This window comes from Capricornis sumatraensis, chromosome 3, assembly GCF_032405125.1.
Source record: "Capricornis sumatraensis isolate serow.1 chromosome 3, serow.2, whole genome shotgun sequence".
NCBI lineage: Eukaryota > Metazoa > Chordata > Mammalia > Artiodactyla > Bovidae > Capricornis > Capricornis sumatraensis.
The window spans coordinates 134,223,738-134,467,530 of record NC_091071.1 but is presented as its reverse complement, the minus strand read 5'-3'; the positions used below and the strand labels follow the sequence as shown (position 1 = coordinate 134,467,530).

General features: G+C 41.1%; 5 protein-coding genes across 6 annotated transcripts; 3 read left to right on the top strand and 2 right to left on the bottom strand.

The window, feature by feature from the left end:
• Positions 1-13,535: 13,535 nt before the first annotated feature.
• TRAK2 (trafficking kinesin protein 2) lies at positions 13,536-62,133 on the top strand. Its single transcript, XM_068967534.1, has 15 exons — positions 13,536-13,626; positions 21,301-21,495; positions 31,808-31,884; positions 33,377-33,493; positions 41,646-41,855; positions 42,499-42,577; positions 43,501-43,631; positions 44,053-44,127; positions 45,389-45,526; positions 47,329-47,408; positions 47,713-47,907; positions 49,255-49,553; positions 51,104-51,370; positions 56,582-56,687; positions 58,315-62,133. The coding sequence occupies exons 1-15, from the start codon at positions 13,536-13,538 to the stop codon at positions 58,991-58,993; spliced, it is 2,739 nt and encodes a 912-aa protein (XP_068823635.1). The 3' UTR covers positions 58,994-62,133.
• An 18,821-nt stretch (positions 62,134-80,954) lies between these two features.
• FLACC1 (flagellum associated containing coiled-coil domains 1) lies at positions 80,955-104,725 on the top strand. Its single transcript, XM_068968472.1, has 13 exons — positions 80,955-81,067; positions 81,558-81,632; positions 84,092-84,140; positions 85,856-85,989; positions 87,475-87,568; positions 89,600-89,661; positions 91,268-91,365; positions 92,770-92,822; positions 93,895-93,994; positions 97,653-97,756; positions 100,959-101,021; positions 104,399-104,488; positions 104,606-104,725. Exons 1-13 carry the CDS (start codon positions 80,955-80,957, stop codon positions 104,723-104,725), a joined length of 1,155 nt encoding a protein of 384 aa, XP_068824573.1.
• A 5,167-nt stretch (positions 104,726-109,892) lies between these two features.
• LOC138075295 (acyl-CoA-binding domain-containing protein 6-like) lies at positions 109,893-118,124 on the top strand. The gene is made up of 2 exons (XM_068966969.1): positions 109,893-110,149; positions 117,533-118,124. The coding sequence occupies exons 1-2, from the start codon at positions 109,893-109,895 to the stop codon at positions 118,122-118,124; spliced, it is 849 nt and encodes a 282-aa protein (XP_068823070.1).
• A 2,609-nt stretch (positions 118,125-120,733) lies between these two features.
• Positions 120,734-145,144, bottom strand: CASP8 (caspase 8). 2 transcript variants are annotated; one of them, XM_068967091.1, is made up of 11 exons: positions 144,988-145,144; positions 143,100-143,143; positions 142,444-142,506; positions 132,879-133,216; positions 130,405-130,510; positions 128,360-128,498; positions 128,204-128,254; positions 127,542-127,627; positions 125,857-125,998; positions 123,222-123,723; positions 120,734-121,691 (listed from the first exon to the last, which is right to left on the bottom strand). In XM_068967091.1, exons 4-11 carry the CDS (start codon positions 133,181-133,183, stop codon positions 121,556-121,558), a joined length of 1,467 nt encoding a protein of 488 aa, XP_068823192.1. In that variant the 5' UTR covers positions 133,184-133,216; positions 142,444-142,506; positions 143,100-143,143; positions 144,988-145,144; the 3' UTR covers positions 120,734-121,555. The 2 variants fall into 2 exon arrangements, with proteins under 2 accessions (XP_068823192.1, XP_068823193.1); XM_068967092.1 differs by lacking the exon at positions 128,204-128,254.
• Positions 145,145-213,088: 67,944 nt separating this feature from the next.
• Positions 213,089-221,234, bottom strand: CASP10 (caspase 10). Its single transcript, XM_068968471.1, has 5 exons — positions 221,170-221,234; positions 218,300-218,653; positions 216,656-216,749; positions 214,377-214,510; positions 213,089-213,170 (listed from the first exon to the last, which is right to left on the bottom strand). Exons 1-5 carry the CDS (start codon positions 221,232-221,234, stop codon positions 213,089-213,091), a joined length of 729 nt encoding a protein of 242 aa, XP_068824572.1.
• Between the last annotated feature and the right edge of the window lie 22,559 nt (positions 221,235-243,793).

The window sequence follows — 243,793 nt, the reverse complement described above, 5'->3', positions numbered from 1 at the left end:
TCAGACTCAAATTGAAGAAAGTAGGGAAAACCGCTAGACCATTCAGGTATGACCTAAATCAAATCCCTTATGATTATACAATGGAAATGAGAAATAGATTTAAGGACCTAGATCTGATAGATAGAGTGCCTGATGAACTATGGAATGAGGTTCGTGACATTGTACAGGAGACAGGGATCAAGACCATCCCCATGGAAAAGAATGCAAAAAAGCGAAATGGCTGTCTGGGGAGGCCTTACAAATAGCTGAGAAAAGAAGAGAGGCAAAAAGCAAAGGAGAAAAGGAAAGATATAAGCATCTGAATGCAGAGTTCCAAAGAATAGCAAGGAGAGAGAAGAAAGCCTTCTTCAGTGATCAATGCAAAGAAATAGAGGAAAAGAACAGAATGGGAAAGACTAGAGATCTCTTTAAGAAAATTAGAGATACCAAGGGAACATTTCATGCAAAGATGGGCTTGATAAAAGACAGAAATGGTAGGGACCTAACAGAAGCAGAAGATATTAAGAAGAGGTGGCAAGAATACATGGAAGAACTGTACAAAAAAGATCTTCATGACCCAGATAATCATGATGATGTGATCACTGTCTAGAGCCAGACATCCTGGAATGTGAAGTCAAGTGGGCCTTAGAAAGCATCACTACGAACAAAGCTAATGGAGGTGATGGAATTCCAGTGGAGCTGTTTCAAATCCTGAAAGGTGATGCTGTGAAAGTGCTGCACTCAATATGCCAGCAAATTTAGAAAACTCGGCAGTGGCCACAGGACTGGAAAAGGTCAGTTTTCATCCCAATCCCAAAGAAAGGCAATGCCAAAGAATGCTCAAACTACCGCACAGTTGCACTCATCTCACATGCTAGTAAAGTAATGCTCAAAATTCTCCAAGCCAGGCTTCAGCAATACGTGAACCGTGAACTTCCTGATGTTCAAGCTGGGTTTAGAAAAGGCAGAGGAACCAGAGATCAAATTGCCAACATCTGCTGGATCATGGAAAAAGCAAGAGAGTTCCAGAAAAACATCTATTTCTGCTTTATTGACTATGCCAAAGCCTTTGACTGTGTGGATCACAATAAACTGCGGAAAATTCTGAAAGAGATGGGAATACCAGACCACCTAACCTGCCTCTTGAGAAATGTGTATGCAGGTCAGGAAGCAACAGTTAGAACTGTACATGGAACAACAGACTGGTTCCAAATAGGAAAAGGAGTACGTCAAGGCTGTATATTGTCACCATGCTTATTTAACTTCTATGCAGAGTACATCATGAGAAACGCTGGACTGGAAGAAACACAAGCTGGAATCAAGATTGCCGGGAGAAATATCAATAACCTCAGATATGCAGAGGACTACAGCCCATGGAGGCATAGAATTGGAGAGGACTAAGCGACTAAGACTTTCACTTAGTCAAAAGGACATAATTTTCTATGTTAAAAAGAAAAGATTTAAAATATGGTAGCTCTGATGACTTTATTAATATCCTAGAATATAAATTCCTGATGGCAACTGCTCTTGTGAATGAATATTTTAATATATCTATACCCAAATGTCATCTGAGTGTCCAGACAGACCCTTTAAGAACTAAACAATTGGCTCAAGAGCCTTCAGTTTTATGTTATGAAGAAGCCTAAACTTTCCCTAAGATTTCTGTAGATTCTCATGTTCTGTGACCTCTGAGTTACTGCCATCTGGATGGGACTTCTTTCCCTTCCCTTCTCTCTCTCCTCCAGAGGAGGGAAAAGTATATAGTTGCTTCCCTGGGGTCATGCAGAGCCGCTTTGCCTTTCTTTGATGCTACAAGGCCTTACCTTCCACCGTAACTGCATTTTCCATGTGTTTTCCTGAAGAAAAAGCATTTCTTTCCTAAGAGGAGCTCTGCTGTTGTATGTTAAAATGATGAAATGTGTGCCTTATTAGGTTTAATTTGATAATAATAATCCTTCCAGTAGCTTATTTTCTCCATTTATAAAACTTTACAAAATTTCAGTAATTCATATCAAACTTAGTCTCCACTGTTTACAGAAGTTATAAGAAAACCTATCTTGAAAAGACTTTTGCAGTGTCACAATTGATTATAGTATGTAACCTTGTGTAGTTCTTTTGCCAGGTAGTTCAAAGATGGTGCGCTCTTAAAAAAGATAGAGTTTCAGATAGAGGTTATGTATCAAGTTACTCTTTCTCTTAGAGAACAAAATCACTAAATTTTGTGAATGTGAGCAGTCTACCCTTTTGAGGTAAGCATTTAGTAATTTTGAGCTATTCATCAGATGGTAAATAGGTTTGTTTAAGAAATATAAACTTATTATATGCCACTTTTAAACTCTTGTCATCTTTGAACTTTAAGCATTTTTCCCTTAAACTTTTTTTTTACCAGATAACCAAACACCTGAAGATGTCAACATCAAGGCTTAATCTTACTTTGTATTTTTTAACTACTTTTTTAGTTGAAATCTAATTATACTGCTTTAGAGCAGCTAGGTAGTAATAGAAAAGTAACATGGCCTTTTAAGAAATTGTCAGGAATTGTGCCCCACATAGTTTACATTGCAGAGATTGCTAGTTCTGCATATACTCTCTCCAGCAAGTGTTTTCATGTCCAGGTACATGTTCAGACATTAAGGACTGGAGAGATGGAATAGTAATGATACGATAAGTAGTCTGCCTAAACAACAGTAGGATTTCATAGATATAAAAAATTTTTTCCCTTGTATCTCTATACCTTGCTCCAAATTCTCCCACTCTCTTCTCATCAAGGCAAGCATTTTAACGTTTATAGTACAGAAAACATTAATTTATGTGAATTGCATCGTGGTATCTCTCATTTTGCTTCCTGCTTTATTCACTCAGCACTGCATTTTTAATGCTGTGTTACTCCATGGTATGTATCCACATTTTACCTGTTAGTCTCCAGGGAGCAGGCCCTCACCTTATTATCACAAATAGCAATGCAGGAAACAATCTCACACCTGTCTCTTTATGTGCTGATATGAGAATCTGTTCGAGATAGATATACCCAGGAGCAGAACTGCTGGACTGAAGGGTACATATGTACTTAATTTACAGCATAGTTTCTAGGGGTCTTCTAAATGGCTGTACTAGTTTGCGTTCTCACCAAGGGCTTTTTATTTGGGTAAATTTTTATAGGATTAGAAGAGTTCCTCTAAGGCCAGTAATTAGTGACAAGAAAGGATTACCTTGGGTAAGAATAATTGTTAATAACTCCTGAGTTATTGCTAGGTGGCACTCCCAGATAGATATAGGGAGATATAGAGCCATACTTTCTTTAAAAGCATGTTCTTCTTGAGAGCCAGGGCTGCTGACCATGTGGAGGGGATCTGAGTCCTGTTTCTTTTAAGTCTGTGTGCCATGACCAGGTACCATGAAATGGTGTGATTTGTATTTTATAATTCTACCTCCTTATCTATTTAGCTTTTACATTTTGTTAAACACATAGCTAATGCTTATTGTATACCAAATACTACTATATATGCTTTATAAATATTAACTCATTTAATCCACATAAAATAGGTCCTATTATTGCTCCCATTTTATAAATGAGAAAACTGAGGCACAGAAAGACTGTTTTAATATTAGCAATTGGGGAATGTGGATAATTAATGAAAAGCCTGTGAAAATAAATGGGGTATATAATTTATTTTATTTCATACTCCATTATAAATAGAAAGGTGTTATTTAAATTTTCTGACTTTAACTTTTGAACACCAATGTGTGTAACTCATTGAAATGCCAAATGGAAAAAGAAAGCACATTTACTAATGTGTTTAATATGGAAAATAAAATCCAGTGGTAATGATAACCGTTTAGATGCCATAGTTTTTCAAACTAGGGGGGTGGGGAAGGGGTTCAAGACAGAGGGGACATACGTATCTTTATGGCTGATTCACACTGTTGTATTGCAGAAACCAACACAACATTGTAAAGCAGTTATCCTCCAATTAAAAATAAATGTTTTTTAAAAACTTGAAAAAAAAAGATGCCAGCACACCTGGGTGTATGAATTTTCCAGATAGATAAAACTTACTTATTTAAACAGCATAAAATATCATTTCTTAATATTTTCTTTTAAATCTTGGTTTCCTAACTTATTGAAGAGTAGACATGAGAGCATGATTTAACATTTTCCTCATGATTGGGGTCATATTTTAATAATTGTCATTGTTCTTTGATGAGGATGTAGGTGTCAAACATGAAACAGAAGGCTTCTAATAATGACTAGACCTGGCTTTCTTGAAAAAGTCCCTAATGTTTTTTTCTTTTGGATTATTTGTCTGATTTTGTAAAAGGTACGTATGGAATATGCAACTACAGTTGTATAATATGACTGCTGTAAAATTAATCATTGACTCACAGATGGTTCCTTGCCTGGAAAATCTTCTTCAGTATTGCTGTGGTGGTTTTCAGTCAGTTCAGTTGCTCAGTCATGTCTGACTCTTTGCAACCCCATGGACTGCAGCACGCCAGGCCTCCCTGTCCATCACCAACTCCCAGAGCTTGCTCCAACTCATGTCCATCGAGTTGGTGATCCCATCCAACCATGGTGGTTTTAGCTCTTAGTGATTTGATGACCCTGATGAATCAGATACATATTAGCAGTCACCCATTCTCTTGCTATTTACTGTTTGGAGAGGAAGGATAGAGAAACAGTATCCCTTTCTGCTGCCATAGTTCAGACTGGATTATTGAAACGTAAATTCATTATCTTTGCAGATAAAACAGCAGACTAATTTTTTCTTCAAACTTTCTTCAGTATTTGGCTTGAAACCAAATGTCAAGCATAAGCGACATCTAAAATTACGTCTCTCCAATCGCTTCGTGGCCTTTTGGCTAAGATCAAGTGGAAAATTACATCTCTAAATGTATAGGACAGAAAGTCCTGTCCTTGCATGGTAGAGTTTCTTTCTTATATATCTTTTGAAACACAAGCTTGTCTGCTTAAAACCTGTAACTGCTGAAAGTTTCTGGATAGGAGCAATGGATGCTACAGATCAAGTTCAGCTCCGCCGATCACCAGTAGATGAAATCATTTCCAACTCAGCCATTGTTATTTATGGCATGTTTATTTTATATGTGTATACTTTTGAGGTATCTTGTAAATTTTATAAAGCCCCATTTTGTCTCTGAAAGCAGTACTGGTGATAGATGGATCAACATGAAAATACAAATTGTGTAAAAAACTGAAAGTGAAAAAATTACGCATGTTAAATTTATGACTGGATGGTAAAAATGATTATTAAGGACAGTCCCAGGATGTGCCTGTGTCTTTGACAGGCAGCCAAAGGTGAAGAAATATGAATGTCTAAAATGGGATGCCTGTTTAGTCAAAGTTTAATTCAGGTTAAAGTTGGAGTTCAAGAACCTGAAGGCTGGGTATGAAGAGTGAAAGTGGCCCTGTGGAAACTTATCAAACACCACAGATGGCACTGTGGGTTCATGGCCATTTCTAATCTGCAGGTGGAACTCTAGTGTGGATTCCTTAGCTGCCAGAGGTTCCCTCCCTTCTGTTGGTGGAGATTGTGGAAGGGAGGGGTTGCCTGCCTCAGTAAATGTTCACTGTAAACAAAACAGGACACTTTTTTTTTTAATGCCAAAAATATACCAGCTCAGAGGAAATGTGGACCCCAAAAACCTAAATCTCACTCATAGTTTTGGACTTTTAGACTAATGGATTTCACAGCCTTTTGGAATTCATCCTGTTTGTAAGTAGAGCTGCCTCTCTATATCTTATACTCTGGAAACCCTACTGGTCATCAAATTGAATGACACACAAAAAAGGGGTCAAAATTTTGCCAGGACCACGTAGCTCCTGGGGTGAACTTGACAGCTGCTGGTAGCGTAGGTGTGCTGGAGGTAGTGTACTGCAGCTCGCCCGTGCAGCTGGCCCTGGCATCGTGTGGTCTCTGCCTTTGTGAGATCTGTTGCTCACTATCCAGGGTGGATTTCAGAGGTACACCCCTCCACCGCCACCCCTTTTTCAGCTTTTAGCACTGAAACCTTCCCATAGACTTTTTTGTAGTTTAGTATCTGACTTTAAAATTATTGTGGGGTTTTTCAGTAAGTTTTATCTTTTGATGTAGCCAGAAAATTAGTGAGTCTCTTGAAAGTCTGTTGTTTAATGTAGGAATATGGTACATTTATTTTATGTTTGAAATTGTACACTTTATCTTTGGTCTGGATTAAGGTTCTCACTGCCTACCAGAGCTGCTGCTGGAATTAGTGATTGTCACTGTTCCCATTTCTGCAGGCAGATCAGCAGCCAACATGTATTTTAAATTAATCCCCAAAGTATAATTTGTACAATAAAAATTTTAAGTGTATTTTTTCAATTTAAATATTTGCCACATCATTATAGTTACTGTAATTGTAGGCTCTGCAGTCTTGTCCAAGTGAAGTGGCCCTGAAATGCTTTAGCCTACCCTGTAAGGCTGTTTTGGCCAGAGTATCCTGTTTTAAGGAAGTAGCAAGATTTTTTTTTTTTTTTTAAGGCACAGGACCTATATTTAGGCCCTCACTGTTGACCATTTAGTTTCCATGGCTAGGCTAAACTAAGTCATCCGCCTGTTGTATTCTGCCAGCCGTATTTATATCAATGACATGTTTTGTTTGTTCTTTTTATGTCTCATTGTTAATAAAATAAGTCACTGGGCCGGTTTAGTTTATTTTCTCCTAAGTGTGCAAGAATTACAAAAGCTGGCTTCTTGTTAAATAATGCATGCTTGGTTAATTGTTTTATGAAGAAAAGTGGTGAAGTTGTTCCTAAAAAGAATGAATATAGATCCAGCATAGCAAGTAGAAAATACTCAAGGAAGTTTGTGTGTATGAACTAGGAAAGGCACTGGATATGTACTGTTTGTGCTTGCCAGAGTTTAGTTTCAACTGCATTTAGGACTGTGACACTGCAGGCTTTCTATTTATGCATCACAGAGGTAGAGAGAAAATGATAAAGGGCACTAAACTAGCATCACTCATCAGATGACAGGAAGTAAATGTGACTTCTTAGTTGCAAGAAGATATCATAAAGCGATCAACAGTAGGCTTTACAGTGTGTACAGCTTTCTGTAAGCTTGAATAATTATAATGATAATGATAAAATAGTACTATTTGATAGTGACAGAAATAATAATAACTAATATTTGCATAGCGTTTACTTTATTCTGAGGTATTGTTCTAAGAGCTTTACATGTAGTAACTCATGGAATTTCCCAGTGACCATCTGAGGCAGGTTCTTCTATTATCCTCTTGTAACTCACTTAATCTCCATAAAGAAGACATGTTATTAAGGCCACTTTACAAGTGAAGAAATAAGGTTAAGTAACTTGTCCAAGGTCATGCAACTAGTAGTAGAACTGGGGTTCAGAATCCATGTTCTTAACCTCTGTACTAGGCTCAATAATGGCCCTCCAGGATACCTAGACCTTAGTCTCCTGGAACCTGTGAATATTACCTGATATAGCCAAAGGGATTTTGCAGAAAGGACCACATTGAGGATTTTGAGAGGGGGAGATTATTTTGGCTAATCCAGTTGGGCCTTAAATAAAAGTATGGGTGTCAATAAGAGGGAAATAGCAGAAGATTTGGCAGAAGATGTGATGTGACGGGGAAGCAGAGAGAGAGAGAGATCCGGAGATGCTGGCTTTGAAGATGGAAGAAGGGCCCCTGAGCCAAGGACTGCAGCTCTAGAAGCTGGACAAGACAGGGAGAGGGATTTCCCCCTAGAGCCGAAAGAGGAAGCGTACCTCTGCCAATACCTTGGTTTTTGGTTTTGATCCACTGAAAGTTTTTCATCCCTTGAGGGGCAGAACTGTAAGATAATAAATTGATGTTGTTTTAAGCCACTGAAATTTGTGGTGATTCATTGGAACAGCAATAGGAAGCTAATGCTGCTGCTATGCTGGTTAAGCTTTTTATGGTCAGCAGCCCTTCCCCAGAATCCATGAAGGAATCAGCTTCCGGAATAATCTCCTTCAGTGGTCTTGCTTTATGGCACTTGTTGCTTTATTGCTTAATCTTTATCTCTTTCTAAATGAAGATTTTTCAGAGGTAATCTTTAGACTACATCTAATACATACTTAAACAAAGTAGCCATTCTGAGCTCAGAGTTGACTGTTGGGTCAGAAACCTTAGAAATATTAAGAAGAAATCATTTTTCTTCAGGCCCAAGTTAAACGGGGTAGCTGGAGGGGATGAGTGTCACATTTCAGTGTCCACTGTATGTCTTTACTGAATTAGGAATTTCTGTTATTCATTTTGGTGCTCATCATACTTGACCCTCCCTATAAAGAATAATTGATTATTACTTCCGCCTCAACAATTATGAACTGGGAAGTAATGTGCTCAGAGTCAGAAGACCAGTAAATGAGATAAAATTCAGGCTTGTCTAATGCCAAGGTGCGTACATTGTCCTATATTGCTATATATATATATGTCCTATATATCAGAATTGCTGCTGCTGCTACTGCTAAGTCACTTCAGTTGTGTCCGACTCTGTGCGATCCCACAGACGGCCGCCCACCAGGCTCCACCGTCCCTGGGATTCTCCGGGCAAGAACACTGGCGTGGGTTGCCATTTCCTTCTCCAGTGCATGAAAGTGAAAAGTGAAAGTGAAGTTGCTCAGTAAGTGTCTGACTCTTCGTGACCCCATGGACTGCAGCCTACCAGGCTCCTCTGTCCATGGGATTTTCTAGGCAAAGTACTGGTGAGGGTTGCCATTGCCTTCTCCGGTCAGAATTGCTACTCTAAACTAATCCTAGGGAGGAGTTCAGATCTAGACCAGGGCACATCCAACGGGTTTCCTTAGTTCTAAAGAGTCATAAGGAAGAACATACTGCTTCCAGATCACCCCTGACCTGGTGCACAGTGTGTAGGTTGGTCAGGTTCCTGAACTGCCCTGGAGACATAGATTCTTCCTGCATGACTCTCGAGATGGACTTAGTTCTGTGTTCACCTGGGTTTTCTCTATTCTTGTATATAACAGTTAAGACCAAATCATTAACAAAACCTCTAAAACTAATTTAAAAGCAATTCTCTACACTAAAGATGGATGTTAGCATACATAGTGAACACCCACATACAGTTTTTTGTGTTCCTGTGTGCTATAGTAAATATAAAAAGCAAAAAATGGGAATCATAATGAAAAGATGAGATTAAACCAGCCAGTGTATAACAGAGTAGCAAGCAGAAGATCCCGAAGTTATCAGCAGATTTCCACAGTGGTCTTTGATTACAGTAAGATTAAAGACCACAATTTTAAGAACCCATTTGGACCATATGAGAGGCATTTGCTTTTATTCCTTTTCATCCTCCTCCTCCTCCTCCTCCTGCCTCTCTTTCTCTTTCTTCCTTCTTTCACCTTCCCTTCCCTCTCCACTTCTTCACAAGCAATTTGTAACTTGCTGCTGCTGCTACTAAGTCGCTTCAGTTGTGTCCGACTCTGTGCGATCCCATAGGCGGCAGCCCACCAGGCTCCCCTGTCCCTGGGATTCTCCAGGCAAGAACACTGGAGTGGGTTGCCATTTCCTTCTCCAATGCATGAAAGTGAAAAGTGAAAGTGAAGTCGCTCAGTCATGTCCAACTCATCTCAACCCATGGACTGCAGCCTACCAGGCTCCTCCATCCATGGGATTTTCCAGGCAAGAGTACTGGAGTGGGGTGCCATCACCTTCTCCGAATTTGTAATTTATGACTTTTAAAAAATATTTTCTTAGAACTTGAAAATAACTTTTAAATATACTAGTAGGTATAGAAAATAGAAGTCTGTTCTTTACTGAAATTCTTTAGAGATAGTGATCTAATTACAAGTATACCTAAATGTAGGTGGTTCCCTATTTTAGAAGTTTGAACTAGGAAATTATTGATTTATACAGATGGTTATTTGATGTCTGAATTATTTTACTACTAGATTAGGAGTCCGAAATCTTTTTCTATAAAAGGTCAGATAGTAAATATTTTAGGCTTTGGCTGACTATAAGGTTTTTGTCACAGTTACTAAGCTCTGCCATCGTAGCATGAAAGCAACCAGTTGATGACACATAAACAAGGGAGCGTGGCTCTGCTCCAGTAAAACTTCACTCATAGAAACTGAAATTTGAATTTCACATATTTGTTACACATCCATGAAACATTTTCTTTCCCCCAACCGTTTGAAAATGTGAAACCTGTTCTTGGCTCATAGGTTACAGAGAACAGGTGGCAGGTCAAATTCAGTTAGTACATTTGCTGACCCTGAACTGGATGACCTATTAGACAGTAGCATGTTTATTCTTATATTTTCATTACCATTCTATTTTTTGAAATATAGCACTGTATTCATAATCTATAAATTCAGATTTGTGGAGTATTATAATTTGAAAGAACTTGATAAAAATTAAATGTGCCGAAAGGACTTACATAACATGTGATTCTCAGTTGCCAGCTCAACAGTTGTCGCTTCTTTGTGGACAGAACTCTTAGCTGAGATTGTGTTCGGGTTCCTGGTGGTTGCTTTCTTCCTCCCTTCAACTTCAGGGGGTGGGTGTAGGCAAATCTTAATTGGTTTGATCCCATTTTAGTTCCATTGCCCTTGCAGTGGTTAATTTGGAAATGACAGATTGGACAGTAAGATAGCACATGGGGAAGAAATTAATTGCATGCAATAGACTGAGCTTGGATAGGAAAATGAGTTTTTGACAACTGGAATTAAAATTAAAGTACCTAATAAATACTTTCAGCTTTACATCATGTTGCACTGGCTTGTACAGATTACTATATTGACAAACATATTTCAAGAATATAATTGTTTATATAAGATGGAATTTTAAAAATTTATTAAAGTTTTCTGAATTCAAATATAGGAAATTTTTTCATATACCAACATAAAATTATAAACTTTTCTGGTAAAGACTGTTGTTTATTATTTTTTTTCCTCATACATTTTTTTCCATTTATGAAGTATAAAAACAGCAACCCTATGCCAATAACCACAGAAGTTTTTTTAAATTTTACTTGTCCATGATAATCGGAAAGCCTGGATATTACAAACCTTGGTGTATGCTCACTATACTCCATTCTTCTTCGTGATTACTTACAGCCTGGCTTTGGGCCTAACCTTTTTGTTGGACTGCTTTCTAGATCGTTACTGTTGATTTTATGGTCTCTGTACCCCCTTTTAAAAACCAAATATCTTTTTTGACATTTCTATATGTTTAATTCTTTTGCCCATTGTATCTCTGAAATTTTCTTTCCTAGTATTTGGTGGGATTGTGTCTCCATAGCACCTCAGTGACCATTTTCCATCTCCTGCTGCTGCTGCTAAGTCACTTCAGTTGTGTCCGACTCTGTGTGACCCCATAGACGGCAGCCCACCAGGCTCCCCCGTCCCTGGGATTCTCCAGGCAAGAACACTGGAGTGGGTTGCCATTTCCTTCTCCAATGCATGAAAGTGAAAAGTCAAAGTGAAGTCACTCAGTCATGTCCGACCCTCAGCGATCCCATGGACTGCAGCCTACCAGGCTCCTCCGTCCATGGGATTTTCCAGGCAGGAGTACTGGAGTGGGGTGCCATTGCCTTCTTCCTTTCAGTCTCCTCTACTGCTTTTATTTTGGTCTTCTCTATTTCTTGGCGGTGATGCTTGTTAAAACACACACACACACACACACAGTGTTTATGATGCCTGTAAATAGTAGGCATGAGAACGATTTAGCCATAAATAGAAGCTGCACGTTGCTAAGTAGACACTATTTAGTAGAGACTGTCTTTTGATATAAAGCTAGGCTTAAAATTAATATTAAACAGTTTTTTAATTGACAACAATTGGGTTTTTTTAAGTACACACGTATTTAATGCATTATATTGTTTTGTGTTCCTCTATAAACTGGTTCTTTATGAATGTTTTGATTCCAGTTGTGTGCATTTTTGTTTTTTAAGAAAATACTATATGAGCATCCCTATGCCTACATCTTGGCATGCTCTGTGAGTATATCCATTGTATAAATTCTTACTGGTAAAATTGTTAAATTATGGTGTATATGCATTGAAAAGTGTAGTGGGCATTGCTGAATAGCCTTTCTGAAAGCTTGTATCAGTTTGCAATTTTATCAACAGTATGAGTACCACTTTCTCCATATCCCTTCCAACAACAAACATGTTTGTTGATCTAATGGATGAAAAATATTTTCTTTACATTTTAATTTATTTTAATTATAAGTAAGGTTGAGCATCTTTTATATCAGTAATTTTCAACTGAGAGCAATTTACCCCTGTGCCCAGGGGACATTTGATACTGTCTGGAATTGGGGGGGCTGTTAAAATTGGAAACAGGTCTGGGGAGAGGATTCCTCTCACATGCTGCTAAACATCCTACAATGCACACAACGAAGTATTATCCAGCCCTGAATAGCAGTAGCACCAAGGTTGAGAAAATCTGCTTAATATTATTGCATTTCCTCTTCTTTTTTGATTTATTATCTGTAATTCTCGAGTTATTGTTTGCTTTAGAGTTTATAATATACATTTTTTGAGTTCAACTTTGAGTAGTATTTTACTGTTTCCTATATGGTATAAACACCTTGCTATAGTAGATTTCCATTTTTCTCTTCCTGGCCTTTGTGCTATTGTTTTAATACATTTTACTTCTATATATATGTTATAGACCCCACCGTATATTATTATTATTTTACTTTAACAGTAGATTACATTTTTTAAACAGCTTTAATGAATTATATTTACATTTTATGTGTATGTGTGCTCAGTCACATCTGACTCTTGTGACCCCATGGACTGTAGCCCACTAGGCTCTTCTGTCCACGGGATTCTCCAGGCAAGATACTGGAGTGGGTTGCCATTTCCTCCTCCAGGGGATCTTCCCAACCCGGGGACTGAACCCGTGTCTCTGGTGTCTCCTGCATTGGCAGGCAGATTCTTTACCACTGGCACTACCTGGGAAGCCCTATAATTTACATTAGATTGCACATATTTCAAATATACAATTTGGTAAGTTTTGACATGTATATACCTGTGAAACCATCACCATCAAAATAATGAACATATTTATCATCCTCTAAACTTTTCTCCTGTCCCTTGGTAATCCCTCCCCAGCCCCAGGCAACGAGTGATCTACTTTCTGTCACTGTACGTGTTTATATTTTTTTGATTTTATATAAATGGAATCATAAATTTTGTACCTTTTTTGTCTGGCGTCTTTCATCCAGCATAATTATTTTGAGATTTATCCACGTGGTGTGTGTATCATTAGGAAAACATTCTTAATGATATATATTCCAGGTAATTGAATTGCTGTTATTAACAAGCATGCTGAATTCTTAAGTCACTTGATGTGTTCTTTGTTTTAGGTCATGACCATCCAAGGTGTGATAATCACATGAGATCACTCTGCTCCAGATGTCATTTGACTCATCAAACAAAAATCTATTTAAAAGCAAATATCCCTTTGACCAGAACCTTTCTTTATTCAATGGCTTGATGGATTTCCTTTACTCTGATTCAAACCAAAGCTATCCTTCTCAACCAAAACAAAAAAGGATCTTGCATGAGTCAATCCCAGGATGCCACTTTTACAGCACTGATGGGTGAAGAAAACCTCATGAATATTAATCACAGAGACTCAGAGAGCATCACCGGTGAGTCCAGTTTAATAAATGAAGTGCCCTTGCCTATATGACAAAATGCATTTAAGACCCACCATGATGAAACTCAGCCTCTCTCTCCAGCCTCGTCTTCTCAGAGACCACTGAATTAATCTCTCCATCCTCAGGTCTCCTATCACAGTGGTCCCCAAACATTTTGGTCTACAACTGGTTTCATGGAAGACAGTTTTTCCATGGATTGGGGCAGGGGTAGGGGGTGGTTTTGGGATGATTCAAGCATGTTAAATTTATTGTGCACTTTATTTCTATTAATATTACATCAGCTCCTCCTCAGATCTTCAGGCGTTAGATTCCAGAGGTTAGGGACCCCTCTTACTGCATTATCAAAATCTGCCTTGGGTGTTGTTCCTTGTCTATGTCTGATTCCCTATATCTGTGAGCCCTGATCAGTAGAAACTGCGTCATACTCATCTCCCTTATCTTATTTTCCTATTCCCATCTTCCTATCTCCAACAGACAGAGTTGCTATCTATACCCTGCAGTCACTTAACGACAGTATCTGCACATAAGGCTCTCAGGACATATAAGTTTGCAAAACAGGTACAACCCTGTAAGTCCTCATCTGCAAGACTAAATTTTAAAAACTCTGTATACCCACATTTTTTTCTACACTTTGGTTCTAAAACTCATTGGTCCACAAAACCTGACTTATCCAGTTATTTCTAGATTTATCCCACTTTGTTTGAATGTTTGTTTGCTGAAAAATGTATTAATGTGTTTAAATATGGAATACTGCTACAAAACCAGTTGGAGGTGTTATATAACACACAGTAAATGCACAGGACTACTTTTCTAAAACTCCATAAAATTCTGAAATGCATCTAAATCTGTAGGGTTTTTTCCCTGTTTTTTATTCACCAGTACTGAGATATGTGTATTAAGATGCACCCATATTAAGTGTAGAGTTTGGTTTTGACAAATACGTACACTCATGTAACCACCAGTACAATCAAGTTGTGAGATATTTTTATAATCCCCCCAAAGTTCTCTCATACCCAGATCTCGCCACCCCTCAACTGCTAACTCCAGTCAATGTGCTCTTTGTTACTATGGTAACGGAAAAAATTTGCTTGTTCTGGAAGGTCATATAAATTAATCTGTCTTTTGTGTCTGGATTTTTTATGCAGCAAAGTGCTTTTGAGATTTATCAACATTGTGGTATCTGTCAGCAGTTCGTTTTTATTGCCGAGTTACAACTACTAAACTCTGCTGTTATAGCAGTAAAGATGTCATAGATGATACATAAAAGAACATATATAATTGTTTCAATAAAACTTAATTTATCAAGCCAAGCAGAGGCAATAGGCTAGAGTTGGCTTCTGGGCCATAGTTCCCTGACCTCTTCACAACATAACACTTGGTAACAGCAGTGTTTTTTATTTTAACCATTCTAGTAGGTGTGTATCTGGTATCTCTGTGTGGTTTCAGTTTCTTTTTCCTTGAAGACTAATGATTTTCAGTCTCTTCTTGTGCTTATCGGCTATTTCTAGGTACTTGGAATTTTCTATTTAAATCATTTGCTCATTTTTATATTTGCCCTACTATTGAACTATAAATGTTCTTTAAATATTCTATGTAAATTCTTTGTTAGGTAAAGGGGTACAAATATTTTCTTCCAGACTGTGGTTTGCCTTTTCATCTACTTAATGGTGGCCTTTGAAGAGCAAAAGTTTAAAATTTTGGTGGAGCCCAGTTTATCAAGTTTTGCTTTTATAGTTCATGTTTTTTGTGTTATTTCTAAGAAATCTTTGCATAGTTCAGAATCACAAAGATATCTCTTCAGTTTACCTTTAAGTTTTACAGTTTTTGCTTTTACGTTAAGGTCAACTGCCCATTTTATAATTAATTTTGAATGTATAATCAAGTTAGGGTCCAGATTTTTTTCCCCAGTTAAATGTTTAATTGTTCCTGCACCATTTGTTGAAAACATTATCTTTTATGCTGTTAAATTACTTTGGCAATTTCATTGAAAAATCATTTGATTTTTATATGTGTGGTCTGTTTCTGAACTCTCCATTCTGTTTCTTTAATCCCCAAGTCTATCTTTACATAAATACTACTATGTTTTGATTACTGTAACTCTATAGTAAATCATTTTATTACTATTTTTGTTTCTTTTCTTTCTTTTTACTTAAACTTTTATATAAATGATCCAATGCTAATTGTTACTTTTTGGAATTTAAGGAGTTATTAACAAATGAAAAGACAACACAGTGTTTGTACAATCTGGATTTTAAAGGCATTAATTTGGATTGGTCCTGTACAGAAATCTATAGTAAATCTTGAAATCAGGTAGTATACATTCTCCAACTTTGCTCTTCTTTTTAAAAACTAGTTTGGGCCATTCTTGACCTCTCACATTTCTATATAAATTTTAAAACCCTTTCTATATAAATTTTTAACCCTTTTGTCAGTTTCAGCCAAAAAAGAATGATGGAATTTTGAATGGAATGATACACACTTGATAGAGAATTGACATCTTAAGACTGTTAAGTCATTTAATCCATGAACATGATGTATCCCTCCATTTATTTAGGTCTTCTTTAATTTCTCTAAATAGTACTTGCAATTTTTGTTACACAGGTCTTCCACATACTTTGTTAAATTTAATCCTACTTTTTTTTCCCCTGCTACTATAAATGACATTGTTTATTCAATTTTATTTGCCAGGTGTTATTACTAGTATATAGAAATGAAATTTATATATTGACTTTGTATTCTGCAACTTTGCTTAACGTAGTTTTATTAACTCTGTCTACATAAGTCAGTGGTGCTCTGGGTTTTCTCCCTAGTCTTTTTTCATTTGAGATAGTTACCATTGCTGTGCCTTCAAGTCTTACTTTTCTTTTCTTCTGGAGAGTGTCTAATATGTTAATGTTATCCAGTGAATTTTTAATTTCTATATTGTACTCTAGTTCTGGGGGGCTTCTCTGGTGGCTCAGACAGTAAAGTATATGCCTACTATGCAGGAGACCTGGGTTCAATCTCTGGGTTGGGAAGATCTCTTGGAGAAAGAAATGGCAACCCACTCCAGTGTTCTTGCCTGAAAAATCCCATGGATGGAGGAACCTGGTAGGCTATAGTCCATGGGGTCGCAAAAAGTCAGACATGACTGAGTGACTTCACTTTCTTTCACTCTAGTTCTATTTGAATTTTAGAAGTATACTTCTCGTTTCTCTTTTCATCAAATTTAAGTTTTCCTCTTAAATCTTTAAGCATATTTATAATGGCTTTTTAAAAATTTCTCTTTACTAATTTTATCATTTTTGTCATTACTGGGCTTGTTTCTATTGATTTATTTTCCAACTGGTAATGGATTACAAATTGCTTATTCTTTGCACTTCTAGTAACTAGTTATAAAATATTTTTGTTGTTACATTGATGTTTGAATTTTGTTGTCTTATTTGGAAAACTGTTATTTTGGCAGGTCCTTAAATTACTTGCTGATAACATCAGTTCTTTTGAGTCTAGTTTTTAATCTTTGCTATCTGAGTTTGTAGATCACAAGATCATATTCCATTATGCTTTATTCTAGCATTAATTTAATTCCACTACTAGCAGGTACAACCCTTCTAGGATCTTTTGATTTTCTCAACTTGTCATTTTCTTGGGCTCCAGAATCACTGTGAACAGTGACTGCAGCCATGAAATTAAAAGATGCTTGCTTCTTGGAAGAAAAGCTATAGCAAACATAGGCAGCATATTAAAAAAGCAGAGACATTACTTTGCTGACAAAGGTCCATCTAGTCAAAGCTATGGTTTTTCCAGTAGTCGTGTATAGATGTGAGAGTTGGACCATAAAGAAGACTGAGCACCGAAGAATTAATGCTTTTGGACTGTGGTGTTGGAGAAGACTCTGGAGAGTTCCTTGACTACGAGGAGATCAAACCAGTCCATCCTAAAGGAAATCATTCCTGAATATTCATTGGAAGACTGATGGTGAAGCACCAATACTTTGGCCACCTGATGTGAAGAGCTGACTCATTGGAAAAGATCCTGATGCTTGGGAAGACTGAAGGTGAGAGGAGAAGGGGACGACAGAGGATGAGATGGTTGGATGGCCTCATCTACTCAAAGGACACGAATTTGAGCAAACCCCAGGAGATGATGAAAGATAGGGAAGCCTGGCATGCTGCAGTCCATGGGGTTGCAAAGAGCTGGACATGACTGAGTGATTGAACAACACCGTTCATTAGGTTTTTACACTCTGTCTAGATGAAACTCAAACCTTTCTTACCTTTGCATAGGAGAGTAACATAAGAAAGCTATGAAGATGTGGAGGAAAATATGAATGTAATGAGAACAGATCACTTCGAGGCCAAGAAACAAGAGGAGACCTTGAATCTAAATGAGGCAGCATGGCTAGAAAGAAGTGAACACAAGAAAAGAACATTTGAAGGATAAAAATGTTAGGATTGGACAATTAGGAAATCACTAAATAGTACCTTGTCAGAAATACAGAAGCAAATAGGAGGTACTAGTCTGGAGGATATTATTCAAATCTACTAAACCTTGAGTGTATACTCATTTTGCAAGTAGGCAACTGGTAATCTTGAATTTTCACAGAATTTCATTAATGCTTATTAAAATAAAATGTATAGGGAATAGTAGTTATTTTAATGAATATTAATTTTCTTCATCATTTGCATTATACCTTTGAGTGTCTAAGAGTTTGTTTTTAGCTCTGCATGTATTTATAGTCAACTTCTCTTCCTGCATATATGATAATAATAATAATATGTATGTCAAATATTCATGGCAGGAAAAAAATTTGAATAGTTGCATAGAATTCATAGTAATATTATTTGGATGTATTTTTGGAGTTCTTATTTAAGCGATCTGCTAAGGGTTGAGAGCAGCTTCTTCGTTTAAGGTTTTAAATGCACCTCATATCTGTGATTATGTACCTCATGTTTTGGTTATGAAGCCACTGCTTGTCTTTCTATATGGATAGAATTTTCTAATATGGTCAGCCTCCTCATATTTGATTAATGTCAGGCTCCTCATTTTTTAATTAAAGTCAAGTAGTTGAAATTTACTTTTTTAAGGTATATTTTAAGGTACATTTTTAAGGTACATATTAAGAAGAGGTGGCAAGAATACACGGAAGAACTGTACAAAAAAGATCTTCATGACCCAGATAATCATGATGATGTGATCACTAATCTAGAGCCAGACATCTTGGAATGTGAAGTCAAGTGGGCCTTAGAAAGCATCACTACGAACAAAGCTAATGGAAGTGATGGAATTCCAGTGAAGCTATTTCAAATCCTGAAAGATGATGCTGTGAAAGTGCTGCACTCAATATGCCAGCAAATTTGGAAAACTCAGCAGTGGCCACAGGACTGGAAAAGGTCAGTTTTCATTCCAATCCCAAAGAAAGGCAATGCCAAAGAATGCTCAAACTACCGCACAATTGCACTCATCTCACATGCTAGTAAAGTAATGCTCAAAATTCTCCAAACCAGGCTTCAGCAATACGTGAACTGTGAACTCCCTGATGTTCAAGCTGGTTTTAGAAAAGGCAGAGGAACCAGAGATCAAATTGCCAACATCTGCTGGATCATGGAAAAAGCAAGAGAGTTCCAGAAAAACATCTATTTCTGCTTTATTGACTATGCCAAAGCCTTTGACTGTGTGGATCACAAGAAACTGTGGAAAATTCTTCAAGAGATGGGAATACCAGACCACCTGACCTGCCTCTTGAGAAATGTGTATGCAGGTCAGGAAGCAACAGTTAGAACTGGACATGGAACAACAGACTGGTTCCAAATAGGAAAAGGAGTACGTCAAGGCTGTATATTTTCACCCTGCTTATTTAACTTCTATGCAGAGTACATCATGAGAAACACTGGACTGGAAGAAACATAAGCTGGAATCAAGATTGCCGGGAGAAATATCAATAACCTCAGATATGCAGATGACACCACCCTTATGGCAGAAAGTGAAGAGGAACTAAAAAGCCTCTCGATGAAAGTGAAAGAGGAGAGTGAAAAAGTTGGCTTAAAGCTCAACATTCAGAAAACAAAAATCATGGCATCCAGTCCCATCACTTCATGGGAAATAGATGGGGAAACAGTAGAAACAGTGTTAACTTTATTTTGGGGGGCTCCAAAATCACTGCAGATGGTGACTGCAGCCATGAAATTAAAAGACGCTTACTCCTTGGAAGAAAAGTTATGACCAATCTAGATAGTATATTCAAAAGCAGAGACATTACTTTTCCAACTAAGGTCCGTCTAGTCAAGGCTATGGTTTTTCCTGTGGTCATGTATGGATGTGAGAGTTGGACTGTGAAGAAGGCTGAGCGCCGAAGAATTGATGCTTTTGAACTGTGGTGTTGGAGAAGACTTTTGAGAGTCCCTTGGACTGCAAGGAGATCCAGCCAGTCCATTCTGAAGGAGATCAACCCTGGGATTTCTTTGGAAGGAATGATGCTAAAGCTGAAGCTCGAGTACTTTGGCCACCTGATGCAAAGAGCTGACTCAATGGAAAAGACTCTGGTGCTGGGAGGGATTGGGGGCAGGAGGAGAAGGGGACGACCGAGGATGAGATGGCTGGATGGCATCACGGACTCGATGGACGTGAGTCTGAGTGAACTCCGGGAGATGGTGATGGACAGGGAGACCTGGTGTGCTGCGATTCATGGGGTCACAAAGAGTCGGACACGACTGAGTGACTGAATTGAACTGAAGGTACATTTTCTTAAAATAAACTTTGTTCTTTGCCAGAGTTAGAACATGTTTCTCTGTGCCACCCACAAAGGAAATACCCGATGTCTTTTAAAAATGAGAGGGTTGAGATGACATCCTGTATTTTCTGTATTTTAAGCCCTAGTATTTTAAGCATATTAAAAAGGGAAACTTTTTTTTTGTAAACTGCTAAATTTGGAAGGTGTTAACTGATGAGCAGCATTTGGAATAAGAAGCCAGGAGCAAACACATAAAGATAGAGAAGCCCAAGTGTGTTCAGAGAAGTGTATGCCCGGAGAGTTAGAGATGTGCAGGTGAGAGTAGTGATGTAAAAGATATTCAAGACTTTAAATGTATCACATCTTTAAAGTAAAAGTGATTAAGTACTTATTCTAGTACCAGTGTAGGACACTGTGCTGAAATGTTAACATTACTGTTTAGCATTTAACCGGTAAATATTAATTTTTTTATATCTAGCTTCTGGGAGAATATAGTAAAATGTAACTTTTCCATATTTTGAAGAATCCTCCCACAGAGGTCAAATTCTACTATTGAAGAACAAATCGTTTTATTCCTTTTGAACTCACTATTTTCTGCTGATTGTCTTGTTGCCTTTTTTCCCTCAAACATTATGAGTTATTTGAGATCACGTGTCTTTTAAGCAGCACTAAATAGGTTGATAAGGAGGAAATAAATTTAAACCTAAAGCCATAGTTATATTCCCTAAGCAATATAGAGTATAATTAAAAGTCATGGTATTATTTTTGCTGTGGAAGTTCTTATAGAGAAAGACCAACTGGAATTCCAGGATACAGCAATAAAAATCATTGGCGACATGATCTTGACTAATGTTTCTTGATTGTCTTACTTTCACAGAACTAATTTCACTGATTTTTCTCTGTAGCCTAGTAAATTGGAATATGTTGGATTCATTTACATGGAATCTTCTCCTCAGATGTCTGCTCCAATGAAGATGTCCCTGAAGTTGAGCTTGTAAGCCTGCTAGAAGAACAACTACCCCAGTATAAACTCAGAGTGGACTCTCTCTTTCTTTATGAAAATCAAGATTGGATTCAGTCCCCTCACCAGCAGCAACATGCATCTGACACCCTCTCTCCAGTACTTGCTGAAGAGACTTTCCGTTATATGAGTGAGTATTTGAATTTATCCATTGAACTAAAGATCATGACTGTCTTGTTGACTTTTACAATATTTGACATCCCTAAATGTTGTTTAGTTTGTACCTATTTTAATTCAAACTGCTTTAACAACATGAAGAGATGACTTTAATTGTGTTGTGTCTGAACACAGAAAGTTTATCGTTTTTAAGAATCTGAGTGTCCAGGGTTGCAAGCATACCCAGAGGTTTCCATTTCTCTCCTCTTTTCCTTCATACTTTCCTCAGACTGAGTAGAAAAGGAAACTTTTTTTAAAAAGGAGTGAACATGTTTCAAATTTTAATATCCCTTTATATTTGTTATCTTAATAGTTTAATATTTAGTCTGTTAAACTGACATAGTCACAGGAACTTGTCAAGTCATTAAGAAGCATAGTTCCTGGATACATAAGTAGTTTTAATGATGCCGAGGAGAAATACATGCACACTATATAATCATCTTCATTATTTACGTAAGGATTCAGAGAGAATATTTCAGTGAGAAACTAAGTCAGATATGTCCTAAATATAGATCTGTTTTATCCCACACTCTTAAAAAATGACAAAATTAAATAGGACACTCTTTAAACTTTAAAATATAGAGATTTTGTTGTTGTTGTTGTTGTTGTTGACCTTATTCCAAAAATCTGCATTCAGGCTGAGCTTACCTTTTTTTTAATGCATTCACTATAAAGATGTTGTATGCATAATAGCTATTAGAATACAGAGTAAGTCTCTGAGTTCAATATTGATATATTTATAAAGCTATTTTCATTTGAACTATATATGAGATTGCATCAGCTCCTAGATATTTGCCCAGTGAGTCCTTCCATGTTTTTAAAGATTCTAGCTGGAGAATGATTGTTGTGAAATCCTCATTTTCATAGTAATCATTAACTTTTAATGGTACTTTCCTACAACCATGTTACTTACTGCTCAGAAAAAGAATTTTAAACTTTGTTTACACTTGAATTAAGAACTCAAATAAAACTGTTTCTGTACAGTTTATTCTTTTAAGTAGCTGAATATTGGGGCTCTTAAGGTTTTCTTAACTTTCTAGTTTGAGAAATTACTTACTTGAGATTTCTGGAGAATGCTTTTTGAAAGGAACATTTTTAGATTCCATTTTCCTTTGTGCCATGAGTTTTTAGATTTGTGAGAAAATTTCAAACTGAAATTTCGTCGGGATAAATTTAGTTTGTCATTATTTTCATAAAGTGGTACAGAAAGTGCCCTTAGTTTACATGTTCTTTGTTGTATACACATCACTGGAGGGGAGCCTAGCTAGAAAGATGTTTTAGGTTATGATTTAATGGAGTTGGTGTTAGGATGAATTTTACATAAAAAGACTAGAAAATAAAAGGTAAACAGATTCTAAAATATTTGGTTTATAGGTAAACAAGAGTGTAATTAAAACTAGAGGTTAATAGGATGTTACAAGATCCATACTTTCAGGATCTGGAAAACTGTCCTATTCCTTTCATCTAACGGTACTATTTTCACTTCAACAGTTTGAAAATTAAACTACATATGATTTACTAAGATCATGAAGCAAATAATTAGAATTATCATTGGTTCACTAATACTTTTTCTGTGTACGTGCATGTTTAGTTGCTAAGTCATATCCGACTCTCTGCAATCCCATGGACCGTAGCCCTCCAGGCTTCTGTGTCCTGGGATTTTCCAGAGTAGTTGCCATTTTCTCCTTCAGGGCATCTTCCCAACCCAGGAATTGAACGTGTGTTTCCTGCATCTCCTGCATTGTCAGGCAGATTCTTTTAAATCACTGAACCACCTGGGAAGCCCACTTTTTCTCTATATTGTATTTTAATTTCACTGTTATTTTAAAGTTATCAATTCTTTGGGTTAACAGTTCACACAAATATAAATAGACTTCATTATGAATTTGTATCTTATGAATGTAGAAGATAAGTGATTTACTTTATTTAGCAAATTGACCAAGGTCTTAAAAAAACATGATACAAACCATTCTGTCATCCTTTTCACTGTTTTCTGTCCCCCCTGATATGTCAAGATTTTTTGGTTTTGAATATTTACTATGGACACTGGCAAGTGATCCTAGGATTCAGCTCCCTGGTTCTGTTTCAGCCCCTTCATGTTCCTAGTTCCCTCACATGACAATAGACATGTGCTCATTAAAATGAATTATGACAACTAGTAAAAAGAGGTGCCAAGCAGAGGCACTTTCTTAGTTCACACAAAGAAGCTGAAGGTACCACAAGAAGAAAATAATGAAATTTGGAAGGAAACGGGCAAAAGTTTTGTGATAGGAGCCTGTCTCACATGAATAAAAGGATACTGGTTGTTCTCTGAAGCCCCTTCCAAACCAGAAAGAGATTGCTTTCGTGTGTTTTAAAAGTAAACAGTGGATGGGTCTAGAAAAATAATTCCCTCCTAGTCCCTCCCATGGGCTTCCCTGGTGGCTGAGTGGTAAAGAATCCACATGCAATGCAGGAGACACAGGAGATTCAGGCTGGATCCCTTGGTTGGGAAGATCCCCTGGAGGAGGACATGGCAACTCACTCCAGTATTCGTGCCTGAAGAACCCATGGACAGAGAAGCCCGGTGGGCTACAGTCCATGGGGTAACAAACAGTCAGACATGACTGAAGCGACTGAGCACACGTGCAGTCCCTGCCATTCACACACAGTTTAAGATACTCAAAGAAGGTTTTGCTTGCAGGGTTTTCTAATTTTATTAAGAGAGAAATCAGATCACACCATGACAGAAAGTACCATTTGTTCATGTGAAGGCTCAAAGTAGAAACCTAATCTGCTTTTCAGGGTATTTTTTATTTGGGAATAAAAGATCACCTTAGATTAAAGGTTAATCTAATAAAAGGTTAATCTCCAGAGTAGGTTAAAGGTTTAAAGGTTAATTAATTAATTAAAGGTTAATCTAATAAAAGATCACTTCCTAATGCATAAGGAAAGTGGGGGTGGTTATATAAGTTTATTTAAGGCATCAGAGGAGAAGGGGACGACAGAGGATGAGATGGCTGGATGGCATCACCAACTCAATGGACGTGAGTTTGAGTGAACTCCGGGAGTTGGTGATCGACAGGGAGGCCTGGCGTGCTGCAATTCATGGGATCCCAAAGAGTCAGACACGACTGAGCGACTGAACTGAACTGAACTAAGGCATCAGCGTCACTTGGTACTTGTTAAAAACACAGATCCTGTGTCCCCATCCCAGATCTACTGATTCAGAAACTCTGGGGGCAGGGCCTAGTCTGTTTAAATTAAATAAGTCCTCCTGCTGGTGCTGATGCACACAGATTTGAGAACCAGTGATCTGAATCATTGTCACCAAAACGGGCCACTTCACAGTGACGTTAATTGGAGAAGTTGAGAAACAAGGGAGGGTGCAGAATTTTGCAAAGAAGTACAGTTTTAGAGATTATTACTTCTGGCTGGTAGTTATACTTTTCCTCTGCCCTTGAAACTCATTAACCTTTACCTGCAGGAAGGAAATACAACAGGTAATTCTCAGGAAGCAGTAACCATAAGTCTAGTCGTAGAGGTGAGCGGATTTATAATTCCTTTTGACCAGTTCCATGGAAGAATTAAGTCATTTGCCCTAAGACATCTATTGTAGAATGAGTTACCTTATCACTTACACATCATGTCCTATCTAGGTATTATTAGTGAGAAAATTGTCTCTCAAATCATTATCTATGGGGCTTAATTCTCTCTTGGAACCCCATTGAGAAAGGCTGTCCTAGATGTTACGTATGATCAGCCTCCTTTTTGTTCCATCTCAGTTCTTTTGAAGGCAGTTTTTTGTATTGCAGAAATGTTCTCTGTATTATAGTAGCAAAAAACACTTCTCTGGAGTTAAAACCTCAAAACCTGTCTGTAGTTACCAGGAGCTATTCCAGCTTTTACTCTGTCATGCAGGAAATGTTTGTGTTTCATTTTTGCTTTTGTTTTTTCATGTGGAAGAACTGGAGAGTGATGAAAGATCAGAAATCTTTTAAAAATTAAATAATTGTGGCAAAAACTCTAACCTTGAAAAAGGATATTTGAGAGAACTATTCAGGCACCATCTCATGTAAATAACAGGGATGTCAAAATGGGTCAACATTGGCATTTTCCATCCTGAAAATGACTGGGGGGAGTTGGTGTAAAGCTATGTATTATAAAGTAAGAATTAGTGAAGAAAAAACATCTCCCCCATGTTTTTTCAGGAACATTAGATTCTCTGAATATTAAACAAAAACATTGAACATTAATTAACAACCTTCATAAACCAAAGCTGTTCTGTAAAAATGTTTATCATCTCTCTGATGAATAATTCTTTCTTAGACTGGAAACAAGCACAGAACATTGGTAATTTCTACCATTTTGCATTTTAATTTTAACCTCTGAGAACTGAAGGGAAAGTAGAATTTGATAGGATTAATTATAATAAAGTTAGTCTGTTTGGCCCTGCATTCATGGTCACAGAATTAAAGTGAAGAATTAGTCTATTGCTTTGAAAGCATTTAATCATCATGCCTAAATGCCAAGAGAACACTTAAGAACCTTGCCCTGAGTGCTTTTGGAATCATTCCAAGCAGCCTATCTTTATCAGGAGTATTGTGTTACCGAAAAGAAGACAGAACTGATTAGGCTACAGAGAAGAATCCTTTGTGTTCCTTTATCAATTGAGCAACTCTGTGCAGTTGAGGTAGCCCAGCCATTGGCCTTGGTGGTCTACAGACTAAACAAACTGGAGAATTCTGGTTGCTTTATCTAACTTTTTTGTCATAATAAATACTTAAGCATTTGAAAATTCATTTTTCCCTTTTGGAGCCTTTTAAGAAGAGCTGCTGATTTCAGTGTTGACCATCTGGTGATGCCCATGTGTAGAGTCTTCCTTGTGTTGTTGGAAGAGGGTGTTTGCTATGACCAGTGCGTTCTCTTGGCAGAATTCTATTAGCCTTTGCCCTGCTCCATTCTGTACTCCAAAGCCAAATTTGCCTGTTACTCCAGGTGTTTCTTGACTTCCTACTTTTGCATTCTTAGTCCCCTATAATGAAAAGGACATCTTTTGGGGGTGTTAGTTCTAGAAGGTCTTGGAGGTCTTCATAGAACCGTTCAGCTTCTTCAGCGTTACTGGTCAGGGCATAGACTTGGATTACTGTGATACTGAATGGTTTGCCTTGGAAACGAACAGAGATCATTCTGTCATTTTTGAGATTGCATCCAAGTACTGCATTTCAGACTCTTTTGTTGACTATGATGGCTACTCCATTTCTTCCAAGGGATTCCTGCCCACAGCAGTAGATATAATGGTCATCTGAGTTTAATTTACCCATTCCAGTCCACTTTAGTTTGCTGATTCCTAGAATGTCGATGTTCATTCTTGCCATCTCCTGTTTGACCACTTCCAGTTTGCCTTGATTCATGGACCTAACATTCCAGGTTCCTATGCAATATTGCCCTTTACAGCATCGGACTTTGCTTCTATCACCAGTCCCATCCACAAGTGGGTGTTGTTTTTGCTTTGGCTCTATCCCTTCATTCTTTCTGGAGTTATTTCTCCACTGATCTCCAGTAGCATATTGGACACCTACCTACCTGGGGAGTTCATCTTTCAGTGTCCTATCTTTTTGCCTTTTCATACTGTCCATGGGGTTCTCAAGGCAAGAATACTGAAGTGGTTTGCCATTCCCTTCTCCAGTGGCCCACATTCTGTCAGAAACAGTGGCTGAGTTTATTTTGGGGGGCTCTAAAATCACTGCAGATGGTGAATGCAGCCATGAAATTAAAAGACACTTACTCCATGGAAGGAAAGTTATGACCAACCAGGACAGCATATTAAAAAGCAGAGACATTACTTTGTCCATAAAGGTCTGCCTAGTCAAGGCTATGGTTTTTCCAGTAGTCATGTATGGATGTGAGAGTTGGACTATAAAGAAACCTGAGCACCAAAGAATTGATGCTTTGAACTGTGGTGTTAGAGAAAACTCTTTAGAGTCCCTTGAACTGCAAGGAGATCCAACCAGTCCATCCTAAAGGAGATGAGTCCTGGGTGTCCATTAACTGATGTTGAAGCTGAAACTCCAATACTTTGGCCACCTGATGCAAAGAGCTGACTCATTTGAAAGGATCTGGATGCTGGGAAAGATTGAGGGCAGGAGGAGGAGAGGATGACAGATGAGATGGCTGGATGGCATCACCGACTCAAAGAACATGGGTTTGGGTAGACTCCAACAGTTGGTGATGGACAGGGAGGCCTGGTGTGCTGTGGTTCATGGGGTCACAAAGAGTCAGATACAACTGAGTAACTGAACTGAAGAAGAGCTGCTACTTTTTATTGCAAAGATAACATTTGTTCTTCATTGAAAATTAGCAAAAAGCTGACAAGAGAACAACAAATCAACTATAATCCATACTCAGAGATAATCACTATTAACATTTTAATGTATATTATTTCAGCCTCTCTTGTATATAGATATGTATAGATATGAGTACTCTAGTGTTCTTGCCTGGAGAATCCCAGGGATGGGGGAGCCTGGTGAGCTGTCGTCTGTGGGGTCGCACAGAGTCAGACACGACTGAAGCGACTTAGCAGCAGCAGCAGCATAGATTTGAGTGCATGCTAAATCACTTCAGTCATGTCCGACTCTTTGTAACCCACCAGGCTCCTCTGTCCGTGGGATTCTCCAGGCAAGAATACTGGTGGGTTGCCATGCCTTCCTCCAAGGAATCTTCCCAATCCAGGGATGAAACCCACCTCTCTTAGGTCTCCTGCATTGGCAGGCAAATTCTTTCCCACTAGCACCACCTGGGAAGCCCATGTATAGATATACCCACACCTTAAAAACAAAATCAGGACCTATGTTGTTTTATAACTTGTGTTCACAGATAAGTACTCTAATATTTCATCAGATAAGAGCCTTTTGATCTTGGTGGTACTATGGTAAAAAAAAGCAACATGGTGTAAAGAGCCCATCATTGAGAATGAGCAGACCCAAGTTTTTTCTTAGGACCTTGTGAGGTGCAAGCTGCTATCACCTCCTTATTATATCTTGGCTTTGCCACTAATAGTTTGCTTTCTCTCAGTCAGGTTTCCTCATATAAGAAAATGAGAACATTAAACGAGATATCTTCTTAAGGTTCAGCTTGTAATTATCAGACGATGACAGGTGGTTAGCATTTATAGGAAATATATTTTAGTTTCTCCTCACTAAAACATATGTTATTCCAGACATTTCTGTAATTACTGGGTCCTTCATTTTCAATTCCCCTTTTATCATGTGTGACTTGTATCTCACAGTGTTATTACATTCTTAATTTACAGGTTTTACTTCAAATTAAATTTTCCACTTCATCAACTCTTGTCAGTCATATAATATAAGCCATGTCCTGCAGTTTTTAAATTAGTAGTATAAAAACTGTCTTTAACTGAGTTTCCAGGATTCCTGGTTCTTGCTTTGAGTGTTAATCCTGGCTCATTGGTTTTCATCCCTAGCTTCACATCAGAACATCTGGCCTGTTTTCCTTACTACTTGTGCCCTGGGGTCCCTCGAAATGAACTCAGTTAGAATCTGCAGTTGAGACTCACTGCACTGTTACATTTGTCTTTGCAAACATTGGCTAGTTTTTTGTAGTTTAGAGTGTAGTTATATTGACTTGATTTTTCCCCTCCTCTATTATTGAGACCGGAAGTAGAAGAGACCACACACTGTATGTATCTGCCTTAATTTTTAATCTTTGTTCCTGAGCTATGCTACCAAGTTAAACTGTGAAGATTCCTTAGGCCCAAAAGCCTATTTCTTTTATCCCTGTGTGGTTAAAGTACAGAGCCATTTTATCTACTTGTAAATAAAAATTATTTTGTAATAAAAATGTTTCTTTCTAGTTTTTTTGTTTTTGTTGCTGCTGTTGTTAGTTTTCTTTTCAGTTTAAAACTTTTCCAGCAATCTCTTAATACTGACAACCCAGCACTTTGTTTTACTTTTAACTAGAAGTAAGACTATCATTAATAATTTGCTCTGGGTAATGGCTATCTTCCTTTTGAGCAGTGAAGCTGGGAAGAAAAATTAAAGGCTCAGATTAAAGTAAAACTTGTCTACTGGTGTCTTTTGAGCAATCTTAAGTGTTAAGATGGGTCCAAGGAACTAAAGATAACTCATAGTTTCTGCTGCCTAGTCAGTGTATTGTTTACAGAGAATTTTAAATCGGGGCTGTTTCACACATACCAGTTGTGTTTAAAAAGTATAGTTATGAATAGTTATATGATACCTAGCAGTTTATTAAATAATACTTAGTAAATTATCATATTTGAGCCTCCTAATGGCCTTGTGAGATGCTGTCATCTCCATATTATAAATATGAATCTGAATCTCAGAAGGGGTTCAAGATCACTCAAATACATGAATTCCGCTTCTCTGCTTCAAATCTCTGCTTTTTCACATTTCATGGCAAACAAATTATAAAATCAGTCTAAATCAAACCCAAGTCTGTTTCGTTAATGGTCTCCAAAGTCAAAAGTTCCTGTTAGGTAAAAGACCAGGACACCAAAAGAGTGCCTAACAGGCTTTTTAATGGCGAAGCGCTCCCGGGCGGTCGAGGAAGTCCGCGCCCAGACCGTGTTGGGGGTGGTTTTTATACCTTCGTTGCGAGGGATGGTCAGGCTAGATGGACGGGGGTTTGGATAGGTCGCCAGGCCAAGGCTTAATGGGCTGGCAGGTCCTTCTACGTGGCTGGGGTGGGGTGGCTTTAGCTGGCGAAGTGTGCTGTCATTTGTCCCCGGGATCTGGGAGGCTCCTTCCATTAGAGACCTCCCCCGCCGGCGGAGGAGAGAAAGGGGCAGCCCATCATGGCCCCCCAGGTACGACCTTACCGTTCCCTCTCTTATTATGCTTCATTGGCTTTAAAAAGGTATTGCTTATTGTGTTTTTGGAATCATTAGGGTCCTTTCTGTACTTTTCTTTGGAGCTAAATTAGTCAAGTGCAGTTCCTGAATTTATGGAGTGAAATAATGGATTTGAGTAATACAAGGAATATAATAGTATACAGTTCATTTTATAGCAAGGGCCTACCTATGATGAAGTTTATTATAAAGAAAAATAATTTTAAAGCTAAAAAGGGTTATGATTCACAATAAAACTACAAAAAGTCCTGCAAGTCCTATTCCTTATTTATTGATATTAACTCACATGATGGCTGATCACAGATGTTCAAAATAATCACAACAGAATTCTAATTAATTTCCTTTTACATTCAGTTCAGTTCAGTCACTCAGTCGTGTCCAACTTTGCAACCTCATGGACAGCAGCATGCCAGGTTTCCCTGTCCATCACCAACTATTGGAGCTTACTCAAATTCATCCATCAAGTCAGTGATGCCATCCAACCATCACATCCTCTGTCCCCTTCTCCACCTGCCTTGAATCTTTCCCAGCATCAGGGTCTTTCCCAAGAAGTCAGTTCTTCACATCAGGTGGCCAGAGTATTGAAGTTTCAACTTCAACATCAGTCCTTCCAATGAATATTAAGGACTGATTTCCTTTAGGATTGACTGGTTTGATTTCCTTGCAGTCCAGGGGACTCTCTCACGAGTCTTCTCCAACACCACAGTTCAAAAGCATCAGTTCTTTGGCACTCAGCTTTCTTTATGGTCCAACTTGCACATTCATACGTGAGTACTGGAAAAACCATAACTTTTAACTAGATGGACCTTTGTCAGCAAAGTAATGTCTCTGCTTTTAAATATTCTGTCTAGGTTGGTCACAGCTTTTCTTCCAAGGAGCAAGTGTCTTTTAATTTCATGGCTGCCATCACCATCTGCAGTGATCTTGGAGCCCAAGAAAATAGTCTGTCACTGTTTCCATTGTTTCCCCATCTATTTGCTGAAGAGATGGGGCCAGATGCCATGATCTTAGTTTTTTGAATAACTCCTCACAAACTCATCCCTCAATAACTTTAGATTAGGGTATAAAATGATTGGTAGTTCAGTTAATTCTCTGGCCTACATCTTCTAAAATGAGTGAGACAAAATTCCAGTCTTACCACAGAAAGAGAAGATAGTCAGGAGGTGACTACCCTGTGACCAGTTGATACTTTCTTAATTCATTATATGATATACATTTTGTTTGTAGTAATTGGTCTGTCCTGACTGTCTAACGTGTGAACTATTTCTTCTCTTTTTGTTTTTTCACCTGTATTTTTATTCTCAATAACTTTTTGTAAAAGCCTGAGTTGTTTGTTGTGTTGTTACCTTTCAATTCTTATGAATATTTAAAACTTTGTGTTATTTCTGTATCCTATAAACAGTTGTTTTAACTATCTTAGTTCTAGGCACAGACAGAGTGGAGCAGATGACCAAAACTTACAATGACATCGACATGGTTACACATCTCCTGGCAGAGGTAGGAATGTGTCCTCTTTCTCCAGTACAAAAAGTAAACCTTGAAGATCATTTAGGAGCTATTAAATTTGCACATCAATGACAAATGATGATGTCTTTGCCCTAGGTTGTTCTGTATAAGGTTGTTACAGCTAGAACAACTCAAACCAACTGGCATTCCAAAGTAGAATGGCTCCTGAAGTTTATTTTTATAAAGTTGCACAGCACTTAATTGTTTATTGTTGTGTTATAATGATGCTGGCTGGCTTCACTGTCTTAGAAAAGCAATCTTTAAAAAAATATGTTTTCTTAAATAAATCCTTGCTGTCACTTACCCTGAAACAGGGCTCCCATTCAAGAAGCAGCTCGTTTGCAAATAAATACCAACAGTTTGGAGCACCTTCCCTTTTCTACTTTCTTTCAGGCTATTATCTGAGCCCTCTTTGTCCATGACATTTTTAGTATATATAGTGTATCTCTTCTGAGTGGTGGTCTTAGAGAGCTCTCCCTATGCTTAAAGTTCAGTTGATCTTATGGAAATTATCTTTCTCTTTGAAGTACCCTTCTCCTCACATGTCCCCCTCACCCTTGGCAGCTCCCCAGAATAATTTTGTATATGTCACTTAGCCTATATTGAAAATGAAATTAGTGGGCCTTGAAATTTAGAGATAACCCATCTACCAGTTTTCATGTTACTATGGAACAAAAAGAAGCTTAATTTTATTTGCAGTGATTAATGTGAGCATAACCATATACCATAAGGCACTTAGATATTTTAATATATTGATAGTTTTCCGTCCTACAGAATACAAGCCTCACCTCTACCATATAGAGGGAATCCCTATGCCCTTGCTAAGTTATTACCATCTACCCAGACAGAGTAACTCTTGGCTTGGGCCTCCCTTCATCATTACCACTGATTTCTTTAGACTCCCTTCTTCTCTATACTCTAAGAAGAACCCTATAGCCTTGAAATGTCCAATCTGTTATATCCCCTATTTTATTTCATATCGTGATCTTATACCAGTTGACAATAGGCTTCTTGATTATGGTTTCTTCTGAGCCTCTGGCTCTGAATGCATACAAGCTTTTCCTTGATTTTCAGCATGCCTACTGTATCATTACCCTGCTCAAAGACAAATGTATTCAACAAATATTTATTGGGCTTTTACTGTGGGTCAGGCCCTGTCCTCATTTTTAAAGACTATATTAGTTTTCTAAGTTTCCAAAGTCATAAGTTTAAAGATAGAGTTGCTGTATCCTGATTAATAGGATGATCAATAAATCTCACTTAATATTAAGAAATACTCTCTTGCATTTATAACTATGGTGGTCATCCATTTGACCACATATTTTAAACACCATTTGTGTGTCAGGCCCTGTATTCGTTTGTATGTCTGGGCATTAAAATGGACCTTGATGCTTTCTAGGACATTGCTTTTAATGACTGCAGGATTTCTAAACTACTACTTAATTTTGTCTGTACTCAAGAGATGTATTTGGTGTTTTAACAGAGGGATCGTGATCTGGAGCTAGCTGCTCGAATTGGACAAGCTCTCTTAAAGAGGAACCATGCCTTGTCTGAGCAGAATGAAACCCTGGAGGAGCAACTGGGACAAGCCTTTGATCAAGTATGTCTTGGATCAAGTATTTACAGCATGAAACAGTTAGATTTGGGAAATGGAGAATTTATTTTCCCGGTGTCCCTGAAATGATGACAATAGGTAGACAGAGAATACCAGCACATATTAACTGTTGGTATCCATTGAACTAACCAGTAGAGAAATTAAATGTTAGTGTACAGAGGAGTATTCATGTGACTCTACCTTAGTCAATATAAAGTCTATATTGAGTACCTACAGTACTTGTGGCATCCTATTTAGATTCTAATGGCTTCCCTGATAGCTCAGTTGGCAAAGAATCTGCCTGCAATACAGGACACCCTGGTTCAATTCCTGGGTCAGGAAGACCAACTGGACAAGGGATAAGCTACCTATTCCAGTATTTCGGGGCTTCCCTTGTGGCTCAACTGGTAAAGATCCACCTGCAATGCAAGAGACCTGGGGTCGACCCCTGGGTTGAGAAGATCCCCTGTAGAAGGGAAAGGCTACCAACTCCAATATTCTGCCCTGGAGAATTCCATGGACTGTATAGACCATTGGGTTGCAAATTCTAACACTTTATCCTTACTCCTTCATGTAGACTTTTTGTGTTATCTTATCCTAATGTTTTAAAATACACCCCAAAGTAATAGAACCCAAAGAAAGTATCTTTCTTCAAAAACCCAAACAAGAAAAGGAAAAATACTTTAATTTGTCATCTAGTTTCATTTACATTTTATATAAACACATCGTGTTTAGTAACAGTCAAGCCTTTGAGTTTAAACTACTAATTCCCTAGAATTAAAGTTGGTAAGTCATATAGAGTTACACAGCATAAAAATGCAAACCTTTAGAGGTGGTTGGAAGATGGTGGAGGAATAGGACGGGGAGACCACTTTCTCCCCCACAAATTCATCAAAAGAACATTTGAACGCTGAATAAATTCCACAAAACAACTTCTGAATGCTGGCAGAGGACATCAGGCACCCAAAAAAGCAGCCCATTTTCTTCAAAAGGAGGTAGGAAAAAATATGAAAGATAAAAAGAGAGACAAAAGAGGTAGGTTCAGAGATCCGTCCCGGGAAGGGAGTCTTAAAAAAGAGAGAAGTTTCCAAACACCAGGAAACACACTCACTGGCGAGTCTGTGGCGAGCCTTGGAACCTCAGAGGGCAACATAACCTGGAGGAAAAATAAATAATTAAACCCACAGATTCCGTGCCCAATGGTAACTCTCAGCAGAGAAGCAGCGCAGACCCCCGCATCTGCCACTAGCAAGCGGGGTCTGGGGAGGGGGGTGTGGGCTGCATTGCTTAGAGTAAGGACCAGGCCTGAATGCCCCAAGGGCAAACTGAGGGAACTAACATGAGATTGTAAACCAGACTGTGGGATAGCTAACCCGCGAAAAGCCCTAACCTAAGACACCGCCAGACCCACTCACAGAACAAAGGACTGACTAGAGCTACGCGAAAAGCCCTAACCTAAGACACTGCCAGGCCCACTCACAGAACAAAGGACTGAGCAGAGCTAGCCGGCTGTGGATCGGCCCATACCCTGCCGGAGACAGGCAGGTGAGGGCAGCCAGAGCCGGAAGGGGGCAATAGCGGACACAGAGAGGCATCCTATACCAAACTGCAAGCAGGCTTCTTTGCTAACCAAGACTTCCTGGGATTCTGGACGGTCGACATCTGCCTGAGAAGGTGCGTCAGTTGTATACGCAGAAAACCGAGTGGCAGGGACGGGGGAGGCAATAAGTTATAGCAACCATGCTCGCCAAACACCTGGTCACCTGAGCTGCTCAGACCTGGGAAGGGCACAAAATGCAGGCCCAACCGAGTCTGCACCTTTGAGGAGTACCTGAGTACCTGAACCTGAGCGGCTTAGACCTGGGAAGTGCATACAACCCAGGACCGGCCTCAGACAGTTCCTGGCAGAGCAACCTAGAGCCTAAGCAATGTAGACAGGGAAAGCACACACGCTGTGAGCAGGGGCAAACCCAATGTGGCCGAGACACTGCGAGCACACGCCAGTGTTATTTGTTTGCAGTGTTCCTCCCTCCCTACAGCACAACTGAACAAGGGAGCCTAAAAAGTGTCCACCACCGCCCCCTTGTGTCAGGGCGGAAGTTAGACACTGAAGAGACCAGCGAACAGAAGAAGCTAAAACAGAGGGAACCGCCTTGGAAGTGACAGATGGAGAAGTCTTGAGCCTGCTGTAAGAATAAAACTGAAAAACAGAAGCAGGAGGCTTAAGTCCAAATCCTGAGAATACCAGAGAACTCCTGCCTCCAGGGAACATTGATCGATAGGAGCTCATCAAATGCCTCCATACCTACACTGAAACCAAGCACCACCCAAAGGCCAACAAGTTCCAGAGCAAGACATACCACACAAATTCTCCAGCAACACAGGAACATAGCCCTGAGCTTCAATGTACAGGCTGCCCAAAGTCACTCCAAACCCATTGACATCTCCTAACTCATTACTGGACACTTCATTGCACTCCAGAGAGAAGAAATCCAGCTCCACCCACCAGAACACCCACACTAGCTTCCCTAACCAGGAAACCTTGACAAGCCACCCGTTGAACCCTACCCACAGCGAGAAAACTCCACAATAAACAGAACTCCATAACTGCCAGAATTCAGAAAGGCCACCCCAAACACAGCAATATAAACAAGATGAAGAAGCAGAGAAATACCCAGCAGGTAAAGGAATGGGATAAATGCCCACCAAACCGAACAAAAGAGGAAGAGATAGGGGGTCTACCTGATAGAGAATTCCGAATAATGATAATGAAAATGATCCAAAATCTTGAAAACAAAATGGAGTTACAGATAAATAGCCTGGAGACAAGGACTGAGAATATGCAAGAAAGATTTAACAAGGACCTAGAGGAAATAAAAAAGTCAATATGTAATGAATAATGCAATCAAAAACACTCTGGAGGGAACCAACAGTAGAATAATGGAGGCAGAACATAGTGTAAGTGAGATAGAAGATAGAATGGTAGAAATAAATGAAACAGAGAGGAAAAAAGAAAAACGAAATGAGGACAATCTCACAAACCTCTGGGACAATGTTAAATGCCCCAACATTCGAATCACAGGAGTCCCAGAAGAAGAATATGAAAAGAAAGACCATGAGAAAATACTTGAGGAGATAATAGTTGAAAACTTCCCTAAAATGGGGGAGGAAATGATCACCGAAGTCCAAGAAACCCAGAGAGTCCCAAACAGGATAAACCCAAGGCGAAACACCCCAAGACATATTATTAATCAAATGAACAAAGATCAAACCCAAAGAAGAAATATTAAAAGCAGCAAGGGAAAAACAACAAATAACACACAAGGGGATCCCCATCAGGATAACAGCTGATCTTTCAATAGAAACTCTTCAGGCCAGGAGGGAATGGCAGGACATACTTACAGTGATGAAAGAAAATAACCTACAGCCCAGATTACTGTACCCAGGCAAGGATCTCATTCAGATATGAAGGAGAAATCAAAAGCTTTACAGACAAGCAAAAGCTGAGAGAATTCAGCACCACCAAACCAGCTCTCCAACAAATGCTAAAGGATCTTCTCTAGACAGGAAACACAGAAAGGGTGTATAAACTGAAACCAAAAACAATAAAGTAAATCAGTGGGATCATACTTATCAATAATTACCTTAAATGTAAATAGGTTGAATGCCCCAACCAAAAGAAAAAGACTGGCTGAATGGATACAAAAACAAGACCCCTACATATGTTGTCTAGAAGAGACCCACCTCAAAACAAGGGACACATACAGACTGAAGTGAAAGGCTGGAAAAAGATATTCCAGGCAAATAGAGACCAAAAGAAAGCAGGTTTGCAATACTCATATCAGATTAAATAGACTTTAAAACAAAGTCTGTGAAAAGATACAAAGAAGGACACTACATAATGATCAAAGGATCAATCCAAGAAGAAGATATGATAATTATAAATATATACGCTCCCAACATAGGAACAGTGCAATATGTAAGATAAATGCTAACAAGTATGAAGGGGGAAATAAACAATAACACAATAATAGTGGGAGACTTTAATACCCCACTCACACCTATGGATAGATCAACTAAACAGAAAATTAACAAGGAAACACAAACTTTAAAGGACAATAGACTAGTTAGACCTAATTGATATCTATAGGACATTTCACCCCAAACAATGAATTTCACCTTTTTCTCAAGCGCACATGGAACCTTCTCCAGGATAGATCACATCCTGGGCTATAAATCTAGCATTGGTAAATTGAAAAAAAATTGAAATGATTCAAGATCTTTTCTGACCACAATGCAGTAAGATTAGATCTCAATTACAGGAGGAAAACTATTAAAAATTTCAACGTACGGAGGCTGAACAACACGCTGCTGAATAACCAACAAATCACAAAAAAAATCAAGAAAGAAATCAAAATATGCATAGAAACTAATGAAAATGAAAACACAACAATCCCAAACCTGTGGGACACTGTAAAAGCAGTGCTAAGGGGAAGGTTCATAGCAATACAGGCATACCTCAAGAAACAAGAAAAAAGTCAAAAAAATAACCTAACTCTACACCTAAAGCAACTAGAAAAGGAAGAAACAAAGAACCCCAGGGTTAGTAGAAAGAAAGAAATCTTTAAAATTAAGGCAGAAATAATGCAAAAGAAAGAAAAGAGACCATAGCAAAAAATCAACAAAGCCAAAAGCTGGTTCTTTGAGAGGATAAATAAAATTGACAAACCATTAGCCAGACACATCAAGAAACAAAGGGAGAAAAATCAAATCAATAAAATTAGAAATGAAAGTGGAGAGATCACAACAGACAACACAGAAATACAAAGGATCATGAGAGACTACTATCAGCAATTATATGCCAATAAAATGGACAACTTGGAATAAATGGACAAAATCTTAGAAAAGTACAACTTTCCAAAACTGAACCAGGAAGAAATACAAAATCTTCACAGACCCATCACAAGCATGGAAATAAAACTGTAATCAGAAATCTTCCAGCAAACAAAAGCCCAGGTCCAGATGGCTTCACAGCTGAATTCTACCAAAAATTTAGAGGAGAGCTAACACCTATCCTACTCAAACTCTTCCAGAAAATTGCAGAGGAAGGTAAACTTCCAAATGCATTCTATGAGGCCACCATCACCCTAATACCAAAACTTGACAAAGATGCCACAAAAAAAGAAAACTACAGGCCAATATCACTGATGAGCATAGATGCAAAAATCCTTAACAAAATTCTAGCAATCAGAATCCAACAGCACATTGAAAAGATCATACCTCATGACCAAGTGGGCTTTATCCCAGGGATGCAAGGATTCTTCAATAACCACAAATCAATCAATGAATTACACCACATTAACAAACTGAAAAATAAAAGCCATATGATTATCTCAATAGATGCAGAGAAAGCCTTTGACAAAATTCAACACCCATTTGTGATAAAAACCCTCCAGAAAGCAGGAATAGAAGGAACATACCTCAACATAATAAAAGCTACATATGAAAAACCCACAGCAAACATTATCCTCAATGGTGAAAAACTGAAAACATTTCCCCTAAAGTCAGGAACAAGACAAGAGTGCCCACTTTCACCACTACTGTTCAACATAGTTTTGGAAGTTTTGGCCACAGCAATCAGAGCAGAAAAAGAAATAAAAGGAATCCAAATTGGAAAAGAAGAAGTAAAACTCTCACTGTTTGCAGATGACAAGATCCTCTATATAGAAAACCCTAAAGACTCCACCAGAAAATTACTAGAGCTAATTAATGAATATAGTAAAGTAGCAGGATATAAAATCAACACACAGAAATACCTTGCATTCCTATACACTAATAATGACAAAATAGAGAATTAAGGAAACAATTCCATTCACCATTGCGATGAAAAGGATAAAATACTTTGGAATATATCTACCTAAAGAAACAAAAGACCTATATATAGAAAACTGTAAAACACTGGTGAAAGAAATCAAAGAGGACACTAATAGATGGAGAAATATACTGTGTTGATGGATCGAAAGAATCAATATAGTGAAAATGAGTATACTACCCAAAGCAATCTATAGATTCAATGCAATCCCTATCAAGCTACCAATGGTATTTTTTACAGAGCTAGAACAAATAATTTCACAATTTGTATGGAAATACAAAAAACCTCAAATAGCCAAAGCAATCTTGAGAAAGAAGAATGGAACTGGAGGAAACAACCTGCCTGACTTCAGCCTCTACTACAAAGCCACAGTCATCAAGACAGTATGGTACTGGTACAAAGACAGAAATATAGATCCATGGAACAAAATAGAAAGCCCAGAGATAAATCCACGCACCTATGGACACCTTATCTTTGGCAAAGGAGGCAAGAATATACAATGGAGAAAAGACAATCTCTTTAACAAGTGGTGCTGGGAAAACTGGTCAACCACTTGTAAAAGAATGAATCTAGAACACTTTCTAACACCATACACAAAAAATAAACTCAAAATGGGTTAAAGATCTAAACATAAGACCAGAAACTATAAAGCTCCTAGAGGAGAACATAGGCAAAACACTCTCTGACATAAATCACAGCAGGATCCTCTATGACCCACCTCCCAGAATATTGGAAATAAAAGCAAAAATAAACAAATGGGACCTAATTAAAATTAAAAGCTTCTGCACAACAAAGGAAACTATAAGCAAAGTGAAAAGACAGCCTTCAGAATAGGAGAAAATAATAGCAAATGAAGCAACTGACAAAGAATTAATCTCAAAAATATACAAGCAACTCCTGTAGCTGAATTCCAGAAAAATAAACGACCCAATCAAAAACTGGGGCAAAGAACTAAACAGATATTTTCTCCAAAGAAGACATACAGATGGCTAACAAACACATGAAAAGATCCTCAATCAACATCATTCATTATTAGAGAAATGCAAATCGAAACCACAATGAGGTACCATTTCATGCCAGTCAGAATGGCTGCTGTCCAAAAGTCTACAAGCAATAAATGCTGGAGAGGGTGTGGAGAAAAGGGAACCCTCTTCCACTGTTGGTGAGAATGCAAACTAGTACAGCCACTGTGGAGAACAGGAGATTCCTTAAAAACCTGGAAATAGAACTGCCATATGACCCAGCAATCCCACTGCTGGGCATACACACCGAGGAAACCAGAATTGAAAGAGACACGTGTACCCCAATGTTCATCGCAACACTGTTTATAATACCCAGGACATGGAAGCAACCTAGATGTCCATCAGCAGATGAATGGATAAGAGAGCTGTGGTACATATACACAATGGAGTATTATTCAGCCATTAAAAAGAATACATTTGAATCAGTTCTAATGAGGTGGATGAAACTGGAGCCTATTATACAGAGTGAAGTAAGCCAGAAAGAAAAACACCAATACAGTATAGTAACGCATATATATGGAATTTAGAAAGATGGTAACGATAACCCTGTATGCGAGACAGCAAAAGAGACACAGTCTTTTGGACTCTGTGGGAGAGGGCGAGGGTGGGATGATTTGTGAGAATGGCCTTGAAACATGTATATTATCATATGTGAAAGAAATCGCCAGTCCAGGTTCTATGCATGATACAGGATGCTCAGGGCTGGTGCACTGGGATGACCCAGAGGAATGGGATGGGAAGGAAGGTGGGAGGGGGGCTCAGGATGGGGAACACATGTAACCCCGTGGCAGATTCATGTCAATGTATGGCAAAACCAATACAATATTTTAAAGTAATAATTAAATAAATAAATGGAAATTATGGGAAAAATAATGCAAACCTTTAGAATGAGAATTTGAAGTAAGGCTCTATTCTGATATTTTGAGGTTTCTTTTGTTTTGTTTTGAACCCTGAATATGTCACCTTATGTGAAATTTCCTCCTATATTCCTATTATATTGAATATGGAAATTGGCCTTTCTTTTCACCTACTATAGAATAAACTATGTTCATTGAGTTAGTGCTCTGAAATTATAGCTCAGGAAATATATGAGGTTTTTGACTCTCTTTTTAGCTCTTATTACTTTAATCAATAGAACCTAGAAGCTGATTTTATGATTTTGTTTTATGGTGAGAAATAGTTGCCCCATGAATTAGAAGGTATATTACTTGTAAATAATGTAAAATAAAGACTGTCTTGTAAATCAAGCCCTTTTGATGTGCAGGTTAATCAACTGCAGCATGAGCTGTCCAAGAAAGATGAGTTGCTTCGAATTGTCTCCATTGCTTCTGAAGAGAGTGAAACTGATTCCAGCTGCTCTACACCTCTTCGCTTCAATGAGTCCTTTAGCTTATCTCAAGGTTTGCTGCAATTGGACATGCTGCAGGAAAAGCTCAAGGAACTGGAAGAAGAGAATATGCTTCTTCGATCCAAGGCACGGTCAAATTATTTCTCACTCTCCTTTACCTTAAAGGCTATAAAGTTTAGGTAGTATTGGGGTGAAATATGGCATAACTAAGGACTTGCTATTGACATTCCAGTGGGGGTGGGGTGGGTGGCAGCTAAGACATAGGTGATTGATTACCTTCCACTGTTACTTAGAGCCCACTGAAAAATGAATAGCAAGCTGACAGGTGAAAGAGGGGAAACCACAGCATACAATATATATGTTGTAGAGTTTACACAAATAGCTAAATCATTACACCCAAGGTAAGAACTGTATTGGAAAATGTTTCATGAGCTTATATAATGGGGGAGGGTCAGAGAATGGATCAAAGCAGTGCTACTTAAACAAGCGACATTTTAGTTGAGGCTGAGGATTAGCCTATCAGAGATATATGATGGAGAGCAGGGGCTGGAGGTGGAGATGTGCAAAGGCCCTGTAAAGAGTAAGGGGGAAATGTTTGTCATGTCCTATTCCATAGTCTTTATTTTGTGATAGATAAAGCTTTATGAGTTTTTGTTTTCCTTTGCAAGTGATGAACTTTTATCTTAAATTAGTAGTAAGAGTTTTCTTTAGTTAATACTAGAAAATCATTAGAAGATATTATCACATACTGATTTTTTTTCCCTTGAAGGCTTGTCACATAAAGACAGAAACTATTACCTATGAAGAGAAAGAACAACAGCTTGTCAGTGATTGTGTTAAAGAACTTCGTAAGTATTAATGTGTTCTGTTTTATAGCCTCTGGGTTATTCTTTGGTAGGGTATCACTAACTCAGAAATTAGATCAATGATTTCAATAAAAGCATGTCAAGAAACAAATAGTTACTGAAAATCTTGAAATATAACATTGAGCCCACAACTCTAAATAAAGTTCCATTTGTATTTTTAAGAAATATCTTTGTCATCATTAAATAAAGACCTATATTTCTGCCTGTTACAGCATATTAAAATGAAAGGAACCAAAACTCTTATGTTGTTGGTGCAGAAATAGTCCTGTAGAGAATATGATTGCCAAAGTCAGGAAACCAATTAGTAGCACAACTAGAGCTTAAATGATGGTGTAAAATATAACATTCAGTGAGTACTTGCTAAATGTGAACTGTGTTTCTATAAAGGAATATATTTTGCTTTCATGTATTATTACCTAAAAAAAGTAAATCAGTTGGAAAAAGATCAGCTTTACTAGAGAAAAAGTTTGAATCTCTCTATAAATGTATATAGCCTTTGTTATATATGTTAAGTTTGATTTTCATTTCTTTGGGGATCTTATTTATATCCCTGACGATTATTCAAAAACATAGTGTCTCAGCACTTGCAAACATACATAATTCACTTATCTTTTTTCAGCTTTATCCTTCATAAAGAAAAAGACAGAGGCAAAATCTTTAGCTTGTTTGCCTTTGCAAGTTATCTCTTTTTGGCTTCAGTGCCTCTTATTAAATTCCCAGCATTTGTCTATTTCAGAAGAACCTTCAGTTTTCTCTGTTGGGTTATTCAGGTTTATTACTTTAAGTTTATGTTAAAGAAAAATCAATTCATGATAGCCCAATGCTTGTTACAAAACAGGATTTGGCCCACAGGCCATAGTTTAATGTCCTATGTTTATATTAATTTTTAAATTTTTGTTGTCCAGGTGAAACCAATGCTCAGATGTCCAGAATGACTGAAGAATTGTCTGGGAAGAGTGATGAACTGATTCGATACCAAGAAGAGATTTCCTCTCTCTTGTCTCAGATTGTAGATCTTCAGCACAAACTTAAAGAAGTAGGTTCATTCATTCAACAGATGTTTGTTAAGCACTGACCTAGTACTTATGCACTGTTAAGTGCTAACCAAAATAAACATAGTCCCTGCCCTTTTACAGTGCTGTAGTCTTTCTGACTGCTGTTTTAGTCTTCCGTCATGAAATAACTACTTTCAAATCATTATTTCTTTCCATTAAATGGAATTCTCTTTTCCTCAGAAGGTTGTGATATGAACTACTGACTCATGCTCTTTGTCCTTTAAATACCTTGATAGATTTTGTATTCTGCCCATTTTATTGCTATTGTTTGGCTTTTGAAAGGTTAGCTTTTGCTATTCCTCTAGACTGTCCCCTGGAAAACATTCTCCAGATGTCTTAAAAAGAGAGTAACCTCTATTTTATGTGGGAAGGCTTCATATGTCTCTTTTAATATGTTGTTAGCATGTGATTGAGAAGGAAGAACTGAGACTTCACCTCCAAGCTTCCAAAGATGCCCAAAGACAATTGACGATGGAGGTAATGAGATCTTCCTTTATCTTGTGTAATATGGGAGAGAGAAATGAATAGTTTCTTTCTTCTTTGTGAATAAGAATGATTAAAGATGATTACCAGGTTTGAAATAACCACAGAAGATTAAAATGCTATTATGAGATCTACAAAATAAAGCTTTTTTAAAATCCTGTCTCTAAAACTAATAATAACGTGACAACATCTTTCTTAGCAGGGAAACCTTGAGATTATAAGATTTTTTAGGAATGTATGACCCCTTTACAGGTCTCTGTTAACTAACCCAACAGTTTTTAAAATAAGGCAATCTCCATTTTTAATGAGCACCTCTAACCCTAGTGATGCTGATCATCTAGTCCACATAATACATACACTTGAAGAAATTTTTGAAGTTAAAATGTACTCTGAAAATTATGTACTGTTTTAACATGCTTATGTATTCTAACTATAAAAGAAAGTTTCTGAAACAAGGGAGAAGAAACTACCTGTTTTATATCGATTAAGTACCCTGACATCTTTTTTTTTTTTTTTTTAAGATTTTATTTATTTATTTATTTTGGCTGTGGTGAGTCTTCATTGCTGTTTATGGGCTTTTCTCTAGTTGCAGTGAGCAGGACGTACTTTCTAATTGCTGTTGCGTGCTTCTCATTGTGGTTGGCTTCTCTTGTTATGGAGCATGGGCTTCAGTAGTTGCAACTCATGGGCTCTAGAGCTTGGGCTCAGTAGTTGTGGCACATGGGCTTAGTTGCTCCATGGCATGTGGGATCTTTTTGGACCAGGGATTGAACCCACTGTCCCAGCATTGGCAGGTGAATTCTTAACTGCTGGGCTACCAGGGAAACCTGCACCCTGACCTCTTATAGACTTGATAGACTTGATCTTGTCATTTGCAAAATTCAGAGAGATGTTTAAAAATACACATATCTAATGTTGTGCTAAACTAACTTGACCATAGCTATTATACTTCCTCTACAAGTTTTTTTTTTTTTTAAATAAGCATTAAATACTGAATTGACAGCTATGGTTGTCTCAGTTACTTTTCACATTTTTAGGAAATCATGTTTGAATATAATTCTGGCCAAGACACCTCTAAATCTGGCAGCTGGAAATATATATACTTTCCTTGCTTAGGCTGTTTCAGAGTCTTTGTAGAAAATTTAAATTCATAAAGTTGGTCCTCTGGGTAAAATTTAAACTTATCTCAATTTTTTTTTTCCTATTGTCACTTTGGAATATAATAAGGTACACTAATCGCCCTCCAATCTTTCAGCTGCATGAGTTACAAGACAGGAATATGGAGTGTCTGGGAATGCTACATGAATCTCAAGAAGAAATAAAGGAACTTCGCAGTAGATCTAGCCCTGCAGCTCATCTCTACTTCTCTCAGCCATATGGAGTTTTCTCTGGGGTAAGGGACTGAGATGTATTTAAGGAAACTTGCGTAAGATTTGATGGTCCTTGAGAGTAACAGGGTTGTAGGTAACCCCATTACCCCTTAATACTTCAGTGTGTATGTATTAAAAAAAAGGACCCTCTCAAGGACATTCTCCTACCTAACCACATACAACCATCAACTTCAGGATATTACCATTGATACAATACTATCACTGTCTCATCCACAGAGCCCATTTAAATTTTGTCAATTGTCCCAACAATGTCCTTTGAAGGATACATTGCATTGGGTTGTTACAGTCTGGGACAGTTCTTCTGTCTTTGTTTTGTCATCTATGACCTTTGTAGAATGTCTTCAGTTTTGATTTGTCTGTTGTTTCCCCACAATTAGATTTAGGTAATGCATTTTCAGCAGAAAGAATGCCATGTTCTCCTCAGTGCATTGTATTGGGAGGCACACGTTGTCTTTTTTTCCCATTACTGATGATGTTAATTAACTTTGATCCCTTGGTTAAGGTAATATCTGCCAGTTTTTTTCACTGTAAAGTTAGTCATTGTTAATTAATTACTAGTTAATTGAATTAACATTACTAATTAACTTTGAAGTGGTGAAAATTGTCAGATGCTACCTTAACCAAGTGATCAAAATAACTATTTGGGGGTGATACTTTGATACTGTTTAAATATTATGTTCCCCATCAAGCTTTACCCACTAGTTTTAGCACCCATTAATGGGGATGTATCTGACTCAGTTATTACTATGATGGTTGCCAAATGGTGACTTTTTCGTTCCATCATTTTTTTTTCAGCTTTTTAAAATTGGCATTCTTTTGTCAGTTAGAACTTTTCTGTCTCATTTATTTATTCATTTGTTCATTTAGGTTATGCAGTATAGACCCATGAATTCCTATTTTCATCAATGGATTATAAGCCATTATTACTCTTTTTTATTTTGATACTTAAATTGTCCCAGATGTGGTCAGTAGGATCTCCTTCAGGCTCTTCTTGCCCTTTCCCTGGCCCAGCCCTGAGATCAGCCATTCTCCAAGGAGCTCTGGTTATTTTTAGTGAGGAATGATACTTAGAATCCAAAATCTGGGTGCTAGGTATGCCTTGCCACTATAGTTATTATTGCTTTCAGTCCCTCTCAACAGATAGAGCTAGGAAATATGTGTATGTTCATATGCACCCATATAAACACATGTATATCTAGCTTTCTATTTATATCTTATGTTTATATGCATATTTAACATCATGAGTTCACACCAGTATCTCCAATTCTAGTCATTGTCAGCCCCATTGAGTCTACCATCCATGCTAATTGAATCTTCACCTTTGACCAGGGGAAGGAGAGGATTGCTGATTTTTATCTTAAACAATTTTTATATTGTAAAAGCTTTACATGTTCATTATAGAAAAGTTAGAAACTACAGAGAACCAAAAAGAAATTGTTAAATACTATCAAATCCTGACCTCCACAGAATCACTATTAACATCTTGGTTTATAGCCTTTCAAACCTTTTATTTTTGTGTATCTGTATATGTAATAATTTTATGTATCATAATTGGCTTTTCCCATTGCTTCCTGTAAAAATATATGAAGAAAAAGTAGTCATTTCTTATATAAAAGCTACATTTCCAGAATGTCTCTTTTCTTCCCCTGCATTTTAGCCTATAACTGTTTTCTTGTGTTTTCTTTTACTATAACACTGAAAGTATTGAATTCTGGGAATTCTATTAAATAATTGAAAGGTCGTTTATTTCTCTTAACAGACTTCTTAGTTAATCACTGTTTGTACCCTCAAACTCTTTTCTTAGGAATCTCTGGCAGCTGAGATTGAGGGGACCATGCGTAAGAAGTTGAGTTTGGATGAGGAATCTTCTCTCTTTAAACAAAAGTAAGTACAGATCGCATGTGTTGTTACTGGACCATTGGGATGGAAATTCAAAAGAAGCTACAATCCAAAGTGACCAGTATTATGAGATTCAGTAGTATATCTTCTTACTATTCAGTTCTTTCCTGATAGTGCTCCCATCTGTGAGAGCATTCTCTTGTTCTGAAATTTATTTTCTAATAATTTCTCTCAAACTTCAGAGGCTCTTCAGGGTGGCTTTATTTTTATTGAGCTGCATTTACACGCCTCTTTTCTAGAGTGCTCCAGTGGTAGGCGGTGGCAATAATAAACACTTCTTTTTTGACAGAGCCCAACAGAAACGGGTATTTGACACTGTCAAGGTTGCCAATGACACCCGGGGTCGCTCTGTCCCGTTCCCAATTCTGCCCATCCCAGGCTCCAACCGCTCAAGTGTCATCATGACAGCAAAACCATTTGAATCTGGCTTAGAACCAACAGAGGGCAAAACAACCCAGAAGAGTAACTTGGAGGAAGATCCAGGGTAAGAAACATGGATTCACACACAGATTCCAGCATTGTTCTGTGCTGTCTGAAGACAACACTGAAAGGAACCATCAGTTCTCATTCAGTAATGATGCCTTGTATCATTATTTGTTAGACAGATCACTGGAGTGAAAAGGTTTAATTAATTATATTTAAAATGAAGTTTGCATTGAACTGTAAAATTCTTTACTTCTTCTCTGGTTTGGCAGAATTTGAGTCTATATCTTTGTGTTCAGAATCAAATTTGTTTGAATCTGTTTGGTCATTGGCAGTTATGCATAGCATTAGATGATAGTTTCTCATAACCCGTGCTCATAATTTCAACTTCTTTGGTGCCTTTATGATAAACAATAATCTTGAATACCTATTAATGAAAACTAGATTGCTCTTAATTTCCTATTTGTTTAAATTGAGATTTCTGTTTCTGTTTTTTTATTAACTCAGTTCATTGAATTTTGTTTAACTAGAAATTAAACAGAATTACTGGAAAGTCAACTGAAAGTTTTTGAAAATTAGATGTTTGGCACCTGAGAGAAGTCTTTCCTAATGCAGAAATCCATTACCCTGGGTTTTTGATTGTATTGTCTGGTCTTAGGGGTAGATTCTATACCCATGGTAGCCTTATGTGTTGATACTACCTCATTGTACACAGTTACCTTAGGAAAAGATCTAACAAGAACATCTATGTGAATTCACATGGAATGCCTAAAACTTGGCTTACTACTCTTTCCTTTGGTATCAGTTGTAAGATATCTCTGAATAGCTTAGTCTTGAGAAGTGAAAAACTGTGTTGCAGAGCTATGAACATGCCGTATTTATGAATCTTGTTTTCTTTTAAATGTCTGCAGTATTCATAGAGGATTCTATGGCCTAAAGTAAATTTTTTCACATTTTAATATTTTTGAAATTGTTTATCTTTTGCAGCTAATGATATGTTGTAGTATAATGAGTAGCATTTTTAACTTCTTAGTATTACATAAAATAATGATGCCTCTTTCCCTCAATGGTATTATAGATTCAGTGAAATAAGATAATATTTAGTTTTTTGACTACCTAAACTGAATTTATAAATGGTCATTATCTATAGCTTCATAAATTAAGTGAAACAGAAATTTTAATAAACACAACATAATATAGCCTATCTGAAGTCATCTGAAATGATCTATAAAAATGTTACAATGTAGTATTAGAGATTTGGGTTTGTTACTACTTCTGTATTCCAGCTATCTAAGAAAAATATGTTTTTAAGATCAGTCTCTTGAACATTCACGATTGTGGAAAGGAGAGCTCTTTGCTGTGCTTCTGACCCTCACAGATGTAGTCAGTGAATGTGATTTTCCCATAGGAACATCCAGAAGGCAGATCAACCAGGACCCTCTACAGAGAGCGATTTGGCAACAGCACTTCATCGCCTGAGTCTGCGGCGACAGAACTACTTAAGTGAGAAGCAGTTCTTTGCAGAAGAATGGCAGCGGAAGATCCAAGTTCTGGCTGACCAGAAAGAAGAGGGTAGTGGCTGTGGCACGCCCACAGAGAGCCTGGCCTCCCTCTACACTGACCAATCAGAGATCACAGACCTAAGCAGTGCCAGTTGCCTTCGAGGTTTCATGCCTGAAAAATTACAAATTGTCAAGCCCCTTGAAGGTAATAAGTGAGGGCCATTTCTAAGCAATGTTGCTTATCATTTTGCCTTCCCCTGGAAATGACATGTCTCTTGTAATTATAAAAACTCTATGCTCTATGTGCAGGAGCTATCTTTATTATCCCTAAATCTTCACTGTTTTGTGACCATGCACTGCAGAACTTTGTGGAAAATTAATGAAGAGATTTGCATTCTCCATGCCATCAGCTGTCAGTTCTCTTCTACAGATGTTGTTTTTATACAAATGTGGGGGAGGAGAAGTAATCTTTTCTTGTCCTTTGCTGAGGAATATCCTTGATAGCGGGGCTTTCCAGGTAACGCTAGTGGAAAAGAACCCACCTGCCAGTGCAGGAGATGTAAGAGATGTGGGTTCAGTCTCTGGGTTGGGAAGGTCCCCTGAAGGAGGGCACAGCAACCCACTCCAGTATTCTTGCCTGGAGAATCCCATGGACAGAGGAGCCTAGCAGGCTACAGTTTATAGGGTTGCACAGAGTTACGCATGACTGAAGTGACTTAGCATGCATGCACACATCCTTGATAGCAGTTTTCATGATAAGATAAATGAGATATGACAGATGAATAAAAATAATCTAGATGGAATATTTCATCTCTACCTTTTGTTTCAAGAAAGAGTTCTTTACTCAGAGTGTCTTTTACTTAGAGGTATGTGTGCCTGTATTTTTCTTTTGTTCAGTTAGAAAATGTTGTTAATTTCAGGTCAGTTTCTATTCTCTCTTAAAATGGGACTTGAATTTAAAATAGATTTCTTTGTTTTATGGAATATTGACAATCTTCAAATGATCCTCTGCTGTTACCATAAAAGAGTCTGCATTAGACAGAATTTTGAGTTGATAGCCTAGAAGGACCTCTCAAACTCAAAGGTGTTATGTTAGTTTTATTAATGGTCAGTGCAGATATTTGCAGCTATTTTTAGGATTAAATGACTCAGTGACAAGTAGCAACTGCATCTGGTGCAGGCACTTGGGATGATCATTAGCCCTCATTTGCAGACAGAAACAGTGGGGATATGTCCTCCTTTTATCATTTCTTAGCTTTCCTACTCTCCCTGAGATCCTGGTGAAAGGACATTAACACAGTAGAGAAGTATACAAAAAATCACTGTAATTCAAGATGCCTTCCAACCTAGGAGCCTAGCTTTTGATTTCAAAGTTCATAAGCATAGTTCCAAAACAAAGGAATATTGATTTTTGTCACCTGGAAAAACACAACCCCACGTTGTACATATCTTTCTTCTCATCACTGCCTCAGCATCCTAGTTCCTATTAAGCATGTTGACTTGGTTTTTTCACCCCTGCTTTAGATGTCCTTTTTGAAGTTAACTTTTGAAATAAAAAGATGACTATTCATACCTTTAGCATCTTGTTAGTTTTCCACAGAGAACTTCAATGTACAAATTTTACCAAAATATTAAGACCGAAAAAGCAGTTTTATTATTATCATTACTTTTTTACACATGTAATTTTAGCTCTTTTCAAGATTTAATATTTGTGGGAAATTTAAAACATGTTCCTTTTTTTGTTTGCGTACTCAGGATCACAAACTCTGCATCAATGGCAGCAACTTGCTCAACCAAATTTAGGAACCATTCTTGACCCACGACCAGGTGTCATCACTAAAGGCTTTACCCAGTTGCCCAAGGATGCCATCTATCACCTCTCAGATTTAGAAGAAGATGAAGAGGAGGGTATCACTTTTCAGGTTCAGCAACCTCTTCAAGTGGAACAGAAAACATCAATATCCCAGCCAGTAACAGGAATCTTCCTGCCACCCATGACTTCAGCTGGTGGTCCAGTTACAGGTGAGGAGAGTATAGCTTGTAACCAGTAGTACTTTGCTGTCTGCATCACTGTATGGTCAACTGACTGTCTCTACTTAAGTCTTACTGGAGTGTACTCATCTTGAAAATAGGGTAGTAGAAATGTATAGCGTAAGTGCCTCTTCTGATTCTCTCCATGTCTTAGCCAACCTGCATAAATACATCAGGAAGAGAGGAGAGAGCAATTCAGTCAATTGTTCACAAACCTTTAGGACTCAGCGTCTCTTTAAACTTTTTTTTTTTTTTCAATTGAAGGATAATTGCTTTATAGTATTGTGTTGGTTTCTACCAAAAATCAACATGTATCAGACATAGGTTAACCCATGTCTCCTCTCACTTGAACATCCCTTCTACCTCCCTCCCCATCCCATCTTTGCATTCTTAAAAACCATGAAGAATTCCAGAGAGCATGTCTGTATGGGTTGTTCAGTTAAGTTCAGTTCAGTTGCTCAGTCGTGTCCGACTCTTTGCGACCCCATGAATTGCAGCATGCCAGGCCTCCCTGTCCATCACCAACTCCCGGAGTTCACTCAGACTCAGGTCCATCGAGTCCGTGATGCCATCCAGCCATCTCATCGTCTGTTGTCCCCTTCTCCTCCTGCCCCCAGTCCCTCCCAGCATCAGAGTCTTTTCCAGTGAGTCAACTCTTCGCATGAGGTGGCCAAAGTACTGGAGTTTCAGCTTTAGCATCATTCCTTCCAAAGAAATGCCAGGGCTGATCTCCTTCAGAATGGACTGGTTGGATCTCCTTGCAGTCCAAGGGACTCTCACGAGTCTTCTCCAACACCACAGTTCAAAACCATCAATTCTTCGGTGCTCAACCTTCTTCACAGTCCAACTCTCACATCCATACATGACCACTGGAAAAACCACAGCCTTAACTAGATGGACCTTAGTCAGCAAAGTAATGTCTCTGCTTTTGAATATACTATCTAGGTTGGTCATAACTTTTCTTCCAAGGAGTAAGCGTCTTTTAATTTCACGGCTGCAGTCACCATCTGCAGTGATTTTGGAGCCCCGCAAAATAAAGTCTGACATTGTTTCCACTGTTTCCCCATCTATTTCCCATGAAGTGATGGGACCGGATGCCATGATCTTCGTTTTCTGAATGTTGAGCTTTAAGCCAACTTTTTCACTCTCCTCTTTCACTTTCATCAAGAGGCTTTTTAGTTCCTCTTCACTTTCTGCCATAAGGATGGTGTCATCTGCATATCTGAGGGTATTGATATTTCTCCCGGCAATCTTGATTCCAGCTTGCGTTTCTTCCAGTCCAGCATTTCTCATGATGTACTCTGCATAGAAGTTAAATAAGCAGGGTGACAATATACAGCCTTGACGCACTCCTTTTCCTATTTGGAACCAGTCTGTTGTTCCATGTCCAGTTCTAACTGTTGCTTCCTGACCTGCATACAGATTTCTCAAGAGGCAGGTCAGGTGGTCTGGTATTCCCATCTCTTTCAGAATTTTCCACAGTTTATTGTGATCCACACAGTCAAAGGCTTTGGCATAGTCAATAAAGCAGAAATGGATGTTTTTCTGGAACTCTCTTGCTTTTTCCATGATCCAATGGATGTTGGCAATTTGATCTCTGGTTACCATATTAGAAATAAAAACTGAGAAATTATTAAAATATTTACTAACTCATTATTTTAAAATAGTTACATATTAACACAAATAATATATTTTATGAAAAACAGCTGTATTTTTTCAAGTAGTGAGAAAAATGGTTTAATTTTATAATTTTGCAAGTCCCTAATTTACACATTAATAGAAGATAGCAGGATTCTTGTGTCAGCATCTACATTCAGTCTATTACAATATGTTGTTTTGATTGAGAATATGAAGAAAATACAGGCTTCCCAGTTGGCTCAGGGGGTAAAGAATCCACCTGCAGTGCAGGAGACACAGGAAATATGGGCTTGATCCATGAGTTGGGAAGATCGTCTAAAGGAGGGCATGGCAACCTACTCCCGTATTCTTGCCTGAAGAATCCCATGGACAGATGAGCCTGATGGGCTGCAGTCCATAAGACTGCAGAGAGTTGGATGTGACTGAAGTGACTGAGCATGCACACTTGAAGAAAATACAGCCTTGCCATCATCAAAAAATCTGCAAATAATAAATGCTGGAGAGGATGTAGAGAAAAAGGAACCCTACACTGTTGGGAATGTAAATTGGTACAGCCACTATGGACAGCAGTATGAAAGTTCCTTAAAAAACTAAAAGTAAAGTTACCATATGATCCTGCAATCCCATTCCTGGGTATATATTTATATAAATGTTAATTTGAAAAGCTACATGCACCCCAGTATCCATTGTATCACTGTTTACAATAACCAAGACATGGAAGCAACCTAAATATCTATCAACAGATGAATGGATAAAGAAGATGTGATACATATATATTACATAATACAACAGAATTATTCAGCCATAAAAAGAATGAAATAATGGTGATGGTGTTTGCAGCAATATGGATGGACCTAGATATTATCATACTAAAGGGAAGTATGCGAGACAGAGAAAGACAAATATTATATGACATTGCTTATATGTGGAATTTTAAAAAAATTAATATAAATGAACTTATATACAAAACAGAAATAGATCCACAGATGTAGGAAACAAATTTATGTCTACCAAAAAAGAAAGGAGGGAGGGAGGGATAAATTTGAAGTTTGGAATTAACAGATACACACACTACTATTATATAAAATCAATAACCAACAAGGACCTAAGGACCAAATTTACAATACAGGGCACTCAATATTTTGTAATAATTTATAAGGGAAAAGAATATAAAATAATGTATGTTTATATATATAACTGAGTCATTTTGCTATATACCTGAAACACAACACTGTAAATCAACTATACCTCAATAAAATAAAAAGAACTTAAAGTTTAAAAAAAGAAAGAAAGTACAGCCTCACACAGATATCTGGTTGGAAAAGGAAAGTGTGTTTTAATAGCCTCTTCAGATATTTGTGAATATTACACCAAAACTTGATAAGTGGTAGTTTCTTTAAGGTTTATAACAATGTAAATCTAAAACTTTTCATACTTTGTTACATTAAAATCCATTAGTCTGTTCTATACTCTGAATACATCTTTTACCCATGCATGATTTTATATCATACACTGGTCATTTGGAAAATATTGATTCACTAAGTTATACAGATCTTCCAAATGTTGACACATTTCATTATATAATACAATAAAATCATGTAATATTACCCACCTATCTAATTGGGTAAGTGTTTTAGTACTAGGAAGCTTTCAAGCTCTCAGTGGTGGGTTCAAGTCTACCAAAACAGTCATTTTCTCTTCAAAGCTCAAATTTTGTCACCAGCAGCAAATCCTTTCAGCTATTTTCTTGAAGAGACAGGCAAACTACATTTTTTTTTTTTGAAGAAAATGTTGTCATACTGTATAACACAGGGAATTCTGCTCAGTGTTATATGGTCTGAATGAGAGGGGAATTTGGGGGAGAATGGATACACGTATATGTTTGGCTGAGTCCCTTTGCTGTCCACCTGAAACTCCCACATTATTAGTCAGCTATTCCTCAATATAAAATAAAAAGTTAAAAAAAATGTTGCCACATATTCAAATCTGAATAACTGTAGTTTTTGTATTAATTGTTCTTTTAAGTAAAAATGGTGTTCTGTCAAAAAATATAAAACTTAATTGCACTTGTGCTTTTCCTTCATGTAAGCATTGTATCTCTGTATGCTGCAAAGAAGTACTTAATACTTACTTCCCATTTCATCACATAGAATATTAAAAAAATTCAAGGGCCAAGATTTAATAATTTATACTGCTTCATCAAGGGCATTTTAATGTGAATTTGGCCTTTTTTTTTTGCTACCATAATTGGACAGCAGTGAGAAATGCTAGTACCACTTGTGCTCGGGAGCCAATAGCTTTACCCAGTGTCACCTTTGTATCAGCAGTGCAAATGCCAGCCCAATAGGAAAGACAGACAGCATCTTAATGTTGCTGTGAAAGTAGTTCTGACCTGTAGATCCCATCAGTTCAGTTCAGTTCAGTCGCTCAGTCGTGTCCGACTCTTTGAGACCCCATGAATTGCAGCATGCCAGACCTCCCTGTCCATCACCAATTCCCGGAGTTTACCCAAACTCATGTCCGTCGAGTCGGTGATACCATCCAGCCATCTCATCCTCTGTCATCCCCTTCTCCTCCTGCCCCCAATCCCTCCCAGTATCGGGGTCTTTTCCAGTGAGTCAACTCTTCGCATGAGGTGGCCAAAGTATTGGAGTTTCAGCCTCAGCATCATTTCTTCCAATGAACACCCAGGACTGATCTCCTTTAGGATGGACTGGTGGGATCTCCTTGCAGTCCAGGGGACTCTCAAGAGTCGTCTCCAACACCACAGTTCAAAACCATCAATTCTTCGGCGCTCAGCTTTCTTCACAGTCCAACTCTCACATCCATACATGACCACAGGAAAAACCATAGCCTTGACTAGATGGACCTTTGTTGGCAAAGTAATGTCTCTGCTTTTTAATATGCTGTCTAGGTTGGTCATAACTTTCCTTCCAAGGAGTAAGTGTCTTTTAATTTCACAGCTGCAATCACCATCTGCAGTGATTTTGGAGCCCAAAAAAATAAAGTCTGACACTGTTTCCACTGTTTCCCTGTCTATTTCTCATGAAGTGATGGGACTGGATGCCATGATCTTCGTTTTCTGAATGTTGAGCTTTAAGCCAACTTTTTCACTCTCCTCTTTCACTCTCATCAAGAGGCTTTTTCGTTCCTCTTCAGTTTTTGCTATAAGGGTGGTGTCACTGCATATCTGAAGTTATTGATATTTCTCCCAGCAATACATGGTGCAAATCACACATTGAGAACCACTGGAGTAGTTTGGCTAGAAAGTTGGATGACTAGTTCTTAGTTTGGTTTGATTTTAATATTTTTTTTTCAGAATGTGTTTTTCTCCTGTTTCTAAGCTGTTTTAAATCCATTTGAATTACAATTTCAAATTATTGAAGGATTCAGCTATGTACTGATCAGTGGATACTATTGCAGTGTGTATATTTCATTTCTAGATTGTGGAATTTTTGTATAAAAGATACTTGATAAAATGTCATATTATTAATAATGAACTTTCTACATTATTAACCTAGTCTTTCAATTTTGTGTTTGATTCTCTAAAATTCTCCACTTTAGTTGCAACCTCAAACCCAGGCAAGTGTCTGTCCTGCACAAACTCGACATTTACCTTCACCACCTGTAGGATATTACATCCCTCTGATATCACTCAGGTTACCCCCAGGTAAGAGGGGCTGAGCAGTTGGAATCTTTACTTCTTTCTTCAAATATGTTTTACTACATTTCTTTTTTTAATTACTGTCTTTTTAATTCCTAGAATTTTAATGTTCTGTGATAATTTGCTTTTAGAATATTTTCACATTGTATTTTCTCATTTGATGATTATAACTCTTTCAAGGAGACAGACAGGGAGTAGGTAGTGTCTAAATGAAGAAAGTGAGGCATAGAACGTTTGGGTGACTGGTCCAAGGATAGAGAGGTAGTAAGTGACCCAACTGAGCCTATACAGAGAATTAGCCAGACTGAACAACTGGAGGAACTGGTTCTCTGTACAAGACTGCCCTCGGTTCTGATACCACCTGCAGGTTCAGGAGATTCCCAAAGCCATGCTCTGGTTTGATTGATATTCTAGGAGGACTCACAGAACTCTCTGAAAGCTATCATGCACATGGTTACTATTTATTACAGGGAAAGGTTACAGGATAAAATTAGCTGAAGGAAGAGACTCTGACAAGTCAGAGTCTGGGAAGACTCTACACATGAAGCTTCCTTAGGATTCATTACTTTCCTGGAATTGATGTTTGACAGTGCAGTACACAGAGTACTGCCAACTAGGGAAGCTCACTTAAGCTTCAGGGTCCAGATTTTTTACTGAGGTTTCACTGTGTAAGGCATGATTGACTATCCATATGGTTATAACTCACTATAAATATAATAACTCATCTCCAGGTCCACTGCCCCGAAGCTTCAACCCTGAATCACAGGGTTTTTCTGGCATGGCCAGTCCCTACCCTACAACTATAGGCTATGGCCAAGTCCACCCCAAGATCTAGCTAGTGTGGCCAGCCTCCTTCCTGAACAAACATACTTCTAGCAAACATGGCATAGATTACCTCCCAGAATCTGAGGGCAAAGGCAGAAACCTCTGGGCAGTCCAAATCATGTACTACACAGGCTAGAACAATAAGCAATATTGCTGCAGTTTCTATCCTACGAATTCCCAAAAGAATCTACGGTAGTTTCCAGAGATACCTAGAACATTGCAGGGATAATGTTAACTAGAAGTAGAGAAGAATAATTATTAAAATAATTTTAAAATTTTTAATTATTTAGAATAATTCAAATATTATGAAGAATGAAGTTTCTCCTTCAAAGAGCATCTTAGATTTAATTTTGAAAAATTGTATTTTCTAAAGGATTGAAGAATTGTTAAACTGTGTGCTATCATCTTTTGGTATATTTTGCTTTACAAAATGGATATATTAATAAAAATTTCTAGAATTTATTTTCTTCAGTATTTAAATTTCTTTGATTTTTTAATCATAAATTTTAGTTATATTTCCACAGGTAACATATTTTAGAGTTAGAATTTAAGAATAAATTTATCTAAGGGTATAGTAAACTTTTTCATATTCTGTGAAAATAAATATGTTTCAGTGAGTTAATGACTAAATTACAAACAACTGATCTTTGAAGTGACACATCAGAGTTTTCATTCCTCAGATACTGATGTGTTGCCTGTTCCTCTACATTTGCTGTGGATCACTACTGTAATTACCTTAAATGCTCACTTCAGATTGCTTTTTATTCTCAAACACTCCCTCCTGCCTTTTTTTTTTTCCTTTGTAAAGCTCTGGCTTCCCTTCCTTATCCTGCGCAAGCAGTGGTAGCAGTTCATCAAACACGGAGGTGAATTCTCCTGCCGTGTCCTACAGGCTCAACATTGGTGAATCTATCACTAACCGACGAGATTCTACCATAACCTTCAGCAGCACCATGAGCTTGGCCAAACTTCTTCAGGAGCGAGGCATCTCTGCTAAAGTGTACCACAGCCCAATTTCAGAGAACCCTCTCCTGCAGCCTCTCCCTCGAGGCCTGTCTACCCCTTCCACACCACCAAATTCACCATCTCATTCACCTTGCCCTTCTCCTTTGCCCGTGGAGCCTCAAGTGCATCTCTCTGAAAATTTTTTGGCCTCCCGACCAGCGGAAACATTCCTCCAAGAGATGTATGGCCTGAGACCATCCCGAAACCCTCCTGATGTTGGCCAGTTGAAGATGAACTTAGTGGACAGGCTGAAGAGACTGGGGATAGCCAGAGTGATCAAGAACCCCCAGGCCCAGACAAATGGAAGAAGCCAAAAAGCAGAAAATGGTCTTCAAAGACCAAACTCTGCTGTCTATTTAAATTCAGGGAGCAATTTACTGAGTGGACTGAGGAGGAATCAGAGTCTTCCAGTCATGTTGGGTAGCTTCAGTACCCCAGTTTGCACATCATCCCCCAAAATGGATATCCTGAAGGAGGATTGAAGTTCAGCAGTTGACTGACCTCTTATCAAGTTAGCACATGAAGGAAAGATTTGCACTGTTTATATGTAGTCTTGTCTGAGAGAAAAGGAATGTCGCAGAAGGGCTGTGAATGTAGAAAGGGGAGGGTGAAAGAATGGAAACAGGATTAGCCTGAGGTCTGTCTGGTAACTTGAAAGTATAAATGAATGGGTCATGAGTATTTGGAGGCAAGGGAAAGAAGAAAGGTTGAATGTAGTCCTTCAGTTGGTTTTTATTGTCTTGAAAATAAAGTGACTAGAAAATAAATCCAGTAATATTGAAACACACCAGAAATACTGAACTTCCTAGTACACTTACTTCTGGTGAGCATAAGCAGGAAGGACCTAGGTTAGGAGATGGGATAGAAGAAGGAGCAGTTTGGACCACTGCCTTTAGAAAGCTGTTCCAGAAGGTTGCTGGGGTAAACTCGGTCTGTTACTGAGACGACAGTGATGTGGCTTTTATGTTGGCCCCTGTTAACATCTGGTTAAATTACACATCCGTCAGAAAGTAAGCTCACTGCATTATCAAACAAGGAATTTCACCTTTTTCATAAGATCATAGTAGTGGAGACTCCCTTTCTGCTTTCTGTTTTCAGGCCTTTGAACCCCTGGGAGCCCAAACGTCATCCACATTCCTTTTGCATTTGTAATTAATAAGTGTTCAGTTTTTTAAATTGTATTTTTATACAGTATCCCCCTCAAACAGTGTAAGTTGGGGATGGGGGTAGGAAGGATTTATTTTAAGAAGGGAAGTGTGGGTACATTGGAACCAAGGAATCTCGTTTCCAGAATATTTCTTCTGAATAAATGCAATGACCAAGGTGTATGAACATAGTTACATGTCTTTGAAATTTCCTTGGAGGCTGGAAGGGTTAAGCCAGAAGTGCAATCAATAGGAATTTGAGAATGTTATGTATTTATGTCTGTAAGGTTTTTTGTAAGGAAAGCTGATTGCAAGTAAACTTTTCCCAAAATATGCTATGCATGTTTTTAATGAAGAATGACATGTATTTGCACAAAAATTCTCAGGCACAGTCTATTATTATAAACTGAAGTAAAACCCAGGTGCTTGCTTTGAGATTGTTTTTTAATATAAAATAAAATTTGCCTTTTTCTTGATTTCTGTAGAATTAGAGAATGAACTTTTTAATGGTAAAGTCAAAGCTTTTGTTTTTTCTCTGGGATTCTGTTTTTGTTTTTAACTATGTGAAATGGCAAAGTGAAACTTGGGGATTAGGTTTCAGCTTCCAGCAGTGTGATGCAAGGCTGTGAATTAGGAAGAAACAGACCTGTTTTTTGAGTATTGCTTGCCTAGATCTTTATCTCGGCTGTGAAGTTCAGAAAGAAATGCCATCACATAAAAGGCATAATGGAGAGAAGCTAGAAGGGGGCTAGGTATTTTTGAAAAGGGGAGGCATGTTACTTGATCTTTTCAGTGTTTCATTAGCAGATGTTTTGCCCCTTTGTTCTGACTTAAAGTGAAAGGCCATTTTCTGAAGAATTCTTGATGCGAGTGTTGCTCCCATCTGTACACCTGTTACAGACCAGAGGAGGGCCTTCTCTCTTCTAGAGCTGCTTCATGGGCTCAAAACGCACATGCAGTAGTAAAATGTGTGGGTTTTATGTACTTTTTAAAGATCTTTTAATAAGACTTTTCTAAATAAATTTCTTAGAATTAAAAGTGAGAGTGTCCTCTCCCTATTCTCTCCCCCTTGCTCAGTCCTTCTGAAGTCAGAAGACTGTATACATAAATGTTCAGAAAGGATTCCAGCTGGTATATAAGTGAATGTCAGTGTCCTGAATGTGAACCAGAAGAATTCCTGATGTTTCAGTTTCTAAAATATTCCCATTTTAAATGATAATATTTGAGTTTCTAATTCGTAAAGTAACTGGGGTGCTTATTTTAGACAATTCTGTAAGCTTTTTATTTATTCTCTAAGAAAGTAATCTTCCTATTGCCAGTTGCCAAGAAACATCAGGATCTAGGAAAATGTAGGGCCAGAGAGTAGTACAAAGTGTTAAATTATCAGAGTTTATGTATATTATATAAACAGCTATAAATTAAGCAAGATTTGGGCATGTTGTGTATAATTAGTATATCTGTAAAATAACTGATGCTAAAATGATCGCTTTAGAGGCAGGGCAAGAGTGTATTCACAGCCAAATAAGCCTGTCTGATTAAAGAAAAGCATACTTTGGTTTTTGAAAATTAAACTGATGTTGCTGTTCCACCAGAAACACAAGGATTATAAACTGATGCTTGTCTCTAGAAATGAATCCTGTTTTGAAATTGGGTTTTATTGTTTTCGAAATTTCCATCTAAAATCATTTTTGAATACTGCCTGAGACTCTCTATTATAATGAAATAGTGTGTAGAGGATAGTAAGAACTGGAGCCTTGTAGCAAGTTCTTTCTTAATTTATCTGTTATGCTTTAGGACAGTTCACATTTTGATTTTCTTGTATCCACTGTGTAGGTACTATAATGCCAGTTTGGAAAATGCCAATCTTTCTTTTTTCTTTTGAAAGTTCTCAATGATTATACCTCAGGTATTTCTGAGTATCCTGTTGCCTACTAGGAGGGATACCTTCCCTGTGAACTCAGAATTAAAAGTTCTCCAGAATTATCATGATCCCAAATCTTATGTAAATAGCTTTACCCATGGGTCTTGGAAAAAAGTTAATGACCATTGTTAAAGTAGTTTTTAAAAAAAAATTTTGTACTCTATGTCCTTGATTTGACCTGAATAAACAGACTTTGACAAAGGGAGGCATGTTATCAGCAGCTCACAAGAGCCTGTCCTCTAGAAAAGGTGTATTTTTAAACAGTATTCAAAGCCTGTTATTTTTTTCTGGTACTTAATTAGTACTTGTTGTTCAAACATTAACTCTTGACATCTGGAACCAGAGCTCTCAGTGTTCAGTGGCTCACTCCTCTGATGTCGGATGCCTGCAAGCCTGTACCCTGAGCGCAGCACAGCAGAGTCAACACTGAGTGGCCCCTTTGCCTCCACAGCTATCAGCGAGTGGCGTGGGGCCCTCTGTGGCTGCCAGCAAGATACTGTAGTGTGATATCTGGGGCTTGACTTTGTCAAACAGCTCTTTGTGCACCTACCTTTGCTTTGTCGAATGTAAATCAGATAATAAACATGAGTATCTTCTTAAATTTTCCTTTGTCTTTCTGTGGTTTTGTCCCAGTTCTTTTCACAGATAATCCTGCATTAAGTCTTTCCTTTCTGTTATGTTGTTTTGGGTACAGAGAACAAGCTCTATTTGCCAACAATAGTCATGAGTAGTAAATAGATATTACTGTATTTTCTTAGATGTTTTAAATAGAATAACCATATTGTTTCCTCAGCAAAGCATCAGCAACAAAAAAACAAAACCTAAAGTTGTTGATATGCATATCCTTAAGACTCAGGAAGTATGAGGCAATGCATTTCTGATGGTCCACAACTGACTATTGATACTTAACTATTTAGAAACTGTTTCCAAGAAATTAAATTTGAAAATTGTTGGATTTTAATAGAAAAAATTCTTTGATGTTCTTTTTTCTCTGTCACATTTTAACTGCTATATTTTTTAAAGCTCATATGAGCATTTTGTGAGAAATGAGTCTCCACTTCTTTGATATATAATTTAGTAATGTTCCAAGCATCTTTGATTGTGTTTTCTTTCACAAATGATTATCAGTGGATGTGTCTGAAGTTCAAAAACCTAATGAAATAAGGCTAAAGATTTGAGGCTTTCAGCATTCTGTTGCCTTTTGTTTCTGGTTTTGTCGTATGTTTGAGTTATGCTAGTATTGGTTTTTCTTTTTTTCATTAGTTTTTATGAAGTAAGGCTAAAATGCCAAAAAAACACTTTTTTTTAATGAAAAAATGCTGAACAGGTTTGCCAAAGATGCCAAAACACAACTGTCAGGCATGAAGTGCTTTATTCTTCAGCGTAAGAAAGTGCGAGTGAAACACATCAAAGGTAATGTGAGAAGTTAGAGAAAAAAGTATAAATGTCAAATATGTTAAAAAGGTTAATTTCGTTAAATTAAATTTTTTTTTTACCTTCTCAGCAGAATTGTTTAAAAGCAAGAATTTCACATCATATTCAAACAGTACAGTGGGCCGGAAAATTACAAAGTATTTTGATTTCATTTAATTCACTACCACTTTTACAGCTATTTCATCATCTCTCAAAGCAACCACAAAATTCATACAATAATGTGAACAATTCGCACCATGATTCATTTGCATTCCATCTAGACCTTTATGCATAAATATATTTACAGATAATCAGGACCCATACCGCAAAATGCTCTTCAGCCACAATATGTAGTTCCTGCCAAGTACCACTCCGATATATGAGCACCTGTGGAATTACAAATGAAAACATGAAGCAAAAATGAATGCTCAGCATCACTGGGAAACAGTATCTCATTATGGGTGAATCCAAGCATTCAAGCTTTCTAAGAGTTTTTGAACAAGTTCCCTTTCCTCTCACCTCACTGCTCTTGCCCCAGTCATTTCTGCATTCCAAAGCAGGGTCTCTGACCTTAGCAGCAGAACAACCCAGAAACATTGATAGCATGTGGTCAGGGGCATCTTTTGTTCTGAAGATAAAGGGTAAGAGATGGCTAGGAGTGTTGCCCTGGGTCCTGATGATGTTTATGATGAGAATAGATGTTTAGGGTTGCAGGTCCTGCTATCCCAAAACCGAGTTCAAGATCAAGTGCCCATGTGCTCTTTAACAAAGTTAGGTGTTTGAGCATACCTGTGATATACAGAGCCCTCTAAAGTCCAGGGCTCAGGACAGCGACCTCCCTGTCTAGGTGTGAGGGTGGCGTGCAGGCTTGTGCATGATTCCGGTGGCTCCCTGGCTAGGGGCCATTCAGAAACTACTGAACGAGTCTCTGGGATTTAGCTTGGCACCCTTAATTCATCTGGAAAGACAAGGAATGATCAAAGAGAAATGAAAATAATGACGAGCTCCTTAAGAGTAACACTGACTTTTCCACACTGGGAGTATTCTCTTATAGCCACCAAACAGAGCTACATGAATGGGAAGGAAGCTTGTAAACGATCACCAGCTGATCACATTTGCCACTTCACGAGGTCTGCAGTGTTACAGAAGATGGTGCCCATTTCCTCAACCAATGTGCAAACTAATTTTGATGATGTGTGAATTGTTAAGTCACTGTTTCTCTCATTCTTTTATTCAGCTTATTCTTGGTTATACTGTTGGTATTCTAGCCTCTTTCACCTCCATTCCAAGTACTAAGACAGATTGCTTTGGGGAAAGTTGCTGAGAACTTTAGTAGCTTCAATCCCCTTACGGGTCTTTTGGAAAGAGCCTTTTATGCAATGCCAAAGTTTCCCTAAATTCAACCAAAAAGGGAGCCGTTAACTCTTAGCTCCTAGAAATTCTAGTTAACACTGAGCTCCTAGAAGCTTTCATTTCTGTCCCTTCTGCTGTTTTAGAGCTGTTAAAGTTGTCCTCGTGTCTAAAAAGAGGAAAGGAGGGAAAAAAACACAAAGTTATCAGTGCTGAACCTCAAACAAATGGCTGGGGTTTTCCTTACTCACTTCATTTGTGTCTTTGTTTTTAGCCGCTCTCCACACAAGACCCAAATCCTGTATTTAAAGGCATAAGGCATATTTAAAGCCTTTAAATATAAACTTTCACCCAATAAACAGACTCAAAGTAAATCTCCAATCCCCTAAATCCAATCCCCTTTTTCTCTTGGTAATTTTTCTCCCTCCCTTTTAGCTTTCGAAGTCATCCCCACCCTATCTTGGGACTTCCTTGGTGGCTCAGATGGTAAAGAATCTACAGGCAATGCGGGAGCCCCAGGTTCAATCCCTGGGTTGGGATTATCCCCTGGAGAAGGAAATGGCAACCCATCCCAGTATTCTTGCCTGGAGAATCCCCATGGACTGAGGAGCCTGGCGGGATACAGTCCATAGGGTCACAAAGAGTCGGACATGAATGAGCATCTAACACACACATGCACCACCCAGTCTGCTCATGGTACTTGGAGTCGTGGCAGCTATCATGCAACCATGAGGCTCCCCTCTGTCAGCACACTGAGGGTAGCAGGACAGAAAGATGGAAAGAACCCAGTTCTAAAATGATGTTTCTGAGTCTGCACCAACCCTGGCAGCATGACCAGCAGAACTTGTATTTCATGAAATTAATGAACATCTTTGATTTAAGCCACAATCATTCACATGATAGTTGTACATGTTTTAACTAATACCTGGCCCACAGTTTGATAAGCACTGTCATAAATATTGTTTCTCGGGGCTCTGTTCTAGATCCTCTTCTCTTCTTACACACACCCTTTCCCTGTATGATCTCACCCACCACCTTGGCTTAAAATATGATCTACTTTGAAGACTCCTAGTATTTCTGGCCCAGACTCTTCTTTTGAACACCCCAAACATGTAACAAACTCTGTAACAGACCTTACCTCTTGGATGTCTTCCTGGCACCTCAGACTCAACAAGTCCAAGAAACCATGACCTTTTCCCCTGAACTTGTTTGTTCCCCAGACTTTCCCATCTTGATAAATGACCCCACCATCTGCTCAATTGCTTGAGCTAGAGACCCAGGAATCATCACCACCTCCTTCTCCTTCAATCACCAAGTCCTATAGTGTCCTCTTTCTCTCCATCTCCGCTGCTTCTCCCTCAGCTGAGGCCACTGTTGGGTCTCATTTGGCCACTGCCACAGACTCCTAACCAGTTTTCCTCCCATGGCCCCTCCAATTGTTTGTCTACACTGCAGTCAAACTTATCTTTCTAATATGCAAAGCTAGTTAAATTCTTTCTCTAGTTAAAACTATTGCCTGACTCATTAAATTAGAAAGGGATCTTTTCTATCCACACCCAGTACATGGGGTAAGGCCCTCAGTAAAAGCTTCATTGTGCTTTTATTGAATTTATTAATTGTCTGTTTCCCTCAGTTCAGTTCAGTCAGTTCAGTCGCTCAGTCGTGTCCGACTCTTTGCGACCCCATGAATCGCAGCACGCCAGGCCTCCCTGTCCATCACCAACTCCCGCAGTTCACTCAGACTCACGTCCACCGAGTCAGTGATGCCATCCAGCCATCTCATCCTCTGTTGTCCCCTTCTCCTGCCCCCAATCCCTCCCAGCATCAGAGTCTTTTCCAATGAGTCAACTCTTCGCATGAGGTGGCCAAAGTACTGGAGTTTCAGCTTTAGCATCATTCCTTCCAAAGAAATGCCAGGGCTGATCTCCTTCAGAATGGACTGGTTGGATCTCCTTGCAGTCCAAGGGACTCTCAAGAGTCTTCTCCAACACCACAGTTCAAAAGCATCAATTCTTCGGTGCTCAGCCTTTTTCACAGTCCAACTCTCACATCCATACATGACTACTGGAAAAACCATAGCCTTGACTAGACAGATGTTAGTCGGCAAAGTAATGTCTCTGCTTTTGAATATGCTATCTAGGTTGGTCATAACTTTTCTTCTAAGGAGTAAGCATCTTTTAATTTCATGGCTGCAGTCACCATCTGCAGTGATTCTGGAGCCCCCCAAAATAAAGTCTGACACTGTTTCCACTGTTTCCCCATCTATTTCCCATGAAGTGATGGGACCGGACGCCATGATCTTCGTTTTCTGAATGTTGAGCTTTAAGCCAACTTTTTCACTCTCCTCTTTCACTTTCATCAGGAGGCTTTTTAGTTCCTCTTCACTTTCTGCCATAAGGGTGGTGTCATCTGCATATCTGAGGTGATTGATATTTCTCCCAGGAATCTTGATTCCAGCTTGTGTTTCTTCCAGTCCTTTTGATCAGGGGAACTAAAGTATCTTCCACACCTCACAAACAGTGCCTGGCACACAACAGATAGTAAGGACAAGATGGCAGAGTAGAAGGACATGCCCTCATCTTCTCCTGCGAGAACTCCAAAATTACAAGTTGCTGCTGAGCAACCATCGACAGGAAAATGTTGGATCCCACCAAAAAACTAAAGATACCCCATATCCAAGGGCAAAGGAGAAGCCTCAGCAAGATGATAGGAGGGGCAAAATTGCATTTAGGATCAAACCCCATACCCTCCAGAGACATTCAGAGGGCTTAAACAAAACCTTGTGTGCACCAGGAGACCCCACGGAGACTGAGCCAGACCTGCCTGTGAGTGTTTGAGTGTCTCCTGCAGAGACATGGGTCAGCAGTGCTCTGCCATAAGGCAGGAGCTCTGGGTGCAGCACACCTGGGAATGGAATAAGCCCTCTTGGAGGAGGTCGCCGTTAACTCCACCATAGAGCTGACAGAACCTACACAGTACTGGAGAAATAGACTCTTGGAGGCCACACACAAAACCTAGTGCACACCAGGACCCAGGAGAAAGGAACAGTGACCCCACAAGAGACTGACCCAGATTTGTCCATGAGGGTCCAGGAGTTTCCAGAAGAGGCATGGATTGGCAGTGGCCTGCTGCTGGGTTGGGGCACTGAGTGCTGCAGTGTATGCATGGGACCTTTTGAAGGAGGTCACCATTATCTTCATTACCTCCACCGTAGTTTGGCCTCAGGTCAAACAACAGCACTGCCCATTAACAGAAAATTGGATTAAAGATTTACTGAGCATGTCCTCACCCATCAGTTCAGTTCACTTAAGTTCAGTCACTCAGTTCTGTCCAATTCTTTGCTATCCCATGGATTGCAGCACGCCAGGCCTCCCTGTCCATTATCAACTCCCAGAGTTTACTCAAACTCATGCCCATTGAGTCAGTGATGCCATCCAACCATCTCATCCTCTCTCATTCCTTTCTCCATCTGCCTTCAATCTTTCCCACCATTGGGATCTTTTCCAATGAGTCAGCTCTTTGCATCAGGTGGACAAAGTATTGGAGTTTCAGCTTCAACATCAGTCCTTCCAATGAACACTCAGGATTGATTTCCTTTAGGATGGACTGGTTGGATCTCCTTGCTGTCCAAGGGACTCTCAAGAGTCTTCTCCAACACCCCAGTTCAAAAGCATCAATTCTTAGGCACTCAGCTTTCTCTATAGTCCACCTCTCACATCCATACATGACTACTGGAAAAACCATAGCCTTGACTAGACGGACCATTCTTGGCAAAGTAATGTCTCTGCTTTTTAATATGCTCTCTAGTTTGGTCATAACTTTTCTTCCAATCAGTAAGTGTGTTTTAATTTCATGGCTACAGTCACCATCTGCAGTGATTTTGGAGCCCCAAAAAATAGTCAGCCACTGTTTCCACTGTTTCCCCATCTATTTGCCATAAAGTGATGGGACCAGATGCCATGATCTTAGTTTTCTGAATGTTGAGCTTTAAGCCAACTTTTTCACTTTCATCAAGAGGCTCTTTAGTTTTTCTTCGCTTTCTGCCATAAGGGTGGTGTCATCTGCATCTCTGAGGTTATTGATATTTCTCCCAGCAATCTTGATTCCAGCTTGTGCTTCATCCAGCCCAGCATTTCTCATGATGTACTCTGCCTATAAGTTAAATAAGCAGGATGACAATATAAAGCCTTGACGTACTCCTTTTCCTATTTGGAACCAGTCTCTTGTTCCATGTCCAGTTCTAACTTTGCTTCCTGACCTGCATATAGGTTTCTCAAGAGGCAGGTGAGGTGGTCTGGTATTCCCATCTCTTGAAGAATTTTCCACAGTTTATTGTGATCTACACAGTCAAGGCTTTGGCATAGTCAATAAAGCAGAAATAGATGTCTTTCTGGAATTCTCTTGCTTTTTTGATGATCCAGCAGATGTTGACAATTTGATTTCTGGTTCCTCTGCCTTTTCTGAAACCAGCTTGAACATCTGGAAGTTCATGGTTCATGTATTGTTGAAGCCTGGCTTGGAGAATTTTGAGCATTACTATACTAGTGTGTGAGATGAGTGCAATTGTGTGGTAATTTGAGCATTCTTTAGCATTGCCATTCTTCGGGATTGGAATGAAAACTGACCTTTTCCAGTCCTGTGGCCACTGCTGAGTTTTCCAAATTTGCTGGCATATTGAGTGCAGCACTTTCACAGCATCATCTTTTATGATTTGAAATAGCTCAACTGGAATTCCATCACCTCCACTAGCTTTTGTTCTGCCCATCAGAACAAGACCCAGTTTCCCCCTCAGTCAGTTTCTCCCATCAGGAAACCTCCATATGCCTCTTATCTTTATCCATCAGAGGGCAGACAGAATAAAAACCACAATCAAAGAAAACTAATCAAATTGCTCACATGGACCACAGCCTTGTCTAACCCACTGAAACTATGATCCATGTCATGTAGGGCCACCCAAGATGGACAGGTCACGATGGAGAGTTCTGACAAGACATGGTCCACTGGAGAAGGAAATGGCAAATATTCTTGCCTTGAGAACCCCATGAATAGTACAAAAAGGAAAAAGATAGTACACTGAAGGATGAACTCCCCAGGTGGGTAGGTGCCCAATATGCTACTGGAGAAGAGTGGAGAAATAACTCAAGAAAAGAATGAAGAGATGGAGCCAAAGCAAAAACAACACTCAGTTGTGGATCTGACTAGTGATGGAAGTAAAGTCTGATGCTGTAAAGAAAAATATTGCATTGGAACCTGGATGTTAGGTCCATGAATCAAGGTAAATTGGAAGCGGTTAACAGGAGAGGGCAAGAGTGAACATCAACATTTTAGGAATCGGTGAACTAAAATGGACTGAAATGAGTGAATTTAACTCAGATGACAATTATATATACTACTGTGGGCAAGAATCCCTTAGAAGAAATGGAGTAACCCTCATAGTCCACAAAAGAGTCTGAAATGCAGTACTTGAATGCAGTCTCAAAAATGACAGAATGATCTCTGTTCACTTCCAAGGCAAACCATTCAATATCACAGTAATCCAAGTCTATACCCCAAGAGTAATGCTGAAGAACAATTCTATGAAGACACACAAGACCTTCTAGAACTAACACCCAAAAGAGATGTCCTTTTCATGATAAGGGGCTGAAATGCAAAAGTAGGAAGTCAAGAGATACCTGGAGTAACAAGCAAATTGATCTTGGAGTACTAAATGAAGCAGGGCAAAAGCTATCACAGTTTTGCCAAAATAACACACTGGTCAGAGCAAACACCTTCTTCTAACAATACAAGAGAAGACTCTACACATGCACATCACCAGATGATCAACACTGAATCAGATTGATTATATTCTTTGTAGCCAAGATGGAGAAGTTCTATAAAGCCAGCAAAAACAAGACCCGGAGCTGACTATAGCTGAGACCATGCACTCCTTATTGCCAAATTCAGAATTAAATTGAAGAAAGTAGGGAAAAGCACTAGACCATGCAGGTATGACCTAAATCAAATCCCTTATGATTATACAGTAGAAGTGAGAAATAGAGTCAAGGGATTAGATCTGATAGACAGAGCACCTGAAGAACTATGGACAGAGTTCATGATATTGTACAGGAGGCAGTAATCAAGACCATCCCCAAGAAAAATAAATGCAAAAGAGTAAAATAGTTGTCTGAGGAGGCCTTACAAATAGCTGAGAAAAGCTGCTGCTGCTGCTGTTAAGCCGCTTCAGTCATGTCCAATTCTGTGCGACCCTATAGACGGCAGCCCACCAGGCTCCCCCATCCCTGGGAGTCTCCAGGCAAGAACACTGGAGTGGGTTGCCATTTCCTTCTCCCATGCATGAATGTGAAAAGTGAAAGTGAAGTCACTCAGTCCTGTCTGACTCTTAGCAACCACATGGACTGCAGCCTACCCAGCTCCTCTGTCCATGGGATTCTCCAGGCAAGGGTACTGAAGTGGGGTGCCATTGCCTAGCTGAGAAAAGAAGAGAAGTTAAATGCAAAGGAGAAAAGGAAAGATATACCCATTTGAATACAGAGTTCCAAAGAATAGCAAGGAGATAAGAAAGCCTTTCTCAGTGATCAATGCAAAGAAATAGAGGAAAACAATAGAATGGGAAAGACTAGAGATCTCTTCAAGAAAATGAGAGATACCAACGAAACATTTCATGCAAAGATGGGCACAATAAAGGACAGAAATGGTATTGGCCTAACAGAAGCAGAAGATATTAAAAAGAGGTGGTAAGAATACATAGAAGAACTATACAAAAAAGCTCTTCATGACCCAGCTAACCATGATGGTGTGATCACTCACCTACAGCCAGACATCCTGGAGTGCGAAGTCAAGTGGGCCTTAGGAAGCATCACTACAAACAAAGCTAGTGGAGGTGATGGAATTCCAATTGAGCTATTTCAAATACTAAAAGATGATGCTGTGAAAGTGCTGCACTCAATATGCTAGCAAATTTGAAAAACTCATCTGTGGGCACAGGACTGGAAAAGGTCAGTTTTCACTCCAATCCCAAAGAAAAGGCAATGCCAAGGTATGTTCAAACTACTGCATAATTGCACTCATCTCACAGGCTAGCAAAGTAATGCTCAAAATTCTCCAAGCCAGGCTTCAGCAATACATGAACCATGAACTTCCAGATGTTCAAGCTGGATTTAGAAAAGGCAGAGGAACCAGAGATCAAATTGCCAACATCTGCTGGATCATGGAAAAAGCAAGAGAGTTCCAGTAAAGTATCTACTTCTGCTTTACTGACTATGCCAAAGCCTTTGACTGTGTGGATCACGACAAACTGTGAAAATTCTTCAAGAGATGGGAATTCCAGACCACCTCACCTGCCTCTTGAGAAATCTGTGTGCAGGTCAAGAAGCAACAGTTGGAACCGGATGTGGAACAACAGACTGGTTCCAAATGTGGAAAGCAGTATGTCAAGGCTGTATGTCGTCACCCTGCTTATTTAACTTATACGCAGAGTACATCATGAGAAATGCTGGGCTGGATGAAGCACAAGCTGGAATCAAGACTGCTGGGAGAAATATCAATAACCTCAGATATGCAGATGACACCACCCTTATGGCAGAAAGCGAAGAAAAACTAAAGAGCCTCTTGATGAAAGTGAAAAAGTTGGCTTAAAGCTCAACATTCAGAAAACTAAGATCATGGCATCTGGTCCCATCACTTCATGGCAAATAGATGGGGAAACAGTGGAAACAGTGGCTGACTATTTTTTTGGGCTCCAAAATCACTGCAGATGGTGACTGTAGCCATGAAATTAAAACACACTTACTGATTGGAAGAAAAGTTATGACCAAACTAGAGAGCATATTAAAAAGCAGAGACATTACTTTGCCAAGAATGGTCCGTCTAGTCAAGGCTATGGTTTTTCCAGTAGTCATGTATGGATGTGTTTGGACTATAAAGAAAGCTGAGCGCTGAAGAATTGATGCTTTTGAACTGGGGTGTTGGAGAAGACTCTTGAGAGTCCCTTGGACTGCAAGGAGATCCAACCAGTCCATCCTAAAGGTAATCAATCCTGAATGTTCATTGGAAGGATTGATGTTGAAGCTGAAACTCCAATACTTTGTCCACCTGATGCAAAGAACTGACTCATTGGAAAAGGCCCTGATGCTGGGAAGACTGAAGGCAGGAGAAGAAGGGGACGACAGAGGACAAGATGGTTGGATGGCATCACCAACTTGATGGACATGAATATGAGCACGCTCCAGGAGTTGGTAATGGACAGGGAAGCCTGGCGTGCTGTAGTCCATGGGGTCGCAGAGTTGAACACAAGTGAGTGACTGAACTGAACTGATCTGATGGAGTAGAATGAATGGATGAACTTATACCAATGTTCTAAAAGCTCTGGCTTATGACAAATCGTGAAATCAATAAAGTAGATTTATAATCAGCTTTCATTTTAAATAGAAGAATTGTTAAAAATAGTAAAAGAAGGAACAGATTGGGAGTCTGGTCTTAACATGTACACACTACTGCATTTAAAATAGATAATCAACAAGGACCTACTGTATAGCACAAGGAACTCTGCTCAATAGTCTGTAGTAACATAAATAGGAAAAGAATTTGGAAGAGAATAGGCATATATATATGTATAACTGAATTACTTTGCTGTATACCTGAAACTAACAACATTGTTAATCAACTCTGCTCCAATATAAAATAATTTTTTAAAGTAATTTTTAAACATAAATGAAAATTTAAAATTATTTTAAAAAGAAAGATAAAATAGTATGTAATAAGGGTATTATTTCATGTAATTTTTTAAAATAAAATATGAAGGAAATGGCAACCCACTCCAGTATCTTGCCTGGAAAATCCCAGGGACAGAGGAGTCTGGTGGGCTACAGTCCATGGGGTCGCAAAGAGTCAGACACGACTGAGTGACTTCACTTTCACTTTCATGTACAATACAGTGAGGTGCAGTAGAATAAAAATAAAAGCTACTGGTCTTTGATACACAAGCTTCTTTTTTTCTGTAATGAGTAAAAGCAGTTTTCTTTTCCGGCAAAAAATCTGAGCTTCTTGGTAACTGAAAAGGACTCCTACCCCGGGGTACTGGCACTTTAACAGATTTCAAAGCCTGAAATTCAAGGAAGAAAGTGCCTGCTTTAGAGTTTTAGGTTTCTGTGAGCAAATAACAAGAATTTAAAACCCACCACAGATCCTGCCACAGCCTACTAAGCCTAGGAGTGCTACTTAATTCTGTTTCCTCTGGTAGTATGTCTTAAAGATATCTTGTCTCACATCTTCGAGAATTTCTTAATGGCTGCTTCTCCAGACTTCTCTCTTAAGAGCTGAGGGCCTGAGCCAATGAGATGCTGCCGTTCTGTTTCCATAGCAATAAAAGAAACAAACCTTCCCCCACCATCTGCTAAGGAAATATCTCACAACTCCAACTCTCACAAGAGAGTCTGAGTGAAGGAGTGACTTTCTCCTCTAGTTTGACTTACACTGCAATACTAAAAGACTCACACTGGACTGTCTTCAGAAGGGGATTCATGCTCATGCCAGGTCAGCCTTTGTGAAGGACTTTTGACTGGATTCCCTGGAAAACTGTGGATTTTCTGCTCTGGCATTTTAATCACTTGGAATGACCACTAAAGTCTTGCATCCTGGAACCCTTCGGATTTGACCTAGAATTAATTCTGATTTTGCATTGATGAAAAAGAGCTTCTCTAACCTTATGGTGACTTTAAGACTCTTGAATTGAAAAGAAACTACATGGGGAAAACAAATCTTTGGGCAGTCCAAGGTAAGCTCTTTGGAAAAATGTTTCATAAAAATTTTTTTCTTCTGATTATTAATGCGAACCAGTGACCTTTCTGGAGGCTCAGCTGCGCACTGGTGACCACAGGGTCACCAATTGGCACATTCAGTCCATAAGCCTCAGGTAAAATCATCAGAAAGAGATATAGGAAAGGAAAAGAGTGAGGAGCAAGATTCTAAAACACACACACACACACACCCCTATAGTCTTGGAGCCATAAAATGCACATCTAGCCACTGTGAATGCATTAGATCTATCCATGCTGATAGGGAAATTTCTATTAGATATCCTGTTGTTTAGTTGCCAAGTCGTGTCCAACTGTTTTGTGACCTCTTGGATTTGTAACTTCCCAAGCGCGTCTGTCCATGGGATTTCCCAGGCAAGAATACTAGGGTGGGTTGCCATTTCCTTCTCCAGGGGATCTTCTTAACCAGGGATCAAACTTGAGTTTCCTGCCTGGCAGACAGATTCTTTACCACTGAGCCACCTGGAAAGTCCAGATATACATACACCAAAAAAGGCAAGGCATGGTGTAGTGTGTAAAGTGTGTTCTTGTTTATGTAAAAACTTTTTAAATATTATAGAATATTTCTGGAAAGATACCCAAAAAGCTGTTAACAGTGATTCCCTCTTGGAGGAATATGAAGGCAGAGGGGTGACATTTAGCTTGTATGCACAGTTATTGAAATATAAAATACTGCCATACTGGCTGTTCATATACATTGTTCAAGCCCCTTAAATGTCATGCCTGCCTCCTTGGTTACCTCCACAATTCTCCTGGCACCCCCAGACCTCCTCAGGATTCAGCGAGTGGTTACTACCTGGTGTGGGGATGGGAGTGAGGTCCTCTGTCACCCTGTTACACTCCATAACCCTCAACTATTCTGCTTGTTCCATACCCTTGTCTTACTGGTTGTTAATAATTTTGAGTATCATTCCCATGGGTATTTGGAGGCCTTTACTTTTTAAGAGCAAAAGAATATGCACCAAGGCATTGCTCATAATCGGCATCATCGGGAAAAAAGGAAACAAGCAAATGTTTATTAATACAAAACTAGCTAAAAATATAAATGGGTACATTCATAAAAGAGAAATTTACAAAGTCATGATAATATAGAAACAAATTTCAGGCTTTTTGATTTTTTTTGTTGTTGTTTACTTTTTGTTCGCTTGGGTCTTTGTTGCTGCATGTGGGCTTTCTCTAGTTGCAGTGAGCGGGGCTACTCTCTTGTTGTGGAGCATGGGTTCCAGGGTGTGAGGGCTCAGTACTTGTGGCATGTGAGCTTAGTTTCCCTGTAGCACGTGGAATCTTCCTGGACCAGGGATGAAACCTGTGCCCCCTGCTTTGGCAGGCAGATTCTTAACCATTGGACGACCAAGGAAGTCTTCAGTCTTGTTTAAAAGATTTGTTTTAAATAATTAAAATTATAGATTTGCTTTAAATTTTCTTTAAAATAATCTAGTGTTAGAAAAGTGGATTAACTCAGTTCACTGCTCTGTGATGACCTAGAGGGGTAGGGTGGGGGAGGGGGAGGGAGTCTCAAGAGGGAGGGTGTATATGTAAACTTACAATTGATTCACATTGTTGTACAGCAGAAACAAGCACAACATTGTAAAGCAATTATGCTCCAATTTTTAAAAAGGTGAGCGAAGATGGAAGAGACTAGCCATAAATTGCTAATTACTGTAGCTAGGTGACAATACGTGTGAGTTCACTGTACTCTTCTCTACTTTTCTACATTTTAGGAATTTCTCCACAGTAAACTTAAGTTTAAAAATAATTCTATGATTGTATATGTATATAGTTACTGACTATATGTTTAAAAAGGCATATCTAGGATGTAAGTAGAATTTGCTTACATTTATGGAAAATTATGCATCTGTTTCTCTAGACTAGAGAGAATTCTAGAGGGCACTCACCAAAATATTTTCAGTGGTCACCTCTAGATGCTAGTATTTTGGATTATTTTTACTTAATTGGGCTTTTCTGTGTTATTTTCTTTACAACAAACATAATTCAATTTAACACATATTTTTTTAAAGCCTATTCTCCTACAAATTTAGAAATAAAAGCTTCTGTAAACAAAATACCTTCTTCATAATGTTCCTAAACTCAATTGCCAGTTTTTGAAACCCTAATGTATGCAAGGCAGTGTGCTGAGAACTTTCGTGACATGGTCTCCTTTCATGTGCCTGAGACCCCAGTGAGGAGGCATGAATTTTTTCCCCATTTTGCAGATGAGGAAGCTGAGACTCGTAAAAATGAAAGTACATTTATTGGTGTCCCACAGATGATAAGCAGATTTCCTGTGCAAAATCAGACCCAACTGATTCCAAAACCCAACGGAAATTTTAGTAAAGAATGTTGTGAAGAGGGATATAATGGAATATTACTAAGTCACAAAAAAAGAATGAAATCTTGCCATTTGCAATAATATGAATGGACCTAGAGACTATTATGCCAAGTGAAACAAGTCAGAGAAAGACAAACAGTATGATTTCACTTATATGTGAAATCTAAAAAACAAATCATCCTTTTTCATTTTTGCAAACATTCCAGTATATTCTGTATCTTTAGAATAAAATTTCTAATTTTAATATAACATTTTAAAACATTTTAACTATTTACACTCTTTTAAAACTCAGTTTCCTTTCAACTTTTCCATATGACTTTTTAACCAGCCAATCAACTCTGATTTACTCTATTCTGATAACACACCATATTGGCCTTTCCTTTTGAATGTGAGTTATTTTCAACAAAAACCTTAACAATGACTTTTAAATTTTTTTTAAAAAAGCAAATGAACAAACAAGACAAAACAGAAACAGACTCAGATACAGAGAACAAAGTGGTTGCCAGAAATAAGAAGGGTAAAAACTTGGGCAAAATAGGTGAAGAGGATCAAGAGGTACAAATTTCCAGTTATAAAATAACTATCATAGAGATATAATGTATAGCATAGGGAATATTCTCAATATCATTGTAATAACTTTGCATGTGACAAATGGTTACTAGACTTTTATTAGCTTATAATGTATATAAATGTCAAATCACTGTGTTATATACTGGAAACTAATATATTGTATCCCTTAGAAGAAATGGAGTAGCCATCATAGTCAACAATATAGTCCAAAATGCAGTACTTGGATGCAATCTCAAAAACGACAGAATGATCTCTGTTCATTTCCAAAGCAAACCATTCAATATCACATTAATCCACATCTATGCCCCAACCAGTAATGCTGAAGAAGCTGAAGTTAAACAGTTTTATGAAGACCTATAAGACCTTCTAGAACTAACACACAAAAAAGATGTCCTCATCATTATAAGGAATGCAAAAGTAGGAAGTCAAGCAATACTTGGAGTAAAAGGCAAATTTGGCCTTGGAGTACAGAATGAAGCAGGACAAAGGCTAACAGAGTTTTGCCAAAAGAATGCACTGGTCATACCAAACACCCTCATCCAATAACACAAGAGAAGACTACACATGCACATCACCAGATGGTCAACACCAAAATCGGATTGATTATATTCTTTGCAGCCAAAGATGGAGAAGCTCTATACAGTCAGCAAAAACAAGACCAGGAGCTGACTGTGGCTCAGATCATGAACTCCTTATTGCCAAATTCACAATTAAATTGAAGAAAGTAGGGAAAAACTACTAGACCATGCAGGTATGACCTAAATCAAATCCCTTACAGTTGTACAGTGGAAGTGAGAAATAGAGTCAAGGGATTAGATTGGACAGACAGAGTGCCTGAGGAACTATGGACAGGGGTTCATGATAATGTACAGGAGGCAGGGATCAAGACCATCCCCAAGGGAAAGAAATGCAAAAAGCAAAATAGGTGTCTCAGGAGGCCTTGCAAATAGCTGAGAAAAGAAGAGAAGCTAAATGCAAAGAAGGAAAGGAAAGAAATGAACATCTGAATACAGAGTTCCAAAGAATAGCAAGGAGAGATAAGAAAGCCTTCCTCAGTGATCAACGCAAATAGAGGAAAACAACAGAATGGGAAAGACTAGAAATCTCTTCAAGAAAATGAGAGATACCAAGGGAACATTTCATGCAAAGATGGGCTTGATAAAGGACAGAAATGGTATGGACCTAACAGAAGCAGAAGATATTAAGAAGAGGTGGCAAGAATACACGGAAGAATTGTACAAAAGATCTTCATGACCCAAATAATCATGATGGTGTGATCACTCATCTAGAGCCAGACATCCTGGAATGGGAAGTCAAGTGGGCCTTAGAAAGCATCACTACGAACAAAGCTAATGGAGGTGATGGAATTCCAGTGGAGCTGTTTCAAATCCTGAAAGATGATGCTGTGAAAGTGCTGCACTCAATATGCCAGCAAATTTGGACAATTCAACAGTGGCCACAGGACTGGAAAATGTCAGTTTTCATTCCAATTCCAAAGAAAGGCAATGCCAAAGAATGCTCAAACTACCGCACAATTGCACTCATCTCACACGCTAGTAAAGTAATGCTCAAAATTCTCCAAGCCAGGCTTCAACAGTATGTGAACCGTGTACTTCCAGATGTTCAAGCTGGATTTAGAAAAGTCAGAGGAACCAGAGATCAAATTGCCAACATCTGTTGGATCACTGAAAAAGCAAGAGAGTTCCAGAAAAACACCTATTTCTGCTTTATTGACTACACCAAAGCCTTTGACTGTGTGGATATCAGCAAATTGTGGAAAATTCTGAAAGAGATAGGAATACCAGACCACCTGGCCTGGCTCTTGAGAATTCTGTATGTAGGTCAGGAGGCAACAGTTAGAACTGGACATGGAACAACAGACTGGTTCCAAATAGGAAAAGGAATATGTCAAAGCTGTATATTGTCAACCTGCTTATTTAACTTCTATGCAGAGTACATCATGAGAAATGCTGGGCTGGATGAAGCACAAGCTTTGTAATTAAGATTGCCGGGAGAATATCAATAACCTCAGATATGCAGATGACACCACCTTTATGGCAGAAATCGAGAAAGAACTAAAGAGCCTCTTGAATAAAGTGAAAGAGGAAAGTGAAAAAGTTGACTTAAAACTCAACATTCAGAAAACTAAGATTGTGGCATCTGGTCGCATCACTTCATGGCAAATAGACAGTGGAAACAGTGGGAGACTTTATTTTTTTGGACTCCAAAATCTCTGCAGATGGTGACTGCAGCCATGAAATTAAAAGACACTTGCTCCTTGGAAGAAAAGCTATCACCAATCTAGACAGCACATTAAAAAACAGAGACATATCTTTGCCAACAAAGGTCCGTCTTATCAAAGCTATGGTTTTTCTAGTAGTCATGTATAGATATGAGCGTTGGACTATAAAGAAAGCTGAGCACTAAAGAATTGATGCTTTTGAACTGTGGTGTTGGAGAAGACTTGGACTCCCTTGGACTTGGACTTGGATGTGCTGCAGTCCATGGGGTCACAAAGAGTCAGACACGACTGAGCAACTGAACTGAACTGAACTGAATATATTGTATGTCAAATATACTTTAATAAAAACTAGAGGAAAAAAACTATGGTTGAGGTGAATCCTTGATCACAGCTACAGAGCCCCTTTTGGCATGTAAGGTAACATATTTACTCAGAACATGGGGGAGGGGAGGAAGGGGAAGGAATAGCATTTGCCCTACCACGTGCTCCAGCAGATGTCGAATACCCATCCAAAACATCGGATAATCTACCAGTTCCAACCCTGCATCTTGGGGGGCTTTCTCCTGGAAATTGGCTTCCGCTGGTTTGTATGTCCTTTGCAGGCTCATGAGCTGTAGTTTCCTATGGTGAACTAAGTGAGGGAGTCACAGTGCCGAGCCCATATGGACATCACTTGTGCGATATTGTCTTCTCTCTCCCTCTCTCTGTTCTTGTGGAATTAAATATCTCTTAATCTGTGCTCTCATTTTAGCGGAGTTCTGGAAAAGAAATAAGATAAACAAGTATGATCAAGCCTCCATGTTTACCTGATAGTTATTTTTCATGCAGACCTTTGTTATAGAGTTTTTTGTTTTTATGAAGCCAAGAAGGAAGAGTTTTGGCTGTGCAATTCAGGCCAGTGACCAGGAAAGAGGACCTGAAAGGTTCCCTTGCACTGTAATTTGAGTAACAGAGCTGCTTTTCTAGGAAGGTCTATGCATGACCTACCTGTTACAGGCATTTCTCTGCACTTCAGAGATAGCTAGTGTGACCTGATGGAAGAGCAAATGCTCAGGAGTCAGATAGACTTGTGTTTGTTTCCAGCTTTGTGACTTGCTTCCTCCGTTACCTTTCTGAGCCGCACTATCCTCATCTGTCTAGTTGGTATAACAATGACTGATCATTTATTGTGGATCTGGCTCATAGTAAGCACTCAGAAACTCCTTCCCAGGTGGCTCAGTGGTAAAGAACCTGCCTGCCAATGCAGGAGATGCAGGTTTGATCCTGGGTCAGGAAGATCCCCTGGAGAAGAAAATGACAACCCGCTCCAGTATTCTTGTCTGGGAAATCCCGTGGACAGAGGAGCCTGGTAGGCTGCAGTCCATGGGGTTGCAAAGAGTTGGACATGACTGAGTGACTAAAAACAACAACATCAAATGTTAAACAGCGTTCAAGTCAGATCTCCTGGGTGGCCAGAGGTGAGGTGTTGCGCTATGTTCGAGACCCTGTACCACACTGACAGCTTCCAGAATCTGTCATCTGTGCTTTGGGCTTTCCCTGGGTTCTTCCCAATTCATCTCTAAGTGTTGTTGCTCTGACTCTCAACAGTGTAACTCTGCTGCTGTTTTCCCACTTCGGTGAGGGCCTCCTGACCAAACAGCCAAGACAGCCCCTGACCTGCTATGTACCCCAACCCCCTCATCTACTGCACCTGCTGGGATCCCTGGAACTTGGGGCCACGAAAGCTAATCAAGACCCCTCAGCCACCAAGCAAGACCTCCTCGGTGAAGCCCAAGTAAGGATTATCCAGGATGGAGTGTGGCTTGAGGGCTTGGGTTCTGTGGAGTGGGGCAGCCATCTTTCTCTCAAAAGATTTCCAAAACAGTCAGCTTGGCAGCAAAATCCCAAAGCGGCCAGAAAGCCCGGCTTTACTCACCTGTTGGCTGCACAGCACTCTGGACAGGGCAGCAGGGGCGGAGTGTGGTTTCAATGAGGAATCTGCAGAGTAAGCACAGGAGGGAAAGGGCCATGGCAGGGCCCCCCACATGCGGGTCAAAGAGCTTCTGGAACTAGAGGACTGCAGCCCAGGAACCCCTGGTCAGTGAACAAGTGCCAGGGTCATCAGCCTGAGGTTCCCCAGACCATCCTGATTATAAAGATTCCCATTGGCAGATTGTGTCTTCCAATTTGGGGCCATTGTGGGGGTCTCCCTTACCTGAGAGTGCTAAAGCAGTTTCTTGGATTTCCAATTTTCTCTTTCTCATGGTTTCCTTTTTCACTGTCAGGCTCTCTCCTCTTCCTCCAGCTGGAAAAAAACAAAATTATACCCAACCGATAACAAAACCTGTTGTCTCCCCAAAGTAAGTATTTTCACGTCCATGGGACAGGAACGGTTTGAGGTATGTGAATAAAATAATCTCCCTTCTGGGCCTTTACAACGTTTCCTGACTTGAGGTAACCACTCCCAAGTGTGTCAGAGAAATGCTGGAACGCCCTGGGATTTCCCCCAAACCTCAGCTCCTACAGGTGGATTCTGTGGCTCTTTGCCCTCACTGCTTTCCAAAGTCACTTCTCAGCAGGGTGCCGCAGAGAGCCCCTCCCTGCCCTAAAAGCGTTGAATGCCCACGCACGTCCTTGACCAAAAGCCTCCCATGGATTTATGGCGTGCACTCATCCTTTTCTTGATTACTTTGCTATGTCTAAGGATTTCTGTAGATTGCAGCTCTGTTTTTATTCATCAATTAAAATTTTCATTCACAGTTTTAAGCTTATCTAGTGTAATTTAGGTTTAGGCCTTTGCATCAAACTTTGTATTCTATTTACTTATTTATTTGGAAACCATTTACTGAGCACCTGCTATTTGCTAGACTTTGAGTTAGGTGCAGGGGGACAGCAATGAACACGGCCAAAGTCTCTGCTCTCTTGGACTTGCATTCTAGTGGGGAGGGCTGGGGAGATGACCATGAACATATACATCCATCCAAAGACTGCAAGCACTATGTGAACAAACAGTGCAGGCATAGGGAGGAGGGGATGGTGAGGGTGGGGTTGTAATTTTGCACAGAGAGATCAGGGCAATCCCTGGGTAAGAGGTCAGTAGGAACTGCGCTGACCACTGGGGTCAAGCACTCCTGGCAAAGGAAACAGTGAATATAGAGGCCCTGGGTGGGAATTTGCTTGGCACATCTGATGTTTCCTGGAAAGCAAAAGGCCCACGTGGGGCCAGTGGAGGAAGGGAGGAGAGAGTGCAGGGAAATGAGCTCCAAGAAGTTGCAGGGATGCTGAATGCAGTCAGTAGAGTAACAATCACCCTCCTACCTCCCCGTAGAAGTCCACGTCCTAATCCCTGGAAACCGTCACTTTGTTCTGTTACTTGCTGAGGGGAAACGAAGGTGGCGGGTGGAATTAGGTTGCTCAGTAGCTGGTAGATCATGCTGGATTATCCAGGATGCAATGTAAAGGTGGACTTAATGTAAAAGTAAAGTTCCTTACCCAGGAAAGAGGAAGACAGTGTATCAGAGAAGGAGAGGTGGCAACAGAAGCACAGGCTGGAGTGATGGCCTTGTTGGCTTTGAAGACAGAGGATGAGGCTGCTAGGAGTAGGGGCAGCTTCTAGGAGCTGGAAAAGGCAAGGAAATAGATTCTCCCCCAGAGCCTCCAGGAGGAAGACAACCAGACCAACACCTCGGTTTTAGCCCAGGAAGACCCGTTTCAGACTTTTTTCAGAACTAAACATAACAAGGTGTTGTTCTAAGCCACTAAATTCATAGTAATTTGTTACCATAACAGTGGGAAACTCACAGGGAAGTATGCTGGCCACTCTAAGGACTTTGATTTTCACTCCAAAAGGGATGGTGTATTCACTGCTGGGGCCACCATAACAAAAACCACAGACTTAAGTGGCTTAAGCAGCAGAAATGTATTGTCCCATAGTTCTGGAAGCTGGGAGTTCAGGATCAAGATGCTGGCAGGGTTGATCTCTGGTGAGGACTCTCTCCTTAGCTTGCAGATGGCTGCCCACTTGCCACCTCCTCACCGGGTCTCTCCTTTGTGCGTGCACATCCAGGGTTCTCTCTGTGTGTCCTAATCTCTCTTGCAAGAACACCAGGAAAATGGTATTAGTGCCCATCTTAATGGCCTCATTTTAACTCAGTCACTTCTTTAAAGCTCGTAAATCTAAATACAGTTGCATTCTGGGATGGCAGGTGTTAGGATTTCAATGTGGTGAATTATGGGAGGGACACAATTTAGTCCATAACACATAGGAAGCCGCCTGAGGATTTTGAGTAGAGTGACAGAATCCAATTTGCATTGCTTGCCACCATAGCAGAAGGTAGTTATTCTTATTCGACTCTTCCAACATCCCAGGTAAGCTCCCCTGCAAATACTCTTATGACATTTGAGTACCTGACCCTATGCTCATGTTTCTGTATCTGGAAAAAAAAAAAATTAATTATAATCAGGGTTAACACCAGGTCTCAGAACAGTAACACTTTGCTTACCCTGAATTTATTTAACCCTGGGCACTTTCAGGTTCCCAGAACACCAATTTCCAGTACAAACAGGAAGAAGGGCAGTTGTGCGGACACAGCAAGGATGTCACTAAAAAGCACGTGCATTGAAGTTTAGGCACCGGCTCATAGAAGAGTGCTTGGATCTTCATATCAAGTTTCTAGGCCCTTGTTTTAGGAATGGTTCTACTATTAGGCTAGTGATGGGTTGATTTCCTACTTTTTTACTACCTATCATTTCATCACAATCTGTGTACCAACCTTCCTTTTTCCCCCGACTGCTTTCTAAGCATGCCTTTCTCTTACAGAATGAAAGTCCATTTAGGAAAACAAGAGGAGAGCAATAAATTACCTAATGTGAGTAAAACTGGGAAGAGGGCAGTGGGGCTAACATTTATTGAGACCCGCTATGTGAAGACATAGATCTTTTACACACACTCACCTCCTCGAATCTGTGCAATGATCCCCTGAGGAGCATCTGTCAAGATCACATTTAATGTGTCACTGGTGAGGGGTAGAACCAGGACTTGAACTCAGCTCAGCCGGATCCTAGAGAAGGCATTTTATTAACCACTTTCGGCTGCCTTGTAGGGTGTAGGGTGAGGTGAGTCTCCCACAGAAACCAGATGGTGGCAGTCAGTCCTGGCCAGGGAACAGCTTAAGCCCAGATGCAGGAAACCCTCTGCTGCACTTGGGAACCCACAAGGACAAGGGGACAGACCACCAGGGCACCTGAGAGGAGCCGGGATGGGAGGATGAGAGGAAAGGACCAGGGACAGGAGGGTGCTGGAGAAAGAGATGGGACCAAACCCAGAAGGACATGACACCTGCCTGGGAGTTTAGACCTAGTTCTCTTGACGTCTGGAAGCCTTTAGGGGTCTGACACAGGTCAGGTTTACATTTTTAGGAAATGCCCTCCAGTGGGGTATGCTTGGCCCTTTTCACACTCTCTGCTTATATCTATTTTCCTTGCCTCTCTTCCCCGGCTCCACCTGTCTTATATGAAGATCACACAGTCTCTTGATGGTCAGGAAAAAAAAAAATAAACAAAAATACAATAGCCCTCTAGGTGGAGAGGATGATGAACTTTAGGGGAGCCAGACTAAAGGCAGAGAGGCCAACTGAGAAGAGATCAGCAGAGCCAAGGAGCAAGATGACAGCGGCCTTGGACCACATGAGGGGCAGGGGTGTGGTGAAGAGAGGATGGGGCTGAGGCAGAGTTAGGAGGTAACAGATGCTACAGGGTGTCCTGCACAGCTCAAGACAGCACATCTGGGACCAGCCCTGCAGTCCAGTGCTTGAGAATTCGCCTTGCAATGCAGGGGGTGCGGTTCAATCCCTGGCCAGAGAGCTAAGATCCCACATGCCTTGGGGCCCAAAAACCAAAACATAAAACAGAAGCAATACAACACATTCAATAACTACTTTTTTTATTTAAAAAAAAAATGGCCACATCAAAAAATCTTTTTAAAAAGACCGTACATCTTATCCTGGTCCACACTGGATGGTTGCCCCACCCAGATGAATGATTTGGTGGAACTGACTAGAATTTTGAAGGTTTTGTTTTGTTTTGCTCACAGTTGTGCTAGGTATTTTCTCGTGTGTTATTTTGGTTATTTATCAAAAAAGTCCTTTGATGAAGAGTTATTATCTTCATTTTCTGATAAGCAAACTGAAGCTCAGAGATGCTGAATAACTGTGGCTACTGGCAGAGTCAGGATTTAAACTCAGGCCCATCTAATTCCAAAACCTGAGCAGCGTCCACAACGCCCAGCCGCCTCCTGGCATCTGGAAGGAGAATGCAGAAGAGGAGCAGGGCTCAGAGGCAGAGGGGGGGGAACAGGGGTCAGCATTTGGGTTTTGCACATGTTGGGTTTGAAAAAGCCTATGAGGACACCCAGGGACCAGCTGAGTCTTGCAGTTTGGTTTCAGGAGAGAGGGAACGGGGGGAGGCTACCGGGGAACACCCCACCTCGTGGGTCTAAGATGTGAGTAAGGCCCTAGAGGAATACTGGAGCAATCCCAACACTGCAAGTCTGCAATATGACCTCACATTCTACCTTGATGCCCAGGAAGTGATAAACGTGTCACCTGGCTACCGCCTCGTTCGGAACAGGGAGCAGATTTCTGTCACCTTGGGAGATGAGATGTTTGATAGGAAAAAACATTCAGAATCGGAGGACATGGGCAAAGTCAAAATTTCCAGGTAATGCCCTTGAACTCCCTCCAGCTCCCCAGACTTCTCCTCTCCTGTCCCAAGGACAAACCTTCACTTGCCACCCAGTCCACAGTGTCCCTTCACTCAGCCCTGTGCTGGCACCTCTCTGTACCCACCTCTCTGCTCAGAGCCCACTGGAGTCAGGAGGATGGACGGACGAGTCAGGCAGCTGATCTGGAAAATGACTGGGTTGGTGTCACTCATCCTAAAGGAGAGTAGTTGTTCCTGAAGGTAATGAGTAGATGAAATAGTCATACAATGGTCTGAATTTGAAGAATGAGAACTGAGAGTAAAGTCAGGACTTCTGGGAGGCCCGAGTCTGCATCTTTTTCCTTATGCCCAAAGACAACACTCAGTAATGCTTCTGAGAGATGCAGTGTGTAAGACTCTGGCCTGATTCCATTCCAGTTGAGCCTACGCCACCCACTCTGTCATTCAAGGCTCACCCACTCCCCATCCTCCAGGACCATATAAAGTCAGTCCCCACATCCTTTTCATTTTTCCTCCTGAATCTCTAACTCATATCTCCTCTTTCCCCATCTCCTCCTACATCTTCTTTCTTCTTTTCTCGACCTGTTGAATTAAGGACCTCATGTCTGCTGCACTGCCTGCCTCCCTGTTAACTCCAGCTCAACCAAAGAGCGCTGAATAATCTTACAGATGATTTCATGGAGGCCCAAGAAACACAAATATCCATAATCTATTCTGAAAGCCACACTCTAAAATCCCTTCTTTATCCTGTTTCCAGCCCATTCCTTGTCTGTGAAGACCATTCAGGTCTTCCCTTAGTCAGTAAAGAGTCTGCCAGCAATGCAGGAAACCTGGGTTCAGTCCCTGAGTCAGGAAGATCCCCTGGAGAAGAGTATGGCAACCCACTCCAGTATCCTTGCCTGGAGAATTCTGTGGACAGAGGAGCCTGGTGGGCTACAATCCGTGGGGTCACAAAGAGTTGGACAAAGCTGAATGACTAACACTTTCACTTTCACTTTCTTCCAGAAACACAAAAATCCATAATCTATTCTGAAAGCCACACTCTTAAATCCCTTCTTTGTCCTGTTTCCAGGCCATTCCTTGTCTATGAGTCTCTGTCAGCATCAATTCTATTCCCCCCAACTCATTTCCTAATCCTCTGATCTTCTCCCTCCTCCATTTCAACTATCTTTACTGAGTCAAGGTCAAACCCTAATAGATTTCTGACATCCTCCTCTTTCTCTTCTAATCTAGTGAGTCACCAAATTACCCCTACTCGCTTCTGGCCAGTCTACCCAAAAGGGCTGTGTCTGAGCTCAACAACCCTACTGCCAAATTTCCTTCTCCCAGCCCACCCTCTGCCCCTGCACCCCTACCCCATGATGATGGAGGAAGTGCAGAACACAGCCTGGCTCTCACCGGGCCAGAGCCGGCCATGCTCAGGGACAGCCCTGGCCGGCACAGCCTGGAAGCTCTGTGGGTGATGGGTTACTTGTCCCGCAGGACTGATATCATTGCCGACCTCAAAGAACAGATCTCAGAGCTGACAGTGATCATAGAGCAAATGAACAGAGACCATCGTTCTGCCCAAAAATTGGTGAGTGGTCCTTGAGTGAGCTATGGGAAGGGGAAAGACCAATAGCTTCAGATGACCTGCTATGTTCCAGGCAAGGGGCCAAGTTCTTGACTCATGGGAGCCAGGTTGCCCAAGCAACAGCTCTGCAGATAAGACTGTGGTCACCCCGTTGTATTTCTCTGACTCCATCCTCATCCATTATTGCCAAGAACTCAAGTCCTTCCTCTAACTGTTGTTCAGTCACTCAGTCATGTCCAACTCTTTGCAATCCCATTTATCTGCAGCATGTCCATCACTATCTTCCAGAACTTGCTCAAACTCATGTCCATTGAGTTGATGATGCCACCCAACCATCTCATCCTCTGTTGTCCCCTTCTCATCCAGCTCTCAATCTTTCCCAGCATCAGGGTCTTATTCAATGAGTTGGCTCTTCACATCAGGTGGCCAAATTATTGGAGCTTCAGCTTCAGCGTCAGTCCTTACAATTAGTATTCAGGGTTGATTTCCTTTCAAGACTGACTGGTTTGATCGTCAGGCCTAAGTCAATTTCCAGGAGCTCCCTGGGTATCTCTGGCATGCTCAATGCTACTATCTTTTCCACTAGGAAAGAAAGAAAGTAAAGTCGCTCAGTCGTGTCCAACTCCTTGCGACCCCATGGACTGTAGCCTACCACCCTCCTCCATCTATGGGATTTTCCAGCCAAGAGTACTGGAGTGGGTTGCTCCACTAGGGGGCACCAGCAATTTCCACCAGAGCCCTCTATGCCCTGTGTGGTGAGTTTAATTTCAGACCTTGCTGAAACCCTTGCTAATGGCACCAGCGTGACCACTACTTTAGTTTTGCTCAAAAACTGCCCAGAAGCCTCCAGTCCCACTTCCTGTTGCTATTGAAACTGTTGAAGCCCACTCTCCCGAATCTGTTGATTTCAGTTTGCACTCTTCTTGTCTCCTGGGGATTGTGGTGACACTCCCTTTAGATTTTACCATCTGCTTTATCATGGACTCTTCTCCCCCACCCCAAGCAGGGGTGCCTGGTGTCCTGAGCTGGAGTGATAAACCAGAGCGACACTTACATCTCTTTCCCATCCGCTCATTCCTCCCTCCACCCCCAACCTGAGCCGTGCTTGCTGTTACTGGAACCCATGTGTGAAGGGTGACTTCCCACCAGGCAGCCCCTCACCTTCTGACACACCCCAGGTGTGTCTGAATCCTATAGTGACCCAGCCTAGGACTCAGGCTGAGACCTTCCCTTCTGGTGATTCATCCCTGTATTTCTCTGAAAACCCTGTTTTTGTGGTCACCTTATACAGAGAGGAAATTGAGACTCAGGAAGTTAAATAATTTGCATGAGATCACTCAACTCATCCTTGGTGGGTTATTGGGCAAAACACATGCTTTCAAAACACCAGCCCTACTGAAGACATATTTAGAGATTATTTTGATGGAGAGACTTCACACTGTGATTCTCACATTCCTCCCGTCACACCCCACATTGTGTGACTGCACAAAGGGGAGAAGTGCTGGCCCCCCAACCCTTATCCCAGCTGGCAGTGTCCATTTCTCCTGAGACACCAGCCAGAGGACCCAATGTGTTAGAACAGAGGGTCACTTGCAACTGAGCACTCCCTGCCTCTGGAAACAGAGTCATTCTGCCAAGGACTTATTAACATGGTCTTTAAGTTCATCGAAGACAGGGCCTGAGTCTTAGGCCTGTTTGATGTTTCCAGGTCAAGCTTTTTGCACAATAAATGATTGCTCAATTGAGTTACATATTCCCAAATCCAAAGGCCATGACCTTATAGAGAGATTACATCCAGCCAAAGGGGAAAAAAAAAACAGTGAAAGGAATGGTTTCCATGCACCAACATCATGAACTGGTTTCATACCAAATGACAGAGGCAAGACTTGTTTCATTCCTTCAGTAACTATGTAGGAGAGGTGAGGGGAGTGAGGGGTACCCCATGAATGGGAAGGCTTCTCAGAAGTTGCAAGTTGAAGTGGAAGTGGAGTCCTCATTCCTGTCGTGTTAATACTGGCCTGGCCTCATTTCCAGCTCTCTAATGAAATGGATCTCCGCTGTGCCGAGATGCAGAAGAACTTTGAAAGCAAGACGAGGTATGCTTTCTGGCACAAGTTCCTGTATACTGCAGGTCCTAAGGTTCCTGTATCCTTGCAGGATTTCAGTTCACTGGGATTTCAGACAATGGGGTGGCAAGGGGCGGGCGAGATGAGAGACATGTCTTTGGAGAGCAGGATGGTTTGATCTGAGGCCACTGAAACATAGCACAGGGGTTATTCCTGACTTTGTGCTTTATCATCCAGTAATTTCGATTATAATCTCCCTTTCAGTTGATTGCTAAGAACTGAAACAATTTTCAGATCTCTATGAGATTTCCATGGTAAACTACTATTGTTCTCAGCCCAGTCTCTCCCTGCCCCCCTCTTCTTCCTCTCCTCTCCTTAAACCGTATTGGCTGCTAGCTCAAGGCTGGGCAAAATGAGAAGAAAGTATGGGAGAGCAGGAGCCAGAGCTGCAGAGACAAACCAAGGGGAAGAAAAAGGAAATGTGTTGTCTGTGTGAATGAGAAGACCCACAAAGTCCCTTTCTTAGTCCTGCTGGAGAGAAGTCCTCATAGGTGTTGCAAACTTGCTTTTAATTTTTTTAATTAATTAATTAACTTACATATTTTATTAATAGACTATTTTTTAGATTCACAGTAAAACATAAAGTACAGAAAATTTTCACATACCCCCTGGCCCCACACCTGCACAGCCTTCGTCATCATTGACATCCTGCCCCACCACCATGGGGCATTTGTTACAATCAATAAGCCTCTCCCAAAGTCTTCGTTTAGGTTAGGGTTCACTCCTTTTCTTTTCTTTTGGCTGTGCTGGGTTTTCATTGCTGCATGCGGGCTTTCTCCAGTTGCAGTGAAAGAGCGTCTCTAGTTGTGGTACTCGGCCTTGATTTCCCCAAAACATGGGGGATCTTAGTTCGCTGACCAAGGATTGAACCCATGTCCCCTGCTTTGGAGGCAGATTCCCACCCATCGGATCATCAGGGGAGTCACTTTTGATACTTCAGATTCTATGGGTTTTGATAAATGTTAAGTGTCATGTATCCACCATTACAGTATCATACGGAATAGTTTCATTGCCCTAAAAATCCTCTGGGCTCTGCCTGTTCATTGCTGTCTCCCCACTAACCTCCAGAAACCACTGATCTTTTGACCACTTCTATAGATGTGACTTTTCCAGAATTTCATACAGTTGGAATCATACAGCCTGTAGGCTTTTCAGACTGACTTCTTGTACTTACCAGTATGCATTTAAGGTTCTTCCAGGTCTTTTCTTGGCTTGACAGCTCCTACAGCCTTGTGTTTTAATGCCCTTCTTGAACAGTGCCAACATCTGCCTCCTGGAATGGAGCCTGGCAAGAACTTAGCCTCTAAAATTATCCTGGGTGTTAATCAGCTCACAGTTTCTTTGCTGTAAGCAAAGACCCTGTTGTTGGGGGTAGTCTATGGGCCCCAGTGACTCCATTCAGAATCGTGGATGGTGAAAACAGAGGTCTCCTCAACCGTTTCTGGGTGGATGCCAGAAGAATGTGTCAGGAAGTGAGGGCCCCACTGCCTGCCCACCAGCTGCCTGCATGAGGAGGGGAGCTGAGATCAGGTGAACCTTCCACAGGTGACTGTGGTCTTCTCCTGGGGCCCCACAGGGAGCTCGAGGAAGCTCACGCAGCACAACTCAGTGAGTTGGAGAAAAACTACAAGGCAGCCTTGAAGGCAGAAAAGTTGGCTGCCCAGGACAAACTAGGTAAGGTTTTGGGAGATGACCCTGGTAAGGGGGCAGAGGCTGACCGTGCAGGTCGAGGGCAAAGGAATTCCCATGGCCATGGCTGCACTCTGGGTAGACTTTCAAGGTTTGCTTCTAAAGCCCAAGAAGAGGGAGTGATTGAGAATGAAACTGAAAAAAGGGAAACCATGTCAACAAACAACCTCTCTACCCTGAGAAGTTAGAAGTGTCTGCAGCCAAGTTTTGGGATTTGAACAAGTCCCTTCATCTCCTTGAGTCTCAGTTTGCCCACCTGGGAATTGAGGACAATCATACCTGCCTTTATCACAGTGGTAAGAATATGAAAGCACTTTTAAAAATATATCTAAAAGTTCTACAAATATAATACTGTTCCATCATTTTGGTGCTTCATCAAATGCTAACAGGCACACTGTGATTTGTATGACCTTATAACCTATAAGGGTTGTGTGGGCCACTTATCCCATTGTTTATGCTGCCCTTGGGAAGGGCAGGTGTGTATCATTCAGAATTCTGAGTTTATAGAGTAATCTCTACAGGCAGACGCAGAAATTCTTCCCTTTTTATGTTATATTTTTTAAAGATGATATTAGTATTAATACCTTGCCAGTTTTCCAATTTTCTAAAGAAAAGATTTTTTTCTATGTTATTTTTATTTATTTTTTTAAAATATAAATTTATTTATTTTAATTGGAGGTTAATTACTTTACAATATTGTATTGGTTTTGCCATAGATCAACATGAATCTGCCACAGGTATACACGTGTTCCCTATCCTGAACCCCCCTCCCTCCTCCCTCCCCGTACCATCCCTCTGGGTCATCTCAGTGCACCAGCCCCAAGCATCCAGTATCATGCATTGAACCTGGACTGGTGACTTGTTTCATATATGATATTATACATGTTTCAATGCCATTCTCCCAAATCATCCCACCCTCTCCCTCTCCCACAGAGTCCAAAAGACTGTTCTATACATCTGTGTCTCTTTTGCTGTCTCGCATACAGATTTTTGTTTTAAATAAAAGATAATTGTTTTCAAAACCAGGATACACTAGGAATGTTATTTTAAAAAGACAGAAGGTTTTGCTTCTCTTTTACCCTCAGTTGTAGGTTTGCCCCCTAGGGATTAGTTCTCAGATTTGAGGGTGCCTCAGAATCACCTGACTTCATATTATCAACAGGTACTGAGCCTTGTCTCTGAGACCTTGACTCAGTGGCTTCAGGGTGGGTTCCAGGCATCGGATTTCTGATAAGCTTCCAGTACAACTGCTGAGGCAGCACCATGGTTTCACCACTGATGGGATGAGTTCAAGGTGTGAATGGTGTGCAGGAGGGCTCTCACATGAATTTGAATGTATTTCAGAGGAATAATGATGACTCGATTCTGTTGTTTTCCTTTTGTTCTCAGAGGAGATGGGAAAAGAATATAAATATTTGAAGAATATGTTTCATATATATCAGGTGAGATTCAGAGCTCCTTGGTGGATTATGAGAGAGAAGCAAGGCTCCTTCTTGGCTGATAATGTTGAGATGAGTCTAGAGTGCTTGCCCGGAAAATAATTTCCTGAAATCCCCGGTCTTCTTGAACCTAAGTGACCCTCACTGCACCCAGGGAGAAAAGTGAACCTACGGACTTTTATGGCATGCTTGCAGGATGATTTGGCCTCTGGACCCTAAAAGACTCCATTGATGAATATGTTTGTCGCGACCAAATTAATACCTGCTTGTTGTTTTTTCTTTAAAGAAATTCAAAAATTAACAACAGCAACAGCCAAAAGAACTATCGCCACTCTAAAGAAAACTTTTCAAGATCTGTACTTTGTACTGTCTTTAATTTTAGCAGAACACTGGGTCAAAAGGAATAAACACTTGAAAGGTCTTCAACACATTTGACCAAATTGCCATCCAAAAAGGCTGTATCACTCCGCACTAACATCAGCAAGTGGAGCAGGGGGCACCCCAGGACACAGCCCATCCATTTCATCAGCTAATTTGATGGAAGCCCAGGAAGCCAGAATTAGGGCACAATTCCATTCTAGGGGGATGAGAGAGTAGGAAATGGGACGTGGATGGGGGAGGGCTGGGGCAGAAAGCCCCTACTATGGGTCCTAGGTAGCCAGGGACTTACCAGTTTTCAGCCGTGATAGTCTAGAGTCCCAGGAAGCAGCTCAGTCCCAGGCAAACAAGGACAGCTGATTTAAAAATTAGCATATTGACATTTCCCTTGTTTCCTACTGTGCTATTAATGAGTAATTTATGATTCAGAGGGAGCTGACATGAACACATGCAGTGTGCTCAACTGCCTGTCTTCAAAGGAAGCCCCATTCCAATAGGGCAAACGCCACACAGAGTCTGCTTTGATCTTTAGGGTCTTGGGTCCCAGGGCTGGAATCATCGCCCACCGGTTAATGTATGGAGGCCCACAGCCAGGGGCTCTGGTGAGGGAAGCTGCAGAGAGCTCAGTACTGGGCCTCAGGCTGGGGTGCAGCCTTTCAGGATGCTTTTCTTCATGGTACCTTTGTCCCCCCAGCAGGACAGCATTTATGATGAAATGGAGGACAAGTGGTCAAAGAAGAAGGCAGAGTGGGAGAAGGATGAGAAGCTGGAGCGGGAGAGGATACTGTTACAGCAAAGTGAGTTCAGAAACTGGACTTTTGATGACAGGTGCCCAAAGAAACTGGCATTAATGTTGATCTCGACTCGAGAAAGGTGGCCTTGGCGTCTTGAAAGATGATGTGCTGCAGGGCTGGACTCCTGAATGGAAAGTGTCTGGAGATTTCAAGAAAGTGCAACAGGATGGAGTCTTTTAGGGCATTTAACCACCCGAGGGGCTAAACTGTACCATCCAGAACTGTCTGGTTGCAAGTTTGGCAATCACGAGCTGGACTGAGCTTGGGGACATCTGTAGGATTGCAGACTTGTCCGATGTTCCAGAAAAAAAAAAGGCTCTTGAATTAGTTTCCAATACTTTCTGGGAGAGGGGCAACATGATCCATTACATGGAGAGTCTCTATCCTGCCATGTCCCCTCCAAAGCAAGCCATGTTTGATGTCTTTTTCAATTGAGGTGTTTTTTTGAGATAAAGTGTACAGTGTGTTGATTTGATATATTCATATATTGCTATGTATTCTTAACATTCCCAACACAGCACAGAGCCTGGATCACACAAATTGCCCTATAGGAGACTCTCCTACCTGCACTGAGCTTTCTCATAAATGGAAAAAGGAGAGGGAAACCTCTGAAGATTCTGCTTCCTGACCTAGAGGACTAGTTGAGGCAGAAGTGGGGTCTCTATAAACTTATTCCACATCCTAGCCCAACTTAGCTGACTTTAACAAAGGAAAGGAAAGTGAAGTCATTCAGTCGTGTCCGACTCTTTGCGACCCCATGGACTGTAGCCTACCAGGCTCCTCTGTCCATGGGATTTTCCAGGCAATAGTACTGGAGTGGATTGCCATTTCCTTCTCCAGCAGATCTTCCCGACCCAGGGATGGAACCCGAGTCTCCCGCATTGTAGACAGATGCTTTACCGTCTGAGCCACCAGGGAAGTCCATGACTTTAACAAACCACTTATTAAATGCAAATACTCCCTGGGAAAGCTCATCCTCAAGTCCCTTCCCTCCCTGGATAACCAGGAGATAGCATGAAGATCCTGGAGTCAAGGCTGGGGAATGGGGCATAGGGACTGCTCCTGCTTGAGGCTTTCCTGGAATCTTGGTGTAGCCCAGGTCATTGGAGAAGGCACTGGCAACCCACTCCAGTACTCTTGCCTGGAAAATCCCATGGATGGAGGAGTCTGGTAGGCTTCAGTCCATGGGGTCGTGCCGGGAGCCAGTGTGAGGAATCCCGCCCGTGACAAGGTCATGAGGAAGGAAGCTGACATACGCAAGGCGTGCTCAGACTTCAGGGACCCCTCTGGAAATTCCTAAGCATGTACCCCAACAAAAATCTGCCGGCTTTTGTGCTCTGCTTTTCCACTTTTCTGATATTCTCTGGGAAAAAGTCAATTCAGGGTTTTAGTCTTCTGCATTTGAAAGGGATGTTTCCGTTAAACCCCTCTGATAGCTCTCTAGCCTGCCTAACAGGTTCCCCAGACCTCTTGCAGCTTGTGAATTGCTTACAGCCCCCCAACCGCGGGAGGCACAAAGCTTAAAAGCATCTTAAAGATACAGAGACTTTTCTAAAGAGTTAAAAATTATATTGGTAGAGGGTTTTCACTGTTGACTCAAGGATTGCTGCCAGACCTCCTTATTCTTTATCTTTTAGGCACCTGGAAGGATGTTAATGTAAGCAGGATGTAGAAAAAGATACATAGTAGTTTTGATGTTAGCAACACTAGACTTTTGAGTTAATTGCTTCTCTTTTGCTGTAAATCACTGTACTCCCTCTACTTGTTATAAGATTGCTGTATCCTTGCTATGTAAGAATGTAACTTTATTTAGTGCTTTCTGAGAGTGGCACCAGACCTTGGGAAGATCAACACAAATAAGTCTTGTGGTTGACAAACCCTTATCAGAAAAAAGGCTGTAAAATGTTAATTGGCCCTTTTGGTTGGAAGATGATGTAAATTACCTAAGACTTGTGTATACAATTAGGTATGCAGAGAGAAAAGCCTGGTTTTGATAAGAGTCTGGACTGCTAACGCTGCATAACTTTGTGTTACCCATTGATCTCCATGTTTTATCAAAAGTATAAAAGGCCTTCTGAACAATAAAAGACGGGACCAGATTCTCGGACCAGTTTCTCGGACTAGTCTCGGCCTGGTTTCTTGGGAATCTGGCTCCCCCCGTGTCTCTCTCTCTCTCTCTTTTTCTCTCCCTTTTCTTCCCTCTGCTCTTTACTTTAATTTCAGGCTGAATTTCCATCTGGGGCGCGGAGGCTCGCCAGGTCTACTTATTTGCCCTGGTTATTAAGACCCACGTGAAAGGGAGCTTAAGGCGAGGCACCCTTAGATATTCAAGCGGGCACCGGTGGCCCAACGTAGATGGTGCAAATTCCTTGTCTGGAATTTTATTGGTCTTCCACGTAAACCAAGCTATTCAGCCCTCTTTCTCCACTTAATCTTCCTACTGCACTATAGTTTCTTAATCTAATCTTATATTAATAAATAAACAAGTCTTTCCACACCAACGCCGTCCACCCTTCGAATTCCCTGGATCCACCGGGGCTGGACCCCGGCAGGGTCGCTAGGAGTTGGACACGACTAAGTGACTTCACTCACTTTTCACTTTCATGCATAGGAGAAGGAAATGGCAACCCACTCCAGTGTTCTTGCCCGGAGAATCCCAGGGATGGGGGAGCCTGGTGGGCTGCCGTCTATGGGGTCACACAGAGTCGGACACGACTGAAGTGCCTTAGCCACAGCAGCAGCCCAGGTTGTTGCCCAGACTCCCAGCTACACATACTACAATGATACCATGTCGTCAAAGTCTATGCTAAGATGCTACAGTCGGTTTTGGAAGACCAGATGTTGCTCACAGTGTACCTCAGTCCAGGCTTATCTTGTGATCCCAGGGTTTGCCTCCCTACCCAACCCCAACACCACGATGCTGAAGAAGAGATTTGTGTGATACTTTCACCTGTCCATCATCCTGTTTAGTATTACAGTTCTATTGGCAGCTCTCCCAGCCCCTCAAAATGATTTAAGCCTAGCTCTGCCTCAGGGCTAAGTACAGAATACACTTTATTGCTGGAAAAGTCATGTTAGCCAAGAGCTGTATTTTAGGATTCGAGCATCCAAGAAAACATAGTGATTATTTCAGCAGAGGCAACGGACAAAATAATAAGTAACGGATCCAAAATAAACTACACAAGAAGAACCAGAGGTATTAGAAATAAGGGGCTTCCCAAGTGGCACTAAGGGTAAAGAACCCACCTGCTAATGGAGGAGACATAAGACACAGGTTTGATCCCTGGGTGGGGAAGATCCCCTAGAAGAGGGCATGGCAACCCACTCCAGTATTCTATTCTTGCCTGGAGAATCCCATGGACAGAGTAACTTGGCAGACTACAGTCCATAGAGTCACAAAGAGTCAGACATAACTGAAGCAACTTAGCACACACACATGCACTCGAAGTAAATCCCATGTGGCTGATGTGATGGAGAACCATCGCCACATTCACCTCATTCTCAGGCTTCTCCAGGTGAATGTCAGAGGTTCAACACCAGGCTGAAAGGACCTTGAGTTTGACCCAGTCTGGAATTTCTACTATCTTCAGATATTCTGGTTTTCTTGGTGTGTCTATTTTTCCCACATTTACGCATATATGTCATTTCCTCATCTCCACAGAACATAAGATAACCAGAAAGTTTGAGTTAGAATCAGAAGAAGAAAGGAAGAAAATAAATGAGTCCTACACAGCTATCTTTGAGAACTTCCGTCAGGAGAAGGAGGTAACTCAGTGCAAACACATCAGTGGTTGAATGTGCAGTCTGGGTGGGATGTCCAGTTCCCAGGGGTGCCTCTGTAATGAGGCAAACTCTTTGTTTTTGGGGGGTATGGTCCTACTTTTCCAGTTTCCCTGGAAACTTCTGCAAGCAGACTGTCATTATGTGGTTCTTTATCTAGACAGTCTCACCACAGGATTATTGGAATGAAAATCGTAATTTATAAGAAATAATAGAATGATAAAACATATACAAAGCCCGCAGTTCCCTATTTGCCAAAATGTCAGATTCTGAATGATCTTCTCATCCTTGACTGTAACTGAAGGGAAATGGCAGTTTGCAAACTAAACTGAGCAAGTTTGGACATGTACAACTCATGTTTGATGAGTTTTGACAAACATGTTCATCCATGTAGTGAAGTCAAGTGTTAGTTGCTCAGTCGTGTTCAACTCTTTGCAACCCCATGGACTGTAGTCCACCAGGGTCCTCTGACCATGGAATTCTCCAGGCAAGACTACTGGAGGGGGTAACCACTCCCTTCTCCAGGGGATCTTCCCAACCCAGGGATGGAATCCAGGTCTCCTGCATTGCAGGCAGATTCTTTGCCATCTGAGCCACCAGGAAAGCCCCATGTAACCAACATCCAAATCAAGACCTACGACATTTCATCAGCCCAGAAAGCATGCCTGTGTCCCTTTGCTGCTAACCCCTATCTACTTCAAAACCTGCCCCAAGACAACCACTCTTTTTATTCATATAACTATAAATTTCATTTAGTCTAATTCAATTGCTGTCATGTCCAGCTCTTTGCAACCCCGTGGACTACAGTACACCATACTTCCCTGTCCATCACCAACTCCTGGAGCTTTCTCAAACTCATGACTGTCGAGGTGATGCCATCCAACCATCTCATTCTCTATCGCCCCCTTCTATTCCCGCCTCCAATCTTTCCCAGCATCAGGGTCTTTTCTAAGGAGTCAGTTCTTTGCATCAGGTGGCCAAAGTATTGGAGTTTCAGCTTCAGCATCAGTCCTTCAATGAATATTTAGGACTGATTTCCTTTACAATTGACTGGTATGGCTCCTTGCAGTCCAATGGACTTTCAAGAGTCTTCTTGAACACCACAGTTCAAAAGCATCAATTCTTCGGCACTCAGCTTTCTTTATGGTCCAACTCTCACATCCATACATGACTACTGGAAAAACCACAACTTTCACTAGAAGGGCCTTTGTCAGCAAAGTAACGTCTCTGCTTTTTAATATGCTGTCTGGGTTGGTCACAGCTTTTCTTCCAAGGAGCAAGTGAACAGGAGAAACAAGTATAGATTAGTTTCACCTGTTTTTAAACTTCATTTAAACAGAATCATACAGTATATGTGCTTTGTTGTGTAGCTTCTTTCCCCTCAATTATTTCTGTGAAATTTATTCATTCATTGTTCGTATCAGTATTTTCCTTTTATTGCGCAGTAGTATTTCTTTGTAGGAATATAACACAATGTGTTCACCATTTTTCTGTTTTTGGAGATTTTGATTGGTTCTATTTTTTGATTTTTACAAACAAAGCTTCTATAAATACCATGTGTAACTATTTTTGTAGACTTACGCTCTCCTTTCTCATGAGTATATACCTAGATGTGTTATTACTGGACTCTAAGGTAGGGATTTATAACAAAGTACTAAGATATTTTCCACAGAAGTTATGCCATTTTCCTCTTGCATCTCATCTATATGAGAATTCCAGTTATTCTATATCATCAACAACAATTAATATTACTAATGTTTTCCTTAAGAAGCTTTTTTTTAAACTTTGTCTTTTGGTTGCACAATGCATCTTTGTTCCCTGACCAAGGATTGAACCCAGGCCCTCAGACCCTTAGTGAGTGTGGAGTCCTAACCACTGGACTGCCAGGGACTTTCTAAGTATTGCCAATCTTTTAATTTTGGCTATTTCAATGGGTATGACCCTTGAAAAGGGCATGGAAACCCACTCCAGCATTCTTGCCTGGAGAATCCCATGGCCAGAGGAGCCTGGTAGGCTACAGTCCATCAGATTACAAAGAGTTGGACATGACAGAAGCCTCTGAGCACAGCACAGCTCAGCAATAGGTATAAAGTGCTATTTCATTATTATTTTAGTTTCCCTGATGACTTATGTCAGGCAAATTTTCATATGCTTATTGGACCGTTTATATGTCTTCTTTTGTGAAGTTTGGTTCAAGTTTTTTGCCAGTTAAAAAGAAATTGCGTTATTTACCTCTTTATCATTGGTATGTAGGAGTACTTTTTATACTGTGAATACAGTTCTTTGTCAGATATACATGCTGTGAATTCTGTGGTTTGCCTTTTCATTTTGCTCACATTGTCTCTCCACGTGCAAAACTTTTACTTTTGATGAAAAGTTGGTTATCAACTTTTTCCTCATATGGTAATAGCTTTTTGTGTCCTCTGTGAAACTGTTGCCTATTTCAAGAACATGAAGATATTCTAGTTTTTAAAAAGTTTCATAAGTTTAGCATTTATGATTTTGTGATCTATTTTGAATAAATTTTTTATATTAAAGGTCTTAGGTCATTTTTTCCATATTTATATTCATTGTTTCAGAATGATTTGTTGAAAAAAATGTCCCTTTCTCCACTAAGTTACCTTGATGTCTTTGTTGTGCATGAGGGGGTAGGGAGCAAACTCTCCAGTCTGTTCCATTCAACTATCTGTCTATATTTAGGCCAACAAAACAATGTCTTAATTTCTGTAGCTTGAAATCAGGGAGAAAAAAATCTTCCAACTTTGTTCTTGCTTTTCAAGGTTATTTTGGTTCTTCTTCAGCCTTTGAATTTCTATATAAATTTTATAATTATCTTGTCAAGAAAGCCTAGTGGTATTCTAAGTGGGATTGCAATGAATATAAAGCTCAGTCTGTGAAGAACTGGATATTTAACAGTATTAAATCTGTACCCTAACAAAAGAATACTCTTTAATGAAAACATGATTGCTTTTAATATTTCCTGATACACTAAGGTTGAGTCTGAGTAAGATTTTCATCATTTAACTTCAACATGTCATGTCACTACTTTATAATGTATGCTTTATTAAAGCAACATCTGAGCTTTGGTGAATATTGCATTCCTGAATCCTATTCTGGCTTTCTTAATTTTCTGAAAGAAGTGCCAGAACCCCAGGTGCTGACCTTTTCTAAATAAAATTCTTTTTAGGAGCTCTTAAAACAACATGAAAGGGATACCTTGCAATTAGAGGAGCTTAGAAAGACAAAAGAGGTAAGCTTTTTCATTTTTCCGTGGACTTAGCCTCTTACAAATATATTGCTAAAATGATACATTCTCAATAAAATGGAATCTATGATAATTTTCCCCAAACCATTGAAAAACAAGAGAACTAAAGCTGAGTTAGAGCTTCCCCAGTGGCTCAGCAGTAAAGAATCTGCCTGCAGTTCAGGAGCTGCAGGAGACACAAGTTCAATCCATGGGTCAGGAAGATCCCCTGGAGGAGGAAACGGCAACCCACTCCAGTATTCTTGCCTGGAAAATCCCATGGACGGAAGAGCCTGGCCAGCTACAGTCCTTGGGGTCATGAAGAGTCAGACACGACTGAAGCGACTTAGCACATATACACACAAAGCTGAGTTCGCTGGATTCACTGTCAAAAAGGATTTTAGAACTATCTGAAAAAAGAAAGCCATTGCTGTCTTTTTAGAGCCAGATCTGAACAAATATATGAACAATATACTGTGAGATCTTCAGTGTTAAACGCCTTGCACTTCTCATAAGCCTCTAACAACAAATGGGCCTTAAACGGTAAAATGCCAGATTCTTCCATTTAGACTCTGAAAAGTACAATACTGCCTCTTGGGAACTGTGAGTTCAAGTCTTTCCTTAAAACTCTGAGTGTATTTACCTCACCCCTACAGCCTCTCTAGGAACTTTTTTTCTGGAACAAATTATAGCACTTCCATAAAGGAGATATCAGAATGGAAATTGTTCAAACCCACAAACGGCCTTGTGGTTCTTCTTCCACTGTGAATTTAATTTGAATTCAGAATGGACCCATTTGGGAAAAGATGAGCCATTCTGAAAGCATGGCATGACATCGTAGAGCCGAGGCAGGACTTCAGCTTTGTTGGGCAAACAGTCATAATGTCCTATAAGGTAAACGGGTGGACTTTGGTATAAGGTAGACTCAGTGTGTTGTAAGAATGGCTTTAATGAGCTTGACTACTAATTCTATCACTGTGTCATTTCTGGGTCTATTTCAATTAATTTATTTTGCTCCTCAGGTATGGTCATATTTTCTTGCTTATTTGCATGTCTGGTAATTTTTTTATTGGATGCCAGCCATTGTGACCTTTACCTTACTAGGTGCTGGATATTTTTGTACTTCTTTAAATACCATTAACCTTTCTGAGATTCAGTTAAGTTACTTGGAAATGGGTTTCCCTGGTGGCTCAGTAGTAAAGAATCTGTCTGCCAATGCAGAAGACAGGAGTTCAATCCCTTACCCAGGAAGATCCCACATGCCAGGGGACAACTAAGCCCATGTACCACAACTGCTGAGCTTGTGCCCTAGAGCTCAGGAGCCAACAACTACTGAGGCCACATGTCACAACTATGGAAACCCATGAGCCCCAGAACCCGTGCTCCGAAAGAAGAGAAGCCACCGCAATGGGAAGGCCACACACAGCAACTAGAGAGTAGCCCCCACTCACTGCAACCAGAGAAAACCTCGTTGCAGCAACAAAGACCCAGCACAGCCAAATAAATAATAAAAACTTTAAAACACACACACACACACACACACACACAAACCCTTTTTTTAAAAAAAAAAAGAAGTTACTTGGCAACAGTTTGATTTTTCAAGCCTTGATTTTAAGCTTTCTTAGGCAAAATTAAAGCAGTCTTGATCTAGGGCTAGTTTATCCCCAATGCTGAGTAATCTCTGTGTTTTAACAGGGTTTTTGTATTCTGGCTGGAGCGTGGCAGGCTACAGTGTATGGGGTCACAAAGGGTTGGACACGACGGAAGCGACTAACACACGTGCCTGGTGGAAACGTGAATTTCCCCAGTCCTGTTTTGGTTTAGGGACTGTTCTGCCTGCTGGTGGTTCCTTCTCCTTGCCTCGTCTCCCTCTGCTCCTTCTCGCCATCATGTAGTTCCAGTGGCGCTGGACTGCTTTCTGTTTCTTAGCAGGCCAGACTTCTCCCACTTCAGGGTCTTTGCACTCGATCTTTTCCCTTCTTGGAAAGCTCTTTACCAGATATCCACACAGCTCACTTTCCTACTTTCTCCCAGTCTTTCTCCAAATGCCAACTTCTCAGAGGCTGCTCTACTTAAAGGCTCAACAACCTGCCTGACACTTTATTTTTCGACACTGACTTATAACCATTCAACCTGATAAACTCAGTGAAGGGAGGGATTTTTGTCTACTGCTTTCCTTGCCACTAATCCTCAGTTCCTAGAATGGTGCCTGCCATATCACAGACATCCAGTGAACTGCAAATTTTTAAATGAATAAATAAATTAATTTTATTCATTTTTAAATAAATGCTTCAATGAAAGAATGCCAAATGACCTGGTACAGTGCTTTGCCCAATGCCATTGCAATAAAAGTGATGGTGCATGCATTCTCAGTCATGTCTGACTCTTTTGGGACCCCATGGACAGTAGCCAACCAGGCTCCCCTGTCCATGGGATTTCCAAGGCAAGAATACTGGAGTGGGTTGTCATTCCTTTTCCAGGGGATCTTCTTGACCCAGGGATAGAACCCACGTCTCCTGCATTGGCAGGCAGATTCTTTACAACTGAGCCACTGGGAAGCCCCCTGATGAATCCATATCAATACATTACTATTAACTAAAATCCAATTTAGCTTAGCATTCCTTCTTTGTGTTGTACAGTAAGTCCCTACGTATGAATAAGTTCCATTCTGAGAGTGTATTCAAAAGTCCAACAAAGTTAGCTTAACTACCCAACTAACACAATCGACTATATAGTACTGTAATCTAATAGGTTTGTAATACCTCTCATACAAATAATATGTACATAAAAAACAAGCAAACACAAAAAATAAAACATTTTTAATCTTACAGTACAGTACCTTCAGAAGCATGTAGTACAGTACAGCAGCTGGTATACGGGGGCTAGCATGCCTGTTTGCATCCTATAGGCTTTGTCACGTGCATCATGCCACGCAGCCTCCACTGCAGCATCATACAGAATGGTGTCTCTGCCCTAAAAGTACCCCCCGCTCCTATTCATTCCCTGCTTCCCTTCCTAACTCCTGGCCGCCACTGGTCTTCTTACTGTCTCTATGGTTTTGCATTTTCTGGACAGTCATGTAGTTGCAATTCATACTAGATATTTAGTAAACACTTGTTTAATGAATGGATAATTGGTAGCTCTTTTGACAACCCATGTGAGCTCTGGTGAGGGCTGGCTCTGGGGCCATACCAATGAGGCTGTTGAGAGGGTTATAGACTAGTGAGACATAGAGGGGTAGAATGAACAGGGCATAGTAACAGAGCAGGAGAAGGAGTGGCTAAAGTTGATGCTTTCACATTCTAATCCAAATGTCCTGAACAAGAGGATAAATGGGTAGACATCAGTGCAATGACCTGAAACAATTTCTTCTTCTTACCCAGGTCATAGAGGAAGAGTTGTATGCTCAAGCTCTTATCCTAGAATCACTTAACACAACCCTCTACCAAACCCAGATGGAACTCCAGAGAGAGGTGAATCTTGGCTGGAGTGGGGGTGGGAGCTGGAGGGAGGAACCCTCTGCCATGTAGCTCTGCCCTGGGTGACTCTAATTTAGGAAAGATGGCTATTAACATGTACCTGTCTTTCAGAAAGCTGTGGTAGCAACTCTGGAGAAAACACTCCAGATCAAGCTTACTGAAGCTGAAGACAAGCTTAAGTACACCATACACCACCTGACAGAAGAAAACATTCATCTAAGGTATGAATGATGCTGCTCATAAAAGACGTGGCTGAATTATCTTCAGAAAGTGACAGTAGGAATTCCCTGGCAGCCCACTGGTTACGACTCTATGCTTCCGCTGCAGGGGGCCTGAGATCAATCCTTGATCAGGGGACTATGATTCCACATGTTGTGTGGTGATGGGTGGGGAATGGGTGGAAATGAACCTAGGTATTCCCTCATGAAGTCAAGGCACAGGCACTGTCAGGAGGGGGATATTCGCTGGCCACAGAACTTACCTTCTGAGGTCAGCAGTTTTAAAGTGATGTTGGGAGACTCCTCTCCCTTTCCTATGTTAGTTTTTAATGCAAAACAACACATGAGGTTTAGCTGAGACTCTCTGGGTTTATTCAGTTTTATGACTGAGGATTATTTTTAAATCCATGACCTTGAGCCTTGTGATTTTCTATTAAGGGCTTTTATGCCTTGAAGGCCTTCTTTATTATGGGGTATTAATAAATGCTAGGAAGAGGTTCTGAGGGATCTATTTGAATATCTTGATGGCAAGTGCACTGTGAATTTTGCCAATATCAGTTGGAGATTTTGCCCATAAGGAAGATAGTAGTTGATTCAGGAGGGATGATCAGTGTTTCCAGAATAAGTTTTAGGTCCATGACAGATGGAGCAAACAAAAGATGTCACAGGGTCTTTTAATTCACCTAGTTGGCTGTTTTGATGATTGTAGTCAAATTCTAGAATTATTTTATAGGAGGAGAAAGAAATTCCAGCAAGAAACTTCTCTAAGAAGTCTCAGCTTAATAAATGGGGAGAGATGAGGGAACTAAGGAGAAAGGGATGTGTGTCTCAAAGGACCTAAACAAAAGAAAGTAAGTGCAGAGACAGGCCCCTCTTGTGGCTCATTAGAGATCCCCACTCTTTGAAGTGTTTTAGAACTCTGAGGCAGGGGCTGCTTTATTGTAATGGGGCTGAGCACTGAGAATGTGGCTCTGATGTCCTTTAGGACTGAAAGAGATTCATCCCCAACTTGGGGGAAATTTCTTCAAACCAATTGGGAGGGAGGATTGGGAAGAGCCCCTGGAGTTCCTTGGAGCCCTATCACTGAGAATTGAAAGGATGTTGGAAAGGCTGGTTAAGAGGACTGAAGCAACCTGAAGTGCTAGACTCTGTAAAATCTCTTTTCCAATGTTCTGGCTCTTTGCAACAATAGGAGAAACTAAGAGGATTCTGGTCTGGGTTAGGAAATTTAATTTTTGAAACTGAAGATAAGAATTTTGGTGGTCTTATTTATGGGTGACTCATCCATGAGTGGCAGAGAGCTGGTGTGGCAGATGAACTAAATCTGAAGTGGATGTAAATTTACCATTCTATCGGGTCCTTTTAGCAGGGAAAGATTTCAGTTCAACCCATTAATGAGTAGAGTTAAAAGCTTCCTGGGTAGAATCAAACTCTTTAGGAGGACCAGAATTTTCTTTAAAAACAATCTGAAGTCAATTGTAATTTGTCATGAACAGGTTCGTTACATTTTTATGTGCAACCCTGAATTTTCTTCTAATCAACAAACTTTGGAAAAGCCCTAGGAATCATGGGATGAAGTCACCTAGCATTTGCTCAAGCCGTATAAGTTAGTAGGTCTCCTGGTTGTAATTTCTGAGATCTGTTAGGATTTTCTTAATTAGCAGGTTTCATCCAATACTGGGACTGGCTTTCACCAACAAGCATATATATAAACTATATAAGTTAGAGAAACCAGGTCAGAAAGTTTGAATGACTATAGTAAACTCCTAAGCAAATCTGTGAGGCTCTTTGGTTACTCCTAATCTTTATGGCTCACAGTTCAGCTTTAATCCAAGGAGTGTGAGAAATTAAGGATTTGGATTCTCAGACTACTTAATTTTAAAGGGACAGGTTCTGACAAGTTCAGAGGGAGAGGGAGTGGGGAGAATTTCAGAAAGAAGGGAAAGTTCAGTAAAGGAATTACTATAGGGGAACAAAGGATATAAAAGATGTGTAAGCGGCATAGACGGGAAGGAGGGAGATGGTGCCAGAGGCAGAGTCTGGTCACGAAGAAGCAAAGAAGAGACTCAAGATGGAAACAGAGATGGAGCCTGAGACAAATAGGCCAAAGAAGATGAGCCAGAAGCTTCAGCAGCCATTTTATCTTTCTTTATTTGCCTCAGTTAACGTTAAAAATCTTATTTTTGCAGAGAGGAAATTTTAGACTCATGACATTTACCAGGCTCAAAATAAGCATTCCACACAGTTCTAGAAATTTTTGAACTATTGTGATCTAATTTGGTTTTAAGAAAATTAAGTTTGGAGATTTCAAAAGCTCCCCATAATGGCCATTGAGATCCTAATCTGCCTTTGATTTGGACTAGGCCATTTAGCTAGAAATGCACATGAAGAAGGACCATCATTTTTTGTTTTGTTTTGAGGACCACAGTTTCTAAACATAAAACTCATTGGAATCCCTGGGATTGGGATTTCAAAATATCTAGGTAACAGGGGTCCCCTTTCTCAGAGGTTTCTCTATGGAATAAAAGAATAATTTTCAAATAACTGACAGCTTGAACAGCTCAAACCAAACAGCTTTCAGCTCAAACAGCCTACCAGCTAATACCAGCCAGTTCTAATGAAACAGCTTGATCCCAAAGTAGCCAGTCCAGAGGGTTTTCAGCCAGTTTCCAGGGACCAGCCCATGTTCCAAAGGACGGGGCCAACAGCTTCAGCTTCAGTGAAATAGCTCCTGTTCCCAAAGGAATGGGTTGACAGCTTCTCAGCCAGCTTTAGTTGAAACAGTCTAATCACAAAATCAGACCAAAGTGCCAAATGAGTACTCACAAATAGAACAAGGCCTTAACCAGAAACACAAAACCTTAAAGTAGATTCTGAACAAAGTCAGAGAGCGTCAAATGCAAAGAGGGCATGGGTTCAGATCCAGGAGAAAGATATACCTTCAAACTCCAGGGTCATTGAGAAAAACAGTGAGCTCAGTGGGCTCAATTGTGAGCCCACACCTATTTGCTCACCAGTCCCAGAGCCATTGAGGATCATCTTTGGTCCCTGTATTGGCCACCAAATGTTGACATAAAACAAATAGACTGCCAGTTGTTCTCCAGCAATGATAGGTTTATTTGGAATCACCAATGAATTTCAGTTTGGGGTCTACAAACACAGTCTACACATGGATATCACCAGATGGTCAATACCAAGATCAGACTGATTATATTCTTTGTAGCCAAAGATGGAGAAGCTCTATATAGTCAGCAAAAACAAGACCAGGAGCCAACTGTGACTCAGATCATGAATTCCTTTTTGCCTAATTCAGACTTAAATTGAAGAAAATAGGGAAAACCACTAGGCCATGCAGGTATGACCTAAATCAAATCCCTTACAATTATCCAGTGGAAGTGAGAAATCGATTCTAGGGATTGGATCTGATAGAGTGCCTGAAGAACTATGGACAGAGATTTATGATATTGTACAGGAGGCAGTAATCAAGACCATCCCCAAGAAAAAGAAATGCAAAAAGGCAAAATGTTTGTCTGAGGAGACCTTACAAATAGTTGAGAAAAGAAGAGAAGTGAAAGGCAAAGGAGAAAAGGAAAGATATAAACATCTGAATGCAGAGTTCCAAAGAATAGCAAGGAGAGATAAGAAAGCCTTCCTCAGTGATCAGTGCAAAGAAATAGAGGAAAACAACAGAATGGGAAAGACTAGAGATCGCTTTAACAAAATTAGAGACACCAAAGGAACATTTCAAGCAAAGATGGGCACAGAAGATATTAAAAAGAGGTGGCAAGAATACACAGAAGAACTATACAAAAAAGATCTTTATGACCCAGATAACCACGATGGTGTGATCACTCACCTAGAGCCAGACATTCTGGAATGTGAAGTCAAGTGGACCTCAGGAAGCATCACTATGAACAAAGCTAGTGGAGGTAATAGAATTCCAGTTGAGCTATTTCAAATCCTAAAGGATGATGCTGTGAAAGTGCTGCACTCAATATGCCAGCAAATTTGGAAAACAGCCATGGCCACAAGACTGGAAAAGGTCAATTTTCATTCCAATCCCAAAGAAAGGAAATGCCAAGCAACGTTCAAACTACCACACAATTGCATTCATCTCACAGGCTAGCAAAGTAAGGCTCAAAATTTTCCAAGCCAGGCTTCAACAGTACATGAACTGTGAACTTCCAGATGTTCAAGCTGGGTTTAGAAAAGACAGAGGAACCAGAGATCAAATTGCCAACATCCATTGAATCATTGAAAAAGCAAGAGCCCAGAAAAAGCTCTACTTCTGCTTTATTGACTATGCCAAAGCCTTTGACTATGTGGATCACAATAAACTGTGGGAAATTCTTCAAGAGAGGGGAATACCAGACCACCTGACCTGCCTACTGAGAAATCTGTATGCAGGTCAAGAAGCAACAGTTAGAACCAGACGTGGAACAACAGACTGGTTACAAATTGGGAAAGGAATATGTCAAGGCTGTATATTGTCACCCTGCTTATTTAACTTATATGCAGAGTACATCATGTGAGATGCTAGGCTGGATGAAACACAATCTGGAAGCAAGATTATTGGGAGGAATATCAGTAACCTGAGATACACAGATGACACCACCCTTATGGCAGAAAGTGAAGAACTAAAGAGCCTCTTGATGAAAGTGAAAGAGGAGAGTGAGAAAGCTGGCTTAAAACTCAACATTCAGAAAACTAAGATCATGGCATCTGGTCCCATCACTTCATGGCAAATAGATGGGGAAACAATGGAAACATTGAGAGACTTTATTTTGGGGGGCTTCAAAATCACTGTGGTTGGCAACAGCAGCCCTGAAATTACAAGACGCTTGTTCCTTGGAAGAAAAGCTATGACCAACCTAGACAGCAGAGACGAGCCTTCTTCCAGGCCCCCTGGCTGTGCTGCTCCGACCCCGGCACCACGGGAGCGATCTGGGCTAGCCCGAGCTCCCTGTTAGCCTGGGGAAGCCGGAAGAGACCGGGCAGCGGGGGAGAGCAGCAGAGGGTGGCGGGGCCCTCCCTGCACGCCCAGGGAGACCAGGGGAATAGAGGGAGTGAGGCTGAGTTAAGCGAGGGTTAGGTGAGCTTGGGTGCGACTTGAGCTTGGGACTGATGGGCCAGACCCCCATGCCGGCATCACACCCTGTCCGAAGAAGACAGGCAGATTCATGGCCTCATCATTCCTGCCCTTGGGGGCCACCACGGGCGACAGTGGCGGAAAGCTGAGCTCAGGGGACGACTCCGGGAATGTGGAATCCCTCCAGAGCTGGGAGATCGAGGCATCCAGGAGCCTGGCAGAGCTGTTTGAGAAGGCTGCAGCGCACCTCCAAGGCCTGGTGCAAGTGGCTAGCAGGGAGCAGCTCTTGTATCTGTATGCCAGGTACAAGCAGGTCAGAGTTGGAAATTGCAATACACCTAAACCAAGCTTCTTTGACTTTTTTTTTTTTTTTTTTTTTTATTAAATTTTAAAATCTTTAATTCTTACATGTGTTCCCAAACATGAAACCCCCTCCCACCTCCCTCCCCATAACATCTCTGTGGGTGATCCCCATGCACCAGCCCCAATCATGCTGTATCCTGCGTCAGACATAGACTGGCGATTCAATTCTTACATGATAGTATACATGATAGAATGCCATTCTCCCAAATCATCCCGCCCTCTCCCTCTCTCTCTGAGTCCAAAAGTCCGTTATACACAGCTGTGTCTTTTTTCCTGTCTTGCATACAGGGTCGTCATTGCCATCTTTCTAAATTCCATATATATGTGTTAGTATACTGTATTGGTGTTTTTCTTTCTGGCTTACTTCACTCTGTATAATCGGCTCCAGTTTCATCCATCTCATCAGAACTGATTCAAATGAATTCTTTTTAACGGCTGAGTAATACTCCATCGTGTATATGTACCAAAGCTTCCTTATCCATTCATCTGCTGATGGACATCTAGGTTGTTTCCATGTCCTGGCTATTATAAACAGTGCTGCGATGAACATTGGGGTACATGTGTCTCTTTCAATTCTGGTTTCCTCGGTGTGTATACCCAGCAGTGGGATTGCTGGGTCATAAGGTAGTTCTATTTGCAATTTTTTAAGGAATCTCCACACTGTTCTCCATAGTGGCTGTACTAGTTTGCATTCCCACCAACAGTGTAGGAGGGTTCCCTTTTCTCCACACCCTCTCCAGCATTTGTTGCTTGCAGATTTTTGGATCGCAGCCATTCTGACTGGTGTGAAGTGGTACCTCATTGTGGTTTTGATTTGCATTTCTCTGATAATGAGTGATGTTGAGCATCTTTTCATGTGTTTGTTAGCCATCCGTATGTCTTCTTTGGAGAAATGTCTATTTAGTTCTTTGGCCCATTTTTTGATTGGGTCATTTATTTTTCTGGAATTGAGCTGCATAAGTTGCTTGTATATTTTTGAGATTAGTTGTTTGTCAGTTGCTTCATTTGCTATTATTTTCTCCCATTCAGAAGGCTGTCTTTTCACCTTGCTTATAGTTTCCTTTGTTGTGCAGAAGCTTTTAATTTTAATTAGATCCCATTTGTTTATTTTTGCTTTTATTTCCAGAATTCTGGGAGGTGGATCATAGAGGATCCTGCTGTGATTTATGTCTGAGAGTGTTTTGCCTATATTCTCCTCTAGGAGTTTTATAGTTTCTGGTCTTACATTTAGATCTTTAATCCATTTTGAGTTTATTTTTGTGTGCGGTGTTAGAAAGTGATCTAGTTTCATTCTTTTACAAGTGGTTGACCAGTTTTCCCAGCACCACTTGTTAAAGAGATTGTCTTTACTCCATTGTATATTCTTGCCTCCTTTGTCAAAGATAAGGTGTCCATATGTGTGTGGATTTATCTCTGGGCTTTCTATTTTGTTCCATTGATCTATATGTCTGTCTTTGTGCCAGTACCATACTGTTTTGATGACTGTGGCTTTGTAGTAGAGCCTGAAGTCAGGCAAGTTGATTCCTCCAGTTCCATTCTTCTTTCTCAAGATTGCTTTGGCTATTCGAGGTTTTTTGTATTTCCATACAAATCTTGAAATTATTTGTTCTAGTTCTGTGAAAAATATGGCTGGTAGCTTGATAGGGATTGCGTTGAATTTGTAAATTGCTTTGGGTAGTATACTCATTTTCACTATATTGATTCTTCCAATCCATGAACATGGTATATTTCTCCATCTATTAGTGTCCTCTTTGATTTCTTTCATCAGTGTTTTATAGTTTTCTATATATAGGTCTTTAGTTTCTTTGGGTAGATATATTCCTAAGTATTTTATTCTTTTTGTTGCAATGGTGAATGGAATTGTTTCCTTAATTTCTTTTTCTACTTTCTCATTATTAGTGTATAGGAATGCAAGGGATTTCTGTGTGTTGATTTTATAGCCTGCAACTTTACTATATTCATTGATGAGCTCTAGTAATTTTCTGGTGGAGTCTTTAGGGTTTTCCATGTAGAGGATCATGTCATCTGCAAACAGTGAGAGTTTTACTTCTTCTTTTCCAATTTGGATTCCTTTTATTTCTTTTTCTGCTCTGATTGCTGTGGCCAAAACTTCCAGAACTATGTTGAATAGTAGCGGTGAAAGTGGACACCCTTGTCTTGTTCCTGACTTTAGGGGAAATGCTTTCAATTTTTCACCATTAAGGATAATGTTTGCTGTGGGTTTGTCATATATAGCTTTTATTATGTTGAGGTATGTTCCTTCTATTCCTGCTTTCTGGAGAGTTTTTATCATAAATGGATGTTGAATTTTGTCAAAGGCCTTCTCTGCATCTATTGAGATAATCATATGGTTTTTATTTTTCAATTTGTTAATGTGGTGAATTACATTGATTTGCGGATATTGAAGAATCCTTGCATCCCTGGGATAAAGCCCACTTGGTCATGGTGTATGATCTTTTTAATATGTTGTTGGATTCTGATTGCTAGAATTTTGTTGAGGATTTTTGCATCTATGTTCATCAGTGATATTGGCCTGTAGTTTTCTTTTTTTGTGACATCTTTGTCAGGTTTTGGTATTAGGGTGATGGTGGCCTCATAGAATGAGTTTGGAAGTTTACCTTCCTCTGCAATTTTCTGGAAGAGTTTGAGTAGGATAGGTGTTAGCTCTTCTCGAAATTTTTGGTAGAATTCAGCTGTGAAGCCGTCTGGACCTGGGCTTTTGTTTGCTGGAAGATTTCTGATTACAGTTTCAATTTCCGTGCTGGTGATGGGTCTGTTAAGATTTTCTATTTCTTCCTGGTTCAGTTTTGGAAAATTGTACTTTTCTAAGAATTTGTCCATTTCTTCCACATTGTCCATTTTATTGGCATACAACTGCTGATAGTAGTCTCTTATGATCTTTTGTATTTCTGTGTCGTCTGTTGTGATCTCTCCATTTTCATTTCTAATTTTATTGATTTGATTTTTCTCTCTTTGCTTCTTGATGAGTCTGGCTAGTGGTTTGTCAATTTTATTTATCCTTTCAAAGAACCAGCTTTTGGCCTTGTTGATTTTTGCTATGGTCTCTTTTGTTTCTTTAGCATTTATTTCTGCCCTAATTTTTAAGATTTCTTTCCTTCTACTAACTCTGGGGTTCTCCAATTCTTCCTTTTCTAGTTGCTTTAGTTGTAGAGTTAGGTTATTTATTTGACTTTTTTCTTGTTTCTTGAGGTATGCCTGTATTGCTATGAACTTTCCTCTTAGCACTGCTTTTATAGTGTCCCACAGGTTTTGGGTTGTTGTGTTTTCATTTTCATTAGTTTCTATGCATATTTTGATTTCTTTTTTGATTTCTTCTGTGATTTGTTGGTTATTCAGAAGTGTGTTGTTCAACCTCCATATGTTGGAATTTTTAGTAGTTTTTCTCCTGTAATTGAGATCTAATCTTAATGCATTATGGTCAGAAAAGATGCTTGGAATGATTTCGATTTTTTTGAATTTATCAAGTTTAGATTTATGGCCCAGGATGTGATCTATCCTGGAGAAGGTTCCATGAGCACTTGAAAAAAAGGTGAAATTCATTGTTTTGGGGTGAAATGTCCTATAGATATCAATTAGGTCTAATTGATCTAATGTATCATTTAAAGTTTGTGTTTCTTTGTTAATTTTCTGTTTAGTTGATCTGTCCATAGGTGTGAGTGGGGTATTAAAGTCTCCCACTATTATTGTGTTATTGTTGATTTCCCCTTTCATACTTGTTAGCATTTGTCTTACATATTGCGGTGCTCCTATATTGGGTGCATATATATTTATAATTGTTATATCTTCTTCTTGGATTGATCCTTTGATCATTATGTAGTGGCCTTCTTTGTCTCTTTTCACAGCCTTTGTTTTAAAGTCTATTTTATCAGATATGAGTATTGCCACTCCTGCTTTCTTTTGGTCTCTATTTGCGTGGTATATCTTATTCCAGCCCTTCACTTTCAGTCTATATGTGTCCCTTGTTTTGAGGTGGGTCTCTTGTAAGCAACATATAGAGGGGTCTTGTTTTTGTATCCATTCGGCCAGTCTTTGCCTTTTGGTTGGGGCGTTCAACCCATTTACGTTTAAGGTAATTATTGATAAGTATGATCCCGTTACCATTTACTTTATTGTTTTGGGTTCGGGTTTATACACCCTTTTCGGTTTCCTGTCTAGAGAATATTCTTTAGAATTTGTTGGAGAGCTGGTTTGGTGGTGCTGAATTCTCTCAGCTTTTGCTTGTCTGTAAAGCTTTTGATTTCTCCTTCGTATTTGAATGAGATCCTTGCTGGGTACAGTAATCTGGGCTGTAGGTTATTGTCTTTCATCACTTTAAGTATGTCTTGCCATTCCCTCCTGGCCTGAAGAGTTTCTATTGAAAGATCAGCTGTTATCCTTATGGGAATCCCCTTGTGTGTTATTTGTTGTTTTTCCCTTGCTGCTTTTAATATTTGTTCTTTGTGTTTGACCTTTGTTAATTTAATTAATATGTGTCTTGGGGTGTTTCGCCTTGGGTTTATCCTATTTGGAACTCTCTGTGTTTCTTGGACTTGGGTGATTATTTCCTTCCCCATTTTAGGGAAGTTTTCAACTATTATCTCCTCAAGGATTTTCTCATGATCTTTCTTTCTGTCTTCTTCTTCTGGGACTCCTATAATTCGAATGTTGGAGCGTTTCATATTGTCCTGGAGGTCTCTGAGATTGTCCTCATTTCTTTTAATTCGTATTTCTTGTTTCCTCTCTGATTCATTTATTTCTACCATTCTATCTTCTATTTCACTAATCCTATCTTCTGCCTCCGTTATTCTACTATTTGTTGCCTCCAGAGTGTTTCTGATCTCATTTATTGCATTATTCATTATATTTTGACTCTTTTTTATTTCTTCTAGGTCCTTGTTAAACCTTTCTTGCATCTTCTCAATCCTTGTCTCCAGGCTATTTATCTGTGATTCCATTTTGGTTTCAAGATTTTGGATCATTTTCACTATCAATATTCGGAATTCCTTCTCAGGTAGATTCCCTACTTCTTCCTCTTTTGTTTGGTTTGGTGGGCAACTCTCCTGTTCCTTTACCTGCTGAGTATTCCTCTGTCTCTTCATCTTGGTTATATTGCTGCGTTTGGGGTGGTCTTTTTATATTCTGGTGATTTGTGGAGTTCTCTTTATTATGGAGCTTCCTCACTGTGGGTGGGGTTCTATCAGTGGCTTGTCAAGGTTTCCTGGTTAGGGAGGCTTATCTTGGAGTTCCGGTGGGTGGAACTGGGTTTCTTCTCTCTGGAGTGCAGTGGAGTGACCAGTGATGGGTTATGAGACATCAAAGGTTTTGGAATAATTTTGAGCTGCCTGTATATTCAAGCTCAGGGGAGTGTTCCTGTGTTGCTGGAGAATTTGAGTGATATGTCTTGTTTTGGAACTTGTTGGCCCTTGGGTGGAGCTTGGTTTCAGTGTAAGTATGAAGGCATTTGATGAGCTCCTATTGCTTAATGTTCCCTGAATTCAAGAGTTCTCTAATGTTTTCAGGTTTTGTATTTAAGCCTCCTGCTTCTGGTCTTCAGTTTTTACAGTAGCCTCTAGACTTCTCCATCTATACAGCACCGATGATAAAACATCTAGGTTAAAGATGAAAAGTTTCTCCACATTGAGGGACACTCAGAGAGGTTCACTGAGTTACAAGGAGAAGAGAAGATGGAGGGGGTAGTTAGAGGTAACTGGAATGAGATGCGGTGAGATCAAAAGAGGAGAGAGCAAGCTAGGCAGTAGTCACTTCCTTATGTGCGCTCTATAGTCTGGCCCGCTCAGGTATTTACGGAGTTATACAGGGAAGAGGAGAGGGAGGAAGTAGACAGAGGTGACCAGGAGGATAAGAGAGAGGAATGAGAAGGAGAGAGACAAATCCTGCCAGTAACCAGTTCCTTAGGTGTTCTCCACTGTCTGGTACACACAGAGATTCACAGAGTTGGATAGAGAAGAGATGGGGGAGAAAAGAGACAGAGGCCACCTGGTGGAGAAAAAGGAGAGTCTATAGGAGAAGAGAGTGGTCAAGCCAGCAATCTCGCTCTCAGGTAAACTTGGGTCGTGAAGTTTGGGTTTTTAAATGAACATAATTGACAACAAAAACCTAAGAGCAAAGGTTAAAAATCTAGAGTAGAGGTTGGATTTTCAAAAATACAATATTAAAGAAAAGAAGCAGAAGGAAAAAGCAGGAAAGAAAGAAAGAAAAAAAACCAAGAATTATTAAAAAAAAAACAAGCAAACAAAAAAAAAACAAAACAAACAAACAAACAAAAACCCCACCAACAACCATCCAAAGGCTATATATGGTGTTTGCCTTAAAAAAAAAAAAAAAAAGTCTTTTTTTTTTTTAAAAAATAGTAATAATAGGTTATAGTAATAAAAATTAGAGGAGAAATAGAAGATTTAACAATTAAAAAAAAAGGTTAGAAAAAAAAAGAGAAAAAAAAAAGAAAGAAAAAAAAAAAAAAAGGAATGAGTTTTAAAATAGTAAAAATATATCTGGCTCTTCTCTGATGTTTTGGGCCGTGTGGGCTCACTTCCAAGGTGGTTCCCTCTGTTTAACTTCTTCCGTTTGCTGGTTTTTCAGGCTCACTAGTTCAGTCGCGCTGTGGGGAGGGGGAATGCCGCAAACTAATAGCGCTGTCGTGTGCTCTCAGTGTCACAGCCCCGCTTGACCTGTCCCTTCTCGCGGCGCACAAACCGCTCCGGCTCTACGATGCACAGCCGGGAACCGTCTGGGGCTGGCCCTAGGCTGCGTGCACTTCCCGGTCCAAGCCGCTCATGTTTGGCGCTCAGGCAGCCCTCAGAGGCACAGATTCGGCTGGGACTGCGCTTTGTGCCCTTCCCAGGTCCGAGTAGCTCAGGAGTTTGGCGAGCGTGATCGCCGCGGCTTGTCACCTTTTCTGTCGCTGCTGCTCAACTTTCTGGGTGGACCGCTGGCGTCCCCCGTGAGGCAGATTGTGACTGTCCAGCACCCCCAGAAGTCTTAGCAAAGAAGCCCGCTTGCAGTTAGGTAAGTAAAGTCTCTCCGGGTCTGCAATTGCCCCTTTCCAGTCCTTACGGCTCTGGCTGCCTGTCCCCGGCGGGGGATGGTCTGCAGCCGGCTTTTTCCGTTCCGTCCTTTGTTCTGTGCTCGGTCCTGGCGGCGTCTTATGTTCGAGCTTTTCGTGCTGTAGCTATCCCACAGTCTGGTTTGCTAGCGCAAGTTAGATCGTTCTGGTTGCGCGTGGGGCGTTCCTGCCCGATTCTTACAAAGCACTGCAGCCCGCGCCTCCCGCGCGTCCCTGCCCTGCACCCACTTCCCAATGGCGGATGCAGGCGTCTGTGCTGCTTTTCCGCTGGGGGAGTTACTGTTCTTCTTTGACTTTAAAGGAAAGCAAAAATGGGAAGCATGGAAAGCGCTTGGTGATTCAAGCCCCAGCCCAGCAATGCAGGAACATATTGCTGTAGTTAAAAAATTAGATCCAAGTTGGAATCCTCAGTCACCAGAGAAGAAAGGAAAAGAAGCAAATACTGGTTTTGGTGGGCCAGTTGTTAGTTCTCTGTATCACGAAGAAATCATCAGGGAAGAAGATAAAGACATATTTGATTACTGCAGGGAAAACAACATCGACCATATAACCAAAGTTTTCAAAACAAAAAAAATGGATGTGAATATGAAAGATGAAGAGGTCAGAACTCTACTCCACTGGGCCTGTGATCGAGGACATAAGGAACTAGCCACAGTCTTGCTACAATATAGAGCTGATATTAACTGTCAAGACAATGAAGGTCAAACAGCTCTACATTATGCTGCTGCTTGTGAATTTTTGGACATAATGGAGCTGCTGCTCCAATCCGGGGCCGACCCCACGCTCCAAGACCAGGACGGCTGCCTGCCAGAGGAGGTGACAGGGTGCAAAGCAGTTACTTTGATGTTACAGCAGCACACGACAGGCAAGGCTTAATCAAAAGACTGGAAAACTACGGTCGACAACAGCACAGTGGTGAAAGAAAACTGCAAAAATGACACGTCTTTTGCCGCCCATCTTTGGTATATGTTGGCTAATAAAATCAGTTGTGAGGAACTGGGGGGAAAAAAAAGGCAGAGGCATTGTTTTGCCAACAAAGGTCTGTCTAGTCAAAGCTATGTTTTTTCCAGTAGTCATATATGGATGTGAGAGGTGGACTATAGAGAAAGCTGAGAGCTGAAAAGTTGATGCTTTTGAACTGTAGTGTTGGAGAAGACTCTTGAAATGCCCTTGGACTGCAAGGAGATCCAACCAGTCAGTTAATTCTAAAGGAAATCAGTCCTGAATATTCATTGGAAGGACTGATGCTGACACTGAAACTCCAATACTTTGGCCACCTGATGTGAAGAACTGACTCATTGGAAAAGGCCCCAATGCTGGGAAAGATTGAAGGTGGGAGGAGGAGGGGACGACAGAGGATGAGATGGTTGGATGGCATCACGGACTCAATGGACATGAGTTTGAGTAATCTCTGGGAGTTGGTGATGGACAGGGAAGCCTGGCGTGGTGCAGTCCATGGGGTCACAAAGAGTCAGATATGAATGAGCAACTGAACTGAACTGAACTGAAATATGGCAAGCCATGTGTAAGGTCCCACATAGCAAGGGAAGAAGAATGCTTTTATAGAGGGGAAAAAGTAATAGGGGAGGGCTATAGTAAACAGAGTCCATGACTTTTCTTTGCCTGAGTTCTTCCTAGGAAATAGGAGGAGTCTTTCTTCCTTTGGGGCTCTGCTACCATCTCAGGGCATGAGAGCTCCCCCTTCTGGCCTCCCTACTCTATTTAATGAAGACTACTAGTCAAGTTCCTCAGTCGTGTCTGACTCGTGACCCCAGGGACTGCACCGTCCATGAAATTCTCCAGGCTAGAATACTGGAGTGGGTAGCCTTTCCTTTGTCCAGGGGATCTTCCCAACCCAGGGGTTGAACTCAGGTCTCCCACATTGCAGGTGGATTCTTTACCAACTGAGCTATCAGGGAAGCCCCATTAAAGAGTCTTCTGTTGGTATCTTTTTTTTTTTTTTTTTACATGGGATTTAGGTGTCAATAGTTTACCTTTAGATGCGGCTGCATTTGGTTCTTATGAAAATCAACCTCAGGTCAGAAATTATACTGTTACTTGAAGATGCATCTTAAATCATTGAAGTAACTTTTGATCAATACTTTAACAAAGGGAAATTGTTCACCGTGTTAATTTTGTCATAAATTCTTCATATGGGAATTTGGTAATCCAAATTTCATGTCTCCCTAAATTCAAAATCACTGCAAATATTGAAAGAGACCACTCCCAACCAGTAAAGGAACAAAACCACATTTCTCTGCCTCCCAGATGTCTTATATCCCTTTCTACCCTTTACCCCTATAAATCTTCTCTTTATAGGCAAAAGATACTTGCCAAAAATGAAGAAATTTATGATGAACAATTTGGGAGATCTACCTCTGTTACTGTTTATGAGCATATTTCTGACACTTCAGAAGATGGTGACAGTGAAACACAAGAGTCATGAGAAGAAGAGTCGGTCTCTATGACCAAAGATATTAGGAACCATCTTTGGTAGGCTTAAGAACTCCTGTGAGGTTTTCTCGAGAAATGTATATGGCCTTGCCTTGATTCTACTTGTGACTTTTCACAATTTGTTTTCTTCTGAGTGACTGAGAATGTTTGAATTCTCATCTCAATTACATGGACATTCATGACTCGTCATTGAAAAGTGATTGTCTCTATACCTAGAGCTGAGGGTCTCTAGGCTTTGTACTATTTTCTCTTCCACCTTTACATATTTCATTACCAAAGAACTTCTATTAAACGCTGACAATATTTTGGGGTGTGCCTTTTGTCCCTCAGACATTTCACTAGCAAGAATGATAATTTGTTGAATTGATCCCCCAAACCTTTTCTCTCTTATATGTGTCTCCACTCCCCTACTTCTCAATATGTTCCCAACCCTATGATTTGGGAAGAATTTCTGATGATTCCTGTCATCATCTCCAAACTATTCCCAGAATTCAAATGTCTAGAAGATAGGCAACATAAATAAGGGAAGTGGGCTTAACATAAGAAAAAATAACCACATAAGCACAGTGATAAATGGTAACTGGCAGCAGTCTCAATGACGGAATTGGACAGAATGGTGTGGGGATTGGGGGTATGGGGTAAGGGTGGTGGAAATTCGGTAAACCCATTTCATTATTGCCAAACAGGAGCATGGTGTAAATGTGGTCAGATATTCTGGTCTTCAAAAGAAAGTATTCTGGTTTTTATGTGACAGCTTCCAATTTTTAAATATGGAGAAGAAGTGGGGAGTTTTTAGACAAGAAATGTTTAAAAAATACAACTATGTGAACCAATATTAGAAGGCTCAAGGAAAACATATCTATGACCCAAACATTTTCTACCTGTAAGACTAGGTTCTATTGGCAAAAAAAAAAAAAAAAAAATCTCCAAGGCATAGTATGATAAATTATATTTTATTCTGTTAAAAATATTTCTTACATTACTAATTATTAATTACTAAAGATTTAAAGTGAATTGAACATATAAAGAAAGAGCAAACATATAAAAGGTATACTGCATTGTTAGCAAAAAAGCAAATCATGTTCAGCACTGCAGAAGCATGTATATAAAAGCTGAAAAAGGAGTTTGGAAAGATTCTTTAAGAAACAAAATCATTTGGTATTTTTAAAATCTTTAATATATGAATTTAAAAAATTTTTTATTTTACAAAATATTGCAAATTAGTATAAAGGATAGCTTGGGAAAAGATCTACTGGAAGTATAAAACGAGTTAATATTAACATCATTTCTCTTAAAAGTATGTTGAATGCTGCATTTATGAATAATTTTTTTAAAAAAGGAAAATAATCTCTAAGCTTTTGAAACTGAAGTCTAAAGAGTGGTGGTTTTCACCACTGAAAATCAGAGTCTGCTCATGGCTAAGGAGAGGAGGGTTACATGTTTCCAGGACAGCTTATCATATACATCAAGAGCAATCAGGTTGGATGTGGGAACTTTATACCCTGAACCTCAATAGTCGAGGGGATTTTTCAGCTAGGTCAGATCACAAAAATCTCCCTCCATGATCTTTGATATTTCTTTTAAACTTACTGTGTTTCTTGTGTTTATTTTAGTTCATTTTTAAACCTTTTCATCAAATTAAAAACACAACTGAAATCAAGACCACAGCTATGACTGTTATTGTCTACAAAGCCAGAGATTTAGGCTTGAATTTGCATGAAAATTATGTTGTCCTGACTCTCATGCTTTCCCAGCTATTTGAAAATAAAAAGAAGAAAGAGAATAAAGTAGCAGCATTTTAACTATTGTTCAGTTGCATAACTATTGTCTAGTTATACAACTAAACAATAGCATCAATTAAGAGGAAAGAAGAGTTTTTTTCGCAGTGTGAAAGTAGGTTGTGGCATCTGTTTGCCCATGTTTTGCTTGTCATCCTTTTTGCTTACTTCGAAGTTCACCTTGGTTAGGATGGTCAGAATGTCTTCACCCCTGAAAAATGTAACAGAACCTTGTTATTACATATCTATGGGAGGAAATCACTATCATCTACTGTGGTTAATGATAATTATTTCCCTCAAAACATCAGGCATTTGAATTCATAAGGTGTTAAACCAAGGCCTACCCCAGCTTTCTCGGTAAAGAAGTTCTCAGAGCTTCATAACTTACCTTTGGTTTATTTGGGATCTTAAGACCATCCGAAACCTCAGTGTCAACACTGGATTTGGTTTCTTTCCCTCCTGACCTATTCGTACCTCACTCATGCATTGGAGAAGGAAATGGCAACCCACTCCAGTGTTCTTGCCTGGAGAATCCCAGAGACATCGGAGCCTGTTGGGCTGCCATCTTTGGGGTTGCACAGAATTGGACACGACTGAAGTGACTTAGCAGCAGCATGCAGCAACTCCAAGTACTATGTCACTTACCCACTAATCTCCTCAAGGCCCCTCAACATCCTCTGCCTCAAATTGGCATTGCTTCTGTGGATTCATTGATGGCCCCATCAAACTTGAAGCAAGTAGAAATAGAATGTCTCCTGCAGCAACTCCACCCCTTCCTCACCAGCACCTCTTATCAGTTTAGTTGGGCATCCTGTTCATTCACCTCTGTAGCTAGCTCCCTGGAACCTTGCAGGTTCATTTACTGTCTAAGTTGCAAAATGAAAATGTAGCCTAGATGTTATGGTTCCCTCTCAGTCCTTTCTCTGCCATGGACAATTCTTGCTCTTCACACACTTAAAACATAATGAGACACAAAACTAGAAGCAACTTGCAGAGGAGTTCTTGCTATTTATTTGCTGGTTATATGTACATTAGGTGAACTAAGCCATACAAAACTATCATTTAACTATGGAAACATAAGATAATAAATGAGAAAAAGATATTTTCCCACATGTTGTGAGCTTCAAAGCAGTCAAATTATTGGCAATATAAAAGGTTTCTACTCTTGGCTCTTAACTCCCACAAAAGGGTTTGAGGTTGGTGAGCTATTATAGAAGTCTTCCCTGGTGGCTCAGATGGTTTGAAAAAAGAAAAATCCACCTGCAATGCAGGAGACCTGGGTTCGCTCCCGAGTTCGGAAGATACCCTGGAGGAGGAAATAGCAACCCACTCGAGTACTCTTGCCTGGGAAATTGCATGGACAGAGGAGCCTGGTGGGCTACAGTCTATGGGGTCATAAAGAGTCAGACACAACTGAGCAACTAACACTTTCACTTTTGACAGAGTAAGAGAATGTTAAACATTGAAATTCCAAACTTGTTGAGTGGGTTCAGTCATGTTTCTGCCTAAAAACAGAGCTGTACTATATGATTTTGCCATCTCTCCAGTTCTATGATATACTGATGGCCCTTTGTACTAACTAAAAGAAAATCCTCTGTAAGCATCTCAGGTTTTTCCATCTGTGAACTAAAGATCTTAACACTTGCTGTCTCTTTCATTCTGCAACTGACCTGAGAATCAGCTACGTGATCCACAACTAGACATTTGGAGATGAATGTAGGATTGAATAAGCAAAAATTACCGAGGACATCTTTCTCTCAGGTTCTGGCAAAGTGATTGGATATACCAGGTCCCCTTCAAGATGCTTCGGTAGGAAACACAGTTGTTCACAGTGGCCATCCCCAGCAGAAAGTCAGCCTCATCTGGGATATATCTCTTCTGAGGTGATGAATCCGCTTCTAAATAGGCTTCCATCTGTTCTGAGTCGGTCTCAACAGCTATTCCTCTCTGGTACTTATCCCCTTGACAAGCCTGAATAAAAAAGATTTTGGGTTTGCCAACAAGGGAAGGGCATTTTGATCCAGTGAAGTAGGAGGTCAGCTCATAGATGGGGGCTTCTTGCCCATCGGAGCCATAGATGGTGCCCTTGTTTCCATGGGTGAGGATGCAGCAGATGAAGCAGTCTTTGGTTTTGTGGTCCTTCTTCTGGTAGGATTTCAGAACCTCACAGATTCCCTTTGCTGTTTGGTCTCTGTAGTGCACTATCTCAAAATGAAGTTCACGAAAGGTCTTGTCCAAAGCCTCTGAAAAGTGAAACAAGAAAAATCATATTGGACCTCCCTGGTGGTCCAGTGGTTAAGAATCTGCCTGCCAGTGCAGAGGGTATGGGTTAGATCCTGGTCCAGGAAGGTTCCACATTCCTTGGAGCAACTAAGCCCGGGGCATAGCAACAACTGAAGCCTGCATACTATAGTGCCCATGCTCTGCAAGAAGAGAAGCCACCACAATGAGACGCCTACACACCACAGAGAGAGTAGCCCCCACTCACTGCAACTAGAGAAAGCCCACACACAGCAATGAAGACCCAATGCAGCCATAAATAAATAAGTTTATTGAAAACAAAGGAAAGAAAAGTCAATAGTATACGGCAGTAATTCCTAGACCACAACCTAGAACTAGAGAGAACATTGATCAGATAAGAATTTGAACCAGAATTTAAGAACAAGACCCACTATGTTAGTGGCTGGATTCCGTAGGCTTCTAATATTTACTGCCACTAGCTGCAAACATTTCCCAGTTCTCAGGCAAATGAGAAAGGGGAGACTGCTATTGTCTTTTCTCAACTAGTCTACAAGATGGGTAAACTATTTTTAAGGCTTACTACCGAACCGGTCTAAAAACTAACTGTACCACTTACATAACCAGAAAGAAAGCAAAACAAATTTTTAATACAAAATCCATATTTATTTTATCCTGTATCTTCTCAGAGCTGTTTATCAAAATACAAGATATGAATGCTTAAAAAGTCAAGTAGAACTAAAAGACTTATTACAAAATAGTTACCCCTTCTCTACTCTTTCCTACTACCCAGTTATATTCTGTCCAGCCACTTCTGTGAAGGCAACCACTTTCAACTTTTAACTATTTGGGGGAGGGGGGTATAAGTCTCCATTTTGTAATGAATTTGGGTACATTTCTATTTATTTATTTATAAATTTTAGACTTTTGTATTGAGTTTCTATTGTGGATGATGAGCACTTGGTGTTCTTAAACATTTATAACATTTAGTTGAAGCAGTAGAAATCTATATATTACCAGTACTATGTAAATATAATATTCTTTAATATGCTTCCTTTCTTATTAAAATAAACCAAGCTATATGATGATAAATGATGCAGCCAGTGAACTTAAGCTCTATGGCTGTTTAAAAACCTTAGAATAGACTTGCTTGAATAAACAAATGTTAACAGAAAACATTCACAGAGTCCTGATGATTAAAATCAACCTATCTTAATTTTCTAAGTGCTACTCTATTTAAAAAAATAAGTCATTACCTGATGTTATGACTCATAAACACCATTTTCAAAAATTCTTTCATCAAGTTGAAATTCTTAATATCACTATGGATTGAGTTGGATTATTTATTTTATTGCTTTTAGTTGTCGTCATATCTGCATTCACATGATGCAAATTATTTTTCATTCAACCTGTAAGATCTCAATCTTAGCCGGAAAAGACTGAGCCAAAGAATTTCTGGTTAGTTTAACATTTGAAAATGCTATTTATGTTAAGAACTCAATTTCTGCTGCACTCAGAGCCCAACTTCCATAAACGGTTTATACCAAAGCAATGTTTTCACCCAACACCTAATAACACTCTCCAGAAGCTCTATGCATTTAGTTGCATTAAAAATGAAGGTTAGGGACTTCGCTGGTGGTCCAGTGGATAAGAATCCACCTGCCAATGCAGGGGACCCAGGTTTGTTCCCTGGTCCCGGAACTAGGATCCCACGTGCCCCTGGACAACTAAGCTCATGAGCCACAACTACTGAGCCCGCACTCTAGAGTCCTCAAGCCACAACAAGAGAAGCCACCACAACAAGAAGGCCACTAGCTGCAACTAGAGAAAGCCTGCATGTAGCAACGAAGACCTGGTGTAGCCAAAAATAAATAAAAATTAAGTTTATTGTTCCTTATAGCCTTTTAGTAAGATTTAATATTTTATCTTTATAAATATATTGCTTTGATTTTAAACATTAATTAAAAAAAAAACAAAAGCAGAAAACTAGCAAATATATAAGAATGTTCTTCCTGTCCACAGGGAAATATGATTATATTCACCTTTTTGAAACATGTGGCCCTGTTGATACAGCTTTTGTTCTCCCTTTTCAACAAAAACATAGGTATTAGAAATATTTCTTTTCTGTTCTACTGTACCTGCATCCAAGTGTGTTCCATTCCTATCCTTAAGGCTGTGAAGTTCGGGCACCTGCTCCCGTGCTATGCTAAAATCATAATTGTTAAAGATCAAACAGTATCCCCGAGGTTTGCTTGTCATTCGGTAAACTGTGTCGGATGTCTGGAAAACAAAAATCCAACCCAGGAGCTGACTCTCTGGGTAAACTTTGGTTAGGCATCACCCAAGCCCAAATGGGATGCGAATGCACTTTCCATGGCCCCACCCCAACTTGGCACTGCTCCCCTAAGGAACTAGTTTCCATTCATTCCCCTGACAAAGGATCCCCAGACTTCTTCCCCACTTTTTAGTGTATAAAGTCAATGTCCCAATATTTGAGTCTCCTGAGCATTCGTACTTATATTAATAGTGTTGTTGTCATATTATATTAGTATTATTTATTCTCATCTCTGCCCAAGGCACAGAACATCTGTGTCAGGGGCTAGGATTTATTATTCATTTGAGAGAGCTCAATCAGGAGTTGCAGGACTAAGGACTATTGTAGTGCTGTCTTTAGGCTGCCCCTTTGTGACCTTGTGATTCTCTTGGCTCTCTGATCATCTCATCCACACTCTGGGCTAGCAGCTGAGGACCTATCCATCACACAACACAGCATGGTCCCAGGATTTTTAAAGCCGATGGCTTAACTCGGCTCTGAGGACCACAGTGACTGGAGGAGACAGACAGGTTATTCTATGGGTTACAATATCTAGGTTCTAGTACTTGACAGTGACCCGGGGACCTCCTGATTTCCCCAGGGCTGTTTTAGTGCTGAGATATTTAGCATTTGTTGGGAAATCCATGCAGTTCCTCAAAGTAGAGGAAAGGGCCCCAAACTAGGGAGCTAAATTCCTGGCTCAATAACCTCAAGACTTGGGACAAGTTATTGAATCTCTCTTGCCCTTGGGGTCATTAGCTGATGGGTGGGGATGACGTCAGCAGAGTGCTTTACTGTTTACAAAGTGCCACATGACTTTGGCTAATCCTTGATGTTCATACCAAGAGACGTCTGGTGATTTGCTCAGAAGTCCACTAATGAATGGTCTCTCCTAAGCTTAATTTCAAGTTTTTCTCACTAGACTTTTGGCTAATAGCAATTCCTCTGCTTCCCTAGGAAGAGTGAATGGGCTGATGAGTAAGAAGGTGGTAAAGTGTTGAAGGCTACAGAAACATAAGTGATACCAGGAAAGGCAATTCTTGGGCCTGCTCAATGGGAGGAGAACATAGAGATGACTAGATTGTCAACATTTGCTGCTTCCGCCTAATCATAAAGGAGAAACAGTTCTGAAATGCCAAGCTAAATGAAGACTTTGCTTCTTCCAGTCCTGCTCAACTTTCCCCCCAAAAGCCCCCTCCCATTTAGGCTGAGGCAGCTGCTAAAGGGATCAGGTTAGAGGCTCCCTACTCCTCTGTCCTCCAACTCTTCCCACATCTTTGGTTTTAAACTAGACATTTAACACACAGGAAACCAAAGAGATCACCTTTACCAAATTCCAAAGTCACATTTTAAACTTGTGCTTTTGTGGAATTTTTCTATAGTTCTCAACACTTTTCATTAAGTTTCTGTCCCTTATTAGTTTATTTGAAAAAAAAAAAAAAAAGCTCAGGAACACAATAACTAGAATCTGCAGCACAAAAGGGGAAAGAAATGGGGATTTCCTGGTACCTGCAACTCACTGCCCTGTTCTCCTGGAGAGTCTGACATGGCCAGCATCTCAGAGGAGCCCTCCTCTGGAAGCGATTGTGACATATCTGGAATGAAATGTGACAGGGAAGATATTGGTTAAGAAAGAGGTGGCACCCAGGACAACATAAGGTCCGTTTTAAAATGTAAATTCACTGACCGCCTGGAACATAATATACTACAGTCCACAGAATAAGGGAAAATCTTACTGCTGACTCATTCTGCCTGTATTTCAAACTTGCCAGCCTGAGGTTACAGGGTCTCTGCCTTTTGACAATTCCTTTTACATCTTCCAGTGTGCAGAGAAGGTGACTAGTAGTCACCGCTATTAGGAGAACAGGTCCATTAAGACGCAGATGTGGTAAAGGTTGTAGAGAGGAGACAGTGAGGCTTGTAGTTTAGTCATTGTCTGACTCTTTGAGACCCCGCGGACTGTAGCCCGCCAGGCTCCTCGGTCCATGGGGTTTTCCAGGTAAGAATACTCGAGTGGGCTGCCACTTCCTTCTCCATGGGGTCTTCCCGACCCAGACATTGAACCCACATCTCTTGCATCTCCTCCATTGGCAGGTGGCTTATTTACCACTAGAGCCACCTGGGAAGTAAATTAACTAAATAGACCTTGAAAACATATCTGCAAGTATTACCATTTGAAAATTCATCTGGATCTCTTTCAAGTCTCATTATTCTCTCTGAATCTTAAAAGAAACATACACATATTTGATTAGAAACAGTTGTGACATAGAAGATCTGTCCATTTAAGACTACATTTTGCTGATTCACAGCTCTCAGGTTATTTATACCTTTTCTTAATTCTTCATAATCATAGATTTTCTTCAGCAAGCTCTTGTTGACCTGCTCACAGATTCTTTTCAGGGTGTCCAAGTTATTTTCCCCTAGGATGGTCCTCTTCTCCATCTCCACGAAAATATCAAGCAAAGTCTAGAGGGAGGAGAAATCAAGTTAGAAAACAGGATGGAGTTTTACTGACTTTCAGATTATTATTTTTTTTATTTCCACTTCCTCCAAATTAGACACCCACCTAGCTTCCCAAGCTGATCCTCTTAAGTGGACATCCTGGTCTTATAAAGCCAATCAATAAACTATCAGGGAGGGAATTTATGTTTTCTGGCCCAAAAAGACAGAAATAAGACAGAGAAGAAGTCACCTCAGATGTCACCCAGTCCCCAGGCCCAACCATCTATGGACATTTTTATGTGAAGACAGTGAAGCAGCCCAGGCACATGGCTGAGACGCAGCAGCCCAGTCCCCATGGCAACAGCCCTGGGAACGGCCTCACACCCTACATTGCCTCTGGCACCCACGCACCTCCATGCTGAGGGTCCTCAACAACAGTTCAGTGACCAGTGCACTGCAACACACACACACAGACAAACACACACACAGACAAACACACACATATACAGCATTACATCGCAGCACAGACACACATACACACAGACACACCATACCATACACACACACATACAGCATTACATCGCAGCACAGACACACATACATACAGACACACCATACCATACACACATACACACACAAACACACACACATACAGCATTACATCACAGCACAGACACACATACATACAGACACACCATACCATACACACATACACACACAAACACACACACATACAGCATTACATCATAGCACAGACACACATACACACAGACACACCATACCATACACACAAACACACACACATACAGCATTACATCGCAGCACAGACACACATACATACAGACACACCATACCATACACACACACACACAAACACACACACATACAGCATTACATCGAAGCACAGACACACATACATACAGACACACTATACCATACACACATACACACACAAACACACACACATACAGCATTACATCATAGCACAGACACACATACACACAGACACACCATACCATACACACAAACACACACACATACAGCATTACATCGCAGCACAGACACACATACATACAGAAACACCATACCATACACATACACAGACACACACATACAGCATTACATCGCAGTACAGACACACATACGTACAGATACACCATACCATACACACACACACAGACAAACACACACACATACAGCATTACATCGCAACACAGACACACATACGTACAGACACACCATACCATACACACACACACACAAACACACACACATACAGCATTACACCACAGCACAGACACACATATGTATAGACACACCATACCACACACACAGACAAACACACACACATACAGCATTACATCGCAGCACAGACACACATACGTATAGACACACCATACCACACACACAGACACACATACAGCATTATATCACAGTACAGACACACATATGTATAGACACACCATACCATACAGACACACACACAGACACACACACATATAGCATTGCATCCCAGCACAGACACACATATGTATAGACACACCATACCACACGCACACACACACACACACACACACACACACACCCAGAGTTCCAGGTCCCAGGTTTTTCAGAGACTGCAGAAGTGGGGAAATGGTCTCAGGCCCACCAGAGGCTCTCCTGGCTCTGCAGGCCCCCACACTGACCTGGGCTCCCACAACCAGCCTTTGTTCCTCACTCTGTCTTGTCCCTGATAATTAATGTGAGCATCACCTCATATTATACAAAGGCATCATATCTACAGCACTCATTCCAGACAGCATTCTTCTCCCTTGGTTAAAAAGTGAGAATTCAGATTGCTTTTACTGACAAGAGCTCTCTTTAGTCTCAGAAATCCCCACCAGCTGACTCACCCTCAGGGCTACACCTCGGGTGAGACACCAGGTCTTACCATGTCATCATCCAGCTTACATTTGGCAATCTCCTGGCTCAAAAAAAACTTAAAATCCTTCAATTCCACTTTGTTCACATCTTCTGAAATCTGGAAAAGCAGGATCCTATAGGGGGAAACAGAACTTTAACTTTCTTCAATTATTTCCCATCTGATATATGGAGTCACGTGGGCTTGATCCTCTGGCCTCCCTTTAAAATAAAACCAGCTAATGACACGATTTATGAGCTGAGTCCTTGGAAGGAGGCTCGTGTCGTGACACTGAAGACTCATGGCTCAAGCTCAACTGTCCCACTCTTAATGGAATTTAAATTCCCCAGGGTCTTCCCTGGTGGTTTAGTGGTTAAGAATCCACCTGCTCATGCAGGGGACATGGATTCAATCTCTGGTCCAGGAAGATCCCACATGCTGCAGGGTAACTAAGTCTGTGTGCCACGATTACTTAGCCCATGCTCTAGGGCCCAAAAGTTGCAGCTACTGAAGCCCACAAGCCCCAGGTTCAGTGTACCATAACGAAGAGTAGCCTGTGCTCTCTGCAACTAGAGAAAGCCTGTGTGCAGCAATGAAGACTCAGCACAGCCAAAATAACTAAATAAATATTTTTAATTTAATTAAAAAATTTAAAAGTTCCCCAATTTTAACTTTCAGTTAATATCAGTTGAGTGAATTGTGTTTTTCCCTTGTCCTTCACTATAGGATTAAGATCTTGTTGCACAGAAAGAAAAAAAAGCTTTGATTTTGGATATTATTCTTTTCAAAACACACATCAGTTTTAATTCTTCAATTAAAACTAGTCAATGTTCTCCCAGCCACTCCCTTCAATAGGAAGGCCAAACACCTCCTCTTGGAACACAGGCTTTTGTGAACTGAGCCTAGTCTGCCTCTTCATCTCTGGCCATGCCTTACCACCATCTCCCCATTCCTCTCCGAACATACCCAGCTGCCCTGCCCCTCACCCTCTGAATTTGGGCCCCTCATACCCTCATTACCTTGTCCATCTGTAGACTGGCTTAAAGTGGTCCTAACCCGATGGTTGGTGTCTTTAAAAGAAGAGGGAACTTTCTCCCTTAGAGCCTCCAAAAGGGAACCCGTCATGTTAACACCTCAAGTTCAGGCCCATAGACTCCAGAACAATTAGAAAAATGATTTCTCTACTGTGTTAAGCCTTTGGCAGGACAGACAGCCCAAGCCAGTGCCATTCTTCTGACAGTATCTGGAGTCATGGGGATTAAGCAGTCATTGGGTATTGCAGACTGGCTTATGAAGTGAAACTGTGGAAGCTGTTTAACCTTTAGGATGATTGGTTATTACAGTGGGTGTTTCCACTGTATGGCCAGGGATAGATTAGAAATGATTATCTTAAGACTTCTCTGGTGGAACAGTGGGTAAGAATCCACCGGCCAATGCAGGGAGCACGAGTTCTATACCTGGCTGGGGAAAATTCCACTTGCTGTGGAGCAACTAAGCATGTGCAGTGAAGCAACCAAGCCAGAGTCTTGCAACAACTGAAGCCCACACGCCTAGAGCCGACGTTCCACAAAAGAGAAGCTACCACAATGAGAAGTCCGTGCACTGCAAGACAGAGTGACCCCTACTCACCACAACTAGAGAAAGCCCAGGTGCAGAACTGAAGACCCAGCATAAAACCGTTAGTAAGTTAATAGATGATCATTTTTTAAAAAAATGATTATCTTATACCATTAAAAAAAAAAAACAATTATTGTGGGGGTCCAGCCTGGCCAATCCAGAATGACTGGCAGCACACACCTCACTGAAGAACTTAGTAACACAAGCCTTAAAGTGTATAATAAAAGCCTAAAACCCTGTGGAGAATTTCATAGTCATCCACAAGTAGATGGGAGGGGTTCTCGAGTGGGGAGCTGCAATGCTTTATTTAATAATAGGCAAAGTTGAGTGCATGGTATGAACATCAGCAAAGCAGAGGCATCAAGATAACAGACATGTAACAGAAAGGAGAGTTAGAATGCTTAAAGCATGGCTATTTGAATTTCAGTGGCTTCCCAGGTGGTGCTAGTGGTAAAGGACCCGCCTGCCAATACAGGAGACATAAGAGACACAGGTTCGATCCTTGTGTTGGGAAGATCCCCTGGAGGAGGAAATGACAACCCACTCCAGTATTCTTGCCTGGAGAATTCCCATGGACAAAGGAGCCTAGAGGGCTACAGTCCATAGGGTCACAAAGAGTCGGGCATGACTGAAGCAGTTAGCACATGTACCTATTGGTAATGTTTCACTCTGTAAAGAAAATTTTACTTTATTGGTTTTAGCATTTTTTTCCTCTGAATTCTGCATAAAGTCTCTACATTTCTTACCCTGGCCTTGGTGAAACTTCTTACCAGAGCCTCCAAAGTCACTCCATACAGACAACCTATATACAATATCAGCCCTGCCCATAAAGATGTATCCATTCAAACCCACAGCTCCCAGGTCCACACCACGGAGGTTCTCCCCACCTGTAGGCAGAGATCTGGGCCCTGCCAGGTATCTGAAGCTCCCTCTTCATCTCCTCCTCACTGGTGTCCAAGTAGTTAAGCAGCAGATCCAGTCTATTCACTTGGAAAAGCAGCTCCTTCAAGAAGGACAGATTGCTTTCCTCCAACATTCTCTTTTCTTGGAGCCTCTGGAATAGCATCAAGGCATCCTTAATGGGTTCCTGCTTCCTATATGGGATGTGGTCCCGGCTTAGGAACTTGAGGGCAGCCAGGTCGTCACTGCCCAGCTGCTCTCCAATTTTATAGAGACATTGGGTGAGATCCATGCTTTTCAAGTGTTAGGAGAATGTAGTTGTTACCTAGGTTAAAACACAATGTTATTTTCAGATGAGGAAGAAAACTACCACTTACTGGTTTGTTCCTTCATCAAATGCTATTACATCTACTATATGCCAGACATTATGCTAAAGATACAGGGAAGAAGAAAAACAAAATGAAAAAAAAAACACACACACACAAACAGGTTCCCACTTGTTATCATCTTGGAACATAACATTGTTTTGGAAAATAGATTTACAAACTAATCAGTGGTCAGAGAGTTGTAACCAGCACACAGGAGAAATATAGAGCCTTAACTCAACCTGGAAGAAGAGCTTCCTGGAGAGGAGTCACCCTTGGGGAGAAGATGGTGAAGGACAATTCTTGAAGGAAATAATGTATGCAAAAGATGGAAGCAAGAATGTTCAAGTCAGTTCAGACAGGCATGGGGAGCTCAAAAAGTAACCCTGAAGAGTCTGAAAGAGGGAATGGTGAGACAAAGGGATGGAACTGTGGCCAGGAACCATTATAAAGGGCCCAGACCATGGGTCAAGGGGGTCAGGCTCTGTCCTGGAGATAATGGGGAACAAAGAAAGCATCGTAAGCACGACAATGATGTCATCCAATTTAGTATTAACATTTAAAGTGTGGGGGACATACATATATGTATAACTGAATCACATTGCTGTACATCTGAAACTAACACAAAATTGTAAATGGACTCCAGTATAAAATAAATATTATACTTTAAAAATAAAATGAAGTGTAGAGGACAGATTGGAAGGGTTGGAGGTGGGAAAAGTGCTACGATCTGGCAGAAACAATGGTGGGAGGCCACGATGCAGTGTGGTCCCCCAAGGGCCTCAAGACTGGCTCTCTAGTCAAGAACCCTAGACTGGAAACGGAACTCAGAAGAATCTGGTCAGCCTTTCAACTCAAATTATGGGGTATTTTCACATGTTGCTATTGTATAGTCGATAAGTCGTGTCTGACTCTTTTTTGGCCCCACGGACTGTAGCCTGTCAGGCTCCTCTGTTCATGGCATTTCCCAGACAAGAATACTGGAGTGGATTGACATTTCCTTTTCTAGGGAATCTTTCTGACCTAGTGATCAAACCCAGGTCTCCTGCATTGGCAGGCAGATTTGTTACCACTGAGACTCCAGGGAAGCCCTATTTCCACATCATACTTACTTGTTTGAGTGGGCTTCCCTGGTGGCTCAGATGGTAAAGAGTCCACCTGCAATGCAGGAGACCTGGGTTTGACCCCTGGGTCAGGTAGATCCCCTGGAGAAGGGAACAGCTACCCACTCCAGTATTCTGGCCTGGAGAATTCCATGGACAGAGGAGCCTTGCAGGCTGTAGTCCATGGGCGTCTCCTAGAGCCAGACACAACTGAGTGACTAACACACACACGTTTGAGCAGGTAAGAAAGGGAGAGGGTAGTGTTTCAGGAAACCACAGACAGGCTTCACACAAGTAGTCCTGAATCTGGAGTTTTCCCCCTTGAGCCCCTTGAGTCACCGTGGATTTCTCCTTCATCTTCCCTGCTCTGATAAGCCTATATTCTAGGCACAAGGAACCCTTGGAGCAGGGTTCATGTCAGACACAGCATAGTAACAAGACTGGGACATAACTACACGAGGCGGGCTACACGGTCACTGTCAAAGCCAGGAATCTCACCAGCAGCTGAGTGTCTAGGCAGTGGGGCTGTGGGGTCAGACAGAACTTAGACCAGAACCCATGGTGGGCCTGGCCCAGGCCTGGGCAGTTCAGAGCCTCTTAGGGTGAAATTCTCCTCTGTAAGGTGAGATCAAAAGAACAACCTCTCCTGCAGTGTTGTGAGTATGAAAGAAAGTGAAAGTGATAGTCGCTCAGACATGTCTGTCTCTTTGCCACCTCATGGACTGTAGCCCTCCAGGTTCCTCTGTCCATGGGATTTCCCAGGCAAGAATACTGCAGTGGGTAGCCATTCCCTTCTCCAGGGGATCTTCCCAAACAAGGGATCAAACCCAAGTCTCCTGTACTGCAGGTAGATTCTTTACCTTCTGAGCAACCAGGGAAGACCCACTTTGAGTATGTAACACCTATAATGTTTGCAGAGTAACGACCAACAACTACTGAATAAAGGCATGTTTACCTGAAAGAAGGGAAACACCTTGGCTGTGGGGCTGGACACCACCGGCCCCACAGCAGGTGGTTATAAGTGTTCATGTAACCTGAACACTTCTCTTACCCTCCTAATTTTCCTGCTTCTTCACTGGATACTTCAGTTGGAAGCAGCAATTTTCAACCTCTCCATAGTTAAAGAACTTTTCCTTGAAGGCTTACTCAAATACTCCCTTACCTCAGGGCTACTGTCTGCAAACCTTGAACTAGAAAACCTTTAACCTCAGCTCCATCACTTGCTTGTTCCCACAGACTCTGTGCCCCTGGGCATTTTGCTTGACATCAAATAATCTTAACCTGTTTGGATCTCTTTCCTCCCTGAAGCAAGGCTCCTGAATTTTTAAGCTCCCTGCATTCACTGACATTCTTGGATGAAACCATGAATCCTCACTATCACTTGAGGGATGATAGAGTGAACCAGGACCTGTGTATTTTGTACATCAGATACTAAAATAGAAACATTAAGATAAATTTTAGTATTTTTTAAAAGTGGCCCACAGAAAAATAATTTCTTTTAAAGTAACCCTAAAGATTTTGAAGCTCTTTAGCTTTTCTTTTTAAAAACACTTCCAACCTCCCAATGCTGATTATAGAACAGTGGGGTTTTTTTGAGGGGGAAGGGTAAAAATTGAAAATATAAAAAATTATAACATGTTCACAGTTGTCATTATCATACATCACATGCACATAAAGATACATTTATATAAAAAACAAACATGTACACCTGGGTTTTTTTTAATCCACTTAATAATTAGAATGAATGTTTACTCTTACCATAAACATTCTTCTTGGGCATATTTTAAATATTTCTTGAATTCCAGCATGTGAAAATAAAATTGATTTTAAGCAATTTTCTGTTTTTTTACTGTTAAAATAATATTGCACTGAGGGACTTTTTCATATATCCTGGGCATACCTCTGATTATTTCTTTTTTTAGAATTGGAATCATGGCAAAACTTTTTTTCACACTTTTGGTCTAGAGCTGGCACTACTGTTTAGACAAAGTGTTTTCTTGATTAGGGAACTGTAGGGACAGTTTCTTGGGAAGATACATTTTGTTTTACATTGGATTCATAAAGACTGCAGAGCCTAGATCATTCACTGCAAAAGCAATCAATTATCATAAAAATATTTTGATATCTTAAATATTTGGCCAGCACCTAAAAGCATAAATTCAAAGTTCAACAAATAAAACTGCTGGACATTCCAGGGAACAGACTAGTGGGTTCATTCCTTAAATCACACTCTATAGGAGCACACATGTGCTCTACAGGGTTTGTACATATCAACAGCATGATATGTAAGCTTGAACAACTAGAAACATCCCCAAAGTCCTCCAATAAAGGAATGGCTAAGTCAACTACAGTATGGTCACACACAGAAAGTTGTGCAGCACTTAAGAAGATGCCCTCCACCTTCTGAAATTAAAATGCATAGATATTCAAGATGTGTTATGTCAGTAAAGATATAATAACCAAGAATCATATAGCTACTTTTCAGAAACACTCAAACAATACAATCAGATTTTCAGTGATTATAGACATACTTATAAAAGCAGAAAAAAAAAAAAACAGAAATTCTGGAAAGTGACATACCAAACTCATAAAGTGCCTAGTTTTTGTGTTCACAGATCTTTGAAGAAAATACATTGGTTGCCTGAGAGGAGAGAAACTAGAGGTCTGGGTTTGGGGGAGGCCCGGATGTGGACAGGAAGAGACTCACTTTACATTCTATACCCTTTGCACAGTGTGAATCTTTACCATTTGCGCGTGTTACTTATGCAAAATGTACATGAACTTAAAAGCTCTACTTAAAGTTCTATTTTTATTCCAGTATATGAATCTGGAAAGGATATGAACTGGATCCAGCTCTGCTTAGTATCATTAAGTCCAGTGTCCTTAGATCTTTTAACCAGTTCTAACCATTGCTAAAATATCATTTTACAGAATAAAATCAACCACAGAATCAAATGAAAGCAGAATCTCCTTTTTTCCCCTCTGCAGTTGTTTTCTGATATTATAACAATTATTTTCTGATATGGTTTTCTGACTATGATAACAATGCTTTTTGTATTCATCTTAGAAAATACAGGAAAGATCGAATAAAAATCACCCATAATTCTATCATCCAAAGTTAAAAGCCCTAATCAAAACATTCCAGGCATAAATTTTACCAATGTTTTCAGTCTCCCAAGGCAATAGAAATAAAAACAAAAATTAACAAATGGGACCTAATCAAGCTTACAAAGTTTTGTACAGCAAAGGAAACCAAAAACAAAATGAAAAGACAATCTACAGAATAGGAGAAAATATTTACCAATGATGTAACTGACAAGGGCTTAATTTCCAAAATATACAAACAGTTCATACAGTTCAACAACAGCAAAAACCCCAACCATAAAATGGTCAGAAGACCCAGAGAGACATTTCTCCAAAGGAGAAATAGAAATAGCCAATCGGCACATGAAAAGATGCTCAACATCGTTAATTATTAGAGAAAATGCAAATCAAAACTACAATGAGGTACCCCTTACACCAGCCAGAACCGCCATCACTAAAAACTCTATAAATAACAAATGCTGGAGAGGATGTAGAGAAAAGAGAACCTTCCTACACTGTTGGTGAGAATATTGCTGCTGCTGCTGCTAAGTCGCTTCAGTCGTGACAGACTCTGTGCGACCCCATAGACGGGAGCCCACCAGGCCTTGCTGTCCCTGGGATTCTCCAGGCAAGAATACTGGAGTGGGTTGTCATTTCCTTCTCCAATGCATGAAAGTGAAAAGTGAAAGTGACGTCGCTCAGTTGCGTCTGACTCTTCACAACCCCATGGACTGCAGCCTACCAGGCTTCTCCATCCATGGGATTTTCCAGGCAAGAGTACTGGAGTGGGTTGCCAGTACCTTCTCTGAATGTAAGTTGGTACAGCCACTAATGGGATTCCCTGGTAGCTCAGACAGTAAAGCATCTGCCTGCAATGAGGGAGACCTGGGTTCAGTCCCCGGGTCGGGAAGATCCCCTGGAGAAGGAAATGGCAACCCACTCCAGTACTCTTGCCTAGAAAATTCCATGGATGGAGGAGCCTGGTGGGCGACAGTCCATGGGGTCGCAAAGAGTTGAACACGACTGAGCGACTTCACTCACTCACAACCACTATGGAAAATAGTAAGGAAGTTTCTCAGAAAACTAAAAATAGAATTACCATATAATCTAGCAAGTCCACTCCTGGGCATATATCCAGACAAAACCTCTCATCCAAAAGGATACATTCACTCCTATGTTCATAGCAGCACTATTCACAATAGCCAACACATGGAAGCAACCTAAGTGTCCATCAACAGATGAACAAAGAAGATCTGGTTTATATATACAATGAAATATCACAGCTATAAAAAATAATGAAATAATATAATTTACAGCAATCGGACATTGTCGTACTAAGTTAAGTAAATCAGAAAGAGAATGATGAATAAGATATGATATCACTTATCTATGGAATCTAAAATAGGACAAATGAAGCGGATTTATGAAACAGAAACAGGCTTGTGGTTGCCAAGGGAGAGGGGGTAAGGGGCAGAGATGAAGCGGGAGGTTGCAGTTAACAGATGTAAGCTCCTATAAATGGAATGGATAAACAACAAGGTCCTGCTGTACAGCACTGAGAACTATATTCAGTATCCTATGATAAAGCATAATGGAAAAGAATATTGAAAAAAATGATGTGTGTGTGTGTGTGTGTGTGTGTGTGTGTGTGTGTGTGTGTGCGCGCGCGCATGTGCATGTGTGACGGAGTCACTAGCTGTGAAGCAGAAATTAACACAATATTGAAAATCAACTATACTTCAATTTTTAAAAAAACTTAAAATAAAAAACAAAGATAGGACTTCCCTACAGTAGTACAGTAGATAAGAATCTGCCTGCCAACGCAGAGGACACAGGTTCCATCCCCGGTCCAGGAAGACTCCACATGCCTCAGAGCAACTGAGACTGTGCGCCACAACTACTAGCCCGCGAACCTAGAGCCTGTGGCCTGCAATAGCAATGCGAAGCTGGCGCACCGCAACTGGAGATAGCCCCCACTCGCCGCAACTGGAGAAAGCCCAAGGCAGCAGTGAAGACCCAGCGCGACCAAAAGCAAACAGATAAACAAATAACTCTTTAGAAAAACAAAGATAACTACCTAATAATATTTTACTGTCTTTCCTACCAAATATTTTAGTACTGTTTATATATTTTCCCTCCTATTTGAACACACTGTACTTCTGAGGTGTAAGTGTATTTTTCCACTGATATTATAAGTACAACTTGACGTGTTTTTTTCCTACAACATGGATTTGAAAATCTGTAAGTCATCTAATCATATACATGGGCAATAATTTATCTAACCAGTCTCTGATGACATTTTTTGTTGTTGTTCAGTTGCTTAGTCGTGTCCGGCTCTTTGCAACCCCGTGGACTGCAGCATGCCAGGCTTCCCTGTTCTTCACATCTCCTGGAACTTGCTCAAACTCATGTCCATTGAGTCAGTGATGACATTTAGGATGATCTTACAATACAAATCTCCAATGCAACTCTGATTATTTTATTAGAATAATTTCTTAGAAATAGCATTATTGAGATGAAAGACATAAAGCTTTTTAAGGCTTTTGTTACATGTTCAATAGCACTTTCTGACATACAAAAAAATTCCAATCCAAAGCCAGAATGACATGAGTTTGAATATAACATGATTGGCTCCTGTCCTCTATAACCAGGTCATTTCATTTTCTTTGTAATAGCTTGGCAGTGCTTTCTAAGTGATTTTTCCATCACATTAAAATGGACACTTAGTAGGGAAAGTACTGGTGAGGCTTCTTTCCTGACCCAGGTTTTCCAAAACACATTGTGGTATAATATTGTCTTTGTTTAGGTCACCCATCTCTCTGCTCGTAGTACCTGGGAAGCACTATTACCTGCTCCAGATTTTATACCATTAACCACGGGCCATCTCTAGATTAAGATCTATAGGAAGAGGAACTAAAAGACACTTCTTTTTTTATGGGACATGGGTTTATTGCATGAGCTCATAAGCCAGAAACTTTATTAGAGTAATATTTTTAAAAGAATAGTCATTGCTCTATTTTTCTCATCCTAAAGTAGTAAAAGTAACACTTTTTCCTTAGAGAACTTTTAAAAGAAAAATACCACTTGGAAAAATTTAGAAGTAATTTTGGGGTCACATTTGTGGGTTCTTTTCCCAATTTTATTCACATATATGCATATATAATATATGCATATACATATGTAGAATATATCAATTTGAATATATTGATTTATATCGCATGCAAGATAGAGGAGAGGGGTGGGAATGGAAAGGCCTTCAGAAGTTTTCTTTTACTTTCAATTATACAATATCTAAGTAATAAGCCCACATATATATATTTGTATTATATGATATGTAACTATATTATTTTTATAATGTGTGCCCCAAAGTATTTTTATATAGCCAAATGTTTGTATTATGATATATAAATGTTTATAACATATAATGGTATAAACATAAAAATATTTTTCTTGTCTCATTTACTGCAATCCTCTCTAGAAATTGCTATTATCGTCTTCACTTTATTACCATGAAAAATCAGTTCAGAAATAAACTAGTGAGAGGTATCAGGCCCAGATTAGAGCATCTCAAGAGGCTTAGTGACAGACCCTGCAAAGATTTAGATTTTATTCTAATTGCAGTTGGAAGCCAGTGAAGAAATTTAATAAAGACACATAATCAAAATATTTTTAAAGATTATGAATTACTTAAAATTTTAAAAGACTAAGTGAAGTGAAGTGAAAGTCACTCAGTCATGTCTAACTCTTTGTGAACCCATGGACTATACAGTCTTTAGAATTCTTAAAGAAACCCCCAAAAGAAACAACAAACAAAGATTCTTAACAAATCCACTAAAGCAGAGAGAAGGTCAGAACCTTACAACCAAGCTGGTATGTTCTGGAGCCTGGATTTAAACCTCAGCACCTCATCCCAGAGTCCCAAATTAGCACTGCCTGTTACACCACAATTAAATGGCAAATAAATCTCATCTAATCACAAACAATCCTTCTAACAACATTCTAGCAGCATCTGAGCTCTCTCAGTCTAATGGAAAACTACCTCAAAGCTGGAGAAAATAAACCCAAAATTTGCATTCCTCTTCTGAGACAAAAATCTATGTCTCATTCAAAGCTCAAGAGTACTGGAAAGTTAGTCTCAGGCCTGAAAGCCCTAGGTAATAGGATGGCCATTCCCTCCAGTCCAGGAGGATCACTCCGAATTGGGGTTCCCATCCTGAATCAGGATTCCCACTCCAAATTGGGATTCACCCAGAACCTGCCAGAGACCCACACAAGCACTGTTCACTGCAGGGCCCCAGCCAGCACTATCACACAGCCCAGAAAAGGTATCCACATTCCAGTCAAGTTTAAAACCTACCAAACTGAACGAATGTATAACTTACCTGTAAATGCTTAATCTCACATTTCCAAACCAATGTTGGAATGAAATTCATAATTCCACCTGTGAATGGTTAACTCCACAAATAGTGAGTATCAATCTATTGCCAGTATATTATTCCCTGTACTGTTCTTTACCCTTTTAATCCCCCCACCCCCATCCCGCAAAGATAAATAAATAAACAATTGAGTGCTTAGCACTGTGTGTGTGTGTTTCTGTGTGTGTCTGTTTAGGTGTGTATGTGTTTATGTTGGTGGTCTGTGGGTCGGCAGACGGGTAGCTACAGCAGCAAAGTCAGTTGAGATTTGAATTTTGGTTTCTGTTCTTCGATAAGTCTGGCTGGCATAACGGTGAGGCCTCTGTAAAGATGAATATACTTGGAGTACGCCCCCTCTAAAACCCAGGAATGCATCATCTACCAAAGCTGGAGGGGCACGGACATCTGGGATCTCTGAACCCTCACCACGGCCTTCAGAGGCACGGCTAACTCTCCCAGTTTCTTCATCTACACTCAAATACTAGGATTACCCTATGGGCCCCAAACCTGCCAGATCCCATTCTCAGTAGCCTAGAGAGTTCTAGAATCAAAGGCCTTCCTCTCCAAAGTCCCATCAGATCTTACCAGAGGCGGATCCTGGAACCTTCACAGCAGCAGCCACTTCACGGGCCTCTTCTCTCAGTACATCTAAGACAGGAATTAGAGTCAAATGAAGAACCAACAGCGTAGCTCGCTTACTTCCTGTTTTCAAAACTCCTGAGTCACCATAGGCTGAGTGAGGCAGGCCAGCCTCCAGGCGGCACCCGCATCCTCATCTCCAAGAAGGAGCCCGTGGAATATGAGGTGGGTGCTGGATGGGGACGCTGGCCATCTGAAACTTGCCTCTGGCTATGTGACTTTGGGCAGGTCATTTTCTCTTCGGAGCTTCTGTACCACGTTCCAAAAGGAAAAAGTTGAACTGAATGATAGCTAAGAACCCTTTCTTTTCCTTTTCAGAAATGTACAGATTTTTATGGGTTCATTATTAAGATTTCAGTGGTTTCCTTCAATAATACTCATTGAGCACTCCTGAGCAGTCTTGAGTTCTGGAACTATGGGCCCTCACTATGGTTCAGAGGGTCTACTGACCCCCACAGAAATTCTCATGGTTTCCCCCACCTACATTCATATACAAGATCACCTCCATGACCCCAAGACCACCAGATCTCACCCTCAGCAGTCTAGGTCTAGAAAACTCTAGAATCATATTGTTTCCTCCCAAAAGGCCCAGCCAAACTCACCAAAGGAAAAATAAAATCCCAGGGCCCTCACCATGGACTGGGACCTGGAGATAAAACAGAGAACAAAACTCACTTTAGCCCTGCCTTTCGGCTTTCATCAGTTGTTTTCTGATGAATAAAGTAGAGAAAAAAAAAAAAAAAACACCTCTCTTCTTTGAAACTACATGTTCTCTTTCCCCAAATGGACTATTAGCTTTCAGAGGGCAAATTTCACAGCCGAGAGGATTAACAAGATAGCTGAAAATGCCCCTCCACCTGCAGAGAGCTAGGTAAGGGTGCTGTGTTCCTTTTGTGCCCTTAACTTCCCTTGACTCTGCCCTGAGAACTCCAAGTAAGAAGGCAGCCACAGAATGAAAACCTGTTAGTGGCTAAATCCTATCCCAGGAAGTGCCCCCTTGCTCTTTTCTTGCAGCCTCCTAAATATATCCACCCAATATCTGTCCTGCTGTTTTATGGCTGGTTCCTATCCTAGGCTGTGATCTTCACAAAGGCAGAGACCACATCTTTCATGTCCATGTTCCCAGGTTGTGCCACAGGAGTAGAAATACCTCAAATATACAAAGGTCTCCTGCAAATCAACAAGGAAAAGAAACCCTGACGGAAGACAATGGATCTGACTATAGAGTTCCTTGACAGAGATACTCAGATGGCCAAAGTGTGCGAATGATACTCAAATTCATGACTAAGCTGGGGAATACAATGCAGGTATGAGCTACCTACTTTGTACCTATCAGAATGGCAAAGGTTTGCAAGCTGGAGCCAGCTAAGTTCTTGGTGGGCCAGTTCTTCTATAGTCCTTATATAAGTTGTAGAGACTGTCCGTCATGGAATAATAAGCAGCAGTTACAAAGTGGGACCAGGCAAAACACATAGAACTTAAAGTACAGACTGCTTGCTTGCAAAAATAAAAATAAAAAATAAAAAGTCAAAAACAGAACAAGAAAATTACAATATGAATACTAATACATAACATGTAATAATAATTGCTAACACTTACTGGGTACAGAGCAACACCAGTCACTAAGTGGCTAAAGCTGTTATTATCAAATAAATCCTCACAGCTACCTGTTGAGGGGGTGTTAATCCCACTAATGATGAGGAACCAGAGGTACAGAGAAATTATTTTCTTGCTCTGGTCACACAGTTTAAGACATAGTGTACACACACAAAACAATGGTACATTTCACAAAGATATAGAACAATTAAGGATATGTATCATAAGATGTGAGGGTTGCCTTTGGGAGCCGGGCTTCCCAGGTGGCTCAGTGGAAAAGAATCCAAGTGCCAATGCAGGAAAAGCAGTTTCGATCCCTGATTGCAAAGATCCCCGGGAGACAGGAGTGGCAACCCATTCCAATATGTTTGCCTGGAAAATCCCATGGACAGAGAAGCCTGGCGGGTACAGTTTCTAGGGTTGCAAAGAGTCAGACATGACTGAGCGACTAGCAAACACACACACTTTGGGAGCCAGCGAGGATAGGAGATAGGTTGGGGAGTGGGGAGATCCAAGAAAATGGGTAAAGCAGGGCAGGGTCGGGGGGCCCATGGGCCCCAAAGACCAAGGGCTTATAGGGAATCGGCATCTGATTGAGTGGTCAACTCAACCCTCTGCCCCAGGACAAGTGGTATAGAAAATAAACATAAAAAGGTAAATAAAGTTCTGGGAAATCTAAAGTAAACCAGCAGGAGACAGACAATGTACCTATACTCGAGGCAGCAGAGGAACTGGCACGTCCTCAGATTAAAAAGTAGCAAAGCCAGGGGCTGTGGTTCAGATAGGAACCCACTCAGAACCTGGCACCCTGGCAGGACTCGGAGGTGACTTCCCCGGGGAGTCCTCGAGTGAGAAAGGCGGCATCCAGAAGCCAACTGGGCACCAGGCACTCACCTGCTCCACACAGTCCTGGCAACATCCCAGCCACCAAACTCCCAACGACAAGACCCCACACTGCCTAACTTCACAGGTCGGATTACTGAGGCTCGTTCTTAAAACCCAGCTGGAGATAAATCCCTGGAAATGAGGCAAGCTGGAGGGGGAGACAGGAGGTGGGGTTGGAAACGCCTCCAGGAAGAAGTTTACTTTTACTTTCGATGCCTCCACCCGGCTTTTATGCCTGCCCCTGGAAGACTCACTTCCTGGTTCTCTCTCTACGTTCAGAATTTGCTACCAAATTCCGCAGGGCTTTAAAAACTCTTGAGATAAAAGAAAGAGAACCTGTGAAACCATTGCCTTCCAGCAGAAGGGCAAACTCTGGTCTTCAGGAAGAGAGAAAGAAAATTCCTGAACAGAGAGAACTAGAAAATAAACTTGATTTGGAAAGCTGGAAAACCGAGGTGACTCCCTTGAACAGAAAATGTTTCTTATTTAAAGGAACCGATGCCCAATTTTCCTACATTCAGAGGTGACCACAGACATGCAACTAAACTGCATGTCAACATGCAAACCAAAAACCAGGAAGCTGGACGTGTTTTATTGGAAAGCATTTTACTCACTGCACTTAGTGTTTATCAGCTCTCTAATTTTTAAAGACAGACTTGAGACTGCCTGTGGCCAGTAAAATGTCATTCTCGCTTGAAAGGGGTCTGCAGAGAAAAATGCTTCCTCTGTTCTGTGGCCTGAATCTTAGCACTGCAGCCGTGGACAAGCTCCCCAGATCATCTGGCAAGAACTCTTCCTGGGTCCAAACAGATCTCTAGCTGAGTTGTGAGGAAATTCAGCACCAAAAGAGGGTGGGGTCCTGCCCAGCCCTAAGCAGGGGTAACCATCCTTGTCCAGTGCTGAGTCCCTGGTGGGGAGGGGACAGTGATGTGAAGACCTCTCCTCTGGGAGTCTGAACCTCCCCAGCTTTTCTTCACCCTCCACCCTCTCCCCACCCTCTGCCTCTGTTAACTGTTTGAATTTTTTAAAGAGTTTTCTGCCTTTTTGTTTTCACATATTCTAGATTTTAAAACTACAACACCAATAATAATGCAATACCTGTACGTTGCACCTTTACATCAATTATTTCTCATTCTCCCAACAATGTAGAGGATCCCCCATGTCATGGAGGAGGAAGCGGAGGCTCAAATGAATATACGAATTCAAACTCAGTCCAGCTGGATCCAAAACAAGGATTTTCCCACCATAACACACTATTCCCTCCCCCAAAACTTAGGATTTGAAATGAACCATGTGGATGGAAGAGTGCTAAATTTAAACTCACATGATGACCTATGTGCAGAGGTCAGAAGGTCACCTAAGAAAAAAGAGATGGCCTACAGGCACCAGCTAACAGTATAAAAATTCTGTGTGTGCCACATGTATAACCACCCAAACTGGTTCATTTCACCTTCTGAGTAATTCGCAGAAGTGGATGCTATTTTTGCTCTCATTCGAGCAAGGAAGCTGAGGTTTGGAGAGGTGAAAGACTTAGACAAGTATCTTCAGCTAGTGAGTGGCAGGATGAAGTTTGTGTGCCTCTCTAAAACCCTGAAAGGTTAATCAGTGTCTGAACATTAGTACACGCCCATGGCTCTCAACTTGATTGATCTGAGGGTTAACTGATTAGGTTTCTAAATTGCCAGTCTTCAGGCCCCAGCTCTGAAATTGCTATCTGAGCAGAATTACAGGAGATAAAACAGATTGGGCACTTAACGGAATGCCTGGACCTCCCACAGTTCTTGGTAAGTAATCAGTACCACTGTTATATAAGCTTACATCTGTACAATGGCTACGAGTTACTAGACATATAGTGCAGTTGAGGAAGCTAAGTTCAGTGTCGATCAACTGCCAAACTGCATGGCCAGCACATGATCCCAAGATTGTCGCACTTGAGTGTTTACACCCGTCCCCCAATCCCTGGCTTGGAGGAAATGGATGAGCCACTGCAGGCATCTACGGAGCCATACTAAAGATGAGTGGGGAGGTTCAGGGCTTCAACCTGTCATTTGTAAGGCACTGATCCTGCGCTCTCTTAGTCTTAAATCTGTTTTTAAAAGGAAAACCTATAAGGACTTCCCTTGCAGTCCCGTGGATAAGACTTCCTGCTTCGAATGTAGGAGGCACGGCTTTGATCCATGTCAGAGAACTTAAGATCCCACATACCTTGGAACATGGTCAGAAAAACTAAAATAAAATATTTTCTTTAATGAATAAAAGAAGACAAATAATTAACAAGTAAATTGTAACCCTCAAGTTGGTTAAATTCCTTTTGTGATTTACTTGCTCTAACCAGGTTCTTAAAACTCAACATTCAGAAAATTAAGATCATGGCACCTGGTCCCATCACTTCATGGCAAATAGATGGAGAAAGAGTGAGAGACTTTATTTCGGGGGGCTCCAAAATTACTGCAGATGGTGACTGCAGCTGTGAAATTGAAAGACGCTTACTCCTTGGAAGAAAAGCTATGACCAATCTAGATAGCATATTCAAAACCAGAGACATTACTTTGCCAACAAAGGTCCGTCTAGTCAGAGCTAAGGCTTTTCCAGTAGTCATGTATGGATGTGAGAGATGGACTACAAAGAAAGCTGAGCACTGAAAAATTGATGCTTTTGAACTGTGGTGTTGGAGAAGACTCTTGAGAGTCCCTTGGACAGCAAGGAGATCCAATCAGTCCATCCTAAAGGAAATCAGTCCTGAATATTCATTGGAAGGACTGATGCGGAAGCTGAAACTCCAATACTCTGGCCACTAGATGTGAATAACAGACTCACTGGAAAAGACCCTGATGCTGGAAAAGATTGAAGGTGGGAGAAGGGGACAACAGAGGATGAGATGATTGGATGGCACCATTGACTCCATGGACATGAGTTTGAGTAAGCTCCAAGAGTTGGTGATGGACAGGGAAGCCTGGTGTGCTGTAGTCCATGGGGTCACAAAGAGTTGGACATGACTGAGTGACTGAGAGACTGAACTGAATTCAACCAGTTTCCTTGTTTCCACCTTGAGCTATGTGTCTGTGTGATTTTAGCATCAAAATGAACAGTGTATTTGGTTGTTATTCCTAAGGAAGCTGGAAAGCCTGGATGTGTTGCGGTTCGGCATGACATGGGGGAGCTGTTCCCTGCCCAGGACAGGCAGAGGACAGCCTAGTTTGACTTAAATGCCAAGAGGTTTCCACTTTCCTGAATCACAGCTCCTACTGACGGCCTGCTCCAGAGACTCCTGGCTACTAACCAGCAAAAAACAGACTTGAACCTGAAAGTTTCTATAAGAAAGCTGGGAATGACTAACTCTCCTGTCCACCAACTGCAGTACACTGATCTGGACTGACCTCAGGACATTAGTCTAGGACAAATACTGACAGTGAAACAAAAATCCCCTGAACAAGCATGTTCTGTGGTCGGTTACTTCTCTATTGAGTTATGTACAACTGATCCACAGGCCAGGTGGCTGCAGGCCAGGTAGTCTGCTGTGTGGATTCAACAGGGCCCCTCCTGCCCCTTTATCAAGTTGGCCTTGGCTCTGGCCCTAGAGTCTTGAAGAGAGTGGTGGGGGGAAAAAAAGATTGCATTCCAAGCCAGCTGTTTCATCTCCTCCAGGCCATGCAGGGAAAGACTCAGCCAATTCTCTAATAAAAGTTTTTAATGGCTGGGGTTTTATTAATAAGTTTTCAATTTTCGTTTTGGTACTGAGATGACTAGACAGTCATGAGCAGGTAGAAGAGTTTACATCAACTGGCCCTGAAGTGTCTATTGCAAAATTTACTGAGTGATGGTATTTGCCCCCTCTACTTCTACAAAAGTAACTACTGCAAACTGGAACCCATCCCACTGATCTAGAAAGGAAGAAATTGTAGTAATTATTGGGCTGTGATGCCAATATTCCTGTCGCTAACCTAGCTTTTTAAATATTTTCTTGAAGATATGAGTGCAATCAAGGTGAAAGTCCTTCAAGTTCCTGCTTCACCCTATGCCCATCCCCAGGAACCATTTTTTGGGAACCATTCTTTTGGTATCTCTTGTTATTGTCCAGTCACTCAATCAGGTCCAACTCTTTGTGACCCCATGGACTGCAGCATGCCAGGCTTCCCTGTCCTTCACCTTCTCCCAGAGTTTGCTCAATCTCTTGTCCATTGAGTCAGTGATGCTATCTTACCATCTCATCCTTTGTTGTTCCCTTCTCCTCCTGCCTTCAATCTTTTCCAGCATCAGGGTCTTTTCCAATGAGTTGGCTCTTCCCATCAGATGGCTAAAGTATTGGAGCTTCAGCTTTAGTCCCTCCAATGAATATTCAGGACTGATTTCCTTTAGGATTGACTGTTTTGGTCTCTTTGCTGTCCAAGGGACTCTCAAGAGTCTTCTCTAGCACCACAGTTCAAAAGCATCAATTTTTCAGCACGTAGCCTTCTTTATGGTCCAACTCTCACATCTGTACATGACTACTAAAAAAGCCATAGCTTTGAATATATGAACCTTTGTCAGCAATGTGATGTCTCTACTTTTTAATACACTGTCTAGGTCTGTCATAGCTTTTCTTCCAAGGAGCAAGGATCTTTTAAATTCATAGCTGCAGGGTGTTTCATACCCTAAGAACAAATGTCAAGAGCCATTAAAATTTTTTTATTAAGATAAGATATACATAACATAAAATTTACCATTCCAACCATATTCAGCTGTACAGTTTAGTGGCATTAAGTACTTTCAAACTGTTGTGCTACCATCCTTACTATCTAAGAGCCACTATATTTTTTAAATTGAAGTATAATTGGTTTACAGTGTTGTGTCAGTTTCTGGTGTATAGCCAAGTAACTCATATATATGTGTGTATATATACATCCTTTCATATTCTTTTCCATTATGCTTTGTCACAGGATATTGAATCTATTTCCCTGTGCTATACAGTAGGGCCTTATTGTTTATCTATTTTATATATAGTAGTTTGTAGCATGAGGCAGTTTTAAAGTGTTCTCCCTACTTTATCTCATTTATCTCATTGGCAAACACATTTTTTAGTCTAGGGCAGGCACAGCAGGTTTATGAAGACATTTAGGACAACAAAGTTAAGAAAGGCGAAGTGACTGAGCTAGGACTACCCAGCTACTGTATCTGCATGCAACACTAGTAACTCCTTCTTTTAAAAAACATCAAAAGATGGGAGGATTTTTTTTCCTCCCATCAAATATTTTTTTCCCTTTTAAAAGAAGTCACTCCTCACTTTATGCAAGGGAAATTCATTCCCCCCCACCCCCCACCCAGTGCCAAAAGTATTTCAAGAATGTCCATGGTAGTAACAGTTACACACTTTCATTTTAAAAATTTGGCAATGACTTTTTTCCTCAAAGCTATTTGTAAAAATAATTACAATATACCCATTCTCAGTAGGACAGCCAGTGTGCAGACACAGATAAGCTCAGGTGAGACAGCCAAGCAGGCAAATTGAGTATTTGGTGTTTTCCCTGGGTAGGACATTGTCTCTTCCTCAAAAAGTGTCCTCACCTGGATTCCTACAGAATCCAGTTCTCAACAGACCCTGAAACAAAATGATATATTAGGAGGGTTAACACAGTTTCTTCTTTACCTTTCTTGTGATATTCTATCCAAAGGGAAAAGCAAACATGTATTTGCACTGACTTTAATATTTGCACAAATGATTTGTATCTTTGTATACACATTTGTGTGTGTGTTCTATAATTTTTTATCTAACTTTATCATATAGCTATTTCTACATCAGTAACTTATGAACTGCCTCTGTCCTTTATTATTACTCAGTGCCTCTAAGCTAGAGTTTAACACTTCCTGGGACACAGCGCATTTTACCCAGTGTTTCTGCAAACACACTGGGATTTCTCAGGAGAAGAATTTGAAGAGAAAAATGGCATGTTGAACCTGAGCTTGACCCTGAGAGCCAGGCTATTTGTTTCCCCCAATAGGCAGGGACAGTTAGCTAGTGAGAAAAAGGCCAGATTTTAGGAATGGGTCTCCTGCCACAGGGGTTAGGCATGTTATAAACTCTCCAAATCAGACTTTATTTTTTTTCTACTGCCTCTCTAAAAATATTCAAAAAGAGATTAAGTCAAAAGAGCCCTGATAATAGTCATTCCAACAAACACCTTGAAGTGAAGTGAAAGTCACTCAGTCGCGTCCGACTCTTTGTGACAGCCTGGGCTATACAGTCCATGGAATTCTCCAGGCCATAATATTGGAGTAGGTAGCTGTTCCCTTTTCCAGGGTATCTTCCCAACTGAGGGGTTGAACCCAGGCCTCCAGCATTGCAGGCAGATTCTTTACCAGCTGAGCCACCAGGGAAGTCCAAGAATACTGGAGTGGGTAGCCTATCCCTTCCCCAGGGGATCTTCCCAACCCAGGAATCAAACCGGGGTTTCCTGCATTGCAGGCGTATTCTTTACCAACTGAGCCACCAGAGAAGCCCTTAGAGGTGTTGATAAAATCTATATTCACTCATATTAAACATTAATAAACTGCCCAATGATTATGTTTCACAGAACAAAAAGAGAGGGTTATGAAGAAACACCAAAACTGGGTTATATAGTTAACTTTTTGGTGATTTACAACATTATGATACAAACTTTCAGTTTCTGAGAGAATGAGTCACCCTTCATCTGACACAGCATGTTGTCAGGGCTCTGAATATGCCAACTCAAAATATTCCACTTTGTCCTACGGATTATTTTGAGTTGGATGCAAATGAGGATTAGCAGATACAAAAAGAAGCCTTTTGTGGTATCCCTTACCTGACTTAAAGTAGAAACTTCTGAGAAATGAAGATTGCCATGAATCCTTCTCCAGGGGAAGTCTATGACCATGAAAAAGACAAAAAGTCTGCACCAACATGGACCTGCGTGAACAAATTAGAGATGGGAAAGACTAGAGATCTCTTCAAGAAAATTAGAGGTACCAAGGGAATATGTCATGCAAAGATGAGCTCAATACAGGACAGAAATGGTATGGACCTAACAGAGCAGAAGATATTAAGAACACATGGCAAGAATACACAGAAGAACTGTACAAAAAATCTTAATGACACAGATAACCATGATGGTGTGATCACTCACCTAAAGCCAGACATCCTGGAGTCCGAAGTCAAGTGGGCCTTAGGAAGCATCACTTTGAACAAAGCTAGTGGAGGTGATGGAATTCCAGCTGAGCTCTTTCAAATCCTGAAAGATGATGCTGTGAAAGTGCTCTACTCCATATGTCAGCAAATTTGGAAAACTCAGCAGTGGCCACAGGACTGGAAAAAGTCAATTTTCATTCCAATCCCAAAGAAAGGCAGTGCCTAACAATGTTCAAACTACCGCACAATTGCACTCATGTCACAGGGTAGCAAATTAATGCTCAAAATTCTCCAAGCCAGACTTTGACAGTATGTGAACCAAGAACTTCCAGATGTACAAGCTGGATTTAGAAAAGACAGAGGAACCAAAGATCAAATTGCCAATATCCGTTGAATCACATGGAAAAAGCAGGAGAGTTCCAGAAAAATGTCTAATTCTGTTTCATTGACTACGCTAAAGCCTTTGACTGTGTGGATCACAGCAAACTGTGGAAAATTCTTCAAGAGATGGAAATACCAGACCACCTGACCTGCCTCCTGAGAACTCTGTAGCCAGGTCAAGAAGCAATAGCTGAAACTGGACATCAAACAATAGACTGGCTCCAAATAGGGAAAGGAATACATCAAGGTTGTATATTGTCACTTGCTTATTTAACTTATATGCAGAGTACATCATGTACAATATCAAACTGGATGAAGCACAAGCTGGAATCAAGATTCCTAGGAGAAATATCAGTAACCTGATATGCAGATGACACTACCCTTATGGCAGAAAGCAAAGAAAAACTAAACAGTCTCTTACTGAAAGTGAAAAAGGAGAGTGAAAACACTGGCTTAAAACTCAACATTCAGAAAATTAAGATCATGGCATCTGGTCCCATCACTTCATGGCAAATAGATAGGGAAACAATGGAAACAGTGACAGACTTTATATTGGGGGGCTCCAAAATCACTGCAGATGGTGACTGCAGCCATGAAATTAAAAGATGATTGCTCCTTGGAAGAAAAGCTATGACTAACCTAGACAGCATATTAAAAAACAGAGACATTACTTTACCAACAATGGTCCATCTAGTCAAAACTAATTCCAAAGAATAGCAAGGAGAGATAAGAAAGCCTTCCTCAGTGATCAATGCAAAGAAATAGAGGAAAACAACAGAATGGGAAAGACTAGAGATCTCTTCAAGAAAATTAGAGATACTGAGCGAACATTTCATCCAAAGATGGGCTCAATAAAGGACAGAAATGGTAGGGACCTAACAGAAGCAGAAGATATTAAGAAGAGGTGGCAGGAATACACAGAAGAAATGTACAAAAAAGATCTTCACACTCCAGATAATCATGATGGTGTGATTCATAACCTAGAGCCAGACATCCTGGAATGTGAAGTCAAGTGGGCCTTAGAAAGCATCACTACAAACAAAGCTAGTGGAGGTGATGAATTTCCAGTTAAGCTATTTCAAATCCTGAAAGATGATGCTGTGAAAGTGCTACACTCAATATGCCAGCAAATCTGGAAAACTCAGCAGTGGCCTCAGGACTGGAAAGCTTACTTTTCATTCCAATCCCAAAGAAAGGCCATGCCAAAGAATGCTCAACCTACAGCACAATTGCACTCATCTCACATGCTAGGAAAGTAATATTCGAAATTCTGCAAGCCAGGCTTCAACAATACATGAACCGTGAATTTCCAGATGGTTTTAGAAAAGGCAGAGGAACCAGAGATCAAATTGCCAACACCCACTGGATTGTGGAAAAAGCAAAAGAGTTCCAGAAAAACATCTATTTCTGCTTTACTGACTATGCCAAAGCCTTTGACTGTGTGGACCACAATAAACTGTGGAAAATTCTGAAAGAGATGGAAATACCAGACCACCTGACCTGCCTCTTGAGAAACCTATATGCAAGTCAGGAAGCAACAGATAAAACTGGACAGGGAACAACAGACTGGTTCCAAATGGGAAAAGGAGTACATCAAGGCTGTATATTGTCACCCTGCTTATTTAACTTCCATGCAGAGTACATCATGAGAAACGCTGGGCTGGAAGAAGCACAAGCTGGAAAGAAGATTGCTGGGAGAAATATCAATAACCTCAGATATGCAGATGACACCACCCTTATGGCAGAAAGTGAAGAGAAACTAAAAAGCCTCTTGATGAAAGTGAAAGAGGAGAGTAAAAGAGGAGAGTGAAAAAGTTCACTTAAAGCTCAACATTCAGAAAACTAAGATCATGGCATCTGGTCCCATCACTTCATGGCAAATAGATGGGGAAACAGTGGAAACAGTGTCAGACTTTATTTTTGGGGCCTCCAAAATCAGTGCAGATGGTGATTTCAACCATGAAATTAAAAGACGCTTACTCCTTGGAAAGAAAGTTATGACCAACCTAGATAGCATATTCAAAAGCAGAGACACTACTTTGCCAACAAAGGTCCGTCTAGTCAAGGCTATGGTTTTTCCAGTGGTCATGTATGGATGTGAGAGTTGGACTGTGAAGAAAGCTGAGTGCTAAAGAATTGTTGCTTTTGAACTGTGGTGTTGGAGAAGACTCTTGAGAGTCCCTTGGACTGCAAGGAGATCCAGCCAGTCCATTCTGAAGGAGATCAGTCCTGGGTATTCTTTGGAAGGAATGATGCTAAAGCTGAAACACCAGTACTTTGGCTACCTCATGCGAACAGCTGACTCACTGGAAAAGACTCTGATGCTGGGAGGGATTGAGGGCAGGAGGAGAAGGGGATGACAGAGGATGAGATGGCTGGATGGCATCACTGACTCGATGGACGTGAGTCTGAGTGAACTCCGGGAGTTGGTGATGGACAGGGAGGCCTGGCATGCTGCGATTCATGGGGTCACAAAGAGTCAGACACGACTGAGTGACTGAACTGAACTGAACTGAACTGAGTCAAAGCTATGGTTTTTCCAGTAGTCATGTATGGATGTGAGAACTGGACCATAAAGAAAGCTGAGGGCTGAAGAATTGATGCTTTTGAACTGTGGTGTTGGAGAAGACTCTTGAGAGTCCCTTGGACTGCTAGGAGATCCAACCAACCCATCCTAAAGGAAATATGTCCTGAATATTCATTGGAAGGACTGATGCTGAAGCTGAAACTCCAATACTTTGGTCACCTGATGCGAAGAACTGACTCATTGGAGAAGACTCTGATGCTGGGAAAGACTGAAGGCAGGAGAAGACGGGGACAACAAAGGATGAGATGGTGGGATGGTATCACTGACTCAACAGACATAAGTTAAGCAAGCTCCAGGAGTTGGTGTTGAAGACGGAAGCCTGGCGTGCTGCATCCATGGGGTCACAAAGAGTCAGACATGACTAAGTGACTGAACTGAACTGAAAGTATCACACTTGGAAACCTAAAGCCCTTTAGGGTTGTAACTTCTCTGCATATTTATTGTTCTTTGATAAGATACTATACAAACTCAAATTCTAACCATCCTTTCAGTGCCCCATCCTGAGAGTTCTCGCGCTTGATGTGGTTTGCATGCATGATAAACTGTTTTTCTCTTGTATTTCTGTTTTTGGTCAGTCTAATTTTCAGGGTCTCAGGCAAAGAGCTTAATAGGGTAGAGAGAAAAAGGTTTTCCTCCTCTACAGAGCCAAGGGTTATCCCAGTGACAGAGCAGAGGAGGGGCAAATTATTGCCAGGTCCATGGTCTCTTCTCATTTCTCACTCTCTTTTGTGCAAGGGTGATGAATGAACTTTTCCTGGTGGCTCAGAATTTCAGCTAAATCTCCACTGTTAAGGACAACTGTATCCCCATATATTAAAGAGGAAAGGCTAGCCACATTCTGGTGGGAGTAATAAAAGACAGCGGATTAATCATAGCTTTTACTTTGTACTTTTTGATGCTTTGATGTTTTGAGGCCTTGCTCATCCTGAGAGAATGCCCTCCCCAGGGGTCTCATTCCTAGAAAGAGCAAACACAGTGCCTGCTAGCAAGCCTTTCATATGCAAATCAACCCATCCAGAGTCCCTACTCCCAACCTCCTTCTTCATCAAGACTTGATGCACTGGCCCACTATACCCCTGCCCCAATCAGTCTAGAGACAGGTGCCAGACAACTAGGGGCACCCCCTACATCCCAGAGCCCATTGAAATGATGCAGACTAACTCAGCATAAGCCTGATTACCATGCCTGGTCGATTCCTTACCACAGAAACCACCATGATAACTCTTGCCTACATTTCCCCTTCACATCATCTGTCTCCTGATCAAATAAATGGTTTTTCCCTTGCAGTCCTGCTTCATGTGCCCCTCCTCCTGGATGTGTGAGTATAAACTTCCTCAAGACGGTCATTTCCATGTCGGTATGTATCACTAACCAGTGAATTTGCTCAGTCATGTCCAACTCTTTGCAATCCCATGGACTGTAGCCTACAAGCCTCCTCCATCCATGGAATTCTCCAGGCAAGAATACTGGAGTGGGTTGCCATTTCCTTCTCAAGGGGATCTTCCCAACCCAGGGATTGAACCCAGGTCTCCTGCATTGCAGACAGACGCTTTTACTGTCTGAGCCACCAGGAAAGCCTTATTTATCACTATATCTGCCTAAAGCAAATCCCAGGAACCCTGACAACAGAGAGCCACACCTGGGTTTTTTGACACTTTCCACCCCATCCTGCATAGCCTACAAGAACAGAAGATGGAGTTCCTTGAGAGAATCAGGGCAAAAGGAGAACTGAAATTTAAGTGAGACCGGGTCTGGAGGCAGAGGAAGCATAGCCATGCTTATCTACAGTGTCCTAGTGAGGAGGCAAAAGAGAAAACACACCTACTGCAACATTTTGGAACTAGACACTTAACCTGTGGGATCTGATGCGATCTCCAGGTAGGTGGTATCAGACGTGAATTAAACGGTAGGACATCTGATCAGTGTTTGTGGAGAACTGAGTTAATTACTAATTGGTGCTTTGAGAATAAAATACACAACAGAGTTAGAGAACAGTCTACAAACCACCATCACTTATGACATCAACTACAAATTCAAGAGGTTCCCCCAAACACCCTGAGATTTGATAACTGAAGGCTCTTAAACTCATAATTGGGAGCTCTCCAGGTGGCCCTAATGGTAAAGAACTCACCTGCCAATGCAGGAGATGGAAGAGACACAGGTTCAATCCCTCGGTTGGGAAGAACCCCTGAAGGAGGGCATGACAACCCACTCCAGTAATCTTGCCTGAAGACTCCCAGGGACAGAGGAGTTTGGTGTGCTTCAGTCTGTGTGTTGGCAAAGAGTCACCACTGAAGCAACTTAGCAGGCACACACACACACACACAGTCATAGTTATCATAGGGGAAAGATACAGATTACAGTTATTACAAGGAAAAGATACATATTAAACAAGCCAAGGGAAGAGACAAGTTAGGCAGAGTTCAGGAAGGTTGCAAAGCTCAGCTTCTAGTTTCCTCTCTCCATGGAATCATCCAGGGCAATTTTCCATCCCAGCAATGAGGTGTGATGACACACACTAAGTACTGCCAGTGAGGAAATCTCACAGAAGCCTTGCTGTCTGGTCTTTCCTGGGGTTCTGTGCCAGCTGCCTGCATGCTGACCTCAGTTTCTAGCCCTGTGGAGGTTGAGCTGTTACCCTGTGTCCTAAATCCCCCAACATATATCACATGTTAATACTTTCTGGGGAAGGACTTCCCTGGTGGTCCAATGGCTAACATTCCGATCTTCCAAAGCAAGGGGTTCAATCCCTGATCAGGGAACTAGATCCCATATCCCGCAACTGAGAGCTTGCATGCTCCAACTAAAGATCCCACAAACTGAGGGTTCACACACCACAATGAAGATGGAAGATCCTATGTGCCTCAAATAAGACCTGGTATAGCCAAATAAATAAATATACATACATATATATATACACACAGAGGCCTGGCGTGCTGTGATTCATGGGGTCACAAAGAGTCGGACACGACTGAGCGACTGAACTGAACTGAACTGAACTGAATACACAGTAGATTATATGAGAAAACAATACAATTCTGAAGAGAGAAATCAAAGGTCTAAATAAATGGAGAAATGTCCCACGTACATGCATAAGAAGACTCAGCATTGTTAAGATGTCAGCTCTTCTTAAACTGATCTATAGATTCAACAGAATCCTAATCAAAATCCCAGCAAGATACTTTGTGGATATTTACAAACTGATATCAAAGTTTGTTTGGAAAAGCAAAGACCCAGAATAGTCAGCATAAAACTGAAAAAGAACAAAGTTGGAAGACTGGTATTGTACAGCTTCAAGACTTATTATAAAGCTACAGTAGACAGTGTGTTACTGGTGAAAGAACTGACCAATGAAACAGAATAAGGGGCCCAGAAATAGAGCCACACAAATATAGATAACAGAAAAAAATCATTGACAGAGAAAAAAAGACAATCAAATGGAGAAAGGATAGTTTTTCATCAAATGAAAACTGGCACAATAACATCCACATGAAAAAAAGAAAAAACCCAAGATTTTGACCTTACACTTTTCACAAAAATTAACTCAGAATGGATCTAGATATAAATGTTAAACACAAATTTCTAAAACTTTTAGGAGGTAGCATAGAAAAAACTTGGATAACCGTGGGCTTGGTGATGAATTTTTAGATAGAACAACAAAAGTGTAATCCATTGAAAGAAATAATTGACAAATTGGACTTCATTAAAATTAAAAACTCTGTTCTTCAAAAGAGAATGAAGAGTTATAAAATAAACAACCCAATTATAACATGGGCAAAAAATACCTTACCAAAAAAGATACACCAGTGGCAAATTAGCAAATGAAAAGATGTCCAACATTGTATGTCATTAGCAAATTGCAAATTAAAACAACAGTGAAATACCACTATATGCCTTCTAGAATCAACAAAATCCAAAACACTGACAACACCAGATACTGGTGAGAATGCAGAGTGATGGGAATCCTTATTCATTGCTGGTGGGAATGAAAAATGGTACAAACACTTTAGAAGACAGTTTGGTAATTTCTCCCTAAACTAAACATACTCTTGCCACACAATTCAATAATTAAGCTCATAGGTATTTGCCCAAAGGAATTTAAAACTTATGTCCACACACAAAAGCCTGCATATGAATGTTTATATCAACTTCATTCATAATTCATAACTGCCAAAACTTGGAAGCAATCAATCTGTCCTTCATCTTGGTGCATGAATAAACAAAGTGTGGTACATCTGTATTATGGAATATTTGGGCTTCCCAGATGGCACAGTGGTAAAGAATCTGCCAATACAACAGACACAAGAAAGGCAGGTTCAGTCCCTAGGTTGGGAAGATCCCTGGAGAAGAGAATGGCAACCCATTCCAGTATTCTTGCCTATAAAATCCTATGGACAGAGGAGCCTGGTGGGTTAGCGTCCATGGAATATTCTTTAGCAATAAAAAGGAATGAACTATCAAGCCATGAAATTACATGGAAGAACCTTAAGTGTACATTATTAAATGAAAGAGACCAGTCTGAAAAGACTACATACTGTTTGATTCCAAAAATATGACATCTTGGAAAAGGCAAAACTAGACAGATAGGAGAAAGAACAGTGGTTGCCAGAGGTTAGGAGAGGGAGAGTGAATAGATGGAGCCCAGGGGCTTCTGCCCCACACTGTAATGTCATGGAGGATACATGACGGCTCACATCTGGCAAAACCAATAGGAGGAACAACAACAAACAATAGAGTATGTACAACCCAAAGAGTGGACCCTAGTGTGAACTATGGATTTTAGTTAATACATTAATGTACCAGTATTGGTTCATCAATTGTAACAAATGTACCACACTAATGCGAAATGTTAATAATAGAGGGAAATGTGTGGGGAGAGGAAGGATGGGGGAGAGGCATATGGGAACTCTGTACTTTCTGCTCAGTTTTTCTGTAAACCTAAAGCTAGTCTAAAAAATAGCCTATTATTTAAAAAAAAAGTCTCGCACATATAAGACCACCTGGTTAATAAAGATGACACTGTAGTGAAGTGAGGAAAGAATGGTCTTTACATGAACAATGGCAGATCAGTTGGATAGCCATTTACAAATGAATCTTTATCTCCTACCTATAGAAAATTCAAATCTAGAGGATCATAAATCTAAATATGAAAAGCAAAGCAACCAAGCTATAATAAGAAACCCTAAGAGAATGTCTTCGTGAAGTTGGACTCTTATCTAGGATACAAAAACTGCTAATCCTAAGCGGGGGAAAGGTCAACTGGACTGTTAGAATTGGGGGTTTCTGTTCAAAAGAGAAGGGAATGGCAACCCACTCCAGTATTCTTGCCTAGAGAATCCCGTGGACAGAGGAGCCTGGTGGGCTGCTGTCCATAGGGTCACACAGAGTCAGACACGACTGAGGCGACTTAGCCTGCATGCATGCAGTGGAGAAGGAAATGGCAATCCACTCCAGTATTCTTCCTGGAGAATCCCAGGGACAGAGGAGCCTGGTGGGCTGCCATCTATGGGGTCACACAGAGTCGGATACGTTCAAAAGAGAAAGCCATTAAGAGAGTAAAAAGGCAATCCAGAGAACAGGAGAAGAAGTTATGATCTGAAGCAATCTCTAAAATGTGCTAGTAAGTGTTGTAGAACAGCATGACTAGGATGATAAACAGATGCACCAGGGCTACCACTAGACATCACAATGGCACCTCCTCTGCATTTCAGCCTCTTCAGTATCATGGATCAACACCTCACAAGTGAAAGTCCTTCAAATCATTCTCTGAAGGAAAATTTTCATCTTGTTTTGAAATGAGTACTAACTGAAAGACTTATTAAGACTGAGTACTAACTCAGCCCAAAAACCTAAATCAGTGATGTGGCCACTCATGATCGTCCACTTGGGCTGGTTCAGTCAGCTGTGTCCCCACCAGACCCAGTTGGACATTCATTAAGTGCACAAGCTGGCTATGTACACACCAGGATTCCTTAAGCACCTTGTCACTGTTGTTCAGTTGCTAAGTCATGTCTGACTCTTTGCGACCCCATGGACTGCAGCACGCCAGGCCTCTCTGTCCTTCACTATCTCCTGGGGTCTGCTCAAGTTCACGTCCATTGAATCAGTGATGCTATCCAACTATCTCATCCTCTGCCACCCTCTTCTCCTTCTGCCTTCAATCTTTTCCAGCAATCAGAGTCTTTTCCAATGAGTCATCTGTTCACATCAGGTGGCCAAGTATTGGAGCTTCAACTTCAGCTTCATGAATCACTGCCTTCATGAATCACTGCCTTCATGAATCACCCAAAATGGTCGGGTAATAGTGGAGAGTTCTGATAAAATGTGGTCTACTTGAGGAGGGAATGAAAAAACACTCCAGTATTTTTGACTGGAGAACCCCATGAACAGTATTTAAAAATACCTTCATACAACTTGGCAATTCCTAACTACCCCTGCATTTGGTCAGTCCATTGTGTAAGGTTCCTCATGATTTTCCTACATCTCCCATTATATTGTTCTGGAGTATTTTTCTTTGTCTTGTTAATTATCTAAGCAGTGGGAAAAGAGAGAATTAATCACCATGACTAAGGAAGTCGGGTGTTTGGATCTCAAAAATGAAGATGTTGTTCATTAACAGATTGGGCCAAGGAAAATTCAAAGAAATCCAGCAACATCTGGTACAAAGCAGAGCTGAGGGGAAAGGACAGAGCCAGGAAAAAAGGATGTCCAACCTGAAAGCTACAAGGACCCAAATGGGCTCTTGGTTGATTTCAGAAGAAAGTTGTCATTTTATATACATTTGATTAGAAGAACATGCCTGGGGCCACCAGCCTAGACAACTCCAGAGACAAATCAGTTCCTTCCTATTAATAAAATTCCAGATAAATCTTATCAGAAGGTCAATAAGATGCTTCTTTGGGGGATGTGTTCTTGCCAAGAGACACCCCCAAAACATAACGAAAGTCAAATAAGGAACACATTGCTAGTGCTCCTGTGAACACAACAGCTGGAGTTTCCACAGGCAGAGCAGACTCAGCAAATCAGCGTGAGAGTGTGGGGGGGGAGGGCGGTCAGCAGCAAATGAGACACACCCTCCTCCATGTCTTGGCTGCATGATTGCTCATGTTGTGGATAGGAAAGAGAACTTGCTGGGAAGTGAGGTCAGACCGGTTGATTAAGCCCTCAGTCCAGTTTCTACATTCCAAAAGAAGGGAGTTAGGCTGGACAATCTCTAAGAACACTTTCAGTTCAAGCACTCAACGAGTACATTTAATATGTTCTTTTCTTCGTACAAGTCCTCGACTATTTTTCTCCTAGGATTCTAGTTAATTAGAACATTCATTCATTTAAATATATAGAGAGAGTATATTTATGTGTGTGTATATACACACATATATATGTATAGATATAGAAAGAGACAGGGACAGAGAGAGACTCTAATTTGAGCCAGACACTGTTATGGCAGAAAGCAGTAAAAGAAACAGAAAAAGTCCTTGCCCTCATGATGTGATTCAGTTTGAATTTTTTCTTATATTAAAATGAAGGGGAGCGATGGCAACAGGCACATGAAAAGATGTCCAACATCACTAATTGGGACTTCCTTGGTAGCCCAGTGGTTAAGAATCCACATGCCAATGCAGGGGATATGGGTGTGATCCCTGGTCCAAGAAGATTCCACATGCCTCACGGCAACTAGTGAGCCTGGATGCAGCAACTATTGAAGTCTGCACGTCCTAGAGTCCATGCTCTGCAACACGAGGAGCCACCACAATGAGAAGCCTGTACACTGCAACCAGAGAGTAATCCCAGCTTGCCACAACTAGAGAAAGCCTGCATGCAGTGAGGAAGACCCAGTGCAACCAAAAATAAACAAATGAAAAAAATTTTTAATCCCTTTTAAAAATCACTAATTATTAGAGAAATGCACGTGAAGACTACAATGAGGTACCATCTCACACCAGTAGGTGCAACCACCATCAAAATGTCTACAAACAACAAATGCTGGAGAGGGTGTGGAATGAAAGGAACTCTCCTGCAGTGCTGGTGGGAAAGTAAGTTGGCAAAACCATCATAGAGAATAGTATGGAGATTCCTCAGAAGACTTAAATAGTGACCATTTGATCCAGCAATCCCAATCCTGGGCATATATCTGGAGAAAACCATGGTTTGAAATGATGCCTGCACCCCAGTGTTCATCTCAGCACTGGTTACAGTAGCCAAGACATGGAAGCAACCTAAATGTCCATCAACAGATGAATGGATAAAGAAGACGGGGTACATATAAATGATGGAATATTACTCAGCCATTAAAAAGAATGAAACAATGCCATTTGCCATAACACTGATGGACCTGGAGATTATTATACTAAGTTGAAGTAAATCAGGCATGGAAAGACAAATATATATTATTGATTATAGGTGGAACCTAAAAAAACAATACAAATGAACATATTTACAAAACAGAAACAGATTCACAGATTTAGAGAATGAATTTATGGTTACTGGGGGGAAGAGCGGGAGGGAGGGACAGACTGGCAATTTGAGATTGACGTGTACAGACAGGGAGGCCTGGTGTACTGTGGTTCACAGGGTTGCAAAGAGTCGGACACAACTGAGCAACTAAACTGAACTGAACTGTAGAGACTACTATATTTAAAATAGATAAGCCACAAAGAAGGCTTCCCTGGTGGCTCAGTGGTAAAGAATCCACCTGCCAATGCAGGAGACATGGCTTCAACCCCTGAGTCAGGAAGATCCCCCTGGAGAAGGAAATGGCAACACACGCCAGTACTCTTGCCTGGGAAATCCCATGGACAGAGGAGTCTTGCAAACTACAGTCCATGGGGTTGCAAAAGAATCGGACATGACTTAATGACTAAACAATAACAACAACAGGCCAGAAGGACCTACTGTATAACACAGGGAACTCTGCTCAATATGCTGTAATAACCTAAATGAGAAAAGAATTTGAAGAAAAAATAGATATATGTATGTGTGTGAGCACTAAGGTGCTTCAGTCATATTTGACTCTTTACAACCCTAGGGACTGTAGCCCACCAGGCTCCTCTGTCCATGGGGCTTCTCCAGGCAAGAATACTGGAACAGGTTGTCATTTCCTCCTCCAGAGAATCTTCCTGACACAGGGATGGAATCCACATCTCCTGCACTGGGAGGTGGGTTCTTTACAACTAGAGCCGCCTGGGAAGTGATGGACTGTAGACCACAACTAAATATCCTGAAGGGACTCTCAGGGGTGCCAAGAAGTAAGCAGACTGGGGAGGGATCTGGAGATTTGAAGAAGGACACCCTCTTTTGTCCCCTAGGCTTTCTTTCTATCTCCCATGCCAGGCTGAGAACTAGAAAGGCCTACAGCACCGAGCTGCCAAAAGGCATAGATTTAAAAGAACAAAATAAAGAACAACAAGAACAGAAAAGCCTGCTCTCTCTAACTGGGAAGAGAGTGGCCAAGCAGAAGGCTAGCAGGGAAGCTGCCCTTGATTCTCAAGCAATGCAGTGACAGCAAGGAATCCCCCGCCTGAGACCTGGGGCCACTGATGCAACAGCAGGCCCAGCCTGGGACCCATACTTCTCTTCAAACTCAAGGCAAGAGCAGACTACCCTGGTGGTCCTTGGGTCTGCACCGAGGAAATGTGAATAGTAGATGATGAGATTGTTAACCACATTCAGAATTCCAGGTTTGGTTGTACCCTTCCTGCTGGTTATTGAATACAAGAAAATTTCCAGAGGTCCAGGGTTTTTTGCATGTTTTGTTTTTGGAATTGGGTCTTTTTTTTTTTTTTAACTAAGCTGTGTCTTCATTTCTCCAGTTTTGGAGAGCAGAGGCTACTGTCTAGTTGTGGTATCCTAGCTTCTCACTGCAGGAGCTTCACATTGTGGAGTACAGGTTCTGGGGCACCAGGCTTCAGTAGTTGCAGCGCATGAGCTCAGTATTTGTGCCTCCAGGGTTTAGTTGCTCCACAGCATGTGTGATCTTCCCAGACCAAGGATGGAACTGGTGTCCCCTTCATTGCAAGGTGAAGTCGTAACCACTGGACAACCAGGGAACCCCTAGGTCTGGTTTTTAGCTAACAAATCCCCAGGCATGGAAAAAGTGGCTACCACCAAGTAGCACAACAGAAAGATCAACAGAAAGTCATAGGCAAAAAATGGTGTCCTGGATGATCAAGCAAGGGCTTTTCCTCTAGAGGTCTCTGAGTCCAGTTACTCAATGAGTAGGTCTCAGAAGAAGAAATCAATGAGCTATCCACCAAGGAACTCGTGGCCATGAAAGGCTTGACCAGCATCCTGCTGGGTCTACACAATCTATGACTAATGTTTCTGAAAGATGACTGACCTATGACTAATGCACCTGCTAATCTCTTCACCTCTCCTGATGAACTAGAGATGAATCAGAACCTTGGAGACCTTTATCCAGACCTCTCAACTTTCAAGAGTAAACAAGAGTAGGGGTTGGGCTGAGACCTCTCTGTCCCCAGTGGGGACTGGAAGCCAGGGGCTGAGGTTAGAGATCAATGGTGGGGGAAGAATTGCACTTCTTGGGCCTTTTGATACTTATACATCTGTGACTGTGGTCTTCCAACCCCAGGCACCAAGAAGAACAACAAACGTACAATATGCTCTGTTTGGGGGTTGAGGCCACCTCCCCAGGAACTTTGCCCAAAATTGACTATGGATAGATCCCACCAAGCCCCTGTAAACCTGTCTTGTTATGGCCCCCACCATAACAAGGGAGGTTTATGGTGTTGATGATTTGTCTATGTGCAGCCCCAATCACCTTCACTCTCTACCTAGGAGCTGCTGTAGTTAGGGTCATCTTACTGGGACACATGGAAGACCGTGTACCTGTCTGACAACCAGTGCTTTGTGCTACTGGATCCCCAAAGAGTGTTGGCAGCTTGGAGAAGCAAAAGAAATGACTGCCTCACTGCTGAGCCCCAGGAAGCCAAAGTGCTATGTGAAACTCTATTCAGCAGTCCTGTCTGCCTGTGCACAAAACTTCTGGTACTTGGAAATTTACCGTTGATTAGACAGGGCTCAATGCGGTGACACTTCCCTTGTGCCAGCCATACTTGACACTATGACTGTCACAGACTCTATTGCCCAAGTCACAGGAACTTGGTATGTGATGGTTAACGTTGCAAATGCTTTTTTCAGCATCCTTCTCACCTGATCATAAGGATGTTTCCCTCCATGTGAAATGGGTTACATTGCACCTTCAGCATCCTTCCACAAGGCTACCTAAGTTCCCTGGGCTATCCACCATCAGGTGGATCCTTACTGAGGAAAAGCTCTGCTCCCAGAAGCTTTTAATGCCTCCTCATGGTAGGCTCAGACCAAGGCACCACCCAGCAAGGACTGGACCTCTTTGTTGGCTCACATGCAGCAACACAACCAGGCTATTAATACAGACATATCAAAGAGTCCTAGTACTCAGCTGAAATCCCTGGACATAACCTGGGTAGGGGCATGGCTTCTCATTCCAGAGGAGACAATTGCCAAACTTTTGGTATTCTCTGCCTTCAACAAATAGAAAGAAGGCCCAGTGACCTGTGGGACTACTCAGCTACTCACTTGTTCACGTTCCCCATGTGGGATCTTGATGGCATGTATCCATCATTTTAAAAGAAAGGCTACTACATTTGAGCGACACTTCCAATCAACGGAATACTCTGGAAACCCTCCAAAGGGTCACTGCGGCAATCTTTCCACATCTGCCATTTGACTCACAGGGTTCAGCAATCTCCCTGTTTGTAAATTGGAGCCTCTGGCAGAAGTTTAGAGCCCCACGTCATAGGTCTCTAAAGGGTTTTTTTGACATATAAACTCCTGCAGTCAGCTGGAAAGCACACACCCTTTGAGGAATAACTGTTGGCCTGTTATTGGGCATTGGTGTGTACTAAGTTCATGATTCATGGCCGAGGAGAGAAAACGTAGTCATGTTGTGGATTGAGCAGAGGCCTCAGACTCCTGGGTAAGAGTGACTCAGGATCACCCATGGGAAAATAGAGATACAGAAGTGGGCAGACCCTGCCTGGCTGGGCTCTCACAACTCCATGAAAAGGTCTCAGGAATACCCCTGTGCCTACCAGGCATCTTGCTGAAGAAGATACTACCTTCACCAGCCCAGGATGGGTATAGATATGAAGACTCCTTGGACCACCCAGTGGCTCGGTTCCCGATGGCTCCTCCTCCTTAACTTCTACTTGGCTGGTATCTGATGCACCTGCCATCCAAATGCTCACCAAACTTTGGAGAATAATGGATGGACATAGTGAGAACTTCAAAGAGATAAGATGTATAAGAAAGTACCAAGTAGAAATTATAACTGAACTGAAAAATACACCAGAGGGATTCAATAAGAAACTGGATGGGGTAGGAGAAAGAATCAGTGAGCTAACGGAACTCAGAGCAGCAAAACAAAAAAGGAATCTTATAAAGTGAGGATACTTTAGGGAACTCCCTGGCAATCCAGTGGTTAGGACTCTGTGCTTTCTCTGCTGAGGGCACAGGTTCGATCCCTGGTAAGGAACTGAATCCCACAAGCAGTACAGTGTGACCAAAAAACAAACAAACAAAACAGAACAAAAAAACCTTTAAAGATTTTTGGAACAACATTAAGCAGAATAACATTCACATTTTATGGGTCCCAGAAGGAGAAGACAGAAAAAAAAGGCCAGAATCAAACTAAAGATTCTGTACAGCAAAGGAAACCATCATCAAAATGAAAAGACAATCTGTTGAGTAGGAGATGCCTGCAAACCTTATGTCCAAAAGGGAGGTAATATCAAAACTACACAAAGAAGTCATACAGGGACTTCCCTCATGCTCCAGTGGCTAAAACTCCTTGCTTCCACTGCAGGGGGCATGGGTTTGATTTCTGGCCAGGGAGCTAAGATCCAACAAGCCACGTAGTGTGGCCAAAACAGAATTCATACAAGTTAACAACAACAAAACAACCCTATTAAAGAATGGACAGAGGCTCTAGATAGACATTTTTCCAAAAAAGACCTACAGATGGCAAACAGACACATGAAAAGATGTTCACCCCCACTAATTATTAGGGAAATGCAAATCAAAATCACAGTGAGATAGCTCTCACAACCATCGGAATGGCTAAGACCATAAAGACAAGAAATAGCAAATGCTGGAGACGACGTGAAGAAAAGGGACTCTTTGCACACTATTAGTGGAACAGTAAATTGGTGTAGCCACTATGGAAAAGAGTATGGAGATGCCTCAAAAATTTAAGAATAGAACTACTATATGACCCAGCTATTCCACTTCTGGACATTTATCCAAAGAACACAAAAGCATTAATTGACATATATACACTACTATGTAAATAAATAACTAATGAGAACTTACTTATAGCATAGGAAACTGTACTCAGTGCTCTGTGGTGACCTAAATGGGAAGGAAGTTCAAAAAAGGGGGATATATGTGTATGCAAAGTTTATTTACTTTTCTGTACAGTAGAAACTATCACAACATTGTAAAGTCTCCTCCAGTAAAATTTTATTTAAAAAGATATATATACTCATATGTTCATTGTAACTTTATTGGTAATACTCAAGGTATGGAATCAACCTACCAACAATGGATGAATGGATAAAGAGAATGAAACACTACTCAGCCATATAAAAAAATGAAATCCTGTCTTTTGTAACAACATGCGTAGACCTTAAAGGTATTATGTTAAGTGAAATAAGTCATGCAGAGAAAGACAAATACTATGTGATTTCACTCATTTGTGGAATCTAAAAAAAAAAAAACAGATAAAACAAAAACAAACTCATAGATAAGGTGAATAGATTAGTGGTTACCAGAAGGGAGGAGAGTCAAGGGGTGGGGGAAGAAAGGGGTCAACTGCAGGGGAATGGATGGTAATTAGATTTGTGGTGGTGGTTACTTTGTAATATATGTACTATGCTGTGAGTTCAGTCTCTCAGCAAACTAAAATGGACTGGAATGGGTGAATTTAATTCAGATGACTATTTTATCTACTACTGTAGGCAAGAATCCTTTAGAAGAAATGGAGTAGCCATCTAGTCAAGAAAAGAGTCTGAAATGCAGTAATTGGATGCAATCTCAATGACAGAATGATCTTTGTTCATTTTCAAGGCAAACCATTCAAGATCACAGTATTCCAAGTCTATCCCCCAACAAGTAATGGTGAAGAAGTTGAAGTTGAATGGTTCTATGAAGATGTACAAGACCGTCTAGAACTAACAGCCAAAAAAGATATCCTTTTCTTTATAGGGGACTGGAATGCAAAAGAGGGAAGTCAAGAAACACCTGGAATAACTGGCAAATTTGGCCTTGGAGTACAGAATGAAGCAGGACAAAGGCTAATAGAGTTTTTCCAAGAGAACACACGGGGTCATAGCAAACATCCTCTTTCAACAACACAAGAGACAACTCTACACATGGACGTCACCAGATGGTCAACACCGAAATCAGATTGATTCTGTTCTTTGCAGCCAAAGATGGAGAAGCTCTATACAGTTAGCAAAAACAAGACCAGGAGCTGACTGTGGCTCAGATCATGAATTCCTTATTGCCAAACTCAGACTTAAATTGAAGAAAGTAGGGAAAACCACTAGACCATTCAGGTATGACCTAAATCAAATCCCTTATGATTATACAGTGGAAGTGAGAAATAGATTCAAGGGATTAGATCTGATAGACAGAGTGCCTGAAGAACTATGTGGAAGGTTGTTGCTGAATCATGAAAAGACTCTGGGATTCTTGCCCTCCAGAAGAGAAGAACTCAGTCCAGGGCCAGAGACAAGGCTTGATCGCTAAGAGCTTTTGTGTAAAAAAGTTTTATTAAAGTATAAAGGAGATAGAGAAAGCTTCTGACATAGACATCAGAAGAGGGCAGAAAGAGTGCCCCCACCCCCGCTAGTCTTCAGCTGGATGTTATATAGTCACTAGCAGTCTGTTCTAAAAGGTCTTGTAGGTCTTCATAGAACCGTTCAACTTCAGCTTCTTCAGAGTTACTGGTTGGGGCATAGACTTGGACTACTGTGATATTGAATGATTTGCCTTGGAAACGAACAGAGATCATTCTGTCATTTTTGAGACTGCATCCAAGTATTGCATGTTGGACTCTTGTTGACCATGATGGCTACTTCATTCTTTCTAAGGGATTCCTGCACACAGTAGTAGATATAATGGTCATCTGAGTTAAATTCACCCATTCTAGTCCATTTTACTTCGCTGATTCCTAGAATGTCAATGTTCACTCTTGCCATCTCCTGTTTGACCACTTCCAATTTGCCTTGATTCATGGACCTGACATTCCAGGTTCCTATGCAATATTGCTCTTTACAGCATCAGAACTTGTTTCTATCATCAGTCACATCCACAACTGGGTATTGTTTTTGCTTTGGCTCCATCCCTTCATTCTTTCTAGAGTTATTTCTCCACTGATCTCCAGTAGCATATTGGGAACCTACCAACCTGGGGAGTTCCTCTTTCAGTATCCTATCATTTTACCTTCTCATACAGTTCATGGGCTTCTCAAGGCAAGAATACTGAAGTGGTTTGCTATTCCCTTCTCCAGTGGAAACCACATTCTGTCAGACCTCTCCACCATTACCCACCCATCTTTGGTGGCCCCACATGGCATGGCTTAGTTTCATTGAGTTAGACAAGGCTGTGGTCCGTGTGATCAGATTGGCTAGTTTTCTGTGATTATGGTTTCAGTGTGTCTGCCCTCTGGTGACCTCTCGCAACACCTACTATCTTAGGGGACTGGAATGCAAAAGTAGGAAGTCAAGAAACACCGGGGGTAACAGGCAAATTTGGACTTGGAATACAGAATGAAGCAGGGCAAAGGCTAATAAAGTTCTGCCAAAAGAATGCACTGGTCATAGCAAACACCCTCTTCCAACAACACAAGAGAAGTCTCTACACATGGACATCACCAGATGGTCAATACCAAAATCAGATTGATCATATTCTTTGCAGCCAAAGATGGAGAAGCTCTATACAGTCAACAAAAACAAGACCAGGAGCTGACTGTGGCTCAGATCATGAACTCCTTATTACCAAACTCAGACTTAAATTGAAGAAAGTAGGGAAAACCACTAGACCATTCAGGTATGACCTAAATCACATCCCTTATGATTATACAGTGGAAGTGAGAAATAGATTTAAGAGCCTAGATATGATAGATAGAGTGCCTGATGAACTATGGATGGAGGTTCATGACATTGTACAGGAGACAGGGATCAAGACCATTCCCATGGAAAGGAAATGCAAAAAAGCAAAATGGCTGTCTGAGGAGGCCTTACAAATAGCTGTGAAAAGAAGAGACATGAAAAGCAAAGGAGAAAAGGAAAGATATAAGCGTCTGAATGCAGAGTTCCAAAGAATAGCAAGAAGAGATAAGAAAGCCTTCCTCAGCGATCAGTGCAAAGAAATAGAGGAAAACAACAGAATGGAAAGACCCTTATGGGAGAAAGTGAAGAGGAACTAAAATCCTCTTGATGAAAGTGAAAGAGGAGAGTGAAAAAGTTGGCTTAAAGCTCAACATTCAGAAAACTAAGATCTCGGCATCTGGTCCCATCACTTCATGGCAAATAGATGAAGAAACAGTGGAAACAGTGGCTGAGTTTATTTTTTGGGCTCCAAAATCAGTGCAGATGGTGACGGCAGCCATGAAATTAAAAGACGCTTACTCCTTGGAAGAAAAGTTATGACCAACCTAGATAGCATATTGAAAAGCAAAGAGATTACTTTGCCAACAAAGGTCCGTCTAGTCAAGGCTATGGTTTTTCCTGTGGTTGTGTATGGATGTGAGAGTTGGACTATGAAGAAAGCTGAGTGCTGAAGAATTGATGAGTTTGAACTGTGGTGTTGGAGAAGACTCTTGAGAGTCCCTTGGACTGCAAGGAGATCCAACCAGTCCATTCTGAAGGAGATCAGCCCTGGCATTTCTTTGGAAGGAATGATGCTAAGGCTGAAACTCCAGTACTTTGGCCACCTCATGCAAAGAGTTGACTCATTGGAAAAGACTCTGATGCTGGGAGGGATTGGGGGCAGAAGGAGAAGGGGGCGACAGAGGATGAGATGGGTGGATGGCATCACGGACTTGATGGACGTGAGTCTGAGTGACCTCCGGGAGTTGGTGATGGAAAGGGAGGCCTGGCGTGCTGCGATTCATGGGGTCGCAAAGAGTCGGACACGACTGAGCAACTGAACTGAACTGAACTGAACTTCAGGTGAACCCAGGTGTCATTATGACAACACAGTATTTTAAGAGAAACCTCCTGTTAAATTTGTATAGAGAAGGGAAAAAGATATTGCTAGTTTGTTTCCTCCTGCTGCTTAAGAGAGATTAAAATATCTGACTGCTGCTGCTGCTGCTGCTGCTGTTGCTAAGTCGCTTCAGTTATGTCCAACTTTTGTGCGACCCCACAGACAGCAGCCTACCAGGCTCCCCTGTCCCTGGGATTCTCCAGGCAAGGACACTGGAGTGAGTTGCCATTTCCTTCTCCAGTGCATGAAAGTGAAAAGTGAAAGTGAAGTCGCTCAGTCATGTCTGACTCTTCGAGACCCCATGGGGACCCCTGACCTTCCTGCCTGTTACCCTCTCACTCCCCCCTTTTCTTTTCGGAGAATTATGTTCCCTAGTGAAAAGGGGCGTTGTTCTCATTCCATAACTTCTTCCAAGTTCACAAGGGGTGTTATCCCTAAATTGGTGAGGCAACATATTTTCCTAACCCTCATACCGAGGCTTTCTGATCTAGGGGCCCCAAGTAGTCGTTGGAAGAGGCTGCAGCAGTAGCAAGAGTTTGAGCAACCATTTGTAACTTAAACGCTTTCATGTGACAAGAAACAAACCCAGTTACACAGTTACAGATGCAGAGAGCAAATAGCAAAAACAAAACAATCAGGATTATTGTAATTAAGATAGTTTTCCACCATGGGGAACTAGTTAATGTCTGCCAAAGTGAGGCAGTTGAGGCTTCAGGAGTATCCATAGCCCCAATCATCTTGTTCATGTGTTTAGTAAAATGAGTAACATTAGTGCTCATATCAGGTATATATGTACAGCATTGGGTATGAATAATGGCACAAGTTCCTCCTTGTGCAACTGTCAGAATATCTAAAGCCAATCTGTTTAGTAAAACCACCTTTCTAATTTGTGCTTGTTCAGCATTAAGAGCTGAAATAGGCTTTTGAGAATCTTGTAATGCCTGTTGAGTAAAATTAGTCAAAGCATCCACTCATAGCATAACATCTGTAGTTTCCAAAGGGGGAACAAACACTGCAGCCAGATAATCATACTAGTGAAATACAGACCTTGCCCACCGAGTTTTAAGGTGGAGTAAATTAGCAGGGTTTTCTGGAAGTTCTGAAAATATAAAGCCGTAAGTAAAGGCTAGACCTAGGGTGCAGCTCCCTATCCAACCATGGGGAAGCCATGTCCATAGGTAAGAGCCACATATTCAATAAGTCCCATTTGGAGCAAGCCAGCATGACTGAGATATCCAGTCCCAATTAGTGCCTGGCCACACAAAGGGAGGACCCGAACTGCAGTTGGAAAACACGGGAATGATTATGTTGCATATTTCCTGAAGCAAAAATCCCAATTGTTTCCAATCACTGTAATTAAATTGTTGGCTAACTTTTGGGAATAGCTCTGTTTGTTCCCAGCATATAGGGGCAGTAGCTATTAGACGTCCTTTTTCAGGAGTTAACCATATAACCTCATCCCATATTTGATAAAGGTCAGGTAAAAAACCATTAGATCTAGACCCATTTGCCTTATGTGTAGTGAAATAGTCATTAAACCAAGACAATGTATAATCAAAATTAAAAGTCATGTTACGTCCATAGTTAAAGTACAAAGTGTTGCACCAGTCCATTTTAGGGTTGTTAGATGTAATCAGATGAAGAAGAGTCATCACATATGATTGTCGTCGAAGGTATTCACAGACTTGGAGAAAGTCTTTTTTTTGAAGTGGAGATGTCCACCATGGGAAGCCTTCCACTGATGAAGAGGGGAGAGCTCCACAGACCTAGCAGTTAGACTGATTGTAGAATTCAGCGTAGGAATGAGCCCAGGACAGGAAGGCATTGTCTTGAGGATAAACGGCAGACTCAGGATTTTTGGCGTCAGCAGAAGTAGGCTCACGTAGATTATCAGGCCCATCTGAAAAGTACAAAGTCAGAGCATAGAAAGTAAAGACATAAAATGAAGTCACTTAGTTCTGGTCACGGTGCCACCTCTTAACTCGAGTCTGATGTACCCACGAATCAATTCCTGGCACTTTGACAGCTGTGGGAGAAGAAAGAATAACCTGGTAAGGGCCTTCCCAGAGGGGCTCAAGGGATTGGCCCCCAGATCCCAATGTTTTTATGAGGACCTCTGTTCCTGGCTCAAATAGAGGCTTGCTTGACTCAGAGCCTGGGTCAGGAGTTGTCTCCCGGAGTTCTGTTAATGCCTGTTGAAAAGCTGAGAGCTGAGTTACATAATTAGTTAATTCCAAGGCTTCAGGGTCTATAACAATGTCTGTGCATAAGAAAAGCTGTCCATAAATATGTTCAAAGGGGGACAGTCCCTCCTTTTTGGGGGCAGTTTGAGCCCTCATTAAATCTGTGGGTAAGACTTTAATCCAATTGTCCTGCGTCTCTTGAGTTAATTTGGCCAGATGTCTTTTGATAGTGTCATTAGCTTTTTCAACCTTTCCTGAGGATTGAGGTCTCTAGGAACAGTGTAAGTGATATTCTTTTCCTAGAGCTTTAGATACTCCCTGAGTTACAGCAGCTTTAAAGGTGAAGCCATTGTCACTCTGAAGGCTCCGTGGCAGCCCAAACCTGGGGATAATTTCATGGATTAAAATCTTTATAACCTCCTTAGCCTGTTCACTATGACAGGGAAAAGCCTCAATCTGTTAAGGGAAGCACACTGATTGAAACTGCCCACCCTGGCCAGGCACCATAGTAACCATTTACATGAGTTGTTTTATGACAGGAGGTCCTGGTAAGGAATAGGGAACCAATAAGCCTCCACCAACCAGAAGAGTTCAGAAAAGGTCAAAAGGAGACACCACCTGTCCGACCACCTCCCAGAATCCTTCTCTCTGGCATCCATCTTGGCTGAACAAGACGTCCACCACCAGGAAGGACTCTGAGTCAGAATGATTGGCTAAGGACAACCCAGAAACTAATCCCATCACCGTAAAACCCGAGACTGCAAGCCATGTGGCACAGCAGTTCTCCTGGGTTCCCTTACCCTACTGCTCTCTGCCTGGGCACCCTCTCCCAATAAAATCTCTTGCTTTGTCAGCACATGTGTCTCCTCGGACAATTCATTTCTGAGTGTTAGACAAGAGCCCAATTTCGGGCCCTAGAAGGGCTCCCCGTTCCTGCAACAAATAGCGACTCTGGTGGGATTCTTCTTTGTTGAGACTGACATCCTGACCACTTGAGGTACTCAGGGGCCAGCTTGAACACCGATGGACCAGACCCAGCGGCCACAACTGAGACCCTTTTGTCCCTGGTCTCCTCCTGACGCAGACAACTGGCCAGAGTGGCCCGACCGGTAAGGAACAAGAGACTTTATTGACCTCTCTCCCCTTCCCTCTCTCTTTCCTCTCCTTAACCCTTCCTATCCTTCCCCTTTTTTCTAGTCCCCCGGTCCTGGATGCAGGAATCTGGTCGAAGGGCCCTCAGCCTGAGCTGAGGATTGGAGACTGATCACCTCCCTTTGGCAGAGAACTCGAATTCTGGTTCTGGTCTGGTCTGATTTCTGGTAGGGCTGAGTTCCAGTCCTCCCTTCTCTGGAGGCCCAGGGTAAAGTGCCATAATGCCTGGGTATCTGCAGGTGGCAAGAAATGTCTGTAAGGCCACCCCTTTTGCCCCCCTCTCCCTCCTCTTCCCCCTTCTTCTTTCAACCTGGCTTCCTTTCCTCCCTTTGAAATCTTTGAAGATCTGAAATATTTTCCTTTACTCTGTTAGTACTTAGATCTGAAGTTCTGTGCCTCTATAGGAGGTTTTCTGAGAGAATGTATTCTTGTATTTAAGGGAGTGTCTGATGAGGACTGCCAGGTTTGTATGTGTGTGTTTTAACTCTATGTTCTGTGTTGTGATTTTTGATGGCCATTTTGCTTTGTCTGGCCACCATTTGGTTTAGACCTGCTGCCATTTTGTTGAAACTTGATTTTCTTTCCCTGTACCTTGAAACCAAGGCTCTCAAGAACACTTATCTAGACCATCTCTAACACCTGAGAATGAAAAAAAAAAAAAAAAAAGGAAAAAAAGCCTTTAAAAATTTTATTTATTCCAACTGTTTTTAATAAACTACTAAATTTTATATTGTAATATCTAATTCATGACTAAGCTGAGAAAATCTGAAGCTGGATCTTACATTGTGTCTGTCTAAATATGTCTTGGTATGTCTTTGTCTCTGGGTAATATTTTTGAGGTTAATCTATAAATGAGCTTTATTTAATTGGCTTTAAAAAAAGTAAGTGCTTACAAATCAAATAATTCAAAATTAAACAATAAATTCCAGGTTCATGTGAACTGGAAAATTTCAATATTAAATACCTTATATTAATGTTTGTTTGTTGACCTATCTAATATAGAACATGTCTTAGAGTAATTAACATTAAGTAAAATATTTTTATTGTACCTAGGATTAATATAAGTTAAATATTATCATATCTGTTACAAGTTTGTCAACAAGGAAATTACCTAGAGTGAAGGAACTTCTAAAATATGTAAATGAGATATGAGGTTTTATATAAACTCTATAAAAATAATTATTCTTCAGGAATATCTGTCTAAAATAGTCTCTCCAGATTGGCATAACTTGAATTTCTAAGGGTTGTGCTGAGTGTTAGAAGTCTATTGAATAGTTAGATCATTTCCAAATAAAATAAGATTTTGAAATATTTACTACTAAACACTAATTTCCTTTTACAAAGAAACTAAAAAGACTTGGGACTATAAATGAATAATGTTTGGTGCCGTCCTAAAATGTTCTAAAAAAAGCAAGGGTTTTAAAAATTATCACTGGTATTTATGCTCACCAATCTACAAAATGCTAATATAAAAGTTAGTTCTTGGTTGCTAAAGGAAAGTAAAAAGTATGTTTTCAGTAAAAAAGGTATGAAAAAATACTAAAAAGAGTTATGCATAGTCAGGATTTTCTAAAATTGGATTACAATTAGTTAGATAAATGGATTTTGTTAGAAATGACACAGCCATAGGAAAACTGGTTAGAGCCAAAACTGGTTAGGTCCAAGATGGCAGAGTCGACTTTCACTAGACCTTGAGCCTCTGTATATAATATGCCCATCCTGACATATCAACAAGCTAAATGATACACCCATCAACATTGACTAAATCTGACCAAATGTTCTAAACCCTTTTAATTGATTTTTTTGACAAAATTCCTAAATCAAATTCTGCCAGGGTCCAGCCCCCACAGGATCCAGGGAAACCCAAAGGAGAAATGGCGTCGGTGATTGATTTAGAGAGAGATAAGGAAGTAATGTTGAAGATAAGAAAATAGAGGAGAGAAAGAGGCTGACATTCCTTGGTTTACATAGAAAACCAATAAAACTCTGAGACAAGGAGTTTACCCTGTTCACGGAGGCCACAGGTGCCCTCCCAGTCTCCCGAGGGAGTGAAGACACAGAAAGTCTTCCCGTTCAGGTCTTAGAAACCGAGGGAAGATAAGTGAACGCAGGGAGCCTCTATGCGCCAAGGGATCAGCCTGAAAAAGAAAGTAAGAGAGAGAGAAAAAAAACATGGGTGACCAAGCTTATTTGGCGAGTGAGACCCATTTGCTTTATTTTCAACTTCACTTTTATACCTCAGCTTGTACATAGAGGGAAATGAAAGATGCAAGGTCATACAGAGTCAGTCCAAACATTCCAGCAGTTTTGCCCTTATCGAAACCAGGATTTTTTCTGCAAACCTTTCCCACAAATGATGTTGTGTACATTATCTTCTGGCCTTGGAGGCCTTTGAACATTTTATGACCCTCTTTTGATAAAGGCTGCTCAACCAGAAAACTTATTTTCCCTCGAAGTGTTTTTTCTCTATATTTCTAATCTATGTCAGCCTCAGAAAATAACAAACAGAGTTACATTCTCACAAAGCAAAAGGTGCAGTGAGTTACAAGAAATGACCAATTAGCTCAAAAGTCTGATGTGGTTAATTCAAGACTACTCTTGTTTTTCTTACATTCCAACTATGTTAACTAATGCACTCCCAGGTGCACAGTGGATAAGAGATATGGGAACCTAGCAACGAACATTGGCCCAATAATGAAATCCTACACCAGCACTACTCTAATAGTTTTTAACTCTTTGAAAGGCTCTAAGTTGATTTTCTCCAGAGAAAGGTGGTTGGGGATAGCCCCCTGTTAATGTCAGGAGAGTTGGTGAAAGGCACAGAATAGTAAGACAGACAGATTCTGGTTTGGGGGTAGATGCTCGAGCAGTCTAGGGAGCCCCTCGAGTCCTGAAGCCTTGCTTAACTGTTCTCTTCCACATGACCTTTGCCATGGGTGGGATCTCCTGTGCTGGCTCCCGGCAAAATTCATTTGAAGTTCCTTTGGCTTCTAGCTAACTTTGGAGTGCTTCAGAGGGCCCATGAAACATCCCAAAGAGAGATATTAAACTGTGTTTATTTGGTTGGTTAAAATACATGAAAAATGTTATCAAATGAGTAATAAATCCTCTCATGTTATAATGTAAATATTACTAATATAGATATCCCAGAAATTATATGGAGCTCTTAACCATCTGATATGTCCTGGTATTCTAATGAAAAACCTGATGACTTCACAAAAGTTAACAAAGGACTGAATGAACCAGCAAATATGCTTATAACTTTTATGGTTTCTGTCTGAAAAATTGCAGGTTTGAATCTTGTATTTTCCAGGAGTAGAGAAAACCTTCCTCTCAAACTGATTATGAAAGTAATTTGGTAAAATTATACATTATAAACAAAGCAGTTATATTTTCTCTCTATCTGACTCCTCCAGAAATTTGAAACTCTCAGATTTCCAGTAAGTTTATCAAATGAGCTAAGAAGGTTATCTCACTAACAGATACAAAAATCTCAAGCAATTTTTGAGACCTTAAAAAAGAAAGAAATCACCTAGATTTGTTAGACAAAATCTGTGATAAGCCTGTGGTGTGAGTTCCCCAGCCCTGTTTTATTCTAAAAGTTCAGTCTGAGACTCTATAAAATGTTTCAGCAAGATAAAAAGTCTATGATCAATTATGGTTATATAAATCATCAGACCAAAATTAGTGAGAACAGACTTATTTTCCAAACAAGCTGACCTTAATTTGGTTATATTTGATAAAAATGAGGGTAATTTTAGGGAGAAAAGATGTTTCAGTAAATGTTAAATCCCAGTTTTTAATGAAAGTCTGCATGTAGTAAGACTCATTTCTTAGATAGTTCTTTGCTGTTATGTGATATTAACATAAAATTTAATTGAATTCTTAAAAAACACCCTAAGTTTCTTTCTAAAGCTTATCCAAAGTAATCCATCTTTGGATAAAGATCAGATACCCCATCACCTGCAGCCAGGACTGAAAAAAGACATAATTTAAGAGACTGTCTCCAATCTGGATGAAAGGACTTTTTAATCAGGTACTCTTAACTAGCTCATGCACAATGAAACTGAAGGAAAATTAACTCTTAGATTAATTCCCACTTCCAAAGGCCCCTACACTAGATTGGTCTATAAAGAAGACAGCTGACATGATCTCACCTTAAAATGATGCTCAAACAGAGAGAAAACTACAATACACCAGGATGAAAAGACGACGACATCAGAGGTAGACAGCTTGCCCAAGATGCTGGACCTGATTTGTATGATCATTTATAAGGATTTCTTGACTTTTAGACCTTTGCATATAAATCAAATGCTTTTCTATCACAGGCCTAATCCTATGCTATTTGTAGAAATCAATCCAATTGTTGGGTTTGTGGCTAATTATCTGTGTCTAGTTCTGGGTACAGTTCAGTTCAGTTCAGTCACTGGCCAAAGCACTGGAGTTTCAGCTTTAGCATCATTCCTTCCAAAGAACACCCAGGACTGATCTATTTTAGAATGGACTGGTTGGATGTCCTTAAAGTCCAAGGGACTTTCAAGAATCTTCTCCAACACCACAGTTCAAAAGCAACAATTATTCAGCACTCAGCTTTCTTCATAGTCCAACTCTCACATCCATATATGACCACTGGAAAAACCATAGCCTTGACTAGACGGACCTTTGTTGGCAAAGTAATATTTCTGCTTTTGAATATGCTATCTAGGTAGGTCATAACTTTCCTTCCAAGGAGTAAGCGTTGTTTAATTTCATGGCTGCAATCACCATCTGCAGTGATTTTGGAGCCCCCAAAAATAAAGTCTGACACTGTTTCCACTGTTTCTCCATCTATTTCCCATGAAGTGATGGGGCCAGATGCCATGATCTTCGTTTTCTGAATGTTGAGCTTTAAGCCAACTCTTTCACTCTCCTCTTTCACTTTCATCAAGAGGCTTTTTAGCTCCTCTTCACTTTCTGCCATAAGGGTGGTGTCATCTGCATATCTGAGGTTATTAATATTTCTCCCGGATATCGTGATTCCAGCTTGTGCTTCTTCCAGCCCAGCATTTCTCATGAGGTACACTGCATAGAAGTTAAATAAGCAGGGTGACAATATACAGCCTTGATGTACTCCTTTTCTATTTGGAACCAGTCTGTTGTTCCATGTCCAGTTCTAACTGTTGCTTCCTGACCTGCATATAGGTTTCTCAAGAGGCAGGTCAGGTGGTCTGATATTCCCATCTCTTTCAGAATTTCCCACCGTTTATTGTGATCCACACAGTCAAAGGCTTTGACACCTTGGTAAATTTCTCTGCTACAAGGCTCTAACTGGTTGGCCCTGAGAAAATTTACTTAAAAAATTTACTTAAAAATGTTCAGGTCACTGTGATATTACTAGATGGGATCCCCTCACTGGGCCAATTAATAATGCCTGCTCTGACTCTGGCCATAAATTTGAGCTTTCTTCTATTACTCAAGCTCAATCAGAGCAATGAGCAAAGTTTCAACAAAAGAAAAAAAAATCTCCCACAATTATGGGATAGATTTATATAAATAACACCAGGCTATAAGAAATAGAGGAAAACAACACAATGGGAAAGACGAGAGATCTCTTCAAGAAAATGAGAGATACCAAGGGAACATTTCATGTAAAGATGGGCTAAACAAAGGACAGAAATGGTAGGGGCCTAACAGAAGCAGAAGATATTAAGAAGAGGTGGAAAGAACACACAGAAGAACTGTACAAAAAAGATCTTCACAACCCGGATAATCACAATGGTGTGATCACTCACCTAGAGCCAGACATCCTGGAATGGGAAGTCAAGTGGGCCTTAGAAAGCACCACTATGAACAAAGCTAGTGGAGATGATGGAATTCCAGTTGAGCTGTTTCAAATCCTGAAAGATGATGCTGTGAAAGTGCTACACTCAATATGCCAGCAAATTTGGAAAACTCAGCAGTGGCCACAGGACCAGAAAAGGTCAGTTTTCATTCCAATCCCAAAGAAAGGCAATGCCAAAGAATGCTCAAACTACCACACAATTGCACTCATCTCACACGCTAGTAAAGTAATGTTCAAAATTCTGCAAGCCAGGCTTCAGCAGTACATGAACTGTGAACTTCCAGATGTTCAAGCTGGTTTTAGAAAAGACGGGGAAACCAGAAATCAAATTGCCAACATCCACTGGATCATCAAAAAAGCAAGAGAGTTCCAGAAAAATATCTATTTCTGCTTTATTGACTATGCCAAAGCCTTTGACTGTGTGGACCACAATAAACTGTTGAAAATTCTGAGAGAGATGGGAATATCAGACCACCTAACCTGCCTCTTGAGAAACCGATATGCAGGTCAGGAAGCAACAGTTAGAACTGGACATGGAACAACAGACTGGTTCCAAATAGGAAAAGGAGTAGGTCAAGGCTGTATATTGTCACCCTGCATATTTAATGTATATTCAGAGTACATCATGAGAAATGCTGGGCTGGAAGAAGCACAAGCTGGAATCAAGATTGCCAGGAGAAATATCAATAACCTCAGATATGCAGATGACACCACCCTTATGGCAGAAAGTGAAGAGGAACTAAAAAGCCTCTTGATGAAAGTGAAAGAGGAGAGTGAAAAAGTTGGCTTAAAGCTCAACATTCAGAAAACGAAGATCATGGCATCTGGCCCCATCACTTCATGGGAAATAGATGGAGAAACAGTGGAAACAGTGTCAGACTTTATCTTTTGGGGCTCCAAAATCACTGCAGATGGTGATTGTAGCCATGAAATTAAATGACACTTACTCCTTAGAAGGAAAGGTATGAGCAACCTAGATAGCATATTGAAAAGCAGAGACATTACTTTGCCAACAAAGGTCCATTTAGTCAAGGCTATGTTTTTTCCTGTGGTCATATATGGATGTGAGAGTTGGACTATGAAGAAAGCTGAGTGCTGAAGAATTGATGCTTTTGAACTGTGGTGTTGAAGAAGACTCTTGAGAGTCCCTGCAAGGAGATCTAATCAATCCATCCTAAAGGATATCAGTCCTGTGTGTTCTTTGAAAGGAATGATGCTAAAGCTGAAACTCCAGTACTTTGGCCACCTCATGCAAAGAGTTGACTCATTGGGAAAGACCCTGATGCTGGGAGGGATTGGGGGCAGGTGGAGAAGGGGACGACAGAGGATGGGATAGCTGGATGGCATCACTGACTCAATGGATATGAGTTTGAGTGAACTCTGGGAGTTGGTGAAGGACAGGGAGGCCTGGCGTGCTGTGATTCATGGGGTCACAAAGAGTCGAACACGACTGAGCAACTGAACAGAACTGAACTGAATGGTAATTTAGGTTTAAAGTCTCCTCTGTGTTGAAAACAATTAAATCATACTAAGGACAACCAGTCTATTAACACTAGAAAACCAGGCTATGTGCCTTATAGATGGTGCCAATATATAATTTCCCTGAAAGATAAAGATTCTACAGAGTAGACTAAGTCAGATGACCTGAGATATTGGGCTACATCTAATAGAAGCTCTTAACTTAAGACTTACTTGTGACTTTACTAATACTGCTGGCTATGTTATTTGTAGTTCATCTGTTTTACAAAATTGCTATTTCTTGGACTGCCAAATGTGTGTCTGAGGCCTCTGATAAAATAATTTATAGTTCCATATGAGATCGATGATGGTAACAGTATAACTCTAGATATGGAAAAAAAGCAAAAAGAGAAAATATTTTCCTGGACCAAGAGGCTAGTAAGACAGGTGGTCCAGAGAATTTTAGATACTGTTTTATGACCTAGTCTAGTAACAACACATTGAGTGGCCTGTCAACAAAATCTTTGGCAAATCTGAGAATGGATATTCTCAGCACCATGAGATAAAATGGTCATGAAATGCCACCCCTTAAAATCATGGTCAAGTTTATGAGCAAAAAGGGGCTCTGCCAACTGAAGACTGACACTTGCCATCTACATCTACAAAAATTAAATCATGGCCACTGCAACTGCTGACTTTCAACACCCCTGAAAGGAATTCAGGGTGAAAATCAGAAATGAGGCACTCTGTGCTCTGAAAAAAACTGGCAGAACAGGTCTTCAGATAGTTAGAGCTTTTCCGGAAAAGATTTTATGAGTTCCAATTCTTGCATCTTCTCATACCTAGAAAAACACTGATGTCATTAAAGGTGACATCTGCTTTGACTATTAAAAAATTTTTTTACAATTAAAAGTCAACATAGAGTAGCTATGGTTCAGATATCCTGAAAAATGATATCGCTAAACACTTAAGTTTTCTGAGTCGTGTCAGGCTTAGATGCCACCATTCTCAAAACAATGTCTGCTGAAAGCTAGTGACTGCAACCTTACATTTTATAAACTAGACAACTGGCTACCTGGCTACAAGTCTCCCCGAAGTGCCAGGTCCAGACTGGGTTTCAGGCCTATTCTTCTAAAAAGAAATGAAATTTATTTTGTCTATTAAAATTCCAGTTATCCCTCCTCCAGCTATTTCTAATTGGGTCTGTTACAACAAAATGGCAGACCAAGAGATTGAGATTTTAATCATACAAGGCTCAGATCTAGGACTTGGAACTCAGAAATACTTCCAATTCAGTGTCTATTCTCCAAGCTGAGACAGTCCTAGGCCCCGTTTTGACAGGAAGTTATTACAGTCATATTTGCCCAGTTCCCTAAATTGCAACTGAGCAGGACTCTGTGGGGCTCTGGAGTACAGATCTGCTGTGTGTCCTCCATCTCTTATCTGTAGGATATAGGCTTCATTGAGCCTCCTTGACCTTCCCTGATTTCCAAAGGGTGGATTCAAACAATCGCTAATCAGGGAAGGGAGGGGATACAGAAACAAAGAGAAACAGTCAAATGGTGGTACAGCCTTGAGACAGGGTCTTGGTTCCTACACAAAGAAATATACACAACAGTGTCTTTGAGATCTTCTACAAAACTGGAGACCCCACCCAGGTGAAAGATGGTAACTTCAGACGAAACACAAGATTCCTGGAACACACCTCTGTTGCTTCACCATCAACCATCAAAAAAAGAAATTCACACACCCTGCAGCCCTCACCCCAAATGTGGCTTCCTCTTACTGGGGACCAGTGATGACCATCCTCTTAGGTCTCCTGTTTGGCCCCTTTCTATTTCATCTCTGAGAGGAGCCAACAGTTTCAAACTAAATTGCTGTTATTACTAAATTGCTGTTACAAACAATGCTCAGTTCAATTCAATCGCTCAGTCATGTCTGACTCTTTGCGACCCCATGAATCTCAGCACGCCAGGCTTCTCTGTCCATCACCAGCTCCCGGAGTTCACTCAGATTCATGTCCATCGAGTCCGTGATGCCATCCACCCATCTCATCCTCTGTCGTCCCCTTCTCCTCCTGCCCCCAATCCCTCCCAGTATCAGAGTCTTTTCCAGTGAGTCAACTCTTTGCATGAGGTGGCCAAAGTACTGGAGTTTCAGCTATAGCATCATTCCTTCCAAAGAAATCCCAGGGTTGATCTCCTTCAGAATGGACTGGTTGGATCTCCTTGCAGTCCAAGGGACTCTCAAGAGTCTTCTCTAACACCACAGTTCAAAAGCATCAATTCTTTGGTGCTCAGCTTTCTTCACAGTCCAACTCTCACATCCATACATGACTACTGGAAAAACCATAGCCTTGACTGGACGGACCTTAGTCGGCAAAGTAATGTCTCTGCTTTTCAATATGCTATCTAGGTTGATCATAACTTTTCTTCCAAGGAGTAAGCGTCTTTTTATTTCATGGCTGCAATCACCATCTGCAGTGATTTTGGAGCCCCCAAAAATAAAGTCTGACACTGTTTCTACTGTTTCCCCATCTATTTCCCATGAAGTGATGGGACCGGATGCCATGATCTTCGTTTTCTGAATGTTGAGCTTTAAGCCAATTTTTTCACTCTCCTCTTTTCACTTTCATCAAGAGGCTTTTTAGTTCCTCTTCACATTCTGCCATGAGGGTGGTGTCCTCTGCATATCTGAGGTTATTGATATTTCTCCTGGCAATCTTGATTCCAGCTTGTGCTTCTTCCAGTCCAGCATTTCTCATGATGTACTCTGCATAGAAGTTAAATAAGCAGGGTGACAATATACAGCCTTGATGTACTCCTTTCCATATTTGGAACCAGTCTGTTGTTCCCTGTCCAATTCTAACTGTTGCTTCCTGACCTGCATACACATTTCTCAAGAAGCAGGTCAGGTGGTCTGGTATTCCCATCTCTCTCTGAATTTTCCACAGTTTGTTGTGATCCGCACAGTCAAACGCTTTGACATAGTCAATAAAGCAGAAATAGATGTTTTTCTGGAACTCTCTTGCTTTTTCGATGATCCATTGGATGTTGGCAATCTGATCTCTGGTTCCTCTGTCTTTTCTAAAACCAGCTTGAACATCTGGAAGTTCACGGTTCATGTATTGCTGAAGCCTGGCTTGGAGAATTTTGAGCATTACTTTACTAGCGTGTGAGATGAGTGCAATTGTGTGGTAGTTTGAGCATTCTTTGGCATTGCCTTTCTTTGGGATTGGAATGAAAACTGACCTTTTCCAGTCCTGTGGCCATTGCTGAGTTTTCCAAATTTGCTGGCATATTGAGTGTAGCACTTTCACATCATCATCTTTCAGGATTTGAAACAGCTCAACTGGAATTCCATCACCTCCACTAGCTTTGTTCATAGTGATGCTTTCTAAGGCCCACTTGACTTCCCATTCCAGGATGTCTGGCTCTAGATGAGTGATCACACCATCGTGATTATCCAGGTCGTGAAGCTCTTTTTTGTACATGTCTTCTGTGTATTATTGCCACTTCTTCTGAATATCTTCTGCTTCTGTTAAGTCCAGACCATTTCTGTCCTTTGTTTAGCCCATCTTTACATGAAATGTTCCCTTGGTATCTCTCATTTTCTTGAAGAAATCTCTAGTCTTTCCCATTCTGTTCTTTTCCTCTATTTCTTTGCATTGATCGCTGAAGAAGGCTTTCTTATCTCTTCTTGCTATTCTTTGGAACTCTGCATTCAGACGCTTATATCTTTCCTTTTCTCCTTTGCTTTTCGCTTCTCTTCTTTTCACAGCTATTTGTAAGGCCTTCAGACAGCCATTTTGCTTTTTTGCATTTCTTTTCCATGGGGATGGTCTTGATCCCTGTCTCCTGTACAATGTCACGAACCTCATTCCATAGTTCATCAGGCACTCTATCTATCAGATCTAGGCCCTTAAATCTATTTCTCACTTCCACTGTATAATCATAAGGGATTTGATTTAGGTCATACCTGAATGGTCTAGTGGTTTTCCCTACTTTCTTCAATTTGAGTCTGAATTTGGTAATAAGGAGTTCATGATCTGAGCCACAGTCAGCTCCTGGTCTTGTTTTTGTTGACTATATAGAGCTTCTCCATCTTTGGCTGCAAAGAATATGATCAATCTGATTTCGGTGTTGACCATCTGGTGATGTCCATGTGTAGAGACTTCTCTTGTGTTGTTGGAAGAGGGTATTTGCTATGACCAGTGCATTTCCTTGGCAAAACTCTATTAGTCTTTGCCCTGCTTCATTCTGCATTCCAAGGCCAAATTTGCCTGTTACTCCAGGTGTTTCTTGATTTCCCTCTTTTGCATTCCAGTCCCCTATAATGAAAAGGACATCTTTTTCAGGTGTTAGTTCTAAAAGGTCTTGTAGGTCTTCATAAAACCATTCAGCTTCAGCTTCTTCAGCATTACTGGTTGGGGCATAGACTTGGATTACCGTGCTATTGAATGGTTTGCCTTGGAGACGAACAGAGATCATTCTGTCATTTTTGAGATTGCATCCAAGTACTGCATTTCAGACTCTTTTGTTGACCATGATGACTACTCCATTTCTTCTGAGGGATTCCTGCCTGAAGTAGTAGATATAATGGTCATCTGAGTTAAATTCACCCATTCCAGTCCATTTTAATTCGCTGATTCCTAGAATGTCAACGTTCACCCTTGCCATCTCTTGTTTGACCACTTCCAATTTGCCTTGATTCATGGACCTAACATTCCAGGTTCCTATGCAATATTGCTCTTTACAGCATCAGACCTTGCTTCTATCACCAGTCACATCCACTGCTGGGTATTGTTTTTGTTTTGGCTTCATCCCTTCATTCTTTCTAGAGTTATTTCTCCACTGATCTCCAGTAGCATATTGGGCACCTACTGACCTGGGGAGTTCCTCTTTCAGTATCCTATCATTTTGCCTTTTCGTACAGTTCACAGGGTTTCAAGGCAAGAATACTGAAGTGGTTTGCCATTCCCTTCTCCAGTGGACCACATTCTGTCAGACCTCTCCACCTTGACCCACCTGTCTTGGGTTGTCCTGCGGGCATGGCTTAGTTTCACTGAGTTAGACAAGGCTGTGGTCCTAGTGTGATTAGATTGACTAGTTTTCTGTGATTATGGTTTCAGTGTGTCTGCCCTCTGATGCTCTCTTGCAACATCTACCCTCTTACTTGGGTTTCTCTTATCTTGGACGTGGGGTATCTCTTCTTCACGGCTGCTCCAGCGAAGCGCAGCTGCTGCTCCTTACCTTGGATGAGGGGTATCTCCTCACCGCCACCCTTCCTGACCTTCAACGTGGAATGGCTCCTCTAGGCCCTCCTGCGCCCACACAGCCACCGCTCCTTGGACGTGGGGTTGCTCCTCCCGGCCGCTGCCCCTGGCCTCGGGTGTGGGGTAGCTCCTCCCGGCCGCCGTCCCTGGTCTCGGACGCGGGGTAGCTCCTCTCGGCTGCACTTAGTGTGCCGGCCGCAGCTGCCTGCACTGGTTTCAGGCAAAAAAAAATACCTTGGCTTAGATCAGATAGAAAGAGACTTCTTCTCTGCTAGGCAGGCCTACGCCCATGCACATCAGGAAGAAGTTACAGAAGAAAGAGACCTCCGCCCCAATTCCCAAGAAGAATCTTGAGTATGAAATCTCTCAGGGGAGAGTTGTTAGGGGAAGCACACTGATTGAAACCACCCACCCTGGCCAGGCACCATAGTAACCATTTACATGAGTTGTTTTATGACAGGAGGTCCTGGTAAGGAACAGGGAACTAATAAGCCTCCACCAACCAGAAGAGTTCAGAAAAGGTCAAAAGGAGACACCACCTGTCCAACCACCTCCCAGAATCCTTCTCTCTGGCATCCATCTTGGCTGAACAAGACGTCCACCACCAGGAAGGACTCTGAGTCAGAATGATTGGCTAAGGACAACCCAGAAACTAATCCCATCACCGTAAAACCCAAGACTGCAAGCCATGTGACAGAGCAGTTCTCCTGGATTCCCTTGCCCTTCTGCTCTCCGCCCAGGTGCCCTTTCCCAATAAAATCTCTTGCTTTGTCAGCACATATGTCTCCTCAGACAATTCATTTTCGAGTGTTAGACAGGAGCCCAATTTCAGGCCCTGGAAAGGGTCCCCCTTCCTGCAACAAATCCATTCAGTAAAAGTATCCACCCAAACTTGCAAGCAAGAATATCCATTAGCTTTTGGCATATGAGTAAAATCAATTTCCCAGTTCTCTCCAGGATACTTTCCACTTCGTTGTAATCCAGATTTTGCTAGCTTTTCAGTCTTTGGGTTATTTTTCTGACAAACCTCACACCTTTTGATAATGTTCTTTAAAGTTTTCATTACATTTTTACCTTCAAACAAATGAGAAGCCATCTGGTAAGTACTCTGCACCCAAATGAAAACTCTGGTGTAAACCCTTAAGAATTTTCCACTGAGCATTTTCAGGAATTATTAATCATCCATCTTCTGACTATAACCATCCCTATCAGTAAACTATGCTCTTCTTTTCTCATATCTTTTTAATTCTTCCTCAGTAATTTGTGGTTTTTCCTGTTCCACAGGACCTGTCCAGATCAAAGGCGTCTGCAGTGAAGGGGTTTCATAAAGTGCTGCTTTTCCAGCTCGACAGTCAGGCAACTGATTACCTTCAGCTACTTTACTCCCATCCCTGCTGTGCCCTTTCCAATGCGTAACAGCTACTTCTTTAGGACAATATATAGCAGTTAAAAGACTCTCGATCTCTCTGAAATGCTTAATAGGTTCTCCCGTTGCTGTTTTAAACCGTCTTTCTTTCCATATTGCAGCATGAGCATGTAAAGTCAAATAGGCATACTTAGAATCACTGTAGATATTTACTCACTGCCCTTTGCTTAACTCTAGAGCTCAGGTCAGAGCCACAAGCTCCACTAACTGAGCACTGGTTCCCTGGGGGAGAAATTTTGCCTCTAAAACCTGTTCAGCAGTCACCAGGGCTTAACCTGCTTTACACTATCCATCTCGAACAAAAGAACTGCCATCTGTAAATATTTCCATGTCAGGATTGTCTAATGGGGTATCCATTAGATCTTCCCAAGCTGCATAAAGTTAGAAATTGGGAACAATTGTGATCAGGTGTTTCATTTTCCTTCTCAGGATGGAAAGTGGAAGGATTTAAAATTCCACAAACTTTAAGCTTAGTTACTGGTCCTTCTAACAACAATGACTGATATTTAAGGAGCCTACTGTCTGTCATCCAAATATTAACCTTAGAATTTAAGATTCCACTCACATCATGAGAAGTCAGTACAGTAAGGTTTCATCCATTAATTATTTTTAAAGCTTCAGGTGCTAATAAAGCCGCTGCCCCAATTACTCTTAGGCAATGGGGCCACCCATGTGAAATTACATCTAATTCTCTGCTTAGATAAGCAATAGGTTTCAGGTGAGGCCCTCAGAGTTGTGTCAAAACTCCCAAGGCCATATCTTATCTTTCAGTGACAAACAAATTAAATTCTGACCCTATGGATAAGCTCAGCAGTCTGAAGAACCCTAAAAGCCTTTTGAGTATCTGAAGACCAAACCAGTTTGTCAATTTGGGCCTGCAGAGTTTCAGCTATAAGTTTATATAAAGGCCGAGCAAGTTCCCCATAACCTGGAATCCAACTGTAGCCTGTGATTCCCAAAAATCCTCTTAATTGTCTTAAAGTCATAGGTAGGGGATGATTTCAGTTCAGTTCAGTCACTCAGTCGTGTCTGACTCATTGTGACCCCATGAATCGCAGCACGCCAGGCCTCCCTGTCCATCACCAACTCCCGGAGGTCACTCAAACTCACGGCCATCAAGTCGGTGATGCCATCCAGCCATCTCATCCTCTGTCGTCCCCTTCTCCTCCTGCCCCCAATCCCTCCCAGCATCAGGGTCTTTCCCAATGAATCAACACTTTGCATGAGGTGGCCAAAGTACTGGAGTTTCAGCTTCAGCATCAGTCCTTCCAATGAACACCCAGGACGGATCTCCTTTAGGATGGATTCGTTGGATCCCCTTGTAGTCCAAGGGACTCTCAAGAGTCTTCTCTAACACCACAGCTCAAAAGCATCAACTCTTCAGCTCTCAGCTTTCTTCACAGTCCAAGTCTCACATCCACATATGACCACAGGAAAAACTATAGCCTTGACTAGACGGACCTTTGTTGGCAAAGTAATATCTCTGCTTTTGAATATGCTATCTAGGTTGGTCATAACTTTTCTTCCAAGGAGTAAGCATCTTTTAATCTCATGGCTGCAATCACCATCTGCAGTGATTTTGGAGCCCCCCAAAATAAAGTCTGACACTGTTTCCACTGTTTCTCCATCTATTTCCTATGAAGGGATGGGACCAGATGCCATGATCTTCATTTTCTGAATGTTGAGCTTTAAGCCAACTTTTTCACTCTCCTCTTTCACTTTCATCAAGAGGCTTTTTTAGTTCCTCTTCACTTTCTGCCATAAGGGTGGTGTCTTCTACATATCTGAAATTATTGATATTTCTCCCGGCAATCTTGATTCCAGCTTGTGCTTCTTCCAGTCCAGCGTTTCTCATGATGTACTCTGTGTATAAGTTAAATAAGCAGGGTGACAATATACAGCCTTGACCTACTCCTTTCCCTATTTGGAACCAGTCTGTTGTTCCATGTCCAGTTCTAACTGTTGCTTCCTGACCTGCATACACATTTCTCAAGAAGCAGGTCAGGTGGTCTGGTATTCCCATCTCTCTCTGAATTTTCCACAGTTTATTGTGATGCACACAGTCAAAGGCTTTGACATAGTCAATAAAGCAGAAATAGATGTGTTTCTGGAACTCTCTTGCTTTTTTCATGATCCAGTGGATGTTGGCAATTTGATCTCTGGTTCCTCTGCCTTTTCTAAAACCAACTTGAACATCTGGAATTTCACAGTTCACAAACTGCTGAAGCCTGGCTTGGAGAATTTTGAACAATTTTACTAGTCTATGAGATGAGTGCAATTGTGTGGTAGTTTGAGCATTTTTGGCATTGCCTTTCTTTGAGATTGGAATGAAAACCGACATTTTCCAGTCCTGTGGCCACTGCTGAGTTTTCCCAATTTGCTGGCCTATTGAGTGCAGCACTTTCACAGCATCATCTTTCAGGATTTGAAAGAGCTCAACTGGAATTCCATCACCTCCACTAGCTTTGTTCGTAGTGATGCTTTCTAAGGCCCACTTGACTTCCCATTCCAGGATGTCTGGCTCTAGGTGAGTGATCACACCATTGTGATTATCTGGGTTGTGAAGCTCTATTTTGTTAGTATGGGTTTAATTCTCTCAAGGCCTATGGCCCTAGTCCCTTCTGATATGATTAGGCCCAGATATCTAACAGATTGTTGACAAAGCTGAGCCTTTTCTCTTGATGCCTTGTAACTGCAGCCTGCCAGGAAGTTTAAGAAATCTTCTTAGGCTCGTGAACAAGCTTCCCCTGTCTCATCACAGAGCAGAAAATCATCTACATATTGTGACACGACTGCTTCAGAGCTATTAAAGTTTTATACATCCTGTGACAAACTGTGTCCAAATGAGTGAGGACTGTCACGAAATCCCTGGGGCAAAACTGTCCAGGTTAACTGAGAAGCTGGCTGCGGAGGGTCTTCAAAGGCAAATAGAAATTGACTTTCCTCTGCCAAAGGCACTGAGTAGAAGACATCTTTCAAATCAATTACTGAGAAATATTTGGCTAGTTCAGGAATTTCAGACAATAGAGTATAAGGATTAGGCACCATGGAGTGTAAAGGAACTACAGCCTCATTTTATTATTTGTAAATCTTGAACTAGTCTCCATTTACCATTTGATTTCTTTATACCCAAAATAGGAGTGTGGTGGCTCAGAGGTTAAAGCGTCTGCCTGCATGCAGGAGACCTGGGTTTGATCCCTGGGTCGGGCAGATCCCCTGGAGAAGGAAATGGCAACCCACTCCAGTATTCTTGCCTGGAGAATCCCATGGACAGAGGAGCCTGGTGGGCTACAGTCCTCAGGGTCGCAAAGAGTCGGACATGACTGAGTGACTTCACACATGGACTGTTACAGGGAACTAATAGTCCTTGCTCCTTTAAATTTTTGATGATGGGTTTTAACCCTGCCTTAACCTCAGGTTTCAGTGGATACTGCTTCTTATGTGGAAATAAGTGTGGGTCTTTGGCTGGACAACTACCAGAATAGCATTTTGTGCTTGACCCACAGATTTTCCATCAGCCCAGACTCTAGGATTTACATTTTGTTCCATTAAAGGGAGAGAAAGGGAGGGCTCCATATTCATAAAAACAGAAGCATGGACCTTGCTCAGTATATCCCTCCCCAAAAGGGGTGAGGGAGACTCTGGCACGATCAGAAACTCGTGTGAATATAGCACAGAATCCCTGTTACGACTTAAAGAATAACTGAAATAATACCTTTTGGCTCGTCCAGACAGTCCCGTTACAGAAGTGGATCGGGGAGAAAGTGGGCCAGGAGCTTCAGTAAACACGGAGTAAGTGCCCCCGTGTCTAAAAGGAAATCGACGGATTGGCCCCCCAGTTATTAATACCTGGGATTCCTCAGGTGTAATTAGGATGAGAGTTTGTGTGGGGCCCCCGGGGCACCTTCAGTCCTGATTGTCTTGAGAGTCTGACCCCTGAGACCTACGCCTCTGAGGGCAGTCTCTCTTTCAGTGTGGTCCTTTGCAGACCAGACAGGGAGCCGGGGGTGGCTTGGATGCCTGAGGGCAACCCCACTTGAGGTGCCCCTCCTTTCCACAGTAAGAGCAAGCCCATCCCTTTTTACCTGGGTCCCTCTGGGCATTTTTCTCAGGCTGTTTAAAAACGGTTCTCATAGCCATTGTGAAAGCTTCCACCTGTTCCTTTGTCTTTTTTCTGCCTTTGTTTCTTTTCCTCATATTCCTTATCATAATAGACTGTCTGAGCCAGTTGTAACAGATTATCTAAAGACTGATTTAGTCCATACGCCCATTTTAATAGCTTACAGCAGATAGCTGGAGCCAACTGAGTGAAAAATCTATCCTTTAAGATCCCTTTTCCCTCTTCACTTTCGGGATCAATCTCAGTGAATCTGTGAAGGGCTTCTCTCAGTCTATCTAGGAATTTACCAGGAGCTCCCTTCTCCTCCTGCTCTATGTTTGCCAATTTGCCATAGTTTAAAGGCTTAGCACGTGCCTGCCTGAGTCCTTCAAGGACACATCTGACAAAGTGACTCTTACCCCACCTTCCTTTAGCTGCGTTGTAGTCTCAGCCTGGTTCTGTGATTGGAACCTCCTGATTCCCAACGGGGAGGGCAGCTATCTCACCCTCCTTCTTCCCTACTGACTCATTACCAAGCCATTCACCTCCATAAGCAACTGCTTTTCCCACAACTCGACTTTTTGAGTTGGGAATCAGTGTTTGTCCCAAGATATACAACACATCCTTCCAAGTAAGGTCATAAAGCAGAGTAACACCTTTAAAAGCTCTAATATATTTTCCTGGGTCCTCTAAATAGTCTCCCAGATCCTCACTGATTCTTTGTATTTCTCGATTATTAACTCTCATAGACTGATCATTTCTCCTGGTGGGTGCTTCATGAAGAGGCAATAGCTTGTATGGCTGTTCCTCAGCCTCTGGCTGCTCTGCACCTGTGATCCCAGGGGTAGATTGGAGAAACCTGCTTTTCTTTATCTGTCTCCTGTCCTCCATCTCATCTTTTACTTCGATGGTCTGAGTCTCTATGAAACCAGAGTAGTCTGAGGTCGTACTGAGACAGGAGTTGTTTGGACCTCTACTTGGGCCGTTTGAATCTCAGTTTGGGTTTCCACTAAGACCAAGGCAATCCTTCTTGGGGGGGTTCTCTCACTTTCCATTAGCTCAGCTGGGAGCCCCAGGTATGGGGGCAAAGTAGGAGGGCAGGAGGGAGCTGGAGGTGTCACACCCAAATGTATATCCTTATGACACAAGTCTGGCATATTTCACAGAGAGAAAAAGGGCAACACATATGCTACTTCTACCCATTTCCATTTTTTTCTACAGAGCTGATCTAATTGTAAAACAGTATTTTACTTAAGAGACCCTCCAACTGGCCACCATTCACCATCCTCCAGTGGGTACCGCGGCCATGCAGTATCACATAGGAAGACCAGGTGTGTCTTCTTTAAGCCCTGGGGATCAAATCTATCCCAGTTTTTCAGGATACAGTTCAAAGGAGTGAGGCTGGAATTGTTAGCTCCCATCTGTAAAAAAAAAAGCAACCAGCACCATCTTTCGATGGGGTGTAGATAGGCTTCACACCAAAAGCTTTTCTTTCCTGGTCAGACTTAGTCTGTCCCGTACCAACACAGGCGTCATACTCGTCCCTCCCGGTTCTACCACCGAGACGGGGTGGGGATGCACCAGGGGTGGACCTGATAGCATCCCTGACTGCCGTCCAGCTCCTCACCATTAAAACCTTGCTTGTCTCTGATGCCAAAAGGGGTGCGATCAGAGCAACCTTCCGGAATGCCTCCCAAGCTAAGACTGCTGGGGGAAACATTTGTCACCTGAGTGCCTATGCACAACCCTGAGTATATTTCTGACTACAATAAGACCGATACAAACATAAAACTGAGATGTTCCTTCCAAGTGTCACCACACCAGTATAACAGCCTCCTCTGGTCCACTAAGAGCCAGCGTTACCAAAGGAAAAGACCCACTGTAGTTCCAATCTGAGTAACCTTTAACCTCAGAGATGCTCTTGGAGCTAGAGCTTCATCTAGCTTCTGAACTTACGATTCCCAGGCTAGGTGCCTCCTGACTACCAATCCAAGTCTGGGGCCTAAGTAAGTACACAGTAACAGCATAGATCACAAGTCCCTTCTAAGTCTATTATCTGATAGATTAGGTTAGTTCTTCTAATTCCCAAGGAGTTATGAAATGGTCAAAGAGACCAAAAAGTTTGACCAAGAAAGGAGAGTTCTGTCCACACTCTTTGCCCATTTCTGGTTGGTCCCTGAAGGAGACGTTGGGTGCCTCTTGGCGTTGGTAGATCGGTATAAACCCCCGACAGGTTTCTGCCATAAGCCGTATGAGATCACCGTGGAACCGCAGAGCAGGGCTCCTCACTTGCTTCGTGCAGGGTGTTTCATTCATTCACACAAGCACACCGTAGAGTTAGTAAAGTACAGCAGAAAATGTGTTCACTAGGAGAACAAAGAACTAGAGCTCCAAGCATCCTTACCTAGTCCTGAAGGATCCCGAATGAGCCCCAAGATGAACGGTTGCTGCTGAACCATGAAAAGACGCCGGGATTCTTGGCCTCTAGAGGAGAAGTATTCAATCCGGGGCCAGAGACAAGGCTTGATCACACAGAGCTTTTGTGTAATAAAGTTTTATTAAAGTACAAAGAATATAGAGAAAACTTCTGACATAGGCATCAGAAGGGGGCAGAAAGAGTGCCCCCCTGCTAGTCTTCAGCTCGATGCTACATAGTCGCTGCTGCTGCTGCTGCTGCTGCTAAGTCACTTCAGTAGTGTCCGACTCTGTGCGACCACATAGATGGCAGCCCACCAGGCTCCCTGTCCCTGGGATTCTCCAGGCAAGAACACTGGAGTGAGTTTCCATTTCCTTCTCCAATGCATGAAAGTGAAAAGTAAAAGTGAAGTTGCTCAGTTGTGTCCAACTCTAAGTGACCCATGGACTGCAGCCTACCAGGCTCTTCCGTCCATGGGATTTTCCAGGCAAGAGTACTGGAGTCGGGTGCCGTTTATAGTCACTAGCAGTCTGTTAATGAAAGAAAGGAATGTCTTAAAACTCAGAACGGCACCAGGCCCCTCATCCATAAGATGTATTTTGGGATAATCTTGGCACCAGACAAGCCATCCTGGACCATAAAACGATTGATTTGAATCTTGTAGAAGGGCAGATTACCATACAAATAGTTTCATTTACATAGATTAGGGGAACAATGTCTGAGTATAACATACTGGTTTGTCAAGTAGGTTCTGAGCCGTTAGGCGGAACCAACTTGAAGACAGAGTCTGGGGTAAAGTCATATTATATTAACATACCTTAAGACAAACATAGGGAAATAGATGGGGAAACAGTGGAAACAGTGTCAGACTTTATTTTTGGGGGCTCCAAAATCACTGCAGATGGTGATTGCAGCCATGAAATTAAAAGATGCTTACTCCTTGTAAGAAAAGTTATGACCAACCTAGATAGCATATTCAAAAGCAGAGACATTACTTTGCTGACTAAGGTCCGTCTAGTCAAGGCTATGGTTTTTCCTGTGGTCACGTATGGATGTGAGAGTTGGACTGTGAAGAAGGCTGAGCGCCAAAGAATTGATGCTTTTGAACTGTGGTGTTGGAGAAGACTCTTGAGAGTCCCTTGGACTGCAAGGAGATCCAATGCTGAAGCTGAAATTCCAGTACTCTGGCCACCTCATGTGAAGAGTTGACTCATTGGAAAAGACTCTGATGCTGGGACTGGGGGCAGGAGGAGAAGGGCATGACAGAGGATGAGATGGCTGGATGGCATCACTGACTCAATGGACATGAGTCTGAGTGAACTTCGGAAGTTGGTGATGGACAGGGAGGCCTGGCATGCTGTGATTCATGGGATCGCAAAGAGTTGGACACGACTGAGCGACTGAACTGAACTGAAAACAAACATTTGCATAAGAAAAATGCATTGGTTAACTTGAGGTTTGAGAATAGTTAATTTCAGGTGAAACCAGGTGTCATTATGGCAACGCAGCATTTTAAGAGAAACCTCCTTTTAAATTTGTACAGCAAAGGGAAAAACATATCGCTAGTTTGTTTCCTCCTGCTGCTTAAGAGAGATAAAAATGTCTGACACTTGCAGCCTATTTCCTCTGTTTGGAGAACGTTGGCCTTCCTGCCTGTTACCCTTTCATATCGACAGAGGTTCATGACATTGTACAGGAGACAGGGATCAAGACCATCCCCAAGAAAAAGAAATGCAAGAAAGCAAAATAGTTGTCTGAGGAGGACTTACAAATAGCTGAGAAAAGAAGAGAAGTGAAATGCAAAGGAGATAAGGAAAGATATACACATTTGATCAGAGTTCCAAAGAATGTCAAGGAGACATAAGAAAGCCTTCCTCAGTGATCAATGCAAAGAAATAGAGGGAAATAATAGAATGGGAAAGACTAGAGATTTCTTCAAGAAAATGAGAGATACCAAGGAAACATTTCATGCAAAGATGGGCACAATAAAGGACAAAAATGGTATGGACCTAACAGAAGCAGAAGATATTAAGAGGTGGCAAGAATACACAGAACTATACAAAAATGTTCTTCGCAACCCAGATAATCACGATGGTATGATCACTCACCTAAAACCAGACATCCTGGAATGTGAAGTCAAGTGGGCCTTGGGAAGCTTCACTACGAACAAAGCTAGTAGAAGTGATGGAATTCCAGTGGAGCTATTTCAAATCCTAAAAGATGATGCTGTGAAAGTGCAGCACTCAATATGCCAGCAAACCTGGAAACCTCATCAGAGGCCACAGGACTGGAAAAGGTCAGTGTTCATTCCAATCCCAAAGAAAGGCAATGCCAAAGAATGCTCAAACTACCACACAATTGCACTCATCCCACAGGCTAACAAAGTAAAGCTCAAAATTTTCCACGCCAGGCTTCAGCAGTACATGAATCATGAACTAGATGTTCAAGCTGGATTTAGAAAAGGCAGAGGAACCAGAGATCAAATTGCCAACATCCTTTGGGTCATAGAAAAAGCAAGAGAGTTCCAGAATAACATCTATTTCTGCTTTATTGACTATGCCAAAGCCTTTGACTGTGTGGGTCACAATAAACTGTGGAAAATTCTGAAAGAGATGGGAATACTAGACCACCTAACCTGCCTCTTGAGAAATGTGTATGCAGGTCAGGAAGCAGCAGTTAGAACTGGACATGGAACAACAGACTGGTTCCAAATAGGGAAAGGAGTAGGTCAAGGCTGTATATTGTCACCCTGCTTATTTAACTTCTATGCAGAGTACATCATGCAAAATACCAAGCACAAGCTGGAATCAAGATTGCTGGGAGAAATATCAGTAACCTGATATACAGATAACACCATCCTTATGGCAGAAAATGAAGAAAAATGAAAGAGCCTCTCCTTCAAAGTGAAAGAGGAGAACGAAAAAGTTGGCTGAAAGCTCAACATTCAGAAAACTAATCATGGCATCCGGTCCCATCACTTTATGGAAAATAGATGGGAAAACAGTGACAGACTTTATTTTGGGGGCTCCACAATCACTGAAGATGGTGACTGCAGCCATGAAATTGAAAGACACTTACTCCTTGGAAGAAAAGTTATGACCAATCTAGACAGCATATTAAAAAGCAGTGACATTACTTTGCCAACAAAGGTCCATCTAGTCAAGGCTTTGGTTTTTCCAGCAGTCATGTATGGATGTGAGAGGTGGACTATAAGGAAAGCTGAGCACCAAAGAATTGATACTTTTAAACTGTGGTGTTGGAGAAGACTCTTGAGAGTCCCTTGGACTGCAAGGAGATCCAACCAGTCCATCCTAAAGGAAGTCAGTCCTGAATATTCATTGGAAAGACTGATGCTGAAGCTGAAACTCCAGTACTTTGGCCAACCGATGTGAAGAACTGACTCATTGGAAAAGACCCTGATGCTGGGAAAGATTGAAGGCAGGAGGAGAAGGGGACAACAGAGGATGAGATGGCTGGATGGCATCACTGACTCGATGGACATAAATTTGAGTAAGCTGCAGTCCATGGGGTCTAAAAGAGTTAGACACAACTGAGCGACTGAACTAAACTGAACTGACCATCTCAGGGCATGACAGCGCCCCTCTTCTGGCTTCCCTACTCTATTTAATGAAGAATAATAAAGTCACTCAGTCGTTTCTGACTCTTTGTGACCCCATGGACTGTACAGTCTATGGAATTCTCAGGCTGGAATACTGAAGTGTGTTGCCATGCCCTCCTCCAGAAGATCTTCCCAACCCAGGGATGGAACCCAGGTCTCCCACATTGCAGGTGGATTCTTTACCAGCAGTTATCTTTTGATACTGATTTCTAACATAATTACACAGTGATGAGAGAACATACTCTGTACAATTTCTATATCTTTAGAACATGAAATGTTTGCACCTTGTTTTATGTCCGTGGATATGTTCCAGTGTTTTCTAGTTTACAATCTGTGGGAACTTGAATAGAAATTGTGTCCTACTGTTGTGTGAAAATTGTATAAATCTTAATTATGTTGAAAAAAAGTTTACATTAAAAAAAAATTACATTTCTTGTCTCCTGATTTTCTGTTTTTCCTCCTAGACCTTGCTAGACATTTCCATAAAGATAGAGAAAAGGATCCTACAAGAGAAAAGAAACTGAGACCTCTTGAAAGACTCCAAATGCTGAAGAATCTGATGAAGAAAGTCAAAGACTATGAAGATTTAAGTGAAGTGTAGCAATAACTGATGCTTTTTTAGCTCAATTTCTTCTTTCATTGAAAAGTCACCTCACATGGTTCTTTGGTGTTTGTTTTGTATTGATTTTGTATATTTTTCCAATTTTTACTTCATTTATTATAATATTACCTAAGTATTTATATATAAACATAAAGCTACATACAGATGCATTAGGTTTATAGCTCTTGCACATGGATAAAACAAGAACGTTACATATTAAACACAAGGAAAACACAAAACTCCACATAAATTATAAAAGCTATGCATATTATATAAATGAGTACATTAAACAGAGATGGACTAAAAATTCTAATTTTAAGAAAAGACTTATAGGACCAGATTTTGTTTGAACAAAAACAAACAAAAAACAACTGACAATACACTGCTTAAAACAGACAGAGGTCAAATGTAGACACTGAAACACTAAAAGTATCAGGATGTAAAACTGGTATCATTATATAACATCAAAGTAAACAGAAAGCAAAAGTGATCAGAACTAAAATAAGAAGTAGAAAGTCCACAGTGAGAGTATGAGATATTTGTGTGCCTCTCTCACAACTGACAGGGCAGAGAGAAAAAGCAGTAGGGCTGTAGGAGATTCAAATAACACAATTAATGATTGTGACCTGCACGATAAAATTGATTAATTAAAAGACAGACTGTAAGTATGCTGGATATAAATGCAGAGTTAAATACCAGGAGAAACAGCTTTAAATGTCCCAAGGGGTACCGTAGGAAGAAGAACCAGGAAATGGGGGGCTTTGGGATCTCCCACTGGTAAACAAATGTCTCCTTGGCTACCAAACACTTCCTTGCATCCAAATAGAAAAGTCAGGCTTCCTGTCAACTGTTGGTAGTCTGTCTGTTCCCACACATCGCAGTTTCCCAGACTGAAAAAGAACATGTGCAGTGAGACTCAGATATAAAAGAAGTCCTATATTACACTAAAATCACTGATCTCTAACCAAGCCTCAATCCAGAACTTTCGCAATAGAGTCTGGGCTTCCATAGCTGATCATCAGCTGGGCCATTTAGGTGCTGCCTCTCAGAGCAGCCTGGCTTCCTCATGAACGGCACCACATTGCCCACTTCAGCCATTCCTGAATGACTTCAACTATTTCTTTCCTATTCCCCATTTACTCATTCTTTTATTTATCTAATTTTTAACTGATTCTTTCTTTACTTAAATAAAATTTGACCCAAATAAATATTAAAAGGAAATTTTATGTCACTACTGTAATCAAGATTGCCAGGAGAAATATCAATAACCTCAGATATGCAGAAGACACCACCCTTATGGCAGAAAGTGAAGAGGAACTAAAAAGCCTCTTGATGAAAGTGAAAGAGGAGAGTGAAAAAGTTGGCTTAAAGCTCAACATTCAGAAAACGAAGATCATGGCATCTGGTCCCATCACTCCATGGGAAATAGATGGGGAAACAGTGGAAACAGTGTCAGACTTTATTTTTTTGGGCTCCAAAATCACTGCAGATGGTGACTGCAGCCATGAAATTAAAAGATGCTTACTCCTTAGAAGAAAAGTTATGACCAACCTAGATAGCATATTCAAAAGCAGAGACATTACTTTGCCGACTAAGGTCCATCTAGTCAAGGCTATGGTTTTTCCAGTAGTCATGTATGGATGTAAGAGTTGGACTGTGAAGAAGGCTGAGTGCTGAAGAATTGTTGCTTTTGAACTGTGGTGCTGGAGAAGACTCTTGAGAGTCCCTTGGACTGCAAGGAGATCCAACCAGTCCATTCTGAAGGAGATCAGCCCTGGCATTTCTTTGGAAGGAATGATGCTAAAGCTGAAACTCCAGTACTTTGGCCACCTCATGCGAAGAGTTGACTCATTGGAAAAGACTTTGATGCTGGGAGGGTTTGGGGGCAGGAGAAGAAGGGGACGACCAAGGATGAGATGGCTGGATGGCATCACTGACTCGATGGACATGAGTCTGAGTGACCTCCGGGAGTTGGTGATGGACAGGGAGGCCTGGCGTGCTGCGATTCATGGGATCACAAAGAGTTGGACACAACTGAGCGACTGAACTGAACTGAACTGAACTGAACTGAACTGAACTGTAAATGTAGAAGCATTACATTTGCTGCAGAAAATGAGCTGTAAAAATAAATAAAATTAAAATGTGACACTGTTTACTAACCTCTAGTTAGATACCATTGCCTAATTTTTTCCTTGAGGAAAAGAGAAATGAGGGACTTCCCTGGAGATCCAGGGATTAAGACTCCATGCTTCCAAAGAAGGGAGCACAGTTTTGATATCCGGTCAGGGAAGTTCTGCATACTGTATATGCACAAAAACAGGGGGAAAAAAAAAAGAGCAAAGTTGGAGACAAAATAGGTAGTTTGGCAGTGACAATGGGTTTTTGTTTTTTGGGTTTTTTGTTTTTGTTTTGACTGCATTGGGTCTTCATTGCAGAGCTCTGCGAACAGGCTTAGTTGCCCTGAAGCATGAGGAACCTTAGTTCACCAACCAGGGATTGAACCCATGTCCCCTCCATTGGAAGGCAGATTCTTAACCACTGGACCACCTGGGAAGTCCCAACAATGGATTTTTTTCCCCAATGATGTAAGAGAACTATAAAGAGAATAACTTTTCACTTTGTAGTCCCCTGGTGTTTAATGTATGACTATGCACTATCCAGTATCACTGGTGGTCCCTCCTCTGAGGTTGGGGCTCACACTGTAGGTGACTAGTTCCTACAAGAAGTTGGCTAAACACTGCCCTTCTCCATGCATACCCAGCCCGCTGGTAACTAGAGTGGGCTAATAACCAAAGGCAAGGTGGTGGTGTTCAGTTGCTCAGTCGTGTCTTATTCTTTGTGACCCCATGGACTACATACAACACGCCAGGCTTCCCTGTCCATCACCAATTCCTGGAGCTTGTTCAAACTCATGTCCATTGAGTCAGTGATGCCATCCAACCATCTTGTCCTCTGTCGTCTCCTTCTCCTTCTGCCTTTAATCTTTCTCAGTATCAGGGTCTTTTCCAATATGTCAGATGTTTGCATTAGGTGGCCAAAATATTGGAGCTTCAGCTTGAGCATCAGTCCTTCCAATGAATATTCAGTGTTGATTTCCTTTAGGACTGACTGGTTTGATCTCCTTGCTGACCAAGGGACTCTCAAGAGTCTTCTCCAGCAGCACAGTTCAAAGGCATCAGTTCTTCGGTGCTCAGTCTTTTTTATTGTCCAGCTGTCACATCTGTACATGACTACTGGAAAAATCAGTTTTGATTGTACAGACCTTTGTCGGCAAAGAGAGCGTGAGTGGGTCCCAGTTGGCACCAACTCTAGTCAGTGCATGTGTCAGGACTGAGCACCGCTGTGGCAACCACCACTTCTCTTCCCCTGAAACTTTCTCTGGAAACTCAAAGCTCACATCCACGTTCCCAAAGTTCAAGTGGCCAGCTGTGCACAGCCTGCCCAGGTCCAGCTCCACACAGTCTGAACATGGACATAGCTCAGGAGCAGCTCCTAGAAGGAAGGACAAATGATGGTTCATTGAAAGCCAATGTCAGCACCTCTGGCCTGGCTCCCCCTCTACTGACACCTTAACCCGCAGCCCTCAGTCCCCAGGGAAGGATCTAAATCTTCTGGGTCAGCCACCAGGGTCAGCCTTCTAGAGGCAGGCAGCTAGGGGAAAGAAGCCTAGCCTTTCACTACCTAGAAAGCGGCTGGGTGAGCCTGAACTTTGGAATCATATGGATCAGCATTCAACCTGGCCTGTCGCTGAGGACCTGGACACCCTTCTTTGCTTCCCAGGCTGGGTCTTTTCATGTGGGAAACAGGGATAAAAATGACGATCTGATAAAGTTGCCCTGCAGAGTGGTGCTGATGGATATTACCTTACAAGTGCTCCATAAATACGCGTTCCCTCAGGCAACCTACTCTCTGAGGCTGTAGGGCTGGGGAGGTAGGCAAGAAGCCAGGCACAGATCACACTGCACACAATGCGAACCAGCTGCCAGGGCTCATGGTGACTCAAACTCTTCCCATCTGTCCCTCGGGACACTGCCACTCCCTCCCGCACACGCTGCCTGCCCTTCTCCTAGACTGTTCCTTTCTTACTGCCTGGCATGGGGAGTTGTTACTTCCTAATTATTTTAGTTACTTCTTGGAAAAATACAACCCTGACCCCTCAGTTCAGTTCAGTCCAGTCCAGTTGCTCAGTCGTGTCCGACTCTTTGCGACCCCATGAATCGCAGCACGCCAGGCCTCCCTGTCCATCACCAACTCCCGGAGTTCACTCAGACTCACGTCCATTGAGTCAGTGATGCCATCCAGCCATCTCATCCTGTCGTCCCCTTTTCCTCCCGCCCCCAATCCCTCCCAGCATCAGAGTCTTTTCCAATGAGTCAACTCTTCGCATGAGGTAACCCTCACCCAGATACAAAAATAAAATTAAAAAGCAGTCATTTTATCACTGTATTTAGTTATTTAAAGCACCAATAAAAAAGTGAAAACCTCTCCTGTGGCCTTTTCGATGCCACCTTGAGAGGTCACCACTGATAACATCTTGATTCTTTTAGTCTTTTTTCTTTGCTTGTAAAGCCATCGTGATTCTTGTTATGCTACTTGCTAGCTGTGTGACCTTGGGAAATGACGGACCAACCTGATGCTTCAGTAGAAATATTAACAACCTTTGTTGGCTCAGACAGTAAAGAATCCGCCTGCAATTCAGGAGACCTGGGTTCGATCCCTGGGTTGGGAAGATCCCCTGGAGGAGGGCATGACAACCCACTCCACTATTCTTGCCTGGAGAATCCCTATGGACAGAGGAGCCTGGTGGACTACAGCTCATGAGGTCGCGAAGAGTTGGACGCGACTGAGCAACTAAGCGTATACAAAACTTGCAAAATGTTTAGAACAGCTCCTGGCACTCAGAGTAAACACATAATCCTTGTGAATAATTATTATTCTAGCATCTATGTGCATAATATGTCACATATACCATTTTGTTTACAGTACATCATGCCAGAAGCAAACAGTCTTTTGCCTCTCAGTTCAAATCCACTCTTATTAGCCTGGCTTGATGATTCTGTAGCTACATCTTGTAAAATACCTTTGCCAGCCGGCACACTCTTAGACTTTGTAGGTAGAGGGCGCTGGAGGGACAGGGCAAGCGAAAGCAGAGAGAGAGAAACTTCTCTTCCTGGTGGGGCTGATCCTCTTCCCCCGTCAGGCACAGCTGCTGGAGGCTTGCAGAGGACCTGCGGGACTTGAGAACTGGCTGGGCACCCAGTGGGCAGTCCCCTGCTCGCCAGCCCTGCTTGCCAACAGTAGAGGAGCTCTAGCTCGTGACACACACACCCCCTCCGCCCCTCTATGCCCTCCAGGGAAATTCTCTGTCATCTGTGGACACAGCACATCTTCAACCAGTTCTGATTCCCAACCCTGGGGTCGTAGGGAGGAGTCTTCCAAATTTCTTCCCTCCTTGGGTACTCACCCTCAGCCCAGGAGACATTTCACCTTGAACAGCTAACCTTTTCAACTAGTTAATCATTCTTCCTATTACATTTTCCCTTTCAAATTAAATTACAGATGTGGTTTCCATTTCTGACTGGGCTGTAATATATAATGTATATGTTATATGTATATTTGTATAATATATGTACAATATATACGTGTATATCAGAGAAGGCAATGGCAACCTACTCCAGTACTCTTGCCTGGAAAATCCCATGGGCGGAGGAGCCTGGTAGGCTGCAGTCCATGGGGTCGCAGAGTCTGACACGACTGAGAGACTTCACTTTCACTTTTCAGTTTCATGCATTGGAGGAGGAAATGGCAACCCACTCCAGTGTTCTTGTCTGGAGAATCCCAGGGACGGGGGAGCCTAATGGGCTGCCATCTATGGGGTCGCACAGAGTCAGACATGACTGAAGCGACTTAGCAGCAGCATACGTGTATATGCATGCAAGCTCAGTCATGTCCAACTCTTTGTGACCCCGTGGACTGTAGCCCGCCAAGCTCCTCTGTCCATGGGAATCTCCAGGCAAGAGTACTGCAGTAAGTTGCCATTTCCTCCTCCAGGGGATCTTCCTGACTCAGGGATTAAACCTGCATCTCCTGCATTGGCAGGTGAGTTCTTTACCACTGTGCCACCAGGGAAGCCCATATATATTTGTATATATGTTAACATATAGTAATATTTAATTGGGGCTTCCCAGGAGAAGGAAATGGCAACCCACTCCAGTATTCTTGCCTGGGAAATCCTATGGACAGAGGGGGTTGGCAGGGCTACAGTCCATGGCATTGCAAAGAGTCGGACACGACTGAGTGAACAACAACAATATTCAGTGGGGGGCTATAATCATACCTATTACCGCTCGCCTTCTTTTTACTTATCAAGATATAATGGGCGTCATTCCAGGTCTGTACGTAGAATCATAATTCATTCTTTCAATTCATACCTAGCATATCATCGTATACGTGTAACATTTACTTAGCCATTCCTCTCTGTAAGGAATAATTTCCAACTTGAGGAGTTTATGGGTAGTTTCCAATTTGGGCTACTATACATGGTGCAGTAATGAACATGTGATTTTGGTGAACATGACTGTTTCTGGGGAAAATTCTTGGAAGAGTAATGAATCACTCTGTCCCAGAATTGTGCAACTTTTGAAAGATGCGGTGAAGTTATTCTCCCTAACAGGTTAAAATTCCTCCTCAGTGTGTTCCTAAAGTACGTTTTGGTTTGCAAATTTTATTAGAGATTTTCACCCTTAGTTACTTATGTACTGAAAAAAAGAAAAAGAAATAGGACTTTTAAAAGGATGTTTATGATGAAAGGAAAGAGATAAACACTTACACATGTGTAACAAAAGTAGGAACAATGAGAGAGCGTATAGAAGAGAGATGAGTTGAGAATTCTAAACTCTATGGCTTCAAAATAGAAAAATGCTACTTGCTGTAAGGGAGTAGCAGCAAGTCCACGGGATTTTCCTGGCAAGGGGCCAGGATGACATCTTGCTTCAGGACATGCTAGCTCTCAAGTACCTTGGTCTTTAGGCAGGACTATTAAACACTGCCCTGCCTGTACCCTGGGAGGCCAGGCATCAGGGTGCTGCAGCAAAAAACAGAAATGAATGAACGGCCTTTGGCATACACCAGCCAAACAGGCCTATAAGAGTTAAACAATCTTGGTTATTCTTTAGCCGTTGCTACTAACAAACACTTGTAGCTAGACTTGTCCTTCACAAAGCTAAACAAAGCTAATCAAAGCTAATTACTCTCTGACTTCGTATGAGTTGTGCTCTGAACCTGGCATTCTTCCCCCCGTACTCTTTTGTACCATTCTGTGTTTCAGAAAGAAGGTCATGGGCGGATAACTTCAGGGACACCAGATCCCATTGCTGAGTTGCCTGATGGCTGTTTTGAACATTTGCAAAAAGAAAAAATGCAAGACCTTCACGAGGCTGTAAAACCTCTCCCTTTCCCTGAGACAGGAGGGGCACATTTCTTGAGGCGTTAGTCTACCGTGTTTCCCTTTTGCCTGGCGTAAGTAATAAGGCTACTCTTTTCTGTTTCCTCCAAATTGTTTTCGTATTTCTGTTCAGCATCGCTGGGCAGGCAGCCAAGATTTTGGCAACAAGGCGCAGGTGGACCCTGGAAGGTGTGATTGTTGAGATCTGAGAGCCTGTTCAGTGCTCCTATATGTGTTCTCTTCCAGCTGCTGAATTATTTTCATCAGAAACTTCCTACTGAACACAAAGAGCAAACAAGGGGGAGTGGCTGTATCACCCGCAGGGATGGTAGACCTAAGGGGCCAGTGCTAGAACCTGAGGAGGTTGAACCCACCTAACTCTTCTACAGACAGTTGTGCTTCCAGTTTCTGGCAGGATGAATCATGTTTCCTATAAATATCAGAACTGTCCTTTTTCATATTCTATCTTTAACCTGGGTGAAGTCATTTCTCACAGGCTTGAAACTGTGGATTAAATTGTCTTGTCCTAGACCATTTCAGGGTGATAACTCAAGTGGAAAGGCCAGGCTTCCATTTCCAAGAACAGAGTTGTTGTTATTGTTGTTTAGTCACAAGTCATACTGACTCTTTGCAACTGTAGCCCACCAGGCTCTTCTGTCCATGGGACTTTCCAGGCAAGAATACTGGAGTGAGTTGCCATTTCCATCTGCATGGGATCTTTCCGACTCAGGTATCAAATCTGAGACTGCTGCATTGTCAGGCATTGGCAAGCGGATTCTTTACCACTGAGCTACCAGGAAGCTCCCAAGAAACAAGATAGGATGTAAATTATCCAATGCAGGCTTCTGTCCTTCAGGAAATATTTTCACAAGAGCGGTGTGCTGCACTCAGGAAGGTCAGGATCATAAACTTGGAGCTCAACTGAATAGAGTTGAAATCTGGTCCTCCATACTTCCTAGCAGTGTGACCTTGTTTATTGCTTAGCATCTCTGAGCCTTGATTTTCTGATCTATAAAATGGGAACAGTAGCACCTCTCTATCACTGTTACAGAGTCCTCATTTTTAGCCTCAGCAAGTGGCTAGACCCAAGGCCTGGAGTTGCTAATTTGGCAGCAGCATCAAGAAGCCCCTAACCAAAACAAACTCACTGTCTCCTGGCAGGGTGCCCGGATCTGGGGTGCTAGGAAGGCATGAGTGAGGATAAGGTGGGGAATGGTGAGGATTCTTTCAAATGATGAAATAAGCAGCAATGCAGAGTGATCAGATATAGTACTGAGTTTTTGATTGTGCGTTTGGAGGCTGGAGAAATAGCAGCAGCCATGGGTGGGAGTGGGGCTCACAGATGTAGAAAATTGGGTCTGCATTTGAACTCCTTGGTTTATGCTAATTTATCAGAACAGGCTTGGGACACTCAGAGGCATCCCAAGGGAGTTTCCCATCTGCAGACATCCTTTTCCAGGCTATATATCAGAGTGGTTACTTTGCCATAGGATGGCTCAGGACAATAAAAAGTGAGCCAACAAAATTATCTCTGCCTTGGCAATGTTAATTATATCACCACCCCAGAAGCAACTACCACCGAAACTATAGCAGGTACTGCTACTGCTAGGTCACTTGTCGTGTCCAACTCTGTGTGACCCCATAGACGGCAGCCCACCAGGCTCCCCCGTCCCTGGGATTCTCCAGGCAAGAATACTGGAGTGGGTTGTCATTTCCTTCTCCAATTGATGAAAGTGAAAAGTGAAAGGGAAGTCATTCAGTCGTGTCTGACTCTTTGCAACCCCATGGACTGCAGCCCACCAGGCTCCTCTGTCCGTGGGATTTTCCAGGCAAGAGTACTGGAATGGGGTGCCATCATCTTCTCCAATAGCAGGTACTGGTTCCATGTATTTCTGTATCCCTTTTCAGACTTATCTATATATGTAGATAGATGGATATATGGCACATATCATGTCCCAGTTTGTGGTTTATTCTTTAGTTTTTCAACATTGTTTTGATATATTTAAAATAGTCTGGAGAAGAGAGTGTTTCTGCTTAGATAAATTCACAAATGATAGATCTGGAGTGGGTTAGTAAAGAAAAGGTAAGGCTTTTTAAAGAAATAGCTCTGACCTTTCAGTTTGAGACCATAGAAAATTCTTCCACAAAATTCTGGGCTTAAGGGAACACTGAGCTAACTCTGTGACATTTTTCATGTTCCTTTGTATGTATTAGGGCTTTGGGTCATCTGGAAGGAGCTGAGGGTAGGCAGAAAAGGGGCAGGCTGGGGACCAGGGGCAGACATGCTGCACACCACAAAAATAATAAATCCTAACCTGGCCTTTCAAGTCATCCCAAAGAAGCAGCAGGAAAAGAGAATAGTTTATTGGGTATTTATCTTCATACATATGATTTACGGGCCCCAGATTTTACTGTGGCCCCATGCAAACCTTGGGCATACCTGAGGATGCGGGCTCAAGAGGGATGCAGGGGGTGCTGGCAGCGCTCCTCACAGGTCTCCTCTCACCCTCCTTAATCCCCCTGGGCTCCCCACCTTGCCCCCTACCTTCCCCTACCCCCATGAGCTCGCCGGCTGAGAGGGGATGTTCTAAAGGTTCACACCTTTGTGTGAGGGGCTATGTTAGGGACTGCCCTCTACTTGGAAGTTTTAAGTTCCCCCACCTGGGGCCAAGGATGGGGGGTCTGAGAGAAGATGAAAGCCTGGCTCCCTGGCCCCTGGTAGAGTGGGACTCTACGGATGATTTCCAGTCGAGAGTTCTCCAGCCAGACCAGGCTGAGATAACAGAGGCATGGCCTCAGTTTTACCTGCCTCCTCCTCTTCCCTATTGTGCTCCCCTCTTCCTGCTGGTGTCTCAGAGAGCACTTCCTGAGCAAACCTCTGGTGTCCCAGAGAGCACTTCCTGAGCAAACCTCTGGCGTCCCAGAGAGCACTTCCTGAGCAAACCTCTGGTGTCCCAGAGAGCACTTCCTGAGCAAACCTCTGGTGTCCCAGAGAGCACTTCCTGAGCAAACCTCTGGCACAAGAATCCTCCACTCAGACTTTACTTCTGAGCCTCCTACAGAAGATAGGCTTTGGTGATGGGGGGGTCAGTGGCAGGTGGGGGGGTCAGTTTTGTTTTTGTTTTGAAGGAAGGAGAAATTACAGCACGTTTTGTATCCTGAGGGGAATGATCTGGGAAGGACTAGGGGTAATGGAGATAGGAGGGAAGGTTGTGGAGGTGACAGCTTTGAGTAAGCGGGAAGGCACAGTCCCTATATAAGTCGTTAACTCTTGGGAGTAACAAGCGCAGCTCACCCATTGTTGACTGGAGAGAAATCAGCAAAGGAGGCTTAATGTGCACATGGGCAGGGAGACTTGATGGTAGAGGGTAGAAGTCTTCTCCAATCACTTTCCTTAAATTAATGAGACTGTCACATGAATGTGAGGGACAAGAGAATGATAGAGGTCTGAGCAGACCAAAGAAGGTATAAAATAATCTGAGAAAGCAAAAGCCTGTCAGAACTAGGAAGTGTCACAGGATTTCCAGGAGACACTGAACATCTATCTGAGGTTTCTAGTCATCGGCTTTCAATGAGACCAGGTCTGCAATGTCTTTTTACACCAGCCACAGCCAAGAATTTTAGGACAAACCTGGAGTGAACGGACTTATGGGATCAACCAGAGTTTGGATTCTAGAGTTTAGATTCTAAAGGCAAGGGTGTTGAGGATTGGTGCAAGAGAGTGAGTTTAATGATGACACACAGGAAAAGAGGGAGAGAGGGAGGGAGGGGCAATGTTGACATTGGAAAGATGGCAGACAGGGCCAGTGGACTGACTGGAGGCCCTGGTAGCCCTGAAGACAGCTAGAGGGAGGGTCCCAGAGGAAGTGAGACCGAACAACTGAATGGGAAGAGGTGGTTGTCAGAGAGGGGCACACTTGAAATTGAGACTTGGGTGGAAGTACAGATACTGGTAATGACAAAGTGTTGTGGATTCGTGATTGAGAGGGCATGGAGGTGAGGCTCACTTAAAGGAGACAGGGAAGATCAAGGACAAATGCAGTGTGGAATAAAGGGAAAGTGTATGCCAAAATGAATTATAAGTGAATGAACTCTCCCTTTTTGTGTGTTCTTGTATTTCCCAAATATTCCACGATGAACATACATCACTATATAAGCAGAAAAAAGTTATTAAGTAAAATCAAAGATACTACTTGGAAGTAAACAGGGAATTTTTTTCTTTATTTATTGGTAAGGCAATTACTACTATTTACAAGTGGTTGGTTCACAAAGTTCATAGAGTTATTCCCAGTCAAGAATTGTACCAATATTTCCAGGCATCTTAAACAAATATTTTAAATAAGACCAAATGAGAGATGTGAGTTTCAGTCTTGAGCGTATACTTTATTTTAAGAAATGCCTATTTTAAAATGCACCTATATTTTATTTGTTGTATTTGCATTTGCAAAAAAAAAAAAACCCTGAAATTATCTATGGGATAAAGAGGAGGGAGAACGGAACATTCAGTGGACAGAAATGGAGGCAAGACTCTTTTGGAACACTTTTTAAAATTTTCTTATCTTTGAACAATGTAAAGATAGCACCTGTTCAAAAATACATTTAAACAGTAAACTTCAATACAATCTAAAATTGTTAATAGAAAACCTTTCTTTTAAAATTTTGTGTATGCAAAAGTTATGTTAAATGCAATGTTTATATTGCCAAATGCGTCTTTCTTTAAACAGGAAATTCCCTTAGTGTTTTTTAAAAAGGGTTATACTTTCAGAAATTTAGTTTCTGCTTAAAGATATAAATATGTCACTTTTACCACATCTTTAAGAGCAAACTTCAGACTTTGGACAAGACTCAGATCCTAACAGAAAAAAAAAGTTAGAAAAACAACTTAACACATACAACATCTCACCAGAGGTATGGAGTTGAGAGGATGCATTGGAGCAGGTTCGATACAGATTAACCACTGGCCCTGACAATAAACCTAAGCATTCTGAGCCAGGGACCTAACCTTCTACAGTCTGGGACCAATCCCGAGGACCCTGGCCGAGAAAGATGCTGTGTGCAGATTTCAGCCCAATTCAGGCCACATTTGAAGGGAGTCTTCCCATTTATGTGTTTTCAGGTGAAAGAAGCAACCAATTTTCTTCTTTGCTTTAGTTGGTTTGAGGTGGGTGTTCTGCATTTGAAACGTCCTGACCCCAACATGGAATTTAATACAAGATTGTAAGTTTTCTGCTCCCAGAGCAGCTGAATGTGTCTGTCTTCACACTGGGCTGTCATCTCCCAAGAGCCTATCCTGTTCGCGGCCCAAGAGAAGCAGCTCCTGCACAAACACCTTCCCCACACTAAAGCAAGAAATGAGTGTGGCATGGACCAAATTTTAGGGGAGGACAGAGAGAGGGGCAGTGAACCACCATCTCATCATCAACCAGTGTCCAAAACAAGCCTGTGCAGAGGAGACACAGAATTATAACAGTAGGTGGGCATATACAAGGGAGACTGACAGTGGTTCTGAGCTAAAAGGAATCTTAAAATATACCCGGTCCCACCTTTTATTTCACAGATGCCCAAATCAAGGCCAATCTCTTTTTTCTCAGGGTGCACAATTAAACTCAAGACTACACTCCAAGGCTTCAGTAAAGAAAGCTTTTACTATTTAGACTTATCAGAAAGAAAAAAAAAAGGACAGAATCTGTGTTAGAAAACTGGGCAAGTTTTATTACTAGAATGAACGGCCATTGATTTCTGTGATGCCTGGGAGGCTGGAAGCGATGACCAAAGGGTCTTTCAAGTCTAAGAACCAATCAAAACTCTCTTCCACAGTCACTGTTTTTCCTGTGGTGCAATGAACACTGCTTTTTTACGTAGTATGAAAGCAGCCTGAAGCCTCTGGTTTTTAATTTCATTTCTGGAAAACAAAAAAGAAATAAAATTCTTCTCTGATAGTAATTTTTGAGAATATGAAAATTTTTATGACTTTCTAACAAACATATTCCTAGCAATGTGTATTGAATGTGTACTCTGTGCCAGACATGCATTTTTAAGGAATTACATCATTTAATCCTCAAAAATAAATCATAAAGCAGGTACAATTACTGTCCTCACTTTACAGATGGGAAAAGTGAGACATAGAGGAGCTGAGGAAAGGGCCTCTGAACCATTAATAAGTGGAATTCTGGCAATCTGACTCCATGTGTTCCACTTTTAATTCCTGGGCCATTCTGCCTCCTATTTTATGTCATTTCATTCAAAACCATTTCTGTTATTCTCATTTCTATTTAAGAATCAGAAGAAGACATTTGTCTAAAACCACTTTCTCCCGCTAGACTATAAGTGCCAAGAGGGTAGGAGCTTTGCTCTATACCTTGCTGTAGCTCCAACTTCTAAAACTGTGCCTAGTACAAAGCATGAATTCAATAAACATGTGCTGAATGAGCAAATAGATTTCAAGAGAATATTATCAGAGTGATGAGTAAACATCATACATGGCCAATTGATTTAAGAATTCCTGTGGTCTGGTGCAAACAAGCAAGCAAGCATAAGCTAGTTACCTCTCTCTTTTGTATTTGTCTAGCTTTTCCATAAGGTTTGGCACAATTTTTTGGCAGAGATTCTCCAGTAATGTCACATTATCTTCATCTATTTTAGCTTGTTTCTCCAGATATGTCAAGAAACTTCTAGAGGTCTGCAAGAGAATCAATGAAGTCACTTTTACTTGCCTACTGATTATCCATTGCATTAATAAATAAGGCAGAGTATATATCCAGGAGGACCTAAAATAGTATGGGGAAAGAGACAGTATAGAAACTGTAAGTCTCTACACAATCTGTAAATGTGTGTATGCGTGTTAGTCACTCAGTCATGTCCAACTCTTTGGGACCCTGTGGACTGTAACCCTCCAGGCTTCTGCCCATGGCATTTCCCATGCAAGAATACTGGAGTGGGGTGCCATTTCCCCCTAGGGGATCTTCCTGACCCAGGGATACCACATACCAAATATACACAACTCACTAACTACTCAGAGACAATTTGATGAGTAGATGCTATTATTATCCCCATTTTAAAGATGAAATAACTGAGGCACAGAGAAATTCAATAACTTGTCCAAGGTCACAGAGCCAGTAAGGGGCAGAGCACTAATTATGCAATGTTTTGTGGCTCTAACAATGAGTAAGACTCAGTCCCCATTCCTGAGGATCCCACAACCCATCTTTGGGATAAAGACTGAAGAGAGAAACAATGGAAAGTCACAAGAGGCTAAAATTCCTGAGGGCCCTGAAGAGGTGGTGGTGGTGGGGGGGTGGGGGATGGGGGAGGGACTCAAAGAGTATAGCCAAAACAGAGAATTAAACTGCAGATTAGTTAACCTACAGGTCTGACACCAGTAAACATGTTTAATGGATTATTAAACATGGTCCTTGTTACACCTACCACATGTAAAACAGCTCAGTGATTTTTCTTTAAAAAAGAAGTTATTGGGATTTCCCTGGCAGTCCCAGGGAAGAGTGGTTAAGACTTTTTGCTCCCAAGGCAGGGGGAAGGATTTGATTACTGGTCAGGGGAACTAAGATCCCATATGCCACATAGCACAGCCAAATAGTTTAAAAAAAAAAACAGAAGAAATTATTTGTCAATAATACCAGTTAGTCTGGAAAGAATGTGATATAGGAGGGCTACACTCAGGCTTTTTGCATGGGTGATGTGCTCATTTCTGAGTTGGACAGGGGATCCATGGCTGCTCACTAGGTTCTACATTTTAAAACTTCCATACATTTTACACATCTTTTTTTGGTGTTATCAATTATTATATAACTTAAAACCTAATGAAAATAACAGTTGAATAACAAAATTAATGTTATAGGGTAAAACTTGAAAATTGCCTCCTTCCCAAATTAAATAACTGGCTTGTCACAAGCTGTTAGAAACTCAAAAAATAAAAAGTTCTGTGGCCTGGAAGAGATATGTACAGCTACTTTCCAGCCCTAAATTGTGATCAACCTAACAAGAATATCGGCAGACAGCATTATGCTAATATTTAAAAAATTACTATTGGTTCCAAGCTCCTGTACAACCCGGTAGAAAGCACACCCTCAAACATTCGTCTCATTTGGTTTTCACAAAACTCTTCATGGAAGACACTGCAGAGTCCACTGAAGAGGATAGTCTCCCTCGAAAATCTCAACAAATGGAGGTGATGAACAACTGAATCCCACTCTGCCATTAGCTACCACCTCCTCATTCCTTTGCACAGTTCTGTGTCATAAGACACAGTGAATGCCCATAGCGGTCAGTCATTTACTGCATGGTTACTATGTGCAAAGGGCTTCGCTGATGGCTTAGTGCTAAAGAATCTGCCTGCAACGTAGGAGACAATGTTCAATCCCTGGTTTGGGAAGATCCTCTGGAGGAGGGCATGACAACACACTCTAGTTTTCTTCCCTGGAGAATCCCATGGACAGAGGAGCCTGGCAGGCTACAGTTCAAAGGCTGGCAAAGAGTTGGACACAACTGAAGGGACTTAGCATGCACACACGTACTATGTGCAAAATATAGGCCCCAGCTAATAGTTTATGTACATTATTTCATCTAATCCTCTTCACAGTCCTGGAAGGAAGTAGTATAATTGTCTATAATAGGCTGTATTAGAAAATGGAGACTCAGAAACGTTCAGTCACTTGCCCCACATTCAGGAGTTAGTCTGGAACTAGACTCCAGGCACGTCACAATCCATGTTTCTAACCCTTATTTGATACTGTCTCCCTTTCCAATATCTTCCCAAGCACTAATTAAGGTGATTTCCCAAAGATCCCATTGGGTATGGCTCACTCACCATCTGGACATTTGGAACTGACTCCTTCAGAAGGAAGATCATGCTCTTTAGGTTCTCTGAGCTGATGCCTTCTGACAGCTCGTAGAGCAGGTTTCTAAGACAGAAACCAAAGAGACAAGTTAAAGCCTCACACTTGCCGAGGACCGGCAGAAAATGGAGAGCTTTTATCAAACGTTCTCTCTCATTTGAATAATCACAGCCCTGTGAGTAGACAACTATTAATCTCATTTTATAGATTTAAAAACAAAAACTTTTAGTATTTCAATTTGACCTATTCAACTATGAGCCTTGTTAATTAATGGTGAGCCTTGATGATTCCAGGTCTTCTGATTCCAGGTCCAGTGCTGTCTCACATCCCACTAAGAAGGCGTAAAACACCACTGTGGCATGCCCGCCCTTCTCCAGACCCCATTCCAGAAATCAGGCTTTCTTTATAGGCCCTCATCAGGGAGCACCCAATGCCAGTGAATATGAAGTTCACTTATAGACAGGAAACTATCCCAGCTTCTGGAAAGCCATATACTCAACGACTGGAAAAACTGAATTTAGGAACTTCCCTGGCAGTCCAGTGTTGAGCATAGGTATAATCCCTGATGGAGGAACTAAGAGCCTACATACTGGGCCATGTGGCCAAAGAAAAAAGAAAACCTGAGTATTTCATTCACACATTAACAGCTCTGTATGCCCACGACCATTCCTCAGCTCTTTAACCAACAGAATGGAGATAATAATTTGCAGAACTCTCTCACTGACCCAAGGGTCACTCAGGTTCTAGGAGTCAGTTCAAGTGTTAAGACCTGAAGCATTCTAATTGTCCAGCTATAAAATAATATCACAAGGCCTCCTCCTTGTGAGGTTGTTTGATGTCGATACTATGTCAGTGGACAGTTTATAACAGTGTTGCCTCAGGTCTCTTGCCTTTATTTTACCTCTTTGGGCAAAATGCCTATATTTTACCTGTCCAGGTTTCACCCCCAAATTGGGCAAATTGGACATGGCATAAATGACGTTCCTCCCTACCCTGGAGACACATCTCCTTTTTCATTTTGTCAGTTTGGCTCCAAGTGTGCTTCCCTGGTAGCTCAGCTGGTAAAGAATCTGCCTGCAATGCAGGAGACCTGGGTTCAGTCCCTGAGTTGGGAAGATCTTCTGGAAGAGGGCATGGCAACCTGCTCTTGTATTCCTGCATGGGGAATCCCCATGGACAAAGGAGCCTGGTGGGCTACAGTCCACGGGGTCAAAAAGAGTCGGACATGACTGAGCAACTAAGCACATGCATTACTCTCTTTTCGAACGGCAGACACACCAGTGACTCACAGGAGGGAGGAGGCTGAGAGCGCGGAGGTTGACAAAGAGGAAGGCTGGAGGTGGGGCCTGCTGCCTGGAGCTGGGCTTCCTTCCTCAGTGAGAAGCAAAACAAAAGGAGGCCCCTCTCAGGCCCGGGGCTGGGTTTCAAAGCTTTGTTGACCTCCCAGCCTCCCTTCTCATTAGCACCTGAAGCTGAGAAATCTCCTGGTTTAGAATCACCATACCATCCAAGGGGGGAGAAAAGCTAAAAATCGAATTCATTTTTAATCTTAAGATTAAAGATCTCAACCGCAGCCTTTCAAAGCCCAGTGGCCCTGCCACGTTGATCTTGATCACCTGAAGTGGGAGACCCTGCGGCGGGTTTGCAGCTGACATTCCACCTGCTCCTTGGTGTAGTCAAGGTGCCGCAGCAGGATCTTCTGCTCTATGATGTAGAGGAGCTCTGCTAGGAAGAGGGGGTCTTCCTCACTCAGCAGCTCCTGGTGCAGCAGGTACTCAAAAATCTCCAAGGCTCTGCTGCACTTTTCCAGTTTCCTGAGGGTGATGTAGTCTCGGCAGAGAAACTTCAAGCACTCCACATCTCGATCCCCCAGGGACAGGTCAATAATCAGAAGCTTCTCTCGAAAGTTCACTTGCCGGTTATCATCTAAAGTGGAATTCAAACTTTGGCTTGGCGATGCCATGACCTGCCTGAAAGATATAAGGAGGTGGGGGTCGCAGGTTAGAGAATGAGGACAACACAGCACCCCAACTTCCCAGGCCCTCCCTCAGTTTTAACCTTCTCTGTTCCAGGCCTTAGACTTCTCTAGAAGTGCTAAAAGATGAAATTCACTGGGAGGTTACTTCAAAAACCTATAGCCCAGAAAACCTGATTCAAACACTTAACCCTTTTAGGAGGTCTGGAGAGAGCTTTCATTGGAACTCAGTTGACCCTGAGTTCTCCCAAATCAAAATGTCCCCACTGGGAGAGTTAGGTCTATTTGGTGGGAATTATTAGGACTTCAAGCCCAGGAGGCAGCATCTCAGGTGACCCTGAGAGAACTGTTTGAGGAGGTAGGTGGGGGTTGTTGGTGGGGGCAGTTGTTGAGTGGGGAAGGAGCCAGGTTATGTATTACTATATATATATATTATATACATATAGGCTATATATATTATATATTACACAATATTCTATTATATAATAGAAGTTTGCAGCAAGGGACAGGTGATCTGAATATTAAAAGATTATTATTAATTAAGGAAAACCAGTTATTTTTCATTAAGAGATTTAGTGCCCTTCTATGTATAGGAATATGCAAGCATCTGTTCACTGTTCACTGAATTCATTCCTGTCATATGCATCTCATCTATCTGGGGCCAAATCCTGCTTCTTAATCGTTCACATCCTTAATTCTTCATTCACCATAAGGGGTGGCAAACTTTCTCCCACACATCCCCCGACACACACCCACACATCCAGCTCCTCAGCGCTTACTGGGGAAGTGGCTGATGGCTGCCAAATAGAGGTATTGTTCTACTTGGGCTCAGAAATTTACAACTGGAAGGTTGAAATCTCTGATGGCTGTGATATTGTTTCCTGGTATAGCAGGAAATATTAATATTTCATTTCACAGTCCCTCTCCATAGTGGGAAATTTGACCATATTGGGAGACATTTCACAACCATTTTTTTGTCCCACTGTGCTGGGAGGCTCATCCCAGATCAGGTGAAAATTCTTATTGATATGTCACTCCAGGTGTTAATTTCCAGATTAGGCCCACTGATAGATAATAAAAGATTCTCTGGATCCTCTATCTTCTAACCTATTAGGATCCAGGAGGTATTTCCCTCATTGCTTCTTCCCACACCTAGAATCACACTATTACTATTATTCTATGTTATAAATGTGACCTATTTCTTTAAGATGTTTAGCTATCATTAATTTGGCCTAGGGCCTGGTTACACAGTGTATAATGCAAGAAGACCCTTATAAAGTAGACAGATTACAAGTAATACAGCGGGATTTAAGCCATGAGCTTCCAGAACCAAACCATCTTCCCAAAAGATTACCAAGGTTAGGAAGTGGATCATCTAAGGTAGTAATCTGATTTTTCACGTGACTCATTAAATGTGTTACCTTAGAAGATTCACCTGGTATGCAAACAGAACATTCAGTTTGAATGATGGCACAAGTGCTCCCTTGAGATGCTGTTAAATTTATCAAGGGCCACACAATTTTATAAGACAGCTTTACTCATCATAGAGACCTCAAAATTTAGAAAGCTGATAACCTGGTTGCTATCATTTACGGCCTTTTGAGTGAATTCTGTTAAGGCTTTAGTGTGAGAAATAACTTTTTCCAATCCTACTGAGAGCACAAAAATAGGTGCTAAGTGATCATACCAGTGAAATACAGATCTCTTGGTCCCTCAGGCTCATATTGATGGTAAATTTGCTAGAGTAACATCTAAATTTGTACGTAAGTGGACTTGAGGCCAAGGGAATCCTAAAAGTACACCTTTCTAGCCATCCTGTTGGAAGCCAGGGCCAGAGATTGGTCCCACAAAGCCACTAAGTCCCGTTAGCTGCCACCCAGTATATTTCTGGTCATCTGACCCAATCTGTTCTGTACCAATCACTATCTTTAAGGGAAATGATATATGATACACTGGCAATTTTCATAAGGCATCCATTCTAATTTTTTAGTGTTATAATACTGATTATCTTTAGTATGATTTAATTGTTCCCAGATTGGGGGGCCTTTAGGCTTAGATGACCAGAGCCTGGTATTAGCCAGATAAACCCAACCCATAACTGAAACCCAATCCTTCCTAACAGTCTAGAGTTCACATTTTTTGACTGAAATGTAGCTTCTTCCGGTTGAGCTTGAGTAACCTTAAGGGAAAATTCATATTTATGGCCAGGGTCAGAATATGCATGTTAGTTTGGCCAAGTGAGTGGGTCCCACTGAGTGATATCAGTAGTAGCCCAGATCAAACTACAATTCTTTTTTTCTAAAATAAACTTTCTAAGAGCCATCCAGTCAGAGCCTTGGGGGGAGAAACCCACCAAGATAAACCAGAGGTACTGGATGCAGGTAATTGACCACAAACCCAACAATTTAATTGATTTCTAAAATTTGCATAAGAGAGGGCCAATGATGCAAAAAGATTTGATTTATGTCCAAGTCCAAGAAATCAAGAAGAAAACGTAATGAACAATCGTACCGGTCAGGTCTAGCATCTTGGCACAGCTGTCTGCTTCTGACGTTGTCTTCTGGTTGTTCTGGCATTGCTACTTTATTATTGTCAGAGCACTGCTTTGAGATGAGTCCGAGCTCAACAATTCTCTCTACAAGCCAGCCTGGTGCAGAAGCCCTTTTTAGGGAAACAAGATGAATCTTAAGAGTCAATTTACTTCAGTTTTGCTGCCCATGAGCTTGTTAAAAGAACCTGACAAAGGCCCTTCCATCTAGGTTGGAGGGAGTCCTTTAAATGACATCTTTTCCAATATACATAATCTCCTGGTTGTAAGTCATAGGACATCTGATCTCCATTGGAAGATATATTACTGTGATAAGCTTCAGAAATAAGTTTAGAAGGATCTGCCAATAATTTGATTAAACACTTGAAATAATGTAATATATCTCCCTTTAGTAATGTAGGATCATATGATCCTTCATCCAGTCTCATTTGTCTCCCTGTAATAATCTCAAGGGGAGAGAAATGATGTTTGCCAAAATGAGTGGATCTGAGGTTGAGGAGGACCAATGGAAGAGCCTTAGGTGAGCATAAGGAATAACATCCGTAATTTTAGCCAACTGAGTTTTCATTGTTCCATTTGTCATTTCTATTAACCCAGAAGACAAGGGGTGATAGGTACAATGGAAGTATTGCATAATTGGCCAAATTTTACAAGCTTCCTTAACAATTTGTCCAGTAAAATGAGTTCATCTGTCACTATGTAGTTCTGAGGGGATTCCCCAGATGGGAACCACTCTTTCTAAAAGCAGCTTCTCTACCGATTGTGCCATGGCCCTTCTCCTTGGGAATGCCTCAACCCAGTGTGAAAACACACAGATCATAACAAGAACATGTTGATAACCTTGCAGGGGAGGCATCTGTATAAAACCTATCCTGCCACATTTCCAAAGGGCCTGTAGGTAACGGAAAACCCCCCTGAGAACTTATGCAATGGCTTTCCTGGATTATATTTTGGACATGCACTGCACCCTGAATAGATCTTCCCAAGCTGTAGTAGAGGAAGGTTTCCAAAATAGTGTTTACCCCATAACACGAATCTTATCTGGGTTCCAATGAGTTAACTCATGAATATATTGTAAAACAGGATACTGAGCTCCAAACAGAAGGACAGGCTTCCTGTTTGGACCTATCCACAGCTCTCATTTAGGGTTGAATCTTCCTCCTTTCTGTATCTAGGTGTATTTTTCCTTGTCTGGTGCTGTTCTCTGAAATCTTGATAACATGCTAGAGAGGTTACTGGGAGACTGCAAGGGAAAGGCAGTAGTTAGTTGGTCGTGAATAATTTGAGAGGCTGCTGCCTTGCCGGCGTGATTAGCTAAAGTTTCTTTTTGCCTCGGCAGTGTCGGTCCTTGAATGGCCTGATACCTTAATAATATCAGGCACATCTGGTAGCGGAACTGCATCTCATAACTCCACTACTTGTTTCCCATTTTTGATAGGCTGTCCTGAGGATGTTAGAAACCCTCTTTGTTTCCGAAGTATACCAAAATCATGCACCACTCCAAAAGCATAGTGGCTCTCCTTGTAGATATTGACAGATTTTCCTTTTGCCAACTGACAGGCTCTGGTTAGTGCTATTAACTCAGCCTGTCTAAGCGGAAGAGACATTAGGCAAATGACCATTTTCAAAGATAGACACTGGGGAAACAACAGCACAGCCAGCCTGGTATTTTCCATGAGGTCCTTGTAAATATAAACTGTCAGTGAATAACATAAAATCAGGATTATCCATTGAACTCTCTTGAAAGTCAATCCTAGGGGATACAAGATTGTCAGTAAAGGCAATACAATCATGCTTTGCATCATCCAATTTTTCTGGGAGCAAGGTAGCTGCATTGTTCGTTACACCTGTGGAGAGTTATATTTGGTGAGAGCAGGACAATCTCATGAGAGATTAGTCGACTTGCTGAATAATGCTGTGTGTGATGAGAGTTTAGTCAGGCATCCACAGAGTGCAGAACAAAGACAGTGAGACGGTGATTCGTAACTATCTCCTCTGTGGTTCGACACATCAGAGCTGTTGCAGTGATAGCTCAGAGATAAGGAGAAAGGGCCTTGGCTGCTGCATCTGGCTGTGGGCTGTGTATCCTATTTGTCGATAGTGGCTACTGTGCTGTTGGGTTAATACTCCTAGTGCAGTTCGCTTGTTTTCATGGACAAAGAGGAAAAAGAGTAAATCATAATTTGGATGCCCTAAGGCTGGGGCCTTTGCCAGGAAGCCCTTTAGGGTGTCCATGGCTTTAGAATGTTCTGTTCCAGTAAACAGGTTCGGTTTGATCTTGTTTAAGTAAATCGTATAATGGTTGAGCTATTAAACTTGGAATCCAAGTCCTGCAGTAGCCTGCAAGACTTAGACATCCTCTTTAGTTGTCTTTTTGTTCTCAGAGCAGGGAAAGCCAAAATGCCCGTTACTCTGTCTAGATCAATTAAAAGCCCATCTTTAGATATCACATGCCCTAGGTACTTTACATTAGCTTTACAAAACTATAATTTCTCTATAGACACTTTATGTCCTTTTGAAGCCACCTTCTAGAGCAAGTACAGGATGTCTTACTGATTATTAAGGAATTTAAACACAACAGAGAGCCATCTGCATATTGTATTAAGACTGATTTACGAGGAAAAACTAGATCTTCTAAATCTGCTTTTAATATCTGAGAAAAGTAAGTGGGGCTGTCAGTGTAGCCCTGTGACACCACAGTCCACGTATATTGCCGTTCATTCCAAGTGAAGGCAAAATGATATTGATTATCAGGATGTACAGGGCTACTAAAGAATGCACTGCAGAGGTCTGTCACTGAAAAGAAGTCACTATTTTTAGGGATACAGGATAGTGAGGTGTGGGGGTTAGGTACCAACCACAGAGTGGCAAGGAATAACAATAGTATTGACAGATCTTAGATCTTGTACAAATCCCTAACCTTGCCATTAGGTTTTTCAACTGGCAGAATGGGAGTGTTACAAGGACAAGTGCAAGGCACGATAAGCCCTTTATTAATGTAAGCTGATATCAAGGCTTTCATTCTCTCTATAATTTCCTGCTTCAATGGGTATTAGTGAATATTGGGCAGAGGTTTATTTTGGTCCATGGTAGTTTTAACAGGTGATGTAGAATGTATTCTCCCCATGTTAGTGGAATTGCATGCCCATAATTCTTTAGGTACCAAGCCTAGCAATTTTTCTTTTTCTGCCTCACCTTTATCATGGACCACGAACATTAAGTGATGAGAGAAAGATCTGATTGATCTTTTAGGTCTAAAAACATTTCTCCCTTAGCAGTAAACAGAATCTGGGCTTCATAAATTTCTAATAAACTATCAGGTGAATAGGGGCAGTTTCTACTGGGAAAAAAAGAATGTTTTCTATTTAAGTTTTTGTAAGTAAAATTCTAAAGGCAGTGATTTAAAAGCCTTGCTGGAGGCATTGGAAAGCCCCACCATTTGCACTGCAAGTATTACTGCAAGGAAGGGAGCCTTTGATTTTGGTACGGTTTCCCTGGTGACTCAGACAGTAAAGAATCCACCTGCAATGCAGGAGACCTGGGTTTGATGTCTGGGTTGGGAAGATTAACCTGGAGGAAAGCATGGCAACCCTCTCCAGCATTCTTGCCTGGAGAAGCCCCATGGACAGAGGATCCCGGCTGGCTACAGTCCTTGGGGTTGCAAAGAGCTGGACACCACTGAGCAACTAGGCACACACAAAACTGAAGAGATGGCTCTGGAATCTACTAGGGCTTTAATCGATTTTCCTTGAATATTCATTTCCACTTCCCCAAGGGTATTAGAAAGGAGGAGGGGAAAAACTCCCCTTGTCCTCCTCTCAGAGTAGCCCAATTTAGTCTGTCCTCAAATTTTCTTTTAAATTTTCTGCAGGCCCTTTTTAGGTGACCAGGCCAGTTGCAGTAAAAGCTTTCTTTGTCAGTTGTGGATCAAACAAGATTTGTTAACCACCAACTGTCCTGGTTTACTTAATTGGCACAATTGAAGTTTCATAATTTTTATAAAGGTGTCTTTTTCTTTTTAGTGGTTTTGAAAAGTTTGTCTGCCAGCGTGGCAAGGGTGTTTGTCTATAATGCAGACTAACCTAAATTATGTCTCAATTCAAGTAGCCACTTCCTCATCCAAACCTTCTAGAAAGGCAGAGTGGAATAAAGGATCATTTTGGTGGTTAGAGAATGATTCAGGTGTCATGCCTGAATATTGTTTAAAAGTTTTCTCAAACCTCTCTTAGTAATCTGGAATTAATTCATCTGGTCTTTGTTTACATTGTTGAATCTTTGATCAATTCACTGCTTGTGGGAAAAGCTCTGGAATATGCTTGAGTTATTAATGAACTAATTCCTTTTGCAGTTATCTCAATCCTATGAGGTATGTAAATCAAAATCTGCTAAACAGTCTTCCACCCTGTTCTCTCTATCCATTCCTTTGCTTTACTTTCAGAAACCAATAGATCTATTAACTGATACAGGTCTAAATACATCAGCTTATAGATTCGAATGGTTAGCTCAAGTTCCTTAGCAAATCCTGCTGGATCTTGACTAGGTTTAGAAAATTCCTTAGCTAGAGCTCTAAGTCTTGTTTGGGTCCAAGGTGTACAAGTAAACACTGAGGATGGCTCGCCCCTTCCAGTAATAGGTTTCTCCCTGAAGGGAGCTATGATTACTTCTGATTTTCTGCCTTCCTTTACTGTGGAAGGGGAAATGATAGGAGGTGGAGTTAACAGGGGAGAGAGAGAGAGAGAGACAAAGCTTCTGGGTTAGGCCGTTCAGATAAAGGAGGAGCAGAGTTTCACTTTGCTCACAAAACTTAGTATAATCAAAGTTACAGTTTTCCAGTAGTCATGGACAGATCTGAGAGTTGGACCATAAAGAAGGCAGAGCACAAAAGAATTGATGCTTTTGAATTGTGGAGCTGGAGAAGACTCTTTAGTGTCGCTTGGACAGCAAGATCAAACAAGTCAATCTTAAAGGAAATCAACCCTGAATATTCATGGGAAGGACTGATGCTAAAGCTGAAGCTCCAATACTTTGGCCACTTGATGAGAAGGGCCAACTCACTGGAAAAGACCCTGATGCTGGGAAAGATTGAGGACAGGAGGAGAAGGGGACTACAGAGGATGAGATGGTTGGATGGCATCACCGACTCAAAGGACATGAGTTTGAGCAAACTCTGGGAGACAGTGAAGGACAGGGGAGACTGGCATGGTGGAGTTCACAGGGTCTCAAAGAGTCAGATGAGATTTAGTGACTGAACAACAACAACAGCCAAAGGAGGAACAGAGCGAGAGATAGGATTAACCTAGAAACTTTTTGAAATTCGGATATAGTTTCAAACAACCTTTCTTTAGTTTCCTCCAAATAAGTTGCTGTATCATTTCCTTTTTTAGAAGCTTCTAAATACCAATCAAAATAAGCATTCCATTTAGTCTGTTTGATCTTATGGACGGCTTTTTCTGACTGTGTATGCAAAAAATCAGTTTTGGAATGTGAAAATAACCCTAATTTGGCCATTTTAAGTTGATGTCTCCTTTAGTATAATTTCCCCAGACAGTTAGATACTTGCAAGTATAATCTCCATATGTATTGTACAGGAACCTGGCTGGGGTATTAGTTGGAGGCTGGTGATCTTTCATTCTTTTTTCTTTTGTTTTGGAAACCTTGTTTCCCATTCTGAAATCAGTTTGTTGACATAAAATTGCTGTTGATGACCGTGTGGTGGGCCCAGTGTGCTGCTTAGGGGCTTGCTTCTCTGGTTTAGCCCCAGAGTTTTTCATGCCTCGGGTATCCCAGTGGAGAGTATAAGACTTCCATGGGTGCTCAGATCTCGGGTTATTCGCGTCCCTGGTTGAGCAGATTGTTCATTACATGAGTGCATTTCCCCATAGGGCCAACTCGCCTCCACCACGCCTGCAAGTTTCTCAGTTGCCTGAGAAAGGCCAACCAGGAGGAGAGAGTCCCTTCTTCGGAGCTCAAAAGCTGTCATAAATTTCGGTTTTATTCTGACAAACTCCAGAAAGGTAGCCATTTCAAGGGAAAATGACAGGCCAGTCTTCCTCCCAATACCCCAGTCCTACCTTATTCAGTGTTTACCTGAGCTGTCTTCCCAGTCTCTAAACTGAGGTTATCCACCACTCAGTATCCAAGCTGAGTCTTCCCAGTGCCTTAACTCTGAGGGTTCCCTGCTCAAGCAAAATCTTCCTAGACCTCCGACTGAGGGTATTCCCGCTCAGGGTTAAAACTGAGTGACCCAGGTACCTCTTCTTGAAACCAAGTTTCAAGGTAACATTTTCCCCCACTGAATACAACTTAGGATCAGAGACCAAAGATGGGAGATCCTAGAGCCAGGAGAGACTCAGAATTGCCTGGACTCCTGAGGAGGCTGGTGGGCACAAGGTTCCAGGTCCTCACAGAGTTCAGGCAAAGGAGAGGAATCTGCTCTGGTCCCTTCATCCGCGAGCCTAAACTGTCAACTGGAAAAAAAAAAAAAAAAACAAAACATACACCTGACCTAAAAGTTGAGAGTTAGGTTTATTTGGTGGGAATTACTAGGACTTCAAGCCTGGGAGACAGCATCTCAGGTGACCATGTGAGAACATCCGAGGAGGCAGAGGAGGGTGATGGGAGAGAGGGAGAGCAAGGCTATACAGAGGTTTGCAGCAAGGGACAGGTAATCTGAACATTAAAAGTTTACTGTTTATTAAGGAAAACCAGTTATCTCATATTAATGGATTGAGCACTCTTCTACGTGTGGGAAATGCATGTATCAAGAAATGACAAATTATGGAAGTCAGTATTTCCACCTGGCTAGTTCATCAACTGTGGTATTTTCTACAGTAAATGTCATTCCAATCAGAGGAACAGTGAATTAACAAAACTTTCCATGCAATTATTCATTCTTTAAGAACTTGAGGTATATATTCACTATGCAACAGTATTTCGAAATAAGAAATGGCTTTCTAAAGGAAGAACATAGAAAAAAATCAATGACAAAGAGTAGTAGAATTACCAGAGAAGGCAATGACACCACACTCCAGTACTCTTGCCTGGAAAATCCCATGGACGGAGGAGCCTGGTGGGCTACAGTCCATGGGGTCACTAAGAGTCCGACAGGACTGAGCGACTTCACTTTCACTTTTCACTTTCCACTTTCATGCATTGGAGAAGGAAATGGCAACCCACTCCAGTGTTCTTGCCTGGAGAATCCCAGGGACCGGGAAAGGGCTGTGTTGGAGCCTTCCAGGGGTTTTCTAAACTTTTTTGCCCCTGGTACAGTTAGTAAATCCAGGTAAAAATACCGTCTTTGCTGACAATATGAAAGTTTTTGCAAGTTTCTAAGACATCAAGCAAGGGAAAAGGCTGACATATGAGACGCAGCCCGGGGTGGGGGTGAGTGTGGGGGTGAGGGAGGGGTGGGGTGGGGGTGGGGATGGTGTGTTGACAGTGTAACTTCTGATCAAATTTCATTGAGCCTCTGGAGATTAAAAATTCGTGGAACAATTTTCTGAAAACAGAACTTAAGAAGTCAGAATCCTCTTCATACTCCAGGTTCCAGGAAGCTCCCCTTTGTATGGAAAGCGAATTCAACTAGTTTCTGACCCCGCAAATGAAAACTGGATCATTTGATTTTGGTAACTTTTACGAATTGCTGATGTCATCTGTAATTCACTTGCCTTGCTTCCTCCCCTTTCCTGCTGCTGCTGCTGCTGCTGCTAAGTCGCTGGGGTTAGGATAATTCTGACAAATAGCGTCTCCTAATGGTAGATGAACAACTTTTCCATTGTAGAGCTGGAGATTTTCCCAGGGAAAGCCAAGAGCCCCCACAGATGAATTTCTGGAAGGCACTTAATGCTCTAGCCTTTCCCTGGGGTCACTCCCCCCAATAATGAGTCAAAAAAGGAAGTGTTGGTTTTTCCTGACCATTCCTTCCCCAAACACACTAAAACTCAAATAGCTCATGAAATAGTTGTCAGCCATCTTAGGACATGTGCAAATAAACAACAACAACAACAACAAAGGAGGGGTCAGGGGCTGGAGTATAAGCGTTTTTGGAAGTATTTGCAAGGAACTCAATTAACAGTAGGTGAAGCTAGTGATGTCTATGCCCTTCCAGCACTTTCAATTCAGCAGGAAAAGACCTCAAAGGCATTATATCACATCGTGAAAGCAGTATCCAACACTTGTATCCCAACTGCTATGTGCCAGACAACTATTTACTCATTTAATTATCCCAACAACTCTCTAAAATAAATACTGTGACCCCTCTTTTAAGACATGAAAATTAAGACACAACTAAGCGATTTGCCCAAGATCACAAAAGGAGCTGGTGAGAGAGCCAAGATTTAAACCAGTGAGTTTGGCTTTAAGACACCACACAATAGTTGAGCTAAATCAAATGCACAGAGCTCCAGATAGAAAAGTTTAGAAAGATATTTTATCTCTGAAATAAATTATTAGAGCACCATTTCCAAATCCTAGGCATGATCTGAAGAACTTCTGTGCCCAAGAAAGACAAGACTGAGCGGAGGTGATTGCATAGCCATGTGACTATACTAATGCCACAGAATTGCACACCTGAAAATGGTTAAAATGATAAATGTTATGCTATGTGTATTTTACTACAATTTTTTAAAAAAGATAACCAAAAGACAGACGAGCTCTAAGTGTTGGTCTTCTATTCATTTCTTCAATTAAACAAATTTCACCATCTGGGGAGGCAACTTGATGAAACTATCGCTTCTCACCTGGTTCATGAAATACATTACTTTCCCAACTTTTGTTCAATAATATTAAATATTTAGCAAGCTCCTCCTATGTGTAACGCATGAATTCTCTAAGGTCAGTGTTTTTATTCACATTCAATAGATGAGGAAGTCAAAGTTCAGAGAGAAAAAGTACTTTGCTATCATCCCAATCCTAAGAAGCATTGGAAATTCAGAACTGACACTTAGGCCTCTCTAACTGCAAATCCTATGCTCTGGATCCCAAGGCTACTACAGCCACTAACTCCATATGAGGTCATGTAATTTCTGTAACACCTGGGCAGGGTAATGCCACAAAAGGGGCTCATCTAAATGCTATTGGAGCCCAGCAAAACAGGGCAAGAATTCAGAAGGGGATGCCTTGTAGGAGGAGGTATTTAAGCTAAGCCTGAAAGGCAGAAGTAGAATAGAGACACCTGAAGGAAAATTTAAACGTTTATCCTAGTACTCTAAGTACTCAAGGGAAATACTTGAACCGAGCTACAGAGCGGTGATTGTGTGAAGCCCTCATACCCTGCTGGTGGGAATGTGAAGTTGCATAGTCACTTTGAAAAATAGTTTGGCAGTTCTCGAAAAGGTAAACATAAGCATTACTAGCAATTCAACTCTGACCTTATAGCCCAACAATTCCACTTTTATGTCTATATCCAAGAGAATTACAAACATATATCCACACAAAAACTTATCCATGAATACTCATAGCAGCATTGTTCATAACAGCCAAAACGTGGAAACTATCTAAATGTCCATTGATTGATGAATAGACACACAAAATGTGGTATATCCATACATTGAAATACTATGCAGGCATAAAAGTAAATGAAGTCCTTTTATATATTCTACAAAAAAATGAACCTTGAATACATGCTAAGTGAAAGAAGTCAGAAGGCCACATATTGAATGATCTGTTTATGTGAAATATTCAGAATAAGAAAGTGTGTAGAAACAGAAAGTGGTAATCCAGGGACTAGGAAGCAGGGAGGAATAAGGAATAGTAGCTAACAGGTATGGGTTCTTTTCAGGTAGATGAAAATGTTCTGAAATTAGGTCCTGGTGATGAGTGCACAGCTGTGAACATACTAAAACCCACAGAATTGTATGCTTTAAAAAGATGAAGTTTATAAAATGTGAATTATAGCTCAATAGAGAGAGAAAAAAAAAGGAAGATCTAAGATCTGTCACAATCCCAGGTCACAAACAGCCTTGTTATAGTTGATTTTATGTGTCAACTAGATTGCGCTTGATGCCCAAAGATCAAGTGAACCTCATTTTGGGATGTGTCTATAAGGGTGTTTTTCAGAAGAGATTAACATTTGAATCAATAGACTAAGTAAAAAAATAAAAATTGTGCCCTCACCAAAGTAGGTGGGCATCATCCAAGCCATTGAGGGTCCAAACAGAACAAAAAAGGAGAAGAAAGGGTGAATTCTCTCTCTCTCTTCTTGAGCCAAGATTCTGTCTTCTCCTCTTGGACACTGGAGTTCTCTAGACCTTTAGACTCCAAGATTTAAAACCAGCAGCACCCTACTCTCCCATCCTGTCCGTCATCCCAACCTCCAGCCATAGTCTTATTGTGTACGCACTGGAGAATCTCGAAGGCTTTTAAGGAGGAAAAATGACAAAGACATGTCGAGAAAGATTTTTTTCGGTTGCTGTGTATGACATGTTTTGCCACAAGTTTTACTTTCGTTTTAGGTTGGAAGAATTCATTATAAAAAGAAAACTCTAGTTACAAACAAATAAATAATTTCACTTTTTAGTAGAAGTTTAACTAAATTTCAATACACAGTGGTTAGAAGAAAAGAAATAGAAACAATAGAGAGAAGTAACAGCGTATACATCATCGAATTACACAGAAACTTACATCTAGACTTGAACAGTGCTGGAACAGTCCAAAGTAACAGCAATCCTGGAAAAGTCCGAAGTAACAGCAATCCAGAGTCTGAACAGAGAAGGGTCTCAGACAGAGCGTCCAACCCACGGATGAGAGTTTGCATCGTGGCTTTGGGAGTTCCTACTTATAATCTCGGTCCGAGAATTGATATGATCATCTGTCGGTGCACAAACGTGCAACTCTGGTTTTCCTTTAACTTTTACAGTGCTATTTAATTCACCTCGTGAGTCAGAAGATTCCTTAGACCCTGGTGGTGGTGGTGGTGTTGGGGGATGATGTCGGCTAGATCCCAGGGCTTAAGAAATTCTAAGACCTTTATTATCTAAATATTATACCCTTTATTATCTAAAGTGCCACTTGACTTGCTGGTAACAATTGTTATGCTTGCATGCAGGCGGTAGGTTCCAGGCAATTCAGAAGTTGGTCAGAGGCCTGCTCCTCTACTTCCGAAGCCTGAATAAGACTATCTCCATTTTAATTTCCCTAACATGTGATCATAGGATTGAGAGACTGGGGGCAATATCAGTGTGAAAGCTATTGTCATAGTTCAGTGGAGTAATGAAGGCAGAGGAAGTGTAATGATGGGGCTAGATGGAAAAGACATTGTAGATGCAAAACCAACCTGATTTAGTTACTAGCCAGATACAGAAACACAGGAGAGGGTGGACTAGGATGAAAACGATGTTGGGATGATGCTGTTACCTAAAACTGGAGATGCAGGTAGAAGAGCAGTTTTGGAATGGAGAATTTTTATGTTTGGAATATACTGAGTTTGAGGTCCTTGCATGCCTGCTCAGTTGATTCAGTCATGTGTGAATCTTTGTGACCTCATGGACTGTAGCCCACCAGGCTCCTCTATCCATGGGATTCTCCAAGCAAGAATACTGGAGTGGGTTGCCATGCCCTTCTCCAGGGGATCTTCCTGACCCAGGGATTGAACTCACGTCTACCTGCATCTCCTGCATTTCAGGCAGATGCTTTACCCACTGAGCCACCTGGGAGGCCCGAGTTTGAGGTACCAGAGGGAAAATCAAGTGGAAAAGTCTACCAGGAAGTTAAAGGGTGAGATTTGAACTTGAAGAGTCTGGGCTTAAACATCCATCTTGTTATTGGCATAGGAGTGGTCATTGAAGCTACAACATTGTCAAAAGAAAAATAGAAAACAAGAGAGTGATCTTTGGGGATATACACATTTAAGTACCCCCACAGAGTCTAAGGACCACTGGTTTGGTAAGTACAGTTAGTGTGACTCATGGATCTTGTTGCTGCTGCTGCCAAGTCACGTCAGTCATGTCCAACTCTGTGCGACCCCATAGACGGCAGCCCATCAGGCTCCCCCACCCCTGGGATTCTCCAGGCAAGAACACTGGAGTGGGTTGCCATTTCCTTCTCCAATGCATGAAAGTGAAAAGTGAAAGTGAAGTCGCTCAGTTGCGTCCGACCCTCAGCGACCCCATGGACTGCAGCCTACCAGGCTCCTCCATCCATGGGATTTTCCAGGCAACAGTACTGGAGTGGGGTGCCATTGCCTTCTCTGCATGGATCTTGTAGGTTTGTTTAAATGAGTAATGTGAAATCCCGATTGCAGGGGAGCATGGAATAAATGGGAAAGATGAAATGGAGAATATAGATTAACCTAAACTTCACAGATGGAGAAGGAAATGGCAACCCACTCTGGTATTCTTTCCTGGAAAATCCCATGGACAGAGGAGCCTGGTAGGCTACAGTCCCTAGGACTGCGAGTTGGACATGACTTGGCAACTAAACCACCACCACCAGACTTCATAGAAGACAGTGGCTTGAAAGAAAGGGAGTTTATTTGAAGGGGAAAGCAAAGTTTGTTTTCAGACTGAAGAATCAAAGAAGTAAGAGATTGAAGATACAAGAGACTTATAATAATGCTCAGTCTTGAAAGAGGGCTGACCTACGCCAGCAGAGGGAGTAAGAATCCTGGGTCTGGGGCAGGAAGTCCTTACCAACTGAGGAGGAAAAGATATCTCTTGTATCATCATACAGACAGTGAAAACTGAAAATGACTCAAATATCACACTGAGACGTATAGATATAGGCATGACTGCACAAATAAAAAGTGAACAGTGTTAAAATATGATGTCATTTATGTTTAAAGTGAATACATTGTGTTTATATATACTAAGAGAGATGTTTTTAACAATAAGCAATTATTTTATATTTTGAAGTTACAATAATATGTGCTCTGTGTAAAATGAAACAAAAAATACAGATGTGTTTATTCAAAATTCCCAACTTACCCACCAGGCACATCAAGGTTAATATAGGCCAAAGCAATCTTTAGAAAGGAAATCAGAGTTGGAGGAATCAGGATCAGATTCAGACAACAGTACAAAGTTATAGCCAACAAAATACGGTATGGTACTTGCACAGAAATAAAAACAGAGATCAATGGAACAGGATAGAAAGCATAGAAATAAACCCATGCACGTATGGTCAATTAGTCTGACAAAGGGGGCATGACTACACAAAGGTGGAAAGACAGTCTCTTTAACAAATGGTGCTGGGAAAACTGGACAGCTACATGTAAAAAAAAGAAAGAAAAATTAGATCATTCTTTAACACTAAGGCACAAAAGTAAGCTCAAAATGGATTAAAGACCTAAATGTAAGCCAGGTACTATTTTCCTCCTAGAGGAAAATACAGATAGAACACTCTGTGACATAAATTGCAGCAGTATCTTTTTAGATCTGTCTCCCAGAATGATGGAAATAAAACAAACAAAAGCAAATGGCACCTAGTGAAAATCAAGCTTTTAAAAAAAATTGTTCATTTATTTTTGCCTGTGTTGGGTCTTCATTGCTGTGTGTGGGCTTTCTCTAAGTTGTGGCAAGTAGCGGCTCCTCTCCAGCCCACTCTGAGGGCCCCTCTCTGCCTGGGTAGAGTTGTGGCAAGTAGGGGCTCCTCTCCAGCCCACTCCGAGGGCCCCTCTCTGCCTGGGTACATTCTCTGGGTGTGACAGGGAAAAGGGAGGAGAAAAAGCCAAGCCAGTTGAGGAGAGTGCTTCAGGGTTCAGCAGGGAAGCCTCCTGGTGTGACCCCACCCCCACCTAAACCCCACCTCTGACTAAGCCCCACCGCTGCTTAGCCTTTCCCCACCTAAGCCCTGCTCCCCACAGCCAAGATATTTTTCTGCCTTTTAAATTATTTATTTATTTATTTCTAATGGGAGGATACTTGCTTTCTGATTGTGTTGGTTTCTGCCATACAGCAGCATGAATATGCCATAAGTATACATATGTTCTGGAGGAGGGCATGGCAACCCACTCCAGTATTCTTGCCTGGAAAATCCAATGGACACAGGAGCCTGGCGGGCTGCAGTCCATAGGGTGGCAAAGAGTCAGACATGAGTGAAGAGACTTAGCACACACATCAGCATCCGTATGCCCCCTCCTTCCTGAACCTCCGACTCGAGTCCCACCCATCCCACCCCTCTAGGTTGTCACAGAGCACAAGGTTTGAGTTCCCTGCTTCACAGAGCAAATGCCCGCTGGCTCTCTGTTTTGCATATGGTAATGTGTGTGTTTCAATGCTGCGCTCTCAATTTGTCCCACCCTGTCCTTCCCCTACTGTGTCCACAAGTGTTCTCTATGTCTACTTCTCCACTGAAAGTGTGAGAGTGCTAGTTGCTCAGTCATTTCTGACTCTTTGCAACCCCATGAACTGTAGCCCAACAGGCTCCTCTGTGCATGGAATTCTCCTAGCAGGAATACTGGAGTGGGTTGCCATTTCCTTCTCCAGGGGATCTTCCCAACTCAGGGATCCAACCTGGGTCTCCTCCATTGCAGGCAGATTCTTTACCATTTGAGCCCCCAGGGAAGCCCTTTGCTGCCTTACAAATAGGTTCGTCGGTACCATCTTCCTAGATTCCATGTATATATATTAATAAACGATATTTGTTTTTCTCTTTGTGACTTACTTCACTCTATAATAGGCTCCAGATTCATCTACCTCATTAGAACTGACTCAAATGTATTCCTTTTTATGGCTGAGTAACAGTCCATGGTGTATATATGTACCACAACTTTTTATCCATTCATCTGTCAATGCACATCTAGGTTGCTTCCATGTTTGCTTTGTCCAGGGTTTGTTGTTGTTGTTTGCCAGTGGAGTCTGGGCTTCCCCAGTGGCTCAGCTGGTAAAGAATCTGCCTGCCAATGCGGGAGACACAGGAGATGTGGATTGAATGCTTGGGTAGATCCCCTGGAGGAGTAAATGGCAACCCAGTCCAGTATTCTCGCCTGGAAAATTCTACAGACAAAGCAGCCTGACAGGCTACAGCCCATGGGGTCACAAAGAGTCAGACAATGCTGAGCATGCACACACACAGTGGAGTTTACCCTCCAGTGGTTATTTCATATATATTCTTATTTTTCTATTATTTCTGTCAGTTTTTGAAACATTTTTTAATTCTTTATTATTGTTCTACTCTCTCTCTTTTTTTTTTTTTTTAGTATTTTTTCTCTCTTTACATCAGACTCTGATTTTACCCTCCAATGATTGTTTCATACATATACTCTTAATTTTCTTTAATATATCTGCTGGTTTTCCAAATCAATTTTATTTTTAACTCTTTGCTATTGTTCTACTTCCTTTTATTTTTTGGAATTATTTTTTCCTCTTTGCCATTGAAGTCTGGTTTTACCCTCCAGTACCTGTTTCATATAGATTCATATTTTCTCTAATATATCTGTTAGTTTTCTAAATATATTATTTTTTTATTCTTTGTTATTATTCTGCTCCTTTCCTTTTTTTTTTGCCTTGGCCTGTGGTTTTTCCAGTAGTCATGTGTGGATGTGAAGGTTGAACCATGAAGAAAGCTGAGCATCAAAGAATTGATGCTTTTGAACTGTGGTGTTGGAGAAGACTCTTGAGAATCCTTTGGACTATGAGGAGATCAAACCAGTCAGTCCTCAAGGAAACCAGTCTTGAATATTCATTGGAAGGACTGATGCTGAAACTGAAGCTCCAATACTTTGGCCACCTGATGCAAAGAACTGACTCATTGGAAAAGACCCTGATGCTGGGAAAGATTGAAGGCAGGAGGAGAAGGAGATGACAGTGGATGAGATGGTTGGATAAGATCACTGGCTTGATGGACATGAGTTTAAATAAACTCCAAGAGTTGGTGATGGACAGGGAAGCCTGGCATGCTGCAGTCCACAGAGTTGCAAAGAGGTGGACCCGACTGAGTAACTGAACTGAGTTAAACTGAACTATGGCTTGTGGGATTGTGGTTCACAGTCCAGTGATCAGTCCTGAGCTCCTGTGATAGGAACACCAAGTTCAAACTGCTGGACTAACAAAGAACATCAGGCCCCAGGGAATGTTAACTAGAGTGAGTTATCCAAGAGGTCTACATCTCAACACCAAGGCCTACCTCTACCCACCTGCCTACAAACTCCAGTGCTAGAAACCTTAAGCCAACAGTTAATAAGACAGGAACACAGTCCCACTCATTAAAAAAAAAAAATGAGATGACAAAAAAATATGTTACAGATGAAGGAGCAAGGTAAATACCTACAAGGCCAAATAAATGAAGAGGAAATAGGCAACCCATCTGAAAAAGAATTTAGAATAATGATAGTAAAGAAGTGCCAAAATCTTGAAAGTAGAATGGATTTTATTCTATTTAATGTATTAATGGGCTTCCTTGGTAGCTCAGATGGTAAAGAATCTGCCTGCAATGCAGGAGGCCTGGGTTCAATCCCTGAGTCAGAAAGATCCCCTGTAGAAGGAAATGGCAACTCACTCCAGTATTGTTGCCTAGAGAATTCCATGGACAGAGGAACTTGGCAGGCTACACTCCATGAGGTTGCAAAGAGTCAGACATGACTGAACTGCTAACATATAATGTGTTAAATGTGTTCTATTTAATGTATTTATTCTATTTAAATGTATGAAATGTATTTAACAAGGACCAAGAAGATATAAAGAATAAACAAACAGTGATAAACAACACAATTACTGAAATTAAAAATACTCTAGAAGGAATCAGTAACAGAATAACTGAGGAAGAAGAATGAATAAGTGAGCTGGAAGATAGAATGGTGGAAATAACTGTCAGGGGTAGAATAAAGAAAAAAGAATGAAAAGAATTGAGGACAGTCTCAGAGACCTCTGGGACAAGATGTAATGCACCAACATTCAAATTATAGGGGTCCCAGAAGAAGAGAAAGAGAAACAATCTGAGAAAATATTTGAAGAGAGTATAGTCAAAAATTTCCCTAACATGGGAAAGGAAATAGTCACCCAAGGACAGGAAACACAGAGAGTCCCATACAGGATAAGCCCTAGGAGAAACACTGTAAGACACATATTAACCAAACTAACAAAAACTAAATACAAAGAAAAAATATTAAAAGCATCAAGGGGAAAGTAAAAAAGTAAAAAATAACATAAAAGGAATCCCCATAAGGCTATCAGCTGATTTTTCAGCAGAAACTCTACAGTCCAGAAGGGAGTGGTAGGATGTATTTAAAATGATGAAAGGGGAAAAACCTACAACCAAGATTACTCTATCCTGCAACAATCTTATTTAGAATTGATGGAGAAAACAAAAGCTTTACAGACAAGCAAAGGCCAAGAGAATTCAGCACCACAATATCAGCTTCACAACAAATGCTAAAGGAACTTCTTTAGGCAGGAAACATAAGAGAAGGAAAAAACCCACAAAAAACAAACCTAAAACAATTAAGAAAATGGCCATAGAAACATACATATCAATAGCTATGTTAAATGTAAATGGATTAAACACCCCACCCAAAAGACACAGACTGGATGAATAGATAACAAAATAAGACTGTGTATATGCTGCCTACAAGAGACCCACTTCAGACCTAGGGACACATAGAGACTGAAAATAAGGGGATGGAAGAAGATATTCCATGTAAATGGAAATGAAAAGAAAGCTGGAGTAGCAATACTTATATCAGGCAAAATGGACTTTAAAATAACTGCTGCAGAAGATAAGGAAGGTCACTACGTAATGATCAAAGGATCAATCCAAAAAGATATAACAATTATAAATATGTATGCACCCAACATAGAAACATCTCAATACGTAAGGCAAATGCACAACTATAGAAGGGGAAAGTGATAGTAACACAATAATAGTAGATTTTAAGACTACATTTATTACAATGGACAGACCATCCAGACAGAAAATTAATAAGGAAACACAAACCTTAAATGACACATTGCTGCTGCTGCTGCTGCTGCTGCTGCTGCAAGTTGTTTCAGTCGTGTCCGACTCTGTGCAACCCCATAGACAGCAGCCCACCAGGCTCCATCGTCCCTATTAAATAACATATATAGATCTAATTGATATCCAGAGGAAATTCTATTCAAAGGCAGCATAATACACTTTTTCTCAAATACACATGGAGCATTCTCCAGGGTAGATAACATCTTGGGTCACAAATCAAGCCTTGGTACATTTAAGAAAATTGAAATCATATCAAGCATCTTTTCTGACCACAATGCTATGAAATCAGATATTGATTACAGGAAAACAAACTGTAAAAATTACAAAAACATGAATGTTAAGCCATATGCTTCTAAACAACCAAAGTCACTGAAGAAATCAAAAAGGAAGTAAAAAAAAAAAAAAGTCTTGAAACAAATGACAGGAAAACACAATGACCCAAAGCCTATGGAATGCAGCAAAAGCAGTTTTGAGAGGGATATTTATAGCGATACAATCCTACTTCAAGAAATGAGAAAAACATCAAATAAACAACTTAACCTTATACCTAAAGCAAGAACAACAAAAAAAAAAACCTCCACCTAGTTAGCAGAAGAAAAGAAATCATAAAAGATCAGAGCAGAAATAAATAAAAAAGGAATGAAGCAAGCAATAGCAAAGATCAAAAACTAAAAGCTAGTTCTTTGAGAAGATAAAATTGACAAACCATTAGAAAGACTCATCAAGAAAGAAAGGGAGAAGGCTCAAATCAATCAAAACAAAGGATCATAAGAGACTACTAAGGGCAAATCAGTTCAGTTCAGTTCAGTCACTCAGTCGTGTCTGACTCTCTGCGACCCCATGGACTGCAGCATGCCCTGTCCATCACCAACTCCCGGAGTTTACTCAAACTCATGTCTGTTGAGTCAGCGATGCCATCCAACCATCTCATCCTCTGTCATCCCCTTCTCCTCCCACCTTCAAATTTTCCTAGTATCAGAGTCTTTTCAAATGAGTCAGTTCTTTGCATCAGGTGGCCAAAGTATTGGAATTTCAGCTTCAACATCAGTCCTACCAATGAATATTCAGGACTGATTTCCTTTAGGATGGACTGGTTGGATCTCCTTGCAGTATATGCCGGTAAAATAGACAACTTGGAAGAAGTGAACAAATTCTTAGAAAAGTAAAACCTTCTAAGACTGAACCAAGAAGAAATAGAAATTATGAACAGACCAATCACAAGCACTGAAATTGAAACTGTGATAAAAAAAATTTTCCAACAAACAAGAGCCCAGGGCCAGATGGCTTCACAGGTAAGTTCTATCATATGTTTAGAGAAGAACTGACACCTATCCTTCTCAAACTCTTCCAAAAATATTGTAGAGAGAGGAACACTCCTGAACTCATTCTACGAAGCCACCATCACCCTGATACAAAAGCCAGACAAAGACATCACACACAAAAAAAGGAATTTACAGGCCAATATCACTGATAAACATAGATGCAAAAATCCTCAACAAAATACTAGCAAACAGACTCCAGCAACACATTAAGAGGATCATACACCATGATCAAGTGGGGTTTATCCCAGGGATGCAAGAACTCTTCAATATATGCAAATCAATCAAGGTGACAAACCATATTAACAAACTGAAAGATAAAAACCATATGATAATCTCAATAGATGCAGAAAAATCTTTTGACAAATTTCAACACCCATTTTCGCTTAAAATCTCTCAAGAAAATTGGTATAGAAGGAACTGACCTCAACACAAAAAAGGCTATGTAAGCAAAAACCACAGCAAACATTATAAGGTGCCCACTCTTGCCACTAGTCCTAGACATGGCAATCAGAGAAGAAAAAAAAAGAAAAAATACAGATTAGAAAAGAAGAAGTAAAACTCTCAGTGTTTGCAGATGACATATCATAGATAGAAAAACCTAAAGATACCACCAGAAAATTACTAGAGCTAATCAATGAATTTAGTGAATTCCCAGGATACAAAATTAATGCACAGAAATCCCTCGCATTCCTATACACTAACAAAGAAAACTCAGAAAGAAAAATTAAGGAAATAACCCCATTCACCACTGCAACAGAAAGAATAAAATACCTAGGAACAAACCTATCTAATGAAATGAAAGAACTGTATGCAGAAAACCATAAGACAATGATGAAAGAAATAAAAAATGATACAAACAGATGGAGTGATATATCATGTCCTTGGATTGGAAGAATCAATGTTGTGAAAATGACTATACTACCCAGAGCAATCTACAGATTCAGTGCAATCTCTATCAAATTACCAATGGCATATTTCACAGAACTAGAATAAAAAATTTTACAGTTTGTATGGAAACACAAAAGACCCCCAATAGCTAAAGCAATCTTGAAAAACAATGGAGCTGGAGGAATCAACCTTCCTGACTTCAGACTATACTACAAGGCTACAGCAACTGAGACAGTATGGTACTAGCACAGAAACAGAAATATAGATCAATGGAACAAGACAGAAAGCCCAGAGATAAACCCATGCACCTATGGGCACTTTATCTTTGACAAAGGAGGCAAAATACATAATGGAGAAAAGACAGCCTCTTCAATAAGTGATGAGGAGAAAACTGGACTTTATTTTTCTGGGCTCCAAAATCACTGCAGATGGTGATTGCAGCCATGAAATTAAAAGACCTTACTCCTTGGAAGAAAAGTCATGACCAACCTAGACAGCATATTAAAAAGCAGAGAGATCACTTTGTCAACAAAGGTCCATCTAGTCAAGGCTATGGTTTTTCCAGTGGTCATGTATGGATGTGAGAGTTGGATTATAAAGAAAGCTGAGTGCTGAAGAATTGATGCTTTTGAGTTGTAGCGTTGGAGAAGACTCTTGAGAGTCCCTTGGACTGCAAGGAGGTCCAACCAGTCCATCCTAAAGGAAATCAGTCCTGGGTGTTCATTGGAAGGACTAATGTTGAAGCTCAAACTGCAATACTTTGGCCACTTGATGTGAAGAGCTGACTCATTCGAAAAGACCTTGATGCTGTGAAGATTGAGGGCAGGAGAAGGGGACGACAGAAGATGAGATGGTTGGATGGCATCATCGACTCATTGGACATGGGTTTGGGTGGACTCCAGGAGTTGGTGATGGACAGGGAGGCCTGGCGTGCTGCGGTTCATGGGGTTGCAGAGTCAGACACGACTGAGCAACTGAACTGAACTGATGCATAAACTTCCTAACACGCTATACAAAAATAAACTCAAAACTGATTAAAGACCTAAATGTAAGGCCAGAAACTATAAAATGCTTAGAAGAGAACATAGGCAGAACACTTTTTAACATAAACTGCAGCAAGATCTTTGACTCCCCTCCTAGCATACAAGAAATAGAAACAAAAACAAACAAGTGGGAGCTAATTAAAATTAAGAGCTTTTACACAGCAAAGGAAACAATAAACAATGAAAAGACAACACTCTGAATGGGAGAAAATAATTGCAAATGAAGAAATTGACAAAGGATTAATCTCCAAAATATAGAAGGAATTCAATATTAGAAATACAAACAACCTGATTGAAAAATAGGCAGAAGACCTAAACAGACATTTCTCCAAAGAAGACTTACTGACAGCCAACACATGAAAAGAGGATCAAATTGCTCCTCATTAAAGAAATGCAAATCAAAACTACAATGAGGTATCACCTCACATTGATCAGAATGGCCATCACCAAAAATCTACAAACAATAAATGCTAGACAGGATGTGGAGAAAAGGGATAATTCTTGCACTTTTGGTGGGAATGTAAATTGATACAGCCACTATGGAGAGCAGTGTGGAGAGTCCTTTAAAAACTAGGAATAAAACTACCATATGACCCAGCAATCCCACTACTTGGCATATACCCTGAGAAAACCATAATTCTAAAAGACACATGTACCCCGGTGTTTATTGCAGCACTATTTACAATAGCCCGGACATGGAAGCAACCTAGACATCCATCGACAGATGAATAGATAAACCTGTAGTACATATATACGATGGAATATTATTCAGCCATAAAAAGGAACAAGTACGAGTCAGTTGAACTGAGGTGAATGAACTTAGAGCCTGTTATGCAGAGTGAAGTAAGTCAGAAAGAGAAAAATAAATATCATATATGAACACATATCTATGGAATCTAGAAAGATGGTACTGATGAACCTATCTGCAGGGCAGCAATGGAGGCAGACATAGAGAACCAACTTGTGGACCCAAGAGGGGAAGGAGACGGTGGGATGAGCTGAGTGAATAGCATTGAAATATATGTATGTGTATACAGACACACACACACACACACACACACACACAGAGGCTTCCCTGGTGGCTCAGACAGTAAAGAATCCATATTATATGTATATATGTTATATATATACATATATATATTACCATGTGTAAAATAGATAGCAAGTGGGAAGTTGTTGTATAACACAGGACGCTCAGCCTGGTGTTTTATGATCTCCTAGAGGGGTGGGATGGGAGGGTGTGAGGGAGACTCAAGAAGGAGGGGTTATATGTATACTTATGACTGATTCTCATTGTCATATGGCAGAAATCAACACAACACTGCAAAGCAATTATCTTCCAATTAAAAATAAAAATACTGGGCAAAAGATTTTGATACATATCTCAACAAAGAAAATATATGGGGAATTTCCTGTTAGTCTAGTAGCTAGGACTCCACACTTTCACT

Coding starts and splice junctions, on each gene's coding strand:
- TRAK2 (XM_068967534.1), top strand. CDS start 13,536: ATGAGTCAATCCCAGGATGCCACTTTTACAGCACTGATGGGTGAAGAA. Junction 47,409..47,712: donor TCTTCTCTCTTTAAACAAAA/GTAAGTACAGAT, acceptor CTTTTTTGACAG/AGCCCAACAGAAACGGGTAT. Junction 49,554..51,103: donor AATTGTCAAGCCCCTTGAAG/GTAATAAGTGAG, acceptor TTGCGTACTCAG/GATCACAAACTCTGCATCAA.
- FLACC1 (XM_068968472.1), top strand. CDS start 80,955: ATGTACCCCAACCCCCTCATCTACTGCACCTGCTGGGATCCCTGGAAC. Junction 81,068..81,557: donor ACCTCCTCGGTGAAGCCCAA/GTAAGGATTATC, acceptor TTTCACTGTCAG/GCTCTCTCCTCTTCCTCCAG. Junction 81,633..84,091: donor AAACCTGTTGTCTCCCCAAA/GTAAGTATTTTC, acceptor TTTCTCTTACAG/AATGAAAGTCCATTTAGGAA.
- LOC138075295 (XM_068966969.1), top strand. CDS start 109,893: ATGGCCTCATCATTCCTGCCCTTGGGGGCCACCACGGGCGACAGTGGC. Junction 110,150..117,532: donor TGCAATACACCTAAACCAAG/CTTCTTTGACTT, acceptor GGAGTTACTGTT/CTTCTTTGACTTTAAAGGAA.
- CASP8 (XM_068967091.1), bottom strand. CDS start 133,183: ATGGATCTCACCCAATGTCTCTATAAAATTGGAGAGCAGCTGGGCAGT. Junction 123,724..125,856: donor TGGAACACACTTGGATGCAG/GTACAGTAGAAC, acceptor TTCACTTTTCAG/AGGCTTTGGACAAGACCTTT. Junction 121,692..123,221: donor CTGAGAGAAAGATGTCCTCG/GTAATTTTTGCT, acceptor TACATTTTTCAG/GGGTGAAGACATTCTGACCA.
- CASP10 (XM_068968471.1), bottom strand. CDS start 221,234: ATGCCAGAACAACCAGAAGACAACGTCAGAAGCAGACAGCTGTGCCAA. Junction 216,750..218,299: donor CGCAGGGTCTCCCACTTCAG/GTGATCAAGATC, acceptor TTTCTGTCTTAG/AAACCTGCTCTACGAGCTGT. Junction 213,171..214,376: donor GACAAATACAAAAGAGAGAG/GTAACTAGCTTA, acceptor TTCTTGCTTTAG/TGTGGGGAAGGTGTTTGTGC.